Consider the following 288,358-nt stretch of genomic DNA (forward strand, 5'->3'; position numbering starts at 1 on the left):
TGCGTACAGGGAGTACAGTAGGGGTCTGAGGACACAGCCGTGTGTGTACAGGGAGTACAGTAGGGGGCCGAGGGACACAGCCGTGTGTGTACAGGGAGTACAGTAGGGGGCCGAGGGACACAGCCGTGTGTGGACAGGGAGTACAGTTGGGGGACTGAGGGGCTGTGCCGTGTGTGTACAGAGAGTACAGTAGGGGGCTGAGGACACAGCCGTGTGTGGACAGGGAGTACAGTAGGGGTCTGAAGGACACAGCCGTGTGTGTACAGGGAGTACAGTAGGGGGCTGAGGGACACAGCCGTGTGTGTACAGGCAGTACAGTAGGGGGCTGAGGGACAGTGCCATGTGTGTACAGGGAGTACAGTAGGGGGCTGAGGGACACAGCCGTGTGTGTACAAGGAGTACAGTAGGGGGCTGAGGACACAGCCGTGTGTGGACAGGGAGTACAGTAGGGGGCTGAGGGACACAGTCGTGTATGTACAGGGAGTAGAGTAGAGGGCTGAGGGACACAGCAGTGTGTGTACAGCGAGAACAGTAGGGGGCTGAGGACACAGCCGTGTGTGTACAGGGAGTACAGTAGGGGGCTGAGGGACACAGCCGTGTGTGTACAGGCAGTACAGTAGTGGGCTGAGGGACAGTGCCATGTGTGTACATGGAGTACAGTAGGGGGCTGAGGGACTCAGCCGTGTGTGTACAGGGAGTACAGTAGGGGGCTGAGGACTCAGCCGTGTGTGTACAGGGAGTACAGTAGGGGGCTGAGGACTCAGCCGTGTGTGTACAGGCAGTACAGTAGTGGGCTGAGGGACAGTGCCATGTGTGTACAGGGAGTACAGTAGGGGTCTGAGGGACACAGTCGTGTATGTACAGGGAGAACAGTAGAGGGCTGAGGGACACAGCTGTGTGTGTACAGGGACGACAGTAGGGGGTTGAGCGACACAGTCGTGTGTGTACAGGGAGTACAGTAGGGGGACTGAGGACACAGCCGTGTGTGTACAGGGAGTAAAGTAGGGGGCTGAGGGACACAGCCGTGTGTGTACAGGGAGTACAGTAGGGGGCTGAGGGACACAGCCGTGTGTGTACAGGCAGTACAGTAGGGGGCTGAGGGACACAGCAGTGTGTGTACAGGGAGTACAGTGGGGGCTGAGGGACACAGCAGTGTGTGTACAGGGAGTTCAGTAGGGGGACTGAGGACACATCTCTTGGTGCTCAGGGATAACAGTCAGGGGTGAGGACACAGCCTTGTGTGTACATGGAATACGGTAGCAGGCTGAGGGCACAGCCGTCGGTGTACAGGGAGTACAGTAGGGGGCTGAGGACACAGCTGTGTGTGTACAGGGAGTACAGTAGGGGGCTGAGCGACACAGCCGTGTGTGTACAGGGAGTACAGTAGGGGGCTGAGGACACAGCTGTGTGTGTACAGGGAGTACAGTAGGGGGCTGAGGGGCACAGCTGTGTGTGTACAGGGAGACCAGTAGGGGGCTGAGGAAATGCTGTGTGTGTACAGGGAGAAGAGGAGGGGGCTGAAGGACAAAGCCGTGTGTGTACAGGGAGTACAGTAGGGGGCTGAGGACACAGCCATGTGTGTACAGGGAGTACAGTAGGGGGCTGAGGGACACAGTCGTGCGTGTATAGGGAGTACAGTAGGGGGCTGAGGGACACAGCCGTGTGTGGACAGGGAGTACAGTAGGGGGCTGAGTACACAGCCGAGTGTACAGGGAGTACAGTAGGGGGACTGAGGACACAGCCGTGTGTGGACAGGGAGTACAGTAGGGGTCTGAGGGACACAGCAGTGTGTGTACAGGGAGTACAGTAGGGGGCTGAGGGACACAGCCGTGTGTGTACGGGGAGTACAGTAGGGGGCTGAGGACACAGCCGTGTGTGTACAGGGAGTACAGTAGGGGGCTGAAGACACAGCATTGTGTATGTACAGGGAGTACAGTAGGGGGCTGAAGACACAGACGTGCGTGCACAGGGAGTACAGTAGGGGTCTGAGGGACACAGCAGTGTGTGGACAGGGAGTACAGTAGGGGTCAGAGGGCACAGCTCTGTGTGTACAGGGAGTACAGTAGGGGTCTGAGGACACAGCCGTGTGTGGACAGGCAGGACAGTTGGGGGACTGAGGGGCTGAGCCGTGTGTGTACAGGGAGTACAGTAGGGGGACTGAGGGGCTGAGCCGTGTGTGGACAAGGAGTACAGTTGGGGGACTGAGGGGCTGAGCCGTGTGTGTACAGGGAGTACAGTAGGGGGACTGAGGGGCTGAGCCGTGTGTGTACAGGGAGTACAGTAGGGGGCTGAGGGACACAGCCGTGTGTGTAGAGGGAGCACAGTTAGGGGCGGAGGCACACAGCCGTGTGTGTACAGGGAGTACAGTAGGGGACTGAGGGACACAGTCGTGTGTGTACAGGGAGTAGAGTAGGGGGCTGAGGGACACAGTCATGCGTGTACAGGGAGTACAGTAGGGGGCTGAGGGACACAGCCGTGTGTGTACAGGGAGTACAGTAGGGGGCTGAGGGACACAGCCGTGTGTGTACAGGGAGTACAGTAGGGGGCTGAGGACACAGCTCTGTGTGTACAGGGAGTACAGTAGGGGGCTGAGGGACACAGCCGTGAGTGGACATGGAGTGCAGTAGGGGGCTGAGGGACAGTGCCATGTGTGTACAGGGAGTACAGTAGGGGGCTGAGGGACACAGCTCTGTGTGTACAGGGAGTACAGTAGGGGACTGAGGACACAGCTCTGTGTGTACAGGGAGTACAGTAGGGGTCTGAGGGACACAGCCGTGAGTGGACAGGGAGTGCAGTAGGGGGCTGAGGGACAGTGCCATGTGTGTACAGGGAGTACAGTAGGGGGCTGAGGGACACAGCTCTGTGTGTACAGGGAGTACAGTAGGGGACTGAGGACACAGCTCTGTGTGTACAGGGAGTACAGTAGGGGGCTGAGGGACACTGCCGTGTGTGTACAGGGAGTACAGTCGGGGGCTGAGGGACACAGTCGTGTGTGTACAGGGAGTAGAGTAGGGGGCTGAGGGACAAAGTCGTGCGTGTACCGGGAGTACAGTAGGGGGCTCAGGGACACAGCCGTGTGTGTAGAGGGAGTACAGTAGGGGGCTGAGGACACAGCCGAGTGTACAGGGAGTACAGTAGGGGTACTGAGGACACAGCCGTGTGTGGACAGGGAGTACAGTAGAGGTCTGAGGGACACAGCTGTGTGTGTACAGGAAGTACAGTAGGGGTCTGAGGGACACAGCCATGTTTGTACAGGAGTACAGTAGGGGTCAGAGGGCACAGCTCTGTGTGTACAGGGAGTAGAGGAGGGGGCTGAGGGACAGTGCCATGTGTGTACAGGGAGTACAGTAGGGGTCTGAGGACACAGCCGTGTGTGTACAGGGAGTACAGTAGGGGGCTGAGGGACACAGCCGTGTGTGTACAGGGAGTAAAGTAGGCGGCTGAGGGTCACAGCTGTGTGTGCACAGGGAGTACAGTAGGGGGATGAGGACACAGCAGTGTGTATGTACAGGGAGTACAGTAGGGGGCTGAAGACACAGCCGTGTGTGGACAGGGAGTACAGTAGGGGGCTGAGGCACACAGCCGTGTGTGTACAGGGAGTACAGTAGGGGGCTGAGGGACAGTGCCATGTGTGTACAGGGAGTACAGTAGGGGGCTGAGGGACACAGCCGTGTGTGTACAGGGAGTACAGTAGGGTGCTGAGGGACACAGCCGTGAGTGGACAGGGAGTCCAGTAGGGGGCTGAGGGACACAGCCGAGAGTGGACAGGGAGTACAGTAGGGGGCTGAGGACACAGCCGTGTGTGGAAAGGGAGTACAGTCGGGGGCTGAGGGACACATCCGTGAGTGGACAGGGAGTACAGTCGGGGGACTGAGCTCACAGCCGTGAGTGGACAGGGAGTACAGTAGGGGGCTGAGGGACACAGCCGTGAGTGGACAGGGAGTACAGTAGGGGGCTGAATGACACAGCCGTGTGTGTACAGGGAGTACAGTAGGGGGCTGAGGACACAGCCGTGTGTGGACAGGGAGTACAGTAGGGGGACTGAGGGGCTGAGCCGTGTATGTACAGGGAGTACAGTAGGGGGCTGAGGGACACAGCTGTGTGTGTACAGGGAGTATATTAGGGGATTGAGGGACACAGCCGTTTGTGTACTGGAGTACAGTAGGGGGCTGAGGGACACAGCCGTGTGTGTAAGGGAGTACAGTCTGGGGCTGAGGGACACAGCCGTGAGTGGACAGGGAGTACAGTTGGGGGCTGAGGGACACAGCCCTGTGTGTGCAGGGAGTACAGTAGGGGGCTGAGGGACACAGCTGTGTGTGTACAGGGAGACTAGTAGGGGGCTGAGGAAATGCTGTTTGTGTACAGGGAGTAGAGGAGGGGGCTGAAGGACACGGCCGTGTGTGTACAGGGAGTACAGTAGGGGACTGAGGACACAGCTCTGTGTGTACAGGGAGTACAGTAGGGGGCTGAGGGACACAGCTGTGTGTGTACAGGGAGTACAGTAGGGGAATGAGGGACACAGTCGTGTGTGTACAGGGAGTAGAGTAGGGGGCTGAGGGACACAGTCGTGCGTGTACAGGGAGTACAGTAGGGGGCTGAGGGACACAGCCGTGTGTGTACAGGGAGTACTGTAGGGGGCTGAGTACACAGCCGAGTGTACAGGGAGTACAGTAGGGGAACTGAGGACACAGCCGTGTGTGGACAGGGAGTACAGTAGGGGTCTGAGGGACACAGCAGTGTGTGTACAGGGAGTACAGTCGGGGGCTGAGGGACACAGCCGTGTGTGGAGAGGGAGTACAGTAGGGGTCAGAGGGCACAGCTCTGTGTGTACAGGGAGTACAGTAGGGGTCTGAGGACACAGCCGTGTGTGGACAGGGAGTACAGTATGGGGGGTGAGGGGCTGAGCCGTGTGTGTACAGGGAGTACAGTAGGGGGGTGAGGGACACAGCCGTGTGTGTACAGGGAGTAGAGTAGGGGGCTGAGGGCACAGTCGTGCGTGTACAGGGAGTACAGTAGGGGGCTGAGGGACACAGTCGTGTGTGTACAGGGAGTAGAGTAGGGGGCTGAGGGCACAGTCGTGCGTGTACAGGGAGTACAGTAGGGGGGTGAGGGACACAGTCGTGCGTGTACAGGGAGTACAGTAGGGGGCTGAGGGACACAGTCGTGTGTGTACAGGGAGTAGAGTAGGGGGCTGAGGGCACAGTCGTGCGTGTACAGGGAGTACAGTAGGGGGCTGAGGGACACAGCCGTGTGTGTACAGGGAGTACAGTAGGGGTCAGAGGGCACAGCTCTGTGTGTACAGGGAGTACAGTAGGGGTCTGAGGACACAGCTGTGTGTGTACAGGGAGTACAGTAGGGGGCTGAGGGACACAGCCGAGTGTGGACAGGGAGTACAGTAGGGGTCAGAGGGCACAGCTCTGTGTGTACAGGGAGTACAGTAGGGGTCAGAGGGCACAGCTCTGTGTGTACAGGGAGTACAGTAGGGGTCTGAGGACACAGCTCTGTGTGTACAGGGAGTACAGTAGGGGTCTGAGGACACAGCCGTGTGTGTACAGGGAGTACAGTAGGGGGCTGAGGACACAGCCGTGTGTGTACAGGGAGTACAGTAGGGGGCTGAGGGACAGTGCCATGTGTGTACAGGGAGTACAGTAGGGGGCTGAGGGACACAGCCGTGTGTGCACAGGGAGTACAGTAGGGGGCTGAGGGACACATCCGTGTGTGTACAGAAAGTACAGTAGGGTGCTGAGGGACACAGCCGTGAGTGGACAGGGAGTACAGTAGGGGGCTGAGGGACACAGCAGTGTGTGTACAGGGAGTACAGTAGGGGGCTGAGGGACACATCCGTGAGTGGACAGGGAGTACAGTCGGGGGACTGAGCTCACAGCCGTGAGTGGACAGGGAGTACAGTAGGGGGCTGAGGGACACAGCCGTGAGTGGACAGGGAGTACAGTAGGGGGCTGAATGACACAGCCGTGTGTGTACAGGGAGTACAGTAGGGGGCTGAGGACACAGCCGTGTGTGGACAGGGAGTACAGTAGGGGGACTGAGGGGCTGAGCCGTGTATGTACAGGGAGTACAGTAGGGGGCTGAGGGACACAGCTGTGTGTGTACAGGGAGTATATTAGGGGATTGAGGGACACAGCCGTTTGTGTACTGGAGTACAGTAGGGGGCTGAGGGACACAGCCGTGTGTGTAAGGGAGTACAGTCTGGGGCTGAGGGACACAGCCGTGTGTGTACAGGGAGTACAGTAGGGGGCTGAGGGACACAGCCGTGTGTGTACAGGGAGTACAGTACGGGGGCTGAGGGACACAGCCGTGTGTGTACTGGAGTACAGTAGGGGGCTGAGGGACACAGCCGTGTGTGTAAGGGAGTACAGTCTGGGGCTGAGGGACACAGCCGTGAGTGGACAGGGAGTACAGTTGGGGGCTGAGGGACACAGCCCTGTGTGTGCAGGGAGTACAGTAGGGGGCTGAGGGACACAGCTGTGTGTGTACAGGGAGACTAGTAGGGGGCTGAGGAAATGCTGTTTGTGTACAGGGAGTAGAGGAGGGGGCTGAAGGACACGGCCGTGTGTGTACAGGGAGTACAGTAGGGGACTGAGGACACAGCTCTGTGTGTACAGGGAGTACAGTAGGGGGCTGAGGGACACAGCTGTGTGTGTACAGGGAGTACAGTAGGGGAATGAGGGACACAGTCGTGTGTGTACAGGGAGTAGAGTAGGGGGCTGAGGGACACAGTCGTGCGTGTACAGGGAGTACAGTAGGGGGCTGAGGGACACAGCCGTGTGTGTACAGGGAGTACTGTAGGGGGCTGAGTACACAGCCGAGTGTACAGGGAGTACAGTAGGGGAACTGAGGACACAGCCGTGTGTGGACAGGGAGTACAGTAGGGGTCTGAGGGACACAGCAGTGTGTGTACAGGGAGTACAGTCGGGGGCTGAGGGACACAGCCGTGTGTGGAGAGGGAGTACAGTAGGGGTCAGAGGGCACAGCTCTGTGTGTACAGGGAGTACAGTAGGGGTCTGAGGACACAGCCGTGTGTGGACAGGGAGTACAGTATGGGGGGTGAGGGGCTGAGCCATGTGTGTACAGGGAGTACAGTAGGGGGGTGAGGGACACAGCCGTGTGTGTACAGGGAGTACAGTCGGGGGCTGAGGGACACAGTCGTGTGTGTACAGGGAGTAGAGTAGGGGGCTGAGGGCACAGTCGTGCGTGTACAGGGAGTACAGTAGGGGGCTGAGGGACACAGTCGTGTGTGTACAGGGAGTAGAGTAGGGGGCTGAGGGCACAGTCGTGCGTGTACAGGGAGTACAGTAGGGGGCTGAGGGACACAGCCGTGTGTGTACAGGGAGTACAGTAGGGGTCAGAGGGCACAGCTCTGTGTGTACAGGGAGTACAGTAGGGGTCTGAGGACACAGCTGTGTGTGGACAGGGAGTACAGTAGGGGGCTGAGGACACAGCCGAGTGTGGACAGGGAGTGCAGTCGGGGGCTGAGGGACACAGCTGTGTGTGTACAGGGAGTACAGTAGGGGGCTGAGGGACACAGCCGTGTGTGTACAGGGAGTACAGTAGGGGGCTGAGGCACACAGCCGTGTGTGTACAGGGAGTACAGTAGGGGGCTGAGGGACAGTGCCATGTGTGTACAGGGAGTACAGTAGGGGGCTGAGGGACACAGCCGTGTGTGCACAGGGAGTACAGTAGGGGGCTGAGGGACACATCCGTGTGTGTACAGGGAGTACAGTAGGGGGCTGAGGGACACATCCGTGTGTGTACAGAAAGTACAGTAGGGTGCTGAGGGACACAGCCGTGAGTGGACAGGGAGTACAGTAGGGGGCTGAGGGACACAGCAGTGTGTGTACAGGGAGTACAGTAGGGGGCTGAGGGACACAGCCATGTTTTGACAGGGAGTACAGTAGGGGTCAGAGGGCACAGCTCTGTGTGTATAGGGAGTACAGTAGGGGTCTGAGGACACAGCCGTGTGTGGACAGGGAGTACAGTAGGGGGCTGAGGGACACAGCCGTGTGTGTACAGGGAGTACAGTAGGGGTCTGAGGGACACAGCCGTGTGTGTACAGGGAGTACAGTAGGGGGCTGAGGGACACAGCCGTGTGTGTACAGGGAGTACAGTAGGGGTCTGAGGGACACAGCCGTGTGTGTACATGAGTACAGTAGGGGGCTGAGAGACACAGCCGTGTGTGTACAGGGAGTACAGTAGGGGTCTGAGAGACACAGCCGTGTGTGTACAGGGAGTACAGTAGGGGTCTGAGGGACACAGCCGTGTGTGTACAGGGAGTACAGTAGGGGGCTGAGGGACACAGCCGTGTGTGTACAGGGAGTACAGTAGGGGTCTGAGAGACACAGCCGTGTGTGTACAGGGAGTACAGTAGGGGTCTGAGGGACACAGCCGTGTGTGTACAGGGAGTACAGTAGGGGGCTGAGGGACACAGCCGTGAGTGGACAGGGAGTGCAGTAGGGGGCTGAGGGACAGTGCCATGTGTGTACAGGGAGTACAGTAGGGGGCTGAGGGACACAGCTCTGTGTGTACAGGGAGTACAGTAGGGGGCTGAGGGACACTGCCGTGTGTGTACAGGGAGTACAGTCGGGGGCTGAGGGTCACAGTCGTGTGTGTACAGGGAGTAGAGTAGGGGGCTGAGGGACAAAGTCGTGCGTGTACCGGGAGTACAGTAGGGGGCTCAGGGACACAGCCGTGTGTGTAGAGGGAGTACAGTAAGGGGCTGAGGACACAGCCGAGTGTACAGGGAGTACAGTAGGGGTACTGAGGACACAGCCGTGTGTGGACAGGGAGTACAGTAGAGGTCTGAGGGACACAGCTGTGTGTGTACAGGAAGTACAGTAGGGGTCTGAGGGACACAGCCATGTTTGTACAGGAGTACAGTAGGGGTCAGAGGGCACAGCTCTGTGTGTACAGGGAGTACAGTAGGGGGCTGAGGGACAGTGCCATGTGTGTACAGGGAGTACAGTAGGGGTCTGAGGACACAGCCGTGTGTGTACAGGGAGTACAGTAGGGGGCTGAGGGACACAGCCGTGTGTTTACAGGGAGTATAGTAGGGGGCTGAGGGACACAGCCGTGTGTTTACAGGGAGTACAGTAGGGGGCTGAGGGACACAGCCGTGTGTGTACAGGGAGTACAGTAGGGGGCTGAGGGACACAGCCGTGTATGTACAGGGAGTACAGTTGGGAGCTGAGCGACACAGCCGTGTATGTACAGGGAGTACAGTTGGGAGCTGAGCGACACAGCCGTGTGTGTACAGGGAGTACAGTAGGGGGCTGAGGGACACAGCCGTGTGTTTACAGGGAGTATAGTAGGGGGCTGAGGGACACAGCCGTGTGTTTACAGGGAGTACAGTAGGGGGCTGAGGGACACAGCCGTATGTGTACAGGGAGTACAGTAAGGGGCTGAGGGACACAGCCGTGTGTGGACAGCGAGTATAGTAGGGGACTGAGGGACACAGCCGTGTGTGGACAGGGAGTACAGTAGGGGGCTGAGGGACACAGCCGTGTGTGTACAGGGAGTAAAGTAGGCGGCTGAGGGTCACAGCTGTGTGTGCACAGGGAGTACAGTAAGGGGCTGAGGACACAGCAGTGTGTATGTACAGGGAGTACAATCGGGGGCTGAAGACACAGCCGTGTGTGGACAGGGAGTACAGTAGGGGGCTGAGGCACACAGCCGTGTGTGTACAGGGAGTACAGTAGGGGGCTGAGGGACAGTGCCATGTGTGTACAGGGAGTACAGTAGGGGGCTGAGGGACACAGCCGTGTGTGTACAGGGAGTACAGTAGGGGGCTGAGGGACACAGCCGTGAGTGGACAGGGAGTCCAGTAGGGGGCTGAGGGACACAGCCGAGAGTGGACAGGGAGTACAGTCGGGGGCTGAGGGACACATCCGTAAGTGGACAGGGAGTACAGTCGGGGGACTGAGCTCACAGCCGTGAGTGGACAGGGAGTACAGTAGGGGGCTGAGGGACACAGCCGTGAGTGGACAGGGAGTACAGTAGGGGGCTGAATGACACAGCCGTGTGTGTACAGGGAGTACAGTAGGGGCCTGAGGACACAGCCGTGTGTGGACAGGGAGTACAGTAGGGGGACTGAGGGGCTGAGCCGTGTATGTACAGGGAGTACAGTAGGGGGCTGAGGGACACAGCTGTGTGTGTACAGGGAGTATATTAGGGGATTGAGGGACACAGCCGTGTGTGTACTGGAGTACAGTAGGGGGCTGAGGGACACAGCCGTGTGTGTAAGGGAGTACAGTCTGGGGCTGAGGGACACAGCCGTGAGTGGACAGGGAGTACAGTTGGGGGCTGAGGGACACAGCCCTGTGTGTGCAGGGAGTACAGTAGGGGGCTGAGGGACACAGCTGTGTGTGTACAGGGAGACTAGTAGGGGGCTGAGGAAATGCTGTTTGTGTACAGGGAGTAGAGGAGGGGGCTGAAGGACACGGCCGTGTGTGTACAGGGAGACTAGTAGGGGGCTGAGGAAATGCTGTTTGTGTACAGGGAGTAGAGGAGGGGGCTGAAGGACACGGCCGTGTGTGTACAGGGAGTACAGTAGGGGACTGAGGACACAGCTCTGTGTGTACAGGGAGTACAGTAGGGGGCTGAGGGACACAGCTGTGTGTGTACAGGGAGTACAGTAGGGGAATGAGGGACACAGTCGTGTGTGTACAGGGAGTAGAGTAGGGGGCTGAGGGACACAGTCGTGCGTGTACAGGGAGTACAGTAGGGGGCTGAGGGACACAGCCGTGTGTGTACAGGGAGTACTGTAGGGGGCTGAGTACACAGCCGAGTGTACAGGGAGTACAGTAGGGGAACTGAGGACACAGCCGTGTGTGGACAGGGAGTACAGTAGGGGTCTGAGGGACACAGCAGTGTGTGTACAGGGAGTACAGTCGGGGGCTGAGGGACACAGCCGTGTGTGGAGAGGGAGTACAGTAGGGGTCAGAGGGCACAGCTCTGTGTGTACAGGGAGTACAGTAGGGGTCTGAGGACACAGCCGTGTGTGGACAGGGAGTACAGTATGGGGGGTGAGGGGCTGAGCCGTGTGTGTACAGGGAGTACAGTAGGGGGGTGAGGGACACAGCCGCGTGTGTACAGGGAGTACAGTCGGGGGCTGAGGGACACAGTTGTGTGTGTACAGGGAGTAGAGTAGGGGGCTGAGGGCACAGTCGTGCGTGTACAGGGAGTACAGTAGGGGGCTGAGGGACACAGCCGTGTGTGTACAGGGAGTACAGTAGGGGTCAGAGGGCACAGCTCTGTGTGTACAGGGAGTACAGTAGGGGTCTGAGGACACAGCTGTGTGTGTACAGGGAGTACAGTAGGGGGCTGAGGACACAGCCGAGTGTGGACAGGGAGTACAGTCGGGGGCTGAGGGACACAGCTGTGTGTGTACAGGGAGTACAGTAGTGGGCTGAGGGACACAGCCGTGTGTGTACAGGGAGTACAGTAGGGGGCTGAGGCACACAGCCGTGTGTGTACAGGGAGTACAGTAGGGGGCTGAGGGACAGTGCCATGTGTGTACAGGGAGTACAGTAGGGGGCTGAGGGACACAGCCGTGTGTGCACAAGGAGTACAGTAGGGGGCTGAGGGACACATCCGTGTGTGTACAGAAAGTACAGTAGGGTGCTGAGGGACACAGCCGTGAGTGGACAGGGAGTACAGTAGGGGGCTGAGGGACACAGCAGTGTGTGTACAGGGAGTACAGTAGGGGGCTGAGCGACACAGCCATGTTTTGACAGGGAGTACAGTAGGGGTCAGAGGGCACAGCTCTGTGTGTATAGGGAGTACAGTAGGGGTCTGAGGACACAGCCGTGTGTGGACAGGGAGTACAGTAGGGGGCTGAGGGACACAGCCGTGTGTGTACAGGGAGTACAGTAGGGGGCTGAGGACACAGCCGTGTGTGTACAGGGAGTACAGTAGGGGGCTGAGAGACACAGCCGTGTGTGTACAGGGAGTACAGTAGGGGTCTGAGGGACACAGCCGTGTGTGTACAGGGAGTACAGTAGGGGGCTGAGGGACACAGCCGTGTGTGTACAGGGAGTACAGTAGGGGTCTGAGGGACACAGCCGTGTGTGTACATGAGTACAGTAGGGGGCTGAGAGACACAGCCGTGTGTGTACAGGGAGTACAGTAGGGGTCTGAGAGACACAGCCGTGTGTGTACAGGGAGTACAGTAGGGGTCTGAGGGACACAGCCGTGTGTGTACAGGGAGTACAGTAGGGGGCTGTGGGACACAGCCGTGTGTGTACAGGGAGTACAGTAGGGGGCTGAGGACACAGCCGTGTGTGTACAGGGAGTACAGTAGGGGGCTGAGAGACACAGCCGTGTGTGTACAGGGAGTACAGTAGGGGTCTGAGGGACACAGCCGTGTGTGTACAGGGAGTACAGTAGGGGTCTGAGGGACACAGCCGTGTGTGTACAGGGAGTACAGTAGGGGGCCGAGGGACACAGCCGTGTTTGGACAGGGAGTACCGTAGGGGGACAGAGGGGCTGAGCCGTGTGTGTACAGGGAGTACAGTAGGGGGCTGAGGGACACAGCTGTGTGTGTACAGGGAGTACAGTAGGGGGCTGAGGACACAGCTGTGTGTGTACAGCAAGTGCAGGAGGGGGCTGAGGCACACAGCCGTGTGTGTACAGGGAGTACAGTAGGGGGCTGAGGCACCCAGCCGTCTGTGTACAGGGAGTATAGTAGGGGGCTGAGGGTCACAGCTGTGTGTGTACAGGGAGTACAGTAGGGGGCTGAGGACACAGCTGTGTGTGTACAGCGAGTGCAGTAGGGGGCTGAGGCACACAGCCGTGTGTGTACAGGGAGTACAGTAGGGGGCTGAGGGACACAGCCGTGTGTGTACAGGGAGTACAGTAGGGGGCTGAGGGACACAGCCGTGTGTTTACAGGGAGTACAGTAGGGGACTGAGGACACAGCTCTGTGTGTACAGGTAGTACAGTAGGGGACTGAGGACGCAGCTCTGTGTGTACAGGGAGTACAGTAGGGGGCTGAGGGACACAGCCGTGTGTGTACAGGGAGTACAGTAGGGGGCTGAGGGACACAGTCGTGTGATTACAGGGAATAGAGTAGGGGGCTGAGGGACACAGTCGTGTGTGTACAGTGAGTATAGTAGGGGGCTGAGGGACACAGCCGTGTGTGTACGGGGAGTACAGTAGGGGGCTGAGTACAGAGCCGAGTGTACAGGGAGTACAGTAGGGGGCTGAGGGACACAGCCGTGTGTGTACAGGGAGTACAGTAGGGGGACTGAGGACAAAGCCGTGTGTGGACAGGGAGTGCAGTATGGGGCTGAGGGACACAGCAGTGTGTGTACAGGGAGTACAGTAGGGGACTGAGGGACACAGCCATGTTTGGACAGGGAGTACAGTAGGGGGCTGAGGACACAGCTGTGTGTGTACAGGGAGTACAGTAGGGGGCTGAGGGACACAGCCATGTTTGGACAGGGAGTACAGTAGGGGGCTGAGGACACAGCTGTGTGTGTACAGGGAGTACAGTAGGGGGCTGAGGGACACAGCCGTGTGTGTACAGGGAGTACAGTAGAGGGCCGAGGGACACAGCCGTGTTTGGACAGGGAGTACCGAAGGGGGACAGAGGGGCTGAGCCGTGTGTGTACAGGGAGTACAGTAGGGGGCTGAAGGACACAGCTGTGTGTGGACAGGGAGTACAGTAGGGGGCTGAGGGACACAGCCGTGTGTGTACAGGGAGTAAAGTAGGGTGTTGAGGGTCACAGCTGTGTGTGCACAGGGAGTACAGTAGGGGGCTGAGGGACACAGTCATGTGTGTACAGGGTGTAGAGTAGGGGGCTGACGGCACAGTCGTGCGTGTACAGGGAGTACAGTAGGGGGCTGAGGGACACAGCCGTGTGTGTACAGGGAGTACAGTAGGGGTCAGAGGGCACAGCTCTGTGTGTACAGAGAGTACAGTAGGGGGCTGAGGGACAGTGCCATGTGTGTACAGGGAGTACAGTAGGGGGCTGAGTGACACAGCCATGTGTATAGGGAGTACAGTAGGGGGCTGAGGGACACAGCCGTGTGTGTACAGGGAGTACAGTAGGTGTCTGAGGACACAGCTGTGTGTGTACAGGGAGTACAGTAGGGGGCTGAGGGACACAGCCGTGTGTGTACAGGGAGTACAGTAGGGGTCAGAGGGCACAGCTCTGTGTGTACAGGGAGTACAGTAGGTGTCTGAGGACACAGATGTGTGTGTACAGGGAGTACAGTAGGGGGCTGAGGGACAGTGCCATGTGTGTACAGGGAGTACAGTAGGGGGCTGAGGGTCAGTGCCATGTGTTTACAGGGAGTACAGTAGGGGGCTGAGGGACACAGCCGTGTGTGTACAGGGAGTACAGTAGGGGGCTGAGGGACACAGCCGTGTGTGTACGGGGAGTACAGTAGGGGGCTGAGTACAGAGCCGAGTGTACAGGGAGTACAGTAGGGGGACTGAGGACAAAGCCGTGTGTGGGCAGGGAGTGCAGTAGGGGTCTGAGGGACACAGCAGTGTGTGTACAGGGAGTACAGTAGGGGGCTGAGGGACACAGCCATGTTTGGACAGGGAGTACAGCATGGGTCAGAGGGCACAGCTCTGTGTGTACAGGGAGTACAGTAGGGGTCTGAGGACACAGCCGTGTGTGTACAGGGAGTACAGTAGGGGGCTGAGGGACACAGCCGTGTGTGTACAGGGAGTACAGTAAGGGTGTGAGGGACACAGCCGTGTGTGTACAGGGAGTACAGTAGGGGGCCGAGGGACACAGCCGTGTGTGGACAGGGAGTACCGTAGGGGGACAGAGGGGCTGAGCCGTGTGTGTACAGGGAGTACAGTAGGGGGCTGAGGGACACAGCTGTGTGTGGACAGGGAGTACAGTGGGGGGCTGAGGGACACAGCCGTGTGTGTACAGGGAGTAAAGTAGGGGGCTGAGGGTCACAGCTGTGTGTGCACAGGGAGTACAGTAGGGGGCTGAGGACACAGCAGTGTGTATGTACAGGGAGTACAGTAGGGGGCTGAGGGACACAGCTGTGTGTGTACAGTGAGTACAGTAGGGGACTAAGGGACACTGCTGTGTGTGGACAGGGAGTACAGTAGGGGGCTGAGGACACAGCCGTGGGTGTGCAGTGAGTACAGTAGGGGGCTGAGGGACACAGCTGTGTGTGTACAGGGAGTACAGTAGGGGGCTGAGGGACAGTGCCATGTGTGTACAGGGATTACAGTAGGGGGCTGAGGGACACAGCTGTGTGTGTAGAGGGAGCACAGTAGGGGGCTGAGGGACACAGCTGTGTGTCTACAGGGAGTACAGTAGGGGTCTGAGGACACATCTCTTGTTGCTCAGGGATAACAGTCAGGGGTGAGGACACAGCCTTGTCTGTACATGGAATACGGTAGCAGGCTGAGGGCACAGCCGTCGGTGTACAGGGAGTACAGTAGGGACTGAGGACACAGCTGTGTGTCTACAGGGAGTACAGTAGGGGGCTGAGGGACACAGCTGTGTGTGTACAGGGAGTAGAGGAGGGGGCTGAAGGACACAGCCGTGTGTGTACAGGGAGTACAGTAGGGGACTGAGGACACAGCTCTGTGTGTACAGGGAGTACAGTAGGGGACTGAGGACACAGCTCTGTGTGTACAGGGAGTACAGTAGGGGGCTGAGGGACACAGCAGTGTTTGTACAGGGAGTACAGTAGGGGAATGAGGGACACAGTCGTGTGTGTACAGGGAGTAGAGTAGGGGGCTGAGGGACACAGTCGTGCGTGTACAGGGAGTACAGTATGGGGCTGAGGGACACAGCCGTGTGTGTACAGGGAGTACAGTAGGGGGCTGAGTACACAGCCGAGTGTACAGGGAGTACAGTAGGGGGACTGAGGACACAGCCGTGTGTGGACAGGGAGTACAGTAGGGGTCTGAGGGACACAGCAGTGTGTGTACAGGGAGTACAGTAGGGGGCTGAGGGCACAGCTCTGTGTGTACAGGGAGTACAGTAGGGGTCTGAGGACACAGCCGTGTGTGGACAGGGAGTATAGTAGGGGGGTGAGTGACACAGCCGTGTGTGTACAGGGAGCACAGTTAGGGGCTGAGGGTCACAGCCGTGTGTGTACAGGGAGTACAGTAGGGGGCTGAGGACACAGCCGTGTGTGGACAGGGAGTATAGTAGGGGGGTGAGGGACACAGCCGTGTGTGTACAGGGAGCACAGTTAGGGGGCTGAGGCACACAGCCGTGTGTGTACAGGGAGTATAGTAGGGGGCTGAGGGTCACAGCCGTGTGTGTACAGGGAGTACAGTAGGGGGCTGAGGCACACAGCCGTGTGTGTACAGGGAGTATAGTAGGGGACTGAGGGACACAGTCGTGTGTGTACAGGGAGTAGAGTAGGGGGCTGAGGGACACAGTCGTGCGTGTACAGGGAGTACAGTAGGGGGCTGAGGGACACAGCTGTGTGTGTACAGGGAGTACAGTAGGGGGCTGAGTACACAGACGAGTGTACAGGGAGTACAGTAGGGGGCTGAGGGACACAGCCGTGTGTGTGCAGGGAGTACAGTAGGGGGCTGAGGCACACAGCCCTGAGTGGACAGGGTGTACAGTTGGGAGCTGAGGGACACAGCCCTGTGTGTGCAGGGAGTACAGTCGGGGGCTGAGGATACAGCCGTGTGTGGACAGTGAGTACAGTTGGGGTCTGAGGACACAGCCGTGTGTGTACAGGGAGTACAGTAGGGGGCTGAGGGACACAGCCGTGTGTGTACAGGGAGTACAGTAGGGGGCCGAGGGACACAGCCGTGTGTGGACAGGGAGTACCGTAGGGGGCTGAGGGACACAGCCCTGAGTGGACAGGGAGTACAGTTGGGAGCTGAGGGACACAGCCCTGTGTGTGCAGGGAGTACAGTAGGGGCCTGAGGATACAACCGTGTGTGGACAGTGAGTACAGTAGGGGGCTGAGGGACACAGCCGTGTGTGTACAGGGAGTACAGTAGGGGTCTGAGGGACACAGCCGTGTGTGTGCAGGGAGTACAGTAGGGGGCTGAGGGACACAGCCCTGTGTGTGCAGGGAGTACAGTAGGGGGCTGAGGGACACAGCCATGAGTGGACAGGGAGTAAGTAGGGGGCTGAGGGACACAGCTGTGTGTGCACAGGGAGTACAGTAGGGGGCTGAGGACACAGCAGTGTGTATGTACAGGGAGTACAGTAGGGGGCTGAGGGACACAGCTGTGTGTGTACAGTGAGTACAGTAGGGGACTGAGGGACACTGCTGTGTGTGGACAGGGAGTACAGTAGGGGGCTGAGGACACAGCCGTGGGTGTGCAGGGAGTACAGTAGGGGGCTGAGGATACAACCGTGTGTGGACAGTGAGTACAGTAGGGGGCCGAGGGACACAGCCGTGAGTGGACAGGGAGTACAGTAGGGGTCTGAGGGACACAGCCGTGTGTGTACAGGGAGTACAGTAAGGGTGTGAGGGACACAGCCGTGTGTGTACAGGGAGTACAGTAGGGGGCCGAGGGACACAGCCGTGTGTGGACAGGGAGTACCGTAGGGGGACAGAGGTGCTGAGCCGTGTGTGTACAGGGAGTACAGTAGGGGGCTGAGGGACACAGCTGTGTGTGGACAGGGAGTACAGTGGGGGGCTGAGGGACACAGCCGTGTGTGTACAGGGAGTAAAGTAGGGGGCTGAGGGTCACAGCTGTGTGTGCACAGGGAGTAGAGTAGGGGGCTGAGGACACAGCAGTGTGTATGTACAGGGAGTACAGTAGGGGACTGAGGGACACTGCTGTGTGTGGACAGGGAGTACAGTAGGGGGCTGAGGACACAGCCGTGGGTGTGCAGGGAGTACAGTAGGGGGCTGAGGGACACAGCTGTGTGTGTACAGGGAGTACAGTAGGGGGCGGAGGGACAGTGCCATGTGTGTACAGGGATTACAGTAGGGGGCTGAGGGACACAGCTGTGTATGTAGAGGGAGCACAGTAGGGGGCTGAGGGACACAGCTGTGTGTGTACAGGGAGTACAGTAGGGGTCTGAGGACACATCTCTTGTTGCTCAGGGATAACAGTCAGGGGTGAGGACACAGCCTTGTGTGTACATGGAATACGGTAGCAGGCTGAGGGCACAGCCGTCGGTGTACAGGGAGTACAGTAGGGACTGAGGACACAGCTGTGTGTGTACAGGGAGTACAGTAGGGGGCTGAGGGACACAGCTGTGTGTGTACAGGGAGTAGAGGAGGGGGCTGAAGGACACAGCCGTGTGTGTACAGGGAGTACAGTAGGGGACTGAGGACACAGCTCTGTGTGTACAGGGAGTACAGTAGGGGACTGAGGACACAGCTCTGTGTGTACAGGGAGTACAGTAGGGGGCTGAGGGACACAGCAGTGTTTGTACAGGGAGTACAGTAGGGGAATGAGGGACACAGTCGTGTGTGTACAGGGAGTAGAGTAGGGGGCTGAGGGACACAGCCGTGCGTGTACAGGGAGTACAGTATGGGGCTGAGGGACACAGCCGTGTGTGTACAGGGAGTACAGTAGGGGGCTGAGTACACAGCCGAGTGTACAGGGAGTACAGTAGGGGGACTGAGGACACAGCCGTGTGTGGACAGGGAGTACAGTAGGGGTCTGAGGGACACAGCAGTGTGTGTACAGGGAGTACAGTAGGGGGCTGAGGGACACAGCCGTGTGTGGACAGAGAGTACAGTAGGGGGGTGAGGGACACAGCCGTGTGTGTACAGGGAGCACAGTTAGGGGCTGAGGGTCACAGCCGTGTGTGTACAGGGAGTACAGTAGGGGGCTGAGGACACAGCCGTGTGTGGACAGGGAGTATAGTAGGGGGGTGAGGGACACAGCCGTGTGTGTACAGGGAGCACAGTTAGGGGCTGAGGGTCACAGCCGTGTGTGTACAGGGAGTACAGTAGGGGGCTGAGGCACACAGCCGTGTGTGTACAGGGAGTATATTAGGGGACTGAGGGACACAGTCGTGTATGTACAGGGAGTAGAGTAGGGGGCTGAGGGACACAGTCGTGCGTGTACAGGGAGTACAGTAGGGGGCTGAGGGACACAGCTGTGTGTGTACAGGGAGTACAGTAGGGGGCTGAGTACACAGACGAGTGTACAGGGAGTACAGTAGGGGGCTGAGGGACACAGCCGTGTGTGTACAGGGAGTACAGTAGGGGGCTGAGGGACACAGCCCTGAGTGGACAGGGAGTACAGTTGGGAGCTGAGGGACACAGCCCTGTGTGTGCAGGGAGTACAGTAGGGGGCTGAGGATACAGCCGTGTGTGGACAGTGAGTACAGTAGGGGTCTGAGGACACAGCCGTGTGTGTACAGGGAGTACAGTAGGGGTCTGAGGGACACAGCCGTGTGTGTACAGGGAGTACAGTAGGGGGCCGAGGGACACAGCCGTGTGTGGACAGGGAGTACAGTAGGGGGCTGAGGGACACAGCCCTGAGTGGACAGGGAGTACAGTTGGGAGCTGAGGGACACAGCCCTGTGTGTGCAGGGAGTACAGTAGGGGGCTGAGGATACAGCCGTGTGTGGACAGTGAGTACAGTAGGGGGCCGAGGGACACAGCCGTGAGTGGACAGGGAGTACAGTAGGGGTCTGAGGGACACAGCCGTGTGTGTGCAGGGAGTACAGTAGGGGGCTGAGGGACACAGCCCTGTGTGTGCAGGGAGTACAGTAGGGGGCTGAGGGACACAGCCATGAGTGGACAGGGAGTACAGTAGGGGGCTGAGGGACACAGCCCTGTGTGTGCAGGGAGTCCAGTAGGGGGCTGAGGGACACAGCTGTGTGTGTACGGGGAGTACAGTAGGGGGCTGAGAGACACAGCCGTGTGTGTACAGGCAGTACAGTAGGGGTCTGAGGGACACAGCCGTGTGTGTACAGGGAGTACAGTAGGGGGCTGAGGGACACAGCCTTGGGTGTACAGTGAGTACAGTAGGGGGCTGAGGGACACCGCCGTGTGTTGACAGGGAGTACAGTAGGGGGCTGAGGGACACAGCCGTGTGTGTACAGGGAGTACAGTAGGGGCCTGAGGGACACAGCCGTATGTGTACAGGGAGTACAGTAGTGGGCTGAGGACACAGCCGTGTGTGTACAGGGAGTACAGTAGGGGGCTGAGGGACACAGCCGTGTGTGTACAGGGAGTATAGTAGTGGGCTGAGGGACACAGCCGTGTGTGGACAGGGAGTACAGTAGGGGCCTGAGGGACACAGCCGTATGTGTACAGGGAGTACAGTAGTGGGCTGAGGACACAGCCGTGTGTTGACAGGGAGTACAGTAGGGGGCTGAGGGACACAGCCGTGTGTGTACAGGGAGTACAGTAGGGGCCTGAGGGACACAGCCGTATGTGTACAGGGAGTACAGTAGTGGGCTGAGGACACAGCCGTGTGTGTACAGGGAGTACAGTAGGGGGCTGAGGACACAGCCGTGTGTGTACAGGGTGTACAGTAGGGGGCTGAGGACACATCCTTGTGTGGGCAGGGAGTACAGTAGGGGGCTGAGGGACACAGCCGTGTGTGTACATTGAGTACAGTAGGGGCTGAGGACACAGCCGTGTGTGGACAGGGAGTACCGTAGGGGGCTGAGGGACACATCCGTGTGTGTACAGGGAGTATAGTAGTGGGCTGAGGGATAGAGCCGTGTGTGTACAGGGAGTACAGTAGGGGACTGAGGGACACAGCCGTGTGTGTACAGGGAGTACAGTAGGGGGCTGAGGGATAGAGCCGTGTGTGTACAGGGAGTACAGTAGGGGACTGAGGGACACAGCCATGTGTGTGTACAGGGAGTACAGTAGGGGTCTGAGGCCGCAGCCGTGTTTGTACAGGGAGTACAGTAGGGGCTGAGGACACAGCCATGTGTGTAAAGGGAGTACAGTGGGAGCTGGGACACAGCCGTGTGTGTACAGGGAGTACAGTAGGGGGCTGAGGACACAGCCGTGTTTGTACAGGGAGTACAGTAGGGGGCTGAGGGACACAGCCGTGTGTGTAAAGGGAGTACAGTGGGAGCTGGGACACAGCCGTGTGTGTACAGGGAGTACAGTAGGGGGCTGAGGACACAGCCATGTGTGTACAGGGAGTACAGTAGGGGGCTGAGGACACAGCCGTGTGTGTACAAGGAGTACAGTAGGGGGCTGAGGGACACAGCCATGTTTGGACAGGGAGTACAGTAGGGGTCAGAGGGCACTGCTCTGTGTGTACAGGGAATACAGTAGGGGTCTGAGGACATAGCCGTGTGTGTACAGGGAGTACAGTAGGGGGCTGAGGGACACAGCCGTGTGTGTACAGGGAGTACAGTAGGGGGCCGAGGGACAGAGCTGTGTGTGGACATGGAGTACAGTAGGGGGACAGGGGGGCTGAGCCGTGTGTGTACAGGGAGTACAGTAGGGGGCTGAGGGACACAGCCGTGTGTGTACAGGGAGCACAGTTAGGGGCTGAGGGACACAGCCGTGTGTGTACAGGGAGTACAGTAGGGGGCTGAGGGACACAGCCGTGTGTGTACAGGGAGTACAGTAGGGGTCTGAGGACACAGCCGTGTGTACAGAGAGTACAGTAGGGGGCTGAGGACACAGCCGTGTGTGTACAGGGAGTACAGTACGGGGGCTGAGGACACAGCCGTATGTGTACATGGAGTACAGTAGGGGGCTGAGGGACACAGCCGTGTGTGGACAGGGAGTATAGTAGGGGGCTGAGGGACACAGCCGTGTGTGGACAGGGAGTACAGTAGGGGGCTGAGGGACACAGCCGTGTGTGTACAGGGAGTACAGTAGGGGGCTGAGAGACACAGCCGTATGTGTACATGGAGTACAGTAGGGGGCTGAGGGACACAGCCGTGTGTGGACAGCGAGTATAGTAGGGGACTGAGGGACACAGCCGTGTGTGTACAGGGAGTACAGTAGGTGGCTGAGGGACACAGCCGTGTGTGTACAGGGAGTAAAGTAGGGGGCTGAGGGTCACAGCTGAGTGTGCACAGGGAGTACAGTAGGTGGCTGAGGACACAGCAGTGTGTATGTACAGGGAGTACAGTAGGGGGCTGAGGACACAGCCGTGTATGTACAGGGAGTACAGTAAGGTGCTGAGGGACACAGCCGTGCGTGTACAGGGAGTACAGTAGGGGGCTGAGGCACACAGCCGTGTGTGTACAGCGAGTACAGTAGCGGTCTGAGGGACAGTGCCATGTGTGTACAGGGAGTACAGTAGGGGCCTGAGGGACACAGCCGTGTGTGTACAGGGAGTACAGTAGGGGTCTGAGGGACACAGCCGTGTGTGTACAGGGAGTACAGTAGGGGGCCGAGGGACACAGCCGTGTGTGGACAGGGAGTACAGTAGGGGGCTGAGGGACACAGCCCTGAGTGGACAGGGAGTACAGTTGGGAGCTGAGGGACACAGCCCAGCCCTGTGTGTGCAGGGAGTACAGTAGGGGGCTGAGGATACAGCCGTGTGTGGACAGTGAGTACAGTAGGGGGCCGAGGGACACAGCCGTGAGTGGACAGGGAGTACAGTAGGGGTCTGAGGGACACAGCCGTGTGTGTACAGGGAGTACAGTAGGGGGCTGAGGGACACAGCCCTGTGTGTGCAGGGAGTACAGTAGGGGGCTGAGGGACACAGCCATGAGTGGACAGGGAGTACAGTAGGGGGCTGAGGGACACAGCTGTGTGTGTACGGGGAGTACAGTAGGGGGCTGAGAGACACAGCCGTGTGTGTACAGGCAGTACAGTAGGGGTCTGAGGGACACAGCCGTGTGTGTACAGGGAGTACAGTAGGGGGCTGAGGGACACAGCCTTGGGTGTACAGTGAGTACAGTAGGGGGCTGAGGGACACCGCCGTGTGTTGACAGGGAGTACAGTAGGGGGCTGAGGGACACAGCCGTGTGTGTACAGGGAGTACAGTAGGGGCCTGAGGGACACAGCCGTATGTGTACAGGGAGTACAGTAGTGGGCTGAGGACACAGCCGTGTGTGTACAGGGAGTACAGTAGTGGGCTGAGGGACACAGCCGTGTGTGGACAGGGAGTACAGTAGGGGCCTGAGGGACACAGCCGTATGTGTACAGGGAGTACAGTAGGGGGCTGAGGACACAGCCGTGTGTGTACAGGGTGTACAGTAGGGGGCTGAGGACACATCCTTGTGTGGGCAGGGAGTACAGTAGGGGGCTGAGGGACACAGCCGTGTGTGTACATTGAGTACAGTAGGGGCTGAGGACACAGCCGTGTGTGGACAGGGAGTACAGTAGGGGGCTGAGGGACACATCCGTGTGTGTACAGGGAGTATAGTAGGGGACTGAGGGACACAGCCGTGTGTGTACAGGGAGTATAGTAGGGGACTGAGGGACACAGCCGTGTGTGTACAGGGAGTACAGTAGGGGGCTGAGGGACACATCCGTGTGTGTACAGGGAGTACAGTAGGGGGCTGAGGGACACATCCGTGTGTGTACAGGGAGTATAGTAGGGGACTGAGGGACACAGCCGTGTGTGTACAGGGAGTACAGTAGGGGGCTGAGGGATAGAGCCGTGTGTGTACAGGGAGTACAGTAGGGGACTGAGGGACACAGCCATGTGTGTGTACAGGGAGTACAGTAGGGGTCTGAGGCCGCAGCCGTGTTTGTACAGGGAGTACAGTAGGGGCTGAGGACACAGCCATGTGTGTAAAGGGAGTACAGTGGGAGCTGGGACACAGCCGTGTGTGTACAGGGAGTACAGTAGGGGGCTGAGGACACAGCCGTGTTTGTACAGGGAGTACAGTAGGGGGCTGAGGGACACAGCCGTGTGTGTAAAGGGAGTACAGTGGGAGCTGGGACACAGCCGTGTGTGTACAGGGAGTACAGTAGGGGGCTGAGGACACAGCCATGTGTGTACAGGGAGTACAGTAGGGGGCTGAGGACACAGCCGTGTGTGTACAAGGAGTACAGTAGGGGGCTGAGGGACACAGCCATGTTTGGACAGGGAGTACAGTAGGGGTCAGAGGGCACTGCTCTGTGTGTACAGGGAATACAGTAGGGGTCTGAGGACATAGCCGTGTGTGTACAGGGAGTACAGTAGGGGGCTGAGGGACACAGCCGTGTGTGTACAGGGAGTACAGTAGGGGGCCGAGGGACAGAGCTGTGTGTGGACAGGGAGTACAGTAGGGGGACAGGGGGGCTGAGCCGTGTGTGTACAGGGAGTACAGTAGGGGGCTGAGGGACACAGCCGTGTGTGTACAGGGAGCACAGTTAGGGGCTGAGGGACACAGCCGTGTGTGTACAGGGAGTACAGTAGGGGGCTGAGGGACACAGCCGTGTGTGTACAGGGAGTACAGTAGGGGTCTGAGGACACAGCCGTGTGTACAGAGAGTACAGTAGGGGGCTGAGGACACAGCCGTGTGTGTACAGGGAGTACAGTACGGGGGCTGAGGACACAGCCGTATGTGTACATGGAGTACAGTAGGGGGCTGAGGGACACAGCCGTGTGTGGACAGGGAGTATAGTAGGGGGCTGAGGGACACAGCCGTGTGTGGACAGGGAGTACAGTAGGGGGCTGAGGGACACAGCCGTGTGTGTACAGGGAGTACAGTAGGGGGCTGAGAGACACAGCCGTATGTGTACATGGAGTACAGTAGGGGGCTGAGGGACACAGCCGTGTGTGGACAGCGAGTATAGTAGGGGACTGAGGGACACAGCCGTGTGTGTACAGGGAGTACAGTAGGTGGCTGAGGGACACAGCCGTGTGTGTACAGGGAGTAAAGTAGGGGGCTGAGGGTCACAGCTGTGTGTGCACAGGGAGTACAGTAGGTGGCTGAGGACACAGCAGTGTGTATGTACAGGGAGTACAGTAGGGGGCTGAGGACACAGCCGTGTATGTACAGGGAGTACAGTAAGGTGCTGAGGGACACAGCCGTGCGTGTACAGGGAGTACAGTAGGGGGCTGAGGCACACAGCCGTGTGTGTACAGCGAGTACAGTAGCGGTCTGAGGGACAGTGCCATGTGTGTACAGGGAGTACAGTAGGGGCCTGAGGGACACAGCCGTGTGTGTACAGGGAGTACAGTAGGGGGCTGAGGGACACAGCCGTGAGTGGACAGGGAGTACAGTCGGGGGCTGAGGGACACAGCCCTGTGTGTGCAGGGAGTACAGTAGGGGGCTGAGGGACACAGCCGTGTGTGTACAGCGAGTACAGTAGGGGGCTGGGGGACACAGCCCTGTGTGTGCAGGGAGTACAGTAGGGGGCTGAGGGACACAGCCGTGAGTGGACAGGGAGTACAGTAGGGGGCTGAGGGACACAGCCGTGAGTGGACAGGGAGTACAGTCGGGGGCTGAGGGACACAGCCATGAGTGGACAGGGAGTACAGTAGGGGGCTGAGGGACACAGCCGTGTGTGTACAGCGAGTGCAGTAGGGGGCTGAGGGACACAGCCGTGAGTGGACAGGGAGTACAGTCGGGGGCTGAGGGACACAGCCATGAGTGGACAGGGAGTACAGTAGGGGACTGAGGGTCACAGACGTGTGTGTACAGGGAGTACAGTAGGGGGCTGAGGGACACAGCCGTGTGTGGACAGGGAGTAAAGTAGGGGGCTGAGGGTCACAGCATTGTGTATGTACAGGGAGTACAGTAGGGGGCTGAAGACACAGATGTGTGTGGACAGGGAGTACAGTAGGGGGCTGAGGGACACAGCCGTGAGTGGACAGGGAGTACAGTCGGGGGCTGAGGGACCCAGCCGCGAGTGGACAGGGAGTACAGTCGGTGGACTGAGGACACAGCCGTGAGTGGACAGGGAGTACAGTAGGGGGCTGAGGGACACAGCCGTGAGTGGACAGGGAGTATATTAGGGGATTGAGGGACACAGCCGAGAGTGGACAGGGAGTATATTAGGGGATTGAGGGACACAGCCGTGTGTGGACAGTGAGTACAGTAGGGGGCTGAGGTCACAGCCGTGTGTGCACAGGGAGTAAAGTAGGGGGCTGAGGGTCACAGCTGTGTGTGCACAGGGAGTACAGTAGGGGGCTGAGGACACAGCAGTGTGTGTACAGGAGTACAGTCTGGGGCTGAGGGACACAGCCATGAGTGGACAGGGAGTACAGTAGGGGGCTGAGGGACAGAGCCGTGAGTGGACAGGGAGTACAGTAGGGGGCTGAGGGACACGGCCCTGTGTGTGCAGGGAGTACAGTAGGGGGCTGAGGACACAGCCGTGTGTGTACGGGGTGTACAGTAGGGGGCTGAGAGACACAGCCGTGTGTGTACAGGCAGTACAGTAGGGGGCTGAGGGACACAGCCGTGTGTGTACAGGGAGTACAGTAGGGGGCTGAGGGACACAGCCTTGGGTGTACAGGGAGTACAGTAGGGGGCTGGGGGACACAGCCGTGTGTGTACAGGGAGTACAGTAGGGGGCTGAGGACACAGCCGTGTTGGAAAAGGGAGTACAGTAGGGGGCTGAGGGACACAGCCGTGTGTGTACAGGGAGTACAGTAGGGGGCTGAGGGACACCGCCGTGTGTGGACAGGGAGTCCAGTAGGGGCCTGAGGGACACAGCCGTGTGTGTACAGGGAGTACAGTAGTGGGCTGAGGGACACAGCCGTGTGTGTACAGGGAGTACAGTAGGGGGCTGAGGACACAGCCGTGTGTGTACAGGCAGTACAGTAGGGGGCTGAGGACACATCCTTGTGTGGGTAGGGAGTATAGTAGGGGGCTGAGGGACACAGCCGTGTGTGTACATTGAGTACAGTAGGGGGCTGAGGGACACAGCCGTGTGTGTACATTGAGTACAGTAGGGGTCTGAGGGACAGAGCCGTGTGTGGACAGGGAGTATAGTAGGAGGCTGAGGACACAGCCATTTGTGGGCAGGGAGTATAGTAGGGGGCTGAGGGACACATCCGTGTGTGTACAGGGAGTATAGTAGTGGGCTGAGGGATACAGCCGTGTATGTACAGGGAGTACAGTAGGAGGCTGAGTACACAGCCGTGTGTGGACAGGGAGTATAGTAGGAGGCTGAGGACACAGCCATTTGTGGGCAGGGAGTATAGTAGGGGGCTGAGGGACACATCCTTGTGTGTACAGGGAGTATAGTAGTGGGCTGAGGGATACAGCCGTGTGTGTACAGGGAGTACAGTAGGGGGCTGAGGACACAGCCATGTGTGTGTACAGGGAGTACAGTTGGGGTCTGAGGCCGCAGCCGTGTTTGTACAGGGAGTACAGTAGGGGCTGAGGACACAGCCATGTGTGTCCAGGGAGTACAGTAGGGGGCTGAGGGACACAGCCGTGTGTGTAAAGGGAGTACAGTGGGAGCTGGGACACAGCCGTGTGTGTACAGGGAGTACAGTAGGGGGCTGAGGACACAGCCGTGTGTGTACAGGGAGTACAGTAGGGGGCTGAGGACACAGCCATGTGTGTACAAGGAGTACAGTAGGGGGCTGAGGGACACAGCCGTGTGTGTAAAGGGAGTACAGTAGGGGGCTGAGGACACAGCCATGTGTGTGTACAGGGAGTACAGTAGGGGTCTGAGGCCGCAGCCGTGTTTGTACAGGGAGTACAGTAGGGGCTGAGGACACAGCCATGTGTGTCCAGGGAGTACAGTAGGGGGCTGAGGGACACAGCCGTGTGTGTAAAGGGAGTACAGTGGGAGCTGGGACACAGCCGTGTGTGTACAGGGAGTACAGTAGGGGGCTGAGGACACAGCCGTGTGTGTACAGGGAGTACAGTAGGGGGCTGAGGACACAGCCATGTGTGTACAAGGAGTACAGTAGGGGGCTGAGGGACACAGCCGTGTGCGTAAAGGGAGTACAGTGGGAGCTGGGACACAGCCGTGTGTGTACAGGGAGTACAGTAGGGGGCTGAGTACATAGCCATGTGTGTACAGGGAGTTCAGTCGGGGGCTGAGGACACAGCTGTGTGTGTACAGGGAGTACAGTAGAGGGCTGAGGATGCATCCTTGGGGTATCCAGTGTTGAGTGTGATTGTGGTCGAAGTGCAGATACCTCTCTTCACAGATTGTGGTCTGTGGTTCTGAAACCGGGGGACCAAGTTGCAGAGGGTCGAGCCGCGACTAAGGTCACGGAATTTTGAGATCAATCTGGAGGGGATAATGGTATTGAAGGTGGAGCTGTCGTCAGTGAGCAGGAGTCTGGTGTAAGTGTCCTTGTTGTCTCGATGTCCCAGGGATGAGTGCAGTGATCGGGGTATGGCGTCCGTTCTGGACCTGTTACATCAGTAGGCAAATTATATGCGATCAGGTCAGGCTGGGAGACTGGAGCAGATGTGGGCCATAACCAGCCTTTCAAATCACTCCATGTTTATTGAGGTCGGAGCCACTGGGCGGTAGTCATTAAGGCACGTTACATGTGCTTTCTCACTTACGAGGATGATGGTGGTCTTCTCGAAGCCGGTTGGGACTTCAGCTTGTAAGAGGGAGAAGCTGTAGTTGTATATGAATACCTCTACCAGTTGGTCCTCATAGGCTCTGAGTACACAGCCGGGAACATCGTCCAGGTCTGTCGCTTCCCTAGCCTTGACTCTCAGGAAGACTGATCATGTCTGCAGCGGTGACAGCGGGCACAGATACATCCGGGGCTGTCGGGGCAGGTTTCAGCCTGGCAGTCACACAGTCATTCATCATAGACATTCCTTCCCCCACCTCCCACTATCGTCATCAACACACAGTTTGTCCAGACAGAATGACATCAATAGACTGGGATTGTGCACAATAATGAAGTAAACTCACCACAAAACAGGGCAGGGTGTGCTTCTACTGAGAGTCAGTGGAGCAGGGAGTGAAGACTTTGCAGGTGTAATTCCACTCGAGCCATTGCTTCAACATAAATGGAGACAAGCACCTTGAGTGTTGTGCCTTGTAGATGGTGGACAGTCCTGAGGGAGCCAGGAAATGTATTATATATGGACAAATTGGACAAAGGAGCTGAGGGCAGCTTTGCTAAGTTTGAAGATGATGCAGTGATGGTTTGCTGGGAAGATGATATTGAGGAAGTGGGGAGGCTGCAGAAAGACTTGGACAGATTTGGACTGTGGGAAAACATGTGGCTGATGGAACACAATATGGAATCGTGTGAGAATATGCACTTTGATAGGCGGAATAGAGGCAGACACTGTGTTATAATAGGATCCGTTCAATCTGAAGCACAAAAGGATTTTGAAGCACTCGTCCTCCCTTATGGTTAATGTGCAGGTTCAGTTGGCAGTTACAAAAGCAAATGCAATGTTCACGTTCGTTTCAAGAGAACAAGAATACAAGAGAGGAGACATACTGTTGAGAATGTAATGGGCAATGGTCAGACGGCATTTGGCATATTGTGAACTGCTGAGGGATGACGGCTTGTCATATGAGCGGCAGTGTGTGTACTCGATGGAACTTAGAGAAGAATGGCGGGGGGGGGGGGCGCATCTGATTGAAACTGATCGATTACTGCAAAGATTGATATAGTCAGTGTGTAGAACATATTTCCACTAGACAGAGAGACAATGCTAAACCAGCATAGTGCAGAATTGTAAGTCTCTGATCTGCTCTTGTAATTATATGTTGATTTGACTTCACGTTCTGGTCAGTGGTAACCCCTGTGATATTGACGGTGGGAGGATTCAGTGTAGCCAGTAGTCCGTTAATCTGTTTAATGTAAGCTACTATCTGTGAGTCTTACCTGGCGGGAGTACATTGTGTCTATTATGATTGTCATTTGTAATCTGGTCATGTTGAAGGATTGAGCCTGTTACACCAGTATTGTTGATTTTAACTAAAAAGGTGCAATTTATCACAGCACTCAGCAACAATATGTCATCGAATACGGAACACCTTTCTAATAACAGAAAAAGTCTAAAATATTCACTATTAGAAACACTGATTTCCTGTTCGTGTTCAAATCAGATAATCTGTCCCATCGAGATGCTCGACTTGGAACTATTTATTTTAAAAAATATTTTTTGGATGTGGGCATCACTGGATGGTCCCAGCATTTCTTGCCCGTCCCAAGTTGCCCTTGAGAAGGTGGTGGTGAGCTACCTTCTCGAACTGGTGCAATCTACGTGCTGTGCGTTGACCCACCAGTGATTAAGGAGAGAATTCTAGTGGTTTGAACCAGCAACAGGGAAGGAACTGCGATATATTTCCAAATCAGAATGTTGACTGGTTTGGAGGGGAATTTGAAGTTGGTGGTGTTCCCAAAAGTCTACTGCCCTTGTCAGTCTCCATGGAAGTGTTCGTGAAATTGGAAGAAGCTCTCTGAGGATCTTTGTGGAATTTCTGCATTGTGCCTAGTAGATAGTACGCACTGCTGTTCCTGAGCGACCGTGGTGAAGGGAGTGAATGGTTGTGGATGTGATGCAAATCAAATGGGCTGCTTTATCCTGGATGGTGTCAAGCTTCTTTAGTGATATTGGGGCTGCACTCAGTCAGGCAAGTGAGGATTATTCCATCTCATTCCTGATTTGTGCCTTGTAAATGTTGGACAGGCTTTGGGAAGTCAGAAGGTGAGTTAATCGCGCAGTATTCCTAGCCTCTGATCTGCTCTTATCTGTGACGAGTCCAGTTGAGTTTATGGTCACTAATACGCCCCAGGATTTTGATAGTGGGGAAATTTAGTGGGGATAATGCTGCTGAATAACAAGTGGTTATATTGTTTCTTATTCGGGATGGTCATTGTCTGGATTTGTGTGGCACGAATGTTACTTGCAACTTGTCAGCCCAAGCCTGGATAATCCCAACTCCCGACCTTATGATGGAAGGAAGTTCATTGTTGAAGCTGCTGAAGATGTTTGGACCTCGAACATTATCCTAAGGGACTACTGCAGAGATGTTCTGGAGCTGAGAAAGCTGACCTCCAACAACAATAACCATCTTCCTATCTGTCAGTTATGACTCCAATAATGCAGTGTTGGCCTGCGATACCGTTTTTGCTTGGGGTCCTTGATGTCACATTTGGCAGAATGCAGCTTTGATATCAAGGGCTGGAATTCAGTTCCTTTTTCTATATTTGAACCAAGACTGTGATGTGGTCAGGAGCTGAGTGACCCTGGTGGAACACAGAATGGGCGTCCCTGAGCAGGTGCTGCTTGATAACACTGTTGATGACACCTTCCATCACATTACTGATGACGGAGAGTAGACTGATGAGGCGGGATTGGGTCGGGTTGAATTTGTCCTGCGTTTTATGTACAGAAGATACTTGAGGAGTTTTCCCCATTGTCTGTTTGTAACCGTACTGGAACAGCTTGTCTAGGGAAGTGGGAAGTTCTGGAGTCCAAGTCTTCAGGACTATTGTCGGCACGTTATCAGGGTTAGAGCCTTTGCAGTATTCAGTACCTTTAACCGTTTCTTGATATCAGTCAGTCGAATTTGCTGAAGACTGCTATCTGTAATGATGGGGACCACCGGAGGAGGCCGAAATGGATCATCCACTCAAAACTTCTGACTGAAGATTGCTGCGAAAGCTTCAGCCTTAACCTTTGCACTGATGTTCTGGGATCTTCCATCATTGAGGATGGGGATATTTGTGGAGACTCCTACTCCAGTGAGTTGTTTGATCATCCACCACCATCCCTGATCAGATTAGGAGGACTGCAGAGCTTAAATCTGATGCATTCATTGTGGGTTAGCTCAGTTCTGTCTGTCCTGTGCTGTTTATGTTATTTGGCACGCAAGTATTTCTGTTTGGAAGCTTTCGCAGATTAACATTTTATCTTTGTATATTCCTGGTTCTGCTCGCGGCATGCCCTCCTGCACTCTCCATTGAACCAGAGTTGATCCTCTGCCTTGATGGTAATGGTTGAGTGGGGGGATATGATGGGTCGTGACATTACAGTTTGTGCTGGAGTACAGTGCTGCTGCTATTAATGATCCACAGTGTCTTATGGATGCTCGTCTTGAGTTGCTAGATCTCTTCGAAATCAGTGCCATTTAGCATGGTGATAGTGCCACACAACACAATAGAATTTATTCTGAACCCGACCACGAGACTTTTACTGTCACGGACAGATACGTCTGCAGTTGGTAGATTGGTAAGGATGAGGTCATGTATGATTTTTTCCCCTCTTGTTCTTTCCCTCACCACCTGCTGCAGACCCAATCTAGTAGCTATGTCCTTTAGGACCCGACCAGCGTGATCAATAGTACTGCTGCCAATCCATTCGTGGTGGTCGACTTTGAAATCTCCCAGCCAGAATACACTTTGTGCCCTTCCCTCAGTCAGTGCTTTCTCCAAGTGTTGTTTAACATAGAGGAGCACTGATTCAGATGAGGAATGACGTTACGTGGTAATCAGTAAGAGAATTTTATGTCCATGTTTCATCTGAAGCCATGGGACTTCATTAGGTCTGGAGTCAATTCTGGAGAATCCCAGAGCAACTACCTACCTACTATATCTCTCTGAATTGCCCCCTCTGCTGGATAGGTCCTGCCTTTGGGGCAGGACATATCCAGGGATGGTGATGGTGGTGGCTGGGTTATTTTTGTAAGGTATGATTCCGTGAGTATGACTATGTCAGGCTGTTGATTGAATAGCCTGTAAGGCAGTTATCCCAGTTTTGGCACTACCCCTTAGATGATAGTAAGGAAGACTTTGGAGGTTCTACAGTGATGTTTCTAATGTTGACTTTTCCAGTGCACAGTTTGATGCCATGTGGTCCAGCCGGTTTCATTTCTTTGAAACTTTGTAACCATTGGTCCAAGTGAATGACTCACTGGACCATTTCAGGGGGCGATTGGGAGTCAATGACGTTACTTTGGGACTGGATTTGCATGTTAGCCAGACCAGGTGAGGATAGAAGATTCCATCATTGAAGGATATTAATGATCCTGATGGATTTTTGTAAAAATCGGCAATGATTTTATTTTCATAGGTAGATTCATAATTCCAGGGATATTTTAAAATTATTGAATGGAATCTCCAGCATCTGCAGTGGCAGGATTCGAACCTGGGTCCAAAGAACAGGAGCTGATTGTCTGGATTGATAATCTAACGGTAACACCATGAGGCCTACTTGGAACCACATGTTGTACTCAACTGCTATTTCTTGTGTTGCCCTGTTTTTCATTCATTGATTATGTTATTCTGGAATTTCATCCATCATTAAATCCTGATTGAAATACACAGTCATGAACGTCATCTCGACCGCTTGAATTTCATTCAATCTGTTTGGTTTGAACAGACATTTCAAGGCAGCTGCACATCAGAAAAGAACAGGAAGTAAGAAGGGCTGACTGTGCACGGTGCCTGTCACGGGACCAGCATGTCTGGGTATATCAGTTAGTCTGATCGTCGAGTAGGATAAAAGATTGGCAGGACGTCAAGGGTCAATGGGTCTGCAATGTGCTGTACTGTTCTGTGTTTTATGTTACACCCAGCCTGTGGATTCTTATCAATTGTTGAATGTGTGAGGGAGTGATATGTGTAAGATCAGGAAGCTGGGGAGGGGCGTTAGCCCAAAACTTCCAGTTATGTTGTTCATTGTTCCATTCACCTGAATGCCAGTATGTGCGGTGTCCTACATCAGGCAGGTTCCGCCAAGTTCAGTTATTAACGTGATTATTGACTTGTCATTTGCTGTTCTTTTCTTCAGATACAATCTGTTGTGTGACCCATGTATTAATCAGATGTTTGCTAAGTTGAGTGAATTAGGCAAAAATAAGACATCAACTATGATTATTCAACTGAACTATAATCTCTGAAAAGAATTAGGTTGATTCTATATTTATGAATCAAAAATATAAACTCCTGTCAAGATTTTCTCAAACAGAAATAAGGAATGTACATTTTATTTTGTATCGAACAAACAACATGGATGTAACTTTTTTGGTGATCAGAATTACATACACAATGTCAGGATCAAAAATAATGCATTGTCACTCCAACATTTTGAAAGCGGTTGGCTTCAGAATGATTACATGTGCAGGGGTGGCAAACGGTTGAATAATCAAATACAGTTAGCGTTCTTATACATTTATACATAATCAATCAGTTTAATTTCTCACTGAAATGTACAAGCTTCATCTATTTGCCAGCGAATTAAAAATGGCTATAATTCAACATGCACTGTGAATATTCAACTAAATAAATGATTTGTGTTATCAAATTTTAGTGAACAATAATTTGAAAACGTTTACTTTTTAGAAAGAAATGTTATTTAATTTGAAATGCAGACAGTGAACAAAAACAATAAACATATTATCGTGTGAGTTAAAAGTCAGACCTTTTCAAAGAGACTTGTGCCAAAGCAATGACAGTTTTGTTTTCGTAATTGGAGTTCAACATTTAAAATATTCATGTTCTGAGCAATAATTAGACTATATAATAAAAATGGTCTTGCAATACTTGCATTTGCAATGCTTATGTTGCACTAAATAATCAGATCTGTGCGAGCATTTACAATGGGAAATAATCGTAGACTGACTTTTATTCACATCAGACACATGATAGAGTGTGTGCATCAGCTCCAGGAATGTCTCCAAAGCCCCTCCCATTTGCTAGCCTTATCTCTGCAGCCTGTTAAATTCATTTTTCCAAATACATATCCAGATCTCTTTCTGATCTTCATCCACAACTCTCCCAGGCAGTCCATTCCAAATCCTAACAACTCTCTCAATAAAGAAGTTTTTCCTTATCTCAAACTGGTTCTTTTGTTGACAATCTTGGAATTAGAACTCCTTGATGCTGTAATGCCAACTAACGGAAACAGAGTATTCCTGTTTTACTCTACAACTTTATTTCATACTTTTGAGCTCCACAATAAGTTCACATATTTGTCTGTTCTCCTCCAGGAAGACTAAGCCTTGCAAGAACTGTAACAAACACTACATTGGAAAAACAGGCAGAAACTAGCCAAATGGATACATGAACAACAGCTATCCAGAAAAAAGACATGACCCACTATCACTAGTATCCTTACATACAGATGAGGAAGCACACCATTTCGACTGGGTCCATCTAGGACAAGTCAAACAGAGACACGCACGAGAATTACTAGAAGCAGAGCATTCCAACCGGAACTCTATCAACAAACACATCGATTTTGATTCCATCTAACACTCTCTGAGAAAAAGAACCGGACATCAAATCACCAATACTGGAAATTATATCACTGACTCAAGGAAACCTAAACACATAAATAGCAAGTGGGACATAATACCAGCACTTTAACAGAGGCTCACTGATAATGTTCCCATGTACAGTGATGAACCATCTGAAAATGAACTCTCCAGCTCAGCGAGCAAATTGACATCCAGAAGAAGCGCAATTTCTCTCATCCTCCCTTTAACTAAATCCTTAATTCCAGTTATCGTTCCAGTTATTTATATTCTTCTGCAAAGTAATGTGGTGTCTGTCTGTCTGTCTTATGAATGTGTGTGTATGTTTTTTTTGGGCGGGGGGGTGGGTGCGAGATAGAGAGAGGGCGAGAGAGACAGACGGAGAGAGAGGCAGAGACAGAGAGAGAAAACAATTCTCTATAATCTCTCGATTACTCCCCGTGCCATGTGGAAAAGAGGGATGCATGAGGAAGGCAGTATAGCTTAACACGTTGTTAACAATCTCGTTCAAGGGTGGGGATTTCAGATTGTTGGATCATTGCGATCTCTTCCAAGACAGGCGAGGAACTTTACAAAGAATACAGGTTGTATCTTAACTGGACGAGCACCAACATCCTTGTCGGGAGGTGTTCTAGTGCAAGTCAGATGGATTTGAATAAACCAGGAGAGTGAGAACCAAAGCAGCAGATCAGGAACTGAGCAGAAGGTCGAGGTGAATAGGACATCAGGCACGGCCAGTCTAATGACCATGCTGAGAGAAGGAATCAAATCAGTCCAAAATATGAGTTGGGAGTTGGAATAAATTATAGAGATTAGGAGCAAGTTTTTCAGGGATTAATAAATAAGGATGGAGAGTGGAGGGGATGTGAGGGAGTGAGGTGTATGAGAGCAGAGAAACAGTGCACAAGAAAATGATAAAGTGGAAAGAGGGTGGGTTGGGGAATTCTGTGAGAAACAACTGGCAGAAAAAACACAGGAAAACTTGCTGTTTGTCAAAGTGAATACCTGGGAAAGAATTTATTATGCTTCAGCGAAATAACATCCTTGTTGCTCGAGGTGTTTATTCTAATGGAGGAAAAGCTGTGTTCAAATTATGGCTGTAACTATAATAATGGTGGCAAACAGCTAGAATAGTGTCCGTGCTGTTGTTGGACAATGCTTGCACAGACCATGTGAATTACCCTGGATGTTCCCAGAGATGGCTGGGCTGACTTTGGTTGAGTAAGTGCTGAAGCTGCATGAGATGCTGCTGCTTTGTAATACAGAAATTTACTGAGTACCATCAAAGGAACAAAGCAGCAAATGCCATTGCTTATTGTTTCAGAATATACCAGAGTGTTCATGGCTGCCACTGCAAAGAATCATGCAATGAAAAACATGCTCATCACGCCTGTGCCAGCAAATGCACATCCAAAGGCTTTTTAAACGTTTGTGAGGTTACCTGCCTCAACCACCTTCCTAGACAACACATTCCAGATTCAGGCTCCCCTCTCAGTTCGATACACATTCCATAAATTCTCTTAAAAACCCCTCCCTTTCTCTTTAAAAGTGGGTCCCTTTGTTTTTGACCCTTTGAGTAAGGAAAACAGCTGTTGTCTGTTCATCGTCTCCATACCCCTTATGTTATTGTACACCTGTACCAGATTCCCTCCTCAACCTTCCCCGCAAGCAAAAAAACAAGCAAATTTAGCCCTCCTCTTTCATACTCACTTTTGAGTACTTACTTGTCTTGTTATTTCTGACTTTCATCTTCCCAATTTATCGGTGTTAAACTTCATCAGGCCATTGATCTGGCTATCTGAATAATCTGTTTCTATCCTTCTGTAGCCTAACCCTTCCCTCCTGACTGTGACCCACCCCCAGCCCATCTTTGTGTCATCCACAACATTGATCACCATTTCACTGCTCCCCACCTCCACATTCTCACAATCGTCATTTCTGAATATCACAAACAAGCCGTGATTTCCCTCCTGTTCTCCAGATGTTATTCAGAGGATTATTTGACAATTCCAGTTTCTTGCTTTCCCTATGTTGGTGAATTGATGACGGATGTAATGAAGACATTTTATGAGGGAGCCACAAATAGCATTTTCGACACAGAGTTGAATTCACTTTTTACACTCTGCCTCTCTGCTTGTTTTATTTATAAACCTTGTAAATAAATTAGTATAAACTGGGTTTGGCATCTTGCGCTGGAACATTAGCATTTTGTGTGGCACTGTTCTTTGTAACACTCCCTGCAATAGCCAGAGCTGACGAAATGTTTCATCTACAGGATGGACTTGGACCCATGCATTGTTTGTTTAATTCAACTGGTGTGATGGGGATAAATATTCAATCAAATTCTATATTATGGGCAAACTGCAGAAGGTCAAACCATATTCTCATATCTACCTTGAATTGGAAGCAAATACATACTGGAAAATAATCAAAAACATTGAAACACCACAGTAGGGGAAGAAAAAAACCATGTCGTCTGCACTTGATGGAGATTTAGAAATATATAGTACATGTGCAACCTGAACAAGGACCAAGCGATAGAAGAGAGAGTGCAAGAAATCCTTTTTTAATTTTGAATGTATTCCCGATCCCGATTTTCTTGAACAGTGATGGTTTCTCATCCAATCTCACCATCCAGTCTTTTCTGCATATAAACCAACATTTTCCGTATTACATTCAGTTCTGAGGAAGGGGCACTGGACCTGAAACGTTAACTCTGATTTCTCTGCACAGATGCTCCCAGACCTACGGAGCAGTTGCAGCAACTTCTGTTTTATTTCAACATTTTCATCGCAAGTTCTCACAATACAACACATTATCGATATTTAGAGCCCTGTCAAACAGAGGAACTTTGTAATTTCTCATTTAATGTCCATAACAAATTACCCAAGATTCAACTGAGATAACAAATTTGTTGTTATCATTCAGATCAGACACTTTGTCACAGTTCAGAATGAAGAAAGAAATCAAAAGAGCTGGAGCGAAACTCAGTGGATCTGGCAACATCAGAGCAGAGTTGCAAAAAAAAACCTTTGATTCTAATAGGACTTTTCAGAACAGTGTCACATCATATGACATATGTTAATTCTGTTTGTCTCTGCAGACACTTCCTCACCTTTTTCGTTTCTCCAGCATTTTCTGTTTATTTTTCATGTTTCCATTATCTCTATATTTCATGTTTCTTGACAGGTCTACATGTTGACCTTGGTAATATTTGGACAATGTGGTCATTTCATGTTTCTATTACAGTTGGTGTGCCTGTGACACCTGAATTACAGCCGAAATCTGTTTCTTCTTTAAAACAGAAAGTAACAAAAATGATGAACATCCTGGAAATCTCTGGAAATCTATTTTGTTTGAAAATGCATATTAGAGGCAGTTGAACTTCATGAAATAATAGGGATAGATTTTTGATAATGGAACACTTGTGTCCTTCATTGAACAAGCTTGTCTCCCCAATCTCCAAAAGTTTTCAATGCATAACATAGAATTATTACGGCAAAGGTGGTGAAAACTCAGCCCATTGTCTCTTCCAGTTTGGAGTGAGCGATATTTCTACTATTATTCTCCTGTATTGTCCACGTAGCCCAGTACATTTTGTTATTAGCATCTGCTTTTAATTGTAACCATCCTGCCAGATATGAACAATATGATCAATCTCAAACAAAAACAGACGTTGGAGGGAAAGCTCAGCAGGTCTGGCTGTATGTGTGAAGAGACATCAAAGTTAATGCTTCAGATGCGGTGACCCTATTCAATCTGTATTCCCAATAATTAAATGGTGTGTATATAAAATATAGTTCACTTTATCACATTTAAAATTATCCTGTTCAGTTCACATTGTCATTGAGCATTACATATCCCAAGCGTTGGCTCGTTCCTTGTTGTGAACTATATTTAATTCTGTCTGATGTTAAGAGCGATGATGACTGGGGAATATCATTGTACTCCCCATGCAGTCTCCACAGCCACTATCCCCATTCCTCCCGATCTACGAGGTAAATCTGACTTATTAATTCGTAAGTCTTAATGAATAAATTCACGTTTGGTTTTGGACTGAGGGGAAAAAAGGTAAAAATTACTGCTTTACAGCAAATAAAACTGCATTAAGATGTTTGTCAATTTGTATAAATTAATTACTCAAACATATTCTAATGGAAGGTTCAACGTTTCTGGATTAGAGCAGTGAGAGGAACATTCAGAGAAGTCCACACTTCCTGTCTATGTTCAGGGCAATTGTGCCCAGTGACAGTCTGTTGGCTGGGGTTTGTTCCCATGAAGGGGAGATCAGCTCAGTAACAACATCCTGATTGTGTTTCTTTTTTTTGTGGAGGGGCGGAGATTCGGGGTACGATGGTGACAGCATTGCAAGTGTACAAACGGGCAGTCATCTAGCCTGCAATAAGAAAACGTCCATCATTCTCCCTCACAACTGACTTCACTAGAGGAACTGGTGATAGGAGATGTGACCAGTAGCCAGCGATGTCAGCATCCAGTCCAGTCCAGTCCAGATATATTGTGAACTGAATGTGCTGTATTGAAAGTTAGAGCTGTTTGCTCAGTGACTGTGATTGATGTCAGTCTCCATGCATTGTAACTGTGTCACTGGAGGGTATCCCTCTCCTATTGGTGAGGGGCTTCACTCAGTGCGCTATCCCAGCCTAGGAGCCGATGCATCAGCTCCAACAGTAACAGGGATCAGCAGCTACACAGACGTGGAGAGGACAGGTCTGAATCTGGGAATAATGGACTGGATAATTACACAAATGGAGAAGAGGCTTTCCTTGGGTCTTTTCAACATTTCCCTCTGCTGGAAATGACTACCTTATTGGATATTCGTGGTGCTGGTTGGGCGGGGTGGAGAGTGTGTTACTAACCTATGGTGGAGGAGCGACGCTCCGAAATCTAGTGTGCTTCCAATTAAACCTGTTGGACTATAACATGGCGTTGTGTGATTTTTAACTTTGTACACCCCGGTCCAACACCGGCATCTCCAAATCATAACCTATTCTCGCTATTGTTGGTGTTCTCTACCTCTGTCCATTCATTAATCGCATAAACTATTTTGAACTTCATTGCAATTTCAATTATCTATATTTGCCAATGAAAGAAACTTTTATCGTCAATTTCAATTGCAGTTCCCATTCATCTGAATTGCAGACCACTCCCTTACATCTGAGAACAAAACTGCGCACAACCTCAAGATCCCTTTTGGCCCTGAATTGATTTATGTATCTTGTTCTCTCTGTCACGAACCCTGTCCACTACCAGGTCATAATATCCCCAGTCTTCATCTCTGCGTCAGTGCTGTGGCTGAACAAACCATTGTCTGCTCGTTGGTAAAATTCAGACTTTATGTTTCAAGCTCTCTTCTGGCCACTTTTCCAGTTACAAGTATTTGAATCACAAAATTGTTCTTGTCTCGGACGTTACTTCATGATTAGGATAATGTATCAGAGTAGGAATGTCGCTGGACATAATTCAGGAAAAAAGCTTAATAAACGAAAGACATTGTTTCAAGCGATTTGTTTCAAGTCCTACCACAGCTGATGGCAGAACTTAAATAAAAATGATAAGAATTGGAATAAAAGTGAATTTCACGAAAAACAACTATAAAACCACATTTTGTCTGAACAGTTTCCTGTTTCACTGATGACCTTCGGTCAAGAAATCTAATGTCACTACCCGGTCTGGGTTAAGTGTGACTTCAGACCCATATCAATGTGCTTGATTTTATATTGGCTTGTGGAATGGCCTCACAATCAGGACAATTAGAGATGATTAACAAATGCTGCCCTTGGCAGAGATGCCGACTTCCCATGGAATAACAAATTTGAAGGATAAACAAATTTGAAAGATGCTGGAGATCTGAAATCGCATAAATAATGCAAAGAACAGATCAGAAAGTGCTGGGAAGCTTTTCTGAACTGAAAGCAGCTGGAAAATAGTGTGAACAATGCTGGTGACAGGGAAGTCTGCTTTGAAGGGCAGGAGGAGTGAGTTGAATCGATAGAGAAAGAGAGAGATAGAAGACAAAGAGCAAACAAAGGGAATGATGATCAGCTGGGGTGGAAATAAAATGTGAGATCCTCCTCATTTATTTTTAACTTTTCACATCTTCCTGAATATCACGCCCATGCTGCTACACGTATCCCCCGCTTTTAAAAAATTCGCATTTTGCCATTTCCCTTTCCGAAAAACCTCCATTACGTCCTGCTTTCACTAATCAAAAGAAATCCGAAGAGGAATTTCACTTTTAACAAGAAAAGTAAATTTTCCCCACATAAATTAATGATACCTCACTTTATGCCATATCAGCTAATGAAAGGCTTTGTAGGATCACTCTATTTTCAGATACCGAGGGGAATCTCGATCTATCTAAGATCATGTTTAAAGTGATTTGATCCCACCTGTCTGTGTTCCCTGAGTGTCGTCATGTTCTTATATTTATTAATGGGATATAGGTATCGCTGGGTGGGCCAGTATTAGTTCACTGTTTTGATCGCCCTTGAGAAGACCTTGAGCCTCACAGGGCACTTACACAGAGTGAGGCGGACAAGGTGACAGCAACACAGGAGCAGTGCGATTCAAGATCGAATTTAGCAAGATTAACATTATTTGAAAAATTAGAGATGTAAATTCGTCAGTCTAATTAGGGCGGGGAAGAAGGTGTTCCTGAGCATGCTGGTCCATGTTTTCAAGTCTCTGTATCTCCTCCTTTTTGGAAGAGGTTGTAGGAGATCATTACCAGTTTGGGAGAGATATTTGATGTTGCCAGACTTTCGCTGACAATGAGAAGTATAAATGGATGGAAGGTTGTCCTCCATGATAGTATGGGCTGTGCACACAACCGTCTCTAGTTTCTTATGGTCCTGGGAAGAGCAGTTACCGTCACACTATAATGCACGTGAATCGAATGCTTTCAGTTGCCAGTATGCAGAGCACTGGGAGAAGGCAGTTCCAAAATATTTAGATGTAACAATTGGTTGTTAAATGGATATCTAAATTCTGGTTGCTGTTTTGACAACAATTGAAATTTAACCAATAAATTTAAATTATGTTTAAGATACCAAAACATAATTGAATTTATTGTATTGCCAACATCCAACCAAAGAGCCATCACATGCTTCAAGAGAATAGAGAAGCCATCACCATCACAACGAGAGAGAAAGAGATGGACACGTAGAAGGAGAGAGAGAACACAGCGAGGCAAACAGAAGGACAGTCAGTAAAACAGAGAAAGGAAACAAAACAAGAAACAAACATTCACAAGAACAGGGAGAAGGGGAGATAGTAAGTTATGGGAAAGAAACAGAAGACAGATAAAAGGAAAATACAAGGAAACAGACAGTGTGAGAAAATAGTGAGATACAAAGCACACAGGGAGTGGGGATGGGGTCACAGTGTGCTGGGGGTGGTGAATGGGAGGTTCTGGGGCTGAGGACCAGAGACAGCTGGGAGTGAGCACTGTCGTAACTGAGGGAAGGGACGTGAGGATTTACTTTGACCTTTACCAAGAAATGCAGACAGAGCAGAGTAAACAATGATGTACAGAACAATGGCTATAAAATATGTTTGAGAGCCATGCAGGTTACGATGCACAGGAACAAGATCAGCATTATCTGAGATTAGGGAGTCCACTCATCAGTCTAATAACAGTCAGGAAGAAGCTGTTCCTGAACCAGCTGCTCAGTGTTTTCAAGCTTCTGTACCTTTTAGTCTGAGGGAAGAGGTTGGAGGAGACCATTACTGGGGTCTGATGGGTCATTGCTAATCTTATAACAAAGAACATTCCAGCACAGAAACAGGCCATTCGGTGTTCCGAGCCTGCGCCGATCCAAATCCTCTATCTCAACCTGTCGCCTATTTTCTAAGGATCTGTATCCCTTTGTTCCCAGCCTATTCATGCATCTTTCCAGAAACATCTTAAAATAAACCACTGGTCACAGTTCTCCATTTTGAGAAACTCCCTCCCTTTACTACTCTCTGCCTCCTGTTGCCCAGCCAGTTCTTTATCCACCAGCTCGTGCATCGTGACCTCACTTTCGACATTCCCCGACCATGGGGAAACATACCAAACGCCTTCCTGAAGTCCACGTACATGACATCTACAGTGCCTCCTTCATCAATCAACTTTGTCACTTCCTCAAAGAAATCTATTGATTTGGTAAGACATGACCTTCTCTACACAAAACCATGTTGCCTATCACTGATAAGACTATTTGCATTCAAATAAGAATAATTCCAATCTCTGGACCCTGTTTTTGTGGAGTTTTTTTACAATCTCCCCGTGTCTGCATTGGCAGAATTAACTCGTTTCTCTCTCCACAGTATGTTTCTATGTTTGTTTCAGGTCTCTGCCATCTGCAGTATATTTACTTGTATTTGATGGAGAATTGCTGCAAATATGACGGGTTTATTGTAAATGTGGCACTGGTGCTCGGGCTCCCCGAGTACATGGGAATCTTGCCCAGCTACTGATGTGAGTGCATGTCTCTGATTACCTACTCCGTCTCTCTCGAGCCCTGAGTCCATCCGTTATTGCATGCAGCCTTTCACCGAGCCATCCCGGGGTTCCCCACACCCCATCGCCTGGCACTGGATGCTCCCTACGCAAGGAGCGCACAAAGACACTGGGCACTTTCTGACACGCTAGGGATCCGGGTTAACGACCCAGCCATTAAAAGGAACTGAACAGCTAAAATCCAATTGAACAGCAAAGCAGAGTAAACAGGCAGAATGACAGCCATCTGTTATGACATTTTCAGGTCTTTTGGACTAATTTCTGTTTATCCACGTCCATTTACAAATAGATGCTCCATATGTATATCTTGTCACACAGGTTTGGTGAAGGTGAAAGATATCAGATCCTATGGTCATTGCGACTGATTCGTTGGACTACACTTTCATAGTTAATGAGATCACACTGAGTTTTTATTGTCAAGTCTATCCATTTCAAAGTAAAGATCGTGCCGGAGTTATGCTGAAAGGATTTTTGAATGTTGGAGAGACTAGATTATGCCACGTGCCAGTGAAGTTAGGAATAGGAAGGCAGTATAGTTAGAAACATGGCCAAAGAGCTGGTAGGGTAGGCAGCACTTGCAATATGTGGATCATTGGGATTCCCGGATCGGTAGGATATACACAAGAAGGACTGGATGCATCTGAACTGGCAGCAATCTCCGATATGTGGGTCATTGGGAATCCTGGGTCAGTATGAAATACACAAGAAGGACGGGATGGATGTGAACCGGCAGCAATCTCCTGCAGGCAGGTTTGCTATTGTCACTCAGGAGGGTTTAAACTAGTGTGGTGTTGGGGGGAGGGGGGGGTAGGGGTAGGGGGGGAGCCAGAGCAGTACGTCCACAAGCACATGATTGAAGAGGAGTTGGAGACTAATCCCAGTACAGCTAAGACCAGCAACAAACTGGCAGTGTGGAGTGAACACAATGGGACTGGCAGTCGGAAGTGTGCTGATTTTAATGTGAGCAGTATGACAGGCAAGGTAGATGAGCTTGGAGTTTGGAGTTTGAATGAGTACATTTCACTATGATATAACTATTACAGAGATTTGGTTGAGAGAGGGATCAGAAAACTGTAAATCCAATGGGTCCAGAGAGAGTTGAAGAATGTGCATTGAGAGGCTGGAGACTGTTGTTTGAAGCATAATAATTATCCTGCAGTTTATTGGAATTGGACAGTGTGTGATGAAATGTACAGATAGAAGGGACAATGGAGAAAACAGAAATTGTCTGTTTGCAATATTTTCTGCTTTACTGACAGTCTTTTCTAATGTCCTATTACCAGAGAATAGACAACGAGAATTTACATCAGGGAAACTCAAACCAAATATCAGGTCAGGATCTGATGGAGTTGGGCTGAAGTGTATTTATTTCAATGGAAGAATTATTATGGTTAAGACTGACAGCCTGAATCCGTGCATGGGACTATGATGTTGCAGCTTTACAGAGACTTGGTTGAGAGAGGGAAAGGACTGGCCATTTAACATTCCAGGGTTTGATTGTTTTATGTGAGATGGAGAGAAAGGTAAAAGAGGTGGACGAGGTGTTTTAATAATCGGGAGAATGCTCCATCTGTACTTGAAGAGGACATACAGGAGGGACTATCCACTGCAGCAATATGGTTAAAGCTCAAAAATAAGATGGCTGCAAGCACTGCGTTACTATAATCCCCCGCAACAGCCACGGAGGGATTGAGGAACAGAAATGTACGTCGATGAAGGAAAGGTGTATTAAAAACAGAGTGGTCATAGTGAGTGACTTTAAGATCTCCAGTAATGACTGGGAGTCCCTTGGAGCAAGAGGCTTAGACGGGGCAGAATTTATTAACTGCAGCAGTATTTGGATTGTCCAACCAGAGGAAGAGCCATACTGGATCTTGTATTGGCTAATGATCCTGGTCAGGTGACTGACCTTTCAGTGGGACATAATTTTAGAAACAGTGGTCACAGCTCCTTCAGATTTTCGATAGTTACGAACATGGATAAGTCAGGACCTTGTGTGAAGCTACTGAATTGGCGGAAGGCAAATTCCGTGAGCATCAGGCAGAGCTAGGCCATGTCAATTGGGAGGAGCTGCTATCAGGGAAATCCACATTTTGTATGTGGGAACTGCTTGTTAAATCCTGACAGCAAAATCATCTGGTGAACGTCCTCCCGCCTGCACGAATTTCAATCTATTTTGTTTGAACAGATATTTCAAGGCCACTGCACAACAGGCAACAGGAAGAGATAAAGGATGATTCTGCACTGTGTCCTTCGCAGGACCAGCTTGTCTCTCCAGCACCTGATGTCTTTATTGTGCTGAAGTCTTCATAGTGGTTCAGAGAGCTTCAGAATTAATAGAGCACTGAACGAAGCCGTTTAGCCAATTGTACAACGATGAGCTCTCCAGCATCACAATTTGAAAACAGAGAGAACTGTGTGTGTGTGTGTGCGAGAGAGAGAGAAAAAAATTAACAGAGAAAAAGGAAGTGAAGAGAGATAAAAGGAATGGAGGGAAAATGGAGCGACAGAGTGAGTGAGAACAAGGGGTGTCAGACGAGTGTGAAGTTATATCAGAAGACAGCATGAGGACAAACATACAGAAATTTTATTTAGAAATTCCCACAGACTGCAAGCCCTTTGTCTGGTGCCGTACCCTGTGAGCACTATGCTGTCATCCCAGATCATTTATCGCCAATAATTTCACAGAACCGGGTTGCTGACGCTGAACAAGTTCCAAAATAACAATAGTTTGATTCCAGGGAGAAAGTGAATTAATTTAAAAATTCTGGGCCAACAGGAACTTGTAGTCACTCTCGACAATGTGTGAGACAGGGCGAGAGAATCTCAGTGAGGTGGATCACTGACTGGGGGGAAATCAGTACTTCAGCTGTGGGTCAAATAATGACCAATAAAGCTTGAATACCTCGTCCGTGGTTTTATAATTCACATTTCAATTCATATAGCTCCACATCGTAAGTGAATTTTAACAGACTTGTCTCTTTGTATTTTTCATGTTTTGGTATGTGCTGAAACGCTTGTTTTTTGTCCCAGTATTTTGTGTTGAATAAACACATTTTATTGTTGTGGTTCTGTTCGCCGAGCTGGGAATTTATGTTGCAGACGTTTTGTCCCCTATCTAGGTGATACCCTCAGTGCTTGGGAGCCTCCTGTGAAGCGCTTCTGTGATTTATCCTCGTGCATTTATAGTGGTTTGAATCTGCCGCTTCCGGTTGTCAGTTCCAGCTGTCCATTGCAGTGGTCGGTATATTGGGTCCAGGTCGATGTGTTTATTGATTGAATCTGTGGATGAGTGCCATTCCTCTAGGAATTCCCTGGCTGTTCTCTGTTTGGCTTGTCCAATAATAGTAGTGTTCTCCCAGTCGAATTCATGTTGCTTGTTATCTGCGTGTGTGGCCACTAAGGATAGCTGGTCGTGTCGTTTCGTGGCGAGTTGGTGTTCATGGATGCGGATCTTTAGCTGTCTTCCAGTTGGTCCAATGTAGTGTTTTGTGCAGTCCTTGCATGGGGTTTTGTTCACTACATTGGTTTTGCTCATGCTGGGTATCGGGTCCTTCGTCCTGGTGAGTTGTCTGAGAGTGGCTGTTGGTTTGTGTGCTGTTATGAGTCCTAGTGGTCGCAGTAGTCTGGCTGTCAGTTCAGAAATGTTTTTTATGTATGGTAGTGTGGCTAATCCTTTGGGTTGCGAAATGTCCTCATTCCGTTGTCTTTCACTTCGGCATCTGTTGTTGAAATTGCACCGGATCATCAACGCCACACTCACAGGAATCCGATTCACTAGAGAGGAAGTAAAGGACAACCAACTCCCATTCCTAGACGTGATGGTACAGCGAACACCGAACGGAGAATTCACCACAAAGGTTTACAGGAAAGCCACACACACAGACCAAATCCTGAACTACGAAAGCAACCACCCCAACACACACAAAGAAGTTGCATCAAGACACTATTCAAAAGGGCCACAACACACTGCAGTACACCAGAACTGCAAAAAGAGGAAGAAGAACACCTATACAATGTATTCGCCAAAAATGGATGCCCCCGCAATTTTATCAACAGATGTCTAAGGGAAAGACAATGGAACAAGGACATGCCGCAACCCAAAGGACTAGCCACACTACCATACATCAGGAGCATTTCCGAACTGACAGCCAGACTACTGCGAACACTAGGACTCATAACAGCACACAAACCAACAGCCACTCTCAGACAACAACTCACCAGAACGAAGGACCCGATACCCAGCATGAGCAAAACCAATGTAGTGTACAAAACCCCATGCAAAGACTGCACAAAACACTACGTAGGACAAAGAGGAAGACAGCTAACGATCCGCATCCATGAACACCAACTAGCCATGAAACAACACGACCAGCTATCCTGAGTAGCCACACACAGAGATGACAAGCAACATGAATTCGACTGGGAGAACGCTACTATTCTTGGACAAACCAAACAGAGAGCAGCCAGGGAATTCCAAGAGGCATGGTACTCATCCACAGATTCAATCAATAAGCACATCGACCTGGACCCAATGTACCGACCACTGCAATGGACAGCTGGAACTGACAACCGGAAGCGACAGATTCAAACCACTATAAATGCCAAAGGAAACATCACAGAAGCGCTTCACAGGAGGCTCCAAAGCACTGAAGATGTCACCTAGACAGGCGATGAAACGTCTGCAACACAAATTCCCAGCTCGGAGAACAGAAATACAACAATGAGCACCCGAGCTACAAATCTTCTCACAAACTTTAAACACATTTTATTACTGAGGAAGAAATAACCTGTTCTGATGGGACAGTCTTCATCTGAACCGTGCTGGGACCAGAGTCCAAGTAAATCCTAACCAAGGATGTCGACAGAGCTTTAAACTGATTAGGAGTGTGCATGCGTTGGCAGGGTGGAGGTTCCGTTATAGGGTTTAATGAGAAAAGAGGAGGTAACAGTACAGAGCTCAAGAGAGGTTATTAAAATCTTCAGCATAGACGCAAATAGAACAGTGTATGGAAAGTGTAAGCAATCAAACTTCAATCACACTGGACAAACAAATGGCATAGAAGAGGGAACGTTAACACAAGATTGAAGGGTTATATCTGAATGCGAGCAGTATAAGGAATAGGGTATACGAGCTTGTGGCATAGATTGAAATTGGTAGGTATGACGTAATGGGCATCACAGAGAAGTGGCTGCAAGGGGATCAGGATATTTAAGGACATATATCGTATCGAAAAGATCGAGACAGTGGATTTACATTATTAATAAGAAATGAAATTTAATCAACAATAAGAAAGGAAGTAAGGTCAGATGGTGTAGAATCTGCATGTTAGAATTGAGGAACCACAAAGGTAAGACAACCACAGTTGGAGACTTGCACAGGCCTCCAAAGAGTCGTCAGGAGCTGGGGCACAAGATACACCAGGAGATAGAAAAGATCTGTAGGAAAGACAACGTTACAGTGATCATGGGGGATTTCAATATGCAAGTGAAATGGGAAACCAGTTTGGTAGTGAATCGCAAGAAAAGGAATTTGAGGAATATCTACGGGATGGCTTTTTGGAGCATCATGTGGTGGAGCCCACTCGGGAACAGATGACACTGGATTTAATGACACAGGCTAGACAAGGGAGCTTAAGGTGAAGGAAAACTTCAGAAGCAGTGATCAGAACATGGTTGAATTTATTCTGAAATTTGAGAGAGAAGATAGAATCAGAGTTAACAGTATTTCAGCTGTATAAAGGCAACTGGAGAGGCATAAGGGAGAAGCTGGGTAGAATTGACCGGGGCAGGGTAACAGCAATGGCTGGCGATTCCATGATAATTTAAAAGACACTGCAGCGATGTGTGCTGACTAATAGAGATATGGTACAGGGAGGATGAGGTAACCAGGGCTGACAAGTGAAGTCAGGGATTGCATATAAGCAAAAGAGTAAGCAGAGTGAAGGACAGTGTGGAACTGGAGAATTGAGGCCAACAGAAGGCAAGAAAAAATAAATAAGGAGGGAGAACATTAAGTATGGGGGAAAGCTAACCAGTAATATAAAGGAAACTGTTAGAGATTCTTTAGATATATAAACTGCAAAAGAGAGGTAAATGTGAATATGGACCACTGGGAAATGATGCTGGAAAGACAGTAGTGGGAAGCAAAGAAATGGCTGAGGAATTTTGCATCAGTCTTCACGGTGGCATACACGAGTCATTTCCCAAGAATTAAAGACAGTGAGAGGGCAGTCCTAAATACAGTGGCCATCACCAAGAAGAACATGTTAGAAAATGGAATGGCCTGAATGTGGATAACTCACCTGGACCAGATGGACTACACCCCAGCCTTGTAAGGGAGATCGCTGAAGAGTAAGTGCAAGCGAAAGTGGTAATCTTTCAGGAATGACTAAAATCAGGAAAGGGCCAAGTGGCTGTATAATTGCAAACATGACACTCGGTTTAATAAGGGAGTTAGGCAGAAGATGGAAAACTGCAGACAGATTAGCCTAACCTTGGTTGTGGGTAACATCATGGAATTCATCGTGAAGAATGGGATTTCTGAATTGTTGGAGGTCTTTGGTAAAATAGGACAGAGTCAGCATGGTTTCATCAAGGGGAGGTAATGCCTGTCAACCTGCGAGAATACATTGAGGGAGTAATGTGCAGATTTGATCAAGGAGAACCAATAGATGTTATCCATCTGCACCTCAAGAATCCTTTGACAAGGTGTCATGCATGAGACTATTGAGAAAGATATGGGTCCATGGTGTTAGAGACAAGGTGGAAGTTGAAGTTTGGCTGTCTGACAGAAAGCAGAGAGTGTGGATTAAAGTGTCCTTCTCAGGATGGCAGCCAGTGACAAGTGGTGTTCCACAAGACTGAGTTTTGGGACCACAACTTTTCACTTTATGCATTCATTATCGATATGAAGGAACTGAGGGCATTCTGGCCAAGCTTTCAAACTGTGCAAAGATAGATAGAGGGACAGGTAGCATTGAAGAGGTGTTTTGGCTGCAGGAGGGTGCTCTGGCGCATCTCCTCAACTGCCCAAAACTCCGGCCTTGACCTTCACCCTTCCAACTACAACTAGTTAGAACCTGTCTGGTGCATGCCTTCCATCCCACCAACCTCAGGATACAACGCATCATCCTCCACCATTTCTGCCACCAACAGTCAGACCCCACCACCAGAGATATACTTCCCTCCCTACCCCTATCGTCATACTGCTGAGACCATTCCCTCACAGCTCCCTCATCAGGTCCACACAACCCCAACAAGCCACCTTCCACTCCCGGCACTTTCCCTTTGCCACTACAACAGGTATGAAACTTGTGCAAACACCTCCCTCCTCACCTCCACCCAAGACCCCAAAGGATTCTTCCACATCAGGTAGATAACATCCTGTGCATCCAAACACCTCTTCTAGTCTCTCCATTGCTCCTGGTCTCCACTACATTGGCGAGACAGGACGTCAACTTGCAGAATGGTTCAGGGAACACTCTCGGACACACACACCCAACAACCCCACTGCCCTGTGGCTGAATATTTCAACTCCCCCTCCGACTCCGCCAAGGCTTTGCAGGTTTGTGGCCTCATCCACTGTCAAATTCTAACCACCTGACGTCTGAAGGAAGAACGCATCATCTTCTGTCTTTGGACCCTTCAAACACACGGCATCAAGGACAATCTTACCAGTTTCCTCATCTCCCCTCCCTCCACCTTATCCCAGATCAAACTCTCCAACTCAGAACCGCCCTCTTGAACTGTCCTAGCTGTCCATCTTCCTTCCCATCTATCCACTCCACCTTCCACTCTGACCTATCACTATCACCACCCACCTTCATCTAGCTGTCACCTTCCAAGTTACCTTCCTCCCAGCACCAGCCCCTCCCATTTATCTCTCTGGCACCTTCCGCCCACCCCACATTCCTGATCAAGGCTTTATGCCTGAAACGTCGAATCTCCTGCTCCTCGGATTCTTCCTGCCAGGCTGTACTTTTCTATGACCACACTTTTTGACTCTGATCTCCAGGATCTGCGGTCCTCACTTTCAGTGCTGAAGGATGTTTACAGGTTTGGAAAGTGATCAAAGAAGTGGCAGATTGAGTACAATGTGGAAAAGTGTGGAAAAGCATTTTACCAGGATGAATAGAGGCATAGACTATTTTATAAATAGCAAGCAAATTCAGAAATCTGAAGTGCAAAAAGACTAGGGCGTTCTAGTCCAGGAGTCTTGAAAGGGAAAGTTGCATGTTGTCAGTAGTTAGGAAGGCAAATACAATGAGGGCATTTATTTCAAGAAGGCTTAAATATAAAAGCAGGGATGTACTTCTAAGGCTCTACAAGGCTTTGGTCATGCTACACTCGGATTATTGTGCGCAGCTTTGGGTTCCATATCTCAGGAAGGATGTACTGGTCTTGGAGCGTTTTCAGATGAGATTCACGTGAATGGTGCCAGGAATGAAAAGCTTGACATATGAAGAATATTTGAGGGCTCTGGGTCTGTATTTGATAGAGTTCAGAAAGATGCTAGGAGGTCTAATTGAAACTTACAGAATACTACATCTCCTGGGACAGAGTGGATTTTGGGAAGATATATCCAATGGTAAGAGAGACTAGTACCAGAAGGGACAGAGTAAAGAGAAGACCTTTCCAAACAGAGATAACGAGAGACCTCTTCAGACAGACAGCGGTGAATCGATGGAATTCACTGCCACAGAGGGCTGTCGAGTCCAGATCATTGAGTACATTTAAGAGTGAGACAGACAGGTTCTTGACTGTAAAGGGGATCAAGGGTTACAGGTAGAAAGCGGGAGAACGGGGTTGAGAAGCTTAACAGCCATCATTGAATGGTGGAGTAGGCTCAATGGGACAAATGGCCAAATTTCTGCTCCAATGTCTTCTGGTCGTATGGTTAATATTGGCTCTCCTCATTCCTCATTGGAGCTGTATCCTGAAATTTGATCTTCAAATGATTTACAAAGAGTAACGTTTCACTACTGATGAGTGGGAAATATCATGTTTCCTCACTCCAGTCTCAGCAGCCATGTCCCCAATATCATAATCACACTGCAATTGAAATCCAATGGTACTTAATCACAGTTGATTGACATCGATAATATTAACAGCATGACCCTCACCTGCCCTCTCTGATTCTCGAATAATCATCTGAATTGTGTGTCACGTCATATTCTCTGTTAACATATCCATGTCAGTTATCCGTTATCACTCATGTTATCGTAGACACATTTTCCTGTCAGATTCTGGACTAGAAAAGTTCTCTCCATATTTTACTGACATTATAATCACTGATCAGTAGTTGCAGATTGTATGTTTCCATTTATAAACGGAGAAACTTGTTTATGTTCTGACAATCCTTTGTCATTATTCCCATTATTCCCATATCCAAGGCAGATTGAATGATTGCACGCATTCAATCTACCATCTCAGTCAGAAACTTTTTCCCCGGGTACAACAGAGTGTAACAAGGTGAAGGGTGGAAGGTATAGGGGAGATGTCAGGGGTGGGTTCTTTACCCAGAGAGTGGTGTGGGCATGGAATGCGCTGCCTATGGGAGTGGTAGAGTCAGAATCATTGGCGACCTTTAAGCGGCATTTGGATAGGTACATGGATGGGTGCTTAAACTAGGTTAGAAGTTCGGCACAACATCGTGGGCCGAAGGGCCTGTTCTGTGCTGTATTGTTCTATGTTCTATATGTTCTATGTTCTATGCCAAATGTATAAATTTTAAACGTTCTTTTGAATTTTATTAAAATCAATGTTAAATTGAAAGGGGTTAATTGGAGCTATTTGTTCAGTGACTGTCAATCCCCGTGGATCCTAATTATCCCAGTGGAGAGTTTCCATCGTTGAATGATAAATGGGCTCTTTTCAGTGTGTTGTCCCATAGTATGAGTAGGAGAATCACTGACAGCACTAACAGGGATCATCAGCTCGAGAGAGAGGGGGAGCAAAGATCAGAATCTGAGAACATTAGACTGGAACGTTACAATAATGGTTCAGAATGTGAGGACCTTCGATTTGAATGTTCAAATAGTGAATCAGAACCTAAGTTCAGTAAACTGGAATGGTACAACAATGGATCAGAATCTGAGATCATTAGACTGGAATGGTTCAACAATCTATCAGAATCTGAGAATATTTGACTGGAATATTACAATAACAGACAGGAGTTTCTCCTCTGGTCTTTACTATCTTTCTCGGCCTTGGATATCATTAGCATCACGGATCCAGGATCTCCTTTGGATTATTCAAGGTGGTTACTATCCCATCCTCGCTATAGTTGGTGTACCTGGTAAGTCATTACATTTGTCTACTAAACTGGGTTGAACTGAATTTCTGCTCATGATATCCAAAATTTGGAAAGTGCAAGACAATGTCTTCAGTTACAAACAAAACCTCCTTTCCTTATATTAATCAGTATCAACTACTATTTCTCAATTACTCACTGATATGCAAGAAGGAACCAGACTGTTCTCAGACTCCATAATCCATTTTGTCCTTCACACATTTACATCTCCATCTCGTCCCCACTAACCAATCCTGTCCAATACCACCGTCATGATATCCCAGTCTCGTCTCAGTCTCATTGCAACTTCTGAATTAACCATGATTTGTGCCTTTCTTTAATCCGGATGCAACAGTTTCAAGTTCCTTCTAACCATATATCCGTTATGAAAAAATTGCTCTTGAGGATGTGTAATTTGTTCTCTGTACAAACGGGACGACAGTTTATGGTGTTCAAGACTCATACTCTAGAGCCACAGAATAATAGTCTGTTGATACCTCATGAGGGAAATTAAAAGCAACTATTTTCATTTGCTATAAAAGCCCATCTGCTTGCCCCAAGTCCTTAAGCGAAGACAATGTGTCATTTTTCCCTAGTCAGGTTTCAGTGTGACTTCTCTGATGAACATGTGGGTGTTCTGCACCTTTAACAGAATTAAAAGCCAACAATAACTACCTGACAGCACGAAGTCTTCCGAAAAATAGAATTAATGTAACATTTGGTCGATTAGCTTATTTTCTCAAGACAAAAACAAATTCAGCCAAGCAGTTTAAGTTATAACCCAAAGTGCTCACCTCCAATCAAGTTTGAATTTAGCATATTGATAATCTTAAAAGCCAATAACACAGTCCAATGGTTTGGGGTACAAGACCGCGGGAAATTGACAGTTGAGAGGAGAACTGCCAAGTTACCAGCATGCATAGGCTGCCTGAAAAATAGTTCTCCTCTCGGTTCCTTTATTGATTAGTAACTGGTAAAAGCAGAATCTCAAAGAAGAAAAGAAGACAGGAATATGGAGAAGAACAGAAAGCTTCTTGGTTTTGAGATTAGGAGTTTTGTTTTGTAAATCTTAATTGAGAGCCTAATCGGGCTGGTATAGTGGTGGTGGGGGGAGCGGAGAGATAAAATATAGCTTAGAGGAAGAAGCTGTAAATATTCGTTCGTCTATTATTCCCTGTTATACTTTAAGAAATAAAGTTGTTAATTTTTACTTCAAATAGTTTTGGACTCTAGAATTATCATGGATTACTGCAGTGATGTGAGGGAGTGAGGTGTGTGGGATCAGGGAGACAGTGCACAAGAAAATGTTAAATGGGAAAGAGGTTGGGCCGGTGAAATTCCATGATAAACAACTGGCAGCAAAACACAGGAAAATTTGCTGCTTGTAAAAGTGAATACCTGGGAAAGAATTTATTATGCTTCAGATAAAGAACACCCTTATTGCTAGAGGTCTGTATTATAATGGAGGAAAAGCTGTCTTCATATTATGACTGTAGCTTTACTAATGGTTGCATACAGCTAGAATAGTGTCAGTGTTGTTGTTAGACAGCATCTACTGAGAATAGGAATTCCACTGGATGGTCCCAGAGATGGCTGGGCTGCCTTTGGTTGAGTGAGTGCTGAAGATGCATGAGATGATGCTGGTTTGTAATATAACCACTTCCTGAGTACAGTCAAAGGAACAAAGCAGCAACTGCCATTGTTAATTGTTTCAGAGTGTTCATGGCTGCCACTGCAAAGAATCATGCAATGAAAAACAGGCCTATCACGTCTGTGCCAGCAAGTGCTTATCCAAAGACATTTTAACCGTTTGTGAGGTTACCTGCCTCAACCACCCATCGAGACAAAGCATTCCAGATTCATACCATCCTCTCAGTTCGAAACAAATTCCACAAATCCTCTCTCAATCCCCTGACATTCACTTTAAAAGTGTGTCTCTTTGTTTTTGATCCTTTGACGAAGGAAAACAGCTGCTGTCTGTTCATCCCCTCCATACCCCATTTGCTCTTGTACACCTGTACCATATTCCCTCCTTAACGTTCCCTGCTGCAAAGAAAAAAGGAGCAAATTTAGCCCTCCTCTTTCATACTCACTTTTGAGTACTCACTTGTCTTGTTACTTCTGACTTGCATCTTCCCAATTTATCGGTGTTAAATTTCATCAGGCCGTTGATCTGGCTATCTGAATAATCTGTTTCTATCCTTCTGTAGCCTAACACTTTCCTCCTGACTGTGAACCACCCCCAGCCCATCTTTGTGTCATCTATAACATTGATCATCATTCCACTGCTCCCCACCTCCACATTCTCACAATCGTCATTTCGGAATATCACAAACAAACCGTGATTTCCTTCCTGTTCGCCAGATGTTATTTAGATGATGATTGGACAATTACAGTCTCTTGCTTTTCCTATTTTGGTGAATTTATGAGTGATGTAGTTATCACATTTTATGAGGGATCCACAATTAACATTTTCGACACAGATTTGAATTCACCTTTTACACTCCGCCCCTCTGCATGTTTTGTTTATAAACATTGTAAATAATTTAGGATAAACTAGGATTTGGCATTTTGCGGTAGAACATTAGCATTTTGCGTGGCACTGTTCTTTGTAACATTCCCTGCAATAGCCAGAGCTGAAGAAATTTTTCATCTGCAGGATGGACATGCACTCATTCATTGTTTGTTTTAATCAGCGAGTGTGATGAGGATAAATATTCAAATAAATTCTATATTATGGGCAAACTGCAGAAGATCAAATCATATTCTCATATCCACCTTGAATTGGAATCAAATATATACTGTAAAAATAAAATCAAAAATATTGAAACACCACGTAGGGGAGAAAGAAACATGTCGTCTGTACTTGATGGAGATATAGAAATATATAGTACATGTACAACCTGAACAAGAATCAAGTGATAGAAGAGAAAGTACAAGAAATCCTTTCTTAATTTTGAATGGAAACCAGATCCCGATTTTCTTGTACAGTGATGTTTTCTCATCCAATCTCACTTCCTCGAAAGCAAGCTTTTCCCTGTCACTAAAACTTCATCTGCCTTTCTTCCTCCTCTGTCCTACTCTTTTCTTACAGTCCTACTTCCCTTACACTGCACCTCCTGCTGCTACATTCTCTTCCACCGATGATCTCCCTTCACACTCTTCTTCTGCCACTCCCCTGTAAGATACACCAATTCCCCAGTTACTCCCACTTTCTCTGGCCATTCCTTCCCCATTTTGCTTTCCAACTGGGATGATGGGAGCCGCTGGCTTCTGGGCTGCTATTGAGCATCAGTGAATGATTAGATTGAGATGATCAATGTCCAATAGGAACTGACAATAGTTGTTTCTGTCACTGTCTGATGCACCGTAAACAGGGTGGTTTTGTTCCCCATGGTACAGAGTGGAGTGTCTTTCTGTCTCTCTGTCACAGCGCTTAACCAAACAGCCTCATCACAAATAGGACAAACCTCTCCTCACAGTCAGAAATCCATGCATCAGTTTTACCTTAAACATTGTGAATAGAGTGAGCACATTGTTCTAACAGGCTGTGTACTGGCCTTTTATTCTTTATTCATTTAACTGATCTTCCAATGTCAGTTGAGGTGAGATCAGAGTAACTTGCATTGCATTAAAGTAGTATTTGACTCCTGTGACATCAGAGATCCTGAGTAAACTGTGGTCACTGGGAATCGCAGGAAATTTTGCGCTGGTAATTTCCTCACTGAACAATAACACCTTCCCCAGAGCTATTGGGAATGCCAAATAAACTCTGCCCTTGCGAGTGCCTTCCAAAACCATTGATATTTTTTTCTTGTTAATAACATCAAGACATATTATAATTTAAGGTTTGGTCTAAAGTCTCCGAAAAAAATAAGACCTTGCTGCTTGAGTGTCACTCCATTGAAATAAGGATGTTACAATAAGTATACCTTCCCAATTATAGTCAATCATTTACTTTCTGAGGTCTGATCGTGCGATATCAGTACCACTGAGATCAACGTTTTCTCTGTCCAGCAGAATCGCATTATATTGTCTAAAGACTGCACCACTCTACAATTCTAATTTATTCACTGGCTCATTCGTCATGCTAAACAGATGCACTGGGCACACAATTTGCAACAAGGTAGAGATGCCCTTGACCCTCTGGAACCTTCCTCCCCTCTCATACCTGCCCACTGACTCCATGCCCTCCCCCAACTCCACCTCCTGTCTTTTATTCACCGTCCCTCCTTAACTTCCACTCTCTGATGCTGAGTGTTCTGTACTCAGCAAATATCTGAACATTACCTCTCTGTGCCCCCACTTTAAGGAATTTTAGGCATGACATTTAGTTGAGCTCTTCCGCTGCGTTCGCCTCAGTGCCCATTTCTTTCAGCAATATTCCTCTCCCTGTTCCAAATACGCCGTTACCCAGCTCCAACACTCTCCCTCCACCTGGACTCCTCCCTCTGGCCTTTACCTGAACTAAATCGGTTCGTTGAGAAATCTCAACTTGACATTGGTTGTCGTAATTCCTCTGCACTTGCCTCACCAAATCCATACTATCAATGTCCGAACAGCCTATACTCCATGTGCTTAGGTCCAACTCTGACTGTGTTATTCAGCCTGTGCTGACAAGGGTGGTGCTGCTATAGTCTGGTGGACTGACCTCGACATTGCAAAGGTTGAACGCCCACTCTCAGGTACTGCCTCTCATGTCCCCCTAGACCATGACCCTACCATGGCACATCAGGCAATTGTATCAACTATGATAACTGACCACATTTCATCTGGAGATTTCTGCCCCACTCGCCCCACGCCCCTAAATGCCCCCGAGCTGATGGTCCTCTTAGAGCAGAGCTCGCTTCTATCTCCTCTCAAAAATTCACAAACAGAACTGCCCGGGCAGAGCCATTGCTTCAGCCTGCTCCTGCCACACGGAGGAAGTGCACGGATACACACTTGGGCCTCAGTTATGCCTGTTTCTTCCTGGGGGACGTCGACCATTACCTGTTCCAGTTCTACTCCAGCACCCATCCACAAATCTTTGTCCGATACACAGATGGTATCATCGCTGCTGCATCTCTCTCTCTTGTCCGGAATTGGAAAAGTTCACCGATTTCACTTGAAATTTGAAACTCTCCATCACTTTCACCTGGTCGATCTCTGGCTCCTTACTTCCTTTCCTCAACATTTTTGCTTCCATTTCTGGGGATAGCCAGGCAACTGATATCCAGTATTAACCCACCGACTCCCACAGGTTCCTGGAGTATACATCCTCACACATGGTTTCCTGCATAGAGTCAATTCCATTCCCCCAGTTCCTCCGTCTCCACCGCATTGCTTCTGATGATACTAAATTCAATAAGGAAGCCTTTCAAATGTCCACCTTGTTCCTCAATCAAGGGACTCCCCATCACTGTTGTCAACAGGGTCCTCAACTGAGTCTGACCCATCTCCTGCACTTCTAGCCTGCCCCTCCCCTTCCCTCTCGCAACGGAGTTTCCCTTGCACTTGCCTACTATCCCAGCCGCATTCACATGCAGAGGATCATCAGCCCACATTTCCCCCACCTTCAGCGAGATGCCCCACCTGCACATATTCACCTCTCCTCCATTGTCCACCTTCTAGAGGGATTATTCCCTCCAGGACACACTGGTCTACTCTTTATTCACTCCCACCACAGGTCCACTTCACTTTCCCCTGCCGGAGGTGTAACACATTCCCATTTCCCTCCCTCCTCATCAGTATCAAAGGGCCCAACTATACCTTCGAGGTGAAGCAGCACCTTACCAACATTTCCCACAATCCAGTCTACCTCATGCGCTGCTCACAATGTGGTCTCCTCTACATTGGGGAAATGAAGGGTAGACTGGGTGACCGCTTCACAGAACATCCAAGTTGGACCGCTGCAGATGACTCTGAGCTTTCAGTTGCCTGCCAGTTGAACAGCCCATCCTGTTCCCTGACCAATATCTCTGTGTCAGGCTTGCTGCAGTGTTCCAGGCAAATTCAACGCAAGCTAAAAGAACTACACCTCATTTTCCATGTGTGGACACTGCAGTCCTTTAGACTCAAAATCAAGTTCAATAATTTTTGGGCCTGAACTCCCCAATGTCCTAGCCCCCTATCCATACACCAGGCCTAGTTGTCACATAGCCTTCCATTACTCACACCCTATTGTTAGCTACTAACAGTCTCCATTAAGAGCTATCCAGTCTCCTCTGCATATAAACCAACATTTTCCCTGTTACTATCAGTTCTGAGGAAGGGGCACTGGACCTGAAACGTTAACTCTGATTTCTTTGCACAGATGCTGCCAGACCTGCTGAGCGATTACAGCAACTTCTGTTTTGTTTCAACATTTTCATCGCAAGGTCTCACAATGCAATACGTCACCGATATTTAGAGCCCTGTCAAACATAGGAACTTTGTAATTTCTCATTTAAAATCAATAACAAATTACTCGAGATTCAACTAAGATAACAGCTTTGCTGCTATCATTCAGATCAGACACTTTGTCACAGTTCAGAAAGAAGAAAGAAATCAAAAGAGCTGGAGCAAAACTCAGTAAATCTGGCAAAATCTGAACAGAGATGCAAAACATTAACCTTTGATTCTAATAGGACTTTTCAGAACAGTGTCACATCATATTACATATGTTAATTCTGCTGCTCTCTGCAGACACATCCTCACATTTTTTGTTTATCCAGCATTTTCTGTTTGCATTTCATGTTTCCATTATCACTTTATTGCATGTTTCTTCACAGGTCTACATGTTGACCTTGGTAATGTTTGGACAATGTGGTACTTTCATGTTTCTATTACTGTTGGTGTGTCTGTGATACCTGAATTACAGCCGAAATCTGTCTCTTCTTTAAGATCGAAAGTAAAAAGAAAATCTCAACATCTTGTAAATCTCAGGAAATCTATTTTGTTTGAAAATACATTTTAGAGGCAGCTGAACTTCATGAAATAATAGCAATAGATTTTTGATGATGGAACACTTGTGTCCTTCATTGAACAAGCTTGTCTCCACAATCTCCAAAAGCTTTCAATGCATAACATAGAATTATTACAGCAAAGGTGGTGAAAACTCAGCCCATTGTCTTTTCCAGTTTGGAATGAGCGATATTTCTACTGTCATTCTCTTGTATTGTCACCACACCCCTGTACAGTTTGTTATTAGCATCTGTTTTTAATTGTAAGCATCCTGCCAGATATGAACAACATGATCAATCTCAAACAAAAACAGACGTTGGAGGGAAAGCTCAGCAGGTCTGGCTGTATCTGTGAAGAGACATCAAAGTTAATGCTTCAGATGCGGTGACACTACTCAATCTGTATTCCCAATGATGAAATAGTGTGTATATATAATATAGTTCACTTTATCACATTTACAATTATCCTGTTCAGTTCACATTGTCATTGAGCATTACATATCCCAAGCGTTGGCTCGTTCCTTGTTGTGAACTATATTTAATTCTATCTGACGTTAAGAGTGATGATGACTGGGGAATATCATTGTACTCCCCATGCAGTCTCCACAGCCACTATCCCCATTCCGCCCGATCTCCTAGGTAAGTCTGACTTATTAATTCATAAGTCTTAATGAATAAGTTCACTTTTGGTTTTGGGCTGAGGGGAAAAAAGGTGAAAAATTATTGCTTTACAGCAAATAAAACTGCATTTAGATGTTTGTCAATTTGTATAAATTAATTACTGAAGCATATTCTATATGGAAGGTCCAACGTTTCTGTATTAGAGCAGTGAGAGGACCATTCAGAGAAGTCCACACTTCCTGTCAAAGTTCAGGGCAATTGTGCCCAGTGACAGTCTGTTGGCTGGGGTTTGTTCCCGTGAAGGAGAGATCTGCACAGTAACAACATCCGGACTGTGTTTCTTTATTTTGTGGAGGGGCAGAGATTCCGGGTATGATGACGACAGCATTGCAAACGTACATCAAGGCAGAGTATTCTTGCCTGCGATCAGAAAACTTCCATCATTCTCCCTCACAACTGACTTCACTCGAGGAATTGGCGATGGGAAATGTGAACAATAGCCAGCAATGTCAGAATCCAGTCCAGTCCAGTCCAGATATATTGTGAACTGAATGTGCTGTATTGAAAGCTAGACCTGTTTGCTCAGTGACCGCGATTGATGTCAGTCTACATGCATTGTAACTGTGCCCTATTGGTGAGGGGCTTCACTCAGTGCGTTGTCCCAGTGTAGGAGCAGATGCATCAGCTCCAACAGTAACAGAGATCAGCAGCTGGAGAGACGTGGAGAGGACAGATCTGAATCTGCGAATAATGGACTGGATAATTACACGAATGGAGAGGAGGCTTTCCTTGGGTCTTTTCAACATTTCCCTCTGTCGGAAATGTCTACCTTATTGGATATTAGTGGTGCTGATTGGGCGGAGTGGAGAGTGTGTTAGTCCTGGTGGAGGAGCGACGCTCCTAAATCTAGTGTGCTTTCAATTAAACCTGTTGGACTATAACCTGGTGTTGTGTGATTTTTAACTTTGTACACCCCGGTCTAACAGCGGCATCTCCAAATCATAACCTATTCTCGCTATTGTTGGTGTTCTCTACCTCTGTCCATTCATTAAGCCCATAAACAATTTTGAACTTCATTGCAATTTCTATTATCTATATTTGCCAATGAAAAAAACTTTTATCTTCAATTTCAATTGCAGTTTCCATTCATCTGAATTGCAGACCGCTCCCTTACAAACATCTGAGAACAAAACTGTGCACAACCTCGAGATCTCTTATTGCCCTGAACTGATTTATGTATCTTGTTCTCTCTGTCACGAACCCTGTCCACTACCAGGTCATAATATCCCCAGTCTCCATCTCTGCGTCAGTGCTGTGGCTGAACAAACCATTGTCTGCTCGTTGGTAAAATTCAGACTTTATGTTTCAAGCTCTCTTCTGGCCACTTTTCCAGTTACAAGTATTTCAATCACAAAATTGTTCTTGTCTCAGACGTTCCTTCATGATTAGGATAATGTATCAGAGTAGGAATGTCGCTGGATGTAATTCAGGAGCAAAGCTTATTAAACGAAAGATATTGTTTCAAGCGATTTGTTTCAAGTCCTACCACAGCTGATGGCAGAACTAAATAAAAATAATAAGAATTGGAATAAAAGTGAATTTCACGAAAAACAACTATAAAACCACATTTTGTCTGAACATCTTCCTGTTTCACTGATGACCTTCGGTAAAGAAATCTAATGTTACTACCCATCTGGGTTAAGCGTGACTTCAGACCCATATCAATGTGCTTGACTTTCTATTGGCTTGTGGAATGTCGTCAGAGTCAGGACAATTAGTGATGCTTAACAAATGTTGCCCTGGGCAGAGATGCCGACTTCCCATGGAATAAAAAATTTGAAGGTTAAACAAATTTGAAAGATGCTGGAGATCTGAAATTGCATAAATAATGCAAGGAAAAGAACAGAAAGTTCTGGGAAGCTTTTCTGAACTGAAAGCAGCTGGAAAATAGTGTGAACAATGCTGGTGACAGGGAAGTCAGCTTTGAAGGGCAGGAGGAGTGAGTTGAATCGATAGAGAAAGAGAGAGATAGAAGACAAAGAGCAAACGAAGGGAATGATGATCAGCTGGGGTGGAAATAAAATGTGAGAATCACCTCATTTATTTTTAACTTTTCACATCTTCCTGAATATCACGCCCATGCTGCTACACGTATCCCCCGCTTTTAAAAAATTCGCATTTTGCCATTTCCCTTTCCGAAAAACCTCCATTACGTCCTGCTTTCACTAATCAAAAGAAATCCGAAGAGGAATTTCACTTTTAACAAGAAAAGTAAATTTTCCCCACATAAATTAATGATACCTCACTTTATGCCATATCAGCTTATGAAAGGCTTTGTAGGAACACTCTACTTTCAGATACTGAGGGATATTTCTATCAATCTAAGATCATGTTTAAAGTGATTTGATCCCACCTGTCTGTGTTCCCTGAGTGTCGTCATGTTCTTATATTTATTAATGGGATATAGGTATCGCTGGGTGGGCCAGTATTAGTTCACTGTTTTGATCGCCCTTGAGAAGACCTTGAGCCTCACAGGGCACTTACACAGAGTGAGGCACACAAGGTGACAGCAACACAGGAGCAGTGCGATTCAAGATCGAATTTAGCAAGATTAATATTATTTGAAAAGTTAGAGATGTCAATTCGCCAGTGTAATTAGGGCGGGGAAGAAGGTGTTCCTGAGCATACTGGTCCATGTTTTCAAGTCTCTGTATCTTCTCCCTTTTGGAAGAGGTTGTGGGAGATCATTACCAGTTTGGGAGAGATATTTGATGTTGCCAGACTTTCGCTGACAATGAGAAGTATAAATGGATGGAAGGTTGTCCTCCATGATAGTATGGGCTGTGCACACAACCGTCTGTAGTTTCTTATGGTCCTGGGAAGAGCAGTTACCGTCACACTATTATGCACGTGAATAGAATGCTTTCAGTTGCCAGTATGCAGAGCACTGGGAGAAGGCAGTTCCAAAATATTTAGATGTAAGAATTGGTTGTTCAATGGAGATCCAAGTTCTGGTTGCTGTTTTGACAACAATTGAAATTTAACCAATAAATTTAAATTATGTTTAAGATACCAAAACATAATTGAATTTATTGTATTGCCAACATCCAACCAAAGAGCCATCACATGCTTCAAAAGAATAGAGAAGCCATCACTATCACAACGAGAGAGAAAGAGATGGACACGTAGAAGGAGAGAGAGAACACAGCGAGGCAAACAGAAGGACAGTCAGTAAAACAGAGAAAGGAAACAAAACAAGAAACAAACATTCACAAGAACAGAGAGAAGGGGAGATAGTAAGTTATGGGAAAGAAACAGAAGACAGATAAAAGGAAAATACTAGGAAACAGACAGTGTGAGAGAAATAGTGAGATACAAAGCACACAGGGAGTGGGGTGGGGTCACAGTGTGCTGGGGGTGGTGAATGGGAGGTTCTGGGGCTGTGGACCAGAGACAGGTGGAAGTGAGCACTGTCGTAACTGGGGGAAGGGAGGTGAGGATTTACTTTGACCTTTACCAAGAAATGCAGACAAAGCATAGTAAACAATGATGTACAGAACAATGGCTATAAAATATGTTTGAGAGCCATGCAGGTTACGATGCACAGGGCGTGTGCGGGGCGAGATCAACAGGAACAAGATCAGCATTATCTGAGATTAGGGAGTCCACTCATCAGTCTAATAACAGTCAGGAAGAAGCTGTTCCTGAAGCAGCTGCTCAGTGTTTTTAAGCTTCTGTACCTTTTCGTCTGAGGGAAGAGGTTGGAGGAGACCATTACTGGGGTCTGATGGGTCATTGCTAATCTTATAACAAAGAACACTCCAGCACAGCAACAGGCCATTCGGTGGTCCGAGCCTGCGCCGATCCAAATCCTCTATCTAAACCTGTCGCCTATTTTCTAAGGATCTGTATCCCTTTGTTCCCAGGCCATTCATTTATCTTTCCAGAAACATCTTAAAATAAACCACTGGTCACAGTTATCAATTTTGCGAAACTCCCTCCCCTTACTATTCTCTGCCTCCTTTTGCCCAGCCAGTTCTTTATCCATCAGCTCGTGCACCATGTGACTTCACTTTCGACATTCCCCGACCATGGGGAAACATACCAAACGCCTTCCTGAAGTCCACGTACATGACATCTACAGTCCCCCTTCATCAATCAACTTTGTCACTTCCTCAAACAATCTATTGATTTGGTAAGACATGACCTTCTCTGCACAAAACCATGTTGCCTATCACTGATAAGACTATTTTCATTCAAATAAGAATAATTCCAATCTCTGGACCCTGTCTTTGTGGAGTTTTTTACAATCTCCCCATGTCTGCATTGGGAGAATTAACTCGTTTCTCTCTTCATAGTATGTTTCGATGTTTGTTTCAGGTTTCTGCCATCTGCAGTATATTTACTTGTATTTGATGGAGAATTGCTGCAAATATGACGGGTTTATTGTAAAAGTGGCACTGGTGCTCGGGCTCCCCGAGTACATGGGAATCTTGCCCAGCTACTGATGTGAGTGCATGTCTCTGATTACCTACTCCGTCTCTCTCGAGCCCTGAGTCCATCCGTTATTGCATGCAGCCTTTCACCGAGCCATCCCGGGGTTCCCCACACCCCATCGCCTGGCACTGGATGCTCCCTATGCAAGGGGCGCACAAAGACACTGGGCACTTTCTGACACGCTAGGGATCTGGGGTAAAGCCCCAGCCATTAAAAGGAACAGAATAGCTAAAATCCAATTGAACAGCAAAGCAGAGTAAACAGGCTGAATGACAGCCAGCTGTTATGACATTTTCAGGTCTTTTAGACTAATTTCTGTTTATCCACGTCCATCTACAAATAGATACTCCATATGTATACCTTGTCACACAGGTTTGGTGAAGGTGAAAGATATCAGATCCTATGGTCATTGCGACTGATTCGTTGGGCTCCACTTTCATAGTTAATGAGATCACACTAAGTTTTTATTGTCAAGTCTATCCATTTCAAAGTAAAGATCGTGCCGGAGTTATGCTGAAAGGATTTTTGAATGTTGGAGAGACGAGATTATGCCACGTGCCAGTGAAGTTAGGAATAGGAAGGCAGTATAGTTAAAAACATGGCCAAAGAGCTGGTAGGGTAGGCAGCACTTGCAATATGTGGATCATTGGGATTCCCGGGTCGTTAGGATATAGACAGGAAGGACTGGATGCATCTGAACTGGCAGCAATCTCCGCTATGTGGGTCATTGGGAATCCTGGGTCAGTATGAAATACACAAGAAGGACGGGATGGACGTGAACCGGCAGCAATCTCCTGGCAGGAAGGTTTGCTATTGTCACTCAGGAGGGTTTAAACTAGTGTGGTGGGGGGGGGGGGGGGGGGGGTGGTGGTAGGGGGGGAGTACGTCCACAAGCACATGACTGAAGAGTAGGTGGCGACTAATCCCAGTACAGCTAAGACCAGCAACAAACTGGCAGTGTGGAGTGAACACAGTGGGACTGGCAGTCGGAAGTATGCTGATTTTAATATGAGCAGTATGACAGGCAAGACAGATGAGCTTGGAGTTTGGAGTTTGAATGAGTATATATAACTATGATATAACTATTACAGAGATTTGGTTGAGAGAGGGAACAGAAAACTGTCAATCCAATGTGGTCCAGAGAGAGTTGAAGAATGTGCATTGAGAGGCTGGAGACTGTTGTTTGAAGCATAATAACTATCGAGTAGTTTATTGGAATTGGACAGTGTGTAATGAAATGTTCATATAGAAGGGACAATGGAGGAAACAGAAATTGTCTGTTTGCAATATTTTCTGCTTTACTGACAGTCTTTTCTAATCTCCTATTACCAGAGAATAGACAACGAGAATTTACATCAGGGAAACTCAAACCAAATATCCGGTCAGGATCTGATGGAGTTGGGCTGAAGTGTTTTTATTTCAATGGAAGAATTATTATGGTTAAGACCGATGAACTGACAGCCTGAATCCGTGCATTGGACTATAATGTTACAGCTTTACAGAGACTTGGTTGAGAGAGGGAAAGGACTGGCCATTTAACATTCCAGGGTTTCTTTGTTTTATGCGAGAAGGAGAGAAGGGTAAAAGAGGTGGACGAGGTGTTTTAATAATCGGGAGAATGCGACATCTGTACTTGAAGAGGACATACAGGAGGGACTATCCACTGCAGCAATATGGTTAAAGCTCAAAAATAAGATGGCTGCAAGCACTGCGTTACTATAATCCCTCCAACAGCCACGGAGGGATTGAGGAACCGAAATGTACGTCGATTAAGGAAAGGTGTATTAAAAACAGAGTGGTCATAGTAAGTGACTTTAATATCTCCAATAATGACTGGGAGCCCCTTGGAGCAAGAGGCTTCGACGGGGCAGAATTTATTAACTGCAACAGTTTGTGGATTGTCCAACCAGAGGAAGCGCCATACTGGACCGCGTATCGGCTAATGAGCCTGGCCAGGTGACTGACCTTTCAGTGGGACATAATTTTAGAAACAGTGGTAACAGCTCCTTCAGATTTAAGATAGTTAACGAACATGGATAAGTCAGGACATTGTGTGAAGCTACTGAATTGGCGGAAGGCAAATTACGTGAGCATCAGGCAGAGCTAAGCTGTCTCAATTGGGAGGAACTGCTATCAGGCAAATCCACATTTTGTTTTTTTTTATGGGGAAATCCATATTTTGTATGTGGGATCTGCTTGTTAAATCCTAACAGCATAATCATCTGGTGATCGTCCTCCCGCCTGCACGAATTTCAATCTATTTTGTTTGAACAGATATTTCAAGGCCACTGCACAACAGGCAACAGGAAGAGATAAAGGATGATTCTGCACTGTGTCCTTCGCAGGACCAGCTTGTCTCTCCAGCACCTGATGTCTTTATTGTGCTGAAGTCTTCATAGTGGTTCAGAGAGCTTCAGAATTAATAGAGCACTGAACGAAGCCGTTTAGCCAATTGTACAACGATGAGCTCTCCAACATCACAATTTGAAAACAGAGTGAACTGTGTGTGTGTGCGTGAGAGAGAGAAAAATTAACAGAGAAAAAGGAAGTGAAGAGAGATAAAAGGAATGGAGGGAAAATGGAGCGACAGAGTGAGTCAGAGCAAGGGGTGTCAGACGAGTATGAAGTTAGATCAGAAGACAGCATGAGGACAAACATACAGAAATTTTATTTAGAAATTCCCACAGACTGCAAGCCCTTTGTCTGGTGCCGTACCCTGTGAGCACTATGCTGCCATCCCAGATCATTTATCGCCAATAATTTCACAGGACCGTGTTGCTGACTGCTGAACAAGTTCCAAAATAACAATAGATTGGTTCCAGGGAGAAGGTGAATTAATTTAAAAATTCTGGGCCAACTAGACAATGTGTGAGACAGGGCGAGAGAGTCTCACTGAGGTGGATCACTGACTGGGGGGAAATCAGTACCTCAGCTGTGGGTCAAATAATGACCAATAAAGCTTGAATACCTCGTCTGTGGTTTTGTAATTCACATTTCAATTCATATAGCTCCACATCGTAAGTGAATTTTAACAGACTTGTCTCTTTGTATTTTTCATGTTTTGGTATGTGCTGAAACGCTTGTTTTTTTGTCCCAGTATTTTGTGTTGAATAAACACATTTTATTGTTGTGGTTCTGTTCGCCGAGCTGGGAATTTATGTTGCAGACGTTTTGTCCCCTGTCTAAGTGATATCCTCAGTGCTTGGGAGCCTCCTGTGAAGCGCGTCTGTAATCTTTCCTCTGGCATTTATCGTGGTTTGAATCTGCCGCTTCCGGTTGTCAGTTCCAGTTGTCCATTGCAGTGGTCGGTATATTGGGTCCAGGTCGATGTGCTTATTGTTTGAATCTATGGATGAGTGCCATTCCTCTAGGAATTCCCTGGCTGTTCTCTGTTTGGCTTGACCTATAATAGTAGTGTTCTCCCAGTCGAATTCATGTTGCTTGTTATCTGCGTGTGTGGCCACTAAGGATAGCTGGTCGTGTGGTTTCGTGGCGAGTTGGTGTTCATGGATGCGGATCGTTAGCTGTCTTCCTGTTTGTCCTATGTAGTGTTTTGTGCAGTCTTTCCTTGGGGTTTTGTACACTACATTGGTTTTGCTCATGCTGGGTATCGGGTCCTTCGTCCTGGTGAGTTGTCTGAGAGTGGCTGTTGGTTTGTGTGCTGTTATGAGTCCTAGTGGTCGCAGTAGTCTGGCTGTCAGTTCAGAAATATTTTTTTTATGTATGGTAGTGTGGCTAGTCCTTTGGGTTGCGGAATGTCCTCGTTCCATTGTCTTTCCCCTAGGCATCTGTTGTTGAAATTGCACTGGATCATCAACGCCACACTCTCAGGAATCCGATTCACGAGAGAGGAAGAAAAGGGCAACCATCTCCCATTCCTAGACGTAATGGTACAGAGAACACCGAACGGAGAATTCACCACAAAGGTTTACAGGAAAGCCACACACACAGACCAAATCCTGGACTACGAAAGCAACCACCCCAACACACACAAAATAAGTTGCATCAAGACACTATTCAAAAGGGCCAGAACACACTGCAGTACACCAGAACTGCAAAAAGAGGAAGAGGAACACCTATACAAGGAATTCGCCAAAAACGGATTCCCCCGCAATTTCATCAACAGATGTCGAAGGGAAAGACAGTGGAACGACGACATGTCACGACCCAAAGGACTAGCCACACTACCATACATCAAGAGCATTTCCGAACTGACAGCCAGACTACTGCGAACACTAGGACTCATAACAGCACACAAACCAACAGCCACTCTCAGACAACAACTCACCAGAACGAAGGACCCGATACCCAACATGAGCAAAACCAATGTAGTGTACAAAACCCCATGCAAAGGCTGCACCAAACATTACATAGGACAAAGAGGAAGACAGCGAACGATCCGCATCCATGAACACCAACTAGCCATGAAACGCAACGACCAGCTATCCTGAGTAGCCACACACACAGATGACAAGCAACATGAATTCGACTGGGACAACACTACTATTATAGGACAAACCAAACAGAGAGCAGCCAGGGAATTCCAAGAGGCATGGCACTCATCCACAGATTCAATCAATAAGCACATCGACCTGGACCCAATATACCGACCACTGCAATGGACAGCTGGAACTGACAACCAGAAGCGACAGATTCAAACCACTATAAATGCCGAAGGAAACATCACAGAAGTGCTTCACAGGAGGCTCCAAAGCACTGAGAATGTCACCTAGAGAGGCGATGAAATGTCTGCAACACAAATTCCCAGCTCGGCGAACAGAAATACAACAATGAGCACCCGAGCTACAAATCTTCTCACAAACTTTAAACACATTTTATTACTGAGGAAGAAATAACCTGTTCTGATGGGACAGTCTTCGTCTGAACCGTGCTGGGACCAGAGTCCAAGTGAATCCTAACCAAGGATGTCGACAGAGCTTTAAACTGATTAGGAGTGTGTGTGTGTGCGCGTGCGGGTTAGGGGTTTCCTTATAGGGTTTAATAAGAAAAGAGGAGGTAAGAGCACAGAGCTCAAGAGAGGTTATTAAAATCTTCAGCATAGACGCAAATAGAACAGAGTGTATGGGAAGTGTAAGCAATCAAACTTCAATCACACTGGACAAACAAATGGCAATAGAAGAGGGAACGTTAACACAAGATTGAAGGGTTATATCTGAATGCGAGCAGTATAAGGAATAGGGTATACGAGCTTGTGGCATAGATTGAAATTGGTAGGTATGACGTAATGGGCATCACAGAGAAGTGGCTGCAAGGGAATCAGGATATTCAAGGACATATATCGTATCGAAAAGATAGAGAGAGTGGATTTACATTATTAATAAGAAATGAAATTTAATCAACAATAAGAAAGGAAGTAAGGTCAGATGGTGTAGAATTTGCATGGTAGAATTGAGGAACCACAAATGTAAGACAACCACAGTTGGAGACTTGCAGAGGCCTCCAAAGAGTCGTCAGGAGCTGGGGCACAAGATACACCAGGAGATGGAAAAGATCTGTAGGAAAGACAACGTTACAGTGATCATGGGGGATTTCAATATACAAGTGAAATGGGAAATCAATTTGGTAGTGAATCGCAAGAAAAGGAATTTGAGGAATATCTACGGGATGGCTTTTTGGAGCATCGTGTGGTGGAGCCCACTCGGAAACAGATGACACTGGATTTAATGACGCAGGCTAGACAAGGGAGCTTAAGGTGAAGGAAAACTTCAGAAGCAGTGATCAGAACATGGTTGAATTTATTCTGAAATTTGAGAGAGAAGATAGAATCAGAGATAACAGTATTTCAGCTGAATAAAGGCAACTGGAGAGGCATAAGGGAAAAGCTGGGTAGAATTGACCGGGACAGGCGTCTAGCCGGAAAGACAGGGTAACAGCAATGGCTGGAGATTCCATGATAATTTAAAAGACACTGCAGTGATGCGTGCTGAGTAATAGAGGTATGGTACAGGGAGGATGAGGCAACCAGGGCTGACAAGGGAAGTCAGGGATTGCATATAAGCAAAAGAGCAAGCAGAGTGAAGGGCAGTGTGGAACTGGATAATTGAGGCCAACAGAAGGCAAGAAAAAATAAATAAGGAGGGAGAACATAAAGTATGGGGCTAGGCTAACCAGTAATATAAAGGAAACTGTAAGAGATTCTTTAGATATATAAAATGCAAAAGAGACATAAATGTGAATATGGACCACTGGGAAATGATGCTGGAAAGACAGTAGTGGGAAGCAAAGAAATGGCTGAGGAATTTTGCATCAGTCTTCACGGTGGAATACACGAGTAATTTCCCAAGAATTGAAGAGAGTGAGAGGGCAGTCCTAAATACAGTGGCCATCACCAAGAAGAACATGTTAGAAAACGGAATGGCCTGAATGTGGATAACTCACCTGGACCAGATGGATTACACCCCAGCCTTGTAAGGGAGATCGCTGAAGAGTTAGTCCAAGCGAAAGTGTAAATCTTTCAGGAATGACTAAAATCAGGAAAGGGCCAAGTGGCTGTATAATTGCTAACATGACACCCGGTTTAATAAGGGAGGTAGGCAGAAGATGGAAAACTGCAGACTGATTTGCAGACTTGGTTGTGGGTAACATCATGGAATTCATCGTGAAGAATGGGATTTCTGAATTCTTGGAGGTCTTTGGTAAAATAGGACAGAGTCAGCATGGTTTCATCAAGGGGAGGTCATGCCTGACAAACCTGCTAGAATACATTGAGGGAGTAATGTGCAGATTTGATGAAGGAGAACCAATAGATGTTATCCATCTGCACCTCAAAAATCCTTTGACAAGGTGTCATGCATGAGGCTATTGAGAAAGATATGCGTCCATGGTGTTAGAGGCAAGGTGGAAGTTGAAGTTTGGCTGTCTGACAGAAGGCAGACAGTGTGGATTAAAGTGTCCTTCTCAGGATGGCAGCCAGTGACAAGTGGTGTTCCACAAGACTCAGTTTTGGGACCACAACTTTTCACTTTGTGCATTCATTATCTATATGACGGAACTGAGGGCATTTGGGTTAAGCTTTCAAACTGTGCAAAGATAGATATAGGGACAGGTAGCATTGAAGAGGTGGTTTGGCTGCAGGAGGGTGCTCTGGCGCATCTCCTCAACTGCCCAAAACTCCGGCCTTGAGCTTCACCCTTCCAACTACAACAAGTTAGAACCTCTCTGGTGCATGCCTTCCATCCCACCAACCTCAGGATACAACGCATCATCCTCCGCCATTTCTGCCACCAACAGTCAGACCTCACCAACAGAGATATACTTCCCTCCCTACCCCTACCATCATACTGCTGAGACCATTCCCTCACAGCTCCCTCATCAGGTCCACGCAACCCCAACAAGCCACCTTCCACTCCCAGCACTTTCCCTTGCCACTACAACAGGTATGAAACCTGTGCCAACACCTCCCTCCTCACCTCCACCCAAGGCCCCAAAGGATCCTTCCACATCAGTCAGATAACATCCTGTGCATCCAAATACCTCTTCTAGTGTGTCCATTGCTCCTGGTCTCCACTACATTGGCGAGACAAGACGTCAACTTGCAGAACAGTTCAGGGAACACTCTCAGACACACACACCCAACAACCCCCCTGACCTGTGGCTGAATACTTCAACTCCCCCTCCGTCTCCGCCAAGGCTTTGCAGGTTTGTGGCCTCATCCACTGTCAAATTCTAGCCACCTGACGTCTGAAGGAAGAACGCATCATCTTCTGCCTTGGGACCCTTTCAACACACGGTATCAAGGACAATCTTACCAGTTTCCTCATCTCCCCTCCACCTTATCCCAGATCAAACCCTCCAACTCAGAACCGCCCTCTTGAACTGTCCTACCTGTCCATCTTCCTTCCCATCTAGCCACTCCACCTTCCACTCTGAACTATCACTATCACAACCCACCTTCATCTAGCTGTCACCTTCCAAGCGACCTTCCTCCCAGCACCAGCCCCTCCCATTTATCTCTCTGGCACTTTCCGCCCACCCCACATTCCTGATGAAGGCTTTATGCCTGAAACGTCAAATCTCCTGCTCCTCGGATGCTTCCTGCCAGGCTGTACTTTTCTATGACCACACTTTTTGACTCTGATCTCCAGCATCTGCGGTCCTCACTTTCACCTGCTGAAGGATTTTCACAGGGTCGGAGAGTGAACAAAGAAGTGGCAGGGGTAGTACAATGTGGAAAAGTGTGGATAAGCATTTTAACAGGATGAATAGAGGCATAGACTATTTTATAAATAGCAAGCAAATTCAGAAATCTGAAGTGCAAAAAGACTAGGGCGTTCTAGTCCAGGAGTCTTGAAAGGTAAACTTGCAGTTTGTCAGTAGTTAGGCAGGCAAATACAATGATGGCATTTATTTCAAGAAGGCTTCAATATAAAACCAGGGATGTACTTCTAAGGCTCTACAAGGCTTTGGTCAGGCTCCATTTGGATTATTGTGCGCAGCTTTGGGTCCCATATCTCAGGAAGGATGTACTGGTCCTGGAGCGTTTTCAGACGAGATTCACAAGAATGGTGCCAGGAATGAAAAGCTTAACATATGAAGAATATTTGAGGGCTCTGGGTCTGTATTTGATAGAGTTCAGAAAGATGTTAGGAGGTCTAATTGAAACTTACAGAATACTGCATGCCCTGGGACAGAGTGGATTTTGGGAAGAGATATCCAATGGTAGGAGAGGCGAGTACCCAAAGGGACCGAGTAAAGAGAAGATCTTTTCTAACAGAGATAAAGAGAAACATCTCCAGCCAGACAGTGATGAATCTATGGAATTCACTGCCACAGAGGCCACCGAGGGCTGTCGAGTCCAGATCATTGAGTACATTTAAGAGTGAGACAGATAGGTTCCTGACTGTAAAGGGGATCAAGGATTACAGGTAGAAAGCGGGAGAATGGGGTTGAGAAGCTAAACAGCCATCATTGAATGGTGAAGCAGGCTCAAGGGGCCTAATGTCCAAATTTCTGCTACAATATCTTCTGGTTGTATGGTTAATATTGGCTCTCCTCATTCCTCGTTGGAGCTGTATCCTGAAATTTGATCTTCAAATGATTTACAAAGAGTAACGTTTCACTAGTGATGAGTGGGAAATATCATGTTTCCTCACTCCAGTCTCAGCAGCCACGTCCCCAATATCATAATCACACTGCAATTGAAATCCAATGGAAAATAATCACAGTTGATTGACATCGATAACATTAACAGCATGACCCTCACCTGCCTTCTCTGATTCTCGAATACTCATCTGAATTGTGTGTCACGTCATATTCTCTGTTGACATATTCATGTCAGTTGTCCTTTATCACTCATGTTATCGTAGGCACATTTTCCTGTCAGATTCTGGACTAGAAAAGTTCTCTCCATATTTTACTGACATTATAATCACTGATCAGTAGTTGCAGATTGTATGTTTCCATTTATAAACGGAGAAACTTGTTTATGTTCTGACAATCCTTTGTCATTATTACCATATCCAAGGCAGATTGAATGATTGCACGCAATCAATCTCCCATCTCCAATATTCCGTTCCTCAGTCACTCCCACATATCTCATGCCAAATGTATAAATTTTATACGTTCTTTAGAATTTTAATAAAATCAATGTTAAATTGAAAGGGGTTAACTGGAGCTATTTGTTCAGTGACTGTGATTAATGTCAATCTCCGTGGATCCTAATTATCCCAGTGGAGAGTTTCCATCGTTGAATGATAAGTGGGCTCTTTTCAGTGTGTTATCCCATAGTATGAGTCGGAGCATCACTGACAGCACTAACAGGGATCATCAGCTCGAGAGAGAGGGGGAGTAGAAATCAGAATCTGAGAACATTAGACTGGAACGTTAGAATAATGGTTCAGAATGTGAGGACCTTGGATTGAAATGTTCTAATAGTGGATCAGAATCTAAGATTAGTAAACTGGAATGGTACAACAATGGATCAGAATCTGAGATCATTAGACTGGAATGGTTCAACAATCTATCAGAATCTGAGAATATTAGACTGGAATATTACAATAACAGTCAGGAGTTTATCCTTGGGTCTTTACTACCTTTCTCGGCCTTGGATATCATTAGCATCACGGATCCAGGATATCCTTTGGATTATTCAAGGTGGTTACTATCCCATCCTCGCTCTAGTTGGTGTACCTGGTAAGTCATTATATTTGTCTACTAAACTGGGTTGAACTGAATTTCTGCTCATGATATATAAAATTTGAAAATTGCAAGACAATGTCTTTAGTTACAAATAAAACCTCCTTTCCTTATATTAATCAGTTTCAAACTACTATTTCTAAATTACTCACTGATATGCAAGAAGGAACCAGACTGTTCTCAAACTCCATAACCCATTTTGTCCTTCACAAATTTACATCTCCATCTCCTCCCCACGCACGAATCCTGTCCAATATCACCGTCATGATACTCCAGTCCCGTCTCAGTCTCATTGCAACTTCTGAATAAACCAGAATTTGTGCCTTTGTTTAACAGTTTCAAGTTCCTTCTAACCATATGTCCATCACTAAAAAAATTGCTCTGAGGATGTTTAACTTGTTCTCTGTACATACGGGACGGCAGTTTATGGTGTTCAAGACTCATACTCTAGAGCCACAGAATAATAGTTTGTTGAAATCTCATGAGGGAAATTAAAAGCAACAATTTTCATTTGCCATTAAAGCCCATCTGCTTGCCCCAAGTCCTTAAGCGAAGTCAATGGGTCATTCTTCTCTATTCAGGTTTCAGTGTGACTTCTGTGAGGAACATGTGGGTGTTCTGCACCTTTAACAGAATTAAAAGCCAGCAATAACTACCTGACAGCACCAAGTCTTCGAAAAATAGATTTAATGTAACATTTGGTCGATTAGTTTATTTTCTCAAGACAAAAACAAATTCAGCCAAACTGTTTAAGTTATAACCCAAAGTGCCCACCTCCAATCAAGTGTGAATTTCGTATATTGATAATCTTAAAAGCCAATGACACAGTCCAATGGTTTGGGGGTACAAGACCGCGGGAAATTGACAGTTGAGAGGAGATCTGCCAAGTTACCAGCATGCAAAGACTGCCTGAAAAATAGTTTTCCTCTCGGTAACTTTATTGATTAGTAACTTGGAAAAGCAGAATCTCAAAGAAGAAAAGAAGACAGGAATATGGAGAAGAACCGACAGCTTCTCGGTTTTGAGATAAGAAGTTTTGTTTTGTAAATCTTAATTAGGAGTCTAATCGAACTAATATAGTGGGGGGGGGGGGGGAGAGATAAAATATAGCTCAGAGGAAGAAGCTGTAAATATTCATTCATCTATTATCCCCTGTTATGCTTTAAGAAATAAAGTTGTTAATTTTTACTTCAAATAGTTATGGACTCTAGAATTATCATGGATTACTGCAGTGGATAAATCATTTCCCTGTTGTTGGTTTTACATTAAGCAGGAGAATGTATCCTGTGTTGTAACACTACAATCCCACAGGAATGTGCTTTTCTCTTTACTGTCCTGTGGAACAGCTGAACTAAACATTCAGTTCAAGATCGGCATAACATGCTGCCCTGACCAGGGCTGCATATATCCTGTGAGAGAAGAACAGAAGTAAAGATAGCTCCCTTCCTCTGCCTGTTTCCCATATTCCATTCGCTCATTTCTATTCAGGGAGGTGATCATCCCCTATTTTAGGTGTATTCAATCTCATTGAAATTCTCCCCGAGAGTGATGCACATCTCCATATGCATGTCTGGTGTTGGCGTTATTGATGCTGACGGACAGATGTAAGGAACTTATACATTCCATATCAGTCGTGGTGCATAGAGAAGGAATGGCTTTTTGTGGCACAGGGAAGAAACGGCGATGTCTAAGTGAGAGAAAAGGATTATTGCGATCATCTCTGAGAGTGTTGTTGAGGCAGTATTTGGGGTACAGTGGATAGACTTTCTCTCAAGTTTCACCAGACTAATCCCTGGGGTGATGGCACCATGAGCAGAGAGTGAAACTCTGTGACAGAATAAGAGATGATTGTATTGAACCTGAAGGGGGATGGACAGTCACTCATGATGTTCTAAACAGGCACTGATACGAAGATAAATTCCATGGCTTTTATTAACTCGGATTAAATGATTCTCAATAGGTTAAGAGCCTCCGAGGACGTTCCCCTCATTCCACCCCCACTCCATATGCTGATTTAGAGAGACAGAGGGTCAGTCTTTTAATAAATTCTCCCCACTTTAATACAGTGCATTTAGTGTGTGATCCTGCATTAAACGACTTGTAATCCACAATCCTGACAACAGCCACAATACCTTCATTCCAAAACAGTTAACTATTCCCACCAGCTTTTGACGTCCATGGAGGACATGGGCCTGTCTTCTCAGAGGCGGAAGATGCCTCTCTGATACTTCAGACAAAGCATCTGGCTACCTTCCTCACTGCAAGCAAACCACAGCAAAGTGTCATGTGTCCCACAGGTAATGGAGCCATGAAGAACATCGTGGATCCGTCTCAGAGTGCATTCTCTGCTCCATTGATTTGTCAGGTTGGAGCATCAATGACACCCTCCTGTTCCTGTATAAGTGTCTCGAGGGGCTGAATGGCCTCCTCCAGGTCCCATGGAACAGGTTCATGGGTCTGACGTGGCTCTACCTGCCCTTGTTTAACAACTTGATGTAGTAATCAGATCTCTTCTCTTCCTGTGGAACAGGCAGGAGGATTGAATCGGCTTTTCCTCTCTTTGTTCAGTAGTTTCGATGGGCTGAATTGCTTCCACATATCTGTTTGTAATGTGCATAAGATGCTGAATGAGCTCTTCATTTAACTGGAAATGTCGAGTGTCTGGCCTTGCTGTTACATGAATGTTACCGACACTTTAACAGCACAAACCTGAATGCTGTCCAGGTCTTACTCCACATGGACAGACTGGTTCAGGAGCTGAGGTGTGACACATTGTTCTGAACATTGGGTGGTCTTGAGTGACCAGCCCCATTTCTGATCTTATGATAAGGTAAGACAGTGATGAAGCAGCTGAAGATGTTTGTTTTGAGGCAGCTACCCTGAGGATCTCCTGCAGAGATGTCCCAGGACTGAAAGGATTGTCGGTCACCGACCACAAACATCTTTCTTTGTGCTCTGAAAGACCCCAAACCAGTGGGGTGGGTATACCTAATTCCCATTAATCTCAAATAAGTAGGTGGTCCTGATGCCATCCACAGTAAAACGCTACCTTGTCATCAAGGCCATTCACTCTTTCCTGAACCCCTGTGTTCACCTCTTGTTCATATCAATAGATGATGGTGTCTGTGTTGGGAGTGTTTTCCTCTCATAGAGGGTAATCAATGCCAGGAATTATCTGGGCTAGATAGTGAGGGGAGTTACATCACGGAAAGTATTCAAAGAGGTGGTACATGAATTTTTGGCCTGTCAGAGTGCTAAAGGTTGTGAAGAATTGGACATTATAGACCAGTTATTGATAACAGTAAGTCAGCCATGACGGTATACAATAGGTTGATCGTCCGTGTCACCTAATCTTGCTTCTTATGTTCTCATATTCTGTAATTATAAAGTAAATAATTGTAATTTTCCTGAACGTTCTGTTATTGAATGTTGCAGTCACAGAGAGTAAAATGTTTTGTGAGTCATCTCAGGGAGAGGTATGGGGGCTGTATTCACAGTGAATCTGGGTCTCCAACATGACCAACAAATGAAGCACAAGTTACAGAGAGGAGATACTCTGTAAAGAGACCAGAGCTGTATTTTGAAACCAGCCTAGTTTTCCAAATAACATTTTCCAACCCACACCAAACCGTGTGTGACAGTCTTGAGGATGACATCCTGTGTTCCGATGGACCAGGTATTTGGAGCAGGTGGCCTCCATCTGCTAATATCAGGAGCTGTGAGGAGCTGAATAGAACATAGGCACATAGGACTGAGCGGCAGGAGTGGGCTATTAGACACTTTGTCACCGCTCCACCACTCACAAATTCCATGGGTAATGTGCATGTGGTCTCAAAAGCATTTTTCTGTCTGTATGCCATTTTCCTGCATTCACTTGTCTGTCAAATGTCACCAAATATAATTTTGAATAAATGCAAGCATCCAGCACCACAAACTTCTGGGGAAGGGAATTTCCACTTGAACAGCCCTTTGAAAATTTCTTATTTGTGTTTCAACCAATGTTGGAAGGTCACTCCGTCCTTTTCCAGTCCCACTCCTCCACTGGTTACACCAATTTTAAAAGCAACCAGTTTTGTAATGTGACCAATGATGTAGGTCTCAGAGTAGGTCATTTTCTAGAAAAGTGTGAGACACAGAAAGTTGAACTCATAACAAATGGTAAAATGATAGAGTGCCCCAAACGTTATTCTGCCTTTGAAGTTATTCTGCTCACACAAGCTACTGGTTGTGCGGTTTCACTCTGGAACAGTTGAATTTGGCTGAATTCCCTTTGTTTCAGGCAGTGGAGAGATTCCAGTGAATTCTCACCAGAAATCCTTCACAAGTGGTAAAGATAACACAGGGATTTTATGGTCTCACACTTTGCTATCGGATGGAACAACGTAAGAGAGAGAGAACAATAGGCTGCTGCTTCTCAGGCAGGGGGCATTTTTCTCCCTCTCTGTGTTGAAACATACAATAATGTCAACTGAACACCAAACTGGACAGGTGTGCTCTTCTGGAACATTCTCTGGAAAACCCGATTATAGATTATATGCAAGTGCATTCGTTTCAATCGCAAAAAAGTCCCCACTTTATAATTTGAAGACATGCTTACATGTGTCTATGTAATTAGTAAATATTGGTAGGTGTCTTCATAGTATGTGTGTGAATATAAATGCATCTTTTTCTTAAAGTTTATTCTCTAGCTTTAGTCTTCCTGACAGGAGATAATATGCACCCAGTTGATACACTCTTCAGAAAGTCATGGATGGTTCAATACTATTTCTCAGCTAAGATCAAAACTGATAATCCCCGATAACAAAAGGCCGGCATTTCAGGAATGAGTAAAGGGAAACCTCTTTGAAAATCTTCGAAAAGAATTAAATCCTTTCATTTTAGTTTCGGGGATCAAAACAGCACACAGTGCATCAAATGTGGTCACAGCAATGCCTTCGTACCGATGCAGTTAAACATTCCTGCGATTAAACCTGATACGTTTTGCCAAAAACAGCATCATTCCAAATCACTTGCTGCATCTGCAGACTGACTTCATATGATTCATGTCCCAGGAACATGGAAACCGCCTGAATCACAGAGTTCTACAATCTCTCTGCATTTACATTGTTTACCATTGTTTTATTCTTCATGCCAAAATACACAACCTACCTTATGCTATTTCTGCTGAAGGTTTGCTCACTAACCTTCCCTGTCTGTTACACATTGCAGACTCACGACCTTCATTTGATGACACATTAAATAACCATCTTGGATTACGAGCTAATTGAGCTCCAAGCAATTCCCTCCCCTTCCTCCAGATCTTGGATACAAATTGTTGATCATTGATGACCCTACAGTGATCTCTGAGGCACTCTATCAGTTACAGCTTTGCAGCCTGAAAATAAACATTTGTCTCTACTCTCGGTTTCCTGTTAGCGACTGATCTTTGCTGGACAGGAGAGTGAATGTTCCCTGCTCCTGGGTAGCCGTTCAGGCGGGTTGAATGGCCTCCTGCTGGGCTGTGTGATGTACTCAACGAGCTGAATGACTTCATTCTATATTGCTGTGCAATTCCTTAGAGTGACAGAATGGTCTCCTCCTGTCTCATTGTATCGATCCTGTCTGATTGAATGGGGTGGTCCCCTACCATGTAATAGCCTCGAGGGTGGATTGAGGGAACAACACACGGGGTAGGGACAATGGTTGGTCATTTGGCTGCACCATTCAGAATGCTCATGGCTGATCCGAGTGTGTCTGTCCATCCGTCTCCTGTCTGTTCCCAATAAACATTGATTCTCCTGTCCAACACAGATCAGTCGAGCGCAGACTTGTACACTTAATGGCAAGGTCCTCGGGAGTGTAGCTGAACAAAGAAACCTTGGAGTGTAGGTTCATAGCTCTTTGAAAGTGGAGTCGCAGGTAGATAGGATAGTGAAGAAGGCGTTTGGTATGCTTTCCTTTATTGGTCAGAGTATTGAGTACAGGTGTTGGGAGGTCATGTTGCTGCTGTACAGGACATTGTTGAGGCCATTGTTGGAATACTGCGTGCAGTTCTGTTCTCGCTCCTATCGGAAAGATGTTGTGAGGCTTGAACGAGTTCAGAAAAGGTTTACGAAGATTTTACCAGGGTTAGAGGATTTTAGCGATAGGTAGAGGCTGAACAGGCTGGGGCTGTTTTAAATGGAGCATCGGAGGCTGAGGGGTGACTTTATCGAGGTTTACAAAATTATGAGGGGCATGGATAGTGTAAATAGGCAAAGTCTTTTCCCTTGTATCGGGGAGTCCAGAACTAGATGGAATAGGTTTAGGATGAGAGGGGAAAGATACAAAAGAGACCTAAGGGGCAACGGTTTTCACCCAGTGGGTGTACTTCTATGGAATGAGCTGCCAGAGGAAGTGGTGGAGGCTTGGACAATTGCAACATTTGAGAGGCATTTGGGATGGGTATACGAATTGGAAGGGTTTGGAGGTGTATGGGCCAGTTGCCGGAAGGGGGGACTAGATTGGGTTGAGATATCTGGTCGGCATGGACGGGTTGGACTGAAAAGTCTGTTTCCATGCTGTACATCTGTATGACTCTATAAACGAGTCTTCACTGCTCCCTGAGGATGAGGACACCACAGGTAGCACAACACTAAAGTGAAAGGTACGTCCTTATTTCTTTGTGGAACCTGTTATTTTAAAACTTTGTTAACTGAACATCAAATCACCACCTCTTTGCAGAATTAAGGACAAAATAATTAAGAATAAACATAAACCATTCCGGACTCCAAACCTGTCCCACATTCCCACTGAACATTTCCAATCGAATATGTATCAAACATAGTCTCTGCTGCTGTCTCAGGAAGAGAATACCTGTTAGCATAGCACCACATGAAAAAAGGAGCAGAATGAGGCCATTCGGCCCATCTAGTCTGATCTGTCATTCAATAATTTCTTTTCTGTTCGTCAACCTCATTCTCCTGCCTTCCCCCAAGAATCCTTGATCCCGTTATAAAACAAAAACTTATCAATTTGTATCTGTGTCTACGTGTGCGTATGTTTGTCCATCTGCTTGTCATCTGGGTATTTGTGCATCTATGTTTGTCTTTCTGTGTATCAGCCTGTTTGTTTCTATCTATGTTTGTGTCTATTTGTGTGTGACTCTATATGTCTGCGTGTATTTCTACGTGTGTGTATGTCTATTCCCTTGTATGTATTGTGTTTCTTCGTATAATGGGGTGATACCAATAATTCTGTGGATTTCTGTGTCTGCATCTCTGTGCAGTGAGGTAACTGTATTTGGGGGCAGGAGGGTGGGAGTTAAAGTACTGTCGTTTGAAATGCCAATGTGTTTACAGTGAGAATTGTCTTTCACTGAACACTGCTCCTTAATCGGTCAGTGGGACATGGATGTTTCAGAAATTTCACGCGAGGCATCCCAGTCCCATTCATCTTGTACTAGGTTCCTCCCCACATGGTGGGTGTGGGGGTGGGGTGAGGGAATGGATATTGGGCACTCCACCACCCGGCTTGGCCATTTCTGTCTTATTCCAGGCTTTTACTCTTGGAATAGAAGAAAGGGATGGATGGAGTGAGGGCAGGAGTGGATGGCCTTGCTGTTAGTGCTGGTGGAGGTGTATCTGGGAGGAATTGTGAGTCGTCCGGAATGAGACAGTCGACAGTTTTGAATCCATATAGTATTATTAATGTGTGGGAGTATTGCGTAGGTGACAGAAAAAGTGTGGGAAGGAAGTTGCTGAATTCAATAGTGAGTGCGGTAGTGCCTGAGCCTTATTTGGAGATAGCGCATGAGGATTTTCTGGGGGTAGGTGCTATACCAGATATACAGAGAGGGTGACAGAGCAGAGAGAATTCGGTGACCATTATCCGGAGACAGCCGGGAGGATATTGATGCTTGTCCTGTATTGATGGAGATATCTTCAGATCATCTCAGCGTCGAGGTGAGCCTCCCCAATGTCCTTTCCAAGTCTATCACTAATAATGACACAGACCTGTCCCTCCCATTCTACAGAATCAGTTTATGTAGAACTTACAAAGAGCAAGGCGCAGCAAATATTGGTGTGTTATATATCGGTTGGAGAAAATCTGAGCATCATATGCTCTGGGAATTAGATATGCAAGTATCAAGGATACCGCAGTTTTGTAGGATGTTCTCAAATTGCATCTAAACTGTATTAACTAAGTGACTGCTTATGCTGTGCAAAATAAATTCTGTACGTGTATGTGAGGTGGGTTGAAGAGTATGTTGTGAAGCAAACTATAGAGCAGTTTATTTTGGGTTTGGTGTTGTGTGATCAGAAGGAAGAGTTAATAACCTTGATCTGAATCAGCTTTGAAGGAATAGAGACGTTAATAAGGTGCAGTTTACACGGTGTCTGCATGAATATAGAATGCTTGAACGTTCTGGTTAAAAATCATGGTAGCCTGGAGGCTAAAGGGTCAAGTTCCCTCCAGTGAATTGGGAAAGTACAATATAACATACAGTGGGAGGCAAGCAATGTTTGTTGGAGTCATAGAGTCAGGCAACACAGAGACAGGCCCTTCGGCCCAAACACGTCCATTCCGACCAAACTGTCCATCCACGCTAACCCCATTTCCCTGCTGTTGTCCTGTATCTTTCTAATCCTTTCCTGTCCATGTATTTGTACAAATGCCTTTTAAATGTTGCGAATGTGCCCGCCTCAAACTCTTCCGTGGGCACATCGTTCCATATGCGTATCACCCCTGTGTGAAAAGCAGTTGGTCCTCAGGTTCCCTTTTATTGTTTCCCCTCTGACCTTAAACTGATGCCCTCTTCTCCGTGATTGCCTACCCCTGGAAAAAGGAACTGAGTGCATTCACTCTGTCCGTCATTCCCATGACCTTATACACTTCTCTCAGATTCCCCCTCAGCCTCATACATCTTAAGTAAAAAGTCCTAACTTGTCCAACCTCTCCCAATAACTCAGACCATTGAGATCTTTGCAACATTCTTGTAAATTTCTTCTGCACTCTTTCCAGTTTAATACCATCCTTCCCAAAGCAAAGTGAACACAGCTGAACATAACGCTCCCAGTATGGCCTAACCAACATCCTGTATAATTGCAACGTAGATATACACTGATGAAGGCCAGTGTGCTAAAAGCTTTCTTCACTGCCCTGTCTACCTCTGAATCAAATTTCAGAGAACCATGCACATGAATTCCAAGGTCCCTCTGTTCCATTACACTCCTTAGGACCCAACCATTCAACATGAAATTCCAACCTTGATTTGACTTTCTAAAATACAAGAACTTACACTGATCTATATTAAAATCCATTTGCCATTTCTCAGCCACTTCTCCAGCTGATCAAGGTACTGCTGTATTTTCTGAAATTTCTGATAACCTTCCTCAGTCTCCATGATGCTGCCTATTTTAGTGTTGTCTTCAAACTTACAAATCTGCCTGTTCATTCTCATCTAAACCATAGATATATGTAATATTTAGTGGACGAAGCAGTAACCCGTGAGGCTTTCCATTAATCACAGGCCTCCAGGCTGACAAGCATCCTTCCACTATTACACTCTGCTTCCCACCAACAAGGCAACTTTGCATCTCATTTGGCAGCTCCTCCCCAATTTCATGCGATCTAACCTTCCAGAGCAGTGTACCATGTGGAACCTTATTGAAGGCCTTACTGGAATCCATAAAGACGACATACACCATCCTACCCTCCTCAACGTTGCTAGTCACTTAATCAAAGAATTCGAACAAATTTGTGAGCCATGATCTCTCATGCACAAAGCCGTGCTGAGTTTGATGTTGGGCTTTTCCCCAAAACGTTGATTTTCCTGTTCCTCGGATGCTGCTTGGCCTGCTGTGCTTTTCTAGCACCACTCTAATCTTGCTCCTAATCACACCCTGTATTTCCAATTGCATTTATATCTTATCTCTCAGAACCTGTTCAAGTAAATTACCTACAACAGATTTTACGTTTACTGGTCTATAGCTCCCGCGTTTTTCTTTGTAGCCCTTCTTGAGTAAGTACACAGCATTCGCTGTCCTTCAGTCCTTCGTGACTTCGCCCGTTAGCCAGCGATGATACAAAAATATCAGCTAGGGTTCCGGCAATTCCTTCTATGTCCTCCTGCAGTGTTCCTGAATATATCTGGTCAGGACGAGGAAATTTATAGAAATATTGCAAAGTCTTTTTATTTCAGGCACAAACACCAAAGAAAGGAAAAGTGACACAATGATGTTGAACATAACAAATTCGAAAATGTATTAACCATAGGAAATGGCTTCAGAAGAATTTCAGTCATTGTGGAAACCTGAGAATTCTCTGAAATTCACGATCCAGAAACAAGGGCCATGAAACTGATAAGGAAATCAAACATAGAACATGAATGCTAACAAACAGGAACAAAAACACTGCATAAATCTAAAATCTGTATTTCAAAGGAAACAAAGTGAAAGCAAGGTCAAATATGGAAATTGGTAATTGGGAGAGGAGAGTTTATTGTGAAGAACAGGGAAATGGGCAAGAAAATAATCAGCTGCTTTGTATCTGTCTTCAAGGAGGAAGATCCATAAAATCAACCAGTAATACCAAGTGATCATGTAGCGCTTGTGCAACCGAAGACAAAAAGTCAATTTATATCAGTGACAAGGTAGTATTTGAAAGTGTAACTGGATTGAGCATTGCTCAGCCTGATAAACCTGATGTACTTCATATTAAAATGTCAGACATAACTCATCAACAGAAGTATTAATTGCACTGTCGATGACTGTGTATTATTTTCCTGTGCATTCTGCAGAGGCCGCAAGCCATTCCGGATAAATGGAAATTATTAAACGTGGTCCAAGCACTATAGATTAATAGAAGGGATCCAAGCATCTATAAAGGGAAGAAGACATAGTTTGGAGAATTGTCGAACAATTAACTTGACATCTGCAGGGAAACTGTTGGAATCTATTATGCAGCATGTGACATTGGATATTTAGAAATTAATAGGAGCAATGCAGAGAATCCACATGTATTTCTGGCAGATGTCTAACTCGACATGCTGTTAATTGTTAGACCCCATCTACCACCCCCTGAGAAAAGGAACAGAAAGTGACTTCGCCACAGGAAATGACATCAACAACCCAAAGAAACCCTTAAAAAGAAAGCAGGAATGTGTAGCATCGCTTCGCTAGAGGTCCACTGAAGATGTTACCTAATAAGGTAAGGAAACGTCGGGAAATGAACCTGCCAGCTCAGCGAGCAAAACTGCATCCATTATGGACAGTATTGGTGACCCAATCTGAGAAAGAATATACTGAGCACAATAAAATTGCAATGGACGTTGTCCAGATTAATCTCACAGATGGCGAGATTGTCGGATGAGGAAACTCGGCCTATGTTCTCCAGTGTTTCAAAGAATGAGAAGTGGGTCACAGTGAGATTTACAAAATTCACAAAACATATAACAAATGGGAAATTAACAGGACGCTTCCCTGGCTCCCCAATCCAAATTCAAGGCTAATAATGGCAAGATAAGGGATTGGCCACTTAAGACTGTAACTTTGAGGAAATTCATCACTCGGTGAGAACTGCCTAAAACAGGGTCATAGAAACCTGCTGGCAGGGTAAGATTAAGGAAAATCTCCAGATATTCTGCAAGTGTGTCAAGCGGAAATGAATAACAAGGGAACAGGTACGAGTCATTAATGACTTGCCAAGTTGCATCCAAATCATCTTAGTGTTAGGAGACAGAGGGTAGTGGTTGAAGGCTGTTTGTGTGACTCGAGACCGATGTCCAATGGTGTATCACAGGGATCAGTGCAGTGATTCGGAGATGCTGGTGTTGGACTGGGGTGAACAAACCTAAACATCACATAACACCAAATTATAGTCCAGCAGGTTTATTCAGAGGCACGAGCTTTCAAAGAACACAACCACCTAATGAAGAAGCAGCACTTCGATGTTAGTGCCTCCAAATTAACCAGTTTTACTGTAACCTGGTGTTGTGTGATCGTTAACCTTATTATTTGTGGTATTCCTAAATGATGCAGCTCTGAATATAGGCGGGGGTGCTGGGAGTGTGACAACTAAGTTTATGTTTGATACAAAGATTGGCCGGGTGGTTGGCAGTGAGGAGGAAGGTCTTATGTTGCAGGAAGATACAGATGGAAGGTCAGATGGGCAGAGCAATGGCAGATGTAATGTAACCTTGATAAATATGATGTGATACACTTTGGATGAAGGAACTCGACAGGGAGTACTCAATGAATGGCAGCCCGCGAGGAAGCGCAGAGGGTGTTTCTCCACACTTTCCTGAATGTGACTAAATACGTTAATGCACAATTTTGAGAAAGCATAAGGGACCATAAACATAATCTTTATTCATCAAGGCATAGATTATAAGAGCTATGTGGGACTTTGGTTTGGCCAAGATGGAGTACTGTGTGTAGTTCTGGGAACCACATTACGGGAAGGATTGTAGTGCAGGGGGCTCAGAGGAGATTCACCAGGATGCTCCCAGGGATGGAGCATATCAGCTATGGAGAGAGGATGGATAAACTCAGGTGGTTTAGTTTGGAGCAGAGAAGGCTGAGGGGGGCGTGATTCAGAAGGATAGGATTCTAAGGGACATGGACAGGGTGGATAGACTGCAGCTGTTCCTTTTAGTCAAAAGGCCAAGAACAATGCAACACATTTTAAAGTGAAGGGAATTGAGGTTTGTTTCTCATCCAGAGTGTGTTGGGGTCAGGAATGCCCTTCCTGAGAGAGAAGTTGTCATGGTAACTTCACAACCATTAGAAAATACACCGCTGTGCACTTGAAATGCCATAAGATTCACAGACACGGGACTTGTGTCCGAAAATGGGACTAATGTCGACCGTGCTGTATTGTTGATGGTACAACGTCTGTGCTTCTGTGTTTGTATGGCTGTGGAATGTCAATCATTGAGTATTTTAAGATACGAATTGATGGGTTTCTGAAGAGTATATTAACAAGGGTTTTAAGATTGAACTTGTAATATCTTCTGAAAATATGTCAATGGCAAAATTAAGTGGAAAAATGTGCAGCTTTCTGACAGTCTGATACCAGAGAATTGAGGACCGCGAAAAGGCAGAACTATGGAGCAAATACTTTAGTTATGTCTTCACAGAAGAAAACAAAACAAAAAAGAAAACCTCCCAACAATCCTAGTGAACATTAGTCTGTTGAGAAAAAAGGAATAGAATGAAATTAGCAACCAAACAGTCTTAGAGGAAGTATTGGAACTGAAATTAATGAGCACAGATAAAGTCAACCGAGATTGATCAAATGGGAATCATATTTGAGAAAGTGACGTTGAGCATAATTATGGAGAAGCAATCAATGCAATATAATTGCATTTTCAGAAAGATTTTTGATAAAGCCACAAGCCTATTATGCAAATTTAAATCCTTTTTAGATTTTAGAATGGGAGAGCGGGCAGAAAGCAGTGAGTAAGAATAAAACAATGGGTTTATTTGAAAGGAAGGCTTGGAGGATATAGCAAGAATCGGGGTTTGGGCTCCAGCTATTCCCAATACACAACATATAATTTGTTGAGTGGATCAAATTTAATATTTCCAAGTTTGCTGATGGCACTAAACAATATCGGATTGTGAGTGGGTGAGCAGGATGTCAAAAAAACTGCAAGGTGATTGCAACAAGTGGAGTGTCTTGGTAAATACATGGCAGATGGAGAGCAATGGGGGATGGGGGATATGATCTATGGGAGATATATGATACTGTGACCTTTTATGGTAAAAACAGAACGGGAGCCTATCATTTGAAAAGGGATTGTTTGAAAAATGTTGATCTATAAAGGAACTTAAGCTGCATTTTTGTTTCCTTCTGTGCAACCCTCCGAGGTCAGTGGAGGGCAATGAGATCTGAATCGATAAGTCAATACTGGGATTGGCATTGGCACGCTGACCAGTATACACAGATCCAACACGTGGGGAGGTGTAACATTGAAAAGGATCTGGATATTCCTGTGCACTGGTCACTGAAAGCAATTTTGCAGGAGCAGAAAACAGATAGGCAGATAAATAGTGTATTCACCTTTATTTCAGGGGGATTTGAATCCAGGAGTAAGGGTGTTTTACTGCTGCTGAGCAGGGCCTTGGTGAGAGCTCATCTCGCACATTGTGCAGTATTGTGTGCAGTTTTGGTCTCCTTACCCAGTAAAGGACAAACCTGACATTGAAGGAGAGCAGTAAATGATAACCAGACTGATTCCTGGGATGACAGGCTTGTGTGGGAGCAGAGTTCGGGGCGGCTGTGCCTGTATTCCATCGGGTTTAGGAAAATGAGTGGATATCTCAGTGAAATATATAAAACTCTGTTAGGGCGAGACAGATTGGAAACAGGGGCTTCAAAACAAGGGACCACAGTATTATGTACAGACAGGCCACTCTGCATTGAGATGAGATTAAATGTCTGCACTCAAAGACTGGTGAACCTGGGGTACTATCTCCCAGATCAGGCTGTGGAAACCAAGGCACTGAATATAAATATGGATTTCTGGAAACTAAAGGGATAGGGAGACAGCAGGGTATGGTATGAAGATAGAGGATCAGATACCATTACAGGTTGTTCTCCAATAACGTGGTAGCTGTGTTCCTGTGCATCACTGTGTTGCAGAAAATCTTGTAATATTAATGATGTGAAGAGGATATGGGCGAACTGCAAAATATCAGTAAAAAACCAAAATAAAAGTTAGTCTAACACACACTAGCACAGTCTAATTAAACCATTAAATCATATTTTGTAATGAAATAGTGCTAATAATGACAATTCAGTCACAGGCTACATCCCTGTACCTTTCACCAAGCTCTTCACCAGAAAGTGCGCAGGACTGACTGACCACGTGATGCCAACATGGAATTGCAGTTCTCCTGAAGATTCTCCTCCGGTTTCAAATAGAGTTCCTTCTAATTGGAGAGAGCAATTCCCCATTCCAAGCTCAGGTTCAAAGCTTGCAGAGCGGATTGCATTCCTGTTTTAGCTGAACACTCAGACGGTGCATTTTGCAGACAGAGGATCCTGAAGCTGGGTTTTCGCGTTCAGCTGGTGCCTGGCAAGGAGTCGCGTCACAGTGAGCAGGAGTTAACTTTATGGAAAAAAGGTGCGCAATTCACGATTCGCATTGCAGTCAAATCAGTTTAATAAACATTCGTTATCAGAGAACTGCCTGTATATTGAATCGAGGAGCAAGATTGATGGACTGAAGGTCAACCACAGTTCTTATTTTATATTTCACAATGTTTGAACATATTAATAGATATGAACACTGTGTCGGGAAAACTGCATTGAGGAGATTTTCTCAATGAACTCGAATGGGGAAGGCTCAATGTGTTGAATGACCTACTCTTTTCCCGATGTTTCTGTGCAGCCTGTGGGAAAGCTCTGTAAATGTTGTCACAAGCTCTCAGATGTTAGGAAGGAGGGCTCTGCAGGGTCAACAGAACTGTGATTCCAGTTTCCTTCTCTGATATCGAGGCTGGTGCCGGGTATCCTGTCTGCTTTTATCCTTTATGACTTTGGAGCAGTGTGATACAATTGAGTGTCTTGCTTGGCCATTTCAGGGACCATTGAAGAGTTTATCACATGTCAATGTGTCTGGAGCCATACAAGAAAAGCAAGGGAGATTTACTTCCTGAAAGTACGTTGGGGAATGAGATCGTAGTTTACAATCAACATTGGATGCAAGGTCACTGTTACAATCAACAGATTCTAGATCTTGATATTTTATTAATTGTTTTTAACTACCACCAACTGCCAGAGCATTATCCTGTGTTGGATTAGTAATCCAGTGAAATTTCCACATCAGCACCATCGCCACATAGGAACCCATCAGAAACCACAATGAGCGGGTTATTTCTGGACTGCTTGACAGCTCTGTTAAAAAGAACTCCCACCAATGTGATTACCGTGAAGGGACTGAGGGGGTGGTAAATGGTCAGAATGTAATTATTCACCTATTAGGGGACCAGACATAGTTGAGTAATTTTCCACATTGCTGAAAAGTGTTGCTGGAAAAGCGCAGTCGTCAGGCAGCATCCAAGGAGCAGGAGAATCGACGTTTCAGGCATGAGCCCTTCTTCTCCTGTTCCTTGGATGCTGCCTGACCTGCTGCGCTTTTCCAACAACACATTTTCAGCTCTGATCTCCAGCATCTGCAGTCCTCACTTTCTCCTCGATAATTTTCCACATTGCCATGGAGTTGTCAGAGTTGGAGCTGGAATGAAACAGCTTCCCCAGGGACACGGCTTGTTGTGCAGCACAAGTCTTCGGTCCTATTGCAGGAATGGTGTCAGGGCCCATTGTCTTTGTCGTATCTACTGTGTTCAGCGGTTTCTTCATGTCACGTACAGCGAATCGAATTGGGTGAACATTGCCATCTGTGATTCTGTGGATATCATGGCGAGGATGAGGTGGATCATCCTTTCAACACCTCTGGCTGAGGATGGTGCAGATACTACATCCTTGTCATTTTCACTAATGTACAGGGCTATTTCATTATTTAGCATGGGGATATTTCTGGAGTCCTCTCCACCAGTAAGTTGTTTAATACTACACTGATATTTATGTCTGGATGTGGCAGGACTGCAGATCTTAGATCTGATCTGTTGGTCTTGGGATCATTTCGTCCTCTCTATCAGATGTCAGTTCTGCTCTTTGGAATGAAACCACTCAAGCGCCGTAGCTTTGATGGTTTGTCATCAGCTTTAGGTACACATGGTTCTGACCGTGGCAAGTTCACCCACACTTGTCACTGAACCATCACTCGGTTTGATGGTAATGGTAGACTGATGGAATATCCTGGGGAAAATGATACAGATTATGTTTGAATACAATCCTGCTTCTGTTGCTGCTGTTGTCTACAGCATCACGTGAAATCCCAGTTTGAGCTGCAATATCTGCAATTCAATTCTACTGACTGTCCCCCAGTTCACATCGAGACCCAGTCACCGATCAGCCGTGTACTCAGTGACCGCTCCTGGTTTTTAATGCAGTAATATTTCAATTTTCATATTCTCATTCTGCTGATGGTTCTCCTTGGTTCCATGCTTCCAATTTGTTACATTACTCAAACCCTTTAACATATTCATCTGAATCTTTTCCTTGCTTTTCGTGCCATCTGCATTTGAATTAAATGTGTTTCCCTCTGGTTTTCTCCCTGACCATGATTAAGAGCGCTGTGGTGTCAGTGATGTCAGCCTTATGCAGTTTCTGAGTGAATGAATGTGTGGACTTCAGTTCCATGTGTAGGGCGCTCCGTGTTGGACAGGGCGTTTGAGCAGCTTTCAAACACGTCATTGGAACTTGTTCAAAAACAGAAATTCCTGAAGAAATAAAGCAGCTCTGGCGGCATCTTCTGTAGTGAATGTCGAGTTAATCTTTTGAGTCCAGTGGCCCTCTACAAAGCCCGCAGTTTCTTCAGCAATTTTTGTATTTATTTTGTATTTATTTCCAGTATCCATAGTTATTTATTTCATTGAAAATTTGTGCTGTGCCTATCCGTTTCTGAAGAACCTCAGCAGGTCTGGCAGCATCTGCAGAGACAGAGAAACAGAGTTAGCGTAACAAGTCCAATGTGACTTGTTCTGAACTGAAAAGGGTTGGCTTTTTAATCCCTTGCCGGAGATGGCGGATGGGCGACTTGGAAAAGAGGGCGTGGCAAAAGATAAAAGGGCTATTATCAGTGATGAACGAGAAGATAATGCAAAATGGGTTTAAATTAAGGTGTGAATGGGGCAAAGGGGTTCTCTCTCGTTGAGTGTAAGATGAAGAAGACACAACCACACAAGGCCATAGGGAGAACAGGAGGGAGAATTTGACCATATGGTATTAAATAGATCTAGATCTATACATTTTCATAGTATACATCATCACTGCCTTCACACTATGGAATTTAGGTGCTTGAGCTCTTATTGGCACGAGTAAGAGTTTCGTGCTGCCTTAGTTTTGTAACATAGAGCAAAACTAACAGCATGAAGTTTGAGCTGTTTTCTACACCTTTCATTTTTAATATTCTTTCAGATTTACAGTGCTTATTGTTAAACATTTGATCTTGAAGTTAGTATCAGATGGAGTGTACGAGTTTGAAGGGTGGCATTCTAGAAGTTTATAATATCATGGGAGGAATGGATAGAGTGAACAGCGAAGGTCTTTTCTGTAGGATTGGGGAGTTCAAACACAGATGCATAGCTTTAAGGTGGAAGGAGGGAAACTTGAAAGGGACAAAGGGACAACATTTTTTACACAGAGTGTGATGTATTATGGAATGAACTGCCAGAGGGACAGTGGGAGATGCAAGTACAGCCACAATATTTCAAAGACATTTGGACCAACATATGAATGGGAAAACTTTAGAGGCATTTGAGCCAAGCGCAGGCAGATGGGATTAGTATAATTTAGAAAACCTGGTCAGCATGGACAAGTTGGACCAAAGGGTCTGTTTGTGCACGATATGACTGTATGAATGTAGAAACTGAGGAAAATGTACGAAAAGATATGATGTAATAAATTGTTAAGAAATATTAAAACAAGCATCATGAGCTTTTCTGTCAACATAAAAAAAAGCTTGAAGATGTGTGTGTGAGCTGAGGCAGAAGTGAAGTGAGGAAAGTACATTGAGGCCATTAGGAGGGTGTTACTGGAGAACTGGCCACAGGGAACAAGCAAATAATTTACACTAGTATTTTAAATCACTCCTCATGGGGAAAGTACTGTAAGCATGTCAATGGTATGAACAAAGTGGTAACAGGAGGGAAGTTATTTAACTGTCTCTAACAAAAGGAATAAGGTATTTACCTACCAGATAAGAATAAAGGTAATTCGTAGTTAATTTTAAAAGAAGTGGTCAGACAGTGACTAGCGGCATTGTGTGAAATATTCCATAGAAACTTGGATTCCAGGAGTGTTCCAGTGAAACTGGAGAACCTCCAATGTGGTGCCTGTCTTCAAGAAAGGAATGAGACAGAACGCAGGAACAATTTAGCCTAACTATTATTGCTGGGAATCTGCTAGAGCCTGTTATTAAGGAAGGCATTGCAGGGCAGTTAGAAAAGCTTAATGCAGAGTTGGCATGGTTTTGTGAACGGGAAACTATTTTTGCTCTGTAAAATTATACAAATTCTGTTTTGGAGATCCCTGAGAATGTCAAGATTAGAGTCATGCTGGAAAAGCACAGCATGTCAGGCAGCATCCGAGGAGCAGGAAAGTCAATGTTTCGGGCAGGAGCCATTCATCAGGAATCCCTGAGAAAGTGACAAGCAGATTTGATAAAGGGAACTGGTCAACATGAGGCTTTCCAGAAAGTTTTCACAAGGTATCACAAAATAAACGTTCTGACACAAGACAGATGCTTGTAGTCTGATGAATAATATATTTGCATGGGATAATGGTTGCTTAACACATAGAAATCAGAGAGTCAGGATTAATGGATCTTTATGATAAAGACGTATCTACTGGATTACCACAAATATCAGGCCAATGGCATCAGTTATGTACAATCTATACTGATAGCCCGACGGCGGGAGCTGAGTGCAATATACATTGGAGTTTGTGGATGTTTGAGAACCAAAATGCAGGCTGCTATTTAATGAAGAGGACTCCCAAAACAGGAGTAGTACAAAGAGATTGGAGTGTTCCTGAGTATGAAACGTAACGTCTGCATGCTGATGCAGCAAGTAACTAGTTTGGTCCATGAGGCGGCTTCCTGAGATGGAAGGGTTGAATTATTGAATACATTTAAAATGGTGAGGAGATTATTCATTGAGGTTGAAATGAATGAGGGTGATATTACTGAAATGTACAAGATACAGAGGGGACTTGACAAGGGAGATGCTGAGAAGGTGTTTCCCCTGAGTCTCGAACTCGAGGTGGTAGATACTGAATAAGGGACATCGATTTCAATCTGAGGTGAAAAATGATGCATTCTCTCAGAAGGTAGTGAATGTCTGGAATTCCCTAACACAGGGAGTTGTGGAGGGATGCAGGAAATTGGGTAGGAAAGTGGAGTTGAGCCCGGAAATAGATCAGCCATGTTCTCATTGAATGACAATTCAGTCTCAAGGGGCCGAATAGCCGTCTCATGTTCCTACTTCTTAGTTTTTTTATGTCATGCTTTTGGAAAGTAATTGGTTGTTTTCCTGGAAGTCGTGTTGTACTATGTTGCATTCGGGAGAGGAGAAAATTTGCCTGAGTTAACCTTGGATGGGATATGGGAACTGCATTCAAAGCAATTCCAGAGCAGAAATTACAGAGTGGGGAAGCATGGAAAAAGGGATTACGGCTGCGGGCCACTTCCTGACCAAGCCTGTAATTTCCAAGTGCAATTCCAAAACAACACCTAACCATCGGCGTGGCTTCGATCTGCCTGTTTGTAGCAGGTCCGGAGGGCTGAATGGAACGTCAGAACACAGCGCACCCGTCAGAAGCTTTCAGCATGCCTGTGGCGGCACCTGTAACACCTTCTGCTCATTCAATAGACAGAGTTACTCATCAGAACCTGGTCAGCGAGTTCACCAAGTTACAGGAAATGATTGAAAACTTGATTGAAGAAACACTCAGCAGGAAGATAGAACCACTCTCAGCAGTGCTCCAAAAACATGAACAGCAACTTGAAAGCCTTGGAAACAGAACAGATGAGGTCGAGAGCCAAACTGCAGATGCAGAGACTGTGATCGATTCCTGTAAGGAGCAGATCTTCACCCTTGAAAAATCGGTCCGTAGCTTAACTAAACAAGGTGACGACCTCAAGAGAAGGGGCAGGATGAAGAGTGTTCATATCATCCGTCTGCTGGACCAGACATAAGGTGATCAGTCAGTGAGTTTTTTTTTGAGAGAACTGGCTGCAGAGATTCCTTCACTTCGAAGCTGAAGAGGGATGGGTGAAGAGTGAGACAGTTCATCGGGTTACGGTGCGCAGGTCAAGCTCAGACCCACGCCCTCACCCTGTCCTTGTGCGATTACATTGTTGCAGGGACAAACAAAGACTTATGGAAGCTTCCAGAACACAGGGAAGAGACCCGAAGAGGCCTCCAGGATTATGTTCGTCCAGGTCTTTTCAGCGGCAGTGATTCAGAAAAGGAAATCTTTTTATGATATCAAGAGAAGATTAAGGTAACTTGAGATTCAATATTCCTTAATGGACTCAGCGGTTCTCCGTATGCACTAGTGGATCTTTCAATAGATCCACTAACTCTCCAGAAGATGCGAAAACTTTGTGGACACTTTAAAGTAGGCTGGATGCGTTAATGGAAAGCGATAACCTTGTTTCCCTTTTTAAAAAGAAAGTTTGTTGACCGTTTCTGGTATTAAGCAGTGTTAAATTATAGTCGGGGGTGGGTAGAGTACACACTTTTAACTTATTCATGAGTAATACGACTCGTTTTTCTCTTGATTAGTTTGTGTGTCGGGTTCGGCTCAAGCTGGAGAGAGTTATGAAGGTGATCGTGATGACTGAATACCTACCTAAGGGCAGTTCTGTCCCGATGTTTGTGATTAATTGCCCTGGATGCAGTATTGATAATGGGGCAGAAGATAGAGATTTGTGACATGCAAATGCCCCCAGTCGGCAGGGGGTAAATGCCCCTCCTGAGTGCCATTGGCACTTTGTATTTTTTTTTGTTTTAGAATGTATTTAGTTTTGGAACGTTTTGAGAGCTTGTTAGTTGTAGTAGCATTAGTTTGTATATTTTTTAAGCTCTATGATTCTTTTTTCATTGGTGCTCACTAATTTGTAATTCGAGTTCTTCCTCTCTGGAGTTCAAATATTGTTTCAGTGTGTAATGGCTACTGTCATGCTTAAATGGTGTATCTGGAACATTAAGGGGAGCCATTCGCCAGTTAAGAAAAAGGAGAGGGTGGATATTGTCGTATTGCAGAGATGCACTTTGATAACAAGGAACATTTGACATTACAGCAAGGTGGATTTGATCGGGTTTATTTCTCGTCTTTTAACACTAGGAATAGGAGAGAAGCCATACTGGTGAGGAAGAATCTTTCATTTAAATTAGTAGATTGCATTAGACACCCACGGGAGGATCATAATCCTCGAAGATATATGGGGAAGAAAGCAGTAGTTTGAATGTTTATTGCTCCCTGGCTCACTGCCATAAATTCCTGATCGATGCATTTTCCAAATTAAGCAATCTTTCTTCGTAGTACATTATCGTAGGAGGAGATTTCAATTGTCTTTTACACCCACGGCGGACAGCATGCCCCAAAGCTCCCAGTACCATCTTTCCAATCTAAGCAATTAGTGGATTTTTGTGTGGAACTGGGGCTGGTGGATGTTTGGAGGCAGATCCACCTCATAAATAGGGATTTTACTTTCTTATTTAAACCGAAGAAATGCCACACTAGTGTTGATATCTTCCACACCTTGCAGCAGTCTTCGATTCAGTGGTGTTCTGTACAATTGGGAATATTACCATTTGTGACCATGCAGCAGTATACTTATTGGTTAAGATGAAGGGCAATATAGCAGGTTCGAGACACTGGCGAATCCCTTTATTCTTAAGGATAGTAAGTACATTGAGTATTTCTGTAATGAATTCAGATCTTTCTTAGCCATTAATTTAGATTCAACCAGTAACCCATCCATTCTATGGAAAATTGCTAAGGCTTATGCCAAAGGAATAATTATTCCTTAGGATGCAGCAGAAGCTGGAGCAGGAACACTTGCTCCAAGCACGGTTAAAGGCAGCCGAGAGGGCATACTTTGATAGACCCTCAGTGGCTAGGCTGCAGAGGATCACAACGCTTCGGTCTGCAGTGAATTCCACGCTCAAACAGACAGTCAAGAAGGTACTTACTTTTGCAAAGCAAAGGCTGTTTGAGCATGGTGATAAACCGGGCAAGTAGTTAGCCGATCTTGCGATGAAAAAGAGAACCCCAAAGCCATTACCTCAACTAGGGAAGGTACTGGGACCCTTTCCTATGATTCCATAAAGATTAAAGCAGCATTTCGGAGATTTTACTCCCAATTATATCAGACTAAGCATGATGGGGATAGATGGATTTAGATGGAATCTTTCTTCAAGAACTTGGACCTACCAGGGGTAACCCCCAAATAAGCGTCTTGCCTTCATTCACCATTGTGGGTGCTGGAGGGTGTAAAGCAGCTTCCAGGCGGAAAGGCACCCTGTCCTGACGGATGTCCACGTGAGCTTTATGAGGAATTTATAAACCTGTTGTCAGATCCGATGTTTACTATGTTCGTCGCTCACACAGTCACGACTGCATCCCACCATCCTTAGGAGAGTCTCATATCTCTCTTATTCTGAAGAAAAGGAAGACACCGAAATATTGTGCTTCCTATAGGCCCATCTCACATCTAAATGTTGATTTCAAAATTCTGTCTGAGTCCCTTACATTGAGGATGGAAACTATTTATCCTTCCATTGTCAAAGTATACCATACCGGCTGAGAAAAGGCTGCAGATATTCCAACAATGTTAGGAGGTTACTCAATATGATCCAAGCGTGTCAACAGCAAATTATGCAGGTATGAATGATCTCTTTAGATGCAGAGAAGACGTTTGCTTGGGTTGAGTAGCTGTATCTCTTCGATACGTTAGAATGGTTTGGTCTCGGCAAAGTTTTTATCAAGTGGGTGAGGGTCCTTGAAAATGACCCTCTGTGTGCGATCCTGTAAAATTAATATTTCTAGAGGCAGTCGACAAGGTTGTTTACGCCAGTGTTGTTTACGATGGTGATGGAGCCACTGGTGAAGGCCATCTGCAGGGACCCAAACATATCTGCCACAGATGTGGGATAGAAGTCACGTAAGATTACATTGTCTGCAGATGATGGTCTTAAATTTTTGGTAAATCCCACAGTTTTGGTCCCTCACCTCATGCAATGCATCAGCTCGTTTAGTGCCTTTTCCGGCTATAATATTGATTTTACGAAGTCAGAGGCCATGCCTCTGGGCAAACTCAGGGAAACACCTGATGCCGTGGGAGAATCCTGATTTCCTTTTCAATGGTCCGGGGGTAATGGGGATGCTCCCTATTTGGGTATATTCATTAATCCTATCTTTGGACTTATATTTAAAGTGTGATTTGTCCATTTGTTTGACAAAATTAAACAAGATCTTTGAATACTTCCAATATCCTGGCTGGGTCAGATAGCTCTTATTAACATGAATTCCCTCCCTTGTTTGCTATACCCCGTGTGAATGCTTTCTTTGATGTTTCTCAGACAGACATTTAGGAGATTAAATGGATGATGTAGCTCTGATTTGTCACCATAAGCGACCTCTTATCAAAAAAAAACCCAAATTATAACAACCCCACAGTTTGTGGGGAGTAGATCTCCAGGATGTTAAAAGCTATCAATTAAGCTCTTCTTTACCCGATGTTAGTGAGGCCTCGGTGTCAATATAGTTAGATATTGAAGCTTCTCAGGCAAAGTGCTCCCTTATTAGTCTGCTATTCATAGACAAAATGAGGACAGTTACGAAGTATTACCATTTCCCAATAAATATCAACAACTTTAAAGTAGGGATGGCAATGTGTCCGATAGAGGGCAACATAGCCAAACCTCATTTCTTACCCCAAAGCGTGGTGTACCATGTTTCCGAAGGGGAATACTGGATTCCATGCTTAAACTATGGACAACTCGTGCGTGTATCTTTCTTTGATTGTTTATCTGAGGGAGAAACAAGGATGTCCTTTGATCAAATAAGTCGTAACTATAGACTACCGAGTAGAGATCTCTTCTGTTTTCTTTTTATCAGATCAGAGATGTTATTCAGAAAAGAACCACGCTTTTAACAGACTGGTACAGATCCGATACAGAGAAGAGGGTGCTTATTGCTAAGAACACACTCTCTGTCAGTACCCTTTATCATTTGTTGGAGAGTGACCTCTCAGACGAGACATTGTGACTTTCTGAGGTCTACAAAGAGAGTTGGGGATTCAGATCTCTTTGGACATAGGGGAGGATATTTGTGTAAATGCAAGAAGGATTTCAATCTGCAAGAAGACTCTTGCCATGTAGTTGAAGATTCTTCATAGAGTCTGTCTGGCCCCAGACACTCTCTCAAAATTCAAGATGGAGTATGTCTTAAATACAAAATGACTATGGACACTCTTACTCATTGCTTGTTGAACTTCAACCGGCGCTATAGGAGCGGTGTGCTCGCTGGGATTGAGAGGATCTTGGGGAACGAATTGGAGATGGATCAGGTTTCCCTTTTCCTGGGCCTGCCCAGTCTACCTTACTCAGATGTGCATAAGAAAAAATACTTTAATACCCTCACTCTCTGAGTTCAGAAAAAAAGTTCTGTTGCATTCGGTGTCTGAAAACCCCCTGGGTCTATTGTTTTGTCATAACCTCGTCATGGAGCATAGCCCTTTGGACTTTTGTAAAGGTATGTTGCACCATAAAATAGAGGATTTTTATAAGACATGGCAGCCCTTTTTGAATTACCAAGGTACAGGCTGATCTGCCACTCTAATAAGGACTTTTATATAGCTATGACGAACTTGACTAATGAATCTAATGTCCAGAGAGGAGGAATTACGAACAAATGAACGTGTATTAGTTAATGCTCTTGAAGGTTGAGAGCTATAGTTTTTTTACACTGAGTTCTACTATTTGTTTTTTTTATTTTTTTATTTTTCTTCGGTCCTTGATTTACCTTTTCTTTATGTACATGCACATGGGTGTAATTGTGTTCAATTTGCATTGTTTTTTGAGTTGGGTACTTATTCGTTCATCGAAGCATTAAAAAGATTTTGTCTGAATAAAAATATTTTTGAAAAAATTAAAATATTAACATGGATAAAATAGAGTCCCAAAGGACCACTTTCTCGTTAGTGAGACCACAAATTATGGTTTATCTTAAGGGTCATCACAACTCGGGTGACAGGATGATGTTGAGAGGGTGTGCCCTTCGTGGCAACCTCTGTTTGTGTGGGGAATTGAACATGCGCTGTTGGTCCATAAAACCACCAATTTTACTGTCACCTTCAATTTTACTAATCATGCCTTATACATTCTGAAAAATATCATTGAAATAGATAATAAGCAACAATGGGCCCTGCACTGACCCTTGAGGCATTTCATGTGTTACAGGCCTCCAGTCAGACAGCATCGTTCCCTATAACCCTCTGTTTACTACCATCAAGCCAATTGTGCATCCAATTTGTCATCTCCCTCTGGATTCCATGCGAATCTAACCTTCCAGACCAACCTATCAAGAGTAATCTTGTCCAAGGCCTTACTGAAAACCATACAGATTATGTCTACTGCGCTACCCTCATCAACATTCCTGGTCGCTTCATCAAAGAACTCAAACAAATTTGTGAGGCATGACCTACAACTCACAAAGTCATGCAATCGTTCCAGTCTAAAAACAACTATCAACAATAATTATTAAAATAAATAACAACAAACAATAATAAATAATAGTAAGATGACATTTTCAATGGACAATAAATTATCCATGGTTTGTGGCATTCGAACGTGCAGAATAGATTTTGTGGAGAAAGTGAGAACTGCAGGTGCTGGAGTTCAGAGCTGAAAATGTGTTGCTGGAAAAGCGCAGCAGGCCAGGCATCATCCAAGGAGCAGGAGAAGCGACCTTTCGGGCATAAGCCCTTCTTCAGGAAGGGCTTCAGGATGATTCCTGAAGAAGGGCTCATGCCAAAAGTCGATTCTCCTGCTCCTTGGATGCTGCCTGACCTGCTGCACTTTTCCAGCAACACAGAATAGATTTTGTACCTGTGTCATTGAACTGCGTTGAAAAAAAGGCAAGGGTGGCATGGTGGCTCAGTGGTTAGCACTGCTTCCTCATAGTGCCATGGATCCGCGTTTGATTTCACCCTCGGGTGACTCTCTTTTGGAGTTTGCACATTCTCCCTGAGGTTGCGATGGTTTTCTCTGGGAGCTTCATTTTCCTAACACAATCCAAAGATGTACAAGTCAGGTGAATTGGCCACCGCCTTATTTGCATTAGTTAGGGATAAATATAGATTAGAGGCATGGGACCTGGTGGGTTGCTATTCAGAGGGTCGTTGTGGCCTTGTTGGGTCAAATGGCCTGTTTCTGTACTGTAGGAAATTGAAAAAGATAAACTATTTCTCATCAAACCCTGTCTTTCCAAACGTGTGCATATCTTATCCCTCAGAATCCTCTCAAGTAACCTACCTACTGCAGATGTTAGGCTTCCCGGTCTATAGTTCCCAGATTTTTTCTTTTCTTCCCTTCTTGAAAAATGGCACAACGTTTGCTACACTTCAATATTCTGGAACCTAACCTGCGGCTAACAATGATGCAAAAATATCACGCAGGTCCCCTTAGTTTCTTCTGGAGCCTCTTGCAGTATTCTTGGATGCATCTGTTTAGGAGAAGGAGATTTATCCACCTTCATACATTCTAATGCATCCAACAAGTCCTTTCCTGTGATATTGACTCACCCCAAGATATCACCACGACCTTTGTTAACCTCCCAAGTCTTCTTGTATTTCTCCATAGGAAAGACAGAGGAGAAATATCCATTGAGAATCTCACACATCTCCTATGGTTCTAGACATGCATGTCCAGTTTGGAACTTGAGGGGTCATATTCTCATGTAGTTATTCATTTAACTTTAATATACTTAAAGTACCTCTTTGGATTCACCCTAATCTTCTCAGACAATGCTATCGTGTGCACCCTTTTCGCCCTTCTGATTTCCCTCTTCGGTAAACTCCTGTATTCCCTGTACACCGCCAGGGATTCCCTTGATCGCAGCTGCATGGACCTCAGCCACACCTCCTTTTTGCCTGTCAAAACCTCAATATCTCCTGCCATCCAGGATTCCCTCTTCCTGCCAACCTTGCCTTTTACCCTCACAGGAACATATAGACCTTGAACTCCAGTCATTTCACTTTTAAAGGCCTCCCACTAGCCGGAGGTCCCTTCACCTCTAAACAAATTCCTCCAACCAACCCCTACAAGCTCCTCTCTAATTCCATCAACATTCACTTTCCCCCCATTTAGAAATTGATCTCACAGGCCAGTTTTGTCCTTCTCCATAAGTATTTTAAATCTAGGGTCACTGGTCCCAGCGTGCTCCCCCATTGTCACCTCAGTCACCTGTCCTGCGCTATTTCTTAGAGTAGGTCAAGTTTTGCCCCTTTCCGAATTGCTCCCTGTACATACTGCTTGAGGAAACATTTCTGAATACAGTTAATAGATACACCCCATCTCAATCCTTAATTCTATGTAATTCTCAGTCAATGTTAGGAAAATTAAAATCTACGACTATGGCAATCCTATTGGCCCTGCAAGTCTCCCCAATCTCTCTACATATTTTAATTATTCTAAGTCACGTTTACTATTAGGGGTCCTATAGTACAACCCAAATAATATCATAATTCCCTTTTTATTTCTTAGCTTCCCCCACAAATCCTCAATGGATTATCCATTATTTATTTTATCTCTGATTACTGCTGTGGTACTTGCGTTAATCAAAACTGAAACCCCCCACAGCTCCTTCCACCAACTCTGTCTCGCATAAAGCACCTGTACCTTGGTGCATTAAGCTGCCAGTCCTGTCCCTCCCTTAGCCATGTTTCTGTAATGGCTATAATATCGCAGTCCCACGTAGCTCTTCACGCACTGAGTTCATCGGCCTTACCTGTCAGCCATCTTACATTGAGATAGATGTAATTTAATCCAACAGGCATTCCTTGCTCCCTGTCGTGTTCCTGCCGAACCTGTCTCTGCACTTTACTGTTTGTGATTACGGTATCTCCTTCCAGCCTCGCACTTGTATCCCTGCTGTTGAGGATCCCACGCCGCCCCCCACGCCAGCCAATCTAGTTGAAACCCTCCCTTGTTGCACTAGCATTCCTGCCTGCCAGGATATTAGTCCCCTTCCAATTCAGGTACAACCCGTCCTTCCTGAACACGTCACCTCTGCCCCACAAAACATCCGAGTGATCTAAAACCCTGAATCCCTACCTCCTGTACCAATTATTTAGCAACGCATTCCTCTGCCACGTCGGCCTGTTCTTACCCTCACTAGCACGGAACACTGGAAGTAATTGATATGTGGAACTTGTTCAAGGAGCAACTATTGAGTGTCCTTGATAAGTACGTACCTACCAGGCAGGGAGGAAAGGGTCGTGTGAGGGAGCCGTGGTTTAATAAGGAGTTGGAATCCCTTGTTAAATGGAAGAGGGCGACCTTTGTAAAGATGAGGCGTGAAGGTTCAATAGGGGCGATTGAGAGTTATAAGGTAGCCCGGAAGGACCTGAAGAGAGAGCTAAGAGCAGCAAGGAGGGGACATTAAAGGTCCTTAGTTGGTAGGATTAGGGAAAACCCCAAGGCTTTCTATAGGTATGTTAGGAATAAAAGAATGACTAGGGAAGGAATAGGTCCAATCAAGGATAGTAATGGGAAGTTGCGTGTGGAGGCTGAAGAGATTGGGGAGGCACTGAATGAATACTTTTCGTCAGTATTCACTCAGGAACAGGACATTGTTTTCGATATGAATACTGAGGCACGAATAAGTAGAATGGATGGCTTTGAGATATGTAGAGAAGAGGTGTTGGAAATACTGGCAAGGGTGAAAATAGATAAGTCCCCTGGGCCTGATGGCATTTATCCTAGGATTCTCTGGGAAGCAAGGGAGGAGATTGCAGAGCCATTGGCCTTGATTTTTGTGTCCTATTTGTCTACAGGAGTAGTGCCAGAGGACTGGAGGCTAGCAAACGTAGTTCCCTTGTTCAAGAAGGGGAGTAGGGATAATCCTAGTAACTATAGGCCAGTGAGTCTCACTTCTGTTGTGGGCAAAGTCTTAGAGAGAATTGTAAGGGATAGGATTTATGCACATCTGGATAAGAATGATGTGATCAAGGATAGTCAGCATGGTTTTGTGAAGGGCAGGTCGTGCCTCACAAACCTTGTTGAATTCTTTGAGAAGGTGACTAAGGAGGTAGATGAGGGGAAAGCGGTAGATGTGGTATATATGGATTTTAGTGAGGCGTTTGATAAGGTCCCCCATGGTAGGCTACTGCAGAAAATACAGAGATATGGCATTGAGGGTGAGTTGGAGGTTTGGATTAGGAATTGGCTGGCTGGAAGAAGGCAGAGGGTAGTAGTTGATGGCAAAATTTCATCTTGGAGTGCCGTCACTAGCGGTGTTCTGCAAGGATCTGTTTTGGGACCATTGCTGTTTGTCATTTTAATAAATGACCTGGAGGAAGGGTTAGAAGGTTGGGTGAGCAAGTTTGCGGATGATACGAAAGTCGGCGGAGTTGTAGACAGTGAGGAAGGATGTGACAGGTTACAGCGGGATATAGAGAAGCTGCAGAGCTGGGCAGAAAGGTGGCAAATGGAGTTCAATGTAGCTAAGTGTGAGGTGATTCACTTTGGTAAGAGTAATAAAAAGATGGATTACTGGGCTAATGGTAGCCTACTTGGTAGTGTGGAAGAGCAGAGGGATCTTGGTGTCCATGTACACAGATCTCTGAAAGTTGCCACCCAGGTAAATAGTGCAGTGAAGAAGGCATATGGCGTACTGGCTTTTATTGGTAGAGGAATTGAGTTCCGGAGTCCTGAGGTCATGCTGCAGTTGTATAAGACTCTGGTGCGGCAGCATCTGGAATATTGTGTGCAGTTTTGGTCGCCATACTATAGGAAGGATGTGGAGGCACTGGAACGGGTGCAGAGGAAGTTTACCAGGATGTTGCCTGGTATGGTAGGAAGATCCTATGAGGAAAGGCTGAGGCACTTGGGGTTGTTTTCATTGGAGAAAAGAAGGTTTAGGGGTGACTTGATAGAGGTGTACAAGATGATTAGGGGGTTAGATAGGGTTGACAGTGAGAACCTTTTTCCACGTATGGAGTCAGCTATTACAAGGGGGCATAGCTTTAAATTAAGGGGGGGTAGATATAGGACTGATGTTAGGGGTAGGTTCTTCACTCAGCGAGTCGTAAGTTCATGGAATGCCCTGCCAGTAGCAGTAGTGGACTCTCCCTCTTTATGGGTATTTAAGCGGGCATTGGATAGGTATATGGAGGATAGTGGGTTAGTGTAGGTTAGGTGGGCTTTGATCGGCGCAACATCGAGGGCCGAAGGGCCTGTACTGCGCTGTATTCTTCTATGTTCTATGTTCTATGTTTTATAAACCGGATATTACCACTGTCGTGGTCCTGTCTTTTACCCTTTTTCCTCGCTCTCTATAATCACTCTGCATGACCTCATCACTACTTCTATCTGTGTCATTTGCACCAATGTGCACAATGACATCTGGCTGCTCCCCCACCACGATGCGAACGTCCTGCAGCCGCTCTGAGACATCCTGGACCCTGGCACGGAGAATGCTATACATCATCTTGGATTCCCATTTGCAGCCATACAATCTCTTGTCTGATCCCCTCACATATCGAGTCTGAATAATTACTTCTGAAGTTATTTGTCACGCATAACCTTCTGACAAGGGGATTTCTTCCTGAAACAGTTGGATTTGGCTGAATTGCTTTGCTTCAGGTAGTGGGGAGATTTCAATGAATCATCATCAGGAATCCTCCATGAGTAGAAAAGGCGACTAGGCTTTTTTTCACTCCCACACATTGCTGTGCTGAGCGGCAGGGAGGGAGAAAAGGAGCAATAGGGTGTTCGTTCACAGATAGGCTACATTTTTCTATCTGTAAGTTAAATCACTAATGTTATCAGGCCCCAACTGGGACCATGTGAGCTCTCCTTGAATATTGTCTGAACTATATGGCTCCATCACATTCTCGACTCCAGGTCAGTGCATTATTGCTGTTGTCATACACCGAATCAATTCATTAACAATAAATGGCCCTACTTGTTTTGAAGATGTGTTAATATGTGCCTGCATAATATAAACATAAGCGTTTGATGACTTCACAATATTTGTGTTCAGATGAATATGTTTTATTCTTAAACAAATACAGAAATTGCTGGAAAAGCTCAGCCTGTCTGGCATCAGTTATGAAGAGAATTCAGAATTCAATTTTTCGGTCCAATGACCTTTCCTTTGAACCTGACTTGTTCTTAAATTATTTCCCCAATTTTATTCTCCCACATAAGAAGAAATATCCATCCGGTATTCACCAACTACACTCTTCTCAAGATGTTAATGGTCAATAAAACATCTCTCATTCTCAGGTCGAACTGTTCCTTCTTCGTAACATAAGGCCTTCATCCCAAGAATGAGTAAAGAGAAAAATCTATGAAACGTTTCCAAAGCAATTTTGTTTTTATCAGTTAAGGCAATTGTAACGACACATAATACATCAGATGTGATCTCAGCAATGCCCTGTACCGATGCAAAAAATCATCACTAAGATCAAACACAACACCCCTTGCACGGAACAGAATAATTCCATTTACCTTCCAAATCACCAGCTGCATATTCAGGTTAATTTGATGTGATACATGTACTAAGACACACATATCCCTCTGTACCACTCTGTTCTGCATTCTCCTTGCATTTAAATAATTTTCTGCTGTTTTGTCTTTTCCCCAAAACAGAAAATTCCCATCACAGAAATGTACTTTTTTTCTGCTGAAGGTTTGCTCAAAACTGTCCTCTGTCTTGTATGCTATTGCTTGATTCTCTGCCCCTCCCCCGTCTGCATCCCAATGCAGATGATCCGCCCTCTCCCTGTCTGTATCAAATTGAAGATGATCCGCCCTCCCCCTGTCTCTATCCCATTGCAGAGGACCTGCCCTCCCCCTGTCTGTATCCCATTGCAGAGGACCCGCCCTCCCCCTGTCTGTATCCCATTGCAGAGGACCCGCCCTCCCCCTGTCTGTAACCCATTGCAGAAGCTCTGCCCTTTCCCGTCTGTGTCCCACTGCAGACGTTCTGCCTTCCCCCTGTCTGTATCCCATTGCAGACACACTGCCCTTTCCCGTCTGTGTCCCATTGCAGGTGATCCGCCGTCCCCTGTCTGTATCCCATCCAGATGCTCTGCCCTCCCCCCGTCTGTATCCCATTGCAGACGCTCTGTCCTCCCCCTCTCTGTGTCCCATTGCAGACACTCTGCCCTCCCCCCGTCTGTGTCCCATTGCAGATGATCCGCCCTCCCCCTGTCTCTATCCCATTGTAGACGCTCTGTCCTTCCCCTGTTAGTGTAACATTGCATACGCTCTGCCCTCCCCCCATCTCTATCCCATTGCAGACGCTCTGCCCTCCCCCTGTTGTATCATATTGTAGGCGGTCTGCCCTTTCCCTGTCGGTATTCCACTGTAGACGCTATGTCTTCCCCGTCTGTATTCCACTGCAGACGGTCTGCCCTCCCCCTGTCTGTATCTCATTGGAGACGCTCTGTCTCCATTTGACATTTTATTGATTGACTATCCTGATGTATGAGCAAACTGAGCTCCATCCTCTTCATTCAACTCATTGGTGTGGATTGTAATTTGTTGATGACCTCACACAGATCCCTGAAGAATTCCAGATTGCCAAAAATAAAATCAGTAATGATCTCTTCTCTGTATTTCCTGAGGCTGCCCAAGGTGCCCCTGCTCCTGCGTAACAGCCTGGGGTGTTTATATGGCGTCTTCCTGTGCTGTGTAATTTACTGAAATGATTTGAATACTTCATTCTATTCCTGTTTAACCCCATGGAAGTTCATTATGGCCACCCCCTGCTGTATTGTCACGATGCTGACTGGCTCAATGGGATCATTCTCTCCCTCTGTAACAGCCTCGAAGGGTCAATTGACAGAAGAACGAGTGAGGTAGGAGCAGCAGTTGGCCATTCGTCCCCTCCAACTTGCTGCTCAGTTTAGAAACATCATGGCTGGTCTGATTGTAGCTGAATACCCCTTTTCTGTTTGTTACCAATAAACATTGACTCCTCTGTCCATCAAAGGTCAGTCAAGGTCAGCCTTGAATATCCTCAATGACCCAAACTTCACTGTTCCCGGGGGATGAGAACGCCACAGATCGCACAATCCAAAAAGGAGCAACGTTATCTCAAATGGAAATGGGAGACACCTTTTATATTAAAGCGTGTTAACCTCACAGCAAATCACTTACTCTTTTCAGAAACAAGGGCACAGCAAATAGGAACAAACATATACCATTCAGCCCCTCAAACGTATCCCACAGTCCCATTGACTGTCCAGTCAAGTATTTATCAAACTTGGCTTCTACTGCACCCTTGGAAAATAATCCTGACACCTTAGGCTGCAGAGCATAGGGAATCGGAATTAGGCCATTTGGCCCATCAGGTCTACTTTGCAGTTTGATCCTGTCTGGTGTGTATCTCAACACAATTTTCCCGCCTTCTCACTTAAATCTTGATCGTGGCTTTAATCTAACCTTTGTCTTAAAAAAACATGGTTGCATCAATGTCTCTGTATGTGTGTGTGATTGCGTGTGTGTTTCTGTGTATATCTGTTTAATGGCAGGAGACAGGGTGGTGGTGGATTGTTGTTTTTTGAACTGGAAGCTTGTGGGCAGCGATGATCCAGAGGCAAAATTGTTGGGTCCACTTTTGTTTGTCATTTATATAAATGATCTAGATGAGAATTATAGAAGGTATATTTCGCAAATTTGAGGATGACATCAAGTTTGGGTGTACAGTGGACATTGCTTGTATAATGGTGAACAACGGAGGATTACAAAGAGACCTTCATTAATTAAATCAGTGATTCATAGAGATGTGCATCAGGGATCAGACCCTTCAACTCGTTCATGCCATCCAAATATTCTAAAGTAATCCACTCCCATTTGCCACCATTTGGCCCATATCCCACTAATCATAAAGCCACCCAGTTGCCTGTTAAATGCTGTAATTGTTCCAGCCTCTACCAGTTTCTCTGCCAGCTTATTCCATAGAAGCACCACCCTCTGCAGGAAAAACCATGTTGCTCTTCATTGTCTTTCAAATATTTCTCTTCCCAGGTGCAGGTGTAATGCTTTGATGTCTGTGGCACAGGGTGTTTCAGGTTACTTCAGTGCTCAGACCATTGAGTTTAGAAGCTGATCAGGCATGCTGAGATTGTTGTGCCTCTTCTGGAGTTCTGTGTGCAGTTCTGTTATAGAAAGGAGATTGTTAAGCTGAAGTAGGTTCAGAAGAGATGTACCAGGATGTCACCAGTAACACATCATCTTCTGCCTCGGGAGCCAACAAACACGCGGCATGAACATCGGATCCACTGATTTACAAATTTCCCCTGGCCAACCCAGATCCCAGATCCAACCCACAAACTCACATCTGCCCTCCAGAGGAGACCTAATGTCCATCTTAATTCCCACCGCTCCGTCCCACACTCCCCATCGATCTATCACTATCATCTCCTACCTTCGCTCACCTATTACTTACCTTTCCCCAAGCCTCATCCCATCACCCATTTTCCTTTAACCCCCTTTCCCCTCGCCTGTCCTGAAGAAGGGTTCTGCCTGAAACATCGACTCTCTTGCTTCTCGGATGTTGCCTGGCTTACTGTGCCTTTTCCACCTCCATGCTTTACATATTCTGAATTTTCAAACAGCTGCAGTCTCCATTATCTCTAAGGTACAATTCCCTGTTAACATAACCGTGTTGTTGTCTGTTACAACCGCACGTAGTCTTAGGGACAGTTTCTTCTCAGATCACGGACGATAAAAGTTCTTTTAACATTTTACTGATATTGTAATGCCTGATCAGTAGTTAAAGAGCATACGTTTCAATTTATAAACAGAGAAGCTTGCTCATGTTCTAATAAACCCCTGGCATTGCTCCTATATCCAAGGCAGATTGAATACTTACACATGATTGATCTACCAGCCCTAACATTTGTTCCCTCTGTCACGCCCACATATCCCACCCAGAATGCGTAAATTTTAATCATATGTTATTTTTAATTTTAATAAGAAGTATTGAATTGAAATGGGTTAACTGGAGATATTTGTTCAGCGACTGAGATTGATGTCAGTCTCCCGTGGATCCTAAATATGTCACTGGAGGACTTTCCTCTTCTATTAATGAGGGAATCAGTTCAATGTGTTATCCCATAGTATCAGCGGGAGCATCACCGACAGCACTAACTGGGATCAGCAGATCTAGAGAGAGGGGAAGGAGAGATCAGAATCTGAGAACATTAGATTGGAATGTTCCAACAATGGATCAGAATCTGAGAACGTTAGATTGGAATGTGACAGCAATGGATCAGAATCTGAGAACGTTAAACTGGAATGTTACAGCAATGGGCAGGAGTTTATCCGATGGTCTTGACTTGCTTTCTCAACCTTAGATCTCATTAGCATTGTGGTTCTATGGTGCACTGATGGTTATTCAAAATGGTTACTATCCCATCCTCATTATAGTTGGTGTTCCTGGTAAGTCATTCTATCTGTTCATAAAGCCAGGTTGGACTGAATTGCTGCTCATATTATTTAAAATTTAGAAAGGTGGACGTCAATATTTTCAATTCCACTGAAATATTCTATTCCTCACAAATTATAACGTGCAAATTACTCATGACAAATTGCTCACCAATATGCGAGGAGGAACCAGACTCTTCTCAAACTCCATAATCCTTCTAGCCCTGCACAGATCTACATTTCTATATCTTCCCCACTCACTAATTCTGTCCAATATCCCCATTATGATATCCCCGTCTCCTCCTCAGCCTCAGAACCATCAATTGTGCCGTTGTTAAACCTGGATACAACTTATCAAGTCCTTTCTCACCACATGTCATTGGCAGATTAATTGCTCTTGAGTATGTTGAACCTGTTCACTACACAGATTCTGTCAGCCAGGCAGACACTGCATGCAGCTTAAATCATTGACACATAATCGAGAGGCACAGAATAATAATCTGTTGAAACCCAAGAAGGAAATTGATGTAATTGAAGTGAAAACAACATCATTTGTGATAAAAAAAGGCCCATCTGCTTAATTCCTGTCCTTCAGAGAAGTCAATGGTTATTCTTCCCCAGTCATGTCTGTGCAACCCCAAATCAATATGTTTTACTCTTTACTGTGCTGTGGAGCAGCTGAACAAGGCACTCAGTTCAAGTTCCGTATAACATGCTGGCCTTGTCAGGGCTGCACACAATTATAGACCAGTTAGTCTGACCTCAGTGGTGGTAAAGATGCTGGAGTCTATTATAAAGGATGAAATTACGGCACATCTGGATAATAGTAACAGGATAGAACAGAGTCAGCATGGATTTATGAAGGGGAAATCATGCTTGACTAATCTTCTTGAATTTTTTGAGGATGTAACTCGGCAAATGAACGAGGGAGATCCAGTGGATGTACTGTACCTGGACTTTCAGAAAGCTTTTGATAAAGTCCCACACAAGAGGTTAGTGAGTAAAATTAGGGCGCACGGGATTGGGGGCAAAGTACTAGATTGGATAGAGAATTGGTTGGCTAATAGGAAACAAAGGGTAGTGATTAACGGCTCCATTTCGAAATGGCAGGCAGTGACCAGTGGGGTACCGCAGGGATCCGTGCTGGGACCGCAGCTTTTTACAATATATGTAAATGATATAGAAGATGGTATCAGCAATAACATTAGCAAATTTGCTGATGATACAAAACTAGGCGGTAGGGTGAAATGTGATGAGGATGTTAGGGGATTACAGGGTGACCTGGACAAGTTAGGTGAGTGGGCAGATGCATGGCAGATGCAGTTTAATGTGGATAAATGTCTGGTTATCCACTTTGGTGGCAAGAACAGGAAGGCAGATTACTTCCTCGATGGTATCAAATTAGGTAAAGGGGCTGTTTAGAGAGATCTGGGTGTTCTTGTCCACAAGTCAATGAAGGCAAGCATGCAGGTACAGCAGGTCGTGAAGAAGGCTAATAGCATGCTGGCCTTCATAACAAGAGGGATTGAGTATAGAAGCAAAGAGGTGCTTCTGCAGCTGTACAGGGCCCTGGTGAGACCACACCTGGAGTACTGTGTACAGTTCTGGTCTCCAAATTTGAGGAAAGACATTCTGGCTATTGAGGGAGTGCAGCGTATGTTCACGAGGTCAATTCCTGGAATGGCAGGATTGCCTTACACGGAAAGACTGAAGCGACTGGGCTTGTATACCCTTGAGTTTAGAAGACTGAGAGGGGATCTGATTGAAACGTATAGGATTATGAAAGGACTGGACACTCTGGCAGGAGGGAACATATTTCCGTTGATGGGGGAGTGCCGAACCAGAGGACACAACTTAAAAATACGGGGTAGACAATTTAGGACAGAGATGAGGAGAAACTACTTCACCCAGAGAGTGGTGGCTGTGTGGAATGCTCTGCCACAGAGGGCATTGGAGGCCCAGTCTCTGGATTCTTTTAAGAAAGAATTGGATAGAGCTCTTAAAGATAGTGGAGTCAAGGGTTATGGAGATAAGGCTGGAACAGGATACTGATTAGGAATGATCAGCCATGATCATATTGAATGACGGTGCAGGCTCGAAGGGCAGAATGGCCTACTCCTGCATCTATTGTCTATTGTCTATTGTCTATTCCGTGAGTGAAGAACTAAAGTAAAGTTAGCTCCCTTCCTCTGCTTGCTTCCATTATTCCTACACTCCATTTCCATTCAGGTAGATGACCATTCACCTATTTCAAGTGCAATCTTTCTGACTGAGTCTCTCCCCAGGAGTGATGTTCATCTCCACAGGCACCTTTGGTGCTGGATTTACTAATGCTGACACACAGATGTAAGGAACTTTTAAATTCCACAACAGTGACAGTGCATAGAGACGGAATGGGTTTTTATGTCATAATAAAGATACGGAGACCGTAAGTGTGGGAAAGGAATTATAATGATCATCACTGAGAGTGTGGTTGAGACAGTATTTGGGGTATTATGGACAAATGTTTTATCCTGAGAACGAATGTTCTCATTGCTCTAGAGACAGTGTCAAGGAATTACACCAGAATAATCCATGAGCTGATGGTAAAAGAGGAGTGAGTGAATGTTAATCTGTAGCACTGTCAGAGAATAAGAGGTAATTGCATTGAACCTTGATGGTGATGGACAATCACACGTTATCTTCTACACAGACACTAAGAAAATGATAAGTTCCATGGCTTGTATTTTTATTTCACTCGGGATGCATGATTCTGAATATTTAAGTGCCTCTGAGGATAAAAACTTCAGTCAAATCCTGCCTTGATATCGGGGTCAATCCCTCTTACCTGAGCAGGTCAGTTAACAACTTTTGTTAATGTTAATACGTGATGGCGTCTGTGTGGAGAGTGTTTTCTTCTTATAGAGGGTGGTGAATGTCAGGAATTCTCAGGTATAGAAAGTTAGGGGAGGTAGATCACTGCAAGTATTTAAAGAGGAGGTAGATTGATTTTTAATCTGTCAGAGAGCTGAGGGGAGGGAAGAATTGGGCATTAAAGATGAGTTAATGCCAACAGTAGGTCAGACATGATCGCATACAATGGCGAGAGCATCGGAATTATCTACTCCTGTTTCTTATGCGCTCATATTCTGTCATTGGAAAGTGAATGGTTGTAATTTACCGAGAAGTGCTGTTATTGAATGTTGAGGACAGTGAGAGAAAAGTATCTGGTGAGCTATCTCTGGGTGAGATATGGACCTGATATTCACAGTGAATCTGGGTCGACAACATGACCAACAAATGAAGCACCATTTGCAGCAAGGAGACACTCTGTAAAGAGGCGAGAGGCCTCTTTTGTATCCAGCCTGGATTTCCCATCACATTTTCCAACCCACACCAAATCACCCAGTGTTGAGGGACTGAATGAAATCCTGTAATACTGTGGACCAGATATTTGGTGCAAGTGGTCTCTATCTACTCCTGTTCTGGTGGTGTTAAGGACTGAATGGAACATAGGAACACAGGACGAGGAGCTGCAGTGGGTAATTAGACACTTTGTCATTGCTCGAACAGACGGGGTAAGATCGTGGCTGATCTGAGTGTGGTCTGCGCAGCACTTTTCTGTCTGTCCACAATTTTCCTCCATTCACCTGTCTGTCAAATGTTGCAAAACACAACTTTGAATAAATGCAAGCACCCAGGCACAATACTAGGGAACTGCACAAAGTCAAAGTACACAGGCAGCACAATTCTGGAAGGCACCAGGCCGTGGTCTAACAGTCTTGTTCCCATCCAATTAATTCTCCTGCAGTTTATCATTTTTTTATTTGGAATGTGGGTGTTGTTGATAGGCCAACTTTTATGGGCCATGTTTAATTACGCTGGAAATAGTGGTGTTGACCTGCCATCTTGGGAATAAACGTCTATAGAAGAGAATTCCCATTTTAACAGCCCCATGAGAATTTCTCATTCCTGCTCTGTTGGAGGGTCACTGCTTCCTTTTCCAACACCACTTTTCCACTGGTTACATCAAATTCGGAGTGTAACCTAGGTCAGTTTCTCGAAAAATGTGAGACAGAGTCATACACATACAGACACATACACAATCGCACATGTCTGAAGATGATAAAGAAGAAGGAATGGTTTCCAGAGTTTCATAATATTTCAACTCATATCAAATGGAAAAAGAGATAATGTGTCTCAACTGCTATTCTGTCTCCGACGTTATTCTACTCAAACAAGCTGCTGGTATGAGACTTCTTCCTGGAACAGTTGGAATTGGCAGAATTTACTTTCCTTCAAGCAGTGGAGCGATTCCCATGAATACTCATAAAGAATGCTCCACGCTTGTTAAATATTACTCAGGGATTTTTTAATCTCACACTTTGCTGTCAGGAGGGACAAAGTAAGAGAACGGGAGCATCAGACTGCAGCTTACGACCATAAGATCATCGAAAATAGGAACATAAATGACGCCATTGAGCCCACCAAGTCTGTTCCGCCATTCAATTATGCTGACAAGTTTCTCAACCCCATTCTCCTGCTTTCTCCCTGTAACCCATGATCCCTTTGATACTCCAGAAGCAAACTATCTCTATCTTAGATATACTCAATGATCTGACCTCCACTGCCTTCTGTGAAAATGAATTCCATAGATTTTCCACTCTCTTTTCCATAGATTTTCCATAGACATTTCCCCTTACCTCCTTTCTAATAGGATTTCCCTTTACTCTAAGGTTGTATCCTTGGCTCCTAGAATCTCCTACCAATGAAAGTCTTCTCTATATCCACACTGTGCAGGCCATTCAGTATTCTGTATGTTTCAATTAGATCCACTCAGATACCTCTGAACTCCATCAAGAACAGACCCAGAATCTTCAAAATTCTCATATGTTAAGCTTTTCATTCCTGGGACCATTCTTGTGTACCTGCTGTGAACCCATTCCAAGGTCAGCACATCCTTCCTGAGACATGGGGCTCAGAACAGCACATAATACTCCACATATGGTCTGACCAGAGCCTTATAGATCCTTAGAAATACATCCCTGCTTTTAAATTCAAATCCTTTCAAAATAAATTCCATCACTGCATTTGCCTTCCTAACCACTGACTCAATCTGCAAGTTTACATTGAGAGAAGCGTGGAGTCGAACTCCCAAGTCCCTTTGCACTTCAGGCATCTGAATAGTCCATGTTTTTATTCTTCCTACCAAAGTTCATGTTCCCACAATTTCCCAGTTTGTACTCCATCTGCCACGTCTTTGTCCATTATCCTAACCTACCCACATCCTTCTTAAGCCTCCATGCCTCTTTGACGTTACCTGTCCCTATACCTATCGTTGTATCACCTTCAAACTTAACCAGAATGCCTTCAACTCCTTCATCTGGTTGGTTAATGTATAAAGTGAAACGTTGTGGTCCCGACACTGAGCCTTATGGAACACCACTTGTCACTGGCTGTTATCCTGAGAAGGACACTATTATCGACGCTCTCTGCTTCCTGCCAGACAGCCAAATTTCTATCCATGCTAGCACTTTGCCTCTAATACTATGGGCCCTTGCCTTACTCCGTAGCCATTGTCAAAGACCTTCTGGAAGTCCAGGTGAATGACATCCATTGGTTCTCCTTGTTCTAAGCTGCTCGTTACGTCCTCAAGGTTTTCTAGCAGGTTTTCCAGGCATGACGTCCCCTTGATGAAACCATGGTAACTTTGTCCTACTTTACCATCCACATCCAAGTATTCAGAAATCTCATCCTTCACAATGCATTCCAGGGTCTTACCTAGAGCCAAGTTTTGATTAGTCAGTCTGTGATTTTCCCTTTTTTGCTTTACTCACCTTTTAAACAGGGGTATCACGTTAGCGATTTTCCAGTCCATTGGGAATCTCCCTGATTCGAGAGATTCCTGAAAGAACACCGCCAACGCCTCCCCGTCTCGTCAGCTATCTGCCTTAGAAATCTGGAGTGGAGTCCATCTGGCCCAGGTGATTTACTTACCATCAGGCCATTCAGTTTTTTTCCAGCACCTTCTCCTAGGTGATGCCCACCTTACTCAGATCTGTCCACTAAGTCTTTTGGGATATTACTCGTGTTTTCAACCGTGAAGACTGACACAGTAATTTTTCAGCTCCTCAGCCATTTCTTTGTTCCACATTACTATCTCTCCTGTGTCAATCTTTACCGATCAGATGCCCATTTTTGCCTCTCATTTGCACTTTACATATCGAAAGAAGCTCTTACAATCTTTTTTTTTACTATTTAACCTTCTCACTCCTTACTTGTGTGTTTTTTTTTGCTCTCGGTTGGTCTTTACAAATGTTATGACATGGTGGTGAACGCCTCTATTAATTAAACAAAACACCCAGGAAAGTTGAACTCACCTCGAAATCTGTTGCAATATGAGTGACAGAGAACTCCCAAGTTCCACTATTTAAAGAAAATAACGCCAATTTATTTTTAAGTGTAAAAGTGAACATTACACCACAACTATTTATAACTTTATCCAGCCCCCCCCCCCCCCCCACCACACAACTGCCCGCAACTCTATAAAAATATGCTGTTTCAATTAGACACTTATGAAGATTACATCAACTTAATTTCACAACCACGCAGCCACTGCCATCCTCTGTGATGTTACTCTTCTGGCTGCTGAATTCCCTGGGTCGTCGTATTTCTGTTTACTGTGAATATGTTTCATATGAAAAAATATATATGACAATGAGTATTTCCTAATTTCTTGTGGAGCAAGATGGTTGATGCCCAGGCTTCTTCTTTCTTGATGGCATCTGCTGCCTCCCCAATTTTCAAAATGTTCGCAATTTTATGTCTCCAGCATCAAATTGTCTCACTGGTTCAATGTTGGAAAACAATAAATTCAATTTCGATTAGCTTTCAGTGACAGAGAGAGTGAAGGAATGAGGGTGTTGCATGCAAAGGTGAGAGTGGTGAAGCAAGAGCCTTGTTCGGGTACAGGTGCTGTAACAGATATTCAGAGAGTGTGAGGGAGTAGAGAGCATAGGGAGAGATTTGTCCTGGCCGAGCGGGGAAGGTTATTGACGCTTGTCCTGTATTGATTGGCATTCCTTCAGATCATCTCAGCATCGGGGTGAGCCTCCCCAATGTCTTGTCGACGTCTATCACGCATAACACCACACACCACATCCCTCAGATTCTTCAGAATATGTTTGGTGTGGATCTTGCAAACAACAAGGAGGAACACATATTTATTCATATCTAAACCAAAACTGTTGTCCATCCGATTCTCTGGAAATTAGATATGCAAATATCGTGGGTGCTGCAGTAATACTGGGTGATCTAAAATTGCATCTAAGCTGCGTTAACGAAATGATTGCTAATGCTGTGAAAAATCTATTTAATGTGTATATGAGGTAGGCTGAATGGTATGTTGTGAACCAAAGTAGAGAGCAGGTTATTTCGGGCGTGGTGTTGTGTGGTCAGAAGGACTAATTACTTACCGTGCACTGAAGCAGCTATTGGGCAATCGTGACAATAATATGTTGCATTTTACACCGCGCCTGCAAGCAATATAGAATGTTTGAACATTACACTCAAATATCATGGAAACCCGAAGGCTAGACGGTCAAGTGAATTGGAAAAATACAATATGACATCTAGTGTGAGACATACATTGGCTGTTAGTGATAGAAATACTGTAAAGACTGAAAAATACGTACATATCACTAATTACAAACACCAACGAAAAGGAAAGTGACTCATTAATAGTTTACATAAGAAATTAATGATTACATTAACTCTAAGGAAGCAGCTTCAGAAGAATTCCAGATATTGTGGAAACCTGAACATTCTGAGAGATTTACTTTTCTGATAATAAGGACGAAGAAAGTGTTAAGGAAATCAAAATGAACATGAATATAAACAAACAGGAAACACAAAGACTGCTTAAATCTACGATCCATACACCAAAGAAAACGAAAGTAAGGCCAAAATGTGGAAATTTGTAAGGTAATGGAGAATTTATTGTGGGGAACAAGGAAATGGCACAGAACCTAACCAGCGACTTTGTATCTGTCTTCATGGAGACAGCGCCAGGAAATCTCCGTGTAAAGCAAGTGATCACATGGGACTTGTGAAACTAAAGACATAAAGTCGATACATATCAGCAACAAGGTAGTACTTGAAAATGGAGCTTGATTGATCATTGCTAAGTCTGATGGGCCAGATATACTTCATATCAAAATGTCAGAAATAAAACAGCATATTAATTGAACTGTCGGTGACTGTTTTATTTTTTGCAGATCCTGCAATGGCCATAGCCATTGTAGATAACTGAAAGGTAGTAAACATGATCCATCTATGTACACAGGGAAGAAGAGATAATGTGGAGGACTGCAGACCAATTCATTTGACATATGTAGGGAAACAGTTGGAATCCATTATATAAGAAGTGATATAGCGTACGTAGAAATGAACAGCAAAATTGCAGAGAATAACAATGCATTTCTGACAGAGAAATCATGCCTGACAAACTTCGGAATTGTTTGAAGTTGTCTCTTGCAGCATAGACAACCAGTAGAAGTAGTGTATTTGGATTATCAGACGTCTGGGCGGGAAAAATGTCTGGTTGTAGCAGCTGCTCCTTTTTTGAGGTGATTTCCTCGAATTCCAGGAGCAGCAATTACTGTTTTGTAAATCTTGCATTGTTTTGGAACTTTGGGAAAAAAAGTCAAAGAAACAGCAGTTTAAAGAGGGAAAAGACCGTATAAAGGAAGCACATGATGTGGGGAAGAAACTGACAGGACGGCGTACCTGCACAGTTACTATCTTTGCTGTTTGAATTCATGTATCACTAGATATCGGAGTGCCTTCAGGAAAATTAACAAACAGTGAAATTTACAACTGGTTTGGAGGAACTGTTTGAGCAAAGTTCCCAGCCAGATAGTGGATTGTTTTAACTGTGTCCTACAGAAAGTCTGCAGAAGTAGAGTGGGTTAATCCTTATTAATATATTTTTGAGATATGTCTTTTGCTTAATCTTAAAATATAAGCCATAAATATTAATATAGCCTTGGGCAGTGTTTTGTAGAGGAATAAGACAGTTTTCTTTTTCTGGGTCTGTAGATTGTGAAGGAGCACAAATGGCCTTAGTAGAATCATATGCGCTTTTTGTCAGATGTGGGAGTTTAAAGAGGATTTAAGGGTTACTGCGGATTATATCTGTAATAAATGCTTCTGGTTGCGAATTCTATCAGATCGAATCGATCGGTTGGAGAGACAGTTTAAGACAATGAAGAATTGGTAACAGCAACAGTATGTGATGGATGGTAGTTATAGGAAGGGGGAAAAGTCTCAGATACAGTTACATAGGTGGGTTAACTGAAAGAAAGGCAAGATAATGAAGTAGCTAGTGCAGGAGCCTTCTGGGGCTGTCCCCATTTCAAACAAATATGCTGTTTTGGAAAATGTTAGCGGGTGATGGATTCACACGGGAATGTAGCACAATCAGGCAAGTTTGTGGTATGGAGACTGGCTCTAATGCAACAAGGGATACATCGGATTCCACGAGGTCAATTGTATTAGGGGACTTGCTAGTCTGAGGTACAGACAGACGGTTCTGTGGACAGCAGAGAAATAAGCAGAATGGCGTGTTGCCTCCCTGGTGCCATGATCAAGGATGTCTCAGAAAGGGTGCGGAATGTTCTCACGGGGGGGAGAGGCAAACAAGAGGTCATTGTCCAAATTGAAACCAACTACAAAGGAAGGGTAAAGTTTGAGATTATGAACAGAGATTGCAGGGTGATAGGCAGAAATATAAAAAGGAGGTTCTTCAGAGTGGTCATATCTGGATTACTCCCGGCGCTATCAGCTAGTGAGGGCAGGAATACAGGGATAGAGCAGATTAATGCATGCCTGTCGAGCCGGTGTATGGGAGAGGTATTCTCATTTTTGGATCACTGGAATCTCTTTTGAGGTAGAAGGAACCCGAACCAGAAGGACGGATTGCATCTAAATTGGAAGGGGACGAATACACTGGCAGGGAGATTTGCTACAGCGGCTCGGGAGGCTTTAAGCTAGTAAAGCGCGGGGGTGGGGGGGGGGGGGGGGGGGGATGCAGGGGGCAGGGAGATAGTGAGGAAATAGATCAATCTGAGATTAGTACAAGTGAGAACAGAAACGAGTCAACAGTCAGAGCAGGCAGGGACAAGCTACGACGAATAAAGTAAACTGCATTTATTTCAATGCAAAGGGGTCGAACAGGGAAGGCAGATGAACTCAGGGCATGTTTAGGAACATGGGACTGGGATATCATAGCAATTACAGAAACATGGCTCAGGGATGGGCAGGACTGGCAGCTAAATGTTCCAGGATACAAATGCTACCGGAAAGACAGAAAGGGAGGCAGGACAGGAGGGGGTGTGGAGTTTTTGATTAGGGATAGCATTACAGCTGTACTGAGGGAGGATATTCCTGGAAATACATCTAGGGAAGTTATTTAGGTAGAACTGAGAAATAAAAATGGGATGATCACCTTATTGGGATTGTATTATAGACTCCTTAATAGTCAGAGGGAAAACAAGAAACAAACTTGCAAGGAGATCTCAGCTATCTGTAAGAAAATAGGATGATTATGGTAGGAGATTTTAACTTTCCAAACATAGACTGGGACTGCAACAGAGTTAAGAGTCTAGATGGAGAGGAAGTTATTAAGTGTGTACTAGAAGATTTTCTGATTCAGTATGTGGATGGACCGACTAGAGAAGGTGCAAAACCTGACCCACTCTGGGGAAATAAGGCAGGGCAGGTGACTGAGGTGTCAGAGGAGGCGCAATTTGGGGCCAGCGACCATAATTCTATAAGATTTAAAACAATTATGGAAAAGGATAGACCAGATCTTAAAGTTGAAGTTCTAAACTGGAGAAAGGCCAATTTTGACAGTATTTGGCAAGAACTTACAAAAGCTGATTGGGGGCAGATGTTCATAGGTAAACGGACGGCTGGATAATGAGAAGCCTTCAGAAATGAGATAACAAGAATCCAGAGAAAGTATTTCCTGTTAGGATGAATTGAAAGGCTGGTAGTATAGGGATTGCTGGCTAACTAAAGGGTTTGATTAATAAAAAGAAGGAAGCATATGACAGGTATAGACAGGATAGATCGAGCGAATCCTCAGAAGACTCTCAAGGCAGTAAGAGTATATGTATGCGGGAAATCAGGAGGGCAAAAAGGGGACATGACATAGCTTTAGAAAGTAGAATTAAGGAGACTCCAAAGAGTTTTTACAAATACATTAAGGACAAAATCATAACTAAGGAGAATGGAACTCCTCAAAGATCAGCAAGGCAGCCCTTGTGTGGAGCTGCAGGAAATGGGGAAGATACTAAACGAGTATTTTGCATTAGTATTTACTGTGGAAACGGATATGGAAGATATAGAATGTCAGGAAATAGATGGTTACACGTTGAAAAATGTTCATATTACAGAGGAGGAAGTGTTGGATGTCTTGAAATGTGTAAAGGTGGATAAATCCCCAGGACCCGAACGGGTGTACTATAGAACTCTGGGAAGCTATAGAAGTGATTGCTGGGCTTCTTGCTGAGACATTTGTACCGTTGATCATCACAGGAGAGGTGCCAGAACACTGGAGTATGGCAAACGTGGTGCCACTGTTTAAGAAGGGTGGTACGGACAAGGCATGGAACTATAGGCCAGTGAGCCTGACGTCGGTGGTGAGCAAGTTGTCGAAGGGAATCCTGAAGGACAGGATGTACATGCATTTAGAAAGACAAAGACTGATTAGGGATAGTCAACATAGTTTTGTGTGTGGGAAATCATATCTCACGATCTTGATTGAGTTTTTTGAAGAAGTAATGAAGAGGGCAGAGTGGTAGATGTGATCGATATGGACTTCAGTAACACGTTGGACAAAATTCTCCATGGGAGACTGGTTACCAAGTTGGCTATGCTAAATTGCCCATAGTGTTAGGTTAAGGGGTAAATGTAGGGGGATGGGTCGGGGTGGGTTGCGCTTTTCCAGGTCAGTGTGGACCTCTATCCACACTTTAATAAATCTAAACGGAATACAGGGACATTTAGCCATTTGGATACAGAACTGGCTCAAAGGTTGAAGACAGAGGGTGGAGGTGGAGGGTTGTTTTTCAGACTGGAGGCCTGTGTCCAGTTGAGTACCACAAGAATTAGTGCTGGTTCCTCTATTTTTTATCATTTACATAAAAGATTTGGATGCGAGCATAAGAGGTATCGTTTGTAAGTTTGCAGATGACGACAAAATTGGAGGTGTAGTGGACAGCGAAGAAGGTTTCCTCAGAGTACAACAAGATCTTAAGGGTTCAGGAAAGGGTTCAGGAAAGATTTACAAGGATGTTGACAGGGTTGGAGGATTTGAGGTATCAGGAGAGGCTGTACAGGCTGCGGCTGTTTTCCCTTGAGCGTTGGAGGCGGAGAGGTGACCTTCTAGAGATGTAAAAAATTATGAAGGGCATGGAGAGGATAAATGGATAAAGTCTTTTCCCTGGCGTTGGGGAGTCCAGAACCAAAGGGCATAGGTTTAGGATGAGAGGAGAAAGATGTTGGGTGGCAATGGTTAGCAATGTTGCCTCCCAACGCCAAAGACTCGGGTTCAATTGCCGCCTCAGGCTTGAATCAGTTGATGTGATGAGGATAAATATTCAACTAAATTCTATGTTATGGACAAACTGCAGTAGATGAAATCATATTCTCATGTCTACCTTGAATTGGAAGCAAATACATACTGTTAAAAAAAATCAAAAATGTTGAGACACAACACCAGGGGAGATAAAAAAACACGTCACCTGCTTTTGTTGGAGATACAAAACCACAGAGTGAATATACAATCTGAGAAAGAATCAAGTGACAGAAAAAGAAGTACATCAAATCTTAGTTTTCAATGGAATTAGATCCCAATTTTCCTGAACAGTGGTGGTTTTTGCCCAATCTCACTTTTCCAAAAACAAGCTTTACCCAGTCACTAAAACTTCATTAGCCATTCTTCCTCCCCTTCCTACTCTTTCTTTACACTCCTACTTCCCTTGAACTACCCCTTCTGATGTCACATACTCTTCGACTGATGATATCTCTTCAGACCATTCTTCTGCCACTCCCATTGTAAGTTACACCAGTTCCCTCGTTACTCCCACTTCCACTGGCCATCCCTTACCTCTTTTTGCTTTCCAACTGGGGTGATGGGAGCTCCTGGCTTCTGTGCTGCTATTGGTGAGAATGAGATGATCAATGCCCAATAGGAACAGACAATAGTGTATGTCTGTCATTGTCCAATGCACCGTGAATAGGGTTTTTTTCCCCCATACAGAGTGGAACTTTTTTTCTGTCTCTCTCTGTCACAGCGCTTAACCAAACAGCCTCACCCCAAATAGGAAACACCTCTCCTCAGAATCAGAAGTCCATGCATCTGTTTGTCCTTAAACGTTTCGAGGACAGTGACCACATTGTTCAATAAGCCGTCTTCTATCCTTTTTCTCTTTAGTATTTTAACTGATTTTCCAATGTCAGTTAAGGTGAGACCAGAGTAACTTCCCTTGCCATCAAAGTAGCATTTGACTCATGTAGCATCATTCCCTCTCAGCAAACTGTGGTTATTGGAAATCAGAGGAACTTCCGTGCTCATAATTTACTCAATGAACAATGACACCTTCCCCAGAGCTATTGGGAATGACAAATAAACTCTGCCCTTGCTAGTGCCTTCCAAAACCATGGATGGATTTGTCTTATTAATAACATCAAGATACATTCAGCTTTCACAGTTTGGTCTAAAGTCTCAGAAAAGTAAGACCTTACCAGTTGAGTGTCACCTCAATTAAATCAGAGCATCACAATAAAACAACAATTTCTATTATTTTCAATCTCTTACTTTCTGAGGACTTGTCGTGCAGTGTGGTTGCCACTGAGCTCAATATTTTCTCAGTTCAACAGTATCACATCACATTGGCTCAAGACTGCACCATTCCCCAATTCTACTTCATTTTCCAGCTCATTCACCATGCTCGCCAGCTACATGAGGCCCTCAAGATGGAATAACTTAGAGATGCCTATGAGCCTCTGGAACCTGCCACTCCACCCATGCCCTGCAATCTGAGTCCATCCCCTCCCCCAAGCCTGTCGTGTATTCACAATCCCTCCTAACCTTCCACGCTTTAAATCTGAATGTTCTGTACTCAGAAAAGGTCTCAGCTTTATCCCTCTGTGCTCCACTTTAATGAATTTCAGGAACGACATATTGTTGAACTCTTCTTCCACCATCTTCTCCTCTGTGTCCATTTCTTTGGGCAAGAGTCCACTCCCCATCCCATAACCCTTTCACCCAGCTCCAACACTGTCCCTCCAGCTGGATACATTCCTCTGGCGTTTACCTGATCTCAATCTGGTCATTGAGGACGCTCCATGGGAGTTTGATTGTCTTAAATTCTCTGTATCCCCCTCACCCTATCCAACCTATCACCCTTTGAACAGACTGTATGCTGTATGCTTCGATCCAACCCTGACTGTGTTATTCAGCCTGTGCCGATAAGGGTAGTGCTGCTGCAGTCTGGTAGACTCACCTCGACATTTCAGAGGCTGAGTGCCAGCTCTCAGATACCTCCACATATCACCTACTGGTCCATAACCCTTCCATGGCATATCAGGCTATTTTATTTACTAAATCTGACCACATTTCATCTGGAGATTCCCACTTACTCGCCCACCAGCCCCCCCCCCTCCCCCACTCACCCCCACCTAACAGTCCCAAAGCTGATGGTCCTCTGATCGTAGAGCTCGCTTTTATCTCCTCCTGAAAATCCACAAACAGAACTGCCTGGGCAGACCCATTGCTTCAGCTTGCTCCTGCCATACAGAGGGGGTGTATGGATACATGCGTGGACCCAAGTTATACCTGTTCCTTCCTGGGGTACGTAGACCATTCCTTGTTCCAGTTCTATTCCAGCCCCCATCCACAACTCTTTGCCTGGTACGGAGATGATATCATCGCTGCTGCTCCTCTCTCTTGTCCATAATTGGAAAAGCTCTCCCTCACTTTCACCTGGTCTACCTCTGACTCCTCCCTTTCTTTCCTCGACATCTCTGCTACTATTTCTGGGGATAGACCGGTCACTGATATCCAGTATTAACCCACCGACTCCCACAGCTACCTGGAGTATACATCCTCACACCTTGTTTCCTGCAAAGACTCCATTCCATTCCCCCAGTTCCTCTGTCTCCACGACATTGCTTCTGATGATGTCAACTTCAGAAATGTGGCCTCTGAAATGTCTACTTTCGTCCTCAACCAAGAACTCCCCAGAATTGTTATTGACAGGCCCCCAATCAGTTCCGACCCATCTCCTGCACTTCTACCCTCACCCTCTCTCCTCCCTCCTGTAACAGCGTTAAGAGTTCCCCCAGTCCTTACCTACCATTTCGCCAGCATTGACATGCAGAAGATCATCAGTCTGCATTCCCCCACCTCCAGCGAGATGCCACCACCAGACACATATTTGCCTCCTCTCCCTTTTCCGCCTTCTGAAGTGACCATTTTCTCCAGGACACCCTGGTCCGCTCGTTATTCATTACCCACAACTTCCCCCCCATCACCTCCCCCAGCCCCCACCACAGTTATACTTCACTTTCCCCTGCCGGAGTTGTTACACTTTCCCATTTACCTCCTCCCTCCTCACTAACCAAGGGCCCAAACACACCTTCCAGGTGAAGCAGCATCCTACCAACATTTCCCACAATCCGGTCTACTACATTCGCTGCTCACATTGTGGTCTGCTCTACATTGGGGAAACTAAAGGTGGACTGGGTGACTACATCACTGTACCTATGCAAAAGACCCTGACTTTCCAGTTGCCTGCCAGTTTAATACCCCATCCTGTTCCCTGACCAATGTCAGGCTTGCTGCAGTGTTCCAGGACATTTCAACGCAAGCTGGAAAAACAACACCTCCTTTTCCGCGGGTAGACCCTGCAGCCATTCAGACTCAAGATAATGTTCAATAATTTTAAGGACTGAACTCCTCAATGCCCCCTACCCATGCACCAGGCCTAGTTCTCACGAGGCCTTCCATTACTCACTCCCTATTGTTAGCTACTAACAGTCTCCGTTAACAGCTATTCAGCCTCTGCTGTATATTAATCAACATTTTCAGGGCTACTTTACGTTCTGAGGAAGGGCCACTGAACTAGAAACGTTAATTCTGATTTCTCTGCACAGATGCTGCAGACCTTTTGCAGCAACTTCGGTTTTTGTTTCAACAATGTCTCACAATGTTTTTGTATAACAATGCAATGCGTCATGGCTATTTGGAGCTCTGTCAAACATAGGAACTTTGTAATTTCTCATTTAATGTCCATAAACAAATATTCGAGATTCAACTGAGATAGCAGCTTTGCTTATATCGTTCAGATCAGTCAATTTGTCACAGTTCAGAAAGAAAAAGAAATCGACAGAGGGAAACTCAGCAGGTCCGGCACTCTCTGAGCAGAGATACACAGAATTAACCTTTGATTTCAATATGACTTTTTCAGAACAGTGTCACATCATATTCGATATGTTAACTCTGTTTCTCTCTGCAGATACTTCCTCATCTGTTGCGCTTCTACCATCATTTTCTGTTTGTATTTCATGTCTCCGTATCACTATATTTCATGTTTCTTGACAGGGCTACATGCTGAATTTGTTTATATGTGGACAATGTAGTCATTTCACGTTCCTATTACAGTTGCTGTGTCTGTGACACCTGTGTTACGGCCGAAATCTGTTTCTTCTTTAAGATTCAAAGGAAAAAAATAATATTTTTCTGATTATCCTGTAAATCTCAGGAACTCCACTTTGTTTGAAAAGACATTTTAGAGGCAGCTGACTTTTTATGAGATAATAGGAATAGAGTATTGATAGTGGAGCACTCTGTCTCCTTCGTTGAACTAGCTTGTCTACCCCCTCTCCAAAGGCTTTGATTACACAGAATTATTTACAGCAAAAGTGGGGGAAACTCAGCCCATTGTCTCTTCCAGTTTGGAATGACTATATCTCTGCTGTTAGTCTCCTGTATTGTCCCCATTGCCCTTCACATTTTGTTTTTGTGTCTGCTTTTAATTGTAAGTATCCTGCCAGATATGAACAATATGATCAATCTCAAACAAAAAGAAAACTAGAACTTAAAGGGCAAGCTCAGCAGGTCTGGTAGTATCTATGAAGAGAAATCAAAGTTAATGTTTCAGGTCCGGTGAACCTACTCAATCTGTATTTCCAAAGATTAAATGTGTGTATATAAAATGTAGTTAACTTTATCACATTTAATATTATCCTTTTAGTTCGCATTGTTATTCAGCATTGCATCTCCCAAATGTTGGCTGTTTCCTTGTAATGCATTACATTTAATTCTGTCTATCCGAAAGAGTGATGATGACTGGGGAATATCATTGTACTCCACATGCAGTCTCCACAGCCACTGCTTCCATTCCGCCCTGTCTCCCAGCCAATGTCATGTTCATTCCAACCTGACTCATTAATTCATAAGTCTTAATGAATACGTTCATTGTAGTTATCACTTTTAGTTTTGGACTGAGGCCAAAGTGTGTAAAAATACGGTTTACAGCAAATAAAACTGCACTTAGAAGTCTGTCAATTTATATAAATAAATTACTGAAGCATATTCCCTTTGGACGTCCCAAGTTTCCTTATTAGAGCAGTGAGAGGAACATTCCGAGAAATCCAGGGCGACTGTGTTGAATGGCAGTCTGTTCGCTAGCGTTTGTTCCCGTGGAGGAGAGATCAGCACAGTAACAAAATCCTGATTGTGATTCTTTTGGGGGTGGTGGAGGGATTTTTGGAGAGATGGTTACAGCATAGTAAACGGACAAGAGAGCAGAATCATGTCGCCCACGAAAAGAAAATATTCTTATTCTCCCTCACAACTGACTTCACTCGAGCGATTGATGATGGGAGATGTGACCAATAGCGAGCAATGTCAACATGGAGTCCATTCCAGATATATTGTGAACTGAATGTGCTGTATTGAAAGCAGGGACTGTTTGCTCTGATTGTGATTGATGTCAGACTCCATGCAATGCAACTGTGTCACTGGAGGGTTTCCCTCTCCTATTAGGAAGAGGTTTCATTCAGTGCGCTATCCCACTGTAGTAACAGATGCATCAGCTCCAACAGTAACAGAGATCAACAGCTGCGTAGATCTGAATCTGAGAATAGCGGACTGGAGCATTACAACAATGGAGAGGAGGTTTTCCTTGAGTCTTTTCAATATTTCCCTCTCTTGGGAATTTCTACCATATCGGATACCAGCAGTGCTGATGATTATTCTGGGCGGGGTGGAGGGTGAGCTACTCACCTATTCTCGCTATTGTTGGTGGTCTCTTCCTCTGTCCATTCATAAATCCCATAAACAAGTTTGAACTCCGTTGCAATTTCTGTTATCTATATTTGTCAGAGAAAGAAACTCTCGTCTTCAATTTCAATTGCAGTCTCCATTCACTACCCATGAATTACAGACCACTCCCTCACAAACATCTGAGAACAAAAATGTGCAAAACCTCGAGATCCCTTTTTGTCCTGAACTGATTTTTGTCTGGTGTTCTCTCTGTCACCAAACCTGTCCTCTCCCAGCTCCTAATATCCCCAATCTCCATCTCTGTGTCAGTATTGTTGCTGAACAAACCATTGGCTGCACGTTGGTAAAATTCAGACTTAATGTTTCAAGCTCTCTTCTGACCACTTTTCCAATTACAAATACTTCAATCACAAAATTGCTCTTGTCTCGGACGTTACTTCTTGATTAGGGCAATGTATGAATGTAGGAATGTCGCTAGATGTAATTGTGAGGCAAAGCTTAATAAACGAAAGATATTGTTTCAAGTCCACCACAGCTGTTAACAGAACTAAAATAAAAATAATAAGAATCGGAATAAAAGTGAATTTCACGAAAAACAAACATAAAACAACATTGTGTCTGAAAACCTTTTTCTTTCACTGATCACCTTCGGTAAACAAATCTAATGTTATTACCTGGTCTGGGTTAATTGTGACTTGAGACCCATGACAATGTGCTTAACTTTATATTGGCTTGTGGATGGCCTCATAATCAATACAATTAGTGATGGTCACTAATTGCTGCCCTTGGCAGAGATGCCAACATCCTACGAAATAACAAAATTGTAGGTGAAATCAAATAAAGGAAGATGCTGAAAATCTGAAATTATAGAAAGAAATGCACAGACATGAATAGAAAGTGCTGGGGAACTTTCCTGAATTGAAAACAGCTGGAAAAGGGTGTGATTACTACCGTTGACAGGGAAGTCTGCTTTGAAGAGGAGGAGGAATCAATTGAGAAAGAGAGATATAGAAGAAAAAGAGCAAACAAACAGAATGATGATCAGCTGTGCTGGAAATAAAATGTGAGATTCACCTCATTTATTTTTCCCCTTTCATATCTTCCTGAATATCATGCCCTTGCAAATGTGGGTATCCCCGCTTTTCAAAAGTTCGCTTTTCGCCACTTCCCTTTCTGAATAATTAAATTAGGACATTGTTTTGCTAACCATAAGATATCCGAACAGGATTTTCACTTTTACGAAGAAAGCCGATTTTTATTCCCATATAAGTTAGTGCTCCTGCACTTTACACCATATCAGCTTGCGAACGGTTTCGTAGAAATACTCTGCTTACAAATAGCGACGGAAACCTGTATATATCTAAGATCATGTTCAAAGCAATTTGATTCCCTCTGTCTGTCCTCCTTAAGTGTGGTAACCTTCTTATATTCATGAATGAGATATGGGTATCTCTGACTGGGGCAGCATGAGTTCATTTTTCCAGTTGCCCTTGAGAAAACCCTGAGCCGCTGCAGTCCACGTGCTTGATCTGATTTGGTTTCGTTTATTTTAGTCAAATGTACAATGGAAAGGTTTGTTTTTATTGTAGTGCAGGCACATGATAGTAAACAAGAAAACAGAGATCGTGGGGTACTTACACAGATTGAGTCATACAAGGTTACAGCTTCACAGGAGGTGTGCAAAGTAAGATCGACTTTAGCAAGATTAATATTATTTGAAAAGTGAGAGATGTCAATTTGTCAGTCTAAAATGGTCGGGAAGGAAGTGTTCCTGAGCATGCTGGTCCATGTTTTCAAGCCTCTGTGTCTCCTCCTTGTTGGAAGAGGTTGAAGGAGATCATGACCAGTTTGGGAGAGATCTTTGATGTTGCCAGCCTTTCTGCGACAATGACAAGTACAAATGGACGGAAGGTTGTCTTCCGTGTTGGTCTGAGCTGTGCACACAACCGTCTGTAGTTTCTTATGGTCCTAGGCAGAGCAGTTACCATGCCAGGCCATCACGCACCCGAATAAAATGTTTTCAGTTTCCAGTATGCAGAGCACTGGGGGATGGGTGGTTTCAAAATAGTTAGATATAACAATTGTCTGTTAAATGGATACCCACGTTCTGGTTGCTGTTTTGACAACAATTGAAATGTAACTGATAATTTTACATTATGTCCTCTATAACAAAACCTTGTTGGGAGTGTATTGTATTGCCAACATCGAACCAATGAGCCATCACCTGGTTCAAATGAATAGAGAAGCCAACGAAGGAGAAAGAGACAGAAACAAAGAAAAGGAGAGAGAGAACACAGCGAGGGAAACAGATGGACAGTCAGTCAAAGAGAGAAAGGAAACAAAACAAGGAAACAAACAGTCACATGTGCAGGGAGAAGGGAAGATAATAGGTTCAGGGAGAGAAACAGAAGACAGGGAGAAGGCTAACACAGGGAAATAGGCAGTGTGAGAGAAACAGTGAGAGACAAAGGTCACAGCGAGCTGGGGCTAGGGTCATGGAGAGCTGGGGGGAATGGAAGGAGCTGACGCTGAGGACCAGAGAGACCTGGGCGTGAGCACTGGAGGGAGATGGGGGTAGGGAGGTGAGGATTTATTTTGTCCTGTGCCAAGATGCCCAGGAAGATCATGGTAATAATGGTTGTATTGAATGATGGCTGTAAAACATGTCTGAGAGGCATATTGGCTACGCTGCACAGGGCGCGCGCTCGGCGAGATCAATATGAACAAAATCAGCATTATCTGAGATTAGAAAGTCCATTCATCAGCTTAATAACAGCTAGGAAGAAGCTGTTCCTGAACTTACTGCTCTGTGTGTTCAAGCGTCTGTATCTTTTAGCCTGATGGAAGAGGTTGTGGGAGACCTTTACACGCATATGATGGGACTTTGGTAATGTTAGAACAAAGAACATTCCAGTGCAACAGGCCATTTGGCGGTCCAAACCTGCGCCGATCCAAGTCCTCCATCTCAACCTGTCTCCTATTTTCTAAAGGTCTGTATCCCTATGCTCCCTGCCCGTTCATGTATATTTCCAGAAACATCTTAAATGGAGCACCAGTGGTCACAGTACTACATGTTGAGAAACTCCCTTCCCCAACTACACTCTGTCCCGTGTTGCCAAGCCAGTTCTTTATCCATGTAGCTAACACACCCTGGACACCACGTGACTTCACTTTCCCCATAGCCCGACCATGGGAAACCTTATCAAACGTCTTCCTGAAGTCCATGTACATGACATGTACATTCCCTCCCTCATCAATTAACTTTGTCACTTCCTCAAATAATTCTATTAAGTTGGTAAGACATGACCTTCACTGCACTAAACCATGTTGCCTCTCACTGATGATACCATTTTCATCCAAATGAGAATAGATCTTATCCCTCAGTATCTTCTCAAACAGCTTCCCTACCCCAGATGTCAGGCTCACCGGTCTATAATTAACTGGATTATTCATGCTCCCCTTCTTAACAAGGGGATTAGAAATTTTCCTGTCCTACGGGCCCTCAGTTGTGTTCAAGGATGTTACAAAGAAATCTGTTAAGGCCCTAGCTATTTCCTCTATCCCTTCCCTCAGTAATTTTGGATAGATGTTGGCAGCCTTTCTGCGGCAACAGGCCGTGTAAATAGAGTCAATGGTTGGGAGACATGAGACCGCCTTTGTCTGGGCTGTGAACACAATCTTCTGTAGTTTCTTATGGTCCTGGGCAGAGTGTTGCTGTACCAGGCCATTACACACCCGGACAGTACGTTTACAATAGTGCATCTGTAGAAGTAGTGCATGCTAATTATCCTGAGCCAAGTGAGGAAGCAGTGACGTTTTTGAACCATCTTGACTGTCACACCCATGTGAGAGGTCCAGGGTAGATTGCCATTATCATCACTCCGAGGGAGTTGACGCTCTGCACTGTCTCGACCGTTGATGTAGATCGGGGCTTGTTCACCTCCTTTCATTCTAAAGTCAATGATCAGTTCTTTACATTTGGCAAATTTGAGAGGGAGGTTATTATCATTCCACCATGCCACCAAACCCACTATCTCCTTTCTGTGTTCAGACTCATCGTTGTTTGATATCCCTCCTGCTTTAGTGATGTCATCAGCAAACTTACAGTTGGCATTGTTTGGAATTTGGCAACACAGCCACGTGTGTACAGGGAGTACAGTAGGGGGCTGAGGACACAGCCGTGTGTGTACAGGGAGTACAGTAGGGGGCTGAGGACACAGCCGTGTGTGTACAGGGAGTACAGTAGGGGGCTGAGGACACAGCCATGTGTGTCCAGGGAGTACAGTAGGGGGCTGAGGACACAGCCGTGTGTGTACAGGGAGTACAGTAGGGGGCTGAGGACACAGCCGTGTGTGTACAGGGAGTACAGTAGGGGGCTGAGGACACAGCCATGTGTGTCCAGGGAGTACAGTAGGGGGCTGAGGACACAGCCGTGTGTGTACAGGGAGTACAGTAGGGGGCTGAGGACACAGCCATGTGTGTCCAGGGAGTACAGTAGGGGGCTGAGGACACAGCCGTGTGTGTACAGGGAGTACAGTAGGGGGCTGAGGACACAGCCATGTGTGTCCAGGGAGTACAGTAGGGGGCTGAGGACACAGCCGTGTGTGTACAGGGAGTACAGTAGGGGGCTGAGGACACAGCCGTGTGTGTACAGGGAGTACAGTAGGGGGCTGAGGACACAGCCGTGTGTGTACAGGGAGTACAGTAGGGGGCTGAGGACACAGCCGTGTGTGTACAGGGAGTACATTAGGGGGCTGAGGACACAGCCATGTATGTACCGGAGCACAGTAGGGGGCTGAGGACACAGCCATGTGTGTACAGGGAGTACAGTAGGGGGCTGAGGACACAGCTCTGTGTGTGTACAGGGAGTACAGTAGGGGGCTGAGGACACAGCTCTGTGTGTACCGGAGTACAGTAGGGGACTGAGGACACAGCTCTGTGTGTACCGGAGTACAGTAGGGGACTGAGGACACAGCCATGTGTGTACAGTGAGTACAGTAGGGGGCTGAGGACACAGCTGTGTGTGTGTACAGGGAGTACAGTAGGGGGCTGAGGACACAGCTCTGTGTGTACCGGAGTACAGTAGGGGACTGAGGACACAGCTCTGTGTGTACCAGAGTACAGTAGGGGGCTGAGGACACAGCTCTGTGTGCACCGGAGTACAGTAGGGGACTGAGAACATAGCCGTGTGTGTACCGGAGTACAGTAGGCGGTTGAGGGACACAGCTGTGTGTGTACAGGGAGTACAGTGGTGGACTGAGGACACAGCCGTGGGTTTACAGGATCTAAAGTAGGTGATGCGGACGCAGCTGTGTGTGTACGGGGAGAACAGTAGGAGGCTGTGGATACTGAAGTGGGTGTACAGGGAGTACAGTGGGGGGTTGACGGCACAGCTTTAGGGAAGTGGTTACTCCGAAAGTTATAGAGAGATGGGTGACAGTGAGGGGGAGTGGGAGGAAGCAGCCAGTGTAGGGACCCCCTGCGGTCATTCCCCTCAAGAACAAGTATACCGTTTTGGATAATTGTGGGGGGGATGACTTACCTGGGGTAAGCAACGAGGTTCAGGCCTCTGGCACGGAGCCTGTCCCCGTTGCTCAGAAGGGAAAGGTGGAGAAAGGTAGAGAGATAGTTATTAGGGACCCAATAGTGAGGGGCACAGATAGGCGGTTTTGCGGGGGCGACAGAGACTCACGATTGGTATGTTGCCTCCCAGGTGCAAGGGTACGTGATGTCTCTGATCATGTTTTCCGGGTCCTTAAGGGGGAGTGGGAGCAGCCCCAGATTGTGGTCCACGTTGGCACCAACGACATAGGTAGGAAGAGGGGTGAGGATGTTAGACAGGCTTTCAGGGAGCTACGTTGGAAGCTCAGAGCTAGAACGAACAGAGTTGTTGTCTCTGGTTTGTTACCCGTGCCACGTGATAGAGAGTCGAGCATAGGGAGAGAGAAGAGTTAAATGCGTGTCTACAGGGATGGTGCAGGAGGGAGGAATTCCGGTTTCTGGACAACTGAAGTTCTTTCTGGGGAAGGTGGGACCTCTATAAACAGGACGGTCGACACCTTAACCTGAGGGGCACCAGTATCCTTGGGGGGAGGTTTACTAGTGCTCTTTGGGAGGGTTTAAACGAACTCTGGAGGGGCATGGGAACCTGGACTGTAGCTTTAGGGTACAGGACCTTGAGTGTAGGGAGGTTAGGAACATGGCATTGATCTCGAAGGAGGGTGCCTGTAAACAGGAAGGTGGCTTGAAATGTGTATACTTCAATGCCAGAAGTATAAGAAATAAGGTAGGTGAACTTGCAGCATGGGTTGGTACCTGGGACTTCGATGTTGTGGCCATTACAGAGACGTGGGTAGAACAGGGACAGGAATGGCTGTTGCAGGTTCCAGGGTTTAAATGTTTTAGTAGGGTCAGAGATGGGAGTAAAAGAGGGGGAGGTGTGGCATTGCTTGTCAAGGACAGTATTACAGCAGTAGAAAGGGTGATAGAGGAAGACTTGCCATCTGAGGTAATTTGGGCGGAGGTTAGAAATAGGAAAGGTGAGGTCACCCTGTTAGGAGTTTTCTACAGCCCTCCTAATAGTCCGAGAGAAGTAGAGGAAAGTATTGCGAGGATGATTCAGGATAAGAGTGAAAGTAGCAGGGTGGTTGTTATGGGGGACTTTAACTTCCCAGATATTGACTGGGAAAGCTAGAGCTCAAGTTTGTAAGATGGGTCGGTGTTTGCCCAATGTGTGCAGGAGGGTTTCCTGACACAATATATAGACAGGCCAACAAGAGGTGAGGCTATACTGGAATTTGTTTCTAGGTAATGAACCAGGCCAGGTGTAGACTTGGAGGTAGGTGAGCACTTCGGGGGCAGTGACCACAACTTGGTGACATTTACTCTAGTGATGGAGAGGGATAAGTGTGCACTGCAGGGCTAACAGTTATAGCTGGGGGCAGGGAAATTACGATGCGGTGTGGCATGACTTAGGATGCGTGGATTGGAAAAATAGGCTTCAAGGGAAGAACACAAATAATATGTGGAGATTGTTCAAGGAACAGCTAATGGGTGTCCTTGATAAGTATGTACCAGTCAGGCAGGGAGTAAAGGGTCTAGTGAGGGAGCCGTGGTTTAATAAGGAATTGGAATCCCTTGTGAAAGGGAAGAGGGCGGCCTATATAAAGATGAGGCGTGACGGTTCAGTTGGGGTGATTGAGAGTTATAAGGTAGCCAGGAAGGATCTAAAGAGAGAGCTAAGAGCATCGAGAAGGGGACATGAAAAGTCCATGGTTGGTAGGATTAGGGAAAACCCAAAGGCTTTCTATAGGTATGTCAGGAATAAAAGAATGACTAGGGTAGGTATCGGTCCAGTCAAGGATAGTAGTGGGAAGTTGTGCGTGGAGGTGGAGGAGATTGGTGAGACACTAAATCATTACTTTTCGTCAGTATTCACTCAGGAACAGGACACTGTTGCTGATGTGAATATTGAGTCACAAGTGATTAGAATGGAAGGCTTTGAGGTATGTAGGGAAGAGGTTCGGGGAATACTGGAAAGGGTGAAAATCGATAAGTCCCCTGGGCCTGATGGCGTTTATCCTAGGATCCTCTGGGAATCTAGGAAAGAGATAGCGGAGCCATTGGCCTTGATTTTTATGTCGTCGTTGTCTACGGGAATAGTGCCAGAAGACTGGAGAATAGCGAATGTGGTCCCCTTGTTCAAGAAGTGGAGCAGGGATAGACCGAGTAACTATAGGCCAGTGAGTCTCACTTCTGTTGTGGGCAAAGTCTTAGAGAGATTTCTAAGGGATAGGATTTATGAACATCTGGATAGGAAGAATGTGATCAAGGATAGTCAGCATGGTTTTTTGAAGGGCAGGTCATGCCTCACAAACTTTATTGAGTTCTTTGAGAAGGTGACCAAGGAAGTGCACGAGGGTAAAGTGGTAGATGTGGTGTATATGGATTTTAGCAAGGCGTTCGATAAGGTACCCCATGGCAGGCTAATGCAAAAACTACGGAGGTATGGCATTGAGGGTGCATTAGAGGTTTGGATTAGGAATTGGCTGGCTGGAAGGAGACAGAGGGTAGTAGTTGATGGTACAGGTTCAACTTGGAGTGCAGTTACTAGCGGTGTTCCACAAGGATCTGTTTTGGGACCATTGCTGTTTGTCATTTTTATAAATGACCTGGAGGAGAGGCTTGAAGGCTGGGTGAGCAAGTTTGCAGATGACAGGAAAGTCGGGGGGTTGTGGACAGTGAAGAAGAATGTGGCAGGTTACAGCGGGATATAGATAAGTTGCAGAGCTGGGCAGAAAGGTGGCACATGGAATTTAATGTAGCAAAGTGTGAAGTCATTCACTTTGATAGGAATAACAAGAAGATGGATTACTGGGCTAATGGTAGGCTACTTGGTAGTGTGGAAGAGCAGAGGGATCTTGGTGTCCATGTACACAGATCTCTGAAAGTTGCCACCCAGGTAAATAGTGCAGTGAAGAAGGCATATGGTGTACTGGGCTTTATTGGTAGAGGAATTGAGTTCCGGAGTCCTGAGGTCATGTTGCAGTTGGATAAGACTCTGTTGCGGCCTCATCTGGGGTATTGTGTACAGTTTTGGTCGCCATACTATAGGAAGGATGTGGAGGCATTGGAACGAGTGCAGAGGAGGTTTACCAGGATGTTGCCTGGCATGGTAGGAAGATCGTATGAGGAAAGGCTGAGGCACTTGGGGCTGTCCTCATTGGAGAAAAGAAGGTTTAGGGGAGATTTGATAGAGGTGTACAAGATGATGAGGGGTTTAGATAGGGTTGACAGTGAGAACATTTTTCCGCTAATGAAGTCAGCTGTTACTAGGGGACACAGCTTTAAATTAAGGGGTGGTAGGTATAGGACAGATGTTAGGGGTATATATTTTACTCAGCGGATTGTGAGTTCATGGAATGTCCTGCCAATAGCAGTGGTGGACTCTCCCTCTTTATGGTCATTTAAGCGGGCATTGGACAAGCATATGGAGGTTATTGGGCCAGTGTAGGATAGGTAGGCTTCGGTCGGCGCAATATCGAGGGCCGAAGGGCCTGTACTGCGCTGTATTTTTCTATTTTCTATGTTCTATGTACAGGGAGTACAGTAGGGGGCTGAGGACACAGCCGTGTGTGTACAGGGAGTACAGTAGGGGGCTGAGGGCACAGCTGTGTGTGTACAGGGAGTACAGTAGGGGGCTGAGGATACATCTCTTGGTGCTCAGGGAGGACAGTAGGGGGCTGAGGGCACAGCCGTGTGTGTACAGGGAGTACAGTTGGGGGCTGAGGGACAGTGCCATGTGTGTACAGGGAGTACAGTAGGGGGCTAAGGGACACAGCCGTGTGTGTACAGGGTGTACAGTAGGGGGCTGAGGGACACAACCCTGTGTGTACAGGGAGTACAGTAGGGGGCTGAGGACACAGCCGTGTGTGTACAGGGAGTACAGTAGGGGGCTGAGGACACAGCCGTGTGTGTACAGGGCGTTACAGTAGGGGGCTGAGGGACAGTGCCATGTGTGTACAGGGAGTACTGTAGGGGGCTAAGGGACACAGCCGTGTGTGTACAGGGAGTACAGTAGGGGGCTGAGGACACAGCCGTCGGTGTACAGGGAGTACAGTAGGGGGATGAGGACACAGCCGTGTGTGTACAGGGAGTACAGTAGGGGGCTGAGGACACAGCCAAGGGAGTACAGGGAGTACAGTAGGGGGCTGAGGGACACAGCCATGGGTGTACAGGGAGTACAGTAGGGGGATGAGGGACACAGCCGTGTGTGTACAGGGAGTACAGTAGGGGGCTGAGGACACAGCCGTGTGTGTACAGGGAGTACAGTTGGGGCTGGGGACACAGCCGTATGTGTACAGGGAGTATTTAGGGGGCTGAGGATACAACCCTGTGTGTACAGGGCGTACAGTAGGGGACTGAGGACAGTGCCATGTGTGTACAGGGAGTACAGTAGGGGGCTGAGGGACAGTGCCATGTGTGTACAGGGAGTATAGTAGGGGGCTGAGGACACAGCCGTGGGTGTACAAAGAGTTCAATAGGGGGCTGAGGGACACAGCCATGTGTGTACAGGGAGTACAGTAGGGGGCTGAGGACACAGCCGTGGGTGTACAAAGAGTACAATAGGGGGCTGAGGGACACAGCCATGTGTGTACAGGGAGTACAGTAGGGGGCTGAGGACACAGCCGTGGGTGTACAGGGAGTACAGTAGGGGGCTGAGGACACAGCCGTGGGTGTACAGGGAGTACAGTAGGGGGCTGAGGACACATGCTCCAGGAGCACCAGTGTTGAGTGTTATTGTGGCGGAGGTGCGGATACCTACCTTCACTAATTGTGGTCTGTGGGTCAGAAACCAGGGGATCCAGTTGCAGAGGGTGGAGCCATGAGTAAGGTCACAGAATTTTGAGATCAGTCTGGAGGGGATAATGATGTTTAAGGTGGAGGTCAATGAGCAGGAGTCTGGTGTAGGTGTCTTTGGTGTCCAGATGTCCTAAGGATGAGTGCAGGGCTCGGGATATGGCATCTGGTGTGGACCCGTTACATCAGTCGGCATATTATAAGGGATCAATCAGGCTGGGAGATTGGAGGTGATGTGGGCCATAACCAGCCTTTTAAATCACTCCATGTTTATTGAGGTTAGAGCCACTGGGCGGTAATCATTAAGTCATTAAAACATGAGCTTTCTCACTTACAAGGTTGATGTTGGTCTTCTTGAAGCAGGTTGGGACTTCAGCTTGTGGGAGGGAACGGCTGAAATTGTATATGAATACCTCTTCCAGTTGGTCCTCCCAGGATCTGAGAGCTCAGCCGGGAACACTATCCAGGCCCGTCGCTTTCCTTGATTTGACCTGCAGGAAGACTGATCATGCCTGCAGCGGTGACAGCGGGCACAGGCACATCCGAGGCTGTCGGGGCAGGTTTCAGCCTGGCAGTCACACAGTCATTCATCGCAGACATCTCCTCGCTGACCTCCCTCGATCGTCATCAATACACAGTGACATATTTGGTGTGAGCACCACTCAGTTAGTGTTGAGACGGAGTGACATCAATAGACTGAGATTAAGCGCCATAATGAAGTAAACTCACAACAAAAGGTGGTAGAGTGTGCTTCCACTGAGAGTCAGTGACGCAGGGAGTGAAGACTTTTCAGGTGTAATTCAAGTGAAGCCATTGCTTCAACCTGAATGGAGTCAAGCATCTTGACTGTTGTGCCTTGTAGATGGTGGGCGGTCCTTAGGAAGCCAGGAAATATATCATATAAGAACAATCTGAACAAAGGACTTGAGGGCAGTTTTGCTAAGTTTGCAGATGGTATTGAGGAAGTGGGGAAGCTGGAGAAAAGCTTGAACAGTTTATGACTGTGTGAAAACACGTGGCTGATGGAACGCAATATGGGAATGTGTGAGAATATGCACTTTGGTAGGCGGAATAGAGGAGACACTATGTTCCAGTGGGATCCATTAAATCTGAAGCACAAAAGGATTTTGAAGCACTCGTTCTCTCTTATGGTTAATGTGCATGTTCAGTTGGCAGTTAGGAAAGCAAAAACAATGTTCGCATTTATTTCAAGAGAGCAAGAATGCAAGACGGGAGACATACTGCTGAGAATGTAATGGGCTATGGACAGATGGCATTTGGCCAATTATGAGCTGTTTTGGACACTATCTCTGGGGAAAGATCTGCTGGTGTTGGAGGTGATCCATCCTGGGGACGGTGGCTTGTCATATGAGCGGCTGTGTGTGTACACGATGGAATTTAGATGAATTGTGGGTGGTGGTGGTGGGGGGGGGGGTCTGATTGAAACTAATGGATTACTGCAAAGATTGATACTACAGTCAGTGTGTAGAAAATATTGCCAATTTTCATAGAGACAATGACAAAATGGCACAGTGTCAGAATGAAGGAATGGGCTGAATGGACTAAATCTATTGCTATATCTCATTTTGTTTCGGTCATAGGATCTATTATTCAGTAAAGACTTGTAAGTCTCTGACCTGCTCTTGTAACCCTGTATTTGTATGTCTATTTGACTTCACGTTCTGGTCAATGTTAACCCCTGTGATATGGACAGTAAGAAGATTCAGTGTCAGCCAGGACTCCATTAATATTTTGATTATGAGCTGCTATCAGTGAGTCTCATCTGGCGGGAGGACATTCTCTCCACGATGATTGTCATTTTCTGTCTGGGATTTTCGAAGGATTGATCCTGATACACCAGTATTGTTGATTTAAGCAAAACAGGTGCAATTTATCACAGCACACAGCAACAATATGTCATCGAATACTGAACACTCTTCTAATAACAGAAAAGACTAAAATGTTCAATATTAGAAACACTGCTTTCCTGTTCGTGTTCAAATCAGATAACCTGTCCCATCGAGATGCTCAACTTCGGACTATTCATTAAAAAGTTCTTTTTTTTTCTGTGGGCATCGCTGGATGAAACCGCTCACATTTCTTGCCCGTCCCTAGTTGCCCTTGAGAAGGTGGTGCTGAGATGCCTTCTCGAACTGCTGCAGTCTACCTGCTGTGCGGTGGCCCACTAGTGATTACAGAGGGAATTCCAGGGTTTTCACGCAGCAACAGTGAAGGAACGGCAATACATTTCCAAATCAGGATGTTGACTCGTTTGGAGGGGAACTTGAAGGTGGTGGTGTTCCCAAAAGTCTATTGCCCTTGTCATTCCAGATGGAAGAGTTCTAGAGATTGGAAGGAGCTGTCTGAGGATCTTTGGGGAATTTCTCCATTGTGTCTTGTAGACAGTGAAAACTGCTGCTCCTGAGTGACCGTGGTGAAGGGAGTGAATGCTTGTGGATGTGGTTCAAATCAAATGGGCTGTTTTGTCCTGGATTGTGTCAAGCTTCTTTAGTGTTGTGGGGCCTGCACCCATTCAGGCAAGTGAGGATATTCCATCTCATTCCTGACGTGTGCCTTGTAGGTGATGGACAGGCGTTGGGGAGTCAGGAGGCGAGTTTCTCGTGCAGTATTCCTAGCCTCTGATCTGGTCTTACATTCATGCGGCGAGCCCAGTTGAGGTTCTGGTCAATGAAACCCCCACCCCCCAGGATATTGATAGTGGGGGAGTTTAGTGATGATAATGCTGCTGAATACAAAGTGGTTATATTGTTTCTTATTGATGACTGTCATTGTCTGAATTTATGTGGTCCAACTGTTACTTGCCACTTACCAGCCCAAGCCTGGATATTGCCCAGATATTGTTGCTTTGGGCATGGACTGCTTCTGTATCTGAGCATTTGCGAATGGTGCTGAACATTGTGCAGTCATTATCGAATATCCCCACTTCTGACCTTATGATGGAAGGAAGGTCATTGTTCAGCAGCTGAAGATGTTTAGACTGAGGACATGAGCCTAAGGGACTACTCTGGAGATGTTCTGGAGCTGAGATGACTGACCTCGATAAACAATGACCATCTTCCTATCTGTCAGGTATGACTCCAATAATGGAGTGTTGGCCCGCGATACCATTTTTGCTTGGGGTCCTTGATGCCACTTTTGCAGAATGCAGCCTTGGTGTCAAGGCTGGAATTCATTTCCTTTTTCGATATTTGAACCAAGGCTGTGATGAGTTCAGGAGCTGAGTGACCCTGGTGGAACACAAAATGGGCGTACCTGAGCAGGTTATTTTTGAGCAGGTTCTGCTCGATCGCTCTGTTGATGACACCTTCCATCATTTTACTGATGATGGAGAGTAGACTGATTAGGCGGTATTTGGACGGTTCAAAGTTGTCCTGCGTTTTATGTACAGAACATATTTGAGCAGTTTTTCCCCATTATCGGTTTGTAAACATACTGGAACAGCTTGGCTAGGGGAGTGGGATGTTCTGGAGTACAAGTCTTCAGGGCTATTGCCGGCATATTATCAGGGCCCATAGCCTTTGCAGTATCCAGTGCCTTCAACCGTTTCTTGATATCAGTTAATCGAATTTGCTGAAGACCGTTATCTGTAAAGATGGGGACCACTGGAGGAGGCCGAATTGGATCATCCACTCAAAACTTCTGACTGAAGATTGCAACGAAAGCTTCAGCCTTATATTTTGCACTGATGAGCTGGGCTCTCCCATCATTGAGGTTGGGGATATATGTGGAGACTCCTATTCCGGTGAGTTGTTTAATCGTCCGCCACCATTCACGATCAGATTAGCAGGACTGCAGAGCTTAATTCTGATGCATTGGTTCTGTGATCTCTAAGCTCTGTCTGTCCCTTGTTGTTTATGCTATCTGGCACACAAGTATTTCTGTTTGGAAGCTTCAGCAGATGAACATTTTATCTTTATATATTCCTGGTTCTGCTCCTGGCATGCCCTCCTGTATTCTCCATTGAACCAGGGTTAATCCTCTGGATTGATGGTCATGGTTGAGTGGGGGACATGCTGGGCCGTGACGTTACTGATTGTGCTGGAGAATAGTTCTGCTGCTATTGATGGTCCACATTGTCTTATGGGCGGACAGTCTTGAGTTGCTAGATCTGCTAAAAGTCTGTGCCATTTAGCTTGGTGATAGTGCCACACAACACGATAGAGTTTATGGAGACAATAGACATCGTCTCCACAAGGACAGTGTGGTGGTCACTTTTACCGATACTGTCATGGACATATACATCTGCAGTTGGCAGATTGGTAAGGATGAGGTCAGATATGCTTTTTTACCCTGTCGTTCATTCCGTCACCACCTTCTGCAGACCCAATCCAGTAGCTATGTCCTAAGGAGCCGACCAGCATGATCAGTAGTACTGCTGCCAAACCACTCTTAAAAGTCGACTTTGAAATCCCCCAACCAGAATACACTTTGTGCCCTTGCCGCATTCAATGCTGTCTCCAAGTGTTGTTTAACATGGAGGAGGACTGATTCAGCTGAGGAACGACGTTACGTGGTAATCAGTGAGAGACTCCTTTGTCGATGTTTAATTTCTGTTATTTCTGTAAGGTATGATTCCGTGAGTATGACAATGTCAGGCTGTTGCTTAACTAGTCTGTAAGGCAGTTGTTCCAATGTTGGCACTAGACTCCAGATATTTGTAAGGAAGACTTTCCAGATTCTATAGTGATGTTTCTAATGTTGACTTTGCCGGTGCCCATTTCAATGCCAGATGGTGCATCCAGTTTCATTTGTTTGAAACATTGTAGCGATTGGAACAACAGAATGACTCATTAGACCGTTTCAGAGGGCGATTGCGAGTCAATGACATTGCTTTGGTTCTGGAGTTATATGTCAGCCAGGCCAGGTGAGGACGGAAGATTCCTTCATTGTAGGATATTAGTGAACCAGATAGATTTATCTGACAGTCAGCAATGACTTCATTCTCATCAGAAGATTCTTAATTCCAGGAATATTTTTTACATTATTGAATTGAATTTCCACCGTCTGCGGTGGCGGCATTCAACTTGGATCCACAGAACAGGAGCTGATTTTTCTGGATTGATAATCTATTGGTAATACCATGAGACCTACTTGGAACCACATGTTGTACTCAGCTGCCATTTCTTGTGTTACCCTGTTTTTAATTCATTGCTTATGTCATTCTGGAATCTCATTCTTCATAAAATCCTGATTGAAATACACACTCATGAACGTCTTCTCGACTGCTCGAAGTTCATTCAGTCTGTTTTGTTTGAACAGATATTTCAAGGCACCTGTACACCAGAGAAGAGCAGGAAAAGAGAATGGGTGATTGTGCACTGTACCTGTTACCGGACCAGCATGTCTGTCCAGGAAGTATTTATTGTGGGTCAGAGAACGTCAATTATTATGGCATGGATGGAGGCCATTCAGCCCATCGTGGAGTCACAATCTCTCCAACTGCACAATTGGAGATAGAGAGAGTGTGTTAAGAGAGATTGTGTGAGAGAGAAATAAACAGAGAGAAAGCAAGTGAAGGGAGATAATCAGAGAGGATTGAAAGGGGAGCGACTGACTGAATGTGAGTAGAAGAGGTGTTAGATGAGGGTGAAGTCAGATAAATCAGAAGACTGCAATACGATAGATAAATATGAACAGACAGAAGTTAGAAGCTTTATTTAGAAATTCCTCTGGACGGCAAGCCCTTTGTCTGGGCTCCATACACTGTCAGCACTGTGCTGGTACTGGCTGTCATCCCAGATTATTTATTTCCAACAATATCACACAGCTGGGTTACTGACAGCTAAACAGAACTCATTAGGCCAATAGATTGGTTCCATGGAGAAAGCAGAGGTTTTAAATAGACTCTGCCACGAGCAGCAGGAAATAACAACCACCACCCCGCCTCCACGACCCCCCCCCCCCTCCCCCCCGGCCACACCGATACTGTATGAGAGACTAGGCCAGAGAATCTTACTGACAGAGGTGAAATCACAATCTTAGCTGTGGGTCAAATAATGATTGATAAAGTTTGCATACCACCTTCCTAGTTATGTAAATCACATTTCAATTTATATAGCTCAAAATCAGGAGTGTATTTTAACAACCTTATCTCTTTGTACTTTGCATATGTTGGTGGGTGCAGAAATTCATTTTGTTCCTATATTTTATATTGCATAAACACATTTCATTAATATTGTCTCTGCTAATTCCTCATTGCAGATGTATTCTTGAATCTGATCTTCATATGAGTAATAAAGAGTAACATTCCAATACTGGTAAATGGGGAACATCACTGTCCCTCCACCCAGTGTAATCAGCCATGTTCCCCAGTCTTCTCCGTCTTCTCTCTTTTCCCCAATATCATAATCACAATGTAATTGAAGTCCATTAAATGACACTTCATGACAGTTCCTTAACATCGATAACTTCAACAGCCTGACCCACACCTGCCCTCTCTGATCCTGGAATAACAATCTGCACTGTGTTTGCCATGTGCAATTCTCTGTTAACGTATCCATGCCGTTTGTTTGTTGTAACCCACGTTTCTTTTTTGGCACATTTTACGATCAGATCATGGATGATAGATATTTTCTCAATGTTTTACAGATTTTGCAATGATATCAGTAATCAGTAGTTACGGTATTCATTTCTGTACTTATTTACAGAGAAGCATGTTTATGTTCCGTTAAACCTCTGGCATTACTTCCATACCCAAGGCAGACTGAATGAATACACACAATCAATCAGCCATCTTCAACATTCCTTCCTTCAGTCACACTCGCATACCACACCCAGAATGCATAAATGTTCAACGTTATTTTGAAATTCAATAAAGTAGCATTGAATTCAAAGGGGTGAACTGGAGCTATTTGTTCAGCGATTGTAATTATGTCAGTCTCTGTGGATCGTATGCGTCCCCAGAGAGTTTCTCTCTTCTATTAATAAGGGAATGCTTTCAGTGTTTTATCCTATAGTGTGAGCGGGAGCATGTCCAACAGCAATAATAGGGATTAGCAGCTTCAGAGAGAAGGGCAGGAGAGATGGAAATCTGGGAACATTAGACTGGAATGTTCCAACAATGGATAGGAGTTTATCCTATGGTCTTTACTGGCTTTTCCCAACCTTGGATATCATTAGTATCGCGGATTGAAGATGTACTGATGGTTATTCAAGCTGGTTACTACCCTATCCTTGCTGTAGTTGGTGTTCCTGGTAAGTCACTCTGTGTGTTTAGTGAAATGGTCTGAACAGATTCATGATATGCAGATTTTGGAAAGGTGCACTCCAACATTTTCAGCTCCAATCAAAGATTCCAGTCCTTAGAAATTATAGCTAGCAAACTATTATTTACAAATTACTCACCAACACGCGAGGATAAAACACACTGTTCTCAACCTCTTTGATTCATTTTCTCCTGCAAAGTGTACATCTCCATATCCTCCCCACATACCAATCCTGTCCAGTACCACCATTAAGACGTCCCAGTCTCCTCTTCAGCCTCACGTCAATTCCTGAATAAACCATCGTTTGTGCCTTTGTTAATTCCAGATACATCTGTTTCAAGTCCCTTCTAACCACGTGCCCATCGCAAAATAATTGCACTTGAGACGTTTGACTTGTTCTCTTCACAAAATATGAAAGATGGGCAGACAGTGTATGGTGGATCACGTCATTGGCTCGTATGCTAGAACCACAGAATAATAACCTGTTGATATCGGCTTGCCTTATGCCCATTAGAGAAGGCAGTGCGTCATCATTCTCTGGTCAAGACTCTGTTTAACTGCAACCCACGGCAATTTGTTTTACTATTTACTGTCCTGTGGAACAGCTGAAGCAGCCACTCAGTTCAAGATCGGCATAACATGCTGGCCTGACCAGAGCTGCACACATCCCGTGAGGGCAGAATAACAGGAAAAGTAGCTCCCTTCCTCTGCCTGCATCCCATATTCCAATGGCTCGTTTCCGTTCAGGTAGGTAGCCATACACTATTTTAGATGCATTCTTTGTGACTGAGTCTCTTCCAAGAGTGATGTCCATCTCCATGGGCACCTCTGGTGCTGGCTTTATTGATGCTGACCTACAGATGTAAGGATGTTTTTAAATTCGACATCAATGGCAGTGAGTTGTAAATGAATGGTTTCCTGTGTCACACGAAAGAAATGGAGCCAGCTAAGTGAGGGAAAGGAATTATTGTGATCAAACCTGAGAGTGTTGTTGAGGCAGTATTTGGCATATTATGGACAGATTTTCTTTCCTTTATCTGGAGTGATCTCCTTAACACAGAGAGGGTGAAGAGGAGTTCCACCAGATTAGTCCCTGGGATGATGGCACCATGAGGAGTGAGCGAAGGTTGATCTGTAGTGCTGTGAGAGAATAAGTAGTGATCGCATTGAACCCTGAGAGAGATGGACAATTGTTCCTTATATTCTAAACAGACAATGAGAAGGTGATAAATTCCATGACTGCTATTTCACTCAGGATGCATGCTTCTGGATAGTTAAATTGCCTGGGCGGACGTTACACCGACCCACCCCAACGCCTCCTGCCAATTGAGAGAGACGGACAGGTCCAAGTTTTGAATAAACATTCCCCACATTAATACAGTGCAGTTGGTGTGTGATCCTGCACTGAATGTCATATTATCCACCACTCTGACAGCAGCCACAATACCTTCATTCTAAAACAGTTAACTATTCCCAACAGCTTCTGACCTTTATGAAGAACATGAATCTATCTTCTCAGAGATGCAAGGTACTTCCTTAAGGTTTAGACCAGAAGACTATAAGACATTGGAGCATAAATTAGGACAGTTAGCCCATCGGGTCTACTCCATTATTCAATCATCACTGATAGGTTTCTCAAACCCATTCTCCGACCTTCTCCCCATAACCCTTCATCTCCTGGATAATCAAGAATATCTATCTCCGCCTCAAATATACTCAATGGCCTGCCCCCACAGCCTTCTGTGACAATAAACTTCAAAGATTCACCATTCTATGTTTAAGTAACTTTCTCTTATCACTGTTCTAAAAAGTGTTCCCTTTCATCTAATGCTGTGCCCTCGGATTCTAATCCAATGGAAACATCTGCAAAACTTCCACTCTCTCCGGGTTATTCAGTATCCTGTCTATTACAATTACATTCCCTCTCATCCTTTCAAACTTTATCAAGTATAGACCCACAGTACTCAAACATTCCTCATGCAATAAGCTTTTCATTTCTGTGAAAATTCTCGTGAAAATCTTCTGAATACGTTCCAGGACCAGTACATCCTTCCTGAGCGATGGAGCTCAAAAATGAGCACAATACTCCAAATGTGGTCTGACCAAAGCCGTATACAGTCAGTTCTTATATTCAATTCTTCTCGTAGTAAATGCTCCCAATCATAATTGCAATTGCCCTCCTAACTACTGTCTCAACCTGCAAGCTGATCTTGAGAGAACCCTGCACGAGAACTCCCAAGTCCCTTTGCACTTCAGATTTCTGAATTTTCTCGCCTTTTAGAAAATAGACCATGCCTCTAAACTTCATGCCAAAGTGCATGACCTCACACTTTCCAACGTTGGAATGCATCTGACGATCTCTTTGCCTGTCCAAAACCTGGTTCAGCATCTCCGCTTCCTCAATACGACCATGTGCCTATCTTTGTATCGTCTGCAAACCTAGCCAGAGTGCCCTCAATTCCCTCATCTAAATTGTTAATGTAACAAGTAAAAAGTTATGATTCCAACACTGAGCATTCTGGATCACCACTTGTCACCGGCTGCCATCCTGAGAAGTACTTTTTTATCCCCACTCTCTGCTTTCTCCCAGACAGACAAGCTTCTATCCATGCCACTACCTTGCCTCCAATACCATGGACCCTTATCATACTCAGTAATCTCCTGTGTGACACCATGTCAAAGCCCTTCTTGAATTACAGGTGGATAACATCCATTGGCTGTGCTTGGTCGAGCTGCTCATTTCCTCTTCAAAGAATTCCAATAGATTTGTCAGGCATTAACTTCCCCTGATGAAATCATGCCGACTTTGCCCTATTTTACCAAACACTTTCAAGTATTCAGAAATCTCATCCTTCACAATGGATTCCAGGATCTTAGCCATGACAAAGGTTAAACTATTCATGGTGGGATTTTTATTTGTCTTTTTTCCTTACTCCCTCGTTCAAAAGGAGTGTCACGTTAGTGGGTTTCCAGAGCTCTGGGATCGTTCCTTACTCTAGTGATTCCTGAAAGATAACCACGATTGCCTCCACTCCCTCTTCAGCTATCTCCCTTATAACACTGGGATGTAGTCCATCTGGTCAAGGTTATTTACCCACCTTTGGGAATTACATCTTTTTCTAGCTTGTTTTCCATGGTGGGGGCCATCATACTCAGCTCTGGCCCCTCAATCTCTTGAATGTTTAAGGTATTACTCATGCATTCCACCATGAAAGCTGATGCAAAGTAATTATTCAGTTCCTTGGCCATTTTCTCGTTCCCCATTCTATCTCTCCAGTATCATTTTCCAGCAATCCAGTGTTCACTTTTGCCGCTCTTTTGTACTTTATATATCGAAAGAAACTGTTACAGTCTTCTTTTATCTTACTGGCGAGCTTACCCCCATATTTAATAATCTCCCTCCTTATTTTATTTAGTTTGCCCTCAGTTTTGTCGTTGTAAGCTCAGGTTTCCCACTGCACTTTCCAAAATTATATCCTTTCTCTTTTGCTTTTATGCTATACCTGACTTCCCTAGTCAGCTATGGTTGTCCCATCCTCCCTATACAAGCCTCTTTTTCCTCAGAATAAATCTTTTCTCTATCCTGAATAACTCCAAAAATCTCCTGCCATTGCTGTTGCACTGTCTTTCCTGCTGGGCCCGTCTCCCAGTCAATTCTACCCACCTCCTCACTCTTATCTGTGTAATTGCCTTTATTCAGCTGTAATGCTGTTACTTCTGATTCTAACTTCTCCATCTGAAATTGCAGAGAAATTCAATCATATTATGATCACTGTCACCTTAAGCTCCCCTCATTTACTCTGGCCGCACAAGCTGCTCCAAAAAGCCATCTCGTAGACATTCTACAAATTCCTTTTCCTGCCAACCACCATCAGTCTGAATTCCCAGTCCATCTGCATAATAAAATCCCACATGATCACTATAACTTTGCCTTTCCAACAGATCTTTCGAGCGCCTGGTGTATCATACACACCAGCTCCCTGTATATAACTCCAACTGCATTTTTTCACCTATTTGATTCCTCAATTCTACACCATCTGACCTTATTTCATTTCTTATTATTGATTATTGATTCGATTCCATTCTTAATACTGAGCCAACTCTATCTCTGTGCCCACTTGCGTATCTTTTCGACAGGATGAATATCCTTGAATATTCAGCTCCCAATCCTGATCCTCTTGCAGCGATGTCACTGTTCTGCCCACTATGTCGTACCTGCCAATTTATGGATAAGTCACAAGCTCATTTACCTTATTCCTTAAACAGCATGCATTCCGAAATTATAGTTCAGTCCTGTATTACCCGTCGCTCTTCTCATTGTCATTTGTTTGTCCAGCCTTTGGTACCTACACAGACCCTGACCATTGGATCATTCCCCTCCTACTCCATGTTCTGCAACCCTGATGATATATCCCAAACGCGATAGGCAACACGATCTTCAGGAGTCTTAACCCTGATCATAGAGAACAGTATCTATGCTTTTAACTATACTATCCCCAATTATCCATCATTGGGCAACGTGGTGACACAACAATGCTGCCTCACAGTGCTGAGGACATTTGGTACATTTCAAATCTCTGGACGCTGTCTGGGTGGACTTTGAACATTCTTCCCGTGTCTGCATTGGGAGCATTAACTCTCTTCTCTCTCCACAATACATTTCTATGTTTGCTTCAGGTTTCTACCATCTATGGAATTTTTGCTTTTGTTCGATGGAGAAATGCAGCAAATGTGACAGTAATTTTGTAAAAGAAGCCGTGGTTCGCGGGTTCCTCTGGGTATTTAGGAATCTTGCCCTGCCACTTCTCTGAGTGCAGTGTCCCTGGATGCCCATTCCTTCTCGCTCAGTTCCCTCAGTCCATCGTCACTACATGCAGCATTTCCTTGTGCCACCCCTGGACTCCCCACACCCCATTGCCTGGCACTGGATACTCCCTTCGCAGGTGGCCGGCACGGTGACACAGTGGTTAGCACTGCTGCCTCACAGCGCCAGAGACCCGGGTTCAATTCCCGCCTCAGGCGACTGACTGTGTGGAGTTTGCACATTCTCCCCGTGTCTGCGTGGGTTTCCTCCGGGTGCTCCGGTTTCCTCCCACAGTCCAAAGATGTGCAGGTCAGGTGAATTGGCCATGCTAAATTGCCCGTAGTGTTAGGTAAGGGGTAGATAGATGTAGGGGTATGGGTGGGCTGCGCTTCGGCGGGGCGGTGTGGACTTGTTGGGCCGAAGGGCCTGTTTCCACACTGTAAGTAATCTAATCTAATCTAATCTAAAGGACTGCGTACACAACGACACTGGGAACTTTCTGACCCGCTGGGGATGCTAGGTAAAGACCCTGCCATTGAAAGGAACAGAATAACTAGAATCCAATTGAATAGCAAAGCTGAGTAAACAGGCTGAATTACATCCATCTGCGCCGACATTTTCTAATATTCTGTTTATCCTCGGCCATCTGCAAATAGATGGTCCATGTGTATACCTTGTCAAGCAGGTTTGGTGGTGGGGATAGATATCAGATACGGTCGTCATTGGACTGATTCAGTGGTCCCACTTTCCTGATGTCACACTTAAGTTTTTATTATCAAGTCTATCCAGTTTAAAGAAAAGGCCTTGCTGGAGTTGTGCTGAAAGGATATTTGAATTTTGGAGACATTAGAAAATGTCACGTGCGAGTGAGGTTAGGAATCGTAAGGTAGCACAGTTAAATACACGATCAAAGTTCAATGTGGTTAGCACAGTGGTTAGCACAGTGACACAGTGGTTAGCACTGCTGCCTCACAGCGCCAGAGACCCGGGTTCAATTCCCACCTCAGGCGACTGACTGTGTGGAGTTTGCACGTTCTCCCCGTGTCTGCGTGGGTTTCCTCCGGGTGCTCCGGTTTCCTCCCACAGTCCAAAGATGTGCAGGTCAGGTGAATTGGCCATGCCAAATTGCCCGTAGTGTTAGGTTAGGGGTATGGGTGGGTTGCGCTTCGGTGGGGCGGTGTGGATTTGTTGGTCCGAAGGGCCTGTTTCCACACTGTAAGTAATCTAATCTAATCTAAAAATGTCACGTGCGAGTGAGGTTAGGAACCATAAGGTAGCACAGTTAAATACACGATCAAAGTGCTGGTCGGGGAGGCAGCACTTCCGATATGTGGATCATTGGGATTCACAGGTCAGTAGGATACACACAAGAAGATCGGGATGCACATGAACTGATAACAATCTCCGATATGTGGAACATTGGGATTCCTGGGTTGGTAGGATATACGTAAGATGGACGAGATGGAGTTGAACTGGCAGCAATCTCCTGGCAGGCAGATTTCTATTGTCCTTTACGAGGTTTTAAGCTAGTGTGAACCGGCGGTGGGGGAGGGGCGTGTGGAACCACAGCAGTAGGTCCACAGGTACATTGACTGAGGAGAAGTTGGAGACTAATCCCATAGCAATAAGACCAACAAAAAAATAAAACAGAGAACAGTGTTCAGTGGCCTGGCAGTCTGAAGTGTGTTGATTTTAATATGAGGAATCTGTTTGTTTGAACAGATATATCGATGTCGCTGCATGTCTGAAAATAGGAAGAGATAATGGTTAATTGTCCACTGTGTCCTTCACTGGACCAGCTTGTCTCTCCAAGCACCAAAATTTGTTACTGTGGGTCGGAGAACGTCAGAGTTAATGCAACACAGAAGGAGGCCATTCAGCCCACCATGCATCCATGAGCTCTTCAAATTGACAACTTGAAAATAGAGGGAATGATCGGAGCTAGACTGAGAGGGAGAGAAATAAACAGAGAGAAAGACAGTGAAGTGAGATAAAGAGAGTGAAAAAAAAGCGACAGAGTGAGTGAGAGAAAGGGGTGTCAAACAAATGTGAAGTTAGATCAAGAGACAGCATGAAGAGAAATGCACCAAAACTTTTCTTAGAAACTCTCACAGACTGTAAGCCCTTTGTCTGGTGCCATACCCTGTGAACACCATGCTGATACTGGCTGTCATCCCAGGTCATTTATTGCCAATAACATCCCAGAGCTGAGTTGCTGACAGCTAAACACAATCCAATAGACCAATAGATTGGTTCCAGGGAGAAGGTGGATTAATTTAAATATTCTGGGCCAACAGGAACTTGTAGCCCCTCTAGACACTGCGTGAGAGGCAGGGTGGAATCTCAGTGAAGGGAATCACTGGCAGAGGGGTAATCAGGATCTCAGCTCTGGGTCAAATAATGATTGATAAAGTTTGCACACCAGTTCCATGGTTTGGTAATTCACATTACAATTTATATAGCTCCACATAGTAAGTGTATTTTAACATTATTGTCATTTTGTTGTTTTCATATTTTGGTATGCACAGAAAAGCTTTTTTATTCTTGTATTTTGTGTTGAATAAACACATTTTATTACTGAGGAAGAAAGGACCTGCTCCGATGGGACAGTCGTCATCTGAACCGTGCTGGGATCAGAATCCGAGTGAATCCTAACCAGGGCTGCAGATAGAGCTTTAAACTGATTAGGATGTGTGTGTGTGTGTGTGTGTGTGTGTGTGTGTGTGTGTGTGTGTGTGTGTGTGTGTGTGTGTGTGTGTGTGTGTGTGTGGTGGGGTGCAGTTATAGGGTTTATTTAGAAAAGCCGAATTAAAAGAGGAGGTAAGAGTACAGAACTCAGCAGAGGTTATTAAAATCTCCAGCACAGACACGAATAGGATAGAGCATCTGGAAATGTTTAACATATCACACTTCAAGTACACTGCACAAATTATTGACAATGAGAAGAGGGATGGTTAATGCAGGACTGAAGGGGTTATAACTGAATGCATGCTGTATAAGGAATAAGGTAAATGAGCTTGTGGTGCAGAATTAAATCGGCAGGTATGAAGCGATGGGCATCACGGAGATGTGGCTGCAAGGTGATCTGAATATTTACGGATATTTATCCTATCGAAAAGTTTGGCAGGTGGGCAGAGGGAGTGAATTTGCATTATTAGTAAGAAATGAAATTAAATCAATAGTAAGAAAGGAAGTAAGATCAGATGGTGTAGAATTGAGGAACCACAAGAGGTAAGACAACCACAGTTGAAGTCTTGTACACGGCTCCAAAGAGTAGTCAGGAGCTAGGGCACAAGATACGCCAGGAGATAGAAAATATGTGTAGGAAAGGCAAAGTACAGTAATCATGGGTGATTTCAGTTTGCAGGGGAACTGGGAACATGAGATTGGTAGTGGTTCGCAAGAAAATGTAATTTAGGAATGTTTACGAGATGGCTTTTTGAAGCAACTTCTAGTGGAGTCCACTCGGCAACACATGATACTGGACTTAATGATGTAAGATTCGGAAGGGAGATTAGGGTGAAGGTAAACTTCGGAGGCAATCATCAGCACATGGACGAATTTATTCCATAATTTGAGAGAGAGAAGATAGAATCAGTATTTCAGCTGAATAAATGCAACTGCAGAGGCACAAGGGAGAGGCTAGGTAGAATTGACTGGGACAGGGGTCAAGCATGAAAGGCGGGGGAACAGCAATGGAAGCAGATTCCAAGACTAATTCAGGAGACATAGCAGAGATACTTGCCGAGGAATAGAGGCATAGTACAGGGAGGATAAGACATTCAGGGCTGACGAGGGAAGTGAGGGATTGCATAGAAGCAAAAGAGCAAGCGTATAATATGGTGAGGGGCAGTGGGAAACTAGAGAATTAGGAATCTTACAAAGAATAACAGAGGGCTAAAACTGACAGAGAAGATTTGATATGGAGGTAAGGTAACCAGTAGTAGAAAGGAGACTGTAAGAGGTTCATTAGATTAGATTACATTACAGTGTGGAAACAGGCCCTTCGGCACAACAAGTCCACACCGACCCACAACCCACCCATACCCCTACATTTACCCCTTACATAACACTACGGGCAATTTAGCATGGCCAATTCACCTGACCTGCACATCTATGGACTGTGGAAGGAAACCGGAGCACCCGGAGGAAACCCACGCAGACACGGGGAGAACATGCAAACTCCACACAGGCAGTCACCTGAGGCAGGAATTGAACCCAGGTCTCTGGCGCTGTAAGGCAACAGTGCTAACCACTATGCCACCGTGCCGTGCCAAAGTGAAGAAAGAGAGGCAAACGTGAATATGGATCACTGGAAAATGATGCTGGAGAAACAGTAGCGGAAAACAAAGAAATGAATGAGGAACTTTGCATCAATGTTCATGATGCAAGACACAAGTAATTTCCCAAAAATTGAAGACAGTGAGAGGACAGAGCTGAGTATGGTGATCATCATCAAGAAGAACATGCTAGAAAATTAAATGGCCTGAATTTGGATAAATCATCTCCACCAAATGGACTACATCCCAGCATTGTAAGGGAGATAGCTGAAGAAGTAGGGAAAGTGAAAGTGGTAATCTTTCAGAAATGACTAAAATCAGGAAAGGCTGGAAAATTGCTAACGTGATTTTCCATTTAATAAGGGAGTTAGGAAGAATATGGAAAAGTACAGACTGATTATCCTAACCTTGGTTGAAGGTAACATCCTGGAATCCATCGTGAAGAATGGGATTTCTGAATACTTGGAAGTATTTAGTAAAATAGTGCAAAGTCAGCATTGTTTCATCAATGGGAGGTCATGCCTGACAAACCTGCTGGAATACTTTGAGGGAGTAACGGGCAGATTTGACCAAGGAGAACCAGTAGATGTTATCCACCTGCTTCTCTAAAATCATTTGATAAGGTGCCACACAGGAGGCTATTGAGAAAGATTAGGGCCCCTGGTGTTACAGGCAAAGTGCTAGCCTGGATAGATGCATGGCTGTATGACAGAAAGCAGAGAGTGGAGATAGAAGTGTCCTTCTCAGGATGGTATCCAGTGACAAGTGGTTTTCCTCAAGACTCAGTGTTGGGACCACAAAATTCGCTTTGTGCATTAATGGTCTACATGAAGGCACTTGAGGGAATTCTTGCTAAGTTTTCAAACAGTGCAAAGATGGAATAGAGGGATAGGTAGCATAGAAGAGGTTGTTCGGATGCAGGAGGGTGCAGTAGCACCCCTCTGATGCTCGGCTTCCAGACCACCAACCTCAGGATACAACGCATCATCCTCCGCTACCAACAGTCAGACCACACCACCAGAGATATACTTTCCTCCCCACCCCTATCAGCATTCTGCAGAGACCATTTCCTTCACGACTGCCTAGTTAGGTTCACACGTCCTCCCTCCCACACCCCAACAAGCCACCTTCCACTCCCGGCACTTTCCATTGCCATTGCAGTAGGTATGAAACCTGTGCCAACAACTTCCTCCACACCTCCATCCAAGGCCCCAAAGGATCCTTCCAATCAGGCAGAGAAGATACTGTGAATCCAAACACCTCATCTACTGTGCCCATTGATCCTGGTCTCCTCTACACTGGGGAGACTGGACGTCAACTTGCAGAACGTTTCAGGGAACACTCTCCATCATGAACCCAACAATCCCACTTCCCTGTGGCTAAATACGTCGCCTCCCCTACCACTCCTCCAAGGACATGCAAGTTCGTGGCCTCCCCCACTGCCATATTCTAGCCACCAGCACATCGACTTCCACCTTGGGACCCTTCAACCACATGGTATTCAGCGCAATGTCACCAGTTTCCTCATCTCCCCTCCCTCCACCTTATCCCAGATCTAACCCTCCAACTGAGCAGCGCCTGTTGAACTATCCTACCTGTCTATATTCCTTCCCATCTATCCACTCCACCTTCCACTTTCACCACTCACCTTCATTTAGCCATCGCCTTCCAAGCTACCTTCGTCCCAGCCTCTCCCATTCATCTCTCAACCGCCTTCCGCCCACCCACTTCATTCCTGATAAAGGCTTTATGACAGAAACGTCGAATATCCGGCTCCTCAGTCTGCCTGACTGGCTGTGCTTTTCCAGCACCACACTTTTTGACTCTGATCTCCAGCATCTGCGGTCCTCACTTTCTCCTGCTGAAGGATTTGCACAGGTTAGGGGAGTGAGCAAAGAAGTGGAAGGTGGAGTATAACGAGGGCAAGTGTGAGGTCATGCAGTTTGCCCAGAAAAATAAAAGCGTGGAATATTTTCTAAAAAGCGAGCAAATTCAGAAGACTTGGGGTGGGGGGGGGGGGGGGGGGGGGGAGCAGTGGGAGGGTTCTAGTCCAAGGATCTTGAAAGGTAAAACCTGCAGGTTGTCAGCAGTTGGGAAGGCAAATAAAATGACTCCATTTATTTCAAGAGGGCTGGAATAGAAATGCAGGAATGTATTTTTGAGGCTCTATAAGATTTTGGTCAGACTACATTTGGATTATTGTGCTGGATCTGGAACATTTTCCGATGATATTCACGACAGTGGTCCCAGGAATGAAAAGCTTAACATATGAAGAACATCTGAGGGCTCTGGGTCTATATTTGATAGAGTTCAGAAGGATGTCAGGAGGTCTACTTGAAACTTACAGAATATTGAATGACCTGGACAGGGTGGATTTTGGGAAGATATTTTCCAATGGAGGGGAGACTAGGACCCGAGGGGACAGAGTAAAGAGAAGACCTTTTCAAACACAGATAACGACGAATCTCTTCAGCCAGAGAGTGGTGAATCCAGGGAATGCACTGCTACAGAAGGCTGTCGAGGCCAGTTAATTGAGCATATTTAAGACAGATAGGTTCTTGATTGTAAAGGGGATGAAAGGTTACAAATAGAAAGCGGAAGATTAGGGTTGAAAAGCTTAACAGCCATCATTAAATGGTGGAGCAGGCTCAATGGGCTGAAAGGCCAAATTTCTGCTCCATTGTCTTTTGGTCGTATGGTTAATATTGGCTCTCCTCATTCCTCATTGGAGATGTATCCTGGAATTTGATCTTCTTATGCTTTATAAAGAGGAACATCCCAATACTGCTGACTAGGAAATATCATGTTCCCTCCCTCCAGTCTCTGCAACCATGTCCCCAATATCATAATCACACTCAAATTGAAAACTAGTGCATGGTAATTAATCACAGTTGATTGATATCGACAACATTAACAGCATGACATTCACCTGCCCTCTCTGATCCTCGACTAACCATTTGAATTGTGTGTCAAATCATATTCTCTGTTAACATAACCATGCCATTTGTCTGTTATAACTCATGTTGTCATAGGCACATTTGCCTGTCAGATTATGGACTAGAAAAGTTGTCTTCGTATTTTACTGACATTATAGTCACTGATCAGTAGTTACAGACTGTATGTTTCCATTTATAAACGGAGAAACATGTTTATCCTGACAATCCTTTGACATTACTCCTATATCCAAGGCAGATTGAATGAATACACGCAATCAATCTGCCATCTCCAATATTCCTTCCCTCAGCCGCCCCCAATATATCCTAAGCTAAATGAGTAATTTTTAAACATTTTTTTTAATTTTAACTTTTTAAATTTTGAACTCAAAGGGCTGAAATGAAGCTATTTGTTCAGTGACTGAAATTAATGCCCACCTCCATGGATCCTAATTATCACATTGGAGAGTTTCCATCGTTGAGAGATAATGGACTCTATTCAATGTGTTATCCCATAGTTTGAGTAGGAACATCACTAACAGCACTAACAGGGATCAGCAGCTCGAGAGAGAGGGCGAGGAGAGATCAGAATCTGAAACATTAGGCAGGAGTGTTACAATAATTGTTCATAATCTGAGGACCATGGATTGGAATGTTCCAACAATGGATCAGAATCTGAGAACATTAGAGTGAAATGCTCCATCAATGGATAGGAGTTTATCCTTGAGTCTTTACTGGCTTTCTCAGCCTTGGATATCATTAGCATATTGGATCCAGGATATCCTTTGGATTATTCGACGTGGTTCCTATCCCATCCTCGCAATAGTCGGTGTTCCTGGTAAGTCATTATATTTGTCTACTAAACCGGGTTGAACTGAATTTCTGCGCATGATATATACATTTTGGAAAGTGCAAGTCAATATCTTCAGTTCCAAAGCAAAATTCATTTCCTTATAAACTATAACAAACAAACCACGATTTATAAATTACTGATATGCGAGCAGGAACCAGACTCTTCTGAAACTCCATAATCCATTTTGTCCTTCAGAGATTTACATCTCCATGTCCTCCCCACTCACCAATCCTGTCCAATATCACCATCATGATATCCCAGTCTTGTCCTCAGTCTCAGTGCGATATCTGAATAAACCATTTGTGCCTTTGTTCAATCCAGATGCAACAGTTTCACGTTTTTTTGTGACCACACATCCGTCACTAAATAATTGCTGTTCAGAATGTTTAACTTGTTTTCTGCACATAAGGGAAGACAGTTTATGGTGGTCAAGGCACTTGCTCATAATCTAGAGCCACAGAATATTGGTCTGATGATATCTCCTGAAGGAAATTGTGGAGTTTAAAAACAACCATTATCATTTGTTATAAAAACCAATCTACTTGCCTCAAGTCCTTTAGGGAAGTCAATGTGTCATTTTTCCATCGTCAAGTTTCCATGTGACTTCTGTGATGAACACGTTGGTGTACTGTACCTTTGAGAGAATTAAAAACCAACACTAACTACCTGTCAGCAACAAGAGTTCTGAAAAATAGATATAATGTAACATTTGGTCAAACAACCCGATTAGCTCATTGCATGAAAACAAATTCAGCAAAACATTTTAAATTATAACCCAAAATACCCACCTACCAAGTTTCAATTTCTTATATTGCCAATCTTAACCGCCAATGAACAATCCAATAGGTTGGCAGTACAAGACCATGGAAAATTGAACAGTTGAGACGAGAACTTCCAAGCTACCAGCATCCAAAGACAGCCTTAAAAATAGCTCTCCTATAGGTACATTTATTGATTATTAACTGGTGAAGCAGAGTCCCCAAGAAGAAAATAAGACAGAGATATGGAGAAGAACCGAAAGTTTCCTAGTTTTGAGATAAGAAGTTTTGTTTTGTAAATCTTAATTAGGTATCTTATCAGACTAGTATTGTGGAGGGGGAATGTAAATGACAGGTTAGAGGAAGAAGTTGGAAATAGTCGTTCGTTTATTATTCTCTGCTATACTTTAAGAAATAAAGTTGTTAATTTTTAGTTAAAATAGATTTGGACTCTAGAATTATCCCAGATTACTGCATGGGATAAATCTTTTCTCTGTGACTGGTTTTAATTAAGCAGGAAGATTTATCCTGTGTTGTAACACTACAAACCCATAGATATGCGTTTTACTTTTTACGATACTGTGGAACAGCTGAATCAGCCACTCAGTTCAAGATCTGCATAACATGCTGCCCTGACCAGGGCTTCATACATCCTGTGAGAAAAGAACACAGGTAGAGATTGCTCCCTTTCTCTGCCTGTTTTCTGTATTGCTACATCCCATTTCCATTCAGGTCCGTGATCATCCCCTATTTTAGGTTCAATCTCATTGAAATTCTCCCCGAGAGTGATGCACATCTCCATAGGTATCGCTGGTGCTAGCTTTATTGATGCTGACGTACAGATGTAAGGGACCTATAAATTCCATGTTAGTCATAGTGCACAGAGAAGGAATGGCTTTTTGTGGGACAGGAAAGAAATGGCAATGTCTAAGTGAGAGAAAATATGTTTTTGACAATCCCTGAGGCAGTATTTGGGGTACTGTGGTAGCCTTTCTCTCAAGTTTCACCAGATTAATCGCTGGGATGATGTCACCATGAGCAGTGAGTGAAGCTCAGTGAGGGAATAAGAGGTTATTGCATTAAACCTTAAGGGGGCTGGACAGTCACTCATGATGTTCTAAACAGACACTGATACGGTGATAAGTTTCATGGCTTTTTGTCCCACTCAGATTGCATGCTTCTCGATAGTTTAAGAGCCTCTAAGAACGTTCCACCCAACCACCCACTCCCTATTTCAACTGAGACAGAGAGAGAAAGAGAGCAGAGAGGAGAGACAGAGAGAGAGAGAGAGAAAGAGAGAGGTTCAGGCTTTTGAATAAACTTTCCCAACATTAATACAGTTCAACTGGTTCGTGATCCTGCCATGAACGTCATGTTATCCATAATCCTGACAGCAGCAACAATACCTTCATTATAAAAGTGTTAACTCTTTCCGGCAGTGTAGAGAGAATGAAAGTATTTTTTACGCCACAGGAAAGAAACGGAGATGTCTAAGAGGAAAAAGAGTTGTTGTGATCATCGCTAAGAGTGTTGCTGTTGCTGTTGGGATATTGTGGACAGACTTTCATTCCTTGAAAAGGAATGATCGCCTTGCCACAGAGAGAGTGCAATGGAGTTTCACCAGACTAATCCCTGGGATGTTGGTTACATGAGGAGACAGTGAAGATGAATCTCTGGCGTTGTGAGAGAATTAGAGGCGATTGCATTGAAACTTGAGGGGGAGGGACAGTCACTCACGATGTGCTAAATAGACACTGATACGGTGAAAAATTCCATGGCTTATTTTTTACTCGGGTTGCATTATTGTCGATCGTTTAAGAGCCTCTGAGAATATTCCCCTCAATCCACAACCAATCCCCATGTCGCATGAGAGAGACAGAGGGCCAGTATTTGAATAAACTCTCTCCACATTAATACAGTTCATTTCCTGTGTAGTCCTGCACTGAAAGTCTCATTATCCGCAATCTCTACAGCAGCCACAATACCCTCATGCTAAAACAGTTAACTATTCCCACCAGATTCTGACCTCCATGGAGAACATGGGTGTGTCTTCTCGGAGATGGAAAATACCTCCTTGAGACTTGGCACAAATCATTTGGCTTCCCTCCTCATTACCAGCAAACCATGTCAAAGCAGCACATGTTCTACAAACAATTGAACCATGATTAACATGATGAAGTCCTCTATCCGTGCAGTCTCGGTTTCATTGGTTTGTCATATTGGAATATCAATGACCCCCTCTTGTTCCTGTATAACTGTCTCGTGGGGATGAATAGCCTCCTCCTGGTCTCATGGAACAGGATTAAATGTCTGATTGGGTTCTGCCTGCTCCTATTTAAGAGTTCAATGCACTGAACAGACCACGCTTCTTCCTGTGTAACAGGCAGGAGTATTGAATGTGCTGTCACTCTTCCTGTTCCTGAATGTTAGTTCATACCTGTGTCTAACCAGCTTGAGATGCTGAATGAGCTCCTCCTTTAACTGTGACAATGTGCAGTGTCTGGCCGTGCTGTTACATAAATGTTACCGACACTTTAACAACACAAACCAGAATGCTGTCTGGGTCTTGCTGCATATAGACACAGAATGGTTCAGGAGCTGATGGGGGATAAAATGTTCTGAACATTGTGTGATCTTCAGTCATCATACCCACTTCCAATCTTATGATGGGAAAAGACATTGATGGAGCAGCTGACGATGCTTGTGCTGAGGAGTATAACCTGAGGATCTCCTGCAGAGATGTCCTGGGACTGAGAGGATTGTTGGAGACTGACCCTGAACCTCTTTATTTGTGTTCGGAAAGATCCCGTCCAGTGGGAAGGTTACACCTGATCCACATTCAGCTCAAATACGTAGGTGGTCCCGATGCCATCCTCAGTCAAATACCGCCTTGATATCAAGGCCATTCACTCTTTCTCGAGCCCCTGTTGTCACCTCGTGTTCATATCAATAGGTGACGGTGTATGTGTAGAGAGTGTTTTCCACTCACAGAGGGTAATCACTGTCAGGAATGATCTGGGCTGGAGACCGAGGGGAGCTATATCACTGAAAGCAATTAAAGAGGAGTTAGATGGATTTTTGACCTGTCAGAGAGCTAAGGGGTGAAGAATTGGGCATTAAAGAGGAGTTAATGACAACAGTAGATCAGCCATGATGTTATGCAATGGCTTGATCATCCGAATTACCTGATTCTGTTTCTTTTGTCCTCATATTCAGCAATTGCAAAGTTAATGGCTGTAATTTTCCTGAATGTTCTTTTATTGAACATTGTAATCAGAGAGAGTAAAGTATTTTGTGAGTCATCTCTTGTTGAGGTATGGGGACTGTACTCAAGGTGAATCTGGGTCTATAATATCACCAACAAATGAACCACAAGTTGCCGAGAGGAAACACTCTGTAAAGAGACCAGAGGCGTCTTTCGAACCAAATAACATTTTCAACGGACACCAAACCATGTGTGACAGTCCTGAGGGACTGAATGATATCCTGTGTTACTGTTGACCAGGTATTTGGAGCAAGTGGCCTCCATCTGCTCCTTGCAAGAGATGTGGGGGGTTGAATAGAACATAGCAACACAGGACTGAGCAGCAGGAGTGGGCCATTAGATACTTTGTCACCGCTCTGTGTGCTTTTGGTCTCCGCAGCACGTTTCTGTCTGTATACCATTTTACACATACGAAAAACAACTTTGAATAAATGCAAACATCCAGAAATCACAATCCTCTGGGGAAGGGAATTTCTACTTGAACATCCCTTTGATTATTTCTCATTTGTGTTCCAACCAATGTTGGAGTGTCACGATGTCCTTTTCCAGTCCCACTCCTCCATTGGTTACACCCATCTTAAATGCAGCCAGTTTAATGAGGTGGCCAATGATTTAGGTCTTAGACTAGACCATTTTCTGGAAAAATGTGAGGCACAGGAAGTTGAACTCATAACAAATGGCAAAATGATAGAGTGCCCCAAATGTTATTCTGTCTTTGAAGTTATGCTGCTCACACAACCTACTGGTAGTGGGATTTCTTTCTGGAACAGTGGGATTTGGCAGAATTCCCTTCGTTTCGGCAGTGGATAGATTCCAATGAGTCCTCACCAGAAATCCTTCACAAGTAGTAAAGATGACACAAGGATTTTATGGTCTCACACTTTGCTATCTGGCGGAACAAAGTAAGAGAGAGGGATCAATCGGCTGCTCCTTTTCAGTCAGGGAACATTTTTCTCCCTCTCTGTGTTGGAACATACAATTTTGTCAACGGAACACCCAACTGGACCATTCTCTGGAAAACCTGATTATGGATTATATGCAGGTGCGTCATTGCTCTTGTTGTACACAATTCCTTCCAATCGCAAAAAATGTCCCTTCTTTATAATTTGATGACATGCTTACATGTGTCTGTGTAATTTGTAAATATTGGTATGTGCCTTCATAGTATGTGTGTTAATATAAATGCATCTTCTTCTTAAAGTTTTTTCTCTAGCTTTAGTCTCCCTGACAGGAGATAATATGCATCCAGTTGATACACTCTTCAGAAAGTCATGGATGGTTCAATACTATTTCTCAGCTAAGATCGAAACTGATAATCCCCGATAACAAAAGGCCGGCATTCCAGGAATGAGGAAAGGGAAACCTCTTTGAAAATCTTCGAAAATAATTATACCTTTTTATTTTAGTTGAGGGGATCAATCCTGCACACAGTGCATCAGGTGTGGTCTCAGCAATGCCCTTGTACCGATGCAGTAAAACATTCCTGCGATTAAACTTGATACCTTTTGCCAAAAACAGCATCATTCCACTTACCTTCCAAATCACTTGCTGCATCTGCAGACTGACTTCATATGATTCATGTCGCAAGAACCTGGAAACCTCCTGTATCACAGAGTTCGGCAATCTCTCTTCATTTATTTTTTTTACCATTGTTTAATCTTTCACGCCAAAATAGACAACTTACCTTATGTTATTTCTGCTGAAGGTTTGCTCACTAAACTTCCCTGTCTGTATCACATTGCAGACTCACTACCTCCATTTGACGACACGTTGAATTACCATCTTGGGATATGAGCTAATTGAGCTCCAAGCCACTCGCTCCCCTTCCTCCAGATCTTTGATACAGATTATTGATCACTGATGACCCCACAGTGATCTCTGAGGCACTCCATCAGTTACAGCCTGAAAATAAACATTTACCTCTACTCTCTATTTCCTGTTAGCGACAGCTTCCCTTTTCCTGTGTAGCGGCTCAGGTGGGTTGAATGGCCTCCTCCTGCACTGTGTAGTGTACTGAACGAGCTGAATTACTTCATTCTATGCTCCTGTGTAATTCCTGACAGGGGCGGAATGGTCTCCTCCTATGTCATTGTAATGATCCTGTCTGACTGAATGGAGTGGTCCCCAACCCTATTGGATTGAGTGAACAACACATGGGGTAGGGACAACAGTATATCTCTGCAAGAGCCTGGAGGAGTGGATTGAGGGAACAACACATGGAATGGGCAGAAGTTGCCCATTCGGCTGCAACATTCAGAATCTTCATGGCTGATCCGAGTGTGTCTGATCATCCATTTCCTGTCTGTTCCCAATAAGCACTGACACTTCTGTCCAGTAAAGATCAGTCGAGCTCAGCCTTGAATATCTTCAATAACTGAGTCTTCACTGCTCCCTGAGGATGAGGACACCACAGGTAGCACAACACTAAAGTGAAAAGGATATTCTTATTTCATTGTGGGACTGTTATTCTAAAACTGTGTTAACTGAACAACAAATCACCACCTCCTTTCAGACATAAGAACAGAATAATTTGGAATAATTAGGAACATAATCCATTCCGGACTCCAAACCTATCCCACGTTCCATCTGTCCCTTTCCAATCAAATATGTATCGTACCCAGCCTCTGCTGCTGTCTCAGGAAGAGAATGCCTGATAGCAGAAGACCTCAGGAGCATTAAGGAAATGATCAGATTGAGGCCATTCAGCCTATCGAGTCGGAAATTCCGGACAATAATTTCTTATATGTACCTCGACCTCATTCGTCTGCCTTCTCCCTAGTATCTTTGATCCCCTTACAAATCAAAACACATCGATTTGTGTCTTAATGACACTAGTGTCTGTGCCTCTGTGTATCTGTATGTAAGTGTTTGTGCGTGTGTATGTGTGTCTGTGCCTCTGTTTGTGTGTGTCTGCATGTGTGTGTGTGCGTGTGTGTCCAAATGCTTGTAATCTGTGTGTTTGCGTGTCTACATCTGTCTGTCTGTGTTTCAGCCTGTGTTTCTATCTATATTTATGTCGATTTGTATGTGACTGTATATGTATTTGTGTGTTTATAAGTGTATGTATATCTATATCCTTGTAAGTATTGTGTGTTTCGTCTGTGTTTTTCTGTGTCTGCGTCTCTGTACAGTGAGGTATCTGTGTTTTTTTTTGGAAGTGAAAGAACTATTGTTGGAACTGCCAGTGGGTTTAAACTGAGAATTGTCTTTCACTGAACATTGCTCCTTAACATTGTCAGTTGGACGTGAATGTTTCAGATTCTCCACACGAGGCGTCCTGGTCCTCTCCAGCTCTTTAAGAGTCCTTCCCACATGACGGGGGGAGGGGAGTGAGGGAACGGATATCGGGCACTCCACTACCCGGCTTGGCCCTTTATGAACTATTCCAGGCTGTTTCTCCTGGAATGGAAGAAAGGAATGGAGGGAGAGTGTGAATGGGTGACCTTGCTGTTTGTGCTGGTGTAGGTGGGGAAAGTTGTGAGGTGTCTGGAATGAGTCAGTCGACAGTTTTGAATCCATATAGTGTTATTAGTTGCTGAATTCAATCGTGAGAGTGGTAGTGCCTGAGCCTTATTTGGAGACAGAGCGTGAACCTTGTTCGGGGTTAGGTGCAACAACAGATATACAGTGAGTGTGAGGGAGCAGAGAGTATATGGTAACTCTTATCCTAACAGAGCGAGAAGGATATTGTTGCTTGTCGAGTATTGTGGGACATTCCTTCAGATCATCTCAGCGTCGAAGTGAGCCTCCCTGAATGTTTTGTCCAGGTCTATCACTAATAACGACACAGACATGTCCCTCAGGTTCCGCAGTATCAGTTGAGGTAGAATTTACAGATAGCAAGGAGAAGCAAATATTAGTGTATTATTTATCGAAACCAAACGGTAGCAGAAAATCTGAGCATCATATGTTCTGGAAATTAGAAAGGCAAGTATTGTGGATACCGCAAGTCTTATTGAATGGTCACAAGTTGTATCTAAACTACGTTAACTAAGTGACTGCTGAAGCTGTGAAAAATAAGTTCTGGAAGTTTATATGAGGTGGGTTGAAGAGTATGTTGCGAAGCAAACTGGAGAGCAGGTTATTTCGGATTTGATGTTGTGTGGTCAGAAGGACGAATTATTAACTTTGGTCTGAAGCAGTCTTTAAGGAATAATGGCATTTATAAGGTGCAGTTTACAAGGTGTCTGCATACAATATAGAATGCTTGAATAGTCCAGTCAAACATCATTGAAGATTGGAGGCTAGAGTTCAATATATCTACAGTGAATTTGGAAAGTACAATATAACATTCAGTGGGAGACAAGCAATGGTTGTTAGAGTCATAGAGTCCGACATCACGGAGACAGGCCCTTCAGCCCAAACTGTTCCATTTCAACCGAAATGCCCATCCACGCTAAACCTATTTCCCTGCCATTGTCCCGTACCTTTCTAATCTTTTACGATCCATGTATTTGTTCAAATGCCTTTAAAATATTGTCAATGTATCTGCCTCAACAACTTCTCATTCCATATGCATAACAGCCATTGAGTTAAAAAGTTGTTCCTCAGATTCCCTTTTATTGTGTCCCCTCTGACCTTAATCAGATGCTCTCTAGTCTGTGATTGCCCAACCCTGGGAAAAAAGACTGTGCATTCACTCTATCCATGGCTGACATGATCTTATAAACTACAATATGATCCTCATCATCTTCATGCACACAAAAGTAAAAAGTCCTAGCTTGTCCAACCTCTTTCTAAACCTCAGACCATTGTGATCTTGGCAACATCCTTGCAAGTTTTCTTTCTGCATTCTTTCCAGTTTAATAATATCCTTCCTCTAGCAAGGTGAACAAAACTGAACATAACGCTACCAATATGGCCTCACCAGCATCCTGTATAACGGCAACATAACTCCCTAATTTCGATACTCAATGATATAAACCAATTAAGGCCAGTGTGCCAAAAGCTTTCCTCACTCCCCTGCCTACCTCTGAATCAACTTTCAGAGAACCATGCACCTGAATTCCAAGCTCCCTCTGTTCCACTTAGGACCCAACCATTCACCATGAAACTCCAACCTTGATTTGACTTTCTAAAATGCAAGAACTTATACTGATCTATATTAAAATCCATTTGTTATTTCTCAGCCCACTTCTCCAGCTGATCAAGATACTGCTGTAATTTCTGAAATTTCTGATAACCTTCCTCACTCTCCGTGATGCCGCCTGTTTTAGTGCCGACTTCAAACTTACAAATCATGCCTGTACATTCTCATGTAAATCACAGATATATGTAATATGTCGTGGTGCCAGTACCAACCTCTGAGGCATTCCACTATTCCAGTCTGACCAGCATGTTTCCAGTATTGCTCTCTGCTTCCTACCATCAAGGCAATTTTGTACCTAATTTGCCAGTTCCCCCTCAATTCAATGCGACCTAACCTTTCAGAGCGGCGTACCATGTGGAACCTTATTGAAGGCCTTACTGGAATCCATCCAGACTCGGTATACCACCCGGACCTCCTCAACGTTGCTGGTTACTTTATCAAAGAACTCCAACAAAATTGTGAGTCATGATCTCCCTAGCACAAACTCCCGTGCTGAATTTCATGAAGGGCTTTTGCCCGAAACATCGATTTTCCTGCTCCTCGGATGCTGCCTGACCTGCTCTGCTTTTCCAGCACCACTCTAATCTTAGTCCGAACCACATCCTGTATTTCCAAATGCATGTATATCCAATCTCTCCGAATCTTCTAAAGTAACCTACCCACTAGATTTTAGAATTACTGGTCTTTAGTTCCCAGGTTTATCTTTGTAGCATTTCTTGAACACAGGCTCAGCATTCGCTATGCTCCAGTCGTCTGGGACCTCACTCGTTGGCCAGCGATGATAGAGAAGAGCAAAGTAGTGCTCCAGCATTTTCTTCTCTATCCTCTTATCCTCCTGCTGTGTTTCTGAATATAACTGGTCAGGACCAGGAGTTTTTAGAAATACTGTAAAGTCTGCAACATACATCTATTTATGTCAGGTACAAACACCAAAGAGTGAGCAAGTGACTCAATGATGGTTAATATCACAAATTAGAAAATATGTTAATCAGAGGAAGTGACTTCAGAACAATTCCAGCTATTGTGAAAACCCGAGAATTCTCAGACATTAACGATCCAAAAAATAAAGGCCGTGAAACTGTAAAGGAAATCAAAAAGAGAACGTACATGTTAACAAACAGGAACACAAAGACTGCATCAATCTGCAATCTATATTTCAAAGGAAACAAAATAAAAGCAGGGTCAAATGTGGAAATTTGTAATCGGGAGAGGTCATTGTGGAGAACAGGGAAATGACCGAGAAATAACCAGTTACTTTGCATCTGTCTTCATGGAGGAAGAGCCAGAAAATCCCCCAGTAATACCAAGTGATCATATCGGACTTCTGGAGCTAAAGACATAAAGTCAATTCATATCAGAAACAAGGTAGCACTTGAACATGGAGCTGGATTGAGCATTGCTAAGTCTGACGAAACAGATGTACGTCCTATCAAGATGTCGGAAATAAACCATCAATAGAAGTACTAATTGCACTGTCGATGTCTGTGTTTTATTTTCCTGTACATTCTGCAGAGACCGGAAACTGTTGTGGATAAAAGTGATCCAAGAACGACCGACGAATGGAAGGGATCCAAACAGCAACAAAGGGAAAAAGACATAGTGTGGCTAACTGCAGACCAGTTAACTTGACATTTGTAGGGAAACTGTTGGAATCTATTACACAGGATGGCATTTTTGCTATTTAGAAATTAACAGCAACAATGGAGAGAATCAGCATGCATTTCTGATAGAGAAATCATACTTGATAAACTTCGGAATTGTTCGAAGTTGTTCCTTACATAATAGATAATGGGGAATCAGTAGAAGTGCATAGATTGGATTTTCCGAAGGGTTTCTATAAGAACTCAAAAAAATGAGGTTGCAAATGCAATGAATGTGAAGGGTATTTGGAGGAATATATGTAAGTTGAAAGTTAAAGTTTGTTTCGCCTTCATATAAGAGAGTCCGAACATCGATACAAAGACATGTTGAAGCAGTTTCACAGCGTGTTGGTGGGACTGTACCTGGAGTATTGTGTACAGTTTTGGTGACCGAATCTCAGAAAGGATATACTAACCACAGAGGAAGTGCAATGGACATTCTCCAGATTAATCCCTCAGATGGTGAGATTGCCTGATGAGGAAACTCGGCCTGTGTTCGCTAGAGTTTCAAAGAATTTCACAGTGAAATTTAGAAAATTCACAAAACATATGACAAGTTGAAAATTAACATGAACGCTTCCCTCGCTGTCTATTCCACATTCAAGGCAAATAATGGCAGGTTCTGGGACAGCCCAGTTAAGACTGCAATAAGGAAGAAATTCATCACTCGGAGGAGACTAACTAACACAGGGGCATGGAAACCTACTGGCTGGCAAGATTAGGGAGAATGTCCTGATATTCCACAAGTGTCTCCAGCAGAACAGAATAACCAGGGAACAGATAGGACTCATTAATGACTTGCCAAGTTGCATCCAAATCAACTTTAGTGGTAGGAGACAGAGGATAGTGGTACAAGGCTGTTTGTGTGATTGGAGGCTAGTGTCCCATGGTTTACCACAGGGATCACTGCTGTGTCTCTTATTATTTTTGATTCAGAGGTGTTGGTGTTGGACGGGGGTGGACAAAGCTAAAAATTGCATAACACCAGGTTATACTCCAAAAGGTTTATTCAGTGGCACGAGCTTTCGAAGTGTTTCTTCAAAGCGCACCATCACCTGATGAAGATGCAGCACTTTGAACGCTCGTGCCTCCAAATAAACCTGTTGGACTACAAGCTGATGTTTTCTGATTTTACACCTTATCATAAAGGATGCAGCTGTGAATATGGACAAGGGGTGGGGAGTGTCATAAGTAAGTTTGTTATTGATATGAAGATTGGTCGGATGGTTGACAGTGAGGAGGAAGGCCTTATGTTTCAGGAAGATACAGATGAAATGGTCAGATGGTCACATCAATACAGGGAAAATGGTCAGATGGGTGGATCAATGGCAGATGGAATATAACTCTGATAAATATGAAGTGATGCACTTTGCAAGAAGGAACCAGACAGGGGAGGACTAAATGAATGAAAGCACACTAGGAAGCTCAGAGGGTGCTTCTCCACACATCCCTGAATGCGACTGGACAGGTTATTGCACAACTTGGGAACGCATAGGGGTGCGTAAACACAGCCTTTATTCATCGAAGCATAGATTATAAGAGCTATGTGGAACTTTGGTTAGGCCAAGATGGAAAACTGTGTGTAGTTATGGGGGCCACATTACAGGAAGGATGTGATTGTACTGGAGGGAGTGCAGAGGAGATTCACCAGGATGTTCCCTGGGATGGAGTATATCAGCTATGGAGAGAGGCTGGATAAGCTCAGGTTGTTTACTTTGGAGCAGAAAAGGCTGCGGGGGATGTGAATCAGAAGGATAAGATTCAGGGTGGATAGACAGCAGCTGTTCCTTTCAGTCAAAGGGCCACATTTTTAAAGTGAAGAGTTTGAAGTTTAGTGAGGATTTGAGGACTGTTTTTCACACAGAGTTTGTGGAGTCTGGAATGCACTGCTTGAGAGAGGAGCTGTCATGGTAACCTCAAAATCTTTAGAAAATACATGGTTGTGCAGTTGAAATGCCATAAGATTCACATCTAAAAGCTTGTGTCGGAAAGTGGGCCGAATGTCGGTCGTGTTTTATTTCTGATGGAACAGAGACTGTGCTTCTGTTATTGTATGGATGTGGGAGGTCAATCATTGAGTAGCTTAAGATAAGAATTTATGGGTTTCTGAAGAATATCTTACCAAAGTATGTAAGAGGGAACTTGTAATATCTTCTGAAAATATGTCAATGGCAAAATTAACAGAAAAAGGTGCAGCTTTCTTACAGTCTGATACCAGAGAATTGAGGACAGGGAAATAGCAGATCAATGGAGCAAATACTTCAGTTAGGCCTTCACAGAAGATAAAAAAACAATAAAAAATCTTCCTAGAAATACTAGAGAACTTTAGGCTGGTGAGAAAAAGGGAATAGCAACTAAATTAGCAACTAAACAGTTTTAGAGAAAAATATTGGAGTGAAATTAATGGGCATAGACAAAGTCAACAGAGATTTATGAAATGGGAATCATATTTGAGAAAGTGGCTTTTAACAAAATTATGAGAAGGTATCAATGCAATACGATTGGAATCTCAGAAAGAGTTTTGATAAAGGCCCAAGCCTATTGTGCAAATTCGAATCCTGTGGGACTGGGGTAATATATGGTCATGGTTTTAGAATGGGAGAGCTGGCAGGAAAGAACGAGTAAGAATAGAACCATGTTTTTTTTTAATGGAACACGTCGAGTATATAACTCGGATATAGCAAGATTTGACATCACCTATTCCCAATACACATCATATCTTTGGTTGAGGGGCTCATATGCTATATTCCCCAGTCTGCTGACAGTACTAAACGATGTCAGCTTGTGAGTGGATGAGGAGGATGTTAAAAAGATTCCAATGTGATGGAGATATGTGGAGAGACTGGGCAAATACGTGGTAGATGGAGAGCAATCGGAGAGATGAGATGCTGTACACTTTGATGGGAACAATAGAATGGCATCCTATCATTTGCAAAGGGAGTGGTTGACAAATGTTGCACTATAAATGTACGTAAGCTGCATTTTTATTTTATTTCTGCGCAGCCCTCCGAGTCCATGTAAGGCAGTGAGTTCTGAAGCCAGAAGTCAATACTAGGAATAGCATTGGCACGCAGACCAGTGTATATATACCCAACAAGTGGGGAGCTGTAACATTGAAAACGATCTGTATGTCCCTGTGCACCAGTCAGTGAAAGTAATATTGTCGGAGCAGAAAGCAGGTAGGCTGATAAATGGTGTATTCACCTTCATTTCAGGGAGATTTGAATACAGGAGTAAGGGTGATTTACTTCAGCTTTATAGAGACTTAGTGGGGCCCCATCTCGAACATTGTGCAATATTGTTCGCAGTTTTGGTCTCCTTGCCTAGTAAAGGACATTGAGGGAGAGCAGTGGAGGATGACCAAACTGATCTCTGGGTTGACAGACTTGTTGAGGGACCAGCGATTTGGGGTGACTGGGCCTGTATTTTATGGGGTTTAGGAAAATGAGTGGAGATATCATGAGACAATAGACAACAGACAATAGGAGCAGGAGTAGGCCATTCTGCCTTTCGAGCCTGCACCACCATTCATTATGATCATGGCCGATCATCCTTAATCAGTATCTTATTCCTGCCTTATCTCCATAACCCTTGATTCAACTATCCTTGAAAGCTCTATCCAACTCTTTCTTAAATGAATCCAGAGACTGGGCCTCCCTCTGGGGTAGAGAATTCCACACAGTCACCACTCTTTGGGTGAAGAAGTTTCTCCTCATCTCTGTCCTAAATGGTCTACCTGGTATTTTTAAGCTGTGTCCTGTGGTTCGGCACTCACCCATCAGCGGAAACATGTTTCCTGCCTCCAGAGTCTCCAATCCTTTTATAAATAATCTTATATGTCTCAATCAGATCCCCTCTCAGTCTTCTAAACTCAAGAGTATACAAGCCCAGTCGCTCTAGTCTTTCCGCACAAGGTAGTCCGGCCATTCCAGGAATTGACCTCGTGAACCTACGCTGCACTCCCTCAATAACCAGAATGTCTTTGCTCATATTTGGAGACCAGAACTGCACACAATACTCCAGGTGTGGTCTCACAAGGACCCTGTACAGCTGCAGAAGAACCTCTTTGCTTCTATACCCAATCCCTCTTGTTATGGAGGCCACCATGCTATTAGCTTTCTTCACTACCTGCTGTACCTGCATGCTTGCCTTCATTGACTGGTGTGCAAGAACACCCAGATCTCTCTGTACTGCCCCTTTACCTCAATTGATTCCATTTAGGTAGTAATCGGCCTTCCTGTTCTTGCCACCGAAGTGGATAACCATACATTTTTCCACATTAAACTGCATCTGCCATGCATCTGACCACCAACCTAACTTGTCCAGGTCACCCTGTAATCTCCTAATATCCTCCTCACATATCACCCTGCCACCCAGCTTAGTGTCATCAGCAAATTTGCTAATGTTATTACTCATACCATCTTCTATATCATTAATATATATTGTAAAAAGCTGCGGTCCCAGCACTGATCCCTGCGATGCCCCACTGGTCTCTGCCTGCCATTCCGAAATGGAGCCGTTTAGCATGACACTTTGTTTCCTTTCAGCCAACCAGCTTTCAATCCAAGTTAGCACTTTGCCCCCCAATACCATGTGCACTAATTTTGCTGACTAACCGCCTATGTGGGACTTTTCCAAAAGCTTTCTGAAAGTCCAGGTACAATACATCTACTGGATGTCCCTCGTCCATCTTCAGAGTAACATCCTCAAAAAATCCAGAAAATTAGATTTCCCCTTCATAAATCCATGCTGTCTCTGACCTATCCTGTTACTACTCTCCAGATGTGTCGTAATTTCGTCCTTTATAATTGACTCCAGCATCTTTCCCACTACTGCGGTCAGACTAACTGGTCTTTAATTTCCTGTTTTCTCTCTCCCACTTTTCTTAAAACGTGGTACAGCATTAGCCACCCTCCAATCCGCAGGAACTGATCCCGAATCTATGAAATTCTGGAAAATAATTACCAACACATCCACGATTTCTCGAGCCGCCTCCTTCAGTACCCTGGGATGTAGACCATAAGGCCCTGGGGACTGATCAACCTTCAGACCTAACAGTCACTCCAACACCAATTCCTGGCAAATATAAATTCCCTTAAGTTCGGGTCCTTCAGCCACTGTTACCTCAGGGAGATTGCTTGTGTCTTCCCCAGTGAACAGAGATCTGAAGTACAAATTTAATTCTGCCATTTCTTTGTTCCCTGTAATATGCTCCCCTCTTTCTATCTTCAAGGGCCCAATTTTAGTCTTAACCATTTTTTTTTTGCCTTTCACATACGTAAAATAGCTTTTTCTACACTCATTTATATCTTTGGCCAGGTTACCTTCATACCTCTTTATTATTCTGTGTATTTCCTTCTTAGTAATCCTCTGTTGTTCTTTAAAAGCTTCCCACTCCTCCGTTTTCCCACTTATCTTTGCTACGTTATACTTTTTCTATTTTAACTTAATATGTTTCTTAACTTCCCTCGTCAGCCACAGCCGCCCATGCCTCCTCGTAGGAGCTTTCTTCCTTTTTGGAATGAACTCATCTTGCATCTTCTGCATTATACACAGAAATATCCGCCATTGATACTCCACTGTCATCCCTGCTAAGGTATTGCACCATTGAACTTTGGTAAGCTCCTCCCTCATAGCTCCATAGTTCCCTTTATTCAACTGAAATATTGTCACTTCCAATTGTACCCTCTCCCTTTGAAATTGCAGATTGAAACTTATTGTATTATGGTCACTACTTCCTATGGCTCCTTTACTTCGAGGTACCTGATCAATTCTGGTTCGTTGCACAATACCAGATCCAGAATTGCCTTGTCCCTGGTCGGCTCCAGCACCAGTTGCTCTAAGAATCCATCTCAGAGGCACTCCACAAAGTCTCTTTCTTGAGGTCCAGTACCATTCTGATTCTCCCAGTCTACCTGCATGTTGAAATCCCCCATAACAACTGTCGCAACATCTTTGCGACAGGCCAATTTCAGAATCCTGATTCAACTTACATCCGACATCCAGACTACTAGTTTGGGCCTGTAGATAATTCCCAAGAGGGGCTTTTTACCCATAGAATTTCTCAGCTCTATCCATACTAACTCTACATCCCCTGATTCTAAGTCCCCCCCGGGCAAGGGACTGGATATCATCTCTTACCAACATGGTCACTCCACCCCCTCTGCCCGTCAGTCTGTCCTTATGATAGCACGTGTAGCCTTGAATATTTATTTCCAAGACCCTGTCCACTTGAAGCCACGTCTCAGTTATCCCCACAATATCGTATCTGCCAATTTCCAAAAGAGCCTCAAGCTCATCCATCTTATTTCTAATGCTTCGTTCATTCATATATAGTATTTTTAATTTGTTGCTATCCTCACCCTTCGCAAAAACTCCTATTTCACTCAAGCTTATAGCATGATCCCTTTTTGAGTTTTCTGCGTCGTTGATACAGTTGTCTTTCTTGACTTCCCTTTTTCTACATTTCCCTTCAATTTCCTTCTCAAACATCCAGTTTGTCCCCTCCCCCCAGCTACTTAGCTTAAATGCAGCTGTGTTGCAATAGCAAACCTGCCTGCGAGAATGCTGGTCCCCCAACCTATTAAGGTGCAAACCGTCTCTCTTGAATAATTTATGCTTACCACAAAACATACCCCAATGATCCAAGAATTTACATCCTTGCTTCCTGTGCCAGTTCCCCAGCCACACTTTCAAGTCCATTATCGCCTTGTTTCTGGCCTCACCAGCCGGAGGAAATATATCAAACTCTGAAAGTGTGAGACAGATTGGAAGCAGGGATGATAGTTCACTTTAAAGAAAACAGTCAAATCGTATTTAATACACAAGCGTTATCAAAGAACCGCGTGTATATCGAATAGAGAAGCAAACTTGATGGGCTGAAAGCACTACATCCGTTCTCGTTTTATAGTTCACAATGTTTAAACATATTTTGGGATATGAACATTGTATGAGGAAAACTGCATTGAGGAGATGTTCGGCTCTGAACTAGCATGACGAAAGCTCAACGTATTGAATGACCTCCTCCTTTCCCGATGTTTGTGTACAGTCTGTGGGAAAGCTCTGTAAATGTTGTCACAAGCTCTGAGATGTTAGGAAGGAGATCGCTGCAGGATCGATCGGACTGTGTTTCCCGTTCCCTTTTCTGATAACGAGGCTGGTGCCAGGTGTTCTTTCCGGGTTTATCCTTTAAGACCTCAGAGCAGTTTGATACAATTGAGTGTCTTACTTGGCCGATTCAGAGACCATTGAAGAGGTGATCACATGTCTGTGTGTCTGGAGTCACTTTTAGGCCACACCAGGAAAGCACGGGAGATTCACTTCCTGAAAGTACATTGAGGAAGGAGATCGATGTTTACAATCAACATTGGACACAAGATAACTATTACTGACACCAGATTTTCGGACTCGATATTTTATTAATTGTTTCAAGCTTCTACCAGCTGCTAGAGCATTGACCTGGTCTGAATTCGTAATCCAATGATATTTCCACAACAGCACTATCTCCACTTGGGGGCTGATCGGAAAACACACTGAGCAGGTTATTTCTGTGCTTCTTGACAGCTCTTTCAAAAAGAATTCCCACCAATTTGACTGTCGTGATGGGAGTTCGAGGTGGTAATTGGTCAGATTGCAATTATTCTCCTCTTCGGGGACTGGACATAGCTGAGTAATTTTCCACACTGGCAGGGAGATGTCAGAGTTGGATCTAGAATGAAACAGCTTCACCAGAGATGCTTCTTGTTATGCAGCACAAGTCTTCAGTCCCATTGCAGGAATGGTTTCAGGGCCCATTGCCTTTGTCATATCTAATGTGTCCAGCTGTTTCTTCACGTCACATACAGCAAATCGAATTGCTTGAAGACTGGCATCTGTGAGTCTGTGGGCATCATGATGAGTGTGAGTTGGATCATCCAGTCAACACCCTCTGGCTGGGGGTAGTGCAGACACCATATCCTTGACTTTTTTCACTGATTTAGAGTTGTTCCTATATTTAGGATGAGGATAGTTATGGCGTCCTCTGCTCCAGTAAATTGTTTAATCATCCATCGACATTTATGATTGGATTTAGCAGGACGACAGAGCTTAGATCCGATCTGTTAGTCTTAGGATCATTTCCCCTTCTCCATCAGAAGTTATTTCTGCTGTTCGGAATGCAACCAGTCACGTGTGGGTTGTCAACAGGTTTAGGTGCACGTGATTCCGACGTTGGCATCAGCCCTGTATTCAGTGACCTAACCTGGTTTCTGATGCGGTAACACTTCCATTTTCATATTCTCATTCTGCTGAGGGCATCTCTCTGGTGTCACACCTCCAATTTGTTACTTTATCTCAATCCATTTAAGGTAATAATCTAAATCTTTTCTTTTCCACAATGTCAACTTCGGTGTTTGAAATGAATGTGTTTCCCTCTGTTATTGTCCTTGACATGATTAAGAGCTCTGCAGTGTCAGTGATGTCAGTCTTATGCAGTTTTAGAATGTAGGAACTTGTACACCTAACATTATCGTTCAGTCCCCAATGTACGGCGCTACAGGTTGGACGGGATGTTTGAGCATCATTGACATCCTTCTTTGGAAATTGTCCAAAAACAGAAATTGCTGAAGAAATTACTGAAAATGTTGCAGAATCTTCTGGAATGAATGCAAAGTTGACCCTTTACAAAGCTGCCAGTTTTTCAAGCAATTTTTGTATTTTTATTTCCAGTAGCCATAGTTATTTGTTTTAGTGAAAATTTATTCTGTGCCGATTCATTTCTGGAGAAACTCACCAGGTCTGTCAGCATCTGCAGAGACAGAGAAAAAGTGTTAGCATTTCATGCCCAGTGTGACACTTCTTCAGAACTGAAAAGAATTGGAAACTGGGAATTTTAATCCCTTGTCAGAGGTGGAGGATGGGTGACAGGGAAAAGAGGGTGTGGCAAAGATAAACGGGCTTTTAGCATTGGTGAACGAGGGGATGATGTAAAATGTGTTTAATTTAAGGTGTGAATGGGGGAAAGGGGTTCTCTCAATTGAGTGCAAGATAAAGAAGACACAACCACACAAGGATATAGGGAGGCCAGGAGGGAGAATGTTGACTATGTGGCATTATATAGATCTGGCCATAGATACGTTTTCACTTTCGAGATCATCACCTCCTTTAGACAAAGGAATCCAGGTGTTTGACTTCTTATTGGCACTAGTAAGCGTTTCATGCTGCCTTAGTATTGTAATATGGAGAAAAACAAATCGCCATATGAAGTTTGGACTGGGTATTGTTTACCTGTCATGTTTAATATTGTTTAAATTTTCAGTGCTTATCTTTAAATGCTTGTTCTTGAAATTAGTATCAGATGGAGTGTAGGAGGTTGGGTGGTGACATTGTAAAAACTTCTAAAATCATGAGAGATATGGATAGGGTGAATAGCCAAGATCTTTCCAACGGCATGGGGGAGTAAAGCCATAGAAGGCACATGTTTAAGGTGAAAGAGGAAAGATTTAAAAGGAACGAAGAGGCAACTTTTTTTCACAGAGGGTGGTTGGGTATGGAATGAGCTGTCAGAGGAAGTGTGGTAGATGCCAGTATATGTACAACATTTAAAACTCATTTGGACAACATATGAATGGGAAACATTTCGAGGCATATGGACCAAATGAAAGCAGGTGGGACGAGCTTAATTTGGTAAACTTGGCCAGCATGGATATTTAGAAAAGCTTCACACAGGGTCCGAGTGGTTTTGTGAAAGGGAAATTATACTTTGCCCTGTAAAATTATGCAAAGTATTTCTGGAGATGCCCGAGAATGTAACGAGCAGACTTGATAAAGGGGATCTGGTCGACACCAGGCTTTCCAGAGATTTTCCACAAGGTATTACAAAATAAAAGTTCTTACACATGACAGAAGGTCGTAGGATGATGGATAATGTATTAACATGGGATGATAATTGGTTCGCTAATCGAAATCGGAGAGTCAGGATTAATGAATCTTCACGATAAAGGTGTATCTGCTGGAGTACCACAGGTATGAGTCCGATGGCATCAGTTATTTACAAACTATACTGACAGCCTGAAAGAGGGAGTTGAGTGCAACATAACATCCGAGTTTGTGGATGACACTGAGAACCAAAGGCAGGCTGTTATTTAATGGAGAGGACTCCCAATAAAACAGCAGTACACAAGGATTGGAGTCTTTCTGTGTATGAAACATAAAAGTCAGCATGCTGTGCAGCAAGTAACTGGGTTGGTTCAAAAGATGGGCGGCACGGTGGAACAGTGGTTAGCACTGTTGCCTCACAGCGCCAGAGACTCGGGTTCAATCCCTGACTCGAGCGACTGACTGTGTGGAGTTTGCACGTTCTCCCCGTGTCTGTGTGGGTTTGCTCCGGTTTCCTCCCACAGTCCAAAGATGTGCGGGTCAGGTGAATTGGCCCGTAGTGTTAGGTAAAGGGGTAAATGTAGGGGAATGGGTGGGTTGCGCTTCAGTGGGTCGGTGTGGACTTTTTGGGCCGAAGGGCCTGTTTCCAATCTAATGGGTTCCTGGGACGAAAGGTTTGTGTTAATGAGAATCTCTAAAATGGTGAGGCGAACATTCATTGGGGTTTAAATGAATGAGGAGTGATACTGCTGAAAAATACAAGACACAGAGAGGGGTTGACACTGTAGATGTTGAGAAGTTGTTACCATTCCTGGGTGGAGTCCCGAACTTGAGTACATAGATACCAAATATGGAAAATCAGTCTGAGATGCAAAGTGATGTCTTCTCTCAGAAGGAAGTGAATGTCTGGAATTCCCTAACCCGGAGAGGTGTGAAGGGACAACAAATTTGGACTATACAAACACCCAGCGGGTATATATAACTCATTCACTCTCCTCAAGGAGTCGGGAAGAAAGTGGAGTCGAATCCTGGAGTTAATCAGCCATGTTCGTATTTAATGACAGGACAAGCTTGAGGGGCCGAATAACCTACTCTTGTTCCTACTGTTATTAATTTCACATGTTATACTTTTGGAAAGTAACTGGTTATTTTCCTGGAAGTTGTGTTGTGTAATGCTGCATTCGGATGAGCAGAGGATTTGTTTGAGTTTACCCTGGGTGGGGTATGGGGGCTGTAGTCACAGCGAACCTGGGTCTGGGACATGGCTTAAATTTGGAGCAGAAGTTACAGAGATGGGAAGCCTGGAAACAGGGATTGGGGGTGAGGGTCACTTCCTGATCCAGGCTAGATTTTCCAAGTACATTTCCAAAACTACACATAACCATCGGAGTGGCCTCGATTTGCAGGTCCAAAGGGCTGAATGGAACATCAGAACACAGGGCTGAGGGATAGGAGTGGGCTATTCGGCCCTTTGATACTACCCCACCAGTAAATGAGATCGTGGCTCATCTCATTGTGGTCCCAGCTGCACTTTTCTCTCCATGCACCATTATCCCTGATTCACCTGTCTGTGGAAAATCAGATGAAGCCAACCTCGATATAATATAAAGATTCCGCCATCCCAAACTTCTGGGGAAGAAGATTTCCACTTGACTAAATTCCCACTTTGTGAATTTCTTCTCACTCCATTTGTGACTGAGGATGAAGGGTGTCACGATTTTCTTTTCTCGTCCCACTCCTCCACTGCTCACAACAAATTTTAAATGTAACCAGATTGGTGACGGGGCCGATGATAAAGGTCTCAGACTGGCTTAGGTTCAGTGATGAGATGTCAGACAGATTTCTTTAGTCAGCCACAAGTAACTAACAGAACTAACGGAGGAGTATGGTGGATCTGTGGGTGGCACTGCTTCCTCACATCACCAAGGAGCTGGGTTCGATTCCAACCGTGGGCAACCCTCCATGTGGAGTTTGAACATTCTCCACGTGCCTGTGTGGGTTTCCTCTCAGTGCTCCAGTTTCCTGCCACAGTCCAAAGATGTGCAGTTTAAAGTGGATTGCCCATAGTGCCCAGGGATGTGTTGGTTAGGTAGGTTAGTAATGGGAAATGTAGGGTTACATGGATAAGGTAGGGGGCCACGTCCACGTCTTTGGTGCATCAGTGCGGACTTAATGGACGGAATGTCCTGCCTCCACACTGCAAAGGGTCTATGACAATGACAACAAATTTGGCCTATACAAACACCCAGCGGGAATATACCTAATCCACACTTATCAAGGTCTTGTATGTTTCATTCTCATTCCAAGAGTACTCTGTTAAAGCCTTCATAAAATAAGCCCTTCACCCCAGGAAGACGTGAAATGAAACATCTCTGAACTGCTTTCAATGTAATTATATCCTTTCTCAGATAAGGAGACACAAAAAAAAATCTCACACTCAGATCATAAAGTTTATATTTGTTTTCTCAAAGTGCTGAGAGTCTTTGGAACACTCTTGCCCACAGACCGTTGGAGGCAGAAATATTGAATATTTTTGAGGCACCGACAGAAGGTTCATGAATAACATCAGAGTCAAGGATTTTGGAGGAATGGGCAGCAATTTGCAGAGTAGGGGAAAATGTAGACAGTGGTATCAAATTACACGGGTCCGGAACATCTAGGAATATAATGCAAAATGAAATGATAATATCAATAAAACATTAAGGGGGAATCCAAGATACTGGAGATCCGGAAGGTCTGTTTTGCTGGGCTCTGCATCACAGCACGGGCAAAGTGGTTCTCTAACCCATCCCATCCCAGCCATTTATGTAAAATTCAACAAGTTATCAAGTGGAAATGACAAAACATGAGAAAGGATCAAGTAAGTCCCAACACGGTTCACCGGTCAGAAGCATCGAGCATTCCTGAGGCTGTAGCTGCAACCCACTCTGCTCGTTCCATAGACCCAGTTACTCACCAGGCCTTGGTCACTGAGTTCACCAAGTTATGTGAAATGATTGAAGTAATGATTGAAGAAGGGTTCAGCAGTGGCTAGAGCCACTCTCAGCCGTGCTCCAAAAACATGAGCAGCAACTTGACAGCCTTGGAAACAGAACAGATTATGCCAAGCGCTGAACTGCAGTGACAGAGACCGCGATTAGTTCCTTTCAGGAGAGGATCCTCGCCTTTGAAAAGCAGGTCTATACCTTAACTGAACACGTCGACTACCTCGAGAACAGGCATAGGATGAAGAATGTTCACATCGTCCGTTTGCTGGACCGGATGGAAGGTGGTCAGCCAGTGAGTTTATTGAGAACTGGCTGCAGCGATTCCTTCATTTCAAAACTGAAAAGGGACGGGTGAGGACTGAAACAGTTCATCGGGTTATGGTGCAGAGGTCAGACGCAGACCCCTGCCTTCGCCCTATCCTTGTGCAGTTACATAGTTATGGGGATAAACATAGGCAGATGGAATCTTCCAGAACCCAGTGGAAAGATCCGATGGCTTTAATTCACGAGGGCTCCAGGATTATGATCTTTCAGGACTTTTCAACGGTGGTGATTCAGGAAAGAAAATCTTTTGATGATATCAAGAGAAGAGTAAGGGAAGTCGGAGTCAGTATTCCCTAATATACCCAGCGGTGCTCCGTATTGCTTTCAATGGATCCATACACTCGTCTGACTCTCCAGAGAAAGCGAAAACTTTGTGGACATTTTAAAGTAAGATGGATGTTTAGATAATCATGTTTCTCTCTTAAAGAAATTTTCTTGGATTTTTCTGGTATTAACCAGTATTAAATTATAGTCGGGGATGGGTAGAGCACTCACTTTTAACTTCTTCATTAGTATTACTACTCTTATTCTCTTTCCTTGTATATGTCCGGGGTGCGGCTCAAGCTGGAGCGGGTTACAAAGGTAGTTGTGATGACTAAATACCGACCAAAGGGCAGTTGAAGCCTGATGCTTGTCGTTAATTGCCCTGGATGTCGTATTGGTAGCAGGCAGAAGTTAAGGTTTTGAGGTATGTAACTGTCCCCACTGAACGGGCGTGGTTGGGGTGAGTAAATTCCCTATGGAGTGTCATTGGCACGTTGGATTTTGTTTCATTTTTTGTCTTTTTTGTGTGTGTTTAGTTTTGGAAAGTTTTGACAGCTTGTTAGATGTAGTAGTCTTAGTTCGTGTTGTTTTGAAGCTCTATGAGTCTTTTTTCATTCATTATCAGCGATGTGTAATTCGAGTTCTTCCTCTCTACAGCTCAAATGTTGCGACAGTGTGTGATGGATAATCATGTGCTTAAATGGGGTACCTGGAACAATAAGCGGAGCCATCGTCCAGTCAAGAGGAAAAATGTACTTTCTAGTCTTAGAAAGGAGAGGATGGATGTTGTCCTATTGCAGGAGATGCACCTTGATGACAAGGAACATTTGATATTACAGCAGGGCGGGTTTGATCGAGTTTATTTCTCGTTTTATTAATAATAGGAGTAGGGGAGAAGCCATACTGGATAGGAAGAATCTTCCAGTTAAATTACTAGATTACATTAGACATTCACAGGAGGGTCATAATCCCCAAACCCTTGAACTATGGGAAAGATAGATGGTAAATATTCAGCCTGGAGCCCAGTTACAAGTGGAGTTCCGCAGGGTTCAGTTCTGGGTCCTCTGCTGTTTGTAACTTTTATTAATGACTTAGATGAGGGAGTCGAAGGGTGGGTCAGTAAATTTGCAGATGATACAAAGATAGGTGGAATTGTGGACAGTGAGGAGGGCTGTTGTCGGCTGCAGAGGGACTTAGATATGATGCAGAGCTGGGCTGAGGAGTGGCAGATGGAGTTCAACCCTGCCAAGTGTGAGGTTGTCCATTTTGGAAGAACAAATAAGAATGCGGAATACAGGGTTAATGGTAGGGTTCTTAGTCAGGTGGAGGAACAGAGGGATCTTGGGGTCTATGTACATAGATCTTTGAAGGTTGCCACTCAGGTGGATAGAGTTTGTAAGAAGGCCTATGGAGTATTATCGTTCATTAGCAGAGGGATTGAATTCAAGAGTCGTGAAGTGATGTTGCAGCTGTACAGGACTTTGGTTAGGCCACAATTGGAGTACTGTGTGCAGTTCTGGTCGCCTCACTTTAGGAAAGATGTGGAAGCTTTGGAGAGGGTGCAGAGAAGATTTACCAGGATGTTGCCTGGAATGGAGAGTAGGTCGTACGAGGATAGGTTGAGAGTTCTCGACCTTTTCTCGTTGGAACGGCGAAGGATGAGGGGTGACTTGATAGAGGTTTATAAGATGATCAGAGGAATAGATAGAGTAGACAGTCAGAAACTTTTTCCCCGGGTACAACCGAGTGTTACAAGGGGACATAAATTTAAGGTGAAGGGTGGAAGGTACAGGGGAGATGTCAGGGGTGGGTTCTTTACCCAGAGAGTGGTGGGGGCATGGAATGCGCTGCCCGTGGGAGTGGTAGAGTCAGAATCATTGGCGACCTTTAAGTAGCATTTGGATAGGTACATGGATGGGTGCTTAATCTAGGTTAGAAGTTCGGCACAATATCGTGGGCCGAAGGGCCTGTTCTGTGCTGTATTGTTCTATGTTCTATGTTCTATGTTCTATGTTCTAATACAGTATTTTGAATGGTTATTGCCTCCCGGCGCACCCTCTTAAAACCTTGGTACATGCATTTCCCAAATTAAGTTATCGTGTCTCATGGTGCATTAGTGCAGATGATTTCAACTGTCTTATGGACCCCACAGTGGACAGAATGTCCAAAGGTCACCCAATACCCTCGTCATAATGTAAGCAATTAGTTGGTTCTTGTGCAGAACTAGAGCTGGTGGATGTCTGGAGGCATATCCACATCACAAGTAGGCATTTTATATTCGCCTATAACCCGCATAAATGACACACGAATGTTCATCTCTTCTCCATCCCTGCAACAATCTTAGATTCGGTGGCGTCCTGCACAATTGGGAAAATTACCATTTCTGACCATGAAGCAGTATAACAGTTTCGAGACGCTGGCAAATGGATCCTTTTTTTCTTAAGTTAATTGGGTATTTCTGTAAAGATTTCAGATCTTTCTTAGCCATTAATGCAGATTCAACCAGTAACACATCCATTCTATGGGAAACTGCTAACGCTCATGCCAAGGGAATAGTTATTCATCTGGAAGCGGCAGAAGGGGGAGCAGGAACGCTGGCTTTAGGCACAGCTGAGGACAGCCAGGAGTGCATACTGTGATAGCCCCTCAGTGCCTAATCTGCAGAGGATCACAACACTTCTGTCTACAGTGAATTCCTCGCTCACACAGACAGCCAGGAAGGAACATACCTTTGAATAACAAAGGCTGTTTGAACATGGAGATAAACCAGGCAAGTATTTAGCCTAACTTGCCAGGAAAATGAGCGCCCCCTCAAGCCATTACCTCAATTAGGGAAGGTACTGGGATCCTTCCCTCCGAATCCAAAAAGATTAATGCAGCCTGTCCGAGAGTTTTCTCCGAATTATTTCAGACTGAACATTTTGAGGATAGATGGATTAAGATGGAGTCATTTTTCAAGAACCTGGGTTTTCCAGGAGTAACCCCTGAAAAAGTGATGTGCCTTAATGCACCATTGTCAGCGCAGGAGGGTGTGAAGCAACTTCAGCATGTAAAGGTGCACGTTCCTGACGGATTTCTGAGTGAATTTTATAAATAATTTATAAACCTATTGTCACGGCTGATGTTTGACATGTTCTGTCACTCATACAGTCACGAACACCTCCCTTTTCCTTAAGAGAGAGGCTCATATCTCTCTGATGCTTAAGAATGGAAGACCCTGGAGGATTGTGCTTCTTACACGCCAATCTCACTTTTAAATGTTGGTTTCAAAATCCCGTCTGTGACCTGTACATTAAGGTGGAAACTTTGCTCCCTTCCGTTACCAAAGAGGACCAAACAGGATTTATAAAGGGCCGCAGATCTTCCTAAAATGTTAAGAGTTTTCTCAATATGTTCCAAGAGTGTCAACAACAATCTGTCCAGGGATTAATGATCTCTTTAGATGAGAGAAGGCATTTGGTTGGGTTGAGTGGCCGGATATCTTCTGTACATTAGAACGGTTTGGTCTACACAAACTTTTTATCAAGTGGGTGAGGGTCCTTTACCGCAATCCTCTGGCTGCAATTCTCACGAATGGTGTGGCCAACCAGTAATATTAATATTTCTCCAGGCAGCCGCCAAGGTTGACACCTTTCACCATTGTTGTTTACGTTGGGGATTGAGCCACTGGCGGAGGCCATCCGTAGGGATGCCCACATATCTGCCCCAGAAGTACGCTAGAAGTCACGTGAGATTACATTGTATGCTTTTTGTCAAATTCCGCACTTTCGGTAGTTCATGTGATGCAATTCATTGATTCGCTTGTTGCCTTTCCGGGTGATAAGATTAATTTTACAAATTTGGAGGCCATGCCTATGGGAGGTCTTAGCGAAATACCTGATACTGAGGCCAAATCCTGGTTTACTTTTAAATGGTCACTGGGGTGGTTTCCATATTTCAGTATATTCATTGCATCTGTCTTTGATCATTTATTTAGTGTGAACTGTATCCATTTGTTTGACAAAATTGAACAAGACCTTCAAAGATGGGAGGCATTTGCAATATCCTGCCTCGGTGGGATAGCTGTTATTAAAATGAATGTAGGGGTAAATGTAGGGGAATGGGTCTGAGTGGGTTGCGCTTCAGCGGATCAATGTGAACTTGTTGGGCCGAAGGGCCTGTTTCCAAACTTTAAGTAATCTAAGATGACTTTTAGAAAAAAATGGCTGGTTTAGCTCTTTTATTTGGCACCATAAGTGATTCTTTATCAAGCTAACACAATTGCAACTGGCCCACAGATTTTGGGGAGTTGATCTCCCCGATTAAAAGCAATCAATTAGGTTTTTTTCATCCTATGTGAGTGCCTGGGCGACTGAAGTCTCGGCATCAATATGGCTAGACATTGAGCCCTCTCAGACAAAGTGAACCCTTATTAGTCTGTTGTTCTTAGATAAAATGACAACATTTATGGAGTATTGTCATAAACTAATGATGAACAATACTGTTAAAACTTGAAGGACAATGCATCAGATCGAGGGCAATACAGACAAAACCATGTTTCTTACCCCTATAATTGATATACCGGGTTGTCAACCGGGGATGATGGATTCCAGGTTTAAACTACGGGCAGTGAGGGGGATACCTTGCTTGCATGATTTAGAATTAGTAGAATCCCTACAGTGTGGAAACAGGTCATTGGGCCCAGCAACACCACTTCGACCCTCCGAAGAGTAACCCACCCTCACCCTTTCCCCTACCATCTTATATTTACCCTGGCTAATGCCCCAACGTACAGATCCTGGAACACTATGAGCGATTTAGCAATGGCCAATTCATCTAACTGCACATGTTTGTGACTGTTGGAGGAAACCTATGCAGACACAGTTGAGAATATACAAACTCCACACAGCTAGTCACCCAAGGCTGGAACCAAACCCGTGACCCTGGTACTGTGAGACAGTGCAAACCACTGAGCCACCACGTGTTACTTGAGGGAGAAACAATGATATCATTTGGTCAAATAACTCGTTAAGGATGGACTACCTAGTAGAGACTTCTTCTGTTTTTTTTTCCAGATTAGAGATTTGATTTTTAAAAAACCGAGACTGATAGATCCAAGACACAGAAGTGGGTTCTTTTTGCTAAGAATACACTCTCTGTCAGTACCCTTTATCATCAGTTGGATAATGTCCCCTCAGACAAGACTGTGCAGCTTCGTGACGTCTGTGTGAGAGAGTTGAGGGTTTAGATCTCTTCGCAGACATTTGAGGATATTTGTGAAAATGCTCAAAGGATTTTGATCTGTAACAGGACACATTCCATGCAGTTGTAAATTCTTCATCGGGTGAATCTGACACCAGTGTTTCTCTCAAAATTCAAAGTGGGATTATCTTCAGCATGTCCGAAATGCAGAATGACGACAGGCACTCTTACTCATTGCATGTGGTCTTGCTGCAGGCTTCAGGTATATTGGAGCACTGTGTTCGGTGTGGTAGAGTGGGTCGTGGGGACCGAATTGGAGATGGACCCGGTTTCTCTTTTCCTGGGCCTACCCAGAGTATCTTACGCATGGGAAAAAAATCATTACTTTCTGTGCTAGGAAACTTATTCTGTTGTGTTGGATGTGTGAAAACTCCTCGGGGCTGTTGGTCTTTGTAAGCTCCTCATGGAAAATATCCCTTTGGACTTTCTCACCAATATGGTGCACCAAAAAACAGAGATTCGTATAAGTCATAGAGTCAGAGAGATGTAAAGCATGTAAACCTTCGGTCCAACCCATCCATGCCAACCATATATCCCAAACCAATCTAGTCCTACCTGCCAGCAACCGGCCCAAAAGGCTCCAAACCCTTCGTATTCATATACCCATCCAAATGCTTCTTAAATGTTGCACTTGTATCAGCCTCCCCAACCTCACCTGGCAGCTCATTCCATTCACGTGCTACCCTCCGTTTGAAATAATTGCCCCGTAGGTCTCTTTTACATCTTTCGCCTCTCACCCTAAACCTATGGCCTCTCGTTCTGGACTCCCCGACCCCAGGGAAAAGACTTTACCTATTTACCCTATCCATGCCCATCATAATTTTGTAAACCTCTATAATGTCACCTCTCAGCCTCCGGTGCTCCAGGGAAAACAGCCCCAGCCTATTCAGCCTCTCCCTGTAGCTCAAATACTCTAACCCTGGCAACATCCTTGTAAATCTTTTCTGAACCCTTTCAAGTTTCACAACATATTTCCGATAGGAAGGAGACCAGAATTGCACGCAATATTACAACAGTGGCCTATCCAATGTCCTGTACAGTCGCAACATGATCTTCCCACTGCTGTACTCTATACTCGGACCAAAAAAGGAAAGCATACCAAACGCCTTCTTCACTATCCTATCTACCTGCGACTCCACTTTCAAGGAGCAATGAACCTGCACTCCAAGGTCTCTTTGTTCAGCAACACTCCCTGCGACTTGACCATTAAGTGTATAAGTCCTGCTAAGATTTGCTTTCCCAAAATGCAGCACATCGGATTTATCTGAATTAAACTCCATCTGCCACTTTTCAGCCCATTGGCAATTTGGTCAAGATCCTGTTGTAATCTGAGGTGATCTTCTTCGCTGTCCACTACACCTCCAATTTTGGTGTCATCTGCAAACTTACTAACTGTACCTCTTATGCTCGCATCCAAACCATTTATGTCAATGACAAAAAGTAGTGAATCCAGCACCGATTCTTGTGGCACTGCACTGGTCACAGGCCTCCAGTCTGAAAAACAACCCTCCACCATCACTCTCTATCTTCTACCTTTGAGCCAGTTATGTATCCAAATGGCTAGCTCTCCCTATATTCCATGAGATCTAACCTTGCTAATCTGTCTCCCATGGGGAACCTTATGAAAACCCTTACTGAAGTCCATATAGATCACATCTACCCCTTTCCCCTCATCAATCCTCTTTGTTACTTCCTCAAAAAACTCAATCAAGTTTGTGAGACATGATTTCTCACGCACAAAGCCATGTTGACTATCCCTAATCAGTCCTTGCCTTTCTAAATACATGCACATCCTGTCCCTCAGGATTCCTTCCAACAACTTGCCCACCACCAACGTCAGGCTCACTAGTCTATAGTTCCCTCGCTTGTCCTTACCACCCTTCTTAAACTGTGGCACCACGTTATCCAATCTCCAGTCTTCCGGCACCTCACCTGTGACTTTCCATATTACACATATCTCAGCAAGAGGCCCAGCAATCACTTCTCGAGCTTCCCATAGAGTTCTAGGGTATACCTGATCAAGTCCTGGGGACCTGTTTCAAGACATCCTTGGATACCTATCCACCTTTACCCATTTTAATACATCCAGCACTTCCTCCTCTGTAATATGGACATTTTGCAAGGTGTCACCATCTATTTCCCTGCGTTTTATGTCTTCCACAATAAATACTGATGCAAAATACTCGTTTAGTATCTCCCCCATACTTCCTGTGCTAGGAAAAAAATATTCTGTTGTGCTGGATGTCTGAAAACCCCCCGGGCCTGTTGGGTCCTTGTAAGCTCATCATGGAGAATATCCTTTTGGACCTTCTCACCAGTATGGTGCACCAAAAAGCAGAAATTTATATAAGATATGGCAACCCTTTTTGGATTACCCCGATACAGGCTTATCTGCCACTCTAAAAAGGGCTTTTACATAGCCATGACGATACTATCTTATGAATTTAGTATGAAGAATTATGAACATATGAATGTGTATTGCTCACGAAGAACGAGAACTATCATTTTGTTATGCTGAGCCAAATTATTTATTTATTGGTTATTGTTTATTTTCTTGTTTTTCTTCTGTCCATTTAGAGACTTTAACTTGTTTTGTATGTACATGCAATTGAGTGTAATTTTGTTCAGTTATTTGAGTTGTTTTGTTATTGGTTTAATATAATAATAAAAACCTCTTTTTCAATAAAAATGTTTGTTAAAAAATTAAAATGCCAGAATTGATTACCAAAGAACTCTCATTAGAGAGCCGACTCATCGTGGTTTATCCTGAATGTCACCACACCCCAGTGACAGGGTGAGGTTGAGAGAGCGTCCCCTTCATGGTAACTTCTGTCAGTGTGGGGAATTGAACCTGCCCTGGTGTCCTCCCTCTACATCACAAACCAACCATCCAGCCAACTGAGTGGGAGACTGTGTAACTGTTACACACAGAATCAGTCACAGACAAAGGGCAAGAGAAACTTTCATGACACAAAAAAGGTATATTTGAGATAATCGTCATGGTAACGGCTGAGGATGAAAACGTTCTCTGCCAGAAATTGTATTTTATAATAAGTCAAGTGTTTGGAAGCTTTCTTTGGCTGAATACAATAAGATGAGACAAGTGAAATAACCAGAATGTCTAATTGTGGTTTGATATCGATAACCATAAAATAAGTGCATGTTTTTGATTGGTCTGTGGAAAGCATGATGACTGTTGCATGAATTTATAAATCAGATGAAATATGTTGTTAGGATAGTCCGTCCCCATGAGAAATGCCTTCGGAACACATGCTAGAAGAAACCCGGGGTATGAAGTGTCTGAGAATCGTCTGCTCGGTAGCAGGAACCTGGGGGTTGAATGACTGAAAGTTCCTGTAACATGGAGCTGAGAAAACCATCACATCACCCCCAGACGTATTGAATGTTGGAGCATATTTGAAGTACTGAATGGCCTCATGATGGATTTTAATTGTGTGTGATTTGAGAAACGTACATCTCTACTCCATCCTCTTACGTGTTACACACTGGGGCACAGCCGTTTTCCTGAAACTGGGAATAAGTTGGAACATTATCTGGAACATTCCATAATTGGCATTCTCCAGAATATTTTATAACTGTGTGTGTGTGGGAAGGGCATTAGAAAAGCAAGAGAGAAAGAGAGGGAAGATGCTGCATGCAGTAGTCAGAGTGGAGGAGCATGAGCCTTGTTCGGGGGTCGGCGCTATAACTGGTATGCAGTGAGTGTGAGGGAGCAGAGAGAATACGGTGACCCTTATCCTGACAGAGCAGGGAAGGTTATTGATGATTGTCCTGTTTTGCTGGACATTTCCTCAGACCGCACACTGCACTGAGCTGGGCGAGGAGTTCAGACCATGCGCGGTGGGTCTGGTGGTGTGATCCCTCTGGGAAGAGAATGGTCTCCCTCTGTGCTAGCCCATCCACCATGACCTCCGTGCCCCTGTTTACAAACTGTGGTGTAATTTCCCCTTAGCTGCTATGCTCGGGGTAAACTGTGCAGGGCAGTTCTGAACTGAGAAAGCACAACCATGTGCCCATTGGCTTTTTAAAGATGGCACAAGTGTCAGGGATCACAGAATATCCGGGGCAACCCGGCAATGGTGAGTACCTCCAGTCTTGATGGGTTGGAGAATCGGGCTGGCATTGTATGAGAGGGACACTATGGAGTGGGGTGGCTAGTTAATGAGGTGAGTTTGGTAAGATAGTACCAGGAAACTCGCTCGGCCTCGTACAGACAATCCCTCTGTCACACTTAATTAAAATGTCATTGCGACAGTTTTTTGTTAGATTCAGCCCAGTGAGGCGAAGACTCTGCTGTCCTCATTTGCAGTTACAAAGCTGCAGAACAAATGCTCATCCAAAACTCTCCATCGCCTGAACTCACAGCAATATCCCTTTCACTAATAATTCTTCGAAATACAGACCCATGTTGCATGATCCTATCGAAATGTCTTCATTCTGAAACCTGTGAACATATCCTTCCATGACATTTTATCTCAGTCTCTCCCCCCGCATCCTATCTCCACCCCAAAACACACTCATTTACAGTCATATTGCACGAGACTGCCAGTATGACTGGTCATTTGGCCTAGCTGGTCCATGGCAACCAAAATGTACATCCAGACTCACCCCATTTCCCTGCCCATGTTCTATATCCCTCTAATCCTTTCCTATCTGTGTATTTGTCCAATTGCCTTTTCAATGTTGTTATTGTACCCACCTCAATCACTTCCACTGACAGCTCAGTCCATATGCGTACCACACTCTATGTAAAAAACGTTGCCCCTCAGTTTCATTTTTATATTTTTTATCCTTTCCAAACATTAATGGATGTCCTCTAGTCATCGATTCACCAAACTTGAGAAAGAAGTTTGAAGTATTCACCCCATGCATGCCTCTCATGATTTTATAAGGGCTACACTTCTATAAGAACCGCCTCGGTTTCCTAAGCTGTAAAGAAATAAATTCTAACCTGTCCAACCTCTGCCTATAACTTAGAGCTTTTAGCCCAGGAAACATCTTTGGAAGTTTGTTCTGCATACTTTCTAGTTCAATAATATCCTTTCTAGAGCAAGATGAACAAAACTGAACACAATACTCCAACTGCAGCCTTACCAACATCCTGTACAATTGCAGCATAACGTCCCAACTTCTATTCTCAATGCGTTGATGAAGGCCAATGTGCCAATAGCCTTCTTCACTGTCCTGTGTATCTGTGACTCAAATTTCAGACAACCGTGCACCTGATCTCCAACATCCTTTTGTTCCACTACATGTCTTAAGGCACTATCATTCATCATTAAACTCCTACCTGGATTTGACTTTCCAAAATGGAAGACGCCACACTTATCTAAATTAAACTCCATTTGCTATTTCTCAGCCCACTTCCCCAGCTGATCAAGGAACTGCTACAATTTCTGATAACGGTCCTCACTGTAAATAATGTCTCCTAATTTAGTGTCATCTGCAAACCTACTAACGTTGCGTTGTGCACTCTGGTCCAAATCATTGGTATAGATAACAAACAGCAATGGGCCCAGGACCGACCACTAAGGCACTCCAGTCCGACAAGCATACCTGCACCATAGCCATTTGTTTCAGAACATTAAGCCAATTGTGTCCCCAATTTGCCAGTTTACATTGGAGTCCATGCGATCTAACCTTCTAGAGCGGCCTACCATGTAGAACCTTATCAAAGGCCTTACTGAAATCCATATAGACTATGTCCACCATCTTTCCTCGTCAACCTTCCAAGTCACTTCCTCAAAAATCTCGATCAAAATTTGTCAGGCATGATCTTCCACGCACAAAGCTATGCTGACTGCTCCAAGTCAAACTCTGTCTTCACAAATACATCTATATCTTATATCTCCAAACCTTCTCAAGTGGTTTCCGAAACAGATGTGAAGCTTACTGGTCTATATTTCCCAGGCTTTTCTTTGCAGCCCTTCTGAATAAGGACACAACATTTGCTACTGCCAAGTCTTCTGAGACCTTGTCCCTGAACTACCTTCTCTCGCCTTGTGCAGTGCTCTTAGATATATCTGGTCAGGATCAAGAAATTTATCTGACTGCGCATTCCAATATGTCCAACAGCAACTATACTGTGATATGGACTGTACCAAGATATCACAACTAACCTCCCAAAGGTCACAGGTCTTCATGTCTTTCTTCATGATAAACACAGAGGGGAAATTGAGGATCTCACCCATCTCTTGAGGTTTTACACATACATGCCCATTTTGGATTGTAAGGCGTCCTATCTCCCTCTAGTTGTTCTTTTTATTCACTATACTGAATTTGGATTCATCTTAATTTGCTCAGCCAAGGCTATCTCATACCCCATTTTAGCCCTGCTGATTTCCTTCTTCAGTAAACTCCTGTAACCCCTGTGTACCTCCAGAGATTCCCTTGGAACCAGCTGCCTGTACTTGAGTGACGCCTCCTTTCTTTCTGGTCAGAGCCTCAATATCTCTTGTCATCTAGGGTTCTCTCTTCCAGCCTCACTTTCCCTTCACCCTCACAGGAACATGCAGACCTTGAACTCGAGCTATCTCACTTTGAAGCCCTCCCACTTTCCCGGGATCCTTTTATCTGGAAACACACTACTCCAATCAAGCCCTGCAATCCCCTGTCGAATTTCAACAAAATTTGCCTTGCCCCAATTTAGAACTTGAATCTGTGGGCCAATTTCTTCCCTACCATACCTATTTTAACATTAATACATCTCTGGTCACTTTTCCCAAAATGCTCCCCCACTTTACCTCCGTCACCTATCCTGCCCTGTTTCCCAACAGTCGGTCGAGTTTGTCCCTTCCCGAGTAGGACCCTGAACATGCTGCTTGTGGAAGCTTTCCTGAACACACTTAACAAATTGCGTTCCATCTAAGTTCTTAACCCTCTGGAAGTCCCGTCTATGTTAGGATAATTAAAATCACCTATTATGACAACCCTATTGCTCCTGCAAGTCTCGCCAGTCTTCCTGCATATTTGTTCCTCTAATTCCCATTGATTATTTGAAGGCTTATAGTGCAACCACTGTAACGTTACCAACCCCTCTTATTGTTTGTATCATTTACAAAATCTCATTGGATATTATCTCAGTTATTTCATCTTTAAATACTAGAGTGATACACGCCTTAATCAGAACTATTGGCATTTGAATTGTTTCCATTTACATCTCTTCCTCGCAGTGACCTTCACATTAGCAGCATCCCTTGTCAAGGCACAGTGGAGATATGGAGCTGTAAATGGATGGGAGCTGCACATCCTGTCAATTCCAACATTGGTTGCAATTTCCCCACACTGAGCTGCGATCGAACACAGTGTAACCGAACAATGCAACAATCTGGGTTTATATATTAATGAACCAGTGCGGACTGCACAGCCCCCCCACGCTGGACATTTAGCCCAGGATTATAGATCCAGCATTGGTGTGGGCTGCACAGAGTTTCACTCTGGATATAGCTGGCTTGCATTCAGCAGTACACTAGCCGGATCTACACAGTGGTCCATCCTGAATATGTAATGGTTATGTGAGTTAGATTGCGAATGTGAGAGAACTAAACATCTGGCTATGCCTTTATTTTTGTTTTAATTCTTGTGATTGGACTCTTCAAATCCTGACTCATCCAGTTAAACCCGACCCTCTGGATGAGTCATGGTGACTGTTGTTACAGCGTCTGGGTCTGCAACATGACCAACAAATGGAGCAGAGGCTGCAGAGAGGGGCATCTCTGTAAAATGGAATGAGGGAATCACCATCAGATCAGCCGTGGTCTTAGTGAATGTTGGGGCAGGATTGTGTGGACCACTGATGCATCTTATCATATATTTCTGTTTGTTCCAGGCAAACTCCCCTTCTCTCCCAGTGTCCCATACTGGTGGGGAGTGAGTCACCTCCTCCTGTTCCTGCGTAACAGGATCCTCGGGCCTCAGTAGCCTCCAGATTTCCCTGTGTCCCAGTTTTTAGCAGTTTAATAACTGGCTCCTGTTCCTGTGTCCCTGTCTCGAACAGTTGAGTGACTCCCTCCTGTCCCTGTGTCCCAGTTTCAAGCAGTTGAGTGATTCCCTCCTGTTCCTGTGTCCCAGTCTCGAACAGTTGAGTGATTCCCTCCTGTCCCTGTGTCCCAGTCTCGAACAGTTGAGTGACTCCCTCCTGTTCCTGTGTCCCAGTCTCGAACAGTTGAGTGATTCCCTCCTGTCCCTGTGTCCCAGTCTCGAGCAGTTGAGTGACTCCCTCCTGTTCCTGTGTCCCAGTCTCGAACAGTTGAGTGATTCCCTCCTGTCCCTGTGTCCCAGTCTCGAGCAGTTGAGTGACTCCCTCCTGTTCCTGTGTCCCAGTCTCGAACAGTTGAGTGATTCCCTCCTGTTCCTCTGTCCCAGTCTCGAGCAGTTGAGTGACTGCCTCCTAATCGAAGTTTTGTGAAAGTAGATGTCCTCCTCCTAATCCTGAGTAACATGCTCCAATAGCTCTGTGCTCACCTGCTGCTCCTGTGGAATGGAGGTGAGGGACTGAATGGCCTCTTCACATTCTTTACAGCTTTTCTTGACTAAAGGCCTTTCCCCTGTTTCTGTAAAACACCATCAAAATCTGAATGTTATATTTTTGTATTTGACTGTCAGTAATTGAGCAAACCAGCTGACTGACAGAATTCAGAAGCTGAATAACCTCCTCCTGTTCCCGTGTCATACACTCAAGAGGGAATAGAGTTTCAGAGATGTACATCACGGAAAAAAGACCTTTCAGTCTGATCATCCATACCGACCAAATATCCTGAATAAATCTCGTCCCCCTTGCCAGCAGGTGGCCCATCTCCCTCTACACATTTCCCATGCATGTATCCATCCAACTGCCTTTTAAATTGTGTAACTGTACCTGCCTCCACCACCTCTTTTGTCTGTTCAATCCATACACACAGCAGTCTCTATGTGAAAATGTTGTCCCTCACGCCCCTTTTTAACTATTTCCCCTCTCACTTTAAACCTTTGCCTTCTAATTTTGGACTCGCCTATCCTGGGTAAAAGACGTTGACTGTTTAAGTTTTCTATGACCCTCATGATGTTATAAACCCCTTTAAGGATGCCCCCCCCCACAGCCTCAACACTTGAAAATAGCCCCAGCCTATTAAAACTCTCCCTGTAACTCTAACCCTCCAACACCTGCAACATTCTTTTAAATCTCTTCTGCACCCTTTCAAGTTTGATAACATCTTTCCGACAGGAGAGAGACCAGAATTAAAGGCAATATTACAAAAGTGGCCAAACCAATGTCCTGTACAGATTTAACACGTCATGCAAATGCTTCGACTCAAAGCACGCACCAATAAAGGGAAGATCACTAAATGCCTTCGTCACTGCGCTGTCTATCTGTGACAGCACTTTCAAGGAATGGAGAACCTGCACTATGAGGATAGCTTTGCTGCCTCACAGGGCAGTGACCTGGGTTGAATTCCATCCTTGAATGACTCGCTGTGTGGAGTTTTTACTGTCTCCTCGTGTCTGTGTGAGTTTCCTCCGGGTGCTATGTTTTACTCCAACTGTATAAAGATATACAGATAAGGGTAGATTGGCCATGCTAAATTGCGCAACGTACCCAGGGATGTGTAGGGTAGGTGGATTATGGTAGATTATGGTAGATCGGAAATGCAGGCTCAGAGGGATAGGGCAGGTGTTTGTCCAGTGGGATACTGTTTAGAGGTTCGGTGTGGCCTCGATGGGCCGAAAGGCCTGTTTCCTCACTGTAGGGATTCGATAATTTCAATGTAGTTCTCCTTCACTGGCAGCTTTCTATACGGCACTACCTGTAAGTCTTACCATGATTTGTCTTGCCAAAATGCAACACCTCATATGTAACTAAAATAGACTCTATCTGCCACTCCTCAGTTCACCTAAAAAGGTCCCATTATATTCTGAGAGATCATTCTTCACTGTTGACCACACCACCAAATTTGTTATTATCTGCAAACTTACTGTCAATACTTCATATACTCAAATGTAAATGATTTGTATCAGTGACAAAAGGCAGTGGACCCACTATTGATCTTTGCAGCACGCCACTGGTCACAGGTCGCCAAGTTTAATGAACAAATGTCCACTGTCATACCCTGTCTCCAATATTCAAGAAAGTTTCGGATCTAAACGGCGAGTTCTCCCTGGATCCGATGAAGTCTAACCTTGCTAACCAGTCTACCATGTAGAACATTTTCGTAATCTTACTGAATTCCATAAAGACAACATCCACTGGCCTGTCTTCATCAATCATCTTCATCACTTCCTCAAAAGATTACACCCAGTCAGTGAGACGTGACCTCCAATGTACAAAGCCCTCTTCAGTCCTCGTCTTTTCAAATGCATACACATCCTTTCCCACAAAATCCCCTCCAACAATTTAGTCACCATTGACGTCAGGCTCAGCGATCTATGGTTACCTGTTTTTTTTTTTCCTTACTTTTTAAATAATGACACTATGTTAGCTGCCCTCCAGTCTTTTGACACCTCACCTATGGAAATCAATGATACAAATATATCAGCAAAATGCTGACCAATTTCTTTCCTAGCTTCTCACAAACATTTGGGACACAACTGATCAGGTCCTAGGGATTTGTTCACCTTTATGTGTTTTAAAATGTCAAACACCTCCTTGTAATATAGACACCTTTCAATGTTTCACTGTATATTTATTCATTCTCTCGCTCTTGTAACCTCCTCCTCATTAAATACTGAGGAGATAATTTTGTTTCATATCCCTCCAATCTCGGGTGGTTCCACACATAGGTAGCCTTACTGATCTTTAAGGGGCCCAGTTCTCCCCCTAGTTAATCTCTTACCATTAAAGGATTTGTAGAATTTCTTCAATGCCTCGTTAACCCTATTTCTAAAGCCATCTCATGTCCACATTTTTCTGGCCCGAATTCCCCGTTGACTATAGACTTGCTGCCCTTATACTCCTCTCGGGATTCACATAAACTCAGCTATGTTTACCAGACATATGCCTCCTTCCTTACCTTGACCATAACATCAATATATCTAACCATCCAGCACTCACTGCACTCACCAGCCTTGCCCATCTCACTAATAGGAACACGTTGGCTCTGGACTTTCTGAAACCAGGTTTTGATGGCCTTGCATTTTCCAACCATCCCTTTACCTGTGAATAGGGTATTCCAATCAACCTTTCACAGGGCTCGCCTAACATTTTCAAGATTGGCCTTGTTCAAAGTTAGAACTTTAATGTTGACATCAGGTATTTCCTATTCCACAACTAATTTAAAACTACTATTTATGCGAAACAGACTTGAAAATTAAATCAACACTTCCTGCCCCTCTATAATGGGCTCGACAGTCTGACTAGGCTCCTCCTGTCCCTCTGGAATAGACTCAAGAGGCTTAATGTCCTCCTCCAGTTCTTCTAAACACACTCGAGAGGCTGCACAGCCTCCTCCTGTCCCTGTGTAACAGATCCGAGACACAGCAACCCGTGGATTACGAGCAGCCGTTAAACTGTATGTGATGGAGGTCCATCCTTTCTCAGATACAGAAACACAAACAACATATTGCACTGCAGGTCCCCTCTCAGTTACACTTTATGCAGCTGCAGCAACACATCTCTTTGTTCTGAATGATTCTGTTGACAAAATGTGCCAATATTCCAGCTTTCCACTTTTTCATGTAGCAACAGGCAAATATGGGCTGAATGGTCTTTTCTTCTCCCTCTGTAAGAGGCCCATTGGGAGAGAATTTCTTCGGCCTGTTCCTGAGCAGTAGTCCCAATGCTCTGTCTCAAGGTTATGAAAGGATTTGATAACAGGGCATTAAAACCAGGAGTGGCCGCACACTGTTCAATAAGCACCATACTTTGTGTTCACGTATCTAGAAACTTGCCCCCCCCCCTCTTTTTTATGCAGCCGATCTGTTATTTTATAACTGCCTCCTTTCATAAACAGAATGGAACATACATAGACCCCTGCAGCGTTCTGTTAATACTCTCATATACAAAGAAAAAAAGATATAAAATATTGAAAGATTTATGGTCCATCCCTCAGTAACCTTATCCATTCCGTCCAAAACCAGTAAATGAAAAGTGATTTATTGAACAGGTTAACTGAGCCTATTTGTGCAGTGACTGCGATTAATGCCAATCTCCATGGATTCTAATTATCCTGGTGGAGGGTTTACATCTTTTAATGATAAATGGGCTCCGTTCAATGTGTCAACCCATAACATGAGCGGGAGCATCACTGACAGCACTGACAGGGATCAGCAGATCCAGAGAGAGGGGAGGAGATATCAGAATCAGAGAACATTAGACTGGAATGTTCCAACAATGGATCAGAATTTGAGAACATTAGACAGGAATATTCCAACAATAGACAGGAGCTTAACCGATTATGTCTGGTATCTTTCTGCATTTGATTGGATGTCATTATCATTGCGGATCTATTACGCTCTTCTCATTATTCAATAATTTTATTATCTCTTCCTGGCTATCTTTGGTGTTCCTGGTGAGTGTCACTATCCAGATTTTGTTTTCTATAAACCAGTTATGACTGTATTATTGTTATTTCATATCGTCTACACTTCCTGCCACTATAATTGTTCCAATCCAATCCAATCTCTCAATCTAGATATTCACTCTACAGACCACTGCTAACTGCATCAATGAAGGTGTTCAATTACTGTCTCGCTCTCTGCTCTGACAGTGTTACTCACGGATCTCGATGTTGAACTATTCAGTTTCAGGGGAGAATCATAATGCATCGTATCATTGCCTTTGCTGTTAAGAGCATAGAGGTCACAGTCGACTGTTCTGGTTACAAACTCCACTTCCTTCCACTGTTTCCATCCCATCCCTGGCCAATATCTGCAGTTGAAGCAGACAAGTCACAACTGTGGTAGATCACTTTGACAATGAGCTGATTCTTGACACCATTCCCTGACATTTCTAACTTGAAATACTCACTACTCCAGAATATATCTCACTGGTTTATTCCATCGGCTGTTTGAACCTTGAGCTATGAAGTACAGGCTTAATGAAGCCAATAATCTGCTGCTGATGCTCCCGGCTTCAAACCTGCCGAAGCAAATCTGATTCGAACTCACACTAAACTCCCATCGATCTGTCATTCATGTGCACACGGATGTATGTTGCTGTTTTTCTGGCAATGCGTTTATTTTAACATTCTCAAACACTTTACCTCATCTGTCCATGAAACTTCCCTCGTTCTCTCTATTGATAAACAAAAAGCCTGCCAGTTGTTCTTATTTAAAATTGTTTTCTCCATGTGCGTTCCTTCTCAAACAATGAGTTTCACATTCAACCACGCCTATCGCGCACACTCTCAAAGTCTCTGATGAACACACAGAGAGAGCAAACCTTCCCATTATAGGCAGTAATCTGATGCGACTATAGTTAGCATATGTTAGTATAGTTTGCAATACTCTCCAGATAGTGCACTTCACTGAGCAACACACTAGCATGGTGTGCACAGCTCTCCATGCTGGACTGTCATCTTGTCCCAGTTTATGTTTGTTTGTGGTGTTCGGTGAAGCAGATTCAGAATTTGATGTAACAAACCATTCCAGCTGATCTGACAATGCCTGTATTCAATGTTCTCATTCTTGTAATTTTACTCACGAATATCTCACTTCAGCAGTTAGTCCCATTGCCCTGTCTTTTTCCCCATACTTCCACAACATCTTTTCAGTTAATTAACTGCCTGTTTCTGTCTTTAATGTGGATCTCTATGTCCTTCTGTATCTTTTCCTGGCCTTGGGTTTTGTCTCCCTAGTGTATCGAGTGCTGGCATTGTGTAGCTCAGAAATAATGAAATGGCGTATGTCAGGCTGTTGTTCACTTCCCGGTGTGTCCCATGTGATGGTTCATGGACAGGTGTGTTTCAGAAGTTATGAGACACATCCTTGTAACTTGGTGTGTAACTGTGGCTGTCCCTCTCAGGTGATCTTGCGATCAGTAACACGAGGAAGACCACTGAGTAAAGGACCAGGCATCTAAATTGCCTGACAATGCTGTCACCTTTTAAATAAAAGGTTATTTTCTCCTTATTTTTAGTAAGAGATCTTAAAGGCCAAACTTCCTACTGAAAACGGCTCAAAACTTACGGAGATTTTACGGTTTTTAATAAACTGTAGTAATCATGGCCAGCTCGCATAGACCAGGCTTTCTAGGTTTCTTTTCATTGTAGCAATAACAACCACCAAGTGCTTGGGCTCCCAGAACGGGTGTAAGTTTTAGTACATTATCCCTAGCTGCTATTCTCTCTGGAAGCTCACTTGATGCTCTTTCCTCCTGGATTGGAGAACTGTATGCAAGAATGCATGTTTGAATGTTCCTTTTTGCCAAGGGGTGTGTTTAGGTGATGTTAGTATATTGGAACAGTTCATTTGTAGAAGGTACTGTATCCATTATTCGGTTAAGGTTTCCAATAGTTAAGTTATTCTAAATTCCTCTTCATTGTGTATGGATTTTCATTAGAGTATTTAAATACATTGTGTTTTGCTTAATGGTGAGTGGTTTGACGAGTACCATCTCATCTGGAACACCCACTTCACATCTACCTTTAAAATAAGAGGGGTTTGGCATCCAAGCTACCTCCTTAAAGTAGTTTGGGTCAGTCTGGTTTGTCTATAACAAACTGGGGACTCTTGTCTGGTTCTAACTCGATAATACCAAATTGGGTTTAGAATTGCAATCCCTACAGTGTGCGAACAGGCCATTCGACCCAACAAGTCCACACTAACCCTCCGAGGAGTAACCTACCCAGACCCATTCCTCGACCCTATTATTACACATTTACCCCGACTAAGGCACCTAACCCACACATCCCTGAAAACTACAAACAATTTAGCATGGCCAATTCACCTGACATGCACACTTTTGGATTGTGGGAGGAAACTAGAGAATCCAGAATAAGCTCATGCAAACGCTGGAGAGTGTGCACCGGGAGGCTATTGGGTTCAAAGGTCGCGTATGGTAGTTGTTAGTGTCTTTGGTTCTGGATGTTGAATTCGGTTGGTTTAAACAGTGTGTTGAGTATAAAGACAATTTCAGTCACTAAGAGTTCTCTGGGTGTGGAAGAAGTAAAGTTAGGGGTTTTACAAAAGGTAATGAAGGGAAGCTGTAGGAATTGGCAGACAAGCTGGAGTTGGGGTTGTGTTTGTCTGTGCGAAAATGAGAGATAATTACAGCTATAGCTCGGCAATTACATTTGGTGGAAACACCATCAGAATCTTTGGAAATGGCTAGAATTCAATTTCAAATGAGGCACCTTGAACATGAGAAAGAATTGAAAATGTTTGAATTATGATGAAAAGTAGAAATAAAAGAAAAGGAAATGAAGACGAAAGAGAGAAAAAGAGAGAAGAAAAGCAGAGAGTTTCAACTTCAAAAGTTAGTAATTAGAGAGGAAAGTTGACATAGAAGGTGGAGATGAAGGCAGACAGTCGGCTGGATAAGGAGGATAGTGAGGATGAGCAACCCTATATAGCCAAAGGTCTGACGGGGATCTGTTTAAATACATCCAGGTATTATCTAAGTTTGATGAGAATGATGGAGGGAGCCTTTTTAATATCATTTCATAAAGTGGCTAAACAAATGCAGTTGCCAGAGAACATGTGGATTTAGTTGATTCAAACAAAGCTGATAGGCATTTGCATCCCTATCAGAGGAGGTATCTACTGAATATGAGGAGGTAAAGAAAGCCGTTTGAAGTGCATATGAGCTTGTGCCAGAAGCTGACAGACAGTGTTTCAGGAATCTAAAATTGCATGCCTGGTTAAACGCACGTTGTGTTTGAAAGGATCAAACAAATTTTGAAAGGTGGGGAATGGTATTAAAACAGAGCAAACCTATGACCCTTAGAGAGATTCTTATTTGTGAGAAGTTCAACAATTTACTTCCTGCAGTCATGAGAACTCATGTGGAAGAGCAGAGAGTAACAATGGGAAGGTTAGAAGCTAAAATGGCTGATGATGATGATTGAGTTCAGAAATCAAAGTTTGGTTTCTGTGAGAGATTGAGAAGAATGTGTGAGATTTTCTTAGAACGTATCCCTGTGAGAGTAAGGTTTACTGGCATAGGCCAGGAGTAGCAGGTAAAGAGGTTACAGCATTAAGAGGTACAGAAGAATGTAATTCTTTTGTGCTGAGACATGAGGAGCTATGTCATTCAGAAGGACTATTGGAGAGATGAGAAGTGCTCCATTATGTAACGTGTGGTTGGAGTGTCCAGTGGAAACACCAACAGATTGATTCCCCAATGGGGAAGGAGGCCTTGAGCTTGGTGTTGGTGTTACAACATTTCAGCATTTAAATTGCAAATAACATACCTGAGACAAATCATTTTCACTGATCGTGACCCCTTAAAGTTTTTGGAGAAGTTTTGGGAGAGAAATACCAGTCTGTGTCAACTGAGCTTATTATTTCCACCATTCAATATGAAATTATGCATGTGACAGGCTTAGAAAACCTAAGTTTTGACACGTTGTGGAAACTTGAGTGAAGAAAGTCAAAGGCATTCTGTGGCAGGAGTAAAATGACTAAAATCGAATCTCGTTGTGAACATTTGTATGCTCAGAGTCAATGTAATATATATGCATTGCAGTCAATAAACAATAGACAATAGGTGCAGGAGTAGGCCATTCTGTCCTTCGAGCCTGCACCACCATTCACTATGATCATAGCTGATCATTCCTAATCAGTATCCTCTTCCTGCCTTATCTCCATAACCCTTGATTCCACTATCTTTGAGAGCTCTAACCAACTCTTTCTTAAATGAATCCAGAGACTGGGCCTCCACTGCACTCTGGGACAGAGCATTCCACACAGCCACCACTCTCTGGGTGAAGAAGTTTCTCCCCATCTCTGTCCAAAATTGTCTACCCCGTATTTTTAAGCTGTGTCCTCTGATTCGGCAGTCATCCATCAGCGGAAACATGTTTCCTGCTGCCAGAGTGTCTAATCCTTCATAATCTTATATGTCTCACTCAGATCCCCTCTTAATCTTCTAAACTCAAGGGTATACAAGCCCAGTCGCTTCAGTCTTTCAGTGTAAGGTAATCCTGCCATTCCTGCCAGTCTACACATAGAGGAAGGTTAGGAGGTCTAAAATGAATCTCTTTTTGTGTATTGATGGATCATTTTATTAAAGGTGGAGTTGTGAGTATACTATCACTGTAAAAAGGTCATTTTATCTTGGGATTTTTTTTTGAAGAGAGGTTATAAAGACAGAGGTGCAGAACTGCTGTCTGAAAACAGTTTAAGTAAATAATTGAGAAAGCCTTTAGGTTTTATTAAAACATTGGTAACAATGGAAGGGCAGCGGCCAGCTCTCCCAGACCAGGTTTTCATCGGTTTGTTTTTAGCTGCAGCATTCAGAAGCTGTTGGGGATCCCAGAAAGAGTTGGAAGTTTCAATACATGATCCCCAGCTGCTTTTCTCTCTGAGATCTCTGTTGATGTTGATATCTCTTCGATTGGAAAACTGCATGTAAGGATCTGTATTTGAATATATCTTTGTGCCAAGCGGTGTATACCAAGAAGGTACGGTATCTATTGTTTGTGTAAGTGTTCAAACATATAAGCTGTTTCAAAATGTTATTTTCATTAATTGTATTTTAACTAAAGCATTTGAATAGATTATATTTTGCTTAATGTCGAGTGGTTTGACCAATCACAACATATCTGGAACGCACACTTCACATCTATTTTTAAAATAAGGAAAGGTTTGGGTCTAAGCGACCTTCTTAAAATATTTTGCAGGGATCTGGTCTGGTCCACAACACTTATAGATGAGGAGTTTCTGACTGACTCCTCTTATTGAAAATGTAGTGGAGGGGTTGGGGGTGGTTTGCTGGAGGTTGTGCTGTGAGCTGCCTGAGACATTCAGGGAGACATGAGGATTTACTGACCCATCTTTGGGTGGAGCCTGGGGACTGTAGTTACAGCATCTGGGTCTGTCACATGAGCAACAAATGGAGCAAAGGTTAGAGAGTGGGGAAACTCTGAAAACACAGAGTTAGTGTGTGTGTGGAAAGGGATCTGTTGGACCCACCCGAGTTTTCCATTAACAGCCTCGCAAGCTACACTTAATCCAGGAGCAGAGTGTGAGGGGACACTGATTGAACAAGGAGATGGTCACAGAGCAGTGTCACCTCCTTTAACACGTCCTGCAGCTTCACCCCAGTGGAATGGACTGTGCTGCCAGTGGCTGTTCGGGTCACAGTTTCATTCAGCTTCTATGTTCTGGAACGTTCCAAGCAGGACTGGGTGACATAGCCATCATCTCCCAGTATGTTGCCATCAATGTAACCATTCGGTGATGGAGGATATCTATGGTGGATGAGGTAAATACATCGTTTCCCCCACAGCAGGGAGCTGCCAGGTGTATCCAGTATAATGGGATTCCCGATGGTGTACATGGCATCTGCAGAGTACCCATGTCAATGGGGAGAGGTAGAGGAACTGAAGGAGCTCTCTCTCTCTGTTAATGTTACCGTGTGTCCATGCACAGTACACTATGTTGGTGAATACCTCTTGTCCTGACAGCAGCCACAGTTCCTTCATTCACAAGCAGACAGCATTCCCATCGTCTTCGGGTCTCCATGTAGAACGGAATGAATGTATCTTGGATAAAGGCCGTCCCCTTAATACATGTTTGAAAACAGCATCCCCGTCACCAACCAAACACTTCAAAACATTCCATGTGTACGGAGAGCAATGGGGCCACTTGGAGCATCAAGGAGCAGACGATCAGGGATGGAGCAAAACCTCCCATGTCTGAACGGGGCTGAGTGAACCCCCCAGTACACAGTATCATTAATCCCTGTAATCCCTCTCCATTTCAGTAACATACTGCCTTCCATTATTCCTGTAAATGAAATGACAGGTTATATCATGTTATATTGCACCTGCCAAATTATTCTCCATTGCCCTTACCTCTCTGTATCTATCTGTAGACCCTCTACCATCTCTTGATAATTTAATCTCTTGCTTATCACAGCAACATGACCAAACTCAGTATCTCTATATCTGTTCCATCCTACTGATCATTGATATAGATTGTAAATAGTGGAGGACCCAGCACTGGTCACTGTGTGACTCCACTGGTGATGTTCTGTCAAACTGATTTAGACTGATTTATCCAGAGCGCCTGCTTCCTGTTTGATACACAGTCCTCTCCCATTACTGTGTAACACAGTGGAAAAGCTGAATATGAATGAGGAGAATCAGTCAGGAATCCAACCCGTCGAATCTGCTCCGCCATGGAATACAATCATGGCTGATGTCATCGCGGCCTCTGTTCCACATCCCTGCTATCTCTCGATCGTCAAACTCTAGTCTCTTGTTGGAGATTGCTGCTGATGAAAAAATATCCACTCCGAAACTACACTTTCAATTATATTTCGCATCTTACAGACCTCAATGAGCTCTCCTTTCATTCTTATAAAATCGAGAATATAGGCCTGAACTGCTCAATTTCTCTTCATAAGACAAACACTTCAAATATGGAATCAATCTAATGAAGCTCTTCTGAATTGCGTCCAATGGAAATACCTCATTCTGCAGGACACCCAAACTGTACTCCAGTTGCAACCTCACTTGCATAGCTACAGCAACACTCCCTACCTTTCTACTCCATCCTTTTACAAATAAACTATAAAGTTATGCTTGCATTTCTCAGTATTTGAAGTACCCGCAAGCAAGTTTTCTGTGATATGCAAGCAGACACCAAGATCCCTCTGCACTTAAGCACTTTGATGTTTCTCTCCATTTAGATAATAATTTGCCTTTTTATTGGGCTGGCCAACTTGAATAACCCCATATTTGTCCACTTTAATTTTCATTGCCAAATGTTTGCACATTCACCCAACCTATTCATATAGTTTTTAAATCTCTTGCATCATCATTCCGAAGTAATTTCCATCAATGTTAGTGTCATCTGAAAATGTAGCTATAGTATTTTCTATCCCGTCAACCGAGTAATAATATCGATCCCAAATGGTTGAGGCATGAGAACTGAAATCTATGGTACCCAACAAATTGCATTTTCCAATAGAAAATGATACATTTAATTCATCTGACTCCATTTTGTTAGTTAACCAATCCTCCATCCAAACCAATAAATTACTCCTAAACTGATGCTGTCTGATCTTACCACTCACTCTTTGGAGAAGTGACATATCCGATGCCTTCACGAAGACCAGATATATTCCATCTCCAGGATTCCCATTATCCACCTTGTTTGTCACATCTTTAAATAACTCAAGAAAACACTTCAATCATGGTTTATCTTTTGTAAAATCATGTTGAGTCCGATGGATTGTGGTTTACGTTTGCAAATGTCCTCAACAATGGATTCGAATAATTTGCCTTAAATTACAATACTTTATTGTTGCATTTTACTCCCTAATGTATTCAGTTATTATAAGTTCTTCCCTTTTGAAAACCTTTACGTTTTCTTTGAATTCCTGTTTGATGGACAAAAGGGTTTTAAGAGATGTGCTCCAATTGCTGTGTAAGGGGTATGTGTGGCTGACTGGACTCATCATCCTGCTGGTGGACAAACTCGATGGGATGAAGTCTTTCTGGTGTTCCCATGTTGTCATCTCCAAGGCCAGAATGACCATCTCCTGTTGATGCATTAGAGGGGTGGGGGATTATGGAATCTTCCCGTTGCTGTGTAACATTTTGAGGGGCTGATGGGTCTTCTCATATTTCTCCACAATCGGTGGAGATACTGAACGGTCTCCTCATGTATCCCAGAGATGGGACCGAGGGAGTGATTGGTCTTCTCTTGTTCCCATACAATAGACACGAGTCTGAATTACCTCCTCCTTTCTCATGAAAGAAGTCTCAGATAGTTTTTATCCTAACACGTTTCCCTTGCAACAGACTCGATGGGTCTGAATGGCCTCCTGTTATCCCAGTGTAACAATCTCCAGTCACTGTGTGACCACTTCCAGTTCCTATGTTACGGACTTGAGGAGGCTGAATGGACTGATCCTGTTGCTGTGTAACAGGATACTAGTGCAGCATGGCCTCCTCTGGGTCCACTGTTATAGATTCGAGGGGCTGACTGGCCTCCTCCTGTGAATATACATCGGGCTCGTGGGGCTGAACAGCCTCGTCCTATTCTGGTGTAACAGGCTCGAAGGCCTGAATATCCTCCTGTTGTTCCTGTGTAACAGGCTGGAGAACGGAATGGATTCCCCCACTATCTGTGTAATTCTCTTCAGTTGTTGACTCCTTCCTGTCATCTCTGTTGAAATAAGATCATCCTTTATTTTTGTAAACTCCAATGGCTATTGGACCAACCTGAACATCCTTCCGTTATAAGCTAGCAACTTCATTGCTGGAATCAGCTGAGGGAACCATCTCTGAGCTGCTTCCAATATAACAACATCCTTTCTTCATTGAAGAGACTAAACCTGTACACACTACTCCAGATGTGATCTCACTAAGATCCTGTACAGCAGCAGCAATGCTTTACCACCCTGCTGTAAGGTTCCCACCCAGGTTAGAGCAGTCTCAGCTCTCTGGGGGAATACAGAGCATTGTTGGAAGATCATTGTCCTTCTCTACTAAATCAGCATAACGGGAGATCTGGAGAAAATGTCACAACAATGCTTAAGAAGATCATAAATGATGTGGCGAGATGATCTCTACCATTAATCTCCCCAAATCCCACATCGCTCAGATTCTCCAGAATCTAGTAAGGTGGAGTGCAAAAACAGCAAGGAGAAGGAAACATTGATGGGAGTTATATATCAAAGTGAAAGCTGCAAAACAAATGCTGGACATGTTATAAAACAGGAAAATGGGATATACACATTTGTGGCTACTGCAGTAATAACGTACTGTTTACATTATATCTAAACTGTTTTAACCCAACTGAATGCTAATGCTGGGAAAAATGGATTTCATGAGCATGTGTTAGATAGCTGGCATTAACATTTTGTCGAGCACTGAGCTAGAGATCAGGTTATTTAGGAATTGGTGTTGGATGACCAAAAGATCTAATTGAAGACTTTGCTGTAAAGGACCTTTTGGGAACAGTGACCACAATGCATTGGTTTTCTTTTATGCTGTTTGAGTACACGGTAGTTTTTGTTTTATTTGAAGTAACTGTCATAAATCTGAATCATGCAAGCCCTGAAGATGTGAGGAGAAATTGGGGACTGCAGATGCTGGAGATCAGAGTCGAAGAGTGTGGTGCTGGAAGATCAGATTTGAAGAGTGTGGTGCTAGAAAAGCACAGTCAGGCAGCGGACTAGGAGCAGGAGAATTGACGTTTTGGGCATCAGCCCTTCATCAGGAATGAGGCTTATGGATGAAGGCGGCTGAGAGACAAATGAGAAGGCGGTGTGGCAGGAGGGAGGTAGCTAGGAATGCGATAGGTAGATGAAGGTGGGGTTGTAAGTGAAAGGTGATGAAGGGAGACAGAACGCCTCATCTACTACATACATTAAAGCCAGTGTGGCCTTCTCTACATTAGTAAGGCAGGTGGATCATTTCAGAGAACATATCTGGGATAGCCACATTGACCAACTCCACCGCCTTGTGGATGAACACTTTAACTCCCCTTTCCACTCTGCCAAGGACGTGAGAGTCCTGGGCCTCCTCCATCGCCAAACCCTAACCACCCGAAGCATGGATGAAGAAAGGTTCCTCTTCTACCGTGGGACCCTCCAAACACAGGGGATTAATGTAGGTTTCACCCGTTTCCCCATTTACCCTAACTCCACCTTATCCCAGTCCAATCATCCAACTCAGCATCCTCCCTCCTTTTGAACGTTCCTATGTGTTCATCTTCCTTCCGATCAATCTCGTCCACCCGCCTCTCCGACCTAACCCTTTCAGCCTCACCTTCAACTATCTATTAGATCACAGGAATTAGCTTAGAAAAATGCCAAGTACCGTAGTAAGCCAGTGGATTCGGAGAAATATAGGACCCAGCAACGGATGACCAAGAAAAGAAAAGCAAACAGCGAAAAACATACAAACAAAAGAAAAACATAAAGACTGCTAAAAAAAAGTACATCAGTGTATGAAACAAAAATAAAAACAAGGTCAAATGTGGAACAGTGGGTGTGCGGACAGAATAATTTATTGAAGACAACAGAGAAATCGCAGGGAAAAGAAACAGTTTCTTTGTGTCTATCTTCAAGGCAGAACATCCAGAAATTCTCCCAGAAATACCAAGTGACCATGGGACTTGTGTAAGTAAAGTCTAAGATCATTCTAATCAGTGTTGAGGTCATGTTTTAAAAGAAAGCTGGATTGAGTATTTATAAATCTGACAGATCAGATGTACTTCATGCAAGAGTTTCAGAGGAAGCAACAATAGGCATATTGATTTCATCGCAGATTATCACGTTGTTTTCCAATACATTCCCGAAAGATATTTAGCCAATCTGGATAAGGCAAAGGTTACAAATATTATCCAACAGTTTAAGAAAGGATGAAGATGGAGAGTGGTGAACTGCAGATCAGTAACTTGTCATCCGCGGTCGGGTGTTTGTTGGGCTCGATTATAAAGAACGTGTTACTGGATATATAGAAGGTAATGGGAAAACTGGGGAGGATGATAATGCATCGATGAAACGAAAACCATAAGTGGCAAACATTTTTTGGAATGGTTTGAAGATGATTCTTGTGGACGTAGGCACTGAGGAGCTAATGGATAACGTATAGTTGGATATTCAAGAGGATCTTTTTTTAAGAACTCTCCCACTAACATCATAAGAAAAGTTAAAGTGAAAGGAATTGGGAAGAATTGGGCGGCACGGTGGCACAGTGCTTAGCACTGCTACCTCACAGCGCCAGAGACACGGGTTCAAATCCCGCCTCAGGTGACTGACGGTGTGGAGTTTTTACATTCTCCCCGTGTCTGAGTGGGTTTCCTCCCACATTTCAAAGATGTGCAGGTCAGGTGAATTGGCCATGCTAAATTGCCCGTAGTATTAGGTAAGGGGTAAATGTAGGGGTATGGGTGGGTTGCACTTTGTTGGGTCGGTGTGGACTTGTTGGGCCGAAGGGCCTGTTTCCTCACGGTAATGCGATGTAATCTAAACACAAGCAAATAGGTAATGAAAAAATAGGTTTACATTCATGTGAATGTAATTGAAATATAGAAGATGCCATGTGCCAGCTGCACAGAGTGTTGCTGAGATTAAACTGAGAGTATTGTGTACCGTTTGGAGTCCCAATCTAAGATAGAATATACTACAGACGAACTGCAAAAGGTATTCTCCAGATTAATCCCTAAAATGGCAAGATTGTCTGATGTGGAAACTCAGTCTGTGATCTCGAGTTTCAAAAGATGAGAGGTGATTTTAGTGAAACTTAGAAACATAGAGGGGAGAGAATAACCGAGGGACATGAAGAAGTGCAAGCAGGAGAGATGAGGGAGAATCCCATGACATTCTACACGGACAAGTAGAACAGAATAATCAGCAAACAGTTAGTGTCCATTAGAAACCAAAGGGGCAATCAGTGTGTCAACCCGGAGAACATTGATAGATTGTTACATGTAAACATCACAGCTGTTTTACTTGGGAGAAGGAGGATGCAGGTACAGAATTCAGGAAGATGGACTGGAAAGCTCTTGAAAAGAGATTGATGTAAAATACGAGCAGCGGTTTGAGGTTTTGTCTGGTATAAAATTGGACCAATCTGCAGGTCTGGACACTGTTGGAGTCAAGGGAGGAAAGACGCTGACTGGAAATTTTAATTAGAATCTGACAATAGGGGAGATGCCAGAGGATTGGAGAACAGCTATTATGATTGCACTTCAGAGGAAGGGTGGTAGAGAAAGACCAGGAAACTTTAGACGAGTGAGTATTAAATCAGCGTTCGGGAAACTACTGGAGAAAATAGAGAAGGAGAAAATTGAACTCCAATCAGAATGGCAAGGCTTGATCAGGGATAATCATCATGACTTTATCAGAGTGAAGTCACACTAATGGAGTTGATTCAATTAGTTTGAGGAGGTCGCTTATTTAGTTTTGATGCAATGCCTTTGACAAAGTTCCGCATGGGAAACTGAAAAAAATAAAGTCAAATCTCATAGTATCAAGGATAACTTGAAAAGTTACAGCTAAAATTGTCTTAGTGTCAGGAGGCAGAGGGTGGTGGGAGAAGGCTGTTTGTGTGACTGGAGACCAGTGTCCCCTGGTGTACCACAGAGATCAGTGCTGTGTCCCTTATTGTTTGTAGCATTCATAAATGGTATAGATGTGAATCTGGAGGAGGAGTGGGTGGAGGGGTGGGAGTTGTGATAAGTAAGTTTGTGTTTGACACAAAGATTGGCCGGGTGGTTGGCAGTAAGGAGGAAGTTCTGATTTTAAAGGAAAATACAAGTGGAATGATCAGATGGGCAGATCAATGGCAGATGGAATGTGATCCTGATAAATATGAGGTGATGTACTTTGGAAGGAGGAACCAGACATGGGGTGTACACAATGATTGGCAGTACACTAGGGAGCTCAGAGGGTGTTTCTCCACACATCCCTGAACGTGACTGAATAGGGTAATGGACTAGTTAAGAATTGAACCTTGGGTGTCGCGTTTATTAATCTGGGAGTAGATTATAAGTGTTATACAGGGCTTGGTTTAGTCCATGATGGAGTACTGTATGTCGTTCTGGGAGCCTCATTATAAGGAAGGATGTGATTGTACTGGAGGGGGTTGCAGAGGAGATTCGCCAGGATGTTCCCTGGGATGGAGCATATCAGCTATGGAGAGAGGTTGGATAAGCTCGGATTGTTTACTTTGGACAGAGAGGCTGAGGGGGATGTGATTCAGAAGGATAAGTTAACAAGAGGCATCGACAGGGTGGACAGACAGCAACTGTTCCTTTTAGACAGAGGGTCAAGAACAAGGGAGCACACTTTTAAAGTGAAGGGTTTGAGGTTCAGAGAGGATTTAAAGATGACTTTTTCTTCACCCAGAGGGTGTTGGGGTCTGGAAAGTACTTTCTGAGAGGGGAGTTATCAAGGTTAACCTCTCAACTGTTAAAAGTACTTGGACAAGCACTTGGAAGTGCCATAACATTCCAGGCTATGAACCTTTTGTCGGAAAATGGGACTAAAATATATCGTGCTGTATTTCTGTTGGCACAGAGACGATGCTCCTGTGAGTGTATGATGTGGAAGGTCAATGATTGAGCTGCTTAACACAAGAATTGATGGGTTTCTGAAGATAATGTTCACAAAGGTTATAAGAGTGAATTGTTATAGCTTGTCAAATTATGTCAATGTGAGAAGTATGAAAAAAAGTGCAGGTTTTTTCCAGTTTGAAACCAGAGAATGGAGAATGGGAAACAGGGAAATGGCAAAACTATGAATCCACTACTTCAGTTCTGTCTTCACAGAACTTTCTGACAATACCAGGAAAACCAAGAGTGGCGTGGAAAACGAAATAGTACATGTAACATAGAATATAGTAAGTAAATCGTTTGGGAGAAATTATTGGGACTGAAAATAATGGTCATAGACAACACTAACACAGATTTTATGAAATGGGAATTATGTTTGAGAAAAAGACTGGGAGACAAATAAAAGAGAAGCAATGGATGTAAAACATGTGGATTTTCAGAAAGATTTTGGTAAAGCTCCAAGTCTAGTTTGCAAAATCAAATCTTCGTGGATTGGAGCGAATATATGGCCATGCTTCTAGAATGGGTCAACTGGCAGGAAACAGTGAATAGAAATAAACAGACACGTGGAGCAACAGCCTGACATTGTATTTAAGGTCTGATTCTGTGAGTATGACTATGTCCCAGACACCCCATCACCTTCCCCGGATATCTCCTCTCTCACCAGCAGGACAGACAAAGCAGAAGTGGTGGCACAGTGGGAGACAGTTTGAAGGGAATTGTTCTGGGAGTCCTCAACAGTGACGCTGTATCCCATGAAGTCTCATGGCGTTAGTTTACACATGGGAAAGGAAACCTCCTGCTGATTACCATGTACCAGCCTCTCCCAGCTGATGAGTCAGTACTCCTCCATGCTGATCAACACTTGGAGGAACCACTGAGTGTGGCAAAGGCACAAAATGTACTCTGGGTTAGGGACATCAATGTCCACAAAAAGAGTGGTTCAGCAGCAGCATTACTGATTGAGCTGGTTGGGTCCGAAAGGATATAACTTCTCGACTCGGTCTGCGGCAGGTGGTGAAGGAACCCACAAGAGGGAAAAGCCATATTTGACCACAGCCTTACTAATCTGCCAGCTGCAGAAGTATCTGTCCATGACAGTATCGGGTAAGAGTGACCACTGCATAGTCATTGTGGAGATAAAGTCACACTTGCATATTGAGAATAACCTCCACCATTTTAGGTGGCACTGTCACCGTGCTAAATAGGACAGACTTTGAACAGATCTAGCAGCTCAAGTCTGGGTTTTGATAATATGTTGTGGGTCATCAGTAGCAGCAGAATTGTACACCCCCACAACCTCATGGCATGGCACATCCCCCTCACAACAATTATCATCAAGCCAGAGGATCCACCTTGATTCAATGGAGTGTGCAGGAGGGCAGGAGCAGCACTGGGAATACCTGAAAATGAGGTGTCTGCCTGATGAAGTCACCAACCATGACTACCTACGTGCCAAACAGCACAAGCAGTTAGTCATAGACAGAGCTAAGGGATCCCACAAGCAACGGTTCAGATCTAAGCTCTGCAGTCCTTCTACTTCTAGTTGAGAATACTTATGGACAATTAAACAAGTCATCGGAGGAGGACATTCCACAAGTATCCCCATCCTTAATGATGGAAGAGCCCAGCACTTCAGTGCAAAAGTTAACATTCACGCATTCGCAACAATCTTCAGTCAGAAGTGCTGAGTGGATGATCCATCTCGGCCTCCTCCAGTGGTCCTCAACAATTCAGTTACCAGTCATCAGCCAATTTGATTCACTCCACGCGATATCCAGATTCAATTGGAGACACTGGATACCCCAGAGGGTACATATCCTGACAACATTCTGACAATAGTACTGAATAGTTGTTCTCCAGACCTTGTCACTGCCCTCACCAAGCTGTTCTAATACCGTTACAACAACATTTCCCCGATTACATGGAAAATTACCCCAAGTATCTCCTGTATATAAAAAGCAGAACAAATCCAATCCGGCCAATTACCACCCCATCAGTCTACTCTCGATCATCAGTAAAGTGGTGGAAGGTCTCAGTGCTTTTAAGCAGCACTTGCTTAGCAATAACCTGGTCAATGTCGCCCAGTTTGGGCTCCTCCAGGGCCACTCAGCTCCTGACCTCATTACCGTGGTTCAAACATGGACAACAGAGCTGAATTCCAGAGGTGGGGTGAGAGCGATAGCCCTTTAAATCAAGGCTGCCTTCGCCCAAGTGTGTTATCAAGGGGCCTTAGCAAAACTGTAATCAATGTGTATCAGGGGCAAACTCCCCGTTGGTTAGAATCATACCTGACACGGAGGAAGGTGGGCATGGTTGATAAAGGTCAGTCAACTCAGCTCCAGGACGTTTCTGTAGGAGTCCCTCGGGCAGTGGCCTAGGCCCAAACATCTTCAGGGCTGCTTGATCAATGACCTTGCCTCTATTATAAGGTGATAAGTGGAGATGTTTGCCAATGATTGCACAATGTTCAGCAATGTTTGTTGCTCCTCAGATACTGAAGCAGTCCATGTTCAAATACAACAAGATCTGGACAGTATCCAGGCTGACAAGTGGCAAATAATATTCACGTCACACAAATGCCAGACCGTGGCCATCATCAATAAAATACAATCTAAACACTGCCCCTTGGCATTCAATGGTGTTACTGTCACTGAATCCACAGTGGACTGCAGCGGTTCAACAAGGCAGCTCACCACCACCTTCCCAAGGGGCAACCAGGGACAGGCAATAAATGCCGGCCCAGCCAGTCACACCCAGATTCAGGAAATAAATATCATTTTTAAAAAGATAACAGAGGAATGTTGCTGGGATATCACAGAGATTAGTGCTCAGGTCCCAACTGTTCACAATACCCATTAAACATTTGGTTGTCGGAATCAAATACAATATATCCCAACCTGCTGAGAGAACTAAAGGATGTTGGATTGTGAGTGGGTGAGAAGGTTGTAGAAAAGCTTCAAGGTGACTAAGACAAGTGGAGTGAATGGGCAAATACGTGGCAGATGGAGAGCAAGGTGAGTTGAGGTGACAGTGTGCCCTTTGGTTGGAACAAGAGGTTGGCAGCTTTTCGTTTGAAAAGGGATTGTTTGAAACATGTTGATCTGAAAAGCGACATATGGGCCTTTTTGTTGTTTCCTTCTGCGTGGCCCTCCGAGGTCCCTGCAGCACAGTGAGGTCTGAACCCACAAGGCAATACTGGGAATGGCATTCACACGCTGCCCAGTGTACATAGACCTACCAACTGGGGAGCTGTAACATTGCAAAGGATCTGGATCTCCCTGTAGACCAGTCACTGAAAGCAATATTGCAGGAGCAGAATGCAGTTAGGAAGATCAACTGACCTTCATTTCAGGGGGATTTGAGTCCAGGGGTAAGCGTGTCTTACTGCAGCTGTAGAGGGCTTTGGTGAGACCCTATCTCAAACACTGTGCAGTATTCTGTGCAGATTTGGTCTCAGTGCATAATAAAGGACAAACCTGACATTGAGGGAGAGCAGTGAAGGATGACCAGACTGATCTCTGGGATGACAGGCTTGTTGTGGGAGCAGAGTTTGGGGCGACTGAGTCTGTATTCCATGGGGTTTAGGAAAATGGGTGGAGATGTCAATGAGATATATCATGCTCTGACAGGGTGAGACGGATTGGAAGCAGGGATGATAATTCCCCTGGCTGTGGTGTCTCAAACAAGGGTCCATAGTATTAGGTACAGACAGACCATTCTGCAATGAGATGACAATAAATGTCTGCACTCAGCGACTGGTGAACCTGGGGAATGCGCTCGAACCTGGAAGCCAAGACACTGAATATAAATAAGGATTTAGAGACAGTAAATGAATGGTGGGAGAGAAGGAGAACGATATGGAAATAAAGGGCCAGGTATCATTATATTGAATTGGGTAGCAAAATCGACAGACCAAATGGACTACTGCACTTCCTATTTTATAGCTTCCCAAGGTTAGTCACAAGCTCTCAGATTTTAGGAAGGAGGTCTCTGCACGGTCAACAGGACTGTGTTTCTCATTCCCTTTTTCCGATACTGAGGCTGGGGCCGGGTGTTCTGTCCGGTTTTATCCTTTAGACCTCGGAACAGTTTGATACAATAGAATGTCTTGTTTGGCGGGTTCAGAGACCATTGAAGAGTTTATCACATGTATGTGTGTCTGCAGTCACGTTTAGGCCAGACCAGGAAAGCACGGGAGATTCACTTCCTGAAAGGATATTTGTGAAGCAAATTGGTGTGTACAATCGACATTGGCTTGAAGGTCACTATTTACGGACACCAGATTTTGCATCTTAATATTTTGTCAATTGTGTTGAACTTACACCAGCTGCCAGAGCATTAGCCTGGTCTGGATTAGTAATCCAGTGACCTTTCCACTGGAGCACCATCTCGACATGGGGACCTATCAGAAATCATACTGAGCAGGTTATTTCTGTGCTGCTTGATAACTCTGTCAAAAAGAACTCCCACCAATTTGACTGTCGAGGTGGGTCTGAGGGGGAGGTAACTGGCCAGATTGTAATTATAATCCTCTTAGGAACTGGACATAGTTGAGTAATTTTCCACTTTACCAGGGAGATGTCAGAGTTGGATCTGGAATGAAAGAGCTTCCCCAGGGACACGGCTTGTTGTGCAGCATAAGTCTTCAGTCCTATTACAGGAATGGTGTCAGGGACCATTGCCTTTCTCGTACATACTGTGTTCAGCTTTTTTTTCATGTCACGAACAGCAAATCAAATTGGTTGAAGATGGGCATCTGTGATTCTGTGGGTATCATGGCGAGGGTGAGGTGGATCATCAACTCCACTCTTCTGGCTGAGATTGGTGGAGTTACCACGTCCTGGTCTTTTACACTGATGTACAGGACTGTTCAATTATTTAGGATGGGGATATTTGTGGAGCCCTTTCCTCCGTCAGTTGTTTAATCATTCATCACCATTTATGTCAGAATGTGACAGGATTGCGGAGCTTCGATCAGGTCTGTTGGTCAAATGTGGTAGCATTAATGGGTTAGCATCAGGTTTAGGTTCACGTGGTTCTGACCCTGTCATGTTCACCCACAGTCATTACTGAAACATAGACCGTATTGATGGTAATGACAGACTGAGGAAATTATTCGAGGCTAAAAGTTACAGGTTGTGGTTGAATGCTGTTTTGCTTCTCCTGCTGCTGTAGTCTACAGCACTACATAAATACGCAGTTTTGAGCTGCAATATCTGCAATGCAATTCTGCTGTCTGTCCCTTAGTTCACATCGAGACCCATTCACCCATCAGTCATGTACTCAGTGACCTACTCTGGTTTCTGGTGTGGTAACACTTCCATTTTCATACTTTCATTCTCCTGAGGGTCTCTCCCCGGATCAGGCTTTCAATCTGACACATTCTGCAAAACCAAGTAACTGATTTTAGTTCAATTGTTTAATTCACCTCAATTTTTTTCCTTGAGTAATATCATTTTCTGTGTGTAAAGTGAATGTTTTTCCTCTGTTTCTCTCCCTGACCATGATTAAGAGCTCTGTAGTGTCAGTGATGCCAGCCTTATGTAGTTTCAGAGCCAATGAATTCTCTGGATTCCCAATCATCTTCACCATATTGTATGTTTCCTCTTTTGGTTTGATGTCTTATCACTCATGGCTGCCTTGTCCTCCCATGAGTATGTTTCATCTCCTTTGGGAGAATTTCTGATATCCTCCGAAATATCCCCAGAAATTCCTGCTTTTGCTGCTCCATGGTCTGCCCTGCTCAGCTCCCTTTCCAATTAACTCTGGCCAGCTCCTCCTGAATGTCTTTGCAGTTACATTGCTCAATTATAATCACATTACATCTAGAAGACAGCAATAGACATAAACCGAAAGAAGGAGCTTTCAGAGAAGGGACGCAAAGAATAATTGGTAAATTTCTTAACTAGATACAAAGAGAGAAAGAGTGCGACAGCATAGATGAGGAAATGTGAAAAATGAGAAAACTAGATCATTGAAAGAATTAGATGTACATCCCTCAATGTTTTGCCAATTCCTGTGTGCTGTGGTCCTTTGTATAGTGCATGGACAACAGAGTAATGTGTTCAAATGCTGGCTCTGATGCCAGACTTTTTATCTCCAATAATATGACAGACAATAGCTTTGAAAAGAACCCAACAGGCCTTTATATTGAATTCTGATTGAAAGGGGATTAACTGAAATAATTTGGGACACCAGAAGCAAGAATTTATAACACACATCCTGATAAGAAGTAGAGATTGGAGTAGAGAATTCTAGAAAAGAAGGGAACGTTGAGAGAAGGGGAAACATATCACTTTAGATGAGGATCCAATAATGTTTTATAAATTTTATACATCATATGCATCACTTTTCGTGTGTCTCCGTTTTTCATTTAGAATGTGTTGTGCACATATGAAAAATGTTACATATCTGCACACACACATTCATTAAACAGTGTATATAAAATCATTTTCCGCCATTGAATTGGTCCTGTTGTTGTGTTACCAGGATACACGAACACCAGCTGGCCACCAAAAGACATGACCCATTATCACTATGTTCCATACATACAGACAAAGAAGGGCACCACTTTGATTGGGACAATGCACACACACATACTAAGACACGCAAGGCTGTTCTTAGAGGAATAGCAGTCTGAACAGAAGTCCATCAATAAACGCATCAATTTAGATCCTGTCTACCTTCTCTTGTAAACAAAAGAACTGGAAATGACATCACCCATCTTAAGAATCCAAGACCTATAAATAGAGAGGCGCGACATACCACCAGCACTTCAGCAGAGACTCTCACTGATGATGTTACCTAGTCATAGTATCGAATCATCAGAAAACAAACCTTCAAGCACAGCGAGCTAACTTGCATATATAAAAACTGTTATTTTTCTTTTATTAGTGGAATTTGGGAGTTCTTTGTCACTCATGTATTAACAGATTACGAGGTGAGGTGAGCTTTTTTGGGTTTGTGGTTTTAATTAACAGAAGGGCTCGAAATAGATGTCTTTACAGTTTGGGGCCCTGCTGTAAGGGACTTGGACAGATTTGAACAGATTTCGAGTACAAAATGTCCCAGCAAATTCCAACACGTTGCAATTAGTGACCTAGATCTTCAAATAAAACCAGTTGGAAAATCTGTTTAATTTTGTTTACTTGTGGTTGTTCAAATTAAAAGTGAGGGAAATGGCTTTTAACATTACTAAAGAGGTTCCCAAATTTGCCAAGAAAGTTTAGAAAGACAGAAGCAGGACATTTTTTAGAATTAGCAAATAGGTTGGAATTGGGTTTAACCAGGGACAAAAGGAAAGCTGAAATTATAATGGAGTTGGTCAAGCACTTTGATGTATCAAAGAAACAGACAAATGCAGTCGAGTTAGAAAAAACTTAAATTGCAGATATGGCAACTGAAGTTAGAAAATAAAGAAAGAGACGGAAACAGAGAGAGAAAAAAGAGAAGGAGAGGAAAAAGAAAGAGAGAGAGAATTTGAGATTCAGAAGTTGGGAATTAGACAAGAAAGTTAAATTAACAGGATTGAGATGAAGGGAGAACGTCGGGATGTATACAACTATATTAGTGCCTTGCCATATTTCGATGAGAAAAATGTCAAAACCTTTTTTACATCATTTGAAAAAATGACTCGGCAGATGACGTGTCCAGTGAACTTGTGGGTAATGCTCGTTCAGACTAAGCTGGTGGGCACAGCTGGTGAGGTATGTACAGCGCTGTCAGATGAGGGGTCAAGAGATTATGCAGATGTAAAATTGGCTATTTTGATTGGCTATGAATTGGTATCAGAAGCATATAGACAGAGAATCATAAAAATAGAGACGTAACCAGGTCAGACTTATGTTAAGTTTGAAAGAATTAACTACAGTCATTTTGTTAGATGGGTGCTGAACTTAAAAATAGATAAGACCTGTGAGGCTCGAAGGGAGATTAATCTGCTGGAGAAGTTTAAAGACTCACTTCCAGAGCTGGTAAGAATTCATGTGCACGAACAGAATGTTCAAGAAGCGAAAAGCGCGACAGAAATGGCAGGTAAATATGCATTGGTGCATGAGATGAAATTTAGCTTCCGGGAGAATTTACATGCTATGAGGTATAGAAATTGGGAGAAGGGAAGTTCACACATTACAAAGCGAACAGTAGCGCACAATAGTTTACCACAGGTGAAAAAAGAAGCCCAAAGGGGTTGAAAGGAGGTGAAAGGCCTCAGGTGTTCTCAGTATAAGGGAGTGGAAAACATAAAATGACAGTGCTGATGGTTTAAGGAGGGCACTGGGAACGGGTGTTTTCATTGAAGTAAGCTGGGACACACTGTGATGGTCATTGAAGGAAGGCACTTTGGGGAAAGATGCGGTAGAAGAGGCTAAGCCAGTGGCATTAGTGAAACTGGTAAAGGAGACCCCAAGTGGAGCCGAGGAGGTGCAGGAGAGTGCACAGCCGAGGCAAGGGCTGGGTATGGAGGCAGTGCCTGATCTCTCTAAAGAATTCACCTCTGTAGATAAAGTTTACTCAGAAAGATCAGGAGGAGAAGGACAAGAAGTTATAATTTTGTGAGATATGGGATCTGCTCAGTCTCTAATAGTTGAGAAGTGAGGCGCCGGAAAAGCACAAAAGATCTGGCAGCATCCAAAAAGCAGAACAATCGAATATCAGGCAGAAACCGATTGTCAGGAATGGCGTGGGGGAGACAAGGGGGCTGAAAGATAAATATGAGGGTAGTAGCTGGGCTGGTGGGAGGGTCACTGGGAAGGCGAGAAGAAGATGTAGGTGGGAGTAATAGTGATATGTCGGTTTGGAGGGTGGAGTCGTTAGGTGGGAAGGAAGCTGGCCAGTTAGGGCGGTTCACGAGGGCAGTGCTAGATTGAATGGTTCAATCTGGCAGAGGTTGGTGGAGGGGAGATTTGGAATTTGGTGAAGTCAACGTTGATGATGGTTCTAGTTTGAGGGTTCTCGTTGTCCTACCACCTATCCACAACACCCTCCTCTCCGACCTATCACCATCACACCCCACCTGCGTCTACCTCTTGCCTTCCAAGCTATCGTACACCCAGCTCCACTCCCACTCTCCTATTTATTTCTCGGCCCCCTTCCCCCTCCCTTACCCCACCTCCCACTTTCCTGATGAAGGATTTATGCCTGAAACGTCAACTCTTCTGCCCCTCAGATGCTGCCTGGTTGGCTATGCTTTTCTAGCCCCACACTTTTCAACTCTCATCTCCAGCATCTGTAGCCCTCACTTTCTCTCGGCCTCTAATAGTGAGAGATGAAAGTATTTTCACTCTTTCTGACATATTAATCAAGATCGTGACAATTTGTGGAATGGGGTTAGAAATTAAGTATTCCCTTGTCTAACATCAGGATGGAATGCCAAATCAAGGTTGGGGAAGTAACAGTGACAGTGAGTAACAGAGTGTCATTTCCAGGAATATAGTTTATTCTTGTGAACGATTTAACAGGGTCCAAGGTGGGATTGGCACCCCTTGTATTGGAGAAGGCAAAAGGAAAACTAGGGAATTGGGGAGTTAAAAGAAAAATACCCAGTATTTTTCCAGACTGTATAGTAACAAGAGTCCACTGTCATAAGTTAGAGCAGGAAGGAAAACCGTAATACAAAGCCAATGGAGTTGATGTGCAGTGAACTGACCCCCTGTTTGATGTAACGGTGCAGGAAAAACCTGAACAGGCAGAGGATCAGGCAGAGGTGTTTAGTCCAGAAAGGCTAATGGACTTATAACAGATATATACACACACATTCACACACACATACACATGCACACACACAGAAAAGGAATCAGAATATATTGTCGAACGTTATTAACTTAAAGATAGAATGCTAAATTTAAAATGGCGACCCCGATAGGTTAGTGCAGAAGGGAAATGGGCCGAAGTGCACCAGATTGTGTTAGAGGTAGCGTACAGTGTTACAAGTAGCACATAAACTAACTGCAGGGGGTCACCTAGGTGTACTGAAGAATCAGGTTAAGGTACAGAGGCATTTCTAGTGGCCTGGAATGAACACGAACGTGGTTTTTTTTTATGTACATGTCAAACATTCTAAATGGTAGGTAAGTCACAGGCAGTAATAAAGCCAGAACCTTTGTTACCAAATCCTGCATTTGAAGAACATTTCACGTAGGTTATGATGAGTTGTGTAGCTCCCCTATCTAAAATAAAAGTGGAAATGCCAGCCATAATGGATGTGTCTACCAGATTTCCAAAGACAATTCTATTATGGAGTGTGAAGATAAAAGGGAGGTGGAGGAGTTGGTAGCTTTCTTTACTCACTGTGGGCTCCGCAGAGAGATTCAGTCAGACCAAGGTCTCATTTTACCGCTCAGTTGTTTAAGGAAGTCATGGATAGCTTAGGCATACAGCAGTTTAAATCAAGGGCATCCCATCCTGAATCCCAGGGAGCCTTGGAAAGTTAGCATCAGACGCTGAAGACCATATTAACAGTGTACTGTCAGGATTACCGGAATGATTGGAATGAAGGCGTCTCATTGAATTGTTTGCCATTGGACAAAAATTATTTGTCCCAAATAAATCTACTCAGTTTACTTCCTTTGAGTTAATATTTGAAGTGAGAGGTCCTTTGGAATTAATTGAATATAAATGGACAGGACCGAAGTCAGAGATCTCAAACTCGGATTATGTATGTGAGGTGAGGGCGGGATTAGATGGAGTAGGTGAGTTAGCTGAACAGCACCTGAAGGGCACAGCATAGAATGAAGCAAGTGGCAGATACAAACTCTGAAATTTTGACGATTTCCTGTGGGGATGACATATTAGTATTGCCACCAGTGATAGGAATTCCCTTCACAGCCATGTTTAGTGACTCAGGAACAAAGTGCTGGTCAGATGAACAAATTGTATAGTTTATCTGTATGATGTAGTGACCTTTAGCAAGTGATTGAAAGCTCACATGTTACAGTTGGCAGAGCATGTTGAACGGTTACAAGAAGCAAACTTGGTAATAAACTTAAAGAAAACAGAATTCGCAAAGGCAGAGGTGACGTTCTAGGGACATTATATTGGACATGGAAGGTTGACCCCATGGAACACAAAAACGAAGGGCTTTGAGGAATTTCCACAACCATCCTCGAAGATAGAGATGCTTCGATTTTTGGAACTGAGTGGATTCTATCGGAAGTTTGTTCCAAACTTCAGCAGCGTATGGGCACCACTGATGGATTTATTAAAGGAGAACACAGAATTGTGGTGGACAGAACAATGCCAGGAGGCATTTGAGAATTTTAAAGCAGGATTAATCACCGCACCAGTTTTAGCTACACCAAATATTTTGAAACCCTTTGAAAGTTCTATTTGCTTCTAGGGATATAGGGCTTGGAGATGTATTGATACAGAAAGGTTATGATGGATTTGAATGGCTAATTGGCTATATGTCGAAAAAACACAATATCCAACAGAAAGAAAAATACAACATTCTCCATTATTGAAAAATAATGATTAAGTTTTGCACTGACCTGACAATATTTCAATGTTTATGTGACAAATAAATTGTCGGAGATGGTTGTGGACAACGACAAACCTCTCACGTTTATTGGAATATTTAAAGACCAGAATATGAGAGGATTTCATTGGGGTCGTATCACACCAACTTTAAATTTACAAAATGTACATGCTGTGGATCCTAAAATGTGATAGCAGATGTGTTATCGCGGATTTAAAGGAAAAAGTTTAGATAAGATTTTACTTATTCCAGTTTAAATAGGTGTACAAAATTAATATCAATGACATAACTGAGATTAATACTTTTGTATTTCATAATAATGGGATTAAGAATTAGAGGAAAAGAAACGAAGCCATCTTTTCATTCTGATGGTTCTTTTTTTTTCTGAAGAAGGGAGGTCTTATGAAGCCGAAAGTATGTATGGGCACTTTAAAATAGAACGGGTTTTGTTGAATAGAAAGTACAGCACCGATGCCAGATAAGTGTCAGATTGTTCCATATGTCACAATTAGCTGGGAAATGGAGACCTGAGTTTTGGTTGCTGTTTTCACAATAATTCAAATACAACCAAAGAGTTTAAATAATGATGTGGATACCAGAAGCCAACGGAACTTGAATATTATTATTTGGACATCTGGAAAGCAATCAAGTTATGAGAATTGTTGTATCATGGGGAGTATATAAACCCAGCATTTGAACACTAGAGGGAGAGCCATTGCCATCCAACAGCAGAGTAACTGCTGTAGAGCAGGAGTGATAACTGACCATCTCAAACACTCTCTATCAAAGATACATGTTCATGTAAACCTACTTGCAATAGAAAAAAACATGACCCAGGGAGATCAGCAGCTGGAAGAGTGAACACAGCAGGGAAGATAGAGACTGTGTGGTCTTGAGATTGTAATGTTTCATATGTGGGCTGTTGGAACAGAATATTTTTACAGAGTTGGAGTCAGATAGTAAGTAGCTAAGAAAAGAGGAGCTTGTAATTGTGAATAGTTGTTGTTTAGTGTTCACTATTAAGGTTAAGACACTAACTTGTTAATTTTTGTTTAAATAGTGGAATGTAGGAGATCTGTATCACTCATATTTTAACAGATTACAAGGTGGGGCGAGCTTTTCTGGGTGTTTGGGTTTAATTTACAGAGGGGTTTCCACTCTACCTTGTAAATGTCCATCCACGCTAACCCCAATTCCCTGCAGTTGGCCCATATCCTTCCAGTCCTTTCCTATCAACATATTTATCCAAATGCTTTTGAAATGTTGTTAATGTATCTCCTTCAATCACACCTGCGGGCAGCTCATCCACGTACCAGCCTCTGTGTAAAGAACTGGCCCCTCAAGTTCCCTTTTATTCCTTCCCCTTTAACCTTAATCTGATCCTCTCTCGTCCTCGATTCTCTAAACCTTGGAAAAAGACTGAGAGCATTAACCCCACCATCATGATCTGATTCAGCTCTATAAGGACTCCCTCAGTTTCCTACATGCTCAAGAAAAGGTCCTAGCTTGTCCAACCTCTCCCTATAACTCAGACCATTGGGTCCTGGGAACGTCTTTGTAAATTTCTTCTGCATTCTTTCTAATTTAATAGCATCCTCCCTATAACAACGTGACAAAACTGAACACAATACTCCTAGTGCGGACTTACCAAAGTCCTGTGTAACTGCAACATAAATTCCCAACTTCGATACTCAATGTCCTACCTGATGAAGGCCAATGTGCCAAAAGCCTTCTTCACTGCCCTGTCTACCTGTGACTCCACTCTCAGAGAACCGTGCACCTGAACTCCAAGGTCTCTCTGCCCATTACACCCTTGAAGATCCTCCCATTCAACATGAGACTCCTACCTTGATTTGAGTTCCCAAAATGTAAGACATCACGTATCGATATTAAATTCCATTTGCCATTTCTCGGCCCATTTCCCACCTGATTAAGGTCCTGCTGCAATTTCTGATAAACTTCCTCACTGACCATGCTCCCACTTACTTTAGTGTCTTCTGCAAACTTACTAATCATAACTTGTACATTCTCAACCAAATCATAGATAACAAACAGCAATGGACCAAGCCTCCGGTCTGACAAACAACCTTCCACTCAACCCTCTGCTTCCTACCATCAAGCCAACTGTGTATCCAATTGGCCAGTTCCCCCCCCCCCCCGCATTCTACGAGATGTTACCTTCCTGAGCAGCTGCCATGTGGAACCTTATCAAAGGCCTTACTGAAATCCACAGAGACTACATCTACCATTCTGCCCTCATCAAACATCCTGGTAACTTCATCAAAGGACTTTAAGAAATTTGGGAAGCATGATCTGCCACTCGCAAGTCTATGCTGACTGCTTCGAAGCAAATCCTGTGTACGTAATGGGTGCAGTCAATGGTATGCTGTCCTTCATTGTAAGGTGATTCAAGTACATAAGTAAATCCATCTTCCTGCTGTTGTAGAACCTTGCTGAGACAACATTTGGTGCACTCTCTACAGATTTGATCTCCTTTGTAAGGAATGATCTCCTTACCACAGACACGGGTGATGGTAACATGAGGATAGAGTGAATAAGCTGAGTGTTTAATCTGTAGAGCTGTGAGAGATGAAGAAATGGTGACGCTGAGACACGAGGAGTGGCAGCGATCACTTATTTCCAAAATAGACATTGACAGGGAGAGAAATTCCATACTTTACCCAGGATTGATTGGTTTGATTTATTGTCACGTGTACCCCAGTACAGGGAAACACTTTATTTATGAGCAGTGGAGGCAGATCATAGTAAGCATGGCCAGACAGATCATAGGGTGGAAATAGACTTGGACAGAGTAAGGCATACAGGTTACACTGAACAGGACGTGCCCTAGACAATGTCAACATGAACAAGATCAGCATTATTTGAACTTAGAGAGTCCATTCATCAGTCTAACGTGACTTTCCTAATAGTTTATATGTCTTAATTAACTCTCCCCACGTCACTGTGCAGTCGGTGAGTGAACCCTGTACTGAACGTCAGGTTAATTACAATCCCCAACAGCAGCCAGAATACCTCCGTCTAAAACAGGTATCCATTCCCAATAACTTCCGCCCTACATAGAGAACACCAGGCTGGCTTCTCGGAGATCGAAGATGCCTTCTTGAGACTTCACACAAGATATATGGCTTCCCTCTTCACCACTAGAAAACCACATTAAAGTCCCACATGTGTATCATGAGCAACAGAGCCAAGAGGAACAATGTGGAGCAGTCTGTCTGTGCAGCCTCTGCCCCACTTGTTCATCATGTTAGAGCATCAATTAGGAGACACATAAGACTGCCGATGCTGGAGATCAGAGTAGAGCATCAATTGCTGGAAAAGCAGAGCGGGTCAGGCAGCATCAGGAATCAGCAAAAATTACGTCATTCTGCCCCTGTGTAAGTGCATTGAGGTGGGAATGGCCTCCTACTGTTCCTGTATAAGGGGCTCAAGGGAGAGATTGGCTTCAACCTCGTCCGATTGGACAGGGCCAAGGGCCTGACTGGGTTACCCCTGGTTCCTGTTTGACAGCTCATTGTACTGACTAGTATGACAATGTTGCATCTTTAAGAGGTTATTTTGTCCGTGTTTCTTTTAAGAGAGAGATTGAACGATCGTTACCAAGCTGGGTAGTAAAGACCACTTGAGTAACAGCTAGGGAGGCCTTGTGTTTATTTTAATGCAGCCTGAATGGGTGTGGCCAGCTCTCACAGATTAGGATCTCTGGGTTTTGGTTTCTCAGTGACATCAGAAACTATTGGGGTCTCCACAGAGTTGGAAGCTTCAGTGAAGGTCTCCTGGTTGCTACCCTCTCTGAAATTTCTCTTGATGCTGTTTTTAATTCCTGGATTGGAGAAATATTTGTGACATTCTGTGTCTGAATATTCCTTTTTGCCAAGGGCTGTGTTTATGGGATTTCCCTATATTGGAACAGTTCATTAGTAATAGTTCCTAGATCTATTATTCTGTTAAACTGTCCAATAGAATTACGTTATGCTAAATTCCTCTTTCTTTGGTTTCATTTTCTCTTTCGTGTTTAAGTAGATAGTGTTTTGCTTCACCGAGTAGTTTGACCATTCACATTGCATCTGGAACAGACACTTTGCATTTCCTTTAAAATGTGAAAACATTAGACTCTAGGCTATTGCCGTCAAATACTTTCGAGGAGCTCTGGTGTGGCCCTTCACACTAGACTCCTTCTCTTCCTGAGTAATAGGTTGGAGGCACTGAATGGGCTGTCCCTGTTCATCTCCAATAGTGTCTATGGCTGAATGACTTCCTCATATTACTGTGAAACCAGCGTGAGGTATTGAATGAACTCTTATTTTACTGTGGCAATGTGCAGTGCCCGCCAGTGCTGTTACATGAATGTTACGGACCATTTAACAACACAAGTCTCAATGGAGTCTGGATCCTGCTACACATGGAAAAAGACCAGTTCAGGAGTTGACGGGGGACAAAATGTTCTGAACATTGTGGAATCTTCAGCGACCATCCCCAGTTCTGATCTTATGGTGGGGAAGGTGGGAGCGGGGAGACATTGATGAAGCAGCTGAAGGTGTTTGTGAAGAGGAAGCTCCCCTGAGGATCTCGCACAGAGGTGACCCAGGACTGAGATGATGACCATCGTCCTTTGTGCCATGTTTGACCCCAAACACTGGAGAGGTTACTCTGATTCACATTAAGTTCAGATTTGTTAAGCTCCTTGATGTCAACAGAAGTCAACCACTGCCTTCATATCGGGGCCAGTCATTATTACCTGAACCCTTGTCTCAATCTCTTTTGTTCACATCAATAGGCCATGATATAGGAGCAGCAAGTGTTTTCTTCAAACAGGTGGGATTGAATGTCAGGATTTCTCTCCTCAAGGGTGTTCGGGGAGATAGATGACTGAACGTATTTGAAGAGGAGGTGTATGGACATTAACCTGTCAGAGAGTTGAGGGCTATGAAGAATTGGATATGAAAGAAAATTTGAGACGAAGAGCAGATCAGTCACGATCTTAAAGAAGGGCAAGGCAGGCTTGGGGAGTGAACAACCTGCCCCTGTTTCTGATGTTCTCCCATTCTGTTATTGGAAAGTTAGTGGGTGTTATTTTCATGAATGTTCTGTTTTTGAATGTTGCAGACAGGGAGACCAGAGGATTTTGTGAGCCATCCCTGAGTGAGGTATGGGGGCTGTATTCACACTGAACCTGAGTGTACAACATGACTAACAAATGAAGCACAAGTTGCAGAGAGGGGAAGCTCTGTGAAGAGAGATGAGGGGCCTCTTTCATACCCAGCCTGGGTTTTCCAATTACATTTCCCAATTCACTTCAAACCGTGTGGGACAGTACTGAGGGGCTGAATGGTCTCCTGTGTTTCTGTGCAACATCTTATAGGAGTAAGTAACCTCCAACTGCTCCTGTCTAGCAGGTTTGAGGGGCTGAATGGAACACAGGAACATTGGACTGAGGAGCAGGAGTGGGTCATTAGATACTTTGAACCTTCTCCACCAGGCACTAAGTTCGTGGATGATCAGGTTGTGGTCTCAGCTCCACTTTCCTGTCTGTATCCCATTATGCATGACTCACTTCTTTGTCAAATATTTAACTAACGCAGCTTTCAATCAATGTGAACATAGAGAAACGATAACCTTCCACTGAAGAGAATTCTGACTGGAAAGGTCCTTTCAGAATTATTTGTCATCCCTCTTATAGAATCAGAGAGTCAGGCAGAATGGAAACAGACCCATTAATCCATTCTGTTCACTCCGATCAGTTATCAAATCTGATTTCGTCCCATTTGCCAGTATTTGGCCAATAATCCTCCTGTGATTGTACCCGCCTTGACCACTTCCTCTGACTGCACTTTCTGTACACACATCAGTCTCTGCGTGAAATATTTACCTTCAGGTCCCTTCTAAATCATTCGCCCTCTCCCCTCCAACCTATGCTGTCTTGTTCTGGACTCCCCTATCCTTGGGAGCAGAACATGGCTGTTCAGAATATTCATGCCCCTGATGATTTTATAAACCTCTATAATGTTGCCTCTCAACCTCTGACACTCCAGGGGGCAACACCTCAACGTAATCAGCCTCTCCCAATAGCTCAAGCCTCCAGTCCTGGAACATCCGTGTAAGTCATTTCTGCAGAAATCCGAGTTGTACGCAGTATTCTTAAAGTGGTCTCACCAACATCTTGTACAGATGCAACATACCACCACAACTCCTATACTCAATGCTCTGACTGATTAAGGCAAATGTGCCAAATGTGTTCAGCACCATTCTGTCTACCTGCGCCTCACTGCTACAGGTAATCATGTACATAAACATCAGAAAGTTAACATGATGGTAGTGCTAGCAGATAGGAGGACCAGTGATACATTGATCCTTATTGAGATTAGATTGTGTTGGAAACATGAGCTTAACATGTCAGGAAGTGAAATCAAATCAATTCGTTCAGGGTGGGTTATATACAAAATAACAGATAGCCCGGAGTGAGTTCCAGACTGGAATCTAATCGAGAGTTTCGGGTGGTTAATATACAGAATACCAGATACCCCAGAGTGAGTTACAATCTGGAATCTAATCAAGGGGTTCAGGGTGGTTTATATTCAGAATAACAGATAGCCTGGAGTGTGTTACAGCCTGGAATCCATGGACATGGGTTAGGATCTATCCTGTCTATACCTGGCATATGCTTCCTTCTTTTTCTGAACCAAACCGTCAATTTCTTTAGTCAGCCAGCATTCCCTTTAACTACCAGCCTTCCCTTTCAACCCTGACAGGAAGTTACTGCCTGGAATCGAATCAAGGGGTTCAGAGTGGTTTATATACAGAATAACAGGTAGCCCAGAGTGAGTTACAGCCTGGAATCGAATTGAGGGGTTCAGGGAGGTTTATACACAGAACAACAGGTAGCCCAGAGTGAGTTACAGCCTGGAATCGAATTGAGGGGTTCAGGGAGGTTTATATGCAGAATATCGGATACCCCGGACTGAGTTACAGCCTGGAATCTAATTGAGGGTTTCAGGGTGGTTTATATGCAGAATAACAGATACTCTGGACTGAGTTACAGCCTGGAATCTAATTGAGGGGTTCAGAGTGGTTTATAAACAGAATAGCGGATACCCCGGAGTGATTTTCAGCCTGGAATCGAATTGAGGTGTTCAGGGTGGGTTATATACAGAATAACAGATAGCTCAGAGTGAGTTACGGCCTGGAATCTAATCGAGGGGTTCAAGGAGGTTAGTATACAGAATAACAGATAGCCCGGCGTGTGTTACTGCCTGGAATCTAATCAATGTCTGTTCACTTTAAGATAGGACGGATTTTGCTGAATCGAAAGTACAGCCACAGATGCCAGCTAATGGTCAGACTGTTCCAAATGTAACAATTAACTGGGAAATGGAAGCCTGAGTTTTGGTTGCTGTTTTGACAGCAATCAACTGCAATCAAAGACTTTAAATAATGCTCATAATATCAGAAGCCAATGGAATTTGAATATTATTGTTCGTACACCTGGAAATCAATCAAATTATGAGAATTATTGTATCATGGGAAGTAAATAAACCCAGCATTTTGAAAATAGAGGGAGAGCCGCTGCCATCCAACATAGAGCAACTGCTGTAGAGCAGGAATGCTAACTGACCATCTCAAACACTCTCTATCAAAGACACATGTTCATGTAAAACATATTTGCATTAAAAATAAAACATGATAAAGGGACACCAGCAGCTGAAAGGGTGAACACAGCAGGGAAGATAGAGACTGTGTGGTCTTGAGATTGTAACGTTTAATATGTAGGTTGTTAGAACAGTATTTTTTTTAAAGAGTTGGAGTCAGATAGTAAGTAGTTAAGAAAAGAGGGGCTTGTATTTGTGAATAGTTGTTGTTTAGTGTTCACTATTAAAGTTAAGAAACTAACTTGCTAATATTTGTTTAAATAGTGGAATGTAGGAGATCTGTGTCACTCATATTTTAACAGATTACGATGTGAGGCGAGCTTTTCTGGGTGTTTGGTTTTAATTAACAAAGGGATTTGACTCCACCTTGTAAATGTCCATTCACACTAACCCCATTTCCCTGCAGTTGGCCCATATGCTTCAAGTCCTTTCCTATCCACATATTTATCCAAAGGACACTGTTGCTGATGTGAATATTGAGTCGCAAGTGATTAGAAGGGATGGCCTTGAGGTACGTAGGGAAGAGGTCTGGGGAATACTGGAAAGGATGAAAATAGATAAGTCCCCTGGGCCTGATCGCATTTATCCTAGGATCCTCTGGGAAGCTCGGGAGGAGATAGCGGAGCCATTGGCCTTGATTTTTATGTCGTCGTTGTCTACGGGAATAGTGCCAGAAGACTGGAGGATAGCGAATGTGGTCCCCTTGTTCAAGAAGGGGAGCAGGGACAGACCGAGTAACTATAGGCCAGTGAGTCTCACTTCTGTCGTGGGGAAAGTCTTAGAGAGAATTGTAAGGGACAGGATTTATGAACATCTGGATAGGAATAATGTGATCAAGGATAGCCAGCATGGTTTTGTGAACGGCAGGTCGTGCCTCACAAACTTTATTGAATTCTTCGAGAAGGTGACTAAGGAGGTGGACGAGGGGAAAGCAGTAGATGTGGTGTATATGGATTTTAGCAAGGCGTTCGATAAGTTACCCCATGGCAGGCTAAAGCAAAAACGACGGAGTTATGGCATTGAGGGTGCATTAGAGGTTTGGATTAGGAATTGGCTGGCTGGAAGGAGACAGAGTGTAGTAGTTGATGGTATAGGTTCATCTTGGAGCGCAGTTACTAGCGGTGTTCCACAAGGATCTGTTTTGGGACCATTGCTGTTTGTCATTTTTATAAATGACCTGGAGGAGGGGCTTGAAGGCTGGGTGAGCAAGTTTGCGGATGATATGAAAGTCGGTGGAGTGGAGGACAGTGAAGAAGGATGTGGCAGGTTACAGCGGGATATAGATAAGTTGCAGAGCTGGGCAGTAAGGTGGCAAATGGAATTCAATGTAGCTAAGTGTGAAGTCATTCACTTTGGTAGGAGTAACAAGAACATGGATTACTGGGCTAATGGTAGACTACTTGGTAGTGTGGATGAGAAGAGGGATCTTGGTGTCCATGTACACAGGTCTCTGAAAGTTGCCACCCAGGTAAATAGTGCAGTGAAGAAGGCATATGGTGTACTGGGCTTTATTGGTAGAGGAATTGAGTTCCGGAGTCCTGAGGTCATGTTGCAGTTGTATAAGACTCTGGTGCGGCCTCATCTGGAGTATTGTGTGCAGTTTTGGTCGCCATACTATAGGAAGGATGTGGAGGCATTGGAACGAGTGCAGAGGAGGTTTACCAGGATGTTGCCTGGTATGGTAGGAAGATCGTATGAGGAAAGGCTGAGGCACTTGGGGCTGTTCTCATTGCAGAAAAGAAGGTTTTGGGGTGATTTGATAGAGGTGTACAAGATGATTAGGGGTTTAGATAGGGTTGACAGTGAGAACCTTTTTCCGCTAATGAAGTCAGCTGTTACTAGGGGACACAGCATTAAATTAAGGGGTGGTAGGTATGGGACAGATGTTAGGGGTAGATTTTTTACTCAGCGGGGTGTGAGTTCATGGAATATCCTGCCAGTAGCAGTGGTGGACTCTCCCTCTTTATGGTCATTTAAGCGGGCATTGGACAAGCATATGGAGGTTATTGGGCAAGTGTAGGTTAGGTAGGCTTCGGTCGGCGCAACATCGAGGGCCGAAGGGCCTGTACTGCGCTGTACTTTTCTATGTTCTATGTTCTATGCTTTTGAAATGTTGTTAATACACCCCCCCCCCCTCAGCCACATCTGCTGGCAACTCATCCACAACCCAGCCCTCTGTGTAAAGAAGTGGCCCCTCAGGTTCCCTTTTATTCCTTCCGCTTTAACCTTAAACTGATCTCCCCTCGATTCTCTAACCTTTGGAGAAAGACTGAGAGCATTCACCCTATCCATGTCCCTCATGATCTTATACAGCTCTATAAGGTCCCCCCTCAGTCTCCTACACTCTGAAGAAAAGTTCCGAGCTTGTCCAACCTCTCCCTTTAACTCAGACCATTGGGTCCCGGCAACGTCTTTGTAAATTTCTTCTACACTCTCTCTAATTTCATTATATCCTCCCTATAACAAGTTGACAAAACTGAACACAATACTCCAAGTGCGGCCTTACCAAAGTCCTGTGTAACTGTAACATAAATTCCCAACTTCTATACTCAATGTCCTGCCTGATGAAGGCCAGTGTGTCAAAAGCCTTCTTCACTGGCCTGTCTACCTGTGACTCCACTCTCAGGGAACTTTGCACCTGAATTCCAAGGTCTCTCTGCCCACTACACCCCATAAGGCCCGCCCATTCACCATGAGACTCCTACCTTGATTTGAGATTCCTCGCTGCAAGACCTCACACATCTATATTAAATTCCATTTGCCATTTCTCAGCCCACTTGTCCACCTGATTAAGGTCCTGCTGCAATTTCTGAGAAACTTCCTCACTGATCATGCTCCCACTTATTTTAGTGTCATCAGCAAACTTACTAATCATACCTTGTACATTCTCAACCAAATCATAGATAACAAACAGCTATGAACCCAACCTCCAGTCTAACAAGCATCCTTCCACTAAACCCTCTGCTTCCCATCAACAAGCCAACTGTGTATCCAATTGGCCAGTTCCCCCAATATTCTACGTGATGGAACATTCCAGAGCAGCCTGCCATGTGAAACATTATCAAAGGCCTTACTGAAATCCATAGTGACTACATTTACCACACTGTCCTCCTCAACATTCTTGGTCACTTCACCAGAGGACTCTAAGAAAATTGGGAAGCATGATCTCCCAATCACAAGTCTATGCTGACTGCTCTGAATCAAACCCTGTGTAAGTAATGGGTGCAGTCAATGGTATGCTGTGCTTCATTGTAAGATGATTCGAGTACATAAGTAAAGCCATCTTCCTGCTGTTGTAGAGCCTTGCTGAGAGAGCATTTGGGGCACTCTGTACAGATTTGATCTCCTTTGTAAGGAATGATCTCCTTACCACAGACACGGGTGATGGTAACATGAGGATAGAGTGAAGAAGCTGAGTGTTTAATCTGTAGAGCTGTTAGAGATGAAGAAATGGTGACGCTGAAACACGAGGAGTGGCAGTGATCACTTATTTCCAAAATAGACATTGACAGGGAGAGAAATTCCATACTTTACCCAGGATTAATTGGTTTGATTTATTGTCACGTGTACCTCAGTACAGGGAAACACTTTATTTATGAGCAGTGGAGGCAGATCATAGTAAGCATGGTCAGACAGATCATAGGGTGGAAATATACTTGGACAGAGTAAGGCATACAGGTTACACTGAACAGGACATGCACTAGACAAGATCAACATGAAGAAGATCACCATTATTTGAACTGAGAGAGTCGATTCATCAGTCTAACGTGACTTTCCTAATAGGTTATATGCCTTTACTAACTCTCCCCACGTTAATGTGCAGTCGGCGTGTGAACCCTGTACTGAACATCAGGTTATTCACAATCCCCAATAGCAGCCACAATACCTTCCATCTGAAACAGGTAGCCATTCCCACCAGCTTCCGCCCTACATAGAGAACACCAGGCTGTCTTCTTGGAGATGGAAGATGCCTTCTTGAGACTTTGCACTAGGCATATGGCTTCCCTCCTCACCACTAGAAAACCATGTTAAAGTCCCACGTGTGTATCATGAGCAACGGAGCCAGGAGGAACAACGTGGAGCAGTCTGTCTGTGCAGCCTCTGCCCCACTTGTTCATCATGTTAGAGCATCAATTAGGAGACAGTGAGGACTGCCGATGCTGGAGATCAGAGGAGAGAGTCGATTGCTGGAAAAGCACAGCAGGTCAGGCAGCATCCTTGAAGCAGGGGAATCGACGTATTGGGCATAAGACATTCATCAGGAATCAGCATCAATTTCCTCATTCTGCCCCCGTGTAAGTGTATTGAGGTGGGAATGGCCTCCTACTGTTCCTGTGTAAGTGACTCAAGGGACTGACTGGCTTCTTCCTCGTCCAATTGGATAGGGCCAAGGGCCTGACTGGGTTACCCCTGGTTCCTGTTTGACAGCTCATTGTACTGACTAGTATGACAATACTGAAGCTTTAAGAGTTTATTTGGTCGGGGTTTCTTTTATGAGAGAGATTGAACGATCATTACCAATCTGGGTAGTTAAGACCACTTGAGTAAACAGCGAGGGAGGCCTTGTGTTAATTTTAATGCAGCCTGAATGAGTGTGGCCAGCTCTCACAGATTAGGATCTTTGGGTTTTGGTTTCTCAGTGACATCAGAAACTATTGGGGTCGCCACAGAGTTGGAAACTTCAGTGAATGTTTCCTGGTTGCTACCCTCTCTGAAAGTTCTCTTCATGCTGTTTTTAATTCCTGGATTGGAGAAATATTTGTGACATTCTGTGTCTGAATATTCCTTTTTGCCAAGGGCTGTGTTTATGGGATTTCCCTATATTGGAACAGTTCATTAGTAATAGTTCCTAGATCTATTATTCTGTTAAACTATCCAATAGAATTACGTTATTCTAAATTCCTCTTTCTGTGGTTTTATTTCTTCTTTCGTATTTAAATAGATGGTGTTTTGCTTCACACCGAGTAGTCTGACCAGTCACATTGCATCTGGAACAGACACTTTACATTTCCTTTAAAATAAGAAAACATTCGAGTCTAGGCTATTGCCATCAAATATTTTCGAGGGGCTCTGGTGAGCTCCATCACACTAGAGTCCTTCTCTTCCTGAGTAATAGGCTGGAGGCACTGAATGGGCTGTCCCTGTTCTTCTCCAATAGTGTCAATGGGCTGAATGGCTTCCTCATATTCCTGTGAAACCAGTGTTAGGTGATGAATGAATTCTTATTTTACTGTGGCAATGTGCAGTGTCAGGCAGTGCTGTTATATGAATGTTACTGATACTTTAACAGCACAAGCCTGAATGGAGCCTGGGTCTTGCTGCACATGGACACAGACCAGTTCAGGAGCTGACGGGGGACAAAACGTTCTGAACATTGTGGAATCTTCAGTGACCATCCCCACTTCTGATCTTATGGTGGGGAAGGTGGGGGCGGAGAGACATTGATGAAGCAGCTGAAGATATTTGTGAAGATGAAGCTACCCTGAGAATCTCCCACAGAGGTGACCCAGGACTGAGATGATGAACATCTTGCTTTGTGCCATGTTTGACACCAAACACTGGAGAGTTTGATCTGATTCCCAATAAGTCCAGTTCCTTGATGTCAACAGATGTCAACCACTGCCTTGATATCAGGGCCAGTCGTTTTTACCTGAACCCTTGTCTCAATCTCTTTTGTTCATATCAATAGGCCATGATATAGGAGCAGCAAGAGTTTTCTTCAAACAGGTGGGATTGAATGTCAGGATTTCTCTCCTCAAGGGTGTTCGGGGAGCTAGATGACTGAACGTATTTGAAGATGAGGTAGATGGAAATTGACCTGTCAGAGAGTTGAGGGCTATGAAGAATTGGATATGAAAGAGGATTTGAGACCAAGAGCAGATCAGTCATGATCTTAAAGAAGGGCAAGGCAGGCTTGAGGGGTGAACAACATGCCCCTGTTTCTGATGTTCTCCCATTCTGTTATTGGAAAGTTGGTGGGTGTTATTTTCATTAATGTTCTGTTGTTGAATGTTGCAGACAGGGAGACCAGAGGATTTTGTGAGCCATCCCTGAGTGAGGTATGGGGGCTGTATTCACAGTGAATCTGGGTCTACAACATGACCAACAAATGAAGCACAAGTTGCAGAGAGGGAAAGCTCTGTGAAGAGAGATGAGGGGCCTCTTTCATACCCAGCCTGGGTTTTCCAATTACATTCCCAATTCACTTCAAACCGTGTGGGACAGTACAGAGGGGGCTGAAATGTCTCCTGTGTTTCTGCGCAACAGGTTATAGGAGTAAGTAACCTCCAACTGCTCCTGTCTAGCAAGTTTGAGGGGCTGAATGGAACACAGGAACATGGGACTGAGGAGCAGGAGTGGGTCATTAGATACTTTGAGCCTTCTCCACCAGGCACTAAAATTGTAGCCGATCAGGTTGTGGTCTCAGCTCCACTTTCCTGTCTGCGTCCCATTGTGCATGATTCACTTCTCTGTCAAATATTTAACTAACGCAGCTTTCAATCAATGTGAACATAGAGACACGATAACCTTCCACTGAAAAGAATTCCGACTTGAAAAGTCCTTTCAGAATTATTCGTCATCCATCTTATAGAATCAGAGAGTCATGCAGAACGGAAACAGACCCATTAGTCCAATCTGTTCTCTCCGATCAGATATCAAATCTGATTTAGTCCCATTTGCCAGCATTTGGCCAATATTCCTCCTGTGATTGTATCCGCCTTGACCACTTCCTCTGACTGCACTTCCTGGACACACACCACTCTCTGTGTGAAATATTTACCTTCAGGTCCCTTCGAAATCATTCGCCCTCTCCCCTCCAACCTATGCTGTCTTGTTCTGGACTCCCCTATCCTGGAGAGCAGAACATGGCTGTTCAGAATATCCATGCCCCTGATGGTTTTATAAACCTCTATAATGTTGCCTCTCAACCTCTCACACTCCAGGGGGAAACACCTCAACCTAATCAACCTCTCCCTAAAGCTCAAGCCTCCAGTCCTGGAACATTCGTGTAAGTCATTTCTGCAGAAAACCGAGTTGTACGCAGTATTCTGAAAGTGGCCTCACCAACATCCTGTACAGATGTAACATACCACCACAACTCCTATACTCAATACTCTGACTGATTAAGGCAAATGTGCCAAATGTGTTCAGCACCACCCTGTCTACCTGCGACTCACTGCTACAGGTGATCATGTACGTAAACATCAGAAAGTTAACATGATGGTAGTGCCAGCAGATAGGAGGACCAGTGATACATTAATCATTATTGAGATTAGATTGTGTTGGGAACATGAGCTTAACATGTCAGGAAGTGAAATCAAATCAATGGGTTCAGGGTAGTTAATACACAAAATAACAGATAGCCCGGAGTGATTTACAGACTGGAATCTAATGGAGGGGTTCGGGTGATTAATATACAGAATACCAGATGCCCCGGAGCGAGTTACAATCTGGAATCTAATCTAGGGGTTCAGGGTGGTTTATGTACGAATAACAGATATTTCAGAGTGAGTTACAGCATAGAATCTAATCTCGGGTTTCAGAGTGGTTTATATGCGGAATAACAGGTAGCCCGCAGTGAGTTACAGCCTGGAATCTAATTGCAGGGTTCAGGGTGGTTTATATACAGAATAACAGATAGTCCAGTGTGAGTTAAAGCCTGGAATCTAATCGAGGGATTCAGGGTGGTTTATTTGCAGAATAACAGATAGCCTGGAATGTGTTACAGGTTGGAACCTAGTCGAGGGGTTTAGCATCGTTTATGTACAGAATAACAGATGCCTTGGAGTTAGTTACAGCCTGGAATCTAATCGAGGGGTTCAGGGAGTTTTAGATACAGAATAACAGAGAGCCCGGAGTGAGTTACAGACTGGAATCTAATCGAGGAGTTCAGGGTCGTTTATATACACAATAACAGAGAGCCCACAGTGAGTTCCAGCCTGGAATCTAATCGAGGGGTTCAGAGAGTTTTAGATACAGAATAACAGATAGCCCGGAGTGAGTTACAGACTGGAATCTAATCGAGGAGTTCAGGGTCGTTTATATACAGAATAACAGAGAGCCCGGAGTGAGTTACAGCCTGGAATCTAATCGAGGGATATGTTCACCTTTTTATATGAAATAACTTGTAACTGGGAGTGAGTCACAAAGTGTACTATTGGCCAAGTGGTTTCAAATCTTGACTCACATAAACAGAATGCAGTCACAAACTACACAACTTTACTGACTCCCAACTTTCCTTGTTTGAGGACTATCCTCCTCTGTTTTCCCCTTTCACTGAAATTATTAATATACCTTTTATACTGCACTGCCATTCTGGTTACAGTGCTACCTATCTCTCACTGTCTCATTTATCTTCAATCCTGTTGAAAGATACGTAAACCAAATAAAAACACAAAGTTCCAGAAAGAGTTTTGTTCAATTGCAGGTGCATTACTTTCTTTGATTTGTCGACAACACACAATTTGAACCCATAGAAGGTCAGTGTGGGATTTGAGAAACTCTTCACTTTGGGATGAGGCCTAGCCAGGCAGGCTTCTGATCCAAATCTGCAAATCTACAATTCAGTGACTAAGCTCTATCAAGTTTTGTATATTATGTTTCTTCATACATTAGGAGCTTGGAAAGTAAGGCAGACCTTACTGGAATGTCACATTGTCTCTCCGCATTCACTGTAAACAGGTTCTGGGATTTACATTTTAACCACCTTCAAAGAGCTGTCTCCATTTCCTATCTCTGCTGGCATCAATGAATGGAAATGACTTTTGACACATTGCCCCCTCTCCCTTGCTGAAAGTATTCCGGACACAAATCAGTCAGGCAGTCATTTTAGATTTGTCCACAGCCACCATTTTATATCAGCAAAACGATGACATTGAGTTTATAAATAAGGAAAAGCAAGAGAGACTGGCAACATCAATACAGTTCGAAAATACATAAAACGATTCACTAGAGAGGAAGAAAAGGACAACCAACTCCGATTCCTAGACGTGATGGTACAGAGAACACCGAACGGAGAATTCACCAAGTCCTAAACTATGAAAGCAACCACCCAAACACACACAAACGAAGTTGCATCAGGACACTATTCAAAAGGACCACAACACACTGCAGCACACCAGAACGACAAAAAGAGGAAGAGGAACACCTATACAAAGTATTCACCAAAAACGGACACCCTCGCAGTTTCATCAACAGATGCCTAAGGGACAACAGAACGAGGACATGCCGCAACCCAAAGGACTAGCCACACTACCATACATCAGGAGCATTTCTGAACTGACAGCCAGACTACTGCGATCACTAGGACTCATAACAGCACACAAACCAACAGCCACTCTCAGACAACAACTCACCAGACCGAAGGACCCGATACCCAACATGAGCAAAACTACTGTAGTGTACAAAATCCTATGCAAGGACTGCACAAAACAACTGCACAAAAAGACAGTTAACGATCCGTATACATGAACACCAACTAGCCACAAAACGACACGACCAGCTATCCTTAGTAGCCACACACACAGACGACAAGCAACATGAATTTGACTGGGACAACACTACCATTATAGGGCAAGCCAAACAGAGAACAGCCAGGGAATTCCTAGAGGCATGGCACTCATCCACAGACTCTATCAACAAACACATCGACCTGGACCCAATATACCGGCCACTGCAGCAGACAGCTGGAACTGACAACCGGAAGCAGCAGAGACAGGCCACTATAAATGCCGGAGGAAACAGCACAGAAGCGCTTCACAGAAGGCTCCCAAGCACTGAGGATGTCACCTAGACAGGGGACAAAACGTTTGTAAGACAAATTCCCAGCTCAGCGACCAGAACCACAACAACATAAAACATTGAACACGCACACAAAATCACACATAAACGTGCATACACAGACACACAGAATCACACACAGAGAGATACAGACTCCTTCCAGAAGCTGTCTCCATTTCCTACCTTACAATGGAATTCATGTTATAATGATGCATTCATGCAGGACAAGAAACAGATTTTGAGACTTTCCCCATTGTGACAGGAATTCAGCCCCAATCTGAAACTTGGAGATATGTAACAGGACACAAATGTACAGCAGCTTTCTGTGTTCCTGCTCCCAATGTAACATTTGACCATTTAGTTTATCTTGACTTCGGTCAAACATCCAACAAGGATCACTACACAGATCAATAACAGATCCCCAGGAGTGAGTTCCAGACTGGAATCTAATTGAGGGGTTTAGGGTTTACATACAGCATATGAGATACCCAGGAGTGAGGGACCGACTGGAATCGAATTGAGGGGTTCAGGGTGGTTTACATACAGAATAACAGATAACAAGTCGTGAGTCACAAAATCGCAGAGTTATACAGTCATAGAGATGTACATCATGGAAACAGACCCTTTGGTCCAACCCGTCTATGCAGACCAGATATCCTAACCTACTCTAGTCTCTTTTTCAAGCACTTGGCCCATCTCCCTCCAAACCTTCCCATTCATATACCCATCGAGCTGAATTTTAAATGTTGCAATTGTACTACCCTCCACCACTTCCTCTGACAGTTCATTCCATTCATGGACCACCCTCTGAGTGAACAAGTTGCCCCTTAGGTCTCTTCCATATCTTTCCCCTCTCACACTAAACCTCTGCCCTCTAGTTCTGGACTCCCTACCCAAGGAAAACACTTTGTCTATTTATCCTATCCATGCCCGTCATGATTTTATAAACCTTGATAAAGTCACCCCTCAGCCTCTGATGCTCCAGGGAAAACAGCCCCAGCCTGTTCAGCCTCTCCCTGTGGCTCAAATCCTCCAATCCTGGCATCCTCCTTGTAAATCTTTTATGAACTCTTCCAAATTTCACAACATCCTTCCGATAGGAAGGAGACCAGAATTGCATGCCATATTCCAACAGTGGCCTAACCCATGTCCAGTCCAGCCACAACATGACCTCTCAATGTCTATACTCATAACTCTGACCAATAAAGGAAAGCATACCAAACGCTGCCTTCATTATCTTATCCACCTGCCACTCTACTCTCACGGAGCTACGAACCTGCACTTCAAAGTATCTTTGTTCAGCAACACTCCCTCAGACCTGACCATTAAGTGTATAAGTCCTGCTCAAATTTGCTTTCCCAAAATGCAGCACCTCATGTTTATCTAAATTGAACTCCATCAAGTGGAATAGAAGTGAAGGTTTTGGGGTGTTTTTGAAACATGCCAGTCACACATACATGGAAGTGAGTTACACGTTGGAATCGAATCGAGAGGGTTCCGGGTGATTCATATAATCCCGACAGTGGGGAAACAAGCCCTTTAGCCCAACAAGACCACACTGACACACAGAAGAATAACCCATCCAGACCCATTTCCCCACATTTACCCCTGACTAATGCACCTAACATACACATCCCTGAATACCATGGGCAATTTTAACAGATGAATGGTAAACCGTTTGTGTATTGCCATAATATAATCAATATTACACACACACACACACACACTCCAATTTTAATTGAAAGAACGTTGTCCAGATATTCATGGAACTCACGACAAAGGAAAAATTGCAAGATTGTTCAAAACAGTATTCTGCTTCTGAAGATATTGTACTCACACAGCTGCTAGCAATGGGATTTCATCCTGGGAGAATTGAATTTGGCTGAATTCCCTTTGCTTTAGGCAGTGAGTAGATTCCAATGAATTCTGGTCAGGGAGCACCCAAAGGGTTGCACGATGGTTAGCACTGCTGCCTCACAACACCAGGGACTTTGGTTCGACTCTAGCCTGGGTGTGTGGAGTTTGTACGTTCTCCCCGTGTCTGTGTGAGCTTCTAGTAGGTGCTCCAGTTTCCTACCACAGCTCAAAGTGTGTAGGTTAGGTTGATTGGTCATGCTAAATTGTTGTAGTGATCAAGGATTTCGAGGTTCGGTGCATTAGTCAGGGGTAAATGTAGGGGAATTTTTTGGGAAGGTTAGTATGGACTTGTTGGGCCGAAGGACCTGTTTCAACACTGCAGGGATTCCATAAAAATAAGAATGGTAACGATGAGTTTAGAGTATTTTTTTAGCTCGCACACATTGCTGTGATGAGGAACATTGAAGGAGAGAGAGTGCAATCGGCCATTCCTTCTCAGGCAGATTACATTGTCTCCCTCTCTGAGTTGAATCACACAGTAATGTCATCCTCTCCCAAACTGGACCATGTGAGGTCTCCTTGTACATTGTCCAAACTATGTCTCCATCACATTCCCTGTTCCATGTAGGTGCATCATTGCTGCTGTCATGTACAGAGACAGACCCGTAGCAGAAAATGATCTTGGTCGATTTGAAGATATGTTTATATAACGCTGCGTCATTAAAAATTAAAATTGTTTAAGTTATTTAGAATACTTGTGTTAAACTGAATGCATTTTTAAGAGAAATACAGAAATTGCTGGAAAAGCTCGGCAGGTCTGTCAGCATCCAGATGCCTTTCACATGCTGTAGTTGTACCAGTCTCCACCACTTCCTCTGGCAGCTCATTCCATACACACACCACCCTCTGTGTGAAATGGTGCCCTTTCGGCCGCATCAAAACCTTTTCCCTCTCAATTTCCACCAATGCCCTCTAGTTTTGGACGCCCCAAACCTGGGGAAAAACCCCTGACTACTCACCCTATCCATGGCCATTTTGATTTTATTAACCTTTACTGCTGCGAAATGTGACTCCAATCAACACGAATAGCTGTACTTTCAGTCATCCTGGGCCTAAATTCTGAAATTCAATACTGACACCTCTTCCTTCTCCATCAAGTCACAATTCTAAATCCATTTTAATCAGTTTGTTCAGATGTATCATGAGACACTTCTGTGGGCTTTAAACCGAGACCTTTGTGCCCAGAGAAAGGGACACTAGCATCACTCGACAATACCCATAAAGCTGGAACAGTATTCTCCTGTGTGTTTGTTCATCAGACTGTTCTGTCATGCTGGGACATACCTCTGCAACAGGTAGGATTTGAATCCGGGCCTTCTAGTCCAGAGCTAGGAACACTCCCACACAAGTTCAGGAATTGAAATCAAATCCAGAGCTCTGGCTCAGAGACAGGGACACTACCCACCACACTATCATACCCAGATTTTGGGTCATATTTTAGTGCCCACTTTCAGTTCAGTGTGGATTTATTATAATCAGGTTACCATTGCTATAAACATCTTTAATCACTATTATCTGTAGTCTGCAATATTAAGGAAAGAAATCCTGCAGACACACTCTGCCCAATGAAGGGTCTCAAATAGATATTTATTACTGAACACCAGAGACGAAGGTAGAGTTTAATTTCTGGTCCCAAAACACCGATCACTCTTACCCACCTCTAACGTGCGACTGCCCTCTTCCTAAAACCATGAAGCGACACCAGGCCGCTGATTACTGTCCAGCCTCTCCTCCCCACTGACTGTGTCTGCAATCTGTCCCTCCTCCCCCTAACCACACAAGACAACCCAAGCTCAGGGTCTTTGTGACAATCAAGGCTGGAGTGTGCAGGCCTCCTGGAGAGGGATGGGCGTTTTAAAATTGAAGGGGGAGGGGGAGGTGGCAGTAATATCACTCACTGGGCTGAGGGGTGGCAGATGGAGTTGAGTTTGGATTAATGCGAGGCATTGGATTTGGTAAATCAAACAAGAACAGGACCTATACAATTAAAAGTAGGGTCTTTGGCAGTGCTGTAGAACAGAGACCTAGGCCGTCAGGTTTAATTCTTTAAAATTTTCATCGCATATAAATAGTGCGATTAAGGAGGTGTTTAACACACTTGTCTTCATTGGTCAGACCTTTCAGTATCGGAATTGGGACGTCAAATCTTGTGGTTGTACAGGACATTAGTGAGACCTCTTCTGGAATACTGTGTCCAGTCTGGTTATCCTGCCCGCCCATTCCATAGGCACACCACCCTCTGGGTGAAAAAGCTGCCCCTAAGATCATTTTTAAATGTTTCCCCTCTCACCTTAAGTCTATGTCCTCTAGTTTTGGACTCCCTGTGCCCTAAGAAAATACCTTGACTCTTCACTTTAATATTACTGACCTTGATATTATTAAACTGGAGAGGGTTCAGAAGAGTTTAACCTGGATGTTGCTGGGAAAGGAGGGATTGAGCTATAAGGAGAGGCTGTGTAGGCTGGGATTTTTTCACTGAAGAATATGAAATTAAGTGGTAACTTTACGGAGGTTTATAAAATATTGAGGGGTACAGATAAGCCGAAGGGCTGATGTCTTTTCCCTAGAGTTGGGGATTCAAAACTGAGGGATATTTTAAGGTGCGAGGAAAAAGATTTACAAAAGTCAGGAGAGGTAATTATGTAAGACAGAATCTGGCTTGTGTGTGGAATGAACTTCCAGATGAAGTGGTGAAAGCAGGAACAGTTACAACGTTTAAAGGACATTTAGATCAGTCCATGGATAATACATCAGTTTGGATGGTGCTGTGAGCAGCTGCCCTCTCCCTCCACCTCTCTGAGTGTATCCCTGTTGGTTTTCACCTTCTGCAAATGCCTGTGCAGTGGCGTGGGGAGGCCAGCAGAGGGTGGCATTGCATCACTTTAGGCACCACAGAGACTGGCAGACCTGCCCCACACACAGACACACAGATACACACAGCAATTGTTAGGACACAACATTGAGTTCATCTGGTAATATAAACTAAACATAAAGAAATGGTCAATTGGCTTTGTAAACTGTTAAAATATGAGTGACAGAAAACTCCCAAATTCCACTGTTTAAACAAAAATATCAATTTATTTTTTAACTCTGAAAGTGAACAAATTTCATCAACTATTCACAACTCTGAGACCCCATTTCTCTAAACTGCTTATTTCCCCATTCCAACTCTACAGCAATTACATAAATGTAATTTCAAACCCACACAGCAGCTGTTGTTTCATCTGACCTCACACCAAAATCCTTTTTTCCCATCTTTCCTGGGAAGACAGGCTCATGTTACAGGATGCTATCGAAGTGTCTATATTTCAGCATTCTGCAACCTGGGAACACATCCTTCCATGACACTGTGTCTCAGTCTCCCCATCTTTGTCTATACACCAAGCCCCTCCCATGTGGTGATATTTAAACTGATTCCCCCGCCGTGTCTCTGTGGCAGTGATGTTCACACCCACAGCGCCCCCTTGTCATGGCACAATGGAGATATGGAGCTGTAAATGGGTGGGAGCTGCACATCCTGACACTTCCAGCCTGGGCTGCAACTTTCCCCACACTGGGCAGGGATCTAATACAGAGTTAATGAGGAATGCACTGGGGTGGGGTACACAGTCCTCCATGCTGGGAGGGTAACTGCTCCTGGTTTACAGATCAATGCACTGGGGTGGTACACACAGTCCTACATGCTGGGAGGGTAACTGCTCCTGGGTTACAGATTTATGCAATGCGGAGGTGTGCATAATCCTACATTCTGGGAGGGTAGCTGCTCCTGGTTTACAGATGAATGCATGGGTGATCACTGCACAGGTCGCTGTGCTGGTCAGACTATCTAGTTGAGGTTTATAGATAATACAATGATGTGGTTTGTGCAGCTCCCAATGTTGGATGGATATTTGTTTCAGGTTTAGACATTAGTGCCCTGTTGTGTTCTGCACAGCTCTCAGTGCTGGACAGATATCTTGTCCGGGGTTATAGATCAATGCACTGCTGTGGTCTGCACAGCTCCCTGTCCTGGACAGATATCTAGTCCGAGTTTATATATCAATGCACTGCTGTGGTTTACACAGCTCCCCGTACTGGACAGATATCTAGTCCGAGTTTATATATCAATGCACTGCTGTGGTTTACACAGCTCCCCGTACTGGACAGATATCTAGTCCGAGTTTATATATCAATGCACTGCTGTGGTTTACACAGCTCCCCGTACTGGACAGATAGCCGGTTGCTGAAGAAGGGCTTATGCCTGAAACGTCGATTCTCCTGTTCCTTGGCTGCTGCCTGACCTGCTGTGCTTTTCCAGCAACACATATTCAGCTCTGGACAGATATCTAGTCCGGGTTTATAGATCAATGCACTGCTGTGGTCTGCATTGCTTCCCATGCTGAATACTTGCTGGAGGAACACCGCAATCCAGGCAGTATCAGGAGGTATAGAATTTGATGTTTCAGGTGTAGCCCTCCTTCAGGATCCTTACAGAATGGTTACATCTCCTGATGGTGTCAGAATTGCTGTGTTCTCACAGCTTCCTGCCTGTCTACTTTGGACTCCAGCGTCTGCAGCTTTTCTCTCTCTATCACAGCTTCCCAAACTGGACAGATGTCGAGCCTGCGTTTGAAGATAAGTGCCCTGACATGATCTGCGCAGTGTTCCACTCTGGACAGATTGCTGGGTTGTATTGACCAGTGTAATGGATGAATCTGGACAGATTGCTGGGTTGTATTGACCAGTGTAATGGATGAATCTGGACAGATTGCTGGGTTGTACTGAGCAGTAAACTGTCCTGGTCTGCACAGTGTTCCACGGTGAACAGATATCTCCTCTGGGTAAATGGTGTCTGGGCTGGTTCTGGGAGGTGGATTGAGAATGTGGTATATCTAACCATTTCAGCTGATCTGGCAATGCCTTTAGTTCCCATTCCTGTGATTGGATCCTCCGTCACTCACCCCATTAATGTTACAGTGTGTCCAGGCACAGTACCTCATGTTGGTGGGGTGGGTAGGGGGGAAAGGTCATGGACAGGTCAAGGGGTTAGCTAGAACGTTCTGTCCCCAACATTCTATAACTGTCATTCCCCAGAACGTTCTGTCCCCGACATTCTATAACTGACATTCCCCGGAACGTTCTGTCCCCAACATTCTATAACTGACATTCCCCGGAACGTTCTGTCCCTGACATTCTATAACTGACATTCCCCGGAACGTTCTGTCCCTGACATTCTATAACTGACATTCCCCGGAACGTTCTGTCCCTGATTTTCTATAACTGACATTCCCCGGAACGTTCTGTCCCCGACATTCTATAACTGACATTCCCCGGAACGTTCTGTCCCTGACATTCTATAACTGACATTCCCCGGAACGTTCTGTCCCTGACATTCTATAACTGACATTCCCCGGAACGTTCTGTCCCTGACATTCTATAACTGATATTCCCCGGGACGTTCTGTCCCTGACATTGTGTGTGAACGGCCGGACGTCAGTGAATTGAACAAACGATAAGATCCCGAGGGAAGAGATCCCGTTCCAGGGAGAAGGAGACGCTGTTCCGAAGGACCCTCGGGCAGTTAAAGGAGTGAATACGTTTTCCCTGCGTTTACATTTCTCCACGACACAGGACCGACCACAATTTAGACCAAAATACAGGAATTCCCAAACTCCGTTTGTCTTCAGGAAACTGGTAGAGAATCCTTCAGGACAGCAACGTTTCCACCCTCCGTATTAGGAACTGGGAAGGAGTGACCTGTGTCTGCTCTCGAGTGATCGAGTGTGTGGGAATGTTCTAGAAACCATCTGTCCTTATGGATGTGTCTCTGTGTGTTTGGGGAGGGAGGGTTTCTTGTGGTTTATGTCACATTTTTGTCAGTAATTCCGACCTTCCCATTTGTTATTCCAGCTCCAATTATTTTAATAAATCCCTGAATACAGGGACACATTTGAAAATCTCACTTGGTCCCCGATCAAACGGGTCCCTTTGCCTCCAGGCTGATGGATAATGGGTTTGTTTTCCTTCCTCACAGTTAACGTATTGACCATCTACGTCCTGCTTTATAAAGATTGTGGATTGTCTCCATGTGTCAGACGTTACCTGGGGGCCATGGCAGCGGCGGATCTCCTGGTCATTATCCTCGACCTGATCCTGAGACACATTCCCATTGTTTATTGGGAACAGTTTTATTTCCTGATAGACTCCGTCCCCGTGTGTAATATCCACGCCGTCCTGCTTTATGCAGCCACTGACTGCTCTGTCTGGTTCACCGTCACTTTCACCTTTGATCGGTTTGTGGCCATTTGTTGCCAGAAGCTGAAAAGTAAATATTGCAGTGAGAAAACGGCGGCTGTGGTTCTGGGAGCAGTGACTGTGCTGAGCTGTTTAAAGAACATTTCCTGGTATTTTATGCTCGAGGCTCGGTATTCGCTGATGAACGAGCCCTGGTTTTGTTTTGTAACAAACGCTGTTCTATTCTCCAGTGTCTGGGTCACAATCGAGTTCCTCCACAACATTCTAACCCCGTGTGTCCCATTTCTCCTGATTCTGCTGCTCAATGTTCTCACCGTCAGACACATTTTAGTGACCAGCAGAGCCCGCAGGAGACTCCGCGCTCACACCAATGGGGACACTCAGTCTGACACTGAAATGAGGAACCGAAAAAAATCCATCATTTTACTGTTTGTGATCTCGGCCAATTTCATCCTGTTATGGTCAACGTTAATGCTGTTTTCTATATGGGCCCGGATGTGGTATATTGGGTATAAGTCTGTGTATCTCCAAGACTTTGTGCAGGAATTGGGCTTCATGCTGCAGCTCCTCAGTTGCTGCACAAACACCGCGATTTATGCCGTGACCCAGACTAAGTTCAGGCAGCAGCTGAAGAATGTGCTGAAATATCCCTTCACCCAAATCCATCCATCCATCAAATTCCCTCATTAATCAATCCATCCGGGATTTTCTCATTTCAGTTCAGTGTTTCAATGGAGCAGCCTGTCGCTATGGTAACAGACTGAGGGTAGCGCTGGTTTGTCCATCCTTATCCCACAGGGGGGTTACAGGGAAACATTTCAATGTTTCTCACAACTCAGGGGCCAGTGAGAAAAGGCACCATCCCACTGACTGTATCCATCACTTCCATTTGTAACCAATAAAAATGTTGATTAAAGCGTGCCGAGCAGCAGAGTGACCGATGTTGTTGTGTGTCTTTGTGTTGGAGAAGCTGAGCTGGAGAGAGACAGACTCAGCCCCAAGTCCTGGTCCTCAGGGAAGGGGAGGGCACCGCGCCCTGAGCTCAGGAGCTGGGTTTAACTCCCTCTGTCCCCCCCCACTCCAACCTGGCCTCCCCATTTCCTCACCCCCACTTTTCCTCCTCAATTCTCTCCCTCTCTTTCTGCACACTGTCTCTTTCTCACCACCTCTCCCTTTCACTCTCCCTGGTCCCCTCTCAGACATCCCCCCCCAACCCCGGTTTCTCCACCTGCCTCCACTATTCTTTCTGCCTCACTCTCCCCTCTCTCTCACACCCCCAACATGAAATTCTCCACCTGCCTCCATTCTTCTCTCTCCCCCTCACCCTCACTCTCTCTCTCTCCTGCCGTCTCTGTCTCCCTCCTGCAATTCCGTCTCTACCCCCATTTTCCCCGAACTCCTACATCCCGCATCTCTCTATCGTCTCACCCCCACCCCCCACACGCAGCCTCAACACCACCCCCAGTCTCTGGGTCAGAGTAAGAGGGAAGGACCAGGGAGATCGGACTATGTCAGATCTTGAGGAAGGGTGGGAGAGAGATTCAGTCAAAGAGAAACGATGGGAGGTGGGGAGAGAGAGAGAGAAACGGAATTCAGGGGATCGAGAGTAAGAGAAGGTGGAGAGAGAGTGAAGGAACAGGGAGAGAGAGAGCAAGAGAGAAATAGGGTGAAAGGGGGAGAGAGAGAGAGAGAGACAGGGGAAGAGATAATAAAGAGGGGCGAGAGAGAGGGGCGAGAGAGTGAGGGTGAGAGAGAGGGGAAAAGGGTGGAAGAGAGGGGGAGAGAGGGGAGAGAGAGCAGGGGAGAGAGAGTGGCCAGAGAGAGTGGGTAGAGAGAGTGCGGAGAGAGAAAGTGGGGGAGAGAAAGAGGGGAAGGAGAGAGAGGGGAGAGAGAAAGGGGAGAGAGCGCGGAGAGAGAGAGGGAAGAGAGAGCAGATAAAGGGAGAGGGAAATGAGCGAGAGGGGAGAGAGAGTGGGAGAGAGAGGAGGGAAGAAAGAGGAGGGGAGAGAGAGGGGGGACAGAGAGGAAGAAAGAGAGGAGGAAGGAGAGAGGAGGGGGAGAGTGGAGGGGACAGGAGGGCGTGAGAGAGGAGTGGGGGTAGAGAGAAGAGGGTAGAGAGAGGGGGTTAGAGAGAGGGTGAGGAGAGAGTGGGGTAGAGAAAGGGGCATAGAGGGAGGGGCATAGAGAGAGGGGGTAGAGAGAAGGGAGAAGACGGGGGGAGAGAGTGAGATGGGCAGAGAGAGGGCTGGGGAGAGAGACAGGGGAGGGAGAGGATGGGGGAGAGAGAGAGGGTGGGAGAGAGAGAGGGGAGGCCGAGGGAGTGGAGGGTGAGAGAGGGGGCGGGAGAGAGAGGGGGAGGGAGAGTAAGATGGGAGGGAGAGTAAGAGGGGAGGGCGAGAGAGGGATGGAGAGAGAGGGGAGGGACAGGGAGAGGGGAGGGAGAGTGAGAGGGGAGGGAGATTAAGGGGAGGGAGAGTGAGAAGGGATGGAGAGTGAGAGGGGAGGGCGAAAGAGGGGAGGGAGAGAGAGGGGAGTGGGTGAGAGGGGAGGAAGAGTGAGAGGGGAGAGAGATTGAGAGGGGAGGGCAGGAGAGAGGAGAGGGAGAGAGAAAGGAGGGAGAGAGAGTGGAGGGGAAGGCGAGAGTGAGGGGAGGCGAAAGAGAGAGGGGAGGGTGAGATAGAGGGGAAGGCAGGGGTGAGGGTGAAAGGGGGAGGGCGAGAGAGGGGGAGGGAGAAAGAGAGCGGAGGGTGAGAGAGGGGGAGGGAGAGTGAGAGGGGAGGGAGAGTAAGAGGGAAGGGAGAGTAAGGGAAGGGAGAGTGAGAGGGGAGGGAGAGTGAGAGGGGAGGGTGAGAGAGGGGAGGGAGAGTGAGAGAAGAGCGAGAAAGAGAGGGGAGAGAGAGTGAGAGGAGAGGGAGGGTGAGGGGGAGGGACAGTAAGAGGGGAGGGAGAGTAAGAGGTGAGGGCGAGAGAGGGGATGGAGAGAGAGGGGAGTGGGAGAGAGTGGAGGGAGAGTGACAGGGTAGGGAGAGTGAGAGGGGATGGAGAAAGAGAGGGGAGGGTGAGTAAGAGGGAAGGGAGTGTGAGAGGGGAGAGAGAGTGAGAGGGGAGGGCGAGAGAGGGGGAGGGCGAGAGGGGGAGGGGAGGGCGAGAGAGAGGGGAAGGACAGTGAGGGGGAGGGAGAGAGAGGGGAGGGAGAGTGAGAGGGGAGGGAGAGTGAGAGGGGAGGGAGAATGAGAGGGGAGGGTGAGTAAGAGGGGAGGGAGAGTGAGAGGGGAGCGTGAGGGAGAGGCGATAGAGAGAGAGGGGGAGAGCGAGGGGGGAGGTCGGGGAAGGGCGAGAGAGGTGAGGAGAGTGCGAGAGAAAGGGGAAGGACAGTGAGGGGGAGGGGGAGTGAGGGGGAGGGAGAGTGAGAGGGGAGGGAGAGAGGGGAGGGCGATAGAGCAGATGGCAAGAGTGTGGAGGGCGAGAGAGGTGAGGGAGAGAGAGTGGAGGGAGAGTGAGAGGGGAGGGAGAGAGGGAGGGAGAGTGAGAGGAGAGGGTGAGAGACAGGAGGGAGGGAGGAGGGAGGTAGAGAGTGGAGAGCGAGAGTGAGAGGGGAGAGAGGGGGTGGGATGGAGACGGGAAGGAGAGGGGGGAGAGTGAGAGGAGGTTGAGAGAGGGGAGGGAGAGTGAGTGGGGAGAGCGAGAGAATGGAGGGGAGGGTGAGAGAGATTGGAGGGAGAGTGAGAGGGGATGGAGAGAGGTGAGGGTCAGAGAGGGGAGGGTGGTAGAGCGGATGGTGAGAGTGGGGAGGGAGAGAGAGGGGAGGGAGAGAGAGGGGAGGGAGAAAGAGGGGAAGGAGAGAGAGGAGAGGGAGAGTGAGAGGGGAAGAAGAGTGAGAGGGGAGGGAGAGTGAGAGGGGAGGGAGAGTGAGAGGGGAGGGAGAGTGAGAGGGGAAGAAGAGTGAGAGGGGAAGAAGAGAGAGGGGAGGGAGAGTGAGAGGGGAAGAAGAGTGAGAGGGGAGGGAGAGTGAGAGGGGAAGAAGAGTGAGAGGGGAGGGAGAGAGAGGGGAGGGAGAGTGAGAGGGGAAGAAGAGTGAGAGGGGAGGGAGAGTGAGAGGGGAGGGAGAGTGAGAGGGGAGGGCGAGAGAGATGCAAGGAGAGAGAGAGGGGAGGGAGAGAGAGGGGAGGGAGAGAGAGGGGAAGGAGAGAGAGGAGAGGGAGAGTGAGAGGGGAAGAAGAGTGAGAGGGGAGGGAGAGTGAGAGGGGAGGGCGAGAGAGATGCAAGGAGAGAGAGAGGGGAGGGAGAGAGAGAGGGGAGGTCGACAGAGCGGAGGGAGAAAGAGAGGGATGAGAGAGTGAGAGGAGAGGGAGAGTGAGGGGGAGGCAGAGTAAGAGGGGAGGGAGAGTGAGAGGGGAGGGAGAGTGAGAGGGGAGGGAGAGAGGGGAGGGATGGAGACGGGCGGGAGAGAGAGGGGAGGAGGAGTGAGGGGAGGGTGATCAATGAGAGGGTGAGAGAGATGGAGGGAGAGTGAGAGGGAAGGGAGAGAGAGGGGAGGGAGGGTGAGATGGGAGGGCAAGAGCGAGGGGAGAGAGAGTGAGAGGGGAGGGAAAGAGAGGGGAGGGAGAGTGAGAGGGGAAGGAGAGTGAGAAGGGAGGGCGAGAGAGGGGAGGGATAATGAGCGGGAGAGTGAGAGATGGGTGGGAGGGAGACGGGTGGGAGACAGAGGGGAGGGAAAGTGAGAGGGGAGGGAGAGAGGGTAGGGATGGAGACAGGAGTGAGAGAGAGGGGAGGAAGAGTGAGGGGAGGGTGAGAGATGAGAGGGTGAGAGAGAGGGAGGGAGAGTGAGAGGGGAAGGACAGTGAGAGGGGAGGGCCAGAGCGAGGGGAGGGAGAGAGAGAGGCGAAGGAGAGAGAGGAGAGGGAGAGTGAGAGGGGAAGGAGAGTGAGAGATGGAGGGAAAGAGAGAGGGGAGGGCGAGAGAGATGGAGGGAGAGAGAGAGGGGAGGGAGAGAGAGGGGAGGGAGAGAGGGGAGGAATGGAGACGGTAGGGAGGGAGAGAGAGGGGAGGGAGAGAGAGGGGAGGGTGATCAATGAGAGGGTGAGAGAGAGGGATGGAGAGTGAGAGGGAAGGGAGACAGAGGGGAGGGAGGGTGAGATGGGAGGGCAAGAGCGAGGGGAGAGAGAGTGTGAGGGGAGGGAGATTGAGAGGGGAAGGACAGTGAGAGGGACGGGCCAGAGCGAGGGGAGGGAGAGAGAGAGGCGAAGGGGAGAGAGGGGAGGGAGAGTGAGAGGGGAAGGAGAGTGAGAGATGGAGGGAAAGAGAGAGGGGAGGGAGAGAGAGGGGAGGGAGAGAGGGGAGGGAGCTTGAGAGGGGAAGGACAGTGAGAGGGGAGGGCCAGAGCGAGGGGAGGAGAGAGAGAGGCGAAGGAGAGAGAGGAGAGGGAGAGTGAGAGGGGAAGGAGAGTGAGAGGGGAGGGAGAGAGAGAGGGGAGGGAGAGAGAGATGGAGGGAGAGAGAGAGGGGAGGGAGAGAGAGGGGAGGGAGAGAGGGGAGGGATGGAGACGGTAGGGAGGGAGAGAGAGAGGCGAAGGAGAGAGAGGAGAGGGAGAGTGAGAGGGGAAGGAGAGTGAGAGGGGAGGGAGAGAGAGAGGGGAGGGAGAGAGAGAGGGGAGGGAGAGAGAGGGGAGGGAGAGTGAGAGGGAAGAAGAGTGAGAGGGGAGGGAGAGTGAGAGGGGAGGGAGAGTGAGATGCAAGGAGAGAGAGAGGGGAGGGAGAGAGAGAGGGGAGGTCGACAGAGCGGAGGGAGAAAGAGAGGGATGAGAGAGTGAGAGGAGAGGGAGAGTGAGGGGGAGGCAGAGTAAGAGGGGAGGGAGAGTGAGAGGGGAGGGAGAGTGAGAGGGGAGGGAGAGAGGGGAGGGATGGAGACGGGCGGGAGAGAGAGGGGAGGAGGAGTGAGGGGAGGGTGATCAATGAGAGGGTGAGAGAGATGGAGGGAGAGTGAGAGGGAAGGGAGAGAGAGGGGAGGGAGGGTGAGATGGGAGGGCAAGAGCGAAGGGAGAGAGAGTGAGAGGGGAGGGTAAGAGAGGGGAGGGAGAGTGAGAGGGGAAGGAGAGTGAGAAGGGAGGGCGAGAGAGGGGAGGGATAATGAGCGGGAGAGTGAGAGATGGGTGGGAGGGAGACGGGTGGGAGACAGAGGGGAGGGAAAGTCAGAGGGGAGGGAGAGAGGGTAGGGATGGAGACAGGAGTGAGAGAGAGGGGAAGAAGAGTGAGGGGAGGGTGAGAGATGAGAGGGTGAGAGAGAGGGAGGGAGAGTGAGAGGGGAAGGACAGTGAGAGGGGAGGGCCAGAGCGAGGGGAGGGAGAGAGAGAGGCGAAGGAGAGAGAGGAGAGGGAGAGTGAGAGGGGAAGGAGAGTGAGAGATGGAGGGAAAGAGAGAGGGGAGGGCGAGAGAGATGGAGGGAGAGAGAGAGGGGAGGGAGAGAGAGGGGAGGGAGAGAGGGGAGGAATGGAGACGGTAGGGAGGGAGAGAGAGGGGAGGGAGAGAGAGGGGAGGGTGATCAATGAGAGGGTGAGAGAGAGGGATGGAGAGTGAGAGGGAAGGGAGACAGAGGGGAGGGAGGGTGAGATGGGAGGGCAAGAGCGAGGGGAGAGAGAGTGTGAGGGGAGGGAGATTGAGAGGGGACGGACAGTGAGAGGGAAGGGCCAGAGCGAGGGGAGGGAGAGAGAGAGGCGAAGGAGAGAGAGGAGAGGGAGAGTGAGAGGGGAAGGAGAGTGAGAGGGGAGGGAGAGAGAGAGGGGAGGGCGAGAGAGGGGAGGGAGAGAGAGAGGGGAGGGAGAGAGGGGGGAGGGAGAGAGAGGGGAGGGAGAGAGGGGAGGGATGGAGACGGTAGGGAGGGAGAGAGAGGGGAGGGAGAGAGAGGGGAGGGTGATCAATGAGAGGGTGAGAGAGAGGGATGGAGAGTGAGAGGGAAGGAGAGAGAAGGGAGGGAGATTGAGATGGGAGGGCAAGGGCGAGGGGAGGGAGAGTGAGACGGGAAGGAGAGTGAGGAGGGAGGGTGAGAGAGAGGAGGGAGAGTGAGTGGGGGAGGGGAGGGCCAGAGCGAGGGGAGGGAGTGAGAGGGGAGGGTGAAAGAGGGGAGGGAGAGAGAGTGGGGAGCGCGAGAGAGAGGGGACGGAGAGTGAGAGGGGAAGGAGAGTGAGAGGGGAGGAAGAGTGAGAGTGGAGGGCGAAAAGAGGGGAGGGCGAGAGTTGGGGGAAGGAGAGAGAGTGGGAAGCGTGAGAGAGAGGGGAGGGAGAGTGTGAGGGGAAGGAGAGTGAGAGGGGAGGAAGAGTGAGAGTGGAGGGCGAAAAGAGGGGAGGGCGAGAGTTGGGGGAGGGAGAGAGAGTGGGAAGCACGAGAGAGAGGGGAGGGAGAGTGTGAGGGGAAGGAGAGTGAGAGGGGAGGAAGAGTGAGAGGGGAGGGCGAGAGAGAGGGGAGGGCGAGAGAGGGGAGGGAGAGTGAGAGGGGAGGGAGAGAGGGTAGGGATGGAGACGGGAAGGACAGAGAGAGGAGGGAGAGTGAGGGGAGGGCGAGAGAGGAGAGGGTAAGAGAGAGGGTAGGGAGAGTGAGAGGGGAGGGAAAGTGAGAGGGGAGGGCGCGAGCAAGGGGAGAGCGAGAGAGGGGAGGGACACTGAGAGGGGAAGGAGAGTGAGAGGGGAGGGAGAGTGAGAGGGGAGGGCGAGAGCAAGGGGAGGGCGAGAGAGGGGAGGGACAGTGAGAGGGGAAGGAGAGTGAGAGGGGAGGGAGAGTGAGTGGAGGGGAGGGCGAGAGAGAGGGGAGGGAGAGTGAGTGGGGAAGGAGAATGAGAGTGGAGGCAGAGAGAGGGGAGGGTGAGAGAGGGGAGGGCAAGAGATGGGAGGGGGAGAGAAGGGAGGGCGAGAGAGAGAGAGGTGAGCGAGAGAGGGGGTTGAAAGAGAGGGGAGGGTGAGAGAGAGGGTAGGGAGAGTGAGAGGGGAGGGAGAGAGAGGGGAGGGATGGAGATGGGAGGGAGAGAGAGGGGAGGAAGAGTGAGGGGAGGGTGAGAGAGGGGAGCGAGTGCGAGAGGGGAGGGCAAGAGCGATGGGAGGGAGAGTGAGAGGGGAGGGAGAATGAGAGGGGAGGGCGAGTGACACGGGAGGGATAGTGAGAGGGAGAGTGAGAGAAGGGAGGGAGGGAGACGGGAGGGAGAGAGAGAGGAGGTAGAGTGAGAGGGAAGGGAGAGTGAGAGGGGAGGGCCAGAGCGAGGGGAGGGTGAGAGAGGGGAGGGCGAGAGAGGGGAGGGCGTGAGAGAGAGAGGTGAGCGAGAGAGGCGGTTGAAAGAGAGGGGAGGGTGAGAGAGAGGGAGGGTGAGTGAGGGGGGAGGGCGAGTGACACGGGAGGGATAGTGAGAGGGGAGAATGAGAGAAGGGAGGGAGGGAGACGGGAGGGAGAGAGAGAGGAGGGAGAGTGAGAGGGGAGGGAGAGTGAGAGGGGAGGGCCAGAGCGAGGGGAGGGTAAGAGAGGGGAGGGTGAGAGAGAGGGGAGGGTGGGAGAGGGGAGGGCGAGAGATGGGAGGGTGAGAGAGAGGGAGGGAGAGAGAGGGGGAGGGTTAGAGAGGGGATGGAGAGTGAGAATTGAGGGCGAGAGAGGGGCGGGCGAGAGAGATGGGAGTGAATAGAGAGGGGAGGGCGAAAGAGGGCAGGGAGAGAGAGGGGAGGTAGAATGAGAGTGGAGGGAGAGTGACAGGGGAGGGAGAGAGATTGGAGGGCGAGAGAGAGGGGAAGGCGAGAGAGAGGGGAGGGCGAGAGAGAGAGGGGAGGGTGAGAGAGAGGGGAGGGTGAAAGAGAGAGGGGAGGGTGAGCGAGAGGGGAGGGTGAAAGAGAGAGGGGAGAGTGAGAGTGCGGAGTGCGAGAGAGCGGAGTGTGAGAGCGCGGAGGATGAGAGAGGGGAGGGCGAGACAGAGGGGTGAACGAGAGAGGGGGTGAGAGAGAGGGGAGGGCGAGAGAGAGATGGGAGTGCGAGAGAGAGGGGAGGGCAAGAGAGAGCGACAGGGAGAGAGAGAGGGGAGGGCGAGAGAAGGCGACAGGGAGAGAGATGAGAGAGAAAAGGGTGCAAGAGCGTGATTGAGAGGGTATGAGAGATCGAATGAGGGAGAGAGTTTACGAGAGAGATGGGGGAGCAAGGGGGAAGACTGAGAGAGAGGGAGGGGATAATTGAGTGACAGAGACAAGAGACAGAGAGACAGAGAGAGGTGGGGTGGGAGAGAGAGGGGTGTAGAGAGAGACAGAGAGAGGGGAGTAGAGAGAGAGAGGGAGGGGGATAGAGAGAGGGAGAGAGGGGACAGATACGAGAGAGAGTGTCTGACAGAGAGAGAGAAAGAGAGACAGTGAGCGAGCAAGAGAGATGGTTGAGAGAGAGAGAGAGAGAGAGAGAGAGAGAGAAGGGGCGGGATATAGAGAGAGAGAGAGAGAGAGAGGACTGCAGAGAAAGAGAGGTGGGAGAGTGAGAGAGAGAGGCTGTGAGAGAAAGAGAGAGTGAGAGAAGGGAGAGCAAGATAGAGAGACGGGCCAAGTGAGAGGTAGAGAGTTGAGAGAGGGGCGAAAGAGAGAGAGGTCGCAAGAGATGGAGGGAAGGCCGAGAGAGACAAAGACAGACCGAGACAGAGGGGTGAGAGATGAAGAGAGGGTGCGAGAGCGATGAGGCAAGAGCGAACGGGGGAGAGTGGTGGCGAGAGAGAAAGAGAGAGGCAAGAGAGAGAAGCAAGAGAGAGGGGCGAGAGAGAGAGCGAAACTATTGGGAGAAAGACAAGAGCGAGACAGATTGAGAGAGGAGAGAGAGGCGGGTGATAGAGGGAGGGATAGAGAGAGAGAGGGAGAGAGTGACTGAGAGTGGGGTGAGACAAGGGTAAAAAAGAGTGAAAAAGAGAGAGAGAGAAAACGAGACAGAGAGGGAGAGAGGTGAGAGTGAGAGAGCAAGAGAAAGGACAAAGCAAGGGTGGGAGAGAGGGAGAGTGTATATGGAAGAGAGGGTGAGGGAGAGAGGGAGAGAATGAGTGAGAGAGAGCAAGAGAGGGACGACAGAGGGGCGAGAGAGGTGCGACAGAGAGAGAAAGGGGAGAGAGAGGAGTGAGAGAGAGAGTGAAAGAGGAGAGAGGGGGAGAGAGAGGGACAGAAACTGCGAGGGGGAATAGAGAGAGGGATAGAGAGAGAGCACAAGCGAGCGAGGGAGACCAAGCGAGTGAAAGAGAGACGGGGAGAGCGAGAGAGAGGAGGACAGAGAGAGAGAGATGGGGACAAGCGAGAGACAGAGTAATGAGAGAGAGTGGTGCAAGAGAGAGAGGAGCTGGGGGGGGGGGGGAGGACTGAGAGAGAGAGAGAGAGAGACGGAGAGAGAGAGCAACAGACAGACAGAGAGAGAGAGAGAGAAAGAGCAAGAGTGAGAGAGAAGAGTTGAAAGAGGGAGGGAGGGCAGAGAGAGGGAGACAGAGACACAGACAGACAGACAGAGCACAAGCAATAGAGAGAGAGCACGAGTGAGAGAGAGCGAGCAAGAGAGAGAGTGAGATGAGACAGAGAGGGAGGCAAGAGAGAGGGAGAGAAGGAGGGAGAGAGAGACCGTGAGAGCGTAAGGGAGGGTGAGAGGGTGAGAAAGCGCGAGCGAGATGAAGAGAGCGAGAGGAAGAGTGAGAGAGAGAGAGAGGGGGCAAAGAGAGGGATAGAGATAGAGCGGGAGAGAGAGAGAGGAAGAACAAGAGAGAGAGGATGCGAGCGAGGGACAGAGGGATGAGAGAGAGAGAGGGCACAAGAGCGAGACAGAGGCAGTGAGAAAGGGAGGGAGAGCTGAGAGAGCTGAGAGAGACAGAGAGACAGACGGTGTGAGAGAGATAGAGGGGGCGAGGGAGAGATAGAGGGATGAGAGAGAGGGAGAGAGGGGCAAAAGACACAGACAGAGGCAGCAAGAAAGGGAGGGAGAGCTGAGAGAGCAAGAGAGTCCGGGAGACAAAGAGACAAAGTGAGAGAGAAAGAGGGGCGGTGGGGGGGGGGGAGCGGGAGGCAAGAGGGGGATGGAGAGGGGGAGGGAGCGGGAAGGGGGCAAGCGAGATGGCAGAGAGAGAGGGCAGAGAGAGTGGGGGAGAGAGAGGGGGGAGAGAGGGGAGAGAGAGGGGAAAGAAAGAGGGGGAGAGAGGGTAGAGAGAGTGGGGGAGAGAGGGGGAGAGAGAGGGTGAGAGAGAGGGGAGAGAACGGGTGTAGAGTGGGAGTGAGATTTTGGGGAGAGGGTGGGAGAGACAAGGAAATAGAGGGGGGTGAGAGAGGGGAGGAGAAGGGGGGAGAGAGTAGGGGAGAGAGGGGTGAAAGAGAGGGGGAGAGAGAGACGGGGAGAGGGAAGGGGAGAGAGAGGGGAGAGAAAGGGTGTAGAGAGGGAGTGAGAGTTTGGGGAGAGAGTGGGGGAGCGACAGGGAGAGAGTGGGAGAGAGAGAGGGGAGGAGAGAGATAGGCGTGAGAGAGCGAGGGTGAGAAAGAGAGAGAGTGAGTGAGAAAGAGAGCGTGGGTGAGAGAGAGGAGGGTGAGAGAGGGGTTGGGGGTGAGAGGGGTGTGAGAGAGAAGGGGTGAGAGACAGAGGGGGTGGGGACAGAGAGAGAGAGAGAGAGACAGTGTGGTGAGAGAGTGACATGGGAGACAGAGAGGGTGAGAGAGAGAGAAAGAGAAGGTAAGAGAGAGAGAGGGGTGAGAAAGAGGGAGAGTGAGTGAAACAGAGAGAGTTTAAGTGAGACAGAAAGAGCGTGAGTGAGAAAGAGAGAGCTGGTGAGAGAGAGGAGTTTGAGAGAGAGGGGGGGTGGGGGTGAGACGGGGATGAGAGATAATGGGTGATGGAGAGAGTGAAAGTGGGGAGGGGGAATAGGGAGAGTGGAGTGAGAAGGAGAGGGTGTGAGAGAGAGTGGGGTGAGCGAGAGGGGTGAGCGAGAGGGGTGAGAGGGGGAGGAGTTAGAGAGAGAGCGCGGGGTAAGAGAGAAAGGGTGTGAGAGGCGATGAGAGAGAGGGGTGAGAGTGAGGGCGTGAGAGACTGAGGGTGTGAGAGAGTGAGGGGCTGAGAGAGTGAGGGGGTTTGAGAGAAGGGGTGGTGAGAGAGAGAGAGGCAGTGAGAGAGAGGGAGTGTGAGAGAGAGGGGTGTGAGAGTGAAGGGTGAGAGAGAGGTTGAGAGAGAGAGGGGGTGAGAGAGAGAGGTGGGTTGAGAGAGAGGGAGGGTGGGGGTGAGAGAGAGAGGGATGAGAGAGAGAGAAGGTTGAGAGAGAAGGGTGGGAGAGAGCGGTGAGAGAGAAGAAGGGGTGAGAGAGTGACAGGGTGGAAGAGAGGGATGGTGGGAGAGAGGGAATGAGAGAGAGAGAGCTGGGTGAGAGGTCGGTGAGAGGGAGAGGTGGGAGTGAGTGACAGCGAGGAGGTGGGGGAGAGAGAGGGGGAGAGAGAGGGAGGGTGAGAGAGAGAGATGGATGTGAGAGAGAGCGAGGGTTTGAGAGAGAAGGGAAGAGACTGAGGGGGTGAGAGAGTGAGGGGATGAGAGATTGAGGGAGGTTGAGAGAGCAGGTGGTGAGAGAGAGGGGTGTGAGAGAGAGAGGCTTGACAGAGAGGGGTTGAGAGAGAAAGAGAGGGGTGAGAGAGCGTGTGAGAGAGAGTGATGAGAGAGAGGGGGGTTGAGAGAGAAAGAGAGGGGTGAGAGAGAGAGGGAAAGGGAGAGAGAGGGATTGGTGAGGGGGTGAGAGAGTGAGGGGATGAGAGAGTGAGGGGGGTTGAGCGAGAGGGTGAGGGGTGAGAGAGAGAGGGGTGAGAGAGAGCGGGGTCGAGAGGGAGGGGTTGAGAGAGAGAGAAGGGGGTGAGAGAGAGTGAGGGGTTGAGAGAGTGGTGTGAGAGAGGGGGCCGAGAAAGGAGGGGAGAGAGGAGGGGAGAGAGTGGGAGAGGGGGCAGAGGGAGTGAGAGGGGGCAGGATTGGGGGCAGAGAGAGAGGGCGCAGAGAGGGGGGAGAGAGATGGGGAAGAGAGAGGGGGAGAGAAGGGTGAGAGAGAGGGGGAGAGAGAGGGGGAGAGAGGGGGGAGAGAGAGGGGGAGAGAGATGGGGAGAAGAGGAGGAGAGAATGGAGGAGATGGGGAGAGGAGAGAGAGGGGGAGAGAGGGGGTGAGAGAGAGTTGTTGAGAGAGAGGGTGTGAGAGAGAGGAAGTCAGAAAGAGCGGGTGAGAAACAGGGGTGTGAGAGAGAGAAGGGGTGTGAGAGAGAAGGGGTGTGAGACAGAGGGAGTGGGAGAGAGAGGGAGATGTCGGCTAAGAGAGAGAAAGAGTGGGGTGAGAGAGTGAGATGGGAGTGATAGAAAGAGGGTGTGAAAAACAGGGGGAGAGAGGGTGTAGAGAGTGGGGTCAAGAGAGGGGGTAGAGAGAGGGGAGAGAGAGAAGGGAGAGAGTGTGGGAGAGAGAGGGGGTGAGAGAGAGGGGGTGAGAGAGAGTGGGTGAGAAAGAGAGAGAATGTGAAAAAGAGAGAGTGGGAGAGAGAGAGGTGTTGAGAGAGAAGGGTGGGTCAGGGGGTGAAAGAGAGAGAGTGAGAGAAAAAGAGAGAGAGTGAGAGAAAAAGAGAGAGAGTGTTGAGAAAGAGAGAGTGTGAGTGAGAAAGAGAGAGCAGGTGAGAGAGAGGGTGTGAGAGAGGGGTGTGGGGTGAGAAGGGGTGAGAGACAGAGGGGGTTGGACAGAGAGAGAGAAACTGTGGTGAGAGAGAGAGGGTGAGAGAGTGAGATGGGAGTTAGAGGGGATGTGAGATAGGGCTAAGAGAGAGAGGGAGTGAGAGACAGGGAGTGTGAGAGAGCGGGGTGAGAGAGCGAGGGGTGAGAGAGAGAGAGAGGGATGAGAGAGAGAGGATTGAGTGAGAGGGAGGTGGGAGAGAGTGGGGTGTGAGAGAGAGAGGGGTGAGAGGGTGAGAAGGTGGAAGGGAGGGGGTGTGAGATAGAAGGGGTGTGAGAGAGAGAGGGGGTGAGAGACAGTGGGTGTGAGAGAGACGGGGATGTGAAAGAGAGTGAAGGAGATGGGGAGAGAGGGGGTGAGAGAAAGGGGAGAGAGGGGTAGGGAGAGGGGAGAGAGAGGGGGGTGAGAGAGAGTTGGTGAGAGAGATTTGTTGAGAGAGAGGGTTGTGAGAAAGGGGGTGAGAAACAGGGGTGTGGGAGAGAGAAGGGGTGTGAGAGATAAGGGGTGTGAGACAGAGGGGGTGGGAGAGAGAGAGAGATGACGGTTAAGTGAGAGAGAGAGTGGGGTGAGAGAGTGGGGGTGTGAGACACAGGGGGAGAGAGGGAGTAAAGAGTGGGGTGCAAGAGAGGGAGGGGGAGGGAGAGAGTGGGAGAGAGAGGAGTTGAGAGAGAGGGGGTGAGAAAGAGGGGGTGAGAAAGAGAGAGTGAATGAAAAAGAGAGAGAGTGTAAGTGAGAAAGAGAGAGCGTGAATGAGAAAGAGAGAGTGGGTGAGAGAGAGGGGGTGAGAGAGGGGGGTGGGGTGAGCGGGGTATGAGAGAGAAGGGGTGTGAAACAGAGGGAGTGGGACTGAGAGAGAGACTGTGGTGAGAGAGAGAGGTGAGAGAGTGAGATGGGAGTGACGGGGGTGTGAGAGAGGGCTAAGAGAGAGAGGGAGTGAGAGAGATGGAGTGTGAGAGCGAGGAATGAGAGAGAGGGGTTGAGAGAGGGGTTGAGAGAGGGGGGTGAGAGAGAGGGAGCGAGAAGGAGAGAGAAGGGAAGAGAAAGAGGCAGAGAGATGGTGGGAGAGAGGGAGGGGGTGAGAGAGCGAGGATGTGTAAGAGTGTGTGTGAGAGAGAGGGTGATGTGAAAGAGATTGTGGTGGGGGAGAGAGGGGTGATGGAGAGAGAAAGGAGAGAGAAAGAGGAGGTGAGAGAGAGATGGATGTGAGAGAGAGAGGGGTGAGAGAGAGAGGGATGAGAGAGAGTGGTTGAGAGAGAGGGGTTGAGAGAGAGAAGGGGTGTGAGAGAGAGAAGGAAGGTGAGAGAGAGGGGAGTGAGAGAGACGGGGGTGAGAGAGAGAGGGGTGAGAGAGAGTTGACGAGAGAAAGGGTTTGAATTAGAGGGGGGAGAGAGGATGAGAGAGAGAGGGGTTGAGAAAGATGGGTTGAAACAGAGAGGAGGTGAGGGGGAGGACGAAGAGAGAGAGAGACGGAGAGAGAGCGACAGACAGAGAGAGATATAGAGCAAGAGTGAGAGAGAAGAGGTGTGAGAGGTAGGGTGGACTGAGAGAGATGGAGGGAAAGAGACAGACAGAAAGAGCATGAGCAACAGAGAGAGAGAGCGAGCACGAGCGAGAGAGAGTGAGCGAGAGAGCGTGAGATAAGAGAGGGAGGAAGGCAAGAGGAAGGGAGAGAGGCAGGGAGAGAGAGAGCGTGAGAAGAGGGTGAGAGAGTGAGAGAGAGAGAGCACGAGGAAGAGAGCGAGTGGAAGAGTGAGAGTGAGAGGATGCGCGAGAGAGAGAGGGGGTGAGAGAGTGGTGCGAGAGAGGCAGGCGAGAAAGGAGGGGAGAGAGGGGGCGAGGGAGCGGGAGGGAGAGGGGCGGGATTGGGGCAGAGAGACGGCACAGAGAGGGGGAAGACAGTTAGGGAAGAGAGAGGGGGAAGGAGGGGGGAGAGTGGGGAGTGAGATGGGGAGGAGAGGGGGAGAGAGTGAAGGAGATGGGGGAGAGAGGGAGTATGAGAGAGCCGAAGAGCGAGAGGGTGAGAGAGGGGGGTGAGAAACAGGGGTGTGAGTGAGAGAAGGGGTGTAAGAGAGAATGCGTGAGAGACAGAGGGGGTGGGAGAGAGAGAGAGACGATGGCTGAGAGAGAGAGAGTGGGGTGAGAGAGTGAGAGTGGGGTGTGAGAGAGGGGGTGTGAGAGACAGGGGGAGAGAGGGGGTAAAGAGTGGTGGGCAAGAGAGAGGGTAGAGAGAGGGGAGAGAGAGGGGAGGGAAAGAGTGGGAGAGAGAAAGGAGTTGAGAGAGCGGGGGTGAGAGAGAGAGGGGGTGAGAAAGAGAGAGCGGGTGAGAGGGGGTGAGAGAGGGGGGTGGGGTGAAAGGGGGGTGAGAGAGAAGGGGTGAGAGACAGAGGGGTTGGGACAGAGAGAGAGACTGTGGTGAGAGAGAGAGTGAGATGGGAGTGAGAGGGGGTGTAAGAGAGGGCTACGAGAGAGAGAGTAAGAGAGAGGGAGTGTAAGAGAGAGGGGTGAGAGACGGAGGGGTGATAGAGAGTGGTTGAGAGAGAAGGTTGAAAGAGAGAAGGGGTGAGAGAGAGAAGGAGGGTCAGAGAGAGGGGAGTGAGAGAGAGGGGGGTGAGAGAGAGAGACGGTGGAAGAGAGGGGGTGTGGGAGAGAGAGGGGGGGACAGAGCTGGGTGAGAGGGTAGTGAGAGGGAGAGGTGGGAGTGAGTGACAGAGAAGGGGTGCGAGAGAGAGGGGTGATAGAGAGAGGGGATGAGAGAGGGAGCGAGAAGGAGAGAAAGGGGATGAGAAAGAGGCAGAGAGTTGGTGGGAGAGAGGGAGGGGCTGAGAGAGCGAGGGTGTGTGAGAGTATGTGTGAGAGTGTGTGTGAGAGAGGGGATGTGAAAGAGATTAGGGTGGGAGAGAGAGGGGGTGACGGAGAGAGAGGGGAGAGACAGAGGGTGTGAGAGAGGGATGGATGTGAGAGAGAGAGAGACAGGGGTTGAGAGGGGGTGGTGAGAGAAAGAGGGGGGTGTGAGAGAGAGGGGTTAGAGAGAGAGGGGAGAGAGAAGGGTTGAGAAAGATGGGCTGAAAGAGAGAGGAGGTGAGGGGGAGGACAGTGAGAGGGAGAGAGAGAGAGCGACAGACAGAGAGAGAGAGATAGAGCAAGACTGAGAGAGAAGAGGTGAGAGTGGTAGGTTGGACTGAGAGAGAGAGAGAGTGAGACAGACAGAGAGAGCATGAGCGACAGAGAGAGAGAGAGCACGAGCGAGAGTGAGCGCGAGTGAGACAGACCATGAGATGAGAGCGAGAGGGTGACAAGAGAGAGTGAAAGAGGCAGGGAGAGAGAGAGAGAGCGTGAGAAGAGGGTGAGAGAGTGAGAGAGACCGCAAGAGGAAGAGAGAGAGCGGAAGAGTGACAGAGAGAGGATGCGAGAGAGAGGGGTGTAAGAGAGAGGTGCGAGAGAGGGGGCTGAGAGAGGAGGGGAGAGAGAAGGGGAGACAGGGGGCGAGGGAGGGTGAGTGGGTGGGATTGGGGGCAGAGAGACAGCACAGAAAGGGAGGAGAGAGGGGGCAGAGAGGGGGGAGAGAAAGGTGAGAGTGAACTGGAGAGAGAGGAGGAGAGAGACGAGGGAGAGAGGGGGGGAGAGAGAGAGGGGGGAGAGAGGGTTTGAGAGAGAGGTGTTGAGGGAGAGGGGGTGAGAGAGAGGAAGTGAGGGAGAGGGGTGAGGAAGACAGGTGTGAGAGAGAGAGAGAAGGGGTGTGAGACAGAGGGGGAGGGAGAGAGAGAGACGTGGGGTGAGAAAGAGAGTGAGTTGAGAGAGTGAGAGTGGGGTGAGAGAGTGAGATGGGAGTCAGAGAGGGGGGTTTGAGAGACAGGGAAGAGAGGGGGTAGAGATTGGGGACAAGAGAGGGGGTAGAGAGAGGGGAGAGAGAGAGGGCAGGAGAGAGGGGAGAGAGAAGGGAGAGAGGGGAGAGAGAGAGGGGGTTTGAGAGAGAGGGGGTGAGAGAGAGGGCGTGAGAAAGAGAGAGTGAGTGAAAAAGAGAGAGAGTGTAAGTGAGAAATAGCGAGCATGAGTGAGAAAGAGAGCGGGTGAGAGAGAGGGGGTGAGACAGAGGGGGGGATGAGAGGGGGTTGAGAGAGGAGGGGTGCGAGACCAGGGGGGGACAAAGAGAGAGAGACTGTGGTGAGAGAGAGGGGATGTGAGAGAAGGCTAAGAGAGAGAGAGGGAGTGAGAGAGAGGGGTTGAGAGAGTGGGGTGAGAGAGCGAGGGGGATTGAGAGAGAGGGTTGGTGGTTGGAGCAGGGAGGGGTGAGGGAGAGAAAGGGAGGTGGGAGAGAGAGGGGGTGAGAGAGAGAGCTGGCTGAGAGGGCAGTGTGATGGAGAGGTGGGAGTGAGTGACAGAGAGGGGGTGGGAGAGAGAGAGGGGTGAGTGAGGGAGGGGGTAAGAGAGAGGGAGCGAGAAGGAGAGAGAGGGGATGAGAAAGAGACAGAGACATGGTGGGAGAGAGGGAGGGGGTGAGAGAGCGAGGGTGTGTGAGAGTATGTGTGAGAGAGTGGGTGATGTGAAAGAGATTGGGGTGGGAGAGAGAGGGGTGATGGAGAGAGAGGGGAGAGAGAGGCGGGTGAGAGAGAGATGGACGTGAGAGAGAGAGGGATTGAGAGAGAGGGGGTGAGAGACTGAGGGGGAGACAGAGTGAGGGATGAGAGATTGAGGGGTGTTGAGAGAAGGGGTGGTGAGGGGAGTGAGAGAGAGAGGGAGTGGGAGAAAGAGGGGTGAAAGAGAGGGGTTGATAGAGAAAGAGAGGGGTGAGAGAGAGACAGGTGAGAGAGAGGGTGTGAGAGAGTGTGGTGAGAGAGAGGGGTTGAGAGAGAAAGAGAGGGGTGAGAGAGAGAGGGAAAGAGAGAGCAGGGTGAGCCATGGGGGTGAGGGGGGAGGAGTTAGAGAGAGAGCGCGGGTTAAGAGAGAAAGAGTGTGAGAGAGAGAGGAGTGGTGAAAGACGGTGAGAGAGTGAGGGTTTGAGAGCAAGAAGGGGGTCAGAGAGAGAGAAGGGGGTGAGAAGGAGGGTTAAGTGAGAGGGTGAGAGAGAACGGTTGAGAGAGAGAGGGGTTGAGAGAGAGACGGGGGAAAGAGGAGGTGTGTGTGAGAGATAGAGGGTTAGAGAGAGGGGGAGAGAGAGGGGTTGAGAAAGATGAGTTGAGAGAGAGGAGGTGAGGGGGAGGACTGAGAGAGAGAAAGACGGAGAGAGAGAGTGACAGACAGAGAGAGAGATAGAGCAAGAGTGAGAGAGAAGAGGTGAGAGAGGTAGTGTGGACTGAGAGAGAGAGAGAGAGTGAGACAGACAGAGAGAGCATGAGCGACAGAGAGAGAGAGAGCACGAGGGACAGAGAGCGAGCGAGAGAGACCGTGGATAAGAGAGAGGGAGGCAAGAGAGAGGGAGAGAGGCAGGGAGAGAGAGAGCGTGAGAAGAGGGTGAGAGAATGAGAGAGAAAGAGCAAGAGGAAGAGAGCGAGCGGAAGAGTGAGAGAGAGAGGACGTGAGAGAGAGAGAGAGGGGGGTGAGAGAGTGGTGCAAGAGAGGGGACGAGAGAGGAGGGGAGAGCGGAGCGGAGAGAGGGGGCGAGGGAGGGGGAAAAGGGCAGGATTGGGGGCAGAGAGATGGTGCAGAGAGAGGGGGCAGAAGGGTGAGAGAGAAGGGGAGAGAGAGGGGGTAGAGAGAGGAGGGAGAGAGAGGGGGAGAGCGGGGAGAGAGAGGGGTAGAGAGAGGAGGGAGAGAGGGGGGGTGAGATAGATGAAGTGCGAGAGAGGTGGTGAGAAAGCGGGATGTGAGAGAGAGAAGGGGTTTGAAACAGAGGGGCAGGGGGAGAGAGAGAGAGGGGTGAGAGTGACAGTGGGGTGAGAGAGTGAGATGGGAGTAGAGAGAGGGGGTGTGAGAGACAGGGGAGAGAGGGGGTAGAGAGTGGGGGTAGAGAGAGGGGAGAGAGAGAGGGGGAGAGAGAGGGGGAGAGAGAGAGGGGGAGAGAGAGAGGTGTTGAGAGAGATGGGGTGAGATAGAGGAAGTGCGAGAGAGGCGGTAAGAAAGCGGGGTGTGAGAGAGAGAAGGGGTTTGAAACAGAGGGGCAGGGGGAGAGAGAGAGAGGGGTTAGAGTGACAGTGGGGTGAGAGAGTGAGATGGGAGTGAGCGAGAGGGGGTTTCAGAGACAGGGGAGAGAGGGGGTAGAGAGTGGGGGCAAGAGAGGGGTAGAGAGTGGGGGCAAGAGAGGGGGTAGAGAGAGGGGAGAGAGAGAGGGGGAGAGAGAGAGTGGTTTTGAGAGAAAGGGGGTGAGAGAGAGAGGGAGTGAGAAAGACAGAGAGTGAACACAGAGAGAGAGTGTAAGTGAGAAAGAGAGAGTGAGTGAGAAAGAGAGAATGGGTGAGAGGGGGGAGAGACAGGGTGTGATTGAGAGAACGAAAGTGGGGTGGGGGGTAAGAGAGAGTGGAGTGAGAAGGAGATGGTGTGAGAGAGAGAATAGGCGAGAGAGAGAGGGGGTGAGTGAGAGGGGTGGGGGGAGGGGTTAGAGAGAGAGAGTGAGGGGTAAGAGAGAACGTGTGTGAGAGAGGGAGAGGTGGTGAGAGAGAGAGGGATTGAGAGAGAGGGGTTGAGAGAGAGGGGTGAGAGAGAGAGGGTTGAGAGACAGAGGGGGTGTGTGTGAGGGTGTGAGAGAGTGAGCGGATGAGAGAGTGAGGGTGGTTGAGAGAGATGGTGGTGAGAGAGAGGGAGTGAGAGAGAGGGAGTGAGAGAGAGGGAGTGAGAGAGAGAGGGGTGAGAGACAGAGGGGGTGAGAGATAGTGGGGTTGAGAGAGAGACAATGGGATGAGAGGGAGGGGTCTGGGGGTGAGAGAGAGGGGTGAGTGAGAGGGTTGAGAGAGAGAGAGCGTGGAAGAGAGAGGGGGTAGGAGAGAGAGGGGTGAGAGAGAGAGAGCTGGGTGAGAGGGGGTGAGACAGAGGGGGGTGAGAGAGAGAGGGGGAGTGCGAGAGAGAAGGGTGTGAGAGAGAAAGGGGTTGAGAGAGAAAGAGGGGTCTGAGAGAGAGAGAGGGGTGAGAGAGAGGGGAGTGAGGGACAGAGAGGGGAGGGAGAGAGTGAGGGGGATGAGAGAGCGAGGGCGTGTGAGAGTGCGTTTGAGAGAGAGGGGATGCGAAAGAGATTGGGGTGGGAGAGAGAGGGGGTGACAGAGAGAGAGAGGGGGAGAGAGAGAGGGGTGAGAGACAGAGAGAGTGCGAGAAAGAGGGGTGATAGAGAGAGGGGTTGAGAGAGAAAGAGGGGGGTGAAAGAGGGGGAAGAGAAAGAGGGGGAGAGAGAGAGGAAGAGAGCAAGACGAAAAGTGAGAGAGGATGCGAGAGATTGAGGGGGGCAAGAGAGGGGAGCGAGGGGAGTGAGGGAGGGGGAGGGAGAGGGGGTGGGAGTGGGGGCAGTGAGAAGGGGAGAGAGAGGGGAGAGAGAGGGGGAGAGAGGGGAGAGAGGGGGGGAAGGGGGAGAGAGATGGCGAGAGAGAGGAGAGTGTGGGGAGAGAAGGGGAGAGAGAGAAGGGGCAGAGGGGGGAGAGAGAGGGGGAAGGGGGAGAGAGAGGGGAAGAGAGGGGGGAGAGAGGAGAGAGATGGGGAGAGGGGGGAGTAATGGGGAGAGAGAGTGGAGGAGAGGTCGTGACAGAGATGTGTTGAGACAGAGGGGGAGAGAGAGAGGGAGTGAGAGAGTGGAAGTGAGAGAGAGGGTGTGTGAGAGAGGTGGGGTGAGAGAGGAGGTGAGAGAGAGGGGCTGAGAGAGTGCGTGTGTGATAGAGGGGGTGGAGGGAGGGGATGGGAGAGAGAGGGTTTGGGAGAGAGAGCTGAGTGAGAGGGGGTGAGAGAGAGAGAGGTGAGAGGGGGAGTGGGGAGAGAGACTGGGGAGAGAGGGGGGAGGGGGTAAGTGGAGGGTGACACAGAGAGGGGGTTTGAGAGAGATCACGTTGTTAGAGAGTGGGGGAGTGAGAGAGAAGGGGAGTGAGACAGAGGGGGTTGGAGAGAGAGAGAGACGGGTGAGAGAGAGGGGTAAGAGAGAGGGGGGTGTGAGAGAGAGTGCGATTGAGAGGGTAAGAGAGAGGAGGTTTGAGAGAGAGAGGGAGAGAGAGAGCGAGTGAGGGGGTGAGAGACAGAGGGGTGGGAAAGAGAGGGGGAATGGAAGAGAGTGGGGGGTGGGAGAGAGAGGGGAGAGATAGAGAAGGGATTGAGAGAGAAAGGGGGACAGCAAGAGAAAGAGGGATGAGAGAGATGGGACGCGAGAGAGAGAGAGCAAACGTAGTGAGAGAGGTGGTGAGATAGACAGTGAATGACGGGTTGAGAGAGAGAGAGAGACAGCGAGAGAGAGAGAGAAGGAGTGAACGGATGAAAGAGTTAGAGGGGTGTGATGGAGATGGGGTGAGAGAGTGGGCGGTAGAAGAGAGAGACAGAACGAGAGCAAGGAGGAGGGAGGAAGAAAGGGGTCAAAAGAGAGAGAGAGAAATGGGGCAAACGAGAGAAAAAGGGAGCGAGAGAGGGAGTATACAGAGAGAGAGAGAGAGCGGGGTGTGAGACAGAGTGCGAGAGGGAAAGGGAATGAGAGAGAGAAAAAGGGAGCGAGAGACAGAAGGCAATAGAGCGAGAGAGAGGGCGGGATAAGAGAGAAGGCAGGGGAGAGAGGGGTGAGAGAGAGAGAGGGGAGAGAGAGAGAGAGACAGAGAGGTGGGTAAGAGAGAGAGGTTGTGAGCTGGGGAGAGAGGGTGAAGGGGTGTGTGAGAGAGAGAGGGGTGAGGGAGAGGGTGTAACGGGGAGAGAGGGTGAGCGGTGACAGAGAGAAAGGGGTGAGAGAGAGAGGGTGAGAGACAGCGAGGGGGAGAGATATAACAATGTGAGAAAGAAAGGGGGTGTGTGAGAGAGAGTGCAGAGAGAAAGAGAGAGGGGCTTAGAGAGAGAGAGCGTGAGGGAGAGAGGAGGTGAGAGACAGGGGGTGAGAGAGATAGTGAGTGGGGAGAGAGAGGGAGTGAGTGGTGAGAGAGATGGAGTGAGAAAGAGAGTGGGTGAGAGAGGGTGTGAGAGAGGGGTGAGAGAGGGGGAGAGGTGGTGGAGAGAGAGGGGTGTGAAGAGGTGAGAGAGTTAGAAGGGCGTGAGAGAGAGGGTGTAATAGAGAGGGGGCGAGAGTGGGATGAGAGAGAGAGAGGGGGTGAGAGAGAGCGAGGGGAAGAGTTATAACAAGGTGAGAAAGAAAGGGGGAGTGTGAGAGAGCGGGGCTGAGAGAGAGAGGGGCATAGAGAGAGAGAGGGGGTGAGAGAGAGGGGGTGAGATAGGGAGAGTGAGAGAGAGGAGGGATGAGAGTGGGAGGGGAGAAAGAGGGACGGGACGAGAGAGGGAGGGTGAGAGAGAGAGGGGTGTGAGAGGGGAGGGAGGGGGAGAGATGGGGAGCGAGAGAGGGGGGAGAGAGGGGGAGAGAGGGAGGGTGTGAGAGAGAAGGGTGTGAGAGAGAGGTGAGAGAGAGGGGTGGGGGGAGAGAGAGAGAGGGGAAGAGAGAGGGGGAGAGAAGGTTAGAGAGTTAGAGTGGTGAGAGAGGGATGACAGAGAGAGGAGGTTGAGGGGGGGTGTAAGAGGAGGGTGGGGGGATGAGAGGGGGCGGTGCGTGAGGGAGTGTGTGGGGGATGGGGTGGAAGAGGGGGTGAGAGAGGGGTGTGAGGGAGGTGGGGGGAGATAGCGGGGTTTTGAGAGGGAGATGGGAGAAAGAGAGGTGTGTGAGAGAGCTGGGTGAGAGGGCGGTGAGGGGGGCTGAGAGAGAGAGAGGTGGATGAGAAAGAGAGTGGGGGTGAGAGAGAGAAGTTGGTGAGAGAGGGGGGATGAGAGAGAGCAGAGGGTGTGAGAGAGGGAGATGGGAGTGAGAAAGAGGGTGGTAGAGAGAGGGGAAGAGAGAGAGAGGTTGAGAACGAGGGGGGTGAGAGAGAGGGGGTGAGAGAGAGGGAGTCAGAAAGAGAGAGGGGATGAGAAAGAGATAGAGAGAGGGTTGGAGAGAGGGAGGGGGTGAGGGAGAGAGGCTGTGTGCGAGTGTGTGTGTGAGAGAGAGAGTGATAGAGGGAGGTCAGACAGAGGGGATGTGAGAGACATTGGGGTGGGAGAGAGAGGGGTGACAGAGAGAGAGGGTAAGGTGTGAGAGAGGGTGTGAGCGAGGGAGAGAGTGAGGGGTGTTGAGAGGTGAGGGTTGAGAGAAGGGGGTGAGAGGGAGGGGTTGAGAGAGGGGGTGAGAGAGAGCGGGTGAGACAGAGGGTGTGAGAAAGAGAAGGGGTGAGAGAGAGGGGTGAGAGAGAGAGAGGGGTTGAGAGGGGTGGGTGAGGGGGGTGAGAGAGATAGGGTTCGAGAGAGAGGTGGCGAGAGAGGGTGGTAGAGAGAGAGTGGGAGAGAGAGAGGGGGTGGACAGAGAGAGAGGGTAAGGGGGTGAGAGAGGGTGTGAGCGAGAGAGAGGCTGAGGGGGGGGAGAGGTGAGGGTTGAGAGAAGGGGTTGAGAGAGGGGGTGAGAGAGAGCGGGTGAGACAGAGGGTGTGAGGAAGAGAAGGGGTGAGAGAGAGGGATGAGAGAGAGGGGTTGAGAGGGGTGGGTGAGGGGGGTGAGAGAGAGAGGGTTCGAGAGAGAGGTGGCGAGAGAGGGTGGTAGAGAGAGAGAGAGGGAGAGAGAGAGGGGGTGACAGAGAGAGAGGGTAAGGGGGTGAGAGAGGGTGTGAGCGAGAGAGAGGCTGAGGGGGGGGGAGAGGTGAGGGTTGAGAGAAGGGGTTGAGAGAGGGATGAGAGAGAGGGGGGTTGAGAGGGGTGGGTGAGGGGGGTGAGAGAGAGAGGGTTCGAGAGAGAAGTGGAGAGAGAGGGGTGAGAGAGAGAGAGTTCGAGAGTGAGGGGGTAAGAGAGAAAGGGGCTGAGAGAAAGGGGGTGAGAGAGAAGGGGTGAGAGAGCGAGGGGCTGACAAAGAGAGAGAAGGGTGAGAGAGAGCGAGGGGTGAGTGAGGGGGGTTTAGAGAGAGGGGGGGTTTGAGAGAGCGAGAGACAGCGGGTGAGAGAGAGAGGAGGAGGAGGAGGGGGTGTGAGAGAGAGAGGGTGAGAGGAAGGGTGAGAGAGAGGGTTTGAGAGAGAGGGGGTGAGAGAAAGAGGGGTGAGAGAGAGAGGGGTTAGAGAGAGAGAGAGGTGAGAGAGGTGTGAGTGAGAGAGGTGTTGAGAGTGAGGTGGGTTGTGAGAGAGAGAGGGAGTAAGAAGGAGAGTGGGGGATGAGAAAGAGACAGAGAGAGGGTGGGAGAGAGGGAGGGGGTGAGAGAGAGAGGGGTAAGAGAGAGGGGCAGTTTGAGAGAGTGCGAGTGAGAGGGTAAGAGAGAGGAGGTTTGAGAGAGAGAGGGTGAGAGAGAGCTAGTGAGGGGGTGAGAGACAGAGGGGTGGGAAAGAGAGGGGGAATGGAAGAGAGTGAGGGTGGGAGAGAGTGGTGGGTTGGAGAGAGAGTGGGAGAGAGGGGGGGTGAGAGAGAGGTATTGAGAGAAAGGGAGACAGCGAGAGAAAGAGGGATGAGAGAGATGGGACCCGAGAGAGAGAGAAAGTGAAAGGGGTGAGAGAGGGGGAGAGATAGACAGTGAATGAGGGGTTGAGAGAGAGAGAGACAGAGACAGAGAGAGAGAACGAGTGAACGGATGACAGAGTTAGAGGCGTGTGAGGGAGAGTGTGTGAGAGAGTAGGGCGCTAGAGAAAGACAGAACGAGAGCAAGGAGGAGGGAGGAAGAAAGGGGGCAAAAGAGAGAGAGAGAAATGGGGCGAACGAGAGAAAGAGGGTGCGAGAGAGGGGGTATAACAGAGAGAGAGAGAGTGGGGTGTGAGACAGAGCACAAGAGAGAAGGGGAATGAGAGAGAGAAAAAGGGAGCGAGAGACAGAATGTAATAGAGCGAGAGAGAGGTGGGGATGAGAGAGAGGGCGGGGGAAAAAGGGGTGAGAGAGAGAGACAGAGAGGCGGGTAAGAGAGAGGGTGTAAGCGGGGAAGATAGAGTGAAGGGGTGAGAGAGAGAGAGGTGAGAGAGAGGGTGAGGGGTGACAGAGAGAGAGAGGTGTGAGTGAGAGAGCAGGGTGGAGAGAGAGAGGATGTGAGAGAGAGGGGGTCAGAGAGAGGAGTGAGAGAGAGGGGGTCAGAGAGAGCAAGGGGGAGAGATATAACTAGTTGGGTGAGAAAAGGGGTGTGAGAGAGAGGTGCATGAGAAAGAGGGCCTGAGAGACGCGGTGAAAGAGAGAGGGGGTGAGAGAGATAGTGAGTGGTGAGAGCGAGAGGGAGCGAGAAAGAGTGGGTGAGAGAGAGGGTTGAGAGAGAGGGGTGAGAGAGGGGGAGAGAGGGGGGAGAGGTGGTGGAGAGAGGGAGGTGTGACGGGTATGAGAGAGAGGGTGTAATAGAGAGGGGGAGAGAGAGTGGGATGAGAGGGTGGGGTGAGAGAGGGGGGGCTGTGAGAGCGGGAGGGGCTGAGAGAGAGAGATGGGCTGAGAGAGAGGGGTTGAGATAGGGAGAGTGTGAGAGAGGAGGGAAGAGAGTGGGAGGGGGAAGAGGGACGAGATGAGAGAGGTAGGGTGAGAGAGAGAGAGGAGTGTGAGAGGGGTAGAGAGGGGGAGAGCGAGAAGGGGAGAGAGGGGGGTAGAGAGTGGGGACAGAGGGAGGGTATGAGAGAGGGACGGGATGAGAGAGGGACGGCGTGAGAGAGAGGGCTGTGTGAGAGAGAGGTGAGAGAGAGAGGTGAGAGAGGGTGGAGAGAGAGGGGAGAGAGAGGGGGAGAGAGAGTGGTGAGAGAGAGAGGGATGACAGAGAGAGTGGTTTGAGTCAGGGGGTGAAAGAGGAGGGTGAGGGAAGGGGAAGAGGAAGGGGAGTGAGAGGGGGCGGTGTGTGAGGGAATGTGTGGGGGATGAGGGTGGGAGAGGGGGATGAGGGAGGTGAGGGGGAAGATAGAGGGGCTGTGAAAGGGGGATGGGAGAGTGGGAGGTGTGTGAGAAAGAGCTGGGTGAGAGCGTGGTGAGGGGGTGCTGAAAGAAAGGTGGGTGAGAGAGAGAGTGGGGTTGAGAGAGAGACGTTGGTGAGAGGGGGGATGAGAGAGAGGGGAGGGTGAGAGAGAGGGGTATTGAGAGAGAGAGATAGATGGGAGTGAGAGAGAGAGGGTGTGAGAGAGGGGAAGAGAGAGAGAGGGTGAGAATGAGGGGGGTGAGAGAGAGAGGGGGTTAGAGAGATGGAGTCAGAAGGAGAGAGAGGGAATGAGAAAGGGATAGAGAGAAGGTGGGAGAGAGGGTGGGGGTGAGGGAGCGAGGGTATGTGTGAGTGTGTGTGAGAGAGTGAGAGAGGGAGGTGAGAGAGGGGGAGAGAGGGAGGGTGTGAGGGTGGGAGGGTGTGAGAGAGGGAGGGGATGAGAGAGGGAGGGTGTGAGAGAGAAAGGTGTGAGAGAGAGGTGAGAGAAAGGGTGAGAGAGAGGGGTGGGGGAGAGAGAGGGGTGAGAGAAGGTTAGAGAGTTAGTGTGGTGAGAGAGAGACGGATGACAGAGAGAGGAGGTTGAGGGGGGTGTAAGAGGAGGGTGATGGGGGTGAGAGGGGGCGGTGCATGAGGGTGTGTGTGGGGGATGGGGTGGAAGAGGGGGTGAGAGAGGGGGGTGAGGGAGGTGGGGGGGAGATAGCGGGGTTTTGAGAGGGAGATGGGAGAAAGAGGTGTGTGAGAGAGCTGGGTGAGAGGGCGGTAAGGGGGGGGCTGAGAGAGAGAGAGGTGGATGAGAAAGAGAGTGGGGGTGAGAGAGAGAAGTTGGTGAGAGAGGGGGGATGAGAGAGAGCAGAGGGTGTGAGAGAGGGAGATGGGAGTGAGAAAGAGGGTGGTAGAGAGAGGGGAAGAGAGAGAGAGGTTGAGAACGAGGGGGGTGAGAGAGAGGGGTGAGAGAGAGGGAGTCAGAAAGAGAGAGGGGATGAGAAAGAGATAGAGAGAGGTTTGGAGAGATGGAGGGAATGAGAGAGAGAAGGGTAGGAGAGAGAGATGGTGTGAGAGAGTGGGTGAGGGGGTAAGAGAGCGCGGAGGTTTGAGAGAGAGAGAGAGAGGTTGAGAGAGGGTTTGAGAGAGAGAAGAGGGGTGTGAGAGAGAGAGTGAGAGAGGGAGGTGAGAGAGAGGGGATGTGAGAGATATTGGGGTGGGAGAGAGAGGTGGTGACAGAGAGAGAGAGAGTGTGTGAAGGGTTGAGAGGGGGAGTGAACGAGGAAGAGAGTGAGGGGTGTTGAGAGATGAGGGTTGAGAGAAGGTGGTGAGAGAGAGGGGTTGAGCGAGGGGGTGAGAGAGAGGGTGAGACAGAGGGTGTGAGAAAGAGAAGGGGTGAGAGAGAGGGGTGAGGGAGAGAGGGGTTGTGAGGGGGGGTGAGAGCGAGGGATGTGAGGGGGGGTTGAGAGAGAGGTGTGAGAGAGAGAGGGTTCGTGAGAGAGGGAGAGAGAGGGGGTGGACAGATGGGGAATGGAGAAAGATGGGGTGGGAGAGAGAGGGAGAGAGAGAGAAGGGTGAGAGGGAGAGTGAGTGAGAAAGAGGGGAAGTGGAAGAGAGAGAGGGGTGGGAGAGAGAGAGTGGGGAGAGAGAGAGTGGGGTGAGGGAGAGAGCGGGTGAGTGAGAGAGTGGGGTGTGAGAAAAAGGGGGAGAGACAAAGTGGGAGTGAGAGTGGGTCAGAGAAAGAGTGGAGGTAAGACAGAGAAGGGGTGGGAGAGAGGGCGTGGGAGAGAGAGAGGTTGAGAGAGAGACGGTGAGAGGGAGATGGGGGTAAGAGAGAGAGGAATGAGAAACAGACAGAGAGAGGGTGGGAGAGAGGGAGGGAATGAGAGAGAGAAGGATAGGAGAGAGAGAGATGGTGTGAGAGCACGGGTGAGGGGGTAAGCGAGCGCAGAGGTTTGAGAGAGAGAGGGTTTGAGAGAGAGAAGACGGGTGAGAAAGAGAAGGGGTGAGAGAGGGGGGTGGGAGAGAGAGTGGTTGAGAGAGTAGGCGTGAGAGCGAGGGGTGTGAAGGGGGTGAGAGCGAGGGGTGAGAGGGAGAGGGTTCGAGAGAGAGGGAGAGAGAGAGATGGGGATGGGAGAGAGAGGGGTGAGAGAGAGAGAGAGAAGGGTGAGAGAGAGAGACGGTGAGAGTGAGATGGGGTAAGAGAGGGAGTGAGAAGGAGAGAGGGGGGTGAGAAAGAGACTGGGAGAGAAGGTGGGAGTGAGAGAAAGAGAAAGGTAAGAGAGAGAGGGGGTGTGAGAGAGAGTGGGTGAGGGGTTAAGAGAGAGAGGAGGTTTGAGAGAGAGAGACGGGTGAGAGACAGTGCGGGTGAGGGGGCGAGAGGGGGTGAGATATGGGGTTGATAGAGAGAAGGGGGGTGAGAGAGTGGGGGGCTGAGAAAGATAGAGAGGGAGGGTGAGAGAGAGAGGGGGTTTGAGAGAGTGAAAGAGAGTGGGCGAGAGAGAGAGAGGGGATGAGGGGGTGAGAGAGAGAGTGTGAGAGAGAGAGAGTGAGAGAGAGGGAAGGGGGTGAGAGAGTGGGTGAGAGAAGGGTGAGAAAGAGAGAAGGGGAGAGAGAGAGAGGGCTGAGAAAGAGAGAGAAGGGGAGAAAGAGAGGGAGTCAGAGAAAGAGTGGATGTGAGGAGTGTGGGAGTGGGGGTGAGAGAGAGGTGGTGAGAGAGCGGGGATGAAAGAGGGCAGGGTGAGGGAGAGGGGGGCTGAGAGAGAGAGGGTGAGAGAGAGAAAGGGTGAGAGAGAGAGGGGTTGAGAGAGAGGGGTTGAGAAGAGGGGTTGAGAGAGAGGGGATGAGAGAGAGAGGGGGTTTGAGAGTGAGAGGGATTGAGAGAGAGGGGAGTAAGAGAGGGGGTTGAGAGAGAGGGTGTGAGAGAGAAAGGGGTTCGAGAGAGACGGGATGGGGGAGAGATGGGGATGGGAGAGAGAGGGGTGAGAGAGAGAGAGGGGTTGAGAGAGAGGGGTTGAGGGAGGGGTTGAGAGAGAGGGTTCGAGAGAGAGGTTTTGAGAAAGAGTGGTTGAGATGAAGAGGGGGTGGGAGAGAAATGGGGATGGGAGAGGGGGTGTTAGAGAGAGAGAAGGGTGAGAGAGAGAGTGGGGTGAGAGAGAGAGAGAGAGAGAGAGGGGGGGTGAGAAACAGAGGGGTGGAAGAGAGAGAGGTGCCGGAGAGAGAGTGGGGTGAGAGAGAGAGTGGGGTGAGAGAGAGGGTGTGAGTGAGAGAGAGGGGTGAGAGAGAGAGAGAGCAAGGTGAGTGGGGTGAGGGAGAAAGGGGGACAGACAAAGTGGGATCGAGAGTGGGTCAGAGAAAGAGTGGAGGTGAGACAGAGAGGGGGTGGGAGAGAGGGCGTGAGAGAGAGAGAGGGGTTGAGAGAGAGGGGGTGGGAGAGAGAGAGAGCGGTTGAGAGAGAGAAATGGGAGTGAGATGGAGTAAGAGAGAGAGGGATGAAAACTAGACAGAGAGAGGGTAGGAGAGAGGGAGGGAGTGAGAGAGAGAAGGGTATGAGGGAGAGGCGGTGTGAGAGAGAGCGGGTGAGGGGGTGAGAGAGAGCATGTTTGAGAGGGAGAGGGGTTGAGAGAGAGGTGTTGAGAGAGAGAAGAGGGGTGAGAAAGAGAAGGGGTGAGAGAGAGGGGTGAGAGAGAGAGGGGTTGAGAGTAGGGGTTGAGAGCGAGGGGTGTGAGAGGGGGTGAGAGCGAGGGGTGTGAGGGAGAGGGGTTGAGAGTAGGGGTTGAGAGCGAGAAGAGGGGTGAGAAAGAGAAGGGGTGAGAGAGAGGGGTGAGAGAGAGGGGGATTGAGAGTAGGGGTTGAGAGCGAGGGGTGTGAGGGGGGGTGAGAGCGAGGGGTGAGAGGGAGAGGATTCGAGCGAGAAGGGGAGAGAGAGAGATGGGGATGGGAGAGAGAGGGGTGAGAGAGAGAGAAGGGCGAGAGTGAGAGACGGTGAGAGTGAGATGGGGTAAGAGAGGGAGTGAGAAGGAGAGAGAGGGGATGAGAAAGAGACTGGGAGAGGGTGGGAAAGAAGGAGTGACTGAGAGAAAGAGAAGGCTAAGAGAGAGAGGGGGCGCGAGAGAGAGCGGGTGAGGGCTTAAGAGAGAGAGGAGGTTTGAGAGAGAGAGGGGGGTGAGAGACAGAGCGGCTGAAAGGGCGAAAGGGGGGTGAGATATGGAGTTGAGAGAGATAGAGAAGGGGGATGAGAGAGAGGGCCTGAGAAAGAGAGAGAGGAATGAGAGAGAGAGGGTGAGAGAGAGAGAGGGATAAGGGGGGTGAGAGAGAGGGTAAGAGAGAGAGAGTGAGAGAGAGAATGGGGTGAGAGAGAGAGCGGGTGAGTGAGAGAGAGGGGATGAGGGAATGAGAGAAAGGGTGAGAGAGAGAGACGGGGTGAGAGAGAGGGTGAGAGAGAGAGTGGGGTGAGAGAGAGTGGGTGAGTGAGAGAGAGGGTTGTGAGAGAGAGAGGGCGATGTGAGGGGGTGTGTGAGAGAAAGGGGGAGAGAGAAAGGGGAGGAGAGACAAAGGGGGAGACAGAGTGGGTCAGAGAAAGAGTGGAAGTGAGACAGAGAAGGGGTGGGAGAGAAGATGTGGGGGAGAGAGAGAGATTGAGAGAGAGGGTGAGAGTGAGTTGGGGTGAGAGCGAGAGGGAGTGAGAAAGAGAGAGGGGAGGAGAAAGAGAGAGAGTGGGAAAGAGGGAAGGAGTGAGAGAGAGAGGGTAAGAGAGAGAGATGGGCTGAGAAAGAGAGAGGGGGTGAGAGAGAGGGGGATTTGATGGAGTGAGAGAGCGGGTGAGAGAGAGGGGATGAGGAGGTGTGAGAGAGAGAGGGTGAGATGAGAGGGTATGAGGGAGAAGAGGGTGAGAGAGAGAGGAGGTGAGAGAGTGGGTGAGAGAGAGAGAGGGGTGAGAAAGGGAGAGAAGGGTGAGAAAGAGAGAGCTGAGAAAGAGAGAGGTGGTAGAAAGAGAGGGGGTCAGAGAAAGAGTGGATGTGTGGGGGGGGTGAGAGAGGGGGTGTGGGAGAGGGAGTGGGAGAGAGAGAGAGTGGGGGTGAGAGAGAGGTTGGTAAGAGAGCAGGGATGAGACAGAGGAGGGTGAGACAGAGTGGGGATGAGAGAGAGATGGGAGTGAGAGAGAGCGGGGTGAGAGAGAGGGGAGTGAGAGAGAGGGGGGTGAGAGAGAGGGGAGTTGAGAGAGAGGGGGGGTGAGAGAGAGGGGAGTGAGAGAGAGGGGGGTGAGAGAGAGGGGAGTGAGAGAGAGGGGAGTTGAGAGAGAGGGTGTGAGAGAGAAAAGGGTTCGAGAGAGACAGGGTGGGAGAGAGATGGGGATGGGAGAGAGAGGTGTGTGAGAGAGAGAGAAGGGTGAGAGAGAGAGTGGTGAGAGAGAGGGGGGTGAGATAGAGAGGGAGGGGTGGGAGAGAGAGTGGAGTGAGAAAGAGAGTGGGCTGAGAGTGACAGCGGTGTGAGTGAGAAAGAGGGATGAGAGATGGGGCGATGTGAGGGAGTGAGAGAGAAAAGGGGAGAGACAAAGGGGGAGAGAAAAAGGGGGAGTGAGAGTGGGTCAGAGAAAGAGTGGAGGTGAGACAGAGAGCAGCTGGGAGAGAGAGAACGTGGGTAAGAGAGGGGTTGAGTGAGATACGGTGTGAGTGAGATGGGGTGAGAGAGAGAGACATTGAGTGGGAGAGAGGGAGGGAGTGAGAGAGAGAAGGGTAAGAGAAAGAGGAGGTTTGAGAGCAAGGGAGAGGGGTGAGAGAGAGTGCGGGTGAGGGGTTGAGAGGGGGTGAGAGAGGGGTTGAGAGAAGGTGAGAGAGAGAGTTGCTGGGAAAGAGAGAGGGGTGAAAGAGAAAGAGAGAGGGGAGAGAGATATATGGTTTGGAAGAGCGAGAGAGAGCAGGTGAGAGATAGAGGGGATGAGGGAGGTGAGAAAGAGGGTGAGATGAGAGGGTGAGAGAGAGAAGGGGTGAGAGGGAGAGCGGGTGATGTGAGGGGAGTGAGAGAAAGGGGAGAGACAAAGGGGAGAGAAAGAGTGGAGTTAGAGAGGGGGGGAGAGAGGGTGTGGGATTGAGAGAGAGGGGGTAAGAGAGAGAGGTGGTTTGAGAGAGAGCGAGAGAGAGCAGGTGAGAGAGAGAGGGGTGAGGGGGGATGAAAGAGTGAGAGTGAGAGAGAGGGGTGTGAGAGAAGAGGGGAATAAGAATAAGAGAGATTGGGGTGGGAGAGAGAGGGGGTGACAGAGAGAGGAGTGAGGTGGGAGAAAGTGAGGGGTTGAGAGATGGGGGTTGAGAGAGGGGGATGAGTGTGAGGGGGTTGTGAGAGGAGGGTGAGGGAGAGAGGTGGTGAGGCAGAGGGTGTGAGAGAGAGAGAGAGGGGTGAGAGAGAGAGAGAGGGGTGAGAGAGGGGGAGTGAGAGAGATGGGGTTTGGAGAGAGGGGGTGAGAGAGAGAGGGGGTAAGAGAGAGAGGGGTGAGTGAGAGAGGGGGGTGAGAGAGAGGGGTGTGAGAAAGGGTAGTGAGAGAGAGGGGATGAGAGAGAGAGGGAGTGAGAGAGAGGGTGTGAGAAAGGGGGTAGTGAGAGAGAGGGGGGTGAGAGAGGGGGTGGTGAGAGAGTGCGGGTGAGAGAGAGGGGGAGAGAGAGGGTGAGATGAGAGTAGGGGTGAGAGAGGAGTGGGTATGAGAGAGGGGGGGGAGTGAGAGAGAGGGGGTTGAGAGAGAGGGGCAGTGTGAGAGAGGGGTGAGAGAGAGAGGGAATGAGAAGAGAGAGGGTGGGAAGAGGGGGAGAGAGGGGGTGAGAGATGGGGTGAGAGAGAGAGGGGAGAGAGTGACGGGTTTGAGAGAGAGTGATGGGTTGAGAGAGAGAAGAGGGTGAGGAGAGAGAAGGAGTGAAAGCGAGGGTTGAGATGGAGAGGGTTGAGAGGGAGGGGGGTGAGAGAAAGGGGGTTTGAGAGAGAGGGTGTGAGAGACAAAGTGGTTCGAGAGAGACAGGGTGGGAGAGAGATGGGGATGGGAGAGAGAGGAGTGAGAGAAAGAAGGGTGAGAGAGAAGTGGTGTGAGAGAGAGAGTGGTGAGAGAGAGGGGGTGGGAGAAGGAGAGGGGTGAGAGAGTGGAGTGAGAGAGAGTGGGGTGAGAGAGACAGCGGGTGAGTGAGAAAGAGGGGTGAGAGAGAGGGTGTGAGAGAGAGGGTGTGAGAGAGAGATCGGGGTGAGAGAGAGACAGGCTGAGAGAGAGAGAGAGGGTGAAAGAGAGTGGGTGAGAGAGAAGGGGTCAGAGAAAAGGGGTGAGAGAGAGGTGAGAGATAGTGAGGGGTGAAAGAAGAGAGAGAGGGGTGAGAGAGAGAAGGCCTGAGAGAGAGGAGGTGAGAGAGACTGGGTGACAGAGAACTGGTGAGAGAGAGGGAGAGAGAGAGATTTGTGTGAGAGAGAGGGATAGAGAGAGAGGGGTGAGAGAGAGAGAGAGGGATGAGAGAGAGGGGTGCGGTAGAGAGAGTGGTGGAAGTGAGAGCGGGTGAGAAAGAGGACAGGGGATGACAGAGATACAGGCTGAGAGAGGGGGAGGAGAGAGTGGGTGAGAGAGAGGGGGTGAGAGGGAGAGGAGTGAGGGAGAAAGAGGGTGGAGAGAGAGCGGGTGAGAAAGAGACAGTGGGTGACAGAGAGACAGGCTGAGAAAGAGAGGAGGTGAGAGAGAGAGGAGGGCCTGAGGGAGAGGGGGGTGAGTGAGAGGGGGTGACAGAGAAGGGGTGAGAGAGAGAGGTGTGTGTGAGAGAGAGGGGTGAGAGAGGGGGTGTGTGAGAGAGATCAGGGTGGGAGAGACTGGGGAGAGAGAGGGGGCTGAGAGAGAGAGAGGGCTGAGAGAGAGGGATGAGAGAGAGAGAGGGTGTGAGAGAGATCGGAGTGGAAGAGAGAGCGGTGAGAAACGGGGGGTGAGAGAGAGACAGACTGAGAGAGGGTGAGAGAGAAGGTGAGAGAGAGGCGTGAGAGAGAGGGGATGAGAGAGG

The sequence above is a fragment of the Chiloscyllium punctatum genome, chromosome 22, assembly GCF_047496795.1.
Source record: "Chiloscyllium punctatum isolate Juve2018m chromosome 22, sChiPun1.3, whole genome shotgun sequence".
NCBI classification, from domain to species: Eukaryota; Metazoa; Chordata; class Chondrichthyes; order Orectolobiformes; family Hemiscylliidae; genus Chiloscyllium; species Chiloscyllium punctatum.